The following is a 226565-nucleotide window of genomic DNA, read 5'->3' as shown; positions in this document are numbered from 1 at the left end:
AGCCATATAGCTGGTGCTGGGCCTTACAGACTTGTAGGAGTTTGGACTTGTAGTTCATAAGGTGGAAGCCACTGAAGGGTTTAGTGGCCCTTCTGGCTGCTGTGGGAAGATGTAGGGGGGCAAACAGACTATTAGGGGATTCATGAATGATCCAGTCCAGAGTGGTGGCATCGGAGGTGGTTAGAAGAGGGCAGAATTAGATGTTCTCTGAAAGCCTATTTAAAAGATACTTCTGAGTCACCAACTGAGCAACAGAGGTCTGAGTGCTTGACAAGCAGCAGTTTGTTTACTCTTTGCAAATATCAGATAAGGCAGGTGACCTCCCACTCATAGGCAAGTTGGTGGAGGTATAGATAGGTCAGGAGATAGTGATAGAGGGGATCCCAGTACTGAAGGGTGGTTGCAGGAGGAGTGTGTGAGGAGATGGGGAAGCATGACACCTTCAGGGATTCTAGGCCCAGCAACTAGAGGAGAGGTAGCAGGACCAAGGAAGGGAGTTTCTGTGGGCTGTGCTGGGGGCCTTCTCGTGAGCATGAGCAGGGAGTTGGAAAGGTGAGAATCTAGTCTTGAGGTGGGATGTGGGCATCACAGTGGAGAGATGGCTAACCCCAGGACACAGAGTGAGAGAAGACACTGAGAGAGGGAAGAAGAGTGAGCCCCGAGGAATGACTGAGAGGCTGGAAGGGGCCAGAGTCCAGGAGAATGAATGTCACCTGGCTAACTGTGGTGAGTTGGGGTGTGTGTGTGGTGGGGGGTGTCAGAGAGAACCTGGAATTGATCCTAAGGGAAGCAACTAAATGAATTATTGGTTGGAATAGTGGTTTCTTTTCCCTTCCCCTTCCCAGTAGGCAAAAAGGAATAAATAAAAAACCTCATCATCTAAACTTCAGAAGTGACTGCTAGGTCATATATAATTGAATCCTCAACAATTAAAATAGGGGGCTTGGGGCTGGGGTTATAGCTCAGAGGTAGAGCACTTGCCTCGCACATGTGAGGCACTGTGTTCATTCCTCAGCACCACATAAAAATAAAATAAACATATTGTGTCCATCTTAAAAAAAATCTTAAAAAAAATTAAATAGGGAGCTCTAAGTGAATAAAGACTGATGATAGAAATTGGGTTAGGATTGTGGCTCAGTGGTAGAGCACTTGCCTAGCACGTGTGAGGCACTGGGTTTAATCCTCAGGACCACATGAAATAAATAAATAAAATGAAGGTATATCTATCTACAACTAAAAAAGATTTTTAAAAAGACTGATGATAGAAATTGTTCAAACAGGGCACAACAACTAAGAGATCAGAAAAGGCTTCACAGTGGCCATGATTCAAAGGAAGGCTTTTCCCTGTATATGGACCAGCACATAAAAATTATTAAGGGCCACATGCAATGGCGCATGCCTGTAATCTCAGGATCTCAGGAGGTTGAGGCAGGAGGATCGTGAGTTCAAAGCCAGCCTCAGCAACTTAATGAGGTCCTAAGAAACTTAGCAAGATCATCTTAAAAAATAAAAAAAAAAATGGTTGTGGGGAGCTGAGGCTGGGGCTCAGCAGTAGAGCGGTTACTTCACAGTGTGAGGCACTGGGTTCAATCCTCAGAACCACATAAATGTAAAATAAAGATATTGTGTCCACCTAAAACTTAAGAATATATATCTTTATTCAGTGATAGAATAGTTACCTAGCATGTTGATGGGTTTCCAGCACTGCAACTAACAACAAAATAACAAAAATATCTATTTTTGAACAGGGTTGAGTATCCTTTGTCCAAAATGCTTGGAAACAGAAGCATTTCAGATTTCAAAGATTTTTTTTATTTTGAAATATTTGCATAGACTTTACCAGTTGAGCACCCCTAATCCAAAAACTGGAAAAGGAAATGTGCTGACAATACTCAGAAAATTTTGGTTTTCAATGGCAGGTGTTGTGGCATGTCTATGGTCCCAACTACTGGGGAGAATCCTTGAGCTCATGAGTTGGAGACCAGCCTGGACAACATAAAGACCACACCCCACCCCTACTGTGCAAAAATAAGTAGAGATTAAGTTTTGGAACATTTTGGATTTGGAATTTTCAAATTACAGACTGCATTGCATTAACCATGTGTGATTTATGAAACGACTAAAATGTAGTTCAATCTGAAAGTGAGAGAATGTCAACAGGCTGGAAGAGGGGGAAGGACTCAAGTACTAGAGAACTTTGTATGAGAATGGGAAAGGAGGGTTTGAATTTTATTTTAATTTTTTCAGTGTTGGGGATGGAATACACTGAGCTATATCCCCAACTTCATTATCTTGTTATAGCACAGATTACTTAAATAGTTTTCTATTATTCTCAAAAATAACTAAGGTCTGTAAAAGAGGCATAGATTTTATAAATGTTCTTTCTGTTATTTAATAGATTTTTCCTCTGCTGTTACTGGGGATTGAATTCAGGGTTACTCTACCACTAAACTACATTCCCAGGCCGCCCCCCCCCACTTTTTATTTTTATTTTTTTTAGTTGTTGTGGGACACATGCCTTTATTTTATTCATTTTTATGTGGTGCTGAGGATCAAACCCAGTGCCTCGCACATGCTAGGCAAGTGCTCTACCGCTGAGCCACAACCCCAGCCCCCACTTTTTTAAAAAAGATTTTTTTTAGTTGTCAATGGGTCTTTATTTATTTATATGTGGTGCTGAGAATTGAACCCAGTGCCTCACAAATGCTAGGCAAACGCTCTACCACTGAGCTATAACCCCAGCCCCCCAGCCCTTTTTTATTTTGAGACAGGGTTCCATTAAGGTGCCTAGGCTGTCCTCAAACTTTTCATCTTCCTCCCTCAACTTCCTAAGTGCCTGGGACTATAGCCACTGTGCCTGGCTGAGCAGACATTTATTGATTTCTTAGCTTATCCTGAAGGTCTCACAGGACTATATAATAAATATAAAAGTAAATATTAGACATTTAACAATGAAGACCACCATTGATTTACCCCACACACCCAAAGGGATTAAACCACTGAACTACATCCCCAGCCCCCCCCTTTTTTTTGCAGGGTGTACTGGGGAATGAACTCAGGGCCACTCAACCACTGATCTACATTCACAGCCCTATTTTGTATTTTATTTAGACACAGGGTCTCACTGAGTTGCTTAGTGCCTCGATAATGCTAATGTTGGCTTTGATCTTGTGATTCTGTCTCAGCCTCCCCAGCAGCTGGGATTACAGGCATTCACCCTTGTGCTTAGCCTCAGCCCCCTTTTAAAAAATTTGGGACATGTTCTCACTAGGTTGCTTTGGGCCTTGCTAAGTTGCTGAGGCTGACCTTGATTTTGTGATTCTCCTGCCTCAGCCTCCCAAGTTGCTGGATTACAGGTGTACACAACCACGTCCAGCCCACAGCTTCCTTTGAAGTAGGGAGATGAATAGATGTGTCTGACACCTGTGGAAGAACCCCTCAGCTATGGAATCCAGGTACTTGCTTACACACACTTGTAATACCAGCTACTTGGTAGGCTGAAGAACGAGGATTCCAAGTTTAAGGCCAGCCTAGGCAATTTAGCAAAAGGGTTAAAATATAGCTCAGAGGCAGAGTGCCTCTGGGTTTGATTCCCAGTACCATAAAAAAAATAATCTGGCACACCAATGTGCATTTTTTCGCTCATGTGCTCTCTCTCTTTCTGTTGTGCTGAGGATGGAATATGGGGTCGTGCTAGGCAAGCATTGTGCCACTTATTTATAGCCCTTGTCCTAAAATTCTCCCAGCTTTTTAAATGTTTTGTTTGGTTTGAGACCTGGTCTCAGTAATTGGCTCAGGCTGGCCTCTAAGTTCTGGGCTCAGGTGATCCTCTCTTACCAACTTCCTTAGTCGCTGGGACTATAGGCATGCCACCACCCTAACTGGCTACTTTTCTATGGTTAAAAACATTCATGAATGTTGGAGGGGGTGTGCCCACAGGTACTAGGCTGCTTATGATCAGCTGTAATTCTGACTTCATTACACCTTTAGAAAATCTGTGCAGGGTGGTCATTCAGACCACTCTCACTCCTGTTCTGTGCCTGAGAGCAACTGGTGTCCTAGAGGAATGCCCAGGAAGTGGGCCTTGCCATGAAGGGAGGAGGCAGCTCCTAACCAGAAATGTTCATGGAAAGGAGGATATTGAAACTGAGTCCTGAATAAAGAAAAGAAATGGTCCAAAACAGACACAGGTGGGTGGGTGGAGGCAGATGATTCTGGCAAAGGGAGCAACATCCGGCATCACAGAAGCACAGAGGTTGGGAAAGCAACACTGCCACTGGGTTTGGGAGAGTTGGGGCTTCAGAACTAGCCCACTGGACTGTGGTTGGGGTTTGTAGGCAGGGTGGGAGTAGGGTTCCCTACAGTTCCCCATGGATCTTTAAGTTACTAAGGTCAAGAGGCTTTCTGTTCCCTTGATTCCTGCCACCTGTGCCTCTTCCTGGCAGTCATGCAGCCCAAATTTCCCCAAGAGGCATAATTAGCAACAGGCTGAGATTTTAGGGTCCAGATGCAGGGTGGGGGTGGAATGGGAATGAGTGGGGAGGAAGCTGGACTTCACCCACATTTGGTCATCCCACCTGCCCATGGTATAACTCTTCCCAAGCTGCAGAAAAGTAAACCCAGGGACCAAGGCAATGTCATTGTCTTTATGGCTAGATACTTCCAACTTTTCACTTGTAACTCATAAGGGGACAGGTGGCACCTCTGCTGCCACTGCCTAGATACCTCTCATGCTGAGCCTCAGTTTCTGCATCTGTAAAAAGGGGTCGAAATGCTTATCCAGTGATAGGATCTGGAGACCTGCTGAGACCACAGGAAGAGGACGTGCAGGCTGGAGTCCTGATAGAAGAGGTGATTATGTGGGATGCTAGAGGCAAACTGCCAATCTAAATATCACCGTCCCGCAGTGCCTTTGTCAGCCTGCACCCTGAACTTTCTGGCAGGTGAAATTGGCCTCACAGGCTCTCAGTGCTATGGTCCCTGCCATCTCTATGGCCATAGCATGGAGTACCAGCACCCATGGCTGCCCTGGAAAGATGTGTCTTTTTTTTTTTTTTTTTTTTGTAGGTGGATATGATTATCTTTTTTAGGGCGGGGGATGTGGCTCAAGCGGTAGCGCGCTCGCCTGGCATGCGTGCGGCCCGGGGTTCGATCCTCAGCACCACATACAAACAAAGATGTTGTGTTCGCCGAAAACTAAAAAATAAAATATTTAAATTCTCTCTTTAAAAAAAAATGATTTATCTTTTTTAAAAAATTATTTTTATGTGATGCTGAAGATCATACCCAGTGCCTCCACATGTGCTAGGCAAGTACTCTGCCATTAAGCCATAACCCCAGTCTAGATGTGTCTTTTGTTTTCTTTTGGTGCTGGGGATTGAACCTAGGGCCTTGTGCATGAGAGGGAAGTACTCTACCAACTGAGCTATATCCCCAGCTCCCTGGATGTGTCTTTTTGAAACTACTAATCTCATGGTTAGCCTCTGGTGTGAAGCATCAGAGGTGGGCCCAACATCCTCCTGTTGGACTCAGACCTCCATGGCCATGCTAATATGGCCCCCAGTGCTCCCCTCAAAGCCACCATTAGGGGGTCCATGGAGTGATTGGGCCCTCCCACTGTAAGACATGTGCATAGATCTCATTCCTTTCTGTATATGTGGAGTGGTAACTGCCCCCCCCCACCTGAAAACTATGTTCACAACTGGGCTCCTTATAGACAGATATAATGGTGTAATGTGAATGGATTTATTTCCTAGGGCTGCTGTAATAAAACTCCACAAACAACAGACATTCATTGTCTCTCAGCTTTGGAAACTGGAGGTCCAGGACAAGGTGGCAGCTGGGTTGCACTCCCTTTGAAGGTTATAGGGAGGCTCTGATCCAGGCCGCTCTCCCAGCTTCTGGTACATCCTTGGCTGCCATAGCAGATTCCAGTCTTAACACAGAACACTGTTCTGTGTGTGAGCCTGTGCCCAAGTTCTGTTTTATTATAAACACTACAGTCACTTTGGATTAGAGCCCAGTCTAATGAACCCATCTTTTCTTCTTTTTGTGATGCTAGGATTGAATTCAGAGCCTCATGCATGCTGGGCAAGTATTTTACCACTGAACTACACCCCAGTTCTTTTTATTTTAAACAGAGTCACTAAATTGCTCAGGCTGTCCTTGAACTTAAGATACCCATGCCTCAGTGTCCTGAGTTGCTGGGATTACAAGTGTGAGCCTTCCCATTTTATCTTGATTATTTCTGGGAAGACCCCCCCAATACAGTTGCATTCTGAGGTTAAATCTTAGAGATTAAGATTTCAGTGTATAAAACTGTGATGGTGGTGGGTGGGGGAGTGGTCGCTATGCTATAACACAAGTATATCATGGTAGCCATTAGAAAATAGAAATTTTAGGATGGGTGCAGTGATGCATCCCTGTAATCCTAGCGCTTCAGGAGGTTGAGGCAGGAGGATCGCAAGTTCAAAGCCCAGCCTCAGCAAGATCGAGACACTACGCAACTGAAACCCCGTCTCTAAATAAAATTCAAAAAAATGCTGGGGATATGGCTCAGTGGTTGAGTGCCCCTGAGTTTAAACCTCTCCCCGATTAATCAATCAATCAATCAATAAAAAAGAATACAGATTTTAGCTGGGTACAGAGGCATACATATGTAATCCCAGTGGTTTAGGAGGCTGAGTCAGAAGGATGCAAGTTTGAGGCCCACCTTGGCAACTTAAGGAGACCCTGTCTCAAAGTAAAAAAATAAAAAGAGCTGAGGATGTAGCTCAGAGGTTGAACATTCCTGAGTTCAATCCCTAACACGCAAAACAGCTACACAAAATAAATTTTTATAATGTATGAAATATGATATGTCAAGAGCTTTGTAGGGTTTTGAACAACCAATAAAAAATAAATAAATAAACTTTTAGCCAGACTTTGTGGTATATGCCTATAATCCCTTGCTATCTGGGAGGTTGAGTTAGGAGGATTGCAAATTGTGAGTAATTTAAGGAGACTGTCTCAAAATAAAAAGAGTTTGGGTGTAGGCAAGGGAGAAAGAAAGGAAGACATCATGTGCTTAGTGAGATACAGAATTTCCCTGATACAGCCTCCACCCTACCTTTGACTTCTAAGGGACTGATTCCAACTTAAGAGATTGCAAGATTAACCCATGTAAAGCCATACTTACCCCACACAAGTCAGCTGGTTGCTGCATTGTGTCACATTCATAAGGGTACCATAGTAACTAGTAATTCTTTGCTAATAACCTGAATATCTAGTAATTCTTTGCCATGTAACAGACTTCTTGCTGAAAATAAAACAATCCCCATAGGTTAGTTGTTTAAACAAGAGCCATATTATTCATAATTGAAATTGACCAAATTAAGGCAGATTTTAAAAATTTATAGTCTCACAATGAAATAGTTTCTTTCTCTTGTTTGTTTCTAGATCTTGCCCAGGAATCTTATAATCTTTATTTCAAAATAAATGTTAATAATATATTCTACTTTTTTTTTTTACCCTTTATTTTATTTTTATGTGGTGCTGAGGATTGAATCCAACGCCTCACACGTGCGAGATGAGCGCTCTACCGCTGAGCCACAACCCCAATCCATATTCTACTTTTCACTAGATATCATCATAGCCCTATGTATGCCATGTAATATTCAAATGAATCATTTTAAATCACAGTTGTTTCCTTTTTGATGGTGACTGTAACCCACTTCAATGAACCATTAAATGCATAGAGGGGTTTTTAACAATTTTTTTATTTCTGGGATAAATTCTCAGGAGTGGAATCGTTGGGTTAAAAGATAGCGAACTTATTTATGGATCCTGAGATACATTTGCAGTCTTTTCCACAGGAGATTGATCAGTTGGCAGGTTTCATTTGCAATGTTGGGAAACAAATCTTGTTTCAAATTGCCGGGGCTAAAGGAGATTAGGTATTAGTCTTTTGTTAACCTTTCATTAGTATTTTATTGATTGGATTGTTGTTTTGGATAATATTTTTATAGACGATGAAACAAGTGTGATCCTGCTTCACCTCTTGGTGATGCTGAGCTCGGGCGCCCCCTGCTGCCCATTGTGACGCTGGCTGCAGGGCGGGTCCCCTAGGACGCTGGAGTCGAGGCAGAGCTGGGGGAGCCATGGCCGAGCCGCAGGAGCAGTTACTGCAGCTCCAGAAGGATAACCGAGATGGCCGCATGCGGAAGCAGGAGCTGGAGGAGTTGGTGCGCGGTCTCGAGGCCGAGAGCGAGAGCCTCACCGGGCGCCTACAGGAACTGCGCGAGCGCGAGCGCAGGTGCCCTGAGAGGGCTGCTTGAGCCGGCGGGCGGGCCCCTCCTGAGAGGCGGCGCGTTTCAAGAGGGGCTGATTTGCCCAGTCCCGCACCTCTGCTCCAGTCGTCGGGCGGGGTTATTCACCCAGGGAGCCCGGAGGGAGGTTGAAGTCTGGCATGCCAGGGACTCGGAGAGGACTTCTTTGACCTTGACCTGCAGCTGGTCACTTCTCCGTACGGTGGGGGCCGCAGAATCCTGAGCTCCCCAACCCCCCGCCGAAGCACCTGCCTCAGTTTCTCTCTGCAGTCTGCAACGGAGGCGGAGCCAGGCGGCCGGGGCTCTACGAGGGGAAGCGCGCGAGTCGGCGCGAGAGCGTGCGGAGAGGACGCGTGAACTGCTGGAGGCGGCGGAGCGGCACAAATTGGACCTGGTTGGAGGGGTGCCCCAAGGAGCGAAGCCGGAGGGGTAGGGGCCAGGATGAGGCGGGGCTAAAGGAGAAACCTGGACCGCCCCCTCAACCCTTTTCACAGGAGCAACACAATCAACAGTTGCAGGAGCAGTGGGAGGAGCTGTCAAGTCAGGTATGTGCAGGGAATGGGTTGGCCTCCAGTCTTGGTTCTACTCGAATGTCCCGCTCTGGTACCTGCCGCTGTTGCCTCCCAGTCTCTGCCCCCCCAAAGTACCCCCGCCTCAAGAGGCCCTGTAAATCCCGCCCTCACAAGCCCCGCCCCCAGCTCTTTTACTACGGAGGGGAACAACGGAATCAGCAGCGCGCGGAGCAGCAGCAACTCGGGACGCAACTGTTGGCACTGCAGGTACTTGGACTGAACCCCAAGCGTCCGACAGGGGCGGAGCGGAAACGTGGGCGGGGCCGTAGTGGAGCGAGGGGCGGACCCTGAGGCCCAGAGCGGGTCTTGAAGCACTGCGGGTGCAAGGTGTGCCCCGACATCTGACAGTTCTTGAATGCTCCCAAAGAAACAGCTGGAAGTGGTGGAGGCCAAGTACGCCATGCAGGCGGAGGACTTACGGCAGGTGTGAGAGGAGCCCGCAATTTGGTGGGAGGGTCAGCTTTAGGTGTCCATAGAGCCTGGCCTGTTCGGAAGGGTGGGAGGGGTGTGTCCTTTCGAGTCTAATTAAGGTTGTTGTACCCTAGGGTGCGCAGCGGACCGAGGAGGCCTGGGCCAGCTTCCAGGAGCAGAGTGGAGTCCTTCAGGTGCGGCTCCCTCGGCTCTGAGAGCCAGTCACCTCGGACTCTACCGCGGCCTCCAACCCACCTTTCCCAGACCTGGGGCAGCCAGCACCAGGAGGCCTCCTCCCCCAGCCCTGAATCCTCACTCCCATCCCCTCCAGGAGCTGCAGGGGAAGGTGATGGAGGCGGCGGCTGCGCTGGACACCTCGCGGGGCGGCCCAGAACCGTAAGGGAGTTAGTACAGTAGGGGCGGTTGTGGCGCTAGAACAGATAGCCTATCTCCGTGCCTGTCACCCACAGGTGGGACTCTCAGCTTCGCCGGGTGCAGGACTGCTCTGGCTCGCTGATGGAGGAGGTGGCCAGGGCCGACTGTGTGAGCGTGGGCCCGGGCTGGTGGGCTGGAGCTGGGACACTCCCGCCACCCTCCTGTCCCTCCTGGAGAGATCTGGCTAGCGCACTGCCCCTAATCCTGCATTGAGGGACACGGCTCCCTTTTCCTTCAGGAGAAGCGGCTGTTGGGCGGCGCAGGGGCCGGAGGCATCAGGTGAGCCCGGTGGCCTACGTGAGGGAAGTGGGTTCTCCTTTTGAGTTCCCTCTCCAGCCACCACTCACCTGACCATTTGTCGGTCCACAGGCTGTGGGCGCTCGGTGCGCTGCAGATATTGCTGTTGCTCCCGCTTGGCTTCCTGGCACTGCCGCTGCTCTATGTGTTGCTGGTGAAGCAGGACACCATCCACCAGGGCCTCCCACACCTCTGCTCGGATGCTGCCTTTCGCCGCCTGCGCTACACGCTGTCCCCACTATTGGAGTTGCGCGCGCGCGGGCTGCTGCCTGCTTAGAGCTATCACGCTGGCCGTGGCCGCCTGCACCTTAGTCTCTCGTGTGGTTTCTGGGGCGCCTGAGGGGAGATACCCAGGGCATGAGGCTCGTGTCCCCCACCACCCACTAGCGACCCACCCTGGCACTTCAGCTCAGAAGACAACGGTTCTACCAGGAGGGCCTGTGTCCAGGAAGGAGCTCCGGGTCCCAGGCCTTGGGTTGGCCTTCTCCACAGCCTCGGTTGCTGCACTCACTAGCCAAGTCCGAAGTTGCTCCGCAATTTATTAGTGAATTTGCCTGGGCCTAAGGGATTAGGAGGAGGCGCTGGTCGGTCAGATTTTTTTTTTTTTTTTTCATGGAGGTCTGTGATTCCTTTGGATCAACTGCTAGTAGTTATTTAGGTCCCTGTAGCATACTTTGGTTCTCTCTGGGTAGGATCCCCATCCTGGTGGCCGTTAAGTGTTCCTTCCTGTGGCAGCTTTGCTTTCTTTGCCCTGGGCATAGCTACTAGTGCGTACTCAGACTGCCGGCTTCCTGTGGAATTTCTTTTTTATTTGTGAGAAATATTATTAGTGGAAATAAGCCATTTCTATTTTGTCTGAGTTTTGTTATTTTAGCAGTGAAATTGTTTAATGTAACTCCTGTACACATATACTTTCTTGAAATAACCTTTAAAAATATTTTCTTGCTGGGCGCAGTGGCGCTTGCCTGTAGTCCCAGCGGCTCTGAAGACTGAGGTAGGATCGCAAATTCAAAGCCAGCTTCAGCAAAAGCGAGGTGCTAAGCAACTCAGTGAGACCCTCTCTCTAAATAAAATACAAAATAGAGCTGGGGATGTGGCTCAGTGGTCAAGTACCCACGAGTTCAATCCCTAGTACAAAAAAAATAGTTTTTTTTATTCATTTGTAGGTATTCTTAAGGCTTTGTTGTTAAATTTGTTGATGGAACCCTATGTTCCAAATTTAAGAATTGTGCTTTGAGTTCTAAGTAACCATTCTTGTCTGGAAATCATAAAGACATTCTCATATTTTCTTCTTTTGTGGGGGGGCGGGCAGGGTGTTGTTCTGTTGCCAGGCTGGCCTTGAACTATTGGGTGCTTGATCCGCCCTCTTCAGTCTCTGGAGTAGCAGTGACTACAGGTCTGAAGCCACCACACCCTGACTTCTTCTTAATTATTATTTTTTTAAATTGTAGATGAGAACAATACCTTTGTTTTACTTTTTAATGTGGTGCTGAGGATTGAACCCAGTGCCTCACACTTGCCAGACAAGTGCTTAACACTGAGCCACAACCCCAGCCCCTCTTCTAAATATTTTAATGATGTGCTCAGACTGGGATGTTTAAAGTGATTATTGATATAGGTGCATTTATGAGATATTATATTTTTTACTGTTCTTATTTTTTAAAATTTATTTAATTAGGTATATATGACAGCAGAATGTTTTTTAATTCATTGTATACAATTGCAGCACAACTTTTCATTTCTCTGATTGTACACCATATAGGGTGGCACCGTATGTGTAGTCATACTTGTATCTAGGGTAATGATGTCCGTCTCATTCCACCATCTTTCTTGCCCTCATGCCCCCCTTCACTCCTCCCTCCCTTTTGCCAAAGTTCCTCCAGTTTTCCCATTCCCCCCCCCCTTGTAGGTCAGCATATACTTATTAGAGAGAACATCCACCCTTTGGTTTTTTGTGATTGGCTTAATTCACTTAGCATGATATTCTCCAACTCCATCCACTTATCTGCAAATGCCATAATTTTATTCTTTTTTAATGCTGAGTTAATACCACAGTTTCTTTATCCATTCATCTATTGAAGGGACATCTAGGTTGCTTCCACAGTTTAGTTATTGTGAATTGAGTTGTGATAAACACTGATGTGGCTGCATACTGATTTAAATCCTTTGGGTGAGGAGTGAGATAGTGGGTCAAATGGTGGTTCCATTTCAAGTTTTCTAAGGAATCTCTATACTGCTTTCCAGATTGGTTGCACCAATTTGCAGTCCCACCAGCAATGTATGAGTGTGCCTTTTTCCCTACATCCTCGCTAACATTTGTTATTTGTATTCTTGATAACTGCCATTCTGATTGGCGTGAGATAAATCTTAGAGTAGTTTTGATTTGCATCATTCTAATTGCTAGAGATGTTGAACACTTCTTTATATATAATTTGTTGATTGAATGTATATGTTCTTCTGAGAAGTGTCTGTTCAGCTCCTTAGCCCATTTATTGATTGGGTTGTTTACTGTTTTTATTTTTGTATTCTGTATTCCACTTTTTTGCCTTTTGTGCTTTTTAATTTTTTAAAAAATTTTTTCTCGTATTTTTTTGTATCATTTTTTGTGTTTTTATTTTTTAAAATATTTTTATTTATTTATTTATTAAAGAGAGAGTGAGAGGGGGAGAGAGAGAGAGAGAGAATTTTTAATATTTTATTTTTTAGTTTTCGGCGGACACAACATCTTTGTTTGTATGTGGTGCTGAGGATCGAACCCGGGCCACACGTATGCCAGGCGAGCGCGCTACCACTTGAACCACATTCCCAGCCCCTTTTAATATAGTTCTAAATTTTTATTTGTCCTAATAAGTTTTGATAGCTAGATTTATTGTTCTTCATATTGAAATAGCTGTTTTGCCCTTTGTATTCTCATATAAGTTTTTAATCTGCTTGTCAATTTCTAATATAAAACTTGGAGATTTTGATTGGTATTTTCAGCAAAACACGTCAATCTGAAGAGAATAAACATAACATTAAATCTTCCAAACCATGAACATACCTATTACTGTTTAGCTCTTCTTTCAACATTTAGTTTTTTTCTTAGGAATCTTTCATTGTTTCTTAGTGTCTGATGGTTTTGGATGCAATCATACCCACAAAATTGTTTTATTATATATTGACCTGCATCTTAAAAAATTGACTATAGATATTAATTTTGGATTTTTATTTTTTTTAGTTATATATAGACACAAAAACTTATTTATTTTTATGTGGTGCTAAGGATCAAACCCAGTGCCTCACACATGCTAGGTGAGCACTCTACCACTGAGCCCCAGCCCCAGTCCCTTAATTTTGGATTTTCATTTACATAAATATTATTTCTGGATAAGCTTTTTTCTACCTATCTACTTTTTTTTTTAGATGGGGCCTTGCTATGTTGCCTAGTCTGGCCTTGAACTTCTGGGCCCAAGAAATTCTTCTATCTCAGTGTTCTGAGAAGTTGAGAACTACAGGTACATATCACTATGTCTGGCAAAGATTATATATGTATTTTGTTAATTATTCCTTGTCTATATGATACTATAAAAAATTGCAGTAGGCCATAAGACCCTCATTCCAGAAGATTACCACTCCATACCTGGGAGGATGGAATATCAGGCAAAGATCAAAAAAAATGTGGATTGGCCTTACTGGGTTTCTCCCTTCAGTCTACTATATCACATTTCTACACAGCTGTTCACTCTTCATCTAGTCTTAGCATAAATAATTTCCCTTGGATCTTTCCATCTTCAATTCTGAAGTTTCCCATATCAAAGTCTTATTAAACAAATTTCTCAAAAAAAAAAAAAAATTGCAGTGCTGGGATCTCTGTACTCTGAACCCTAGTCTCCCATGTTAAAAAAAATAAAAAATGAACCCAGGGGTGCTTTACCACTTAGCTAAGTCCCCAGCCCTTTTTATTTTGAGACAGTGCCTCACTTACTTGCTGAGGCTATCTTCAAACTTGTAATCCTCCTCTCAGACTCCTAAATTGCTGGGATTACAGGTATGAGCCAGCTCACCCAGCTCAGCCCCCAAATTCTTTTTTTTTTTTTTTTTAGAGAGAGAGAGAGAGAGAGAGAGAGAGAGAGGGAGGAGAGAGAATTAATATTTATTTTTTAGCTTTCAGCGGGCACATCTTTGTATGTGGTGCTGAGAATCGAACCCGGGCCGCACGCATGCCAGGTGAGCGTGCTACCACTTGAGCCACATCCCCAGCCCGCCCCCCATATTCTTAACCAATTTCTTTGTATTGCCTAACTGAACTGGTTAGGGGCTTCTATACAAACCTGAAAAAAAGTGGCAACAGCAGGTACTTTTTATGTTTTATTTTTTTGGTGGTGCTGAGGATCAAACCCAGGGCCTTGTGCACACAAGACAAGCACTCTACCAACTGAGCTATATCCCCAGCCCTCACAGGTACATTTATATCTCTGTTTTTTTTTTTTTTTTTTTTTTTTTCATTTTGGGTGCTGGGAATTCAACTCTGAGCCTTGCATGTTCTAGGTGAGTTCTCTCTACCACTTAGCTACATCTCCAGTCTCTGTGTTTTGAGACAGGAACTCACTAAGTTGCTCAGACCGACCTTAAACTGTGATCCTCCTGCTTCAGCCTTTTGAGTAGCTGGGACTACAGGTGTGTGCCACCACCCCTGGCTTATACCTCAGTTTCATCTAGGGGGGCACATCTTTCAACATTGTAACTTTAGCAATTATCAAGAATATAAGTAACAATAAATGTTGGTGAGGATGTGGGGAAAAAGGTGCACCCATAAATTGCTGGTGGGACTGCAAATTGGTGCAACCATTCTGGAAAGCAGTATGGAGATTCTTAAAAAAACTAGGATGGAGCCACTATTTGACTCACCTAACCTACTCTTCAGTATACATCCAAAGGATTTAAAATCAGCATACTACAGTGATGCAGCCACATCAATGTTTATAGCAGTTCAATTCACAATAGCTAAGCTATTAGAACCAAACTAGGTGCCCTTAAACAGATGGATGGATAAAGAAAGTGGACACAATGGAGTATTTTACTCAACCATTAAGAAGAATGACTTCATGATATTTGCCAGTAGATGGATGGATCTGGAGACTATTATGCTAAGTGAAAGGAGCCAGTCCCCAAAAGCCAAAGGTCGAATATTTTCACTGATATGTGGAAGCTAGGGCTGGGGATATAGCTCAGTTGGTAGCAAAAGGCCCTGGATTCAATCCCCAGCAACACACACACACACACACACACAAACTAAAAACAACCAATAAAAAAAATACATTCCACCTTTAAGAGATGGGGATGATGATGTAATCCAGTGACTTAGGAATCTGATGTAAGAGAATACCAGGCCAGTCTCAGTAATTCAGAGAGGCACTCGGCAACTTAGAAACTGTCTCAAAATATAAAAAGTGCTGGGGGTGTGGCTCAGTGGTTAAGCACCTCTACATTTAATCCTCCATACCAAAAAGAGTTGTGGGGCTGGGGTTGGGGCTCAGTGGTAGAGCGCTTGCCTTGAATGTGCAAGGCCCTGAGTTTGATCCTTAGCACCACATAAACATAAAGATGATGTGTTCAACTACAACTAAAAAATAATATTAAAAAAGAGTTGAGGGATACAGCAGTTGTGTAGCATGTGGGAGGCCCTGGGTTTGATCTCACACACACACAAACCTATTAGTCAGCTAATAAGAGTCTTTTTTTTCCTAATATTTTTAGTTGTTAGATGGACATAATACCCAATGTGCTGAGGTTCGAACCTAGTACCTCACATGTGCTAGGAAGTGCTCTACCATGGAGCTACAACTCTAGATTAGTCCATTATTTAATATAATTATTGATATAGCTGGATTTAAGTCTATAATTGTAAGATTTCTCTATATCTCACCAACATTTTTTTTTTTTTTGTGGTACTGGAGATTGAACCCATGGCTTTGCACATCCTAGGCAAGCACTCTTACAATGAAGCTATATCTGCAGCAGCCCAACATGTTATTTTTTGTTCTTTTTCTACCTTCTTTGGGTTAATATATACTTTTGAGACATCTAAGTTGCTAAGACATCATCTTGCTAAATTGCCTAGGATAGGCAAGATCCTTCTACTTCAGTTTCAACCCTAGCCCCTATTTTCTTTATTTTATGTGGTGCTAAGGATTGAACCCAGTGAACTACAGGCCCAGCCCTAATTTAATTATTAGCATTTTTTTTTTTATTTCTGGTGCTGGGGATGTAACTCAGGGCTTTGCACATGCTAGGCAAGTGTTCTACCACTGAACAATCAACACTCCAATATTTTTAAAACCTTGTTTTAACTTACACATTAATTTCTTATTTATACTTTTACATATATTGCTCAGGCTTCAACTGCTATCTGAAAAAGCTGAGTATTGATTCTTCATCAACTCTGGCAATTATAAGTTGATAGGAGCTTCTTGTTCACCTTTCTTATTCTTCATGCTGTGGTAATTTCATCATTTTAGTAATTCCATTGTCCTTTCAGGTGATTGGTTTTCTCTTTACCTCTGACCCAATATTAAGCCAATCTTTATTTTTCATTTTTAGTAATAGATGGACACAATGTCTTCATTTATTTTTATGTGGTGCTGAGGATTGAACCCAGTGCCTCACACGTGCGAGGCAGGTGCTCTGCCACTGAGTTACAGTCCCAGCCCTAGCCAATATTTTGAATGAAAAAAAATTATTTTCTGGCTTCGATTCTTTTTTTTTTTTCTACCAGAGATTGAACCACACAGGGGTGCTTAGCCACTGAGCCACATCCTCAGCCCTTTTTATTTTTTATTTTGAGACAGGATTTTGCTAAGTTGCGTAAGTCCTTGCTAAATTGCTGAGGCTGGCTTTGAACTTGGGATCCTCCTGTCCCAACCTCCCAAGCCACTGGGATTACACTGCACCTGTCTTAGTCTGCTTGCCTGCTTAAGATAGAGAAGATAATGGGTTATAGGAGCTAGTCAAGAAACAATTTTGCAGTCCCAGAACACAGCACCTCTAAGAGAGATGACAGCAGAAGTCATTCCCATCATGGGAATGACTAGAGCAAATGCAAATGAATGAAGCTTGCGCTTAGGACAAAAACAAGTGGGGTAACCTCCTTGGCAGTCCTGAGAGAGACAGATGGCTCTGAAGCTGGCAGGAATCAGTTGAGGATAATACAATGTTATTTCTGTCATTTGTGTGAGGCTTAAGCCATAACTGGTGTGTCTGGGCCAGCAACCTGCGAAAGTCTCATGAAGGCAATTCCCGAGCAGGAGGGTCTTTCCCCTCTATAAAGGACACAAGGAGGAAAAGCAGGTAACACTGAGCCTCCCCCGCCTTCAGAAGCAAAGCTAGGACACACTGATAAACTCATCAGTCAAACCAGGCACAGTGGTGCTCACCTGTAATTTCAGAGACTCAGGAGGCTGAGGCAGGAATATCCTGTTTGAGACCAGCCTCACCAAAACTAAAAAGGGCTGGGGATGTAGCTCAGTGGTGGAGTGTCCTTAGCTCAATTCCCAGTACTGCAAAAATAAAATTCCAACACAGCATTTTTTGGGGTTTTTATTTTGTCCATGTTAGTTCAATCTTAAGTTGCATATAATTTTTTTATACACAAGAAAATATTTAATGTACCTAAGACAGGTAGGGAATGTATCCAGTGCAAACAAAAGATTCACACCTGTGCATAGACAGCACCATCAGATGATTGTCATCTCAGTCTCTCTGGCATCACCAAGCATTGTCACATGGGGCCATGCCTAAGGAAGGAGCAGTTGCCAGGTTCTAGGGCTTCAGTTCTTTTTCCTATAAAACATGCTGCTGGGTGAAATGGCAGGGCCAACAGTAGCTCACCCATTTTGACCATAGTGTGGGAGCTTCTTGAGGGACAGCTGGGGGCAGAAATGCTCTCATGCTCCATGATTATGGGGTGGCTTTTGGGAAGGGCCACATAGGGCAGAGGGCTGGGCTTCAGAGGGCCACTCCTTAATAAGGGATGTCATTCTGATAGTACTGGATCATGTCATAGGTCCGGCTCCTAGAAGGTCAAAGCAAGAGAGTAAAGGGAGGCTATAAGGAGGCTGCTCAGTCAGGGCACCCCCTCACCCCTGGGGAGTCCTCCCTACCTGCTAAACCCTTCTTCCTGCTCAACCCAGCAATTTGAATGTGTGAATATGCTGGCAGCAGACTCTAAAACAGGCTCAGGTGTACAGATGCCACCACCTCAGCCCCATGGCCTGTCATTCCCTGATTTGGGAGGCATAGTCCTCCCTCTTTCTATTCCCAGCCTGCTCTGCACTCTCAGCACATGCTTGTCTTATTTCACCTTAGATCCTCTTTATTCTGTTCCACAAACTGCTTTCATAGAAATGCCATTTGACAATACTTGGGTGCTCCCCACACCCATCTTGAGCTACCTCCCATTTCTCTGCCGTGTTTTCAGGCCTCTTTCTTTTTGCCTGTTAGGGCACCAGACCCTGTGGGCTTTCTGGGTGGGTTCTCTACATCTTCCTCTCAGGCTCAGCCAGCAGTTTCCTGATTAGATGGCTATACCCTGGTTCTCTGCCTGCTTTGGTATAGAGTGACTCACCATGCAACTAGGCACCGCAGCCTCCTATCCTCCCCATCTTTAGGAGACCCCCCTCTGTGGATTAGCAATCACCTAATTGTTCAAACCATCTTCTCCCTGTTCAGAGTGGACACTTCAAAGTCACCTCTGACTCTCACCCCTCAGCCTGGGCTCTGCCTTTAGCACCTACACCCAACCTCCCATCATGGCTCTCACATCAATATGTGACAATTGTCCCCACCCTGCCCCTTCCATCAGTGCTAACACAGCACCTGCACAAGGTGTCCAAACCATCTGGAGCTCCCTTCCTGCTCCTCTTGGCCCTGTGTGCCTGAAGTTCAACAACCCTATAAGTCCTGCCTTCGACCTCTGCCAGGTGTTCTCCTCAGCATTCCCAAGCCTCCCTGAATCAGCACCCATTACTCCTTGAGAGTTCCCATTACAATCAAGTAATCACAGGTCTCCCCACAAGAGACCTGTGAGAATACAGGCTCATTGTCACCTGATCTAGGCCTGGCCCTGGCCCCCCTGTGACCATGGACAGGTAGTGACTTGCCTGTTACTAAGGAAGCAGCTCTGGATGACCTTCATGATGAAATTTGCAGCCTCTCGCTCAGTCATGTTGGGGCTAAATCTATGCCTGGGAGAAAGACCAAAGGGTGTTGCTGTTGGCTGCTATAGCTCCCTTCCTAACCCTGCCTCCAGTGTGAAGTGGTTCTGCCTATGGAATGAATTGTTGGATCTGTGCAAATCTGTTTAGTTGAAGGCCATGCCCTGGAAATGTACCCTCTAGAATCCATGTTCCAGAATCTGGGAATAGTGCTGAGGGTATATGTGGCCTAGTATGGGCTTGTCCTTGTCCCTTCAGCTTCTAGGCCTAAGTGGTCCCATGGCTGGGGAGGACTAAGCATGGGGCAGCTAAGCTGCTACAGTCCCAGGGCTTAGGGTCAGGTCAGAAACATCAAGAAACTAAAGGATGCCTGCATGTGACCTCATGTGGCCAGCAGAAGCTGGGTTGTTCTGCAAATATGATCTGATGACAGTTTCACCCAGGAACCCTGCCTGCTCTGGAGTTGCAAGGAAATGATAATCACAGTTACAATCACATAACAGGATCCCATGGGTAGAGCCTATGCCAATGGACAACTGTCCCCCAGATGGTCTGTGTGTCTGTTAAGGAACCTACTTCAAGAGCTTGATTGTCTGGCCACGGAAACAGGGCAGACCCGTGTCCAACATGAGAGTGACCAGAGAGACAACTGCGTCCATATAAGGCCTGTGGAGAGATGGGGATTGTAGGGTAGACAAAAGCCTGAGCAGGTGGCCCTGCCTATAGTCCTGTGGCATGGCTGTCCCCAACAGGTCCCTCTGGATTCCCACTGCACCTTTCCTTCTATGGCAGCCCCTTCACATGCAACTTGCTGCTCCCCAGCTGGCACATCCCTGAACTGGGTTGTTCACACACACCCCAGGATGATTGAGTGGTCCCACCCTGTCCAGACCATGTGAGGCCTCTAGCCATGGTTTCAAAGATAATCTGACCCTCCCTTGTCCTGCAGGGCAGGAGGTACTGAGGGATTAGAGTCTAGATGTTATCACACATGTTGTATTGACTTGGCCAAGTGATATACCATGTGAAACCAGACAATACCAGTCTCCAGCATGCAGTTTGGGGGATGGTAGGTGCTTAGGCAATTGTTAAAGGGTAGGTAAGATGCCCTAAAGGGGAAGCCTAAGACTGAGGGGCTTTGGCAGGATGTGACTGGAGGTTCAGAGTGAGGAGAGATTGCTAGCAGAGGTGAATAGAGTGGTGACCAGAAGGTAAGGCCTGGATACCAGGTGCTGCTGGCACCTCTCTCCTCTCCACCTTTGAGGGACTGTCTATTCTGATGCCCCAGGTCTCACCGCACAGCCAGGTAGCCACGGACACACATCTCCATGAACCATTTGAAGGGAGTAGCCTCCATTTTGCCTCCCATGATCATCACCATCTCGTCTGTCAGCTTGATGTCTGGTTCCCAGCCAAGGTTGCCTCCCGGTGAGCTTTCAAACATGAAGCCAAAGTCTGCAAGACCCCAAAGCCACCTGTAACTGGGGCAGATGTGAGGGCAGGTGGGGATGGGGGCAATCTTTTTTTTAAATAAGCAAGTCATTTAAAAAAATTATAGTTGTAGATGGACAGCATGCCTTTATTTGTTTCATTTTTATGTGGTGTTAAGGATCAAATCAGTGCCTCACACATGCTAGGCAAGTGCTCTGCCGCTGAGCTACAGCCCCAGCCCTGCAGTCTGTTTTAAGGAGCAGAAATGGACTCAGAAATACCACAACCCACAATCAGGTCATGGGCCAGGTTTTCTTGGGGACAGCCAGGGAGGTATAGGCAGAGGAAGAAGAGAGAGGGAAGAAAGTGAAGGTGGGAGCAGGCTGGAGTAAAGTGAGGCCTGTACTAAGCTTGAACAAGCCTGGTTCCCGACCTGGAGCTCCTGGCTACTCCCCTAGGGTGGCAACTTCCTGGGGCCCAGTTGGGTACCCTCCACAGTATGATGGCTTGGTGGCCAACAGCCTAGATCTCAGAGCTTGACATGTATACACCCCCCCTCACCAGCCCTCCCTGATGGGTGGCTCTGGGCATGCTTGCTCTTCTCTATGGGTGCCCCCTTCCTTCCCTGAAGTCTGAAGGGTGAAAGGAGTGGAGATTATAATTGTAGCCCGGCTGACCAATGTGGATGATGTGGCCCTTCTTGTCCAGCATGATGTTGCCATTGTGTCTGTCCTTGATCTGCAGCAGGAACAATAGGAGGCTGTAGGCGGCCATGCTTCGGATAAAGTTGTAGCGTGCCTGTGTAGAAAAGGCTACAATGGCTCTGGGACCTGTGGGAGCTCTCCCTGATTCTGTATCCAGGACCCCACGCCTGGCTCTCTGGCTCCACCTTGGCAGACCTCAGCAGTAGAAGTGAGCATGGCTGAGTCTGATGTGCAGGACCTCCCACACTCAGAGGTTCATTTTCTGCTGGGAAATTCAGCTCTAGGCTCCTATGATGATGGCCAAGGGAGGTTACAGGTATCCCTAATGAAGGAGGACTCTGAAGATCAGGGGAAGGAAGCAAGCAGGTGCTGATTAACAGGAGAGTGGTGGAGGTGGGATGGGTATAAACAAGCCCTCTGGGGCTGAGGCCCTGTTGGTTACCTGTTGGAAAGCCAGAGTAGACTCATCCCCATACTGGCGTGTGAAGTAGTCATACATGCCAAAGTCTGTCTGGCGTCCTAGCTGGTCTCGAGAAGTGCAGTCAGGGATGCACTCTATCACCCCGCACTAGAAAAGAAAGAAGGAAGGATGGATCTTAAGGCCTGCTAAGTGGAAGGCATTGACAGGTTTTTTGTGGGGCTCCTGTTCAGGTAACTTACCCCAGGGGCAGTAGCCACTACCCGATAGGGAAAAACAAAGAGGTCGAGGCCAACCAGCTGGAAGATGTTCTTGAAAAGGTCAATGATCTGCAGGGCCAACATGTCCTAGGAACCAAGGAGGTATGGGATGCAGTTGGCTGGCCTCTCCTTGGTCCCTGGCCCACTCAGTTCCTAGTGGTCCTTGAGGTTCACACAGGGCAGAAGCTAAGAAGCCAGTAATAGAAGAAGGGAGGCCACAGCTGAGCAGGGCCTTGACTCACTACACACTCAGGCATGGGTTAGGCATAAGGCCATGAGGCCTGAAGGATACAAATGGGGGGGGGCCCTGCTGGCCTCAGGGCATTTCCCTCTGGGTAGGCACTGGAGGTGGAGCAGTTAGGGCAAGAAGGAAAAATCAATGGGTTTGGCACAGCCCTAATTTACTACATGGTACCTGAACCAAATGAGGGGAAGCAAAGATTCACATCTCTGTATGTAAAGCTTGCCTCTTTAGTGTGCCTACAACCTGGGGGAAAAGAGGCATGGCCCTGCTAAGTCAACTCTGTCACCTGCCGGCAGTCATCCCCCACTTTGAAGATGGCTGCCTGCCAGCAGATCTTCTGATCATCAGCATCCTGACTGCCCGAGTCATCCTCAGAGTCTGAGTGGCATCGAAGACCTGTGAGTGAGGCAGAGAGGCCAAGGGTAGTGAGAAGCCCTGTTAGGCTTCAGGGCAAAGTCCTGCTCACGAGCCTGGAGAGAACCCCAGGAAACTTGGGGATCAATTCTGCAAAGCCCAATGGGGCCAAACAGGGATCCTAGAGGGCCTCCAAAATGTCATGAGTCAGCGGGTGGAATTACTGGGTCAGGAGTCTTTTCCTAAGAATATTCAGGCTTAAATGAAACTGAAAACAGGAATCCCATTTTTTTTTTTTTTTTTAAAGAGAGAGTGGAGGGAGAGAGAGAGAGAGAGAGAATGAATTTTTTTTAATATTTATTTTTTAGTTTTTCGGCAGGCACAACATCTTTTGCTTGTATGTGGTGCTGAGGATCGAACCCGGGCCGCACGCATGCCAGGCGAGCGCGCTACTGCTTGAGCCACATCCCCAGCCCCAGGAATCCCATTTTTATACACAGAGAGGTCTTAGGTACGCCCAGGACACTGTGAGTCTGGACACTGTGAGTCTGTGGGACAGGAGGAACATGTCTGCACACTGGGGGTCCCAGGGGCCTTAAGAGCCAGAGTATAGGAAAGGCCATGGAAGGTGTGCCCCCACAATGGCCAGCGGCCTCTCTGCAGCTGGCCACATCCCCTCTACTGGGTTGAAATGTGTTACTCCAAAATTCTTGCTTACCCAAAACCTCAGAATGTGACTTACTTGGAAATAGGGTCTTTTCAGATATAATCAAGTCAAGATGAGGTCATACTGAATGGGGGGTGGTGTTCAAATCTAATGACTAGCATCCTTATAAGAGGGAAATTTGGCCATGTGAAGGCAGAGGTGAAGGTTTGGGCGATGCTGCTATAAGCCAGGGAATATCAAGGATTGCTGGAGACCACCAGAAGCTTGGCGAAGCAAGAAGAATCTTGTTTTAGAGCCTTCAGAGAGAGCATGGCTCTGCCAACACCTGGATGTAAGATTTATGACCCCAGTCTGTAAGGCTGCCAGAGGAAACTAAGTCATAAATGCCCCAGGCCACTCAGTCCTAAAGGGGCCTTCTGATTATGCAGCTGACTTGGGGCGTATTTCCAAGGTGGGCATATCTGTCATATATACAAGTTCCATGCCATCTCCAAGGGAGAGGTAAGATTGAGAGGTAGCAGCCATCATCTTTTATGGGGAGCTGGTAATAAACTAAATAGGCCCAAAGAAACTGGCACTAGTAAGGAAAAGCATTTAGATCCCAAATTAAAGCAGAATTCTTTTTTTTTTTAAATTTTTTTTTTAAGAGAGAGTGAGAAAGGGAGAGAGAGAGAGAGAATTTTAATATTTTATTTTTTAGTTTTCGGCGAACACAACATCTTTGTTTGTATGTGTTGCTGAGGATCAAACCTGGGCCGCACGCATGCCAGGCGAGCGCGCTACCGCTTGAGCCACATCCCCAGCCCAAAAGCAGAATTCTTTACTGACCTTCTTTTTCAAGTTCACTTACTCCACATCGTTTCACCTTAAATTTAGCCAGATACGGGGCTTTTGCAGCACTACAAAAAAAAAAAAAAAAAAAAAAAAAAGAAAGAAAGAACATGGCACATGTGATAAGCAAACTACTAAGTAAGGCCACTGCAGAAGGGGGCAAGGGAGGTACTCACCTCTGCATGGGAGTCCCAGACTTGTAGTCAATGTCCAGCACAATGGCCTCAGGATTGCTGGGCAGGTAGCAGCCTGTGCAGGGACAGAAGGGAGGCGTAGGGAGCTCACGTATGATCATGGTGGAGGCAACAAACAGTTCCCAACACACACTTTACATGGAAAGTCCACCCTGCAGTCAGCCCACCTTGCAGAGGACTGCTTCTCATCCGTGGTTACCAGCAACTTCTTATACTTTGGCTGTTATAGATCTGTCCTCCCTGACTCTGACCTTCATAGATCTTTCCAGACAGCTAACAAATGAGCCACCACCTCCCAGGAGATGCTTATCAAAGAGGATGTGCTGAGCCTCAGCTTCATAGAAGCTATCTGCCACCAACCCTTGTGGAATTTTGCTCTCCAGGTGGGAATTTTCCACCCTGCCTCTGCTAGTCTCAGCATCTCTCAACACACTTCCATTCTTGTGCTTGTTCCATAGTCAAGGGCTTCTCTTCCTCTGTAAATGTATCCAGAATAAGGATAAGAGGAAACCCCATTCTTGGAGCATTCGATGCCCAAGGGCCTAAGCATATGTGTGTGTGGCTGGCCATTGTCTTTATGGGTGCCCTGTACTACCTGGAGAGAGCAGAAGTTCCCCTCTGTTTCACAGGCCTACAGAGGCTGCCTGCTTACCAGGCTGCACCTTCACTTCAGACAGAGCTGATAGACAAGCCTTCTTTCTCTCATCGCCTTTAGGGTAGGGCCTGAAAAACAAAACAGAAATGCTTTGTTGTTTCCTGCAGGAACTGGCCTCTGAGGGACAGCCGAGGGCCATCCCATTTGTATTCCCTTTTCTATTTCTCTCTTCTCAGTTCCAGCTATTCCTGCCCAAGTCCCAATTGTCAGGAGACTATTTGCAGCAGTGCCTGTGCAGTATTTCTCATGGAGAAGCCTAGATGGTCACGGGACCAAGGTGGGGCTGTTTTCTAGTTGTCTCTGCCTCTTGCCTTGTGTGTGGGGTGTGTGTATTGCTGTTTGAAGCATTGGGAAAGACAGGTGGCTATGGGGGCTGGATTCAAATGCTGTCTCTGTAATTTACTTCCTGCATGACTGGCAGGTCCTTTAGACTTCCTGCCTTAGGATAAGGGTGGAAGGTGATAATTGAAGACCTGCACCTATTTACATGATACCACTCAGGAAATGTTATCTCCCTCCTATAGTTTGGATCTGAAATGTCTCCCAAAGGCACATGTATTAAAGGCTTAATTCTGAGCTTAGTGCTACTGGAAAGTGGTAGACTTTTAAAAGGTAAGACCTAGTGAGAGCTTTTAGGTCACTGGAGGTTTGCCCCTAAAGAGATCATGCAATGCTGGTCTCTTTCTGATTCTTTGCTGCCATAGGTGAGTAGCTTCCTTTGCTATGTATTCCTGTTGCCAGAGGCCCAAAAGAAATAGGACTAACTGATCATGGACTGAACCCTCTGATACTGTGAGCCAAAATAAGCCTTTCCTCTTTTTGGTGCTGGAGATCAGATCCAGGGCCTTGTGCATGGTAAGCATGTACACTGAGCTACATCCCTAACCTCTTTCCTCTTTTTTTTTCTTTCTTAATTTTTTTTTGTAAATGAACAGAAAGCCTTTATTTTATTTGTTTATTTTTATGTGATACTAAGGATTGAACCCAGTTCCTCACACATGTGAGGCAAGTACTCTGCCACTGAGCTACAGTCCCAGACCCAATGCCTTCCCTCTTTTTAAATTGATTATTTCAGGTATTTTGTTATAGTGAGGCAAATCTGACTAACATACTCCTCCAACCCTTTATCTTTGTGGGCTAGAAGCTGCCAGAATTGCTGCCCAGGAAAGAGCTACTGGAGACATGGTCGGGCCTTGGAATGACCAAAGTAGAAGCAGCTGTGTGATGGAGATAGCCCAGGGGGAACAAGGCCGGGAAGAACTGTGCCTAATCCTCCCTTTCCTGGGTCATCCTGGGCATGTGCCCAATGTCCTCAACTCCAGGGCTCCATCCCATGCAAATGAGAAATGATACTGAGAGCCAATCATGGAGTCAGATCCATGTGAATTGAGGGCCCAGGCCAACAATGATAGAAGCTGTGAAGGATGTGTAATTTCCCTGATACCACTAGGATCCTTCAGAGCTTGGAGAAGGCAGAGTGACTTAACTGTGGGACAACACAGGGACTGAAACTAAGATGTGTCCTGAAATGATGTGGCAGTGCAAGTTACGTTGAATCACCAGAGCAGAGCTCCCTCACTCTGGCTGTATACCAGAATCAGCAGCAGCCCCACCACAGGAACTCTCATTTACCTGGTTGGGATGGGAACTTGGGACTAGTTGATGTTTTTAAAGCTCCCTAGGCAATTTCAAGGAGTGACAGGGATTGGAATAAGATATCCCAGAAAAGGCTTCTGAAGTGCTGCCACTTACTTGATGATGGCTGATACATTGGTGATCTTGTTAAAGAAGTCAAATTCCCGCTGGTAGAAATCCTTGGCTGGGCCTGACAGGGAGCCTGTAATCTCTTCTACTAACTGCTCCAAAAGGTCACCAATGTCAGCTGACAAAGAAACAAAAAAGTTGAGCTCTTGTGGCTGCAATAGAGTCCTTCAGTAAAATCCATGGACGTCTGCCACTCAGGCCAAGGGTATCTCAGCACCCTAACGGAAGTATGTGTAGTGTGCTCTGTGGATGTGGTATGCAGACCATCATTGCCCCCTTCACTGCTGACACTAGCTATGCTAATGGGAAAAGCTTCTGGCACCAGAGTGGAACTGAAGACAGGGCCACGTGCATGGATTCCTCACTGCTACACACTCACAGTAAAGAAAAAGCCAGTGTCACTTGAGAATGTCCCCCGTGAAGTAATACAAATTAATTTTATTAAACCAAGTACATGACTTTTCAATATTCTGTGTGATGAAAATAGTATGCCTAAGCAGTGACCTTGCTGTATTTAAAGCCTGCACTGTCCTGACCTGAGAACAGAGCATTTGTCTGACTTTCAAGCTGAACTCACCTCTTTTTTCATGAAACTATTTTTTTTTTTTTTTTTGGTGGTGCTGGGTATTGAACACTGGTACACTCTACCACTAAGCTACACTCCCTTTTTTGGTGGGGTGGTAGGGTACCAGAGATTGAACTCAGGGGCACTTAACTGCTGAGCCACATCCCCAGCCCTATTTTGTATTTTATTTATTTTTTAAAAATATTTGTTTATTTATACATGGGCACAATATCTTTATTTTGTTTATTTATTTTTGCAGGGTCTCACACGTGCGAGGCGAGTGCTCTACCACTGAGCCACAACCCCAGCCCCTATTTTGTATTTTATTTAGAGACAGGGTCTGAGTTGCTTAGCGCCTCACTATTGCTGAGGCTGGCTTTGAACTTGCAATCCTCCTGTCTCAGCCTCCAGAGCTGCTGGGATTACAGATGTGTGCCATTGTACCTAGCAGCTATACCCCCTTTTTAAAATTTGAGACAACATCTCTCTAAATTGCCAAGGTTGAGTTCAAACCTATGATACTCCTGCTTCAACCTCCAGAGTAGCTAGGATTACCTTGCCGAGTAGGACTTCATTTATTACTTCAAAGAATGATAGGTAAAATATAGCTATTCAGACTTAAATCTATGGCAGAAGTTTTCTTGAAAATGAACAGAAAATCTACCACTTAAAGGAGAACTAAGAATTGTGGGTGTGGTGGCACAAACCCATAATCCCAGTGATTTGGGATTACAGGTTTGGGATTATGAGGCCAGAGGATTGCAAATTTGAGGCCAGCCTCAGAAATTTAGATCCTGTCAAAAAAGGAGAACTAAATTTTTTTTGGGGGGGAAAATAACTTACATCTGCTCCTGTGAGTTCAACAGCTTCCTAACTTAAATATCTTTCTGACAAGACTGGGTGGGATATTAAATGATTTTTCAATATAGCCATGTGTCACTTAACAATGGAACATGAAATGAGAAATGCATTATTAGGCAATTTTGGTAACTGTGAACATCATACAGTGTACTTACACAAACCTAAATGATTTAGCCCTTTTAAAGTTTTTAAATTCCTCAGGCTACCCGCCCCTCTCCCAGCACCTAGTACTGGGGATTGAACCAGGATTTTGCATATTAGCTTGGCAAGCACCCTATTATTAAGCTATACTTAATGCCATACTTAATACTAAGCCCTCTCAGTTTTAATTTCTAATTCTGTTTAATATTGATAGCTAATGCCCACATAAATCAAAGCTCTTTGAGGTTTCAACAGTTTTTAAAAGAGTATGAAGAGCCTAGAGGCTACTTGGAGAATTGCTGCCCTTACACAGAATCATAGGTTGTGTCAGACACAGGCAGAGTCTGTGTTGAGCTCTGATCAGACAAACAGCTGTCTAACCTGGGGCTCTCACCCCTGAGAGCTGGTTGGTGGTTCTTGGAGGGGACATATAGCAAAGGTTTTTTGAAGGCTGCTCTGCCTATAATGTTAATAGTGAGAAGTGTATTACTAAAAAAAAAAAAAAAAATGATCTACTTATTGGAGCAGCTGCTGAAAGCATTAGAGATGGGGAAAGAGGCCTGAAGAAAGAGAACAAAATACTCACGGTCCTTCTGGTGCCCCTCTTCGTCTAGGTAGATGTTAGTTTTCATGTTCCAGATAAACTGGTGTGCCAGAAGCTGGGATTTGGATGCTGCCCACAGAATATATTCACGCACATAGCCCATCTGTAGTAAAGCAAAATCACTGTCAGCCCAGGCTTTGGGTCCACTCACTCTCTGCCAGAAATGACGTTCGTTCTTTTTCTTTTTTTTTGTAGTGATGTGCTGGGAATTGAACTCAGAGTCTCACATATGCTAGGCAAGTGCTTTATCACTGAGCTACATCCCCAGCCCAGGAAAAGATTTTCTAACCCAGTCGAAGAGTTAACTCCCAATGCTTGGCTGCACAGCTACCAACTGTGTGGGTGAGCTCTCCAGGATCAATGGCAAAACTAGCCCAGGGGGACAGGCCAAGTTTTAGCTGGCTGGTAGCTGGTGAGTTGGGACCCAAGTGGGAGAGGTCTTCAATACAGGCCTGAATCAGCATTTGTCTCCTGTTTCTACAGGTTGAATTTAAAAACCATGATTCTCAAAACTAGTTTCTGGGGCTGGGGATATAGCTCAGTGGTAAAGAGAGCTTGCCTAGCATGTGCAAAGCCCTGAGATCGATCCCCAGTACTGCAAGCAAGTAAATGAACAAAGTCCTCCAAAAGCAATTTTTGCTTTTGTTAAGTCTGAGAAATGAGTAGACTAGGTACCAAAAGCTCATTTGTAAGCAGGCTGTTTAGAACAAATGTTCCAAAGTAAAGTGATGAGCAGATTCTAGAAAGCCCTATCTAATGTACACCTATTTTCTGCTAAGTTGACACACAGCCAGTATCCTAAGGACCTGTTTCTCTTCCTTTCTGATCATTTCTTACCACTAGACCAGTAGCATCAGGTTTTTTTTTTTTTTTTTCCCCCACCATACAGAGCTTAAAATCAGGGTCTCATGCATGCTAGGTAAGTGAGTGCTCTACCACTGAGCTACACCTCCAGACTACGCTTTAAATTTTAATTTGAGACAGGATCTCAATAGGTTGCCCAGGCTAGCTGTAAATTTGCAATCCTCCTGCCTCAGTCTCCTGAGTAGTTGAGATTACAGAAATGCATCCTTACATCCAGCTTGGTAACTGTTTTTTTTTTTTTTTTTTGGTACTGGGAATTGAAATCATGTGCACTCAACCACTGAGCCACATCCCTAGCCCTATTTTGTATTTTATTTAGAAACAGGGTTTCCCTGAGTTGCCCAGAACCTTGCTATTTTTAGGGCTGGCTTTGAACTCACTATCCTCCTGACTCAACCTCCCGAGTTGCTGGGATTACAGGTGTGCACCACTGTGCACCCGGCAGGTAACTCTAGTTTTAATGACCATGTCCTGGGCTTAAGAAAGGCAGACTGACCACTCAGAGAAGACTCCCAGAAGAGGAGTCTTTAGCAATCTGAGGTCAACCACATGGTAATGTATTCCTAAAATGGATATTCCCAATTTGGATTGTGGGTGGCTGGGCTCAGCATAGGAAATGCTTTAATAATTCATGGCTATGGGTATTTCCCAATTCTGTTTTTTAAAAAATATTTTGTTTTTAGTAGTAGTTGGACAGCAAATGAATCTAAAGGTAAACAGTGAATAATCTATAGCTTTTAAATGTTTTCTTTATAATAATGTAAACACTGAGAGTTCCAAAGTAAAAATTACTAAACATGGTACATATCTACCACTTCATCTTGTTTTCTCTTTCCCTGGAAACATTAAAAAAATACATATATTTAGTTGTACATAGACACAATACCTTTATTTTATTTATTTTTATGTGGTGCTGAGGATCAAACCTAATGCCTCACACGTGGGAGGCAAGCATTCCACCACTGAGCTACAACCCCAGCCCATCTCCCTGGAAATTTTTATTAGCTTTTGATTTGGTTTGTTCTTGCACCCCCCCCCCCCCCCGCCTTTTTTCTTTTACTATGTTGCCATGCTGGGCTTGAACTCCTGGACTCAAAGCTATCCATCTACCTCAGTTTCCTGAGTAGCTAGGACTACAGGTATGTACCACAGCACCTAGCCTTATTCTTCCTTTTATTTAAAAAAAGTCTAAGCAAATATGTATAGATATTTGGTCCTCACAGGCTTAGAACTTAAAAAAAATTCCCTTAAAATGGTAAGCAGGAAAAAAAAATAAAGTTAGCTAAGTTCTGTGTTGTTATAACCACAGACAGAAAATAACTTTCAAGAGAGCATATATTTTTCCCCCAGTGGAAAATATAAGGACAAAAAGGCAAAAACATCTGAACTAGTTTTCAGTAAGCAAATTGTTAGTAACAATATTGGCATTGCTATTTTGAAGCTACTAAGTATTACATAGTAGGATAAAATAAAAAAGTACTTTGTTAATGTAGTTAACAACCAATATTATTAGCGTTAAAATATTCAAACTTAAAATGAAATACAGTAAAAAACCAAAATACAAAAAAACCCTGTAATCCTACATTTGAATTGGGAACATGTGTACAATCTCATGTTGCACTTTTCTAGGCAGGAAAGACCTAGAAAGGAGGACCCACTCTATTGCACCGTCTTATTCCCCCCGCCCCCGCAGACCTATGGATGGAACTCAGGGCTTTGTGCAGGCTAGGCAAGTGCTCTATTACTAAGCCTCATCCCGGTGGGGGTGGGGGGGTGCTGGGGTTGTGGCTCAGTGGTAAAGTGCTCACCTTGCACATTCAAGGCCCTGGGTTTGATCCTCAGCACCTGGCTTTGAACTTGTGATCCTTCTGCCTCAGTCTCCTGAGTAGCTGGGATTACAAGGATGTGCCATTGCGCCCAGTTTATTTTTTAAATTTTGAGACAGGGTCTTGCTAAGTTTTCCAGCCTGGCTTCAAACTTGTAATTTTCCTGCCTCAGCCACCTTATTTACGCCACTACTTCTGGCATAAATAAGAAAGATTTTTAAAAAGCAGCTGATGTAAGCTACCAGCAAATAATAGAAACTGCAGCCTACCTACATTTCCTTATGCTAATCTTGGCCTCATTTACAAGCTAAGTGTAGCTGCCTAAGTTTCCATGTGCTCAATCCTTTTTCTGGTGGCCACCACTCAGAGTTCACACAGAGATCCTGGGCAGTGGTTCCAGCTCCCTTTCTCCACTGGATTAGGCTGTTCTGTTTGGCCCCCACCAAAGCATAGCACCAAGCAGTAAAGGAAGAACATTGCTGGAGATGGGGGTGGAGGGGATGGGAAAGGGAAATGGCTTTCTGGAGAAAAGGTTCCTTAGGGCTATACCATAAGTTGTGGCACCAGTGCTAAGACCCAATCTACATGGCATAAACATGATATCTCCATGGTATCACTACTTAGTCGGAGTGCTGGAAACTACCTAGTTAGGACAGTGAATCATTCTATAGGATTGTCTTTTAAGAGAGGCTGGCTTCTGTTCTAGATGGAGCATCATATCAGTCTGTGGGAATATGTCCATCCCTGGGACATCCAGCCTCGGGGCTCATAGCCAGGTTGCCTGGTATATAGTGCTTAGTCCAGTGCTCAATGTAGCCAGGGAAACGAGGTTGGACACAGGGTGGGAGAAGATGGAAATACATGCTGCTGCATTCAACATGGGTGTGGTGCACAGATGTAATAAGGCCACATTAAGTACCACTATGGGGTATGGGTAGTATGGGGTCAAGATTGTGACCACTCTGGTGGGTGTTTTCTGTGCCATACCTTGTGCTATTAATTTTATGCACATGTATACTTTTATGGACTGAACTGTGTCCCTTAGTGCACATGTTAAAGAACCTCAGCATTCATTGTATTCAGAGATGGGATCTTTAGTAATTAAGATAAAATGAGTTCATTAAGGTAGATCCTAACCCAGTATGACTGGTGTCCTGCAGGAGGAGATAAAAGACATATACAGAACATGTGAAAACATAGGCAAAAGATGCCTACATGTCATGGAAGAAACAAGCTCTGCTTGATATTGGACTTCTAGTCATCAGATCTGTGTAAAAATATACGTCTGTTGTTTAAGCTACCTGGTTTGTGGTGCTTTGTTATGGCAGTCTGGCATCATCTTATCTAATCCGGCTCACCACTTCCAATGAGGAGACAAGGGAGTGAGGTTCAGGGAGTTCATATGACTGTGTCAAGACCCCCATCCCACAAAAGGGAAGCCAGAACAGGATGCCCACCCTGATGAAGTAGCTGGCAATTGTCCTAGAACCCTGCAGAGCATGACTGGGCCTCAGGGTATAGCAACAGGAACACAGGGAATGCAGTTACAGCTGGGCAGCCCTGCTCCTGAGGGAGTCCCTGCAGAACCTGAGAGAGCTGGGGAACAGACTGGGTGTGAGGGAAGCAATGTACACAGCATTGGGAGAAGCGAGGACAGCTTGTACCAGCACGGCCTTACCTTGTCATACCTGAGGGCTTGCACGATCTGGGGGATGTAGAACAGGATGGCATCCTACAGAGGAGAAATGACCATGATCTCTAAGGTTAGACTAACCAACACAGATGATGTTCCAGGGTCCCACCCAATGCATAATGATAGGTAATGGAATCTGCCCTGCTTCTGCTCTGTTCACAGGATGCTATGCTCTTTTGAGTGCCACAGCAGGACTGAGAACTAGGAAAAGGCCTCTCTCACTTATAAAAATAGCCTGCCTTGGGGAAATGGCTGAAATTTACAGTAGATTCCATGATGCTGGGGTTACAGTGAGTCAGGCTCTAGAATATTCTTCAGACCTTCCCTCCACATGGCTGTCACGTGGGATCCCTGGTGCATCTGACACTTTGTTTGGTTTAAGAGGCACAGGTGCATTGTTGTGGGGAGTCTGCTCACCTCTGGAATCAAACTCAAACTTTATTTTTTAACTTAAACTCACTAAAAAATAAATATGATTAGAAAACACATCTGGGAAAAAAAATAGAAAAAGAAAACACGCCAGAATTAGGACTAAAAATCTATCCTCTACAACTACTTGAACAAAGAAGGGGAATGAAGATGTCTTTTAAGATAGACCCAAATACTTGGGTGCCTTCAAGGTTGATAATGGAACCCTGTCTTCTGTCTTCACTAAATCACTTCAGGAAGCCAGGTCTGGCAGGGCCCTGGGCTTACCGGGGGAAAGGACCGCAGGACTTTTACTCCATACTGTGCTGTGAGAGGGTGTGGTGGATACATGCTGGAGAAGTAGGAGAGGCCTGTAGGTGGATCTGTGGGTGCCCAGCAGAGTACATGGCTGAGCTCTGGTGCATCAGCGTCAATAGTATGCCAGGTGACAAGGAACTGGGGAGAAAATAGGGATGTGGGGTGGTCAGGCAGTCCCTGGGACTCCTCTTGATATATCCAACCCATGGTCCACAACACAAAGATGGCCACAAAATGTGATGATTGTAAACCACTTATAACAATATGGAAAATGATTCTGATGTGTTTAATATACTTCAACCTAACTGCACAACTGCAATTAGGTTGAAGTATTGCAATTAGGTTGAAGTACTTAGCTGTTTTTCTATGATAAACAAAATAAATGCTATATAATAGAAGCGGAAAATACAGGGAATTATTTCATACCACTGAGATTACCAGGTCCCTGTTTTTGTCTAGTTTCTATAATTTCTAGGCATTTCTGGGAGCAGTTTAAACCGGGCCTGGTGTCTGGGATATGATACCTTGATAGCTTCAGGGACATCACTAACAGCTCCTGGGTCCAATCGAACGAGACGGGTCACTTCATTCCCGATGGCTTCTGTGTTCTTAAACCTAAGGTGCACAGATGTGAGTTGGGTGGCCTCACCAGCAAATACATTCCCCCACAGCCACAAGAGGGGAATGATGAACTAGAGGGATTCAGGTCAATACCAAGTGACAGCTACTCAAACACAAGTGTTTGAAAAATAATAGCATTAATAGATCGACTGAAGAAATGCCCAAACTTTCTTAAACAGGAATTAATCTACACTCATTGTTCAAAGGGCATCCTTTTAGAGTCCTTGCTTTAGAACCCCCACCTTTTACTCTTTTTCAGTCCCATATCCTCTCGTGCTGGCCCTTCATAGTAGCCTATCCACAGGTCAGCTTCTCAGTCTACAGTCTAAGGCCACAAGGCACCTTACTCAGTGTGAGGACAGTCATGAGTTTGCAAGTGTTACTGCCCCAGGCATTCCATAAATATGTGCTTTGAAACAATGCAGGAGAACCCATCTGTGGTCTTGCTCCTGAGATCAAATTAGGACCAGAGAAAGCAGAAAGGAGGCAAGTTTGGGCTCCTGGTTAAGAAATATCTGCCTCTCACATATCCACAGGGGCCTGGGGAACCATCTGCTGGGACTGTATCACAGTGGGTCTCTGCAGTCCCTCTCAGCCACCATCAGTCTAAGAATTTTGTCCCTGTCAGAGTTTACAGGACCCTTGGCTGTCAGTTGCAGCAATGATTCCTCTGAGTAGTCTGTGTTCAAAGATGACATCCATGAACAAAACCAAACCCTCCCCAAGCCTGTTTTTACAGTCTGCCCCCTGGAAGCAGAAGCTTCTGTAAATCATACTGTGCCTCTGAATTTGCCCTATTGTTATCTCCCAAGTCTCTGGGGTGCTATGGCACCCCAAGGAGGAGCCTAACAACATCATAAGGATTACTGTGCAACATTTGTACAGAAAGAGTGGGTGGGTATCTTGAGAAAACTGGCCTGCCAGATGTCCTCATCACGATGTGGCCATATCATGCTCCTCAGCATTCATGGCTCAGTTGGCAGGCCCCTGCACAGGACCTCTGGTGAGGGTGGGTGACACAGGCCCACCTGGCTGGCAGCTGAACGGCCAGGTAAGGAGAGATACTCCAGGCGAGGTTCACATTGTCCTTCCACTGCTTCTCACTCAGGCTGATGTACTTGGATCTCCAGTTGGCTACACTGTTCTCTCCGGCCTGGTCAAGCTCCAGCTCTGGGGCTGATAGCGGGTTATACCAAGTGATGAGACGCTCGATCTCGGTGGCCTAGTAATACCAGACACCAATGCCCAATGTACCTTCTGCAGGTACTCACATGCCACCCTCACCTAGGGTGCTGTCTGGCCATGTGGTAGGCAGTGGCCATACCCTTGGGTCTTACCAGCAGGGATAACAGCAGTGTCCTACGCTTCATGTAGTATTTGTGTAGCTGGGAGCCCCGGTTGGTTTTCTTAGACATGCCTAGGGAGGAAAGGCAAAGGACAGGTATAGTTCCTGGTCGCCTACTCAACCTTGTGTTTTTAAACCTAGGGGAAGATGTCTATCATTCTGTTATCTGAGTGAGTGTCCGTCAGGCCACCAGGATGGGGATTCAGACGTGACAGATGTAGGAGCAAATCTCCCACAAACCTGATTTCTTGGAGATGGTTGACATGCCACTAGACAGGGGATAGGTGTTGATCCAGCCTTGTGTGGCCTGTTGCCGAGAGCCCACAGTTATATCCAGGTTACTTCGGGTGTCTTGGTTATCTGTGGGCAAACATTTGTTGATTCTGGGATGAGAAAGCTCAAGAAAAGGCATCATAAAGAGAAACGAACTTTTACCAGAGATAAGGCAAATAGTGGAAGGCCAGGCACTTTCTGTGGCACTGGAATAGATGGAGAAGGATTTTGCCAAATAAACCCTTCAAGTATAATGAGTTTTCCAAACAATTGGGAAGTTTTTTATGCTAACTACACTAGATAGAAAGCTATTTCTAAAGTTTATTGTATCCCTGGCTAGTCTTTTAAAATAGAATAAAACAAATATTATTTTCTCGATAAATGATGAGGGACTAGGGATGTACCTCACTGATAGAGTGCTTGCCTAGTATACATAAGGCCTTGGGTTTGATGCTTAGCACTGCCAAAAATAAATCTTTTTTAAAAATTCTTTTATTTTTTGGTATTGGGGATTGAACTCAGGAGCTCTGGACCACTGAGTCACATCCCCAGCCCTATTTTGTATTTTTATTTAAGAGACAGAGTCTCACTGAGTTGCTTAGCACTTTGCTTTTGCTGAGGCTGGCTTTGAATTTGGGATCCTCCTGTCTCGGCCTCCCAAGCCATTGGGATTATAGGTGTGCACTACTGTACCCAGCAATAAATACATCTTAATAAATGATGATGGCAGTTATCTGATCACTGGCAATGTGTTGATTTTTGATACAGCAGTAACCTGAGGACCTCTGGTGGCAGATTACATGGACTGTTTGCTCTGTTCTAAATGGACCCAGAAATGAACCTTAGAAAGTATCCAGGCACAGTGGTACACTCTTGTAATCCCAGCACCTTGGGAGGCTAAGGCAGAAATACTGTAAGTTTAAGGCCAGCCTGGGCAACTTAACAAGACCCTGTCTCAAAATTAAAAAGAGCTGGGGATATAGTTTGGTGGCAGAATACCCTTGGGTTCAACCCCCACTACCAGAAAACAACTGCTTTTTAATGTGTGGTTTGTAATCAGCTACATGCTCAGAAGAATAGGAATATGGTTTCCTTTTGGAGTTTTGCTGCTAGTAAAAGCTTTAGTGTTTCTCCTGGAGCAGTTTGTTCTTGGGCCCCAGAAAATTCTTTGTCCCATCCACCTTGGCTAACTCCTATGTGTCCTTTCAGACTTAGCTCTGATGTCACTGCTTGCAGAAAACCATCTCTGACTTCTCCAACTACTTTGGCTAGGCCAAATGCCTGTCCTGAAGGGCTGGTCCCATGGTTCCCTCTACTGAAATTACCCCCATTTGATAGGCTCCTACTAGATCATGCTGTATTCATCTGAGCACACTGGCCAATGCCAACCTGTAGGGCACCTGAGAACGGAACTGGTACAGGGAAAAGTGATGGTGACAGGTTTCTACTCATAGGCCCCCTGTGCTTGTCATGTGCCTTAGCTTGGGCTGGAGGACAAGTAGTAGCAGCCAGGCAAGCTGTGGACCTCCAACAACATACAGCATGTCTGGGCTTAACTGCTATCCTGGTTGGCTCATTCAGGGCTGTACATGGCATATCCCTGTCCCCTTGTCCCCCCACCCCCAGCAGATGCACTGCTGAAGGTAGTACTTACCTGGGGGAACGAGCTGGCTGGCGGTCAGGTACTTCTTATCTGAGAACATGGCAGTCCAAAATTTAATCATTATGCTTATGTCTTCACGCAGCCTCTTCTCTCCTTGAGTAGGGAACTTTGGAGGACAACTTCAAACAACCACAAGAGGATAAGAGTTGAGTTTATGGAGTCAAGGCCTAGAGGCCAGTCACGTAACACAGTGAGAGGTGACAGAACACAATGGTTCCTTAATGTTAAGAGGTTAGCCTGGAGTTAGTCATTATCAGTGATGATCTCAGTGGTTTTCACAGTAAGGTGTGTTGGTTTTAAGAGCCCTCTCCTGCCTACCTCCATCACTACCCTCTGCAATGTCTAAAGCTTTTAGCTGAGTGATATGCTTAAGCCAGGTCATGACAACTGAGCTGTCCGTATACAACAACAAAGTCTACATTTGCAAAGGCACAAGTAGTAGGTATTTGCAGTTTTTCATGCAATAACCAATTACATCACTAGGAAAGGTGAATGACATGCACGTAATCTGTTCCTTCTCTTCTCTGTTATTTGTTTCTTGAGATAGGGTATTGCAATTATTGTCCAGGCTGGTCTTGAACTCCTGTGCTCCAGTGATCCTTCCACTTCAGCCTCCTAGGTACTGGAACTACAGGAGCACATCACTGTGCCCTGTGGAACTTAATCTCTTAAATCAATTGAACTAAGAAAATTTGTATGCATCTTGTTGGGAGGCTACCTCTTAGTACACACATGCACATGCAGATATAAGGCATAGGACTGATGATAATAAAATCCAGCAGTCCATGGGTTGATGAATTATAAGGTCAGTAAGTATGAACAGGCAAACTGACCCTTTGTGAGTGAACTCCTAGGGTTTGGGATAAGAGGGTATGTGTAGGGTGGGATCTGTTCTATACCTGAAATAGTCAAAGGCAGTTGAGTAGATCTTTTCACGAAGCACATTGCGGATGGTTGCATTTGGAACCACGTCGGCATGCAGGAGGGACAGCCCCAAAGTCAGCAATCTGAGAGAGAACCCCAGGCCTAAGTCAGAGTGGAACCGTGGTTTAGGGCCATGTCTCAGGGTGGTGCTGGCCATTCTCCTGAGTAAATCATGCAGCCCTAGAGCTCAGGGCACATTTCTGGCCAGTAGAGCTTGGACTGGAGCATCAGCCAGGTAAATATCAGTCACAGATTACTTTTACCCCAAAGACTTTTTTTTTGGTCATTTTTGGAATCAAGTCCAGGGCCTCACTTATGCTAAGGCAAGTGCTCTACCACTGACCTACACCCTCAGCCCAGAAAAAATGATTGCTGTATGTATATAGGTGACTCTATGACCAGTGTGATTCTGCAATCTGTACAGTTAGAAAAATGAGAAATTATCAATTATCCCAATTGATTCAAATGTATGAATTGCCAAGATCATTGTAATGTCATGTGTAGCTAATAAAAAAAAAAAAAAAACTTTCATTTTTGTTGGGAGAAAAGTGAACAATGTGTGTTATTCTGCCTAGGCCAGATATTTCAGTCTCACAAACTATTTGTAGGCTAAACTCCTGAGGTACAGTCATCTGAAAGTGCAATAAAGTAAGAATATTTATGAGAAAGAGAGAGACAGAAAGAATAATTTTCCATGTAGCTGGCTTCTTCTAGACTAGGCCCTTAGCAAGGTGATGTGAGACATAGGAAGGGGAGGCACTATTCCTTCCTGCAGGGATTTTATAATCCTGTGCTGGGAGAGATTATGAGCCCCCTTGATGGGTGAGACAAAAATTTCTATAGAATAAAAAGCCAGGGAAATCCCACAAAAGAAAAATACAGTTCTAATATGGATCTTGTAGAGGGGTAGACCCCAGCTGTTGAAAAGTTTGGAAGACCTTGGAGTGTGATGGGCCCTAAGGAGGAATAGTTTCTCATATAGCAAGGTTATCAGGCTCCAGGGCAAGTAGCTGTAGGAGCCAAGACTGGGGATACTGGGAGGCAACATGGGTAGTCAGGCTGAGTAAGAGGAGCATAACACACACCAAGCCCATCCCACAGAGGGTCATCCCATAAAGGGGATGGAGGACCTGTGGTGGGGAATGCAGACAGCTGGTTGGTCCAAGTCAGAGTGGTGAGGGAGAAGTGAGGCTGTGGATAGCAAAGGAAGGAAGAAGCCAGACATATTACAGGGGGAACCAAAAGTATTTGCATCTGGCTACATAGGAGGGTTAGAGGACAGAGAGCCATCCAGAACAGAAAGGGAAGACAGGTGGAGAGCACACTGAGCAAGGCGATTTCTCTGTATTTACAAAGCTGCTCATGGCATATTGGTGCAGGCAGATACTGAAAAGGAGTGACTGATCATCTCTATGGCAATTGGGATGGAATGCAAATTGTTTCCTAGTATATCATTCCTGTTACATTTTATAAAAGTACTAATCCTTAACAGATTATATGTTAATAAAAAAGAGAACTTGGGCTGGGGTTGTGGCTCAGCAGTAGTGCATTCACCTAGCACGTACAAGGTCCTGGGTTCAATCCTCAGCACCACATAAAAATAAATAAAAGTATTATGTCCAACTACAACTAAAAAAAGAAAAAAAAAAAAGAGAGAACTGGTCCTTTCCTTCAGCTTGTTTGAGAAGCACAGTCCCACTGAGTAGCCGGTGGGCTGTAGGGACATGGGTCTAGAGCTCAGGGGAAGGGCAGTCAGAGAAGGCTGCAGCAGTGAGGGCCTCTATTGTGGCTGGGATAGAGCAAATACCACACCAACCACAGGCCCTGCACAGAGGATGGCAGAGGCCAGATTCTAGGGAGAAGGGCACAAGTAGAGGAGCTGGGGGCAGGGGATGTTTTCACCAGGTAGAAAGTTATTGCCTCAGTGCAATCAGGAAGGATGTGCATGATCAGCTCTTCCTGATCATACTATGGCAACTCAGTAAAATTTGTTTCGTATTGTATAGAAGCACTATGACAAACACAGCACACTGCACCTGAGACAACACATGACATATACTACTCCACATATGCCCACATGCCAGTCACAGGACATGTCAGTACCCTCCAGAGGAGGAGAGCCCTCACTTGAAACGGGGTCCAATGGCAGCCACATGCCGGTTCATACTCCCTTTGGCACCACCAATATTCAGAGACATGGAGCGCTGCAGCAGGCTGGAGAAGATCTCCACTTGGTCAGAGCTGCAGTACTTGGCAATCTCAAACCGCTGTACCAGGAACTAGGCAAGAAAAAAAAAAACATGGTGCAGTGACAGGGCTTGGTCAGCTTATATCAGAGCCAGTGAAGTTAGCTGAAGGGCTCTGATCTGACGTAATAGCAGGAGGGGTTGGGAGAGAGGTCTGAAATAGTTAAACTCTCTCTTAGGTCTGGCCCTCTCCTCCAAACTGATTTGCCTGGCCCCAGATAAGGCCCTGGCCCCCAAAGTCAAGGGGGAAGAGCACAACAGAGTTTTTGAGGGGGGAGAAGTGGGGACAGGCACATACATCAATCCAGATGTAGTGGGGAGTCACTTCAGGGGGACAAGGTCTAGGCTGACTCGCTTCTGATGCTGCGAGGGGATCTGCCTCCTTTGTCTCAGCAGAAAACAGGCCGAACTTCTGCTCCACCGTCATGTGCCAGGCCCCTGCCATCTCCCGCATAAACTGCAAATATAAAACAACATTAGCTCTTCAGCGTAGAAGGGGGATACTGTTTCATTTTTAAATTATAAAAGGAATATATGCTCACTGAAAAAAATCTAGAAATCAAGGAAAGTATAAAGAAAAAAATTAAGATAATCTATAACCCCACTTCCCAGGGCTCATCCATATTAGTGGGTCTTATTGCTAAGCTACATTCTTAGCTCTCTCTCTCTCTCTTTTTTTTTTTCCCCTTGAGTCAGTGTCTCACTAATTTGCCCCAAATGGACTGGAATTTGAGATGGGGCCCCCTTGCCTCAGCCTCCCAAGTTTCTGGGACTACAGTTATTTACCACACTACAGTACCTAGCCATATTAGTGTTTGATGAGTGTCCTTCCAGCCTTTTTTCCAGGCTAGGTTTTGTTTGTCCCAGTTCATGGTGTTAAGTGGGACAGAGTGCAAGATGGCAGGATACCTGGAATGCCTGATGCCACGTGGGTCAACAGGCTCCATTCTGGTGAACCTTCCTAACAATCCTGAAAACTGCCTATGGTTGAGGAAATGAGGTGACTTAGGGTCTCTGAACTAGCAAGGGAATTCTGGCTTTAGAATCAGTTCCTTTTTACAGTTCTCATGGGCTCTGTACAATGCTTGTATCCTGCTAGCCAGACCCAGAATGAACCAGGGAGCCAAGGGGAGACTGCAACTGCTATGGGCTGAGTTGCTCCCACTGTCTGGCCACACTCAACTAGGTCCCCTTCTATGTGAAGGCATGAGAAGGGGCCATATGGAGCAGAGTGGTGGCCTAGAAGACATGTAGGTACTAGACAGAGTAAGGAGGTGCCAGCTCACACTTGGAAAATGCTCACAATTTGTGAGTTTTTCATAGGAAAGACCAGGAAGGAATAGCTGGTGCCTGTATCAGCAAGAATTTCCATTCCTGTGTTGGCCCAATAACATTAGTCAGTTTCTTCAAGGGCTTGAGACGTCCTTGGTGGTGACAAGGCCTGGTAAGTAGGATAGATACCATAGATTCCTCTCCAGCATCCTACCCTCTCTCTTTCCTCAAGGTGATGGCTCAGGGTTTTCAAGTGGCTGGTCAGAAGCACTTGCACCCAGGCTCCCTGCTAGTTGGACTGTTTTTTAGGTTCTTATTAGCACCAACGAGTAAGGTAAGAGACCTAGGAAAGGCCCTAGGAAAGCCAGAGCACGTTTTGTAAGATGGTATCTTGTCACATGCCACCCTCCCCCTGCCTGAAAGCAAAGAAACCATCTGGAAGACATCAGGAAGAAGATGAAGGTCACCCACACTACAGGTAGCATTGTTACAGACAGGATCCCAGGCTACCGAATAGCTGTCTGTAGTTTCTGAGTCTGGCTTCTGCTTCTTGTAGCCACATGTCTTATGTAGAGGATGAGGGAGCAAAAAGGTGTGTGTGTGACTGTGGGTCCTGCGTGTGCATGGGGAAAAGAACTGAGAAGGCCAAGGATCCAAGCAGAGATGATGCTCCCATTTTTTTCCTACTGCCACGTCCTGACAGCTGTCTCTGTGTCAGGGTTTCCCAGGCTCTGGGAATAGAGTCAAAGTCATGAAAAAAGACAACATATCCACAAAGTTTATGATGGGGGCCACACACAAAAAGTAAGCAACAAAGGATATTGATAAACAATAAAGAAAAAAAAACAGCTGTGTGACTTGAGAGTTTGTATGAGTATGTTTTAGATAGGATGGCCAGGAAAGCCCTGGTAGGAAGAGGACATCTGAGATAAACCCTTGAGGTAACCAGGAATGAGGTGTCTGACTGGCTGAGAAGAGGAAACAGGTGATGAAGCTCAAGGGGAGTGTGGGAGGCCATCCTCGAACGTGATTTGAGTTACCTCCCTGGCTGGGTGAGAGGTGCTTAGACACAGCTGTGTCAGAGCTTTTCCCCACCCTTCTCCAGGTCCGAGGGCTTGTCCGTGTAGAGGCTGCCTGGCCACTGCCCCGAAGACCCAATCGTTGCCCCTGACCTTGGGATGCTGCCCCCCTTAACCTTCATTGGATGGGATTTTCCCTGGAACTTTGTTCCCCAATAAAAGCCCACTCCCTGGAGTGTTCTCTCTCTCTCTCTCACTAGTCTCTTCTGTAAACCACGCTACGGCATTAGGTGGCTGGAGGAGGGAGCTAGAAGAAGCCGTCCTGGAGCTGGTATTAAAGGTAATAAGAGTCTTGTCTCTTTAATTTAAAACTCCCTAGCATTTACGCACAAATCGAACCTTCTTTCATGAAGCCAGTGCTGGTCACGTGGCAGAGGGAAGCAAACCTAGGAGGGTAGGGACAATAGGAACCAAGCATGTTTATAGCACAGCAAGGGAGACAGAGGGTGGCAAAGGCAAGGTGGCAAGGGGGGCTTGCAGATCAGAAATAAGTCTGCCTTCCACTCTGAATGAGCAGTGAGTGCTGACAAGTCTGGGGCAGAGGAGAGAACTGATCTGACTCAGGTTTTACTGACTACATGTGGAAGGTGGGCAGGTTGAGCAGGAGGCAAGGGGCCACCTCTGAGGTCCAGGGGAGAGATAAATGAGCCTAGGGTGGGAGGAGCAGCTGGGATACTGGGAAGCAGCCAGATTCTAGATCTATTTAAAGAGGAAAAGATAAAGCTTACACAATTTGCAGAGGGTTATTTTGGATAAGTCCCAAAACAGGGAACTGAAGATGACTCTACAGAGTTTTGTCTGAACAGAGGGAAGGATGATGTGGACATTTACAGTGATGGGGGGATGGGTGACCAGGGTAGGTGGAGACTGGAACTGAATTTGAACATGTGAAGCTGGAGGTGCTGATTAGTTAACCACATGGAGTTTGGGGGCAGGTGGCCAGAAGAATGCACCTAGAGGGCTGGGGTTGTGGCTCAGTAGCAGACTGCTTGCCTTACACATGTGAGGCACTGGGTTCGATCCTCAGTATCACATAAAAATAAATAAACAAAATAAAGATATTATGTCCATGTATAACTAAAAAATATTTTTAAAAAAAGAATGCACCTAGTATGTGGGGGTATCATGACCAGGATAGATGATGGTGCTGGTATAACTGCTTGACAGGTAAGAAAAGTCCTGGGACATGCCTGTGCTGAGTTCCTGACTGAGCTCAGAAGACTTCCTTGCTTCAAAGGGATAAAGGAGTTTACACAATTTACAAAGGCCAGAAGCCCCGGGGAAGAAGTTAGGTCCCCTGGTATGGTTTGGATAAAGTGTCCCCCCAAAGAGCTCATGTGTCAATGCAGGTATATTTAGATCTTTTCAAATTTATGGATTATTAATGGATTAATAGATTAATTATTTGAAAAGACTACTATACTAGGTGGTAACTATAGGGTAGGGTGTGGCCAGAGGGAGTAGGTCATAGTGCGCAAGCCCTTGATGATGATTTACATATTTTATCCCTGGTTCTTCCTGTTCTATCAATTTTCTGACTGCCATGAGCTGAGCAGCTTCCTTCCACCATGATGTTCTGTCTTATCTGGACCAAACCTCTGAAACCTCTAAGCTGTTCATGTTGGGTATTTTGGTCACAGCAACAAAAAACAACTAACATATGCAATAATGGGTGCAGTACCCAAAGATCTAAAAGGGATGATGAGTAGCTTTCTCTGGGCTAATTGGTCCCTCTACAGCTCAGGTCTTGCTAGGTGAGGTCTATGATATTTCTCCCTATCACCAGGGATTTCCAGGGGCTCCTCCAAACTACCCATCTGATCTGCAGACTGACTGGGATGTCAGAAGTACAAGGGTAGCCAGAGCCCAGGCACAATGTAAATGCCAACTACAGTGGTTAGAAGCCTCTACCCAGTTCTGTGAAATGGTAATAGTTATAATGCCAGCTTGAAGTTTGAGGATGCATAACGCAGCATGTGGAAAGGAATTCTAAACAGCAGTGCTGTCTTTAGAGTCACAATTTGTGTTAAAACAAGGGCTTCCAGAAGAAAACATAAGAAGAGGGCAATCTCTTGTCTCTCCTGAAGAGTGGGAGTTCCCCTAAGAGTGCAGCCCTACTGGTTTCAGAAGGAGCAGCCATTGGTGGAGCTGATAGGCTTCAGGTGGGCAAGCTCCCCTGAGCAGACTGTCCTACCTTTTATAGCTTAAATGTCCTTGGCCCCATCAACTAAACACCTTTAGCTACTAGATCAATGTTAACCAAAAACACCTCCAGTAGCTCTGAGAGTCTCTGAGGGAATTTCTATTGAACCAGGAGGTTTGATGGTCTTAAACACAAACTGTCTGTTGACAGAGAACGGGGCTGAGATCTGGAACAGCCCACACAGGGCTGGGTGTGGGTAAGATGTCCCAAAAATGTACTAAAAATCCTTCTATGATCCCTTTCCCAACTTGGCTAGAAATGGGAGAGAAGGAAAAATTGAGAGGAGCAGAAAGAACCCCCTCCCCTCCTTTTAGGACTCATCCCTGGGAGAAAGGACAGTCATCACATAAGAAAGACCCCTTACTCTCTGGAAAAATAAAATAGCAATATTCCACTATTGCCAGTTTTTCTTTCTTTTTAATTTTTTAAAATTATAAATGGATAGAATACCTTTATTTATTTTTATGTGATGCTGAGGATTGAACCCAGTGCCTCACATGTGCGAGGCAAGTACTCTACCAAGGAGCTACAACCCCAGCCCCAATTGCCAGTTTTTCTATATACAGTTGGCCCTTTTATCCATGGGCTTTAAATCTGTGGATTCAACTAATTATAGATTTTTAAATATTTGGACAAAATTTGTGTCTGTACTGAATAAAATCAGTCTTTTTTTTTCTTATCATTGTCCTCTAAAAATACAGAATAATAACTATTTACATAGCATTTAAATTATATTAGGCATAAAAGTAACCTAGAGATGATTTAAAGAAGAGAGAAGATGTGCATAGATCATATGTATATGCTACTCAATATTATATAAAGGACTTGAACATTTGATGATTTTGGTATTTGTAGGCAGGGATACTAGAACCATTTCCCCATGGATACCAAGAGATAACTGCAAACAATATCCAATATGCAATTAAAAATGTTGAAACAGTGAAGAAAAAATAAGTAGTTTAAAATAACTACTGTAAATATGTTCAATGATTTATAAGAAATTATAGAAAGAATGGGTGAAGATATTTAGAATATTGGCAGGAAATACAAACTGTTAAAAAGAATCAAAGAAGCTAGACATGGGTTGCACACAACTGTAATCCCAGGAATTTGGGAGACTGAGGCATGATGATCAAAGCTCAAGGCCAGTCTCAGCAAATTAGTGAGACCTTATCTAAAAAATAAAAAGGACTAGGGATGTAGCTGGTAGAATGCCCCTGGGTATAATCACAAGCATTGAAAAAAAAAAAAAATCCCAGATCTGAGAACTATGTCTTAAATAAAAAATACATGACAGTTTTACAATGAATAAAGCAGAAGAAAGGATCAATGAATTGGACAATAAAAAGTAACCAAAATGAGCCAGGTATGGTGGCATACTCCTACAAACCCAGCAGCTCGGGAGGCTGAGGCAGGAAGATCACAAGTTCAAAGGCAGCTTCAGCAATTTAGCAAGGCCCTAAATGAGACATGGTCAGTCTCTAAATACTTTTATGTCTAATACAAAAAAAGGTTTTGGGATGTGGCTTAGTGAACTTGAGTTAAAAAAAAAAAATAGTACCTGGAAGGCTCTATTAATCAATGCAGCAGGAGTTCAAGGTTAGCTTGGGAAACAGTGGGATCCTCTCACAGGAAAAAACAAATAAACAAAAGGTACCAAAACAGGGTTAGGAGTATAGCTCACTGGCAGAGTATTTGCCTGGATTCTATCACCAGCACTGAAAAAAATAAAGTAATCAAAATGAAAACAGAACAAGAGAGTGAGAGTGAGAGCAAGAGAGCGAGTGAGCCTACAACAGAGAGTGAGGGAAAAAGAGGAAGACTCAAGAGAACCCTGATGACCTATGGGATAACATCAAGTCACCTACATGTTTAAACATAGAATTCCAAATAAAATAATGGGGTAAAAGAAAAAAATAATGGTCTAAAATTTTTTAAGTTTGACGAAAAACCTACATCTCTAATTTAAGAAGCTTGATAAATTCTAATAGGATAAATACACAGAAAACCACACCTAGGCACATCATAGTCAAAGTACTAAAAATTAACTGGGCATGCTGTTGCATACCTATAATACCAATGATAGTGGAGGCTGAAATAGCAGAACTGCATGTTTGAGGCCAGCCTCAGCAATTTAGCAAGACCCTCAGCAACTTAGCAAGATCCTGTCCCCAAATAAATAATAATTAAAAATAAGAACTGGGGATACAGCTCACTGGTAAAATGCCCCGTGGATCAATCCTTAGTACCAAAAAAGAAGAAAAATGTACTAAAAATTAAAGATAAACATCTTAACAGAAGCCAAGAAAAATACAAAGAGAAAGAATAAGAATGCTGACTTCTCTCTAGAAACAATGCAAATCAATAGACAACAAAAATAAAACCTACCATGCTAAGCAATAAAACAAAAAACTGTAAAGTTAGAATATCAGATGCATAAAAAATGAAGGTGGTAAACATGAAAGAGTGTTATTTACAGCAGACCTGTGTAACATGAAATACCAAAGGAAATTCTTTGGAGTGAAGAGCACAATAGCAAATTTAAGTCTATAGGAAGACTTCAAGATAGTGAGAAATGGAATATGCTAGTATAAATTTATGAGAAGAGTTTTGACTATCAGAACAAAAATAACAATGTTATAAGGCATACAGTGCTATAGTAAAATAGATGAAAACAAGACACAAAAGATATGGGGGAGAAGTTGGGTGTATTGGATGGATATAATGGCAATATTACCATCTTTGTAGAATATCTTTCTAGCAGTTGACAACAACCATCCTGACAGCAGCAGTCAACATTTACTGGATGCTCACTAGAACATGGGTTTCCTTGTTATGATTCTCGGGATGCACATAAGAAGCCTGTGTAACACTATTCTGGAGTCAGAGCCCTGCATGACAAGTATGACTTCCAGAGACTGTTCTGAATACTTGTCATGACAGCAGAGGTGGCCAGGCTGAGAACTTGTGCCCTCCTAAGCTTCACCAAAAAAGAGGCACCTGGGTCCATGGCCAGCATCTCAGTCATCTTCCTCTTTGGAGAAGCAAGGTGGGTATCCCTCCCTGACAAGGTGAACTACCAGAGGCCTACTGGACCAAATGTCTCCTTAGAAATATGAATGGTGCCATTGATACAAGTCCTATACAGTTATAAAATACCAGAAAAATGTGAAATATTATGATTATTGCCACCATCACCTGCCTAGTACAGTCGTCGTCTTCTTTTTTTTTTTTTTGGACAGTGCTGGGAATTGAACCTGGGCCTCAGACATGCTAGGCAAGCACTCTATCACTGAGCTATATCCTCAGTCCCCTTTTAAAACAATTTATTTTTTGTAGTTGTAGATGGTCAGAATGCCTTTATTTTATTTATTTATTTTTTATAGTTTTAGATGGACAGCATGCCTTTATTTGTTTAGTTTTTATGTGGTGCTAAGAATAGAACCCAATGCCTCACAGATGCTAGGCAAGTGCTCTGCCACTGAGCTACAGCCCTAGCCCTCCTCAGACCTTTTTGAGACAGGATCTTGCTAAGTGCACAGGATGGCCTCAAACTTGTGATACTCCTGCCTCAGATTCCCCAGTAGCTGGGTCACTATGCCAGCTCTGCCTAGAATATTCTAATTTCATCTTTGGAAATACTCCAATTTCCTTCAGGGAACAAGAAAACCAAAGGATTCTTTTTGATCACTAAGATGATCTTAAGAAGCACAGGGAAAAAAATATTGTGTAAAATTTCCTTCTGGCTATATGCATAAGGAATATAAGAAGCATAAATTAATTTTGTTTAGATTTGAGATCCATTCACGATATTTCATTATGTACATGCAAATATTGGAGATTCTGAAAGACTCCAAATTCTCAAATACTTCTGGTCCTAAGCATTTTGGATAAGGAAATATTTAACCTGTATAACCTTGCTTGTAGGCTCCATACAAGAGGAACTCCAGAAATACAGATTCAGGGAAAGGTGGCTGATCCCAAAAGGTAGCAGGCCAAAATAAATACCCTTGTCACAAATGCAACTGTTCCCAATCAGATCCAGTGTCAACAGGTGTTCTTCCAATTTCAGTAGAGAAATGGCTCCCTCTACTGAGCTTTTGAAAAATACTGGCTGTATAAGCACCATGCTTTAAAATACACACTGTTCTTTCTATTCCCATGACAGTTGTATGGTCAGCAATGGATAACACAATCCATTGGAGAGATCAAATCTTGAGATGTTGAGGGGCTTGCTCCTTGGTCTCCATGATGACTAGTGGTGACTCCAGTGGAGCATCCATTTCTTATCCCACCTTCCCTCAGAGCTGACCCATGGTCCTACCGGTACTTCCACTCCATTCTTGCCAGCCAGTAGCCACTCCCAGCAGGCCAGGGCGGTCTCCATGCCATGTTCATTGAACATCCGGAGGGGACCCCAACACAGATGATGAAGGAGCTGTGGGTCACAATCTGGAACCAAACATATGCTTTTCAGAGATCTACAACCCTGTCTGGACCTGAAACATGGCTTCACTGGGTTAACAAGATTCACCCCTGGCTGGGGCCAACAATGGCTTTCTATTTACTTTTCACTCATAAGACACACCATAGAGATCTCTACTGGGGAAGCTCCAGCTCTTTCTTCAGCCCAGACTCCAGCTTATCACTAAGGTGAACATTCACTTAGAAACAATCCCAGAATTCTAATGAGCTTTTGTGTGTTACCTTCACTGCTAATGAGCATTGCAGTCAGCTTGAACATGGCCTGAGTATAGTGCTGGGGATTACTGTGGTCCAAAGCTGTACTCAGATCCTGGACCATCATTTTGTTCAGATCAGACATCTGGCCTGTGGCACCTGAGAACCGAATCATTCCATATACCTGCAAGAAGCATGTTTGTTAACAACCTTGCATGTAATCCAGCCATGTGGGCGGGGCTGTGGCAGCTACCTAACCATACTCATGATAGGACCAGACAGTGCCTTACTGTTTCAACTAAAGCTCATTTCAGTGATGTTACCACCATGGGTAACAGTTTTTTTCTCTTTCCTTTTTTGTTTTTTGGTGCTGGAGACTGAACTCCAGGCCTCATGTATGTTAGACATGAACTCTCTACCACTGAGACATATCCCAGTCCTTATACATTTCTCTTTCTCTTCTCTGAGATGGGGGTGTTACTAAATTGCCCAAGCTAAGCTGGCACTCTTAATCTTCCTTCCTCAGCCTTCCATATAGTTGGAATTACAAGTGTGAGTCACTCCACCTACTTCTTACAACATTTTCTGAAAGAACTTTTCTTCTAGAAAAGCATATTGGTGTTTCCACCTCTACAGATATTCCTCCAGGGCTGGGATCTGATCTCCTGTCATTGTACTCAGCACTGTGCCTGAGGTCTGACCCATGGCAGGACTGCATGAACCTGAACTGGCTAAATAAATTTTCTCTATACTCAATTGATGACTCAAACAAGAAGATCAGTCTCAGGTTTTTTTTTTGGTTTTGTTTTTTAAGGTACAGGGGATCACATTCTAGGCAAGTGCTCTATCACTGAGCTACATCCCTAGCCCTGCATCAGTATTTTAAAAGTTAGAAATAATGATTTTTTTTCCAGCCAGGAGTGGTGGTGCACACCTGTAATCCCAGTGGCTTGGGAGGCTGAGGCAGGAGGCTGGAGAATTGAAAGCCAGCTTCAGCAATGGCAAGGTGCAAAGAAATTCAGTGAGACCCTGTCTCTAAATAAAATAAAAAATGGGGCTACAGATGTGACTCAGTGGTTGAGTGCCCCCAAGTTCAATCCTGGGTACAAAGGAAACAAAAAGGGAGAAAGAATTATTTTTTCCAGAGCTGCTTTTTTTATTCACAAGACTGATTGTAAAGGATATCTAATTTTTTCCCAAAAAAGAAGCCTATCTCCCAAAGAAAGACCTCCCACTGCCACCAGGATATTCAAAACAATGTGGAACATTCTCAGAGCAATTTCCAGTGTGGTCAGTGACTGGGTCCCACCTGTCCAGGTTCAGTGGAGAACAGTCACTGGAATATGAAAGTGGCAGAGTATTCAGAGAGAAGTAGATCCCCATTCAGACCAGGTCATTGATGAACTTACAGAGTTCATCAAAAAATTTTTTTTTCACTTATTTTTTAATTTTCCCTGTACCAGGAATTGAACCCAGGGTGCTTAACTACTGAGCTATATCCCCACCATTTTTATTCTTTATTTTGTGTCTCATTAAGTTACTTGGGGCCTCAGTAATTTGCTGAGGCTAGCTTTGAATCATCAATCCTCCTGCCTCAACCTCCTGGGTTAGAGGCTGGCTTGCCAGGCATCTTAGTAATGGTGTCAACTAGGTTCTGAACTTTGTGGAGGAAACTGAAGGATGAAGCTACTGGAATAAATGGTAGTGTGGTGCGTGACAGATATAATTACTGATCCTGTTCTTCCTGTGTAATTCAGGGACTGGTTAAAATCCTAAACTCGGGAGCCTTGGTTTCTTCATCTGTACAATGGGAATGATAATACGTACATTGAAACAAAAGCCCAGAGGAATGCTTGGCATTCAACAAATGTTTGCTACCACTTAAAAAATTTAATGCCTCAGCACAGTCAGAGCATGCATAAAGTCACCCTCTCACAGAAGTTTTAAGTAATTGACATAAATACTCCAGAATGTGCCAGTGAGTGTCAGGACTCCATGCTCCACAAGCCACCTAAAATGAACAAATTACACATTTCCCAGACCCCTTGTTCATATTACACTGGGAAAGAGCCAAATGGCATCAAAACACTGAAGAACCCTGAACACAAAGGCAAGAGAGGTACCTCGCCTGCATAGCGGTTGCGCAAATTCAAGGATGCCATGAAGTTGGAGTAATCTTTCTTCACACAGGCTGGGCGCTCAGTTAGCTGAGTTGCCTAAAAATAATGACAATTATTACACTCTGCCAAAACATGGTCTTTTCTTCCTGTTTATCATGGCAAAAGAAAAGTTCATATTCAGGGACTGTTGAAAATTTTTAGTCCCGGCAAGTAAATATAATAAAATACTCTAGAACACTCTCTAGAACTCTTAGATCCCATGTGAAAAAGTTTTAAAAATTCTGATGTGAGAAATTCTTTCTGGTAGGTAATTTGTAAGGATGATTGAAGGTGGAGGAAAAATCTAGCAAAGGCTTTAAACATCTAATAGCTGCCCAAATGTCTAGCAACACAAGACAGAAAGGTGTGTCCCTCACTAAATGAGAGAAATGTTTGCAAATCACCTCCAAAATATAGATACTCTGCTTCAGTCTCAGATTCCCAACCTCACTTCCCTCCCTCCTAGATTTAAAAGGCCTCAGTGGTTTTAGCAGCTTCTCTTCCTAATCTGGGCTTTTTGCTGCTGCCAGCTCTGCAAAGGTCCCACTTGGCCAGGTAGCACTGGAGACTACAACATGCATTTAAAAGGCCAGTCTTTCACATTTTCCCTTTAGTGTTAATTACTACAATTCAGTGGAACCTACCAAATTCCTATAATACAGATACTACTGGGAAAGAGGAATTTCTCAATTGTTACAATTTTGGGGGGTGGGCAGAAAGAGAATCAGGAGAAGAAAATATAAATTATGGAAAAACTAAAACACAAGCAAAAACAAAATTAAATGGTTCTTATTTAATCATAAAAGTGCTTTACATTTTTTGGAGACATTTTGGCCTTTGGTATCAAGCAGGCCTGTATTCAAACCTGGCATGACAATGACCAGCTGTGAGACTTTGGGGGAAGTCACTTAAAATATTTGAACTTGGATGTGCTCCCCTGAAAAGGGGATAATCATGCCCCTCTCAAAAGGCTCTTATGGGGATAATAAGATATACAAAGCCCCTGCAGCAAATGATCAAAGTACACGCTAGCTTTCTCCCTTCCAAAATTGCTCCCATCTGTCCCCAGGTGCCCAGCATATTCCACCTCAGTCTGCTAGAGGACAGAAAAGTGGTCCCTGAGAAGTGCTGTAGGAGGGCTCTGAAGAGGTTTCCTGACTCAGTTCTCTAGTTCTGCAGGCCTGAAATCCTGCTTCTGAGATGGCCCCTCCCTTGCAGTATTGTGTGATGTGTTAGGCAGAGGCAGCAGTCTCTTGCACTTGACATTAAGCTGGGGCACTTTAGTCAGGATATGGAGCACAACCAACAATTAGACACATAACACCAGGTATCCTTTCCTATTTAGCAACAGAGAGGGGAAAACCTAGCTTACATCTAACTTTCTAAGGACAAAGATTATTATTATTATTATTATTATTATTATTATTTTGGTGGTACTGGGGATTGTACCTAGGATTGAATCTGGGTACCACCCAATTACTCTTAGTCAACAGACTCACCATAGGTAGTATAGGCTATGGATGACAAGGGGCCTTTCATGAAAGCTACCCATAAGCTTGAGTCCTTTCCCACTATAATGCTGCTTCCATGATTTAAGGGGGTCACTGCTTCACAGGAGGCATACACATACCCCAAGAGTTGTGTTCTGCTTGTTATAGCCGGCAAAGTGAAGGATGCTTTCAGTGGCCATAGCCAGCCCAGTGTGCTGGGATAGTCCTGACACCCAGTTCTGATGTTTGTTCAGATATTCCTGAAATAAGAAGACAACATGTTATTTCACTTAAAGGGGAAAACAAATCATTGTAAGTCTTACTGTGAGACCATCAGTAAAGCCAAACCCTTCTCTGACTAGCTACTGCTTGTCTATAAATGAGGAGAAGGCCCCATTCCCAGAATGGCTGTCACACCATAGGTGTGGTGTCACACAGACAATATGAGAGGTCACATGTTTCTTGCTGAGCCTCTGCTATTTGCCAAATGCTATGCCAGCCTCTTGGCCACATAACCTCAGTCCTACTGTCAATGTGCAGGCAATATGATATGGAGTCCATGTGGGGACCTCTGTTCTGCTATAGCACCATGGCTGCCAAAGGGCAGGTGTGATGGATAGAGGAGCCCACCTGAATGACAAGCTGAAGGGGCACTGAGGCAGAAGGACATGGGACAGAACACAGAGGTGGGAGGAAGGCCTCCTGCTCTAGGGTCCTCATGGGTTCAGCACCATAGGAGCATCAAGTAAAAGAGGTAAGGAAGCAAGAGGCAAGCCTGGCCAGAAATTGGCAAGGTCACAGGGGACCCCTGGGCAAGGCACAGGAGTTTAGGGTAAACTACATAAATCCCCATAGAAGAATGCATATGAGCATGTATACACAAAATTGTACCAATGGTGCTGGGAGCTCCTGGAAAAACAAAAAGCATCATGGACCCCATAATGATGGGGAATGACTTAATGATCAAATTTAAAAAGAAAGTACATTAAGTTTGCTATAAAAACCAGATCAGAAAAAAAAAAAAAAAAACCCCAGATCAGATTCTAAGCCCAGTGACTTGGGAGGCTGAGGCAGGAGGATCACAAGTTTAAAGCCAGCTTCAGCAACTTAGCAGGGACCTAAGCAATTCAGCAAGACCCTGTCTCTAAATAAAAGATAAAAAAGGGCTGGGGATGTGGCTCAGTGGTAGAACACTTGCCTAGCATGTGTGAGGCACTGGGTTAGATTCTGAGCACCATGCATAAATAAATAAATAAATATAATAATAAAAGGGTCATCCACACCTAAATATATATATATATATTTAAAAATGGCTCAGTAGTAAAGTGCCCCTGGATTTAACTCCCCGTACCAAAAACAAACAAACAAAAAAACCAAACAAAACAAAAAATCCCCCAAACAAAACAGCAACAAAAACTGGACCAGAATTGAGGAGGGCAGTCTTGGGAAGGCTAAAGCTGAGGGCAGGAGAGAGGTAGTGAGGCTGGGGTGGATTGCTGGAGAAAAGTGAAAGGAAGGATGCCAGGGGGATGTCTGGTAAAAAATATCATTTCAAAACTTGTCATTTTCTACTTGCTTATTAGTCTAGGCCTGCCTGAGAAACTGCAAGGGAAAATGAAAAGGTCTATTGACTTTTTGCCCACCGAAACCTTTTTAGGCATCAAAGGGTTCCTCCCCTTTTAAAATCACTTCCTTTGGAGCTGAGGATGTTTCTTCTACATGAAATAAAGGAATCAGACATTTCCCAAACAGTAAGTTTGAGAAGCTACCATTATCTGGAGAATTCTAGTGTGCAAATTGAGAAGTTACAAGGCATCAAATGGCAGACTAGCTTAGCTTATCAGGCCTGGAATTGTCCAGCTTAGCCTGTGTGTTTGTTCCAAATGTGTCCATCTGATCTTGCTCCTCCTATATCTCAATCCTTGTTGCTCAACCTTTTTGTGGAAGAAGGAACTTAACAACAACCTTAGGAACTGGTTCTTGCCAGTAGATTTCCAAATAGCCTCTAGGATTCCTGGAGCCAGCTGTACTGCCTTCTTAGATTCCATGCCTCAAAGCATTTTTTTAACTGGCTTCACTCTGAAAAAATGCTACTTAAGTCAATTTCACACCTGCCTTTTGCTAACCTAGATTTCTTTTATTTATTTATTTATTTTTAATATTTATTTTTTAGTTATCGGCGGACACAACATCTTTGTTTTTGTATGTGGTGTTGAGGATCGAACCCGGGCCGCACGCATGCCAGGCGAGCGCGCTACCGCTTGAGCCACATCCCCAGCCCCCTAGATTTCTTTTAGTGCCTTTTTTTTTTTTTTTTTTTTAAATCTTTAACCCCTTTTATGGCAATTATTTCCTCTCATATACTGTGATATTTTTGTTCTGGGTCTGCCTGTCGCTAGAAAAATGGCTCACCTCCCATTCACTCACAACGACAAGCCAGTGCTTTTGTTGAAAAAACTCATATGTACCTTGGTGCAGACTGGAGCTTTTTTTTTTTTTTTTCTTTTTATTTCTAGAAAAGAACTTTACTGGGATACATATCCCCCAGTCTGCCTCTGCTCATCAGCTTTCATTAAGGCTCTGCATAGATGCACACAATGCACTCAGCTCTCAGACACGCTGTCTCTTGGAAACCTCCTCCATCCATCACATTGCCCCCAAGAATCTAGTAAGGAGCCTGAAGTCCTGCCACACCTGATGTGAGTAGTCAGAGACTGCTCATCAGATGGCCACCTGCCCTCCTCTTGCACTGACCAGCATGCCAACCCCCAAAGATGCTCCTAACAGAGCAGCCCCTGAGGGTCTACTATTTTCAATCTCTATACTAATGTTTTTGGTCTCTGTTTATTCACACTAGTACTATTTGTATTTTGAGTTCTCTGTGTGTAAAAGCTCTTTGGATGGCTCAAAGGAACTTATTGAGATTTGTCTTTTAATACATAGAACTGGAAACTGAACCCAGGGCCTTATACATGCTAGGAAAGCACTTTACTTCTGAGCTACTTCCCCATTCATTAAAAAAATTGTGTGTGTGTGTGTGTGTGTGTGTGTGCGCGCGCGCATACCAAGGATAGAACTCAGGGGGGACTCAACCACTGATCCACATCCACAGCCCTATTTTTATATTTTATTTAAAGACAGGGTTTTGCTGAGTTGCTTAGTGCCTCACTGTTGCTGAGGCTGGCTTTGAACTTGGGATCCTCCTGTCTCAGCCTCCCAAGCCACTGGGATTACAGGCGAGTGCCACCATGCCTGGCTTAAAAAATATTTTTTTAGTTGTCAATGGACCTTTATTTATTTATATATGGTGCCTCAACATACTAGGCAAGTGCTCTACCACTGAGCTACAACCCTAGCCCCACCACCCATTTTTTTTAAAAAATATTTTTATTAGTTGATGATGGACCTTTATTTTATTTATTTATATGCGGTGCTGAGAATCAGACCCAGTGTCTCACAGATGGCTAGGCTAGTGCTCTACCACTGCATCACAACTCCAGCCCCACACCACCCATTTTTAAATTTTATTTGGAGACAAGGGCTCCCTAAATTGCCCAGGCTGGCCTAGAACTTGCAATTCTCCCACCTCAGCCTCTTGAATAGCTGGAATTACAGGCAAGTGATACTGCACTATGCTTCAAGATTGCTTTTTTTTTTTTAATATTTACATATTTTTAGATGCAGTTGGACTCAATACCTTATTTTTATTTTATTTATTGTTATGTGGTGCTGAGGATCGAACCCATGGCCTCGCACATGCTAGGCGAAGTGCTCTACCGCTGAACTACAACCCCAGCCCCAAGATTGCTTTTTTTTTTTTTTTTTAATATTTTCTTTTAGTTGTTGACAGAACTTTATTTTATTCATTTTCTTATAGTTGGTGCTGAGAATTGAACCCAGTGCCTCATACATATCAGGCAAGTGCTCTATCACTGAGTCACAATCCCAGCCCTCGAGATTGCTTTTTGATGATTTCAAGAAAGTACCTGTAGGTGGGACTTGGTGACTGTCGGTGCCCACTTCATGGCTTCCTGAAGGATCATTCCACAGCGTGCAGCGAAGTCCTTCACGATGCTCTGAAAATGGGTGAGACTGATTTTCAACAACCTGAAATCAGCTTATCTGGGCTGTTGTAGTGGCTGTTATGGGTTGAATTGTGCCTTCCTCAAAATCTCATGCTGAAGTCTTAAGCCTCAGTATTTTGGATTGGGACTTTTAAAGAGGGAATTAAAATAAAAGACAATATGGATGCACCCTAATCCAATATGGCTGGTATCCTTATAAGAGGAGGAAATCTGGACTCACAGAAACATCAGGGTTATGTGCCCACCGAAGGAAGACTGTGAGAGAACAAAGTGAGAAGGCAGCCATCTACATGCCGAGAAGAGAGTGTCCTTGGAAGAAACCACCGCTGCTAATACCCTGATCTTAGACTTCCAGCCTCAAAGTTGTGAGAAAATAAATTTTTGTTCTTTAAGCATCCAATCTTGGCTATAGCCCTAGCAGTGATCATGTTCTAACACCAAGACTCCAGGGGACGGAATTCTGCACAGAATGATCTGTTATTCTGTAAGGCTGTGTGGCAGAACCTATACAAATTGCACATCATAGGGCAATTGTGCAACATGTCCTGATTCAGTGACTAAAGAGAAAGGCAGGCTCCAAGTAGCAAAAATCCTCATGGGTGCGATGAGAGAAACTCTACATTGACAGCTGGTCTGGCTAAGAGGCCTGAAGTAGGACTGGAGGAACACAGGGCTATGTCGGGAGCCATTCTCACACGTGACTGGGTGACTCCGGGTCAGGGTCTGAGGCGCTCTGGCTGTGTTGGAGCTTTGCCGGCCCTCTCCTGTTGAGAGAACCTGTCCGTGTGGGGGTGTAACTGACCACTGACCCCGGAGGCCCAATCACTGACCCTGACCTTGGAGTGCGGCCCCCCTTCAACCTTCATTGGATGGAATTATCCCCTGAGTTTCTTGCTCCCCAATAAAAGGCTACTCCCTGGCGTGCTTGCTCTCTCTCTCCTGCTAGCCCTGAGTAATCCTTGCTGCCCTACCGGGCGGTTAGAGGAGGGAACCAGAGAGGGGAGCCGTCTCGGACCTGGTCATAAAAAAAGGTAACTGAGTCTGTGTGTTTATTTTGATCTCTGCTAGCTAACTTTTATGCCAAGAACCTCATTAATGAAACCATTGCGCTGGCCGCATGGTAGAGGGCTGAGTTGAGCTTCAGTCCTGCCACAGTAGAGGATCCAAGTTAGACTGAGTCAGGGACAGGAGACACTTAGTACATCCTCCTCATTTGGAGCTATTAATCCTGCCTATTTGCCCACTGTATAACAATGCCAAAGCTATGTCATTCCATCACAACAACAAAAAGGCAGTATGCCTCAGAAAAGTGAACTGGTCTAAAAATCACATTTGTTCAATGCAAATTTGAAAGGCTGTAAACTGTAGATGGAAACCTCTTTGGCATTTAAAGCAGGAGCACAGCTGAGATTCAGGGTGGCTGTATGGCAGGACTGTAAGACAGATAAGGCTCAGGTGAGTCACTTGCCTTCCCTGCAACGGAACCCCGGCATTGCTTAGTGTCTTCACCATGTGATGGGCTCAGGACTACTCATGCCTTAATTGCTGGGGACTTGAGGACCTAATGTATGTTAAGCATAAATGAGATGGTTGTGAAAGTAGTCCTCATTGCAGGGAGGACCCCTCCCATTGTCATGAATTTGCCACTCAAAGCATAAATTACGCTGAGACATGACAGCAGGGCATACTACAACACAGGATAGATGGCATGTATGTCAGCTAGCCCCAGCTCACTAGAGTCACTGGTGGGCACTCATAGCACTCAATGACACCAAGAGGGTCTGCAGGATGTCTGGAATGGTCTTTAACACGGTCTGGCTTGAGCAAGTGTGGAAACCTGCACCAAGAAGTGCAAGTGAGACCTACCTCTCGGGCTTCATATGTGTCAGGAACTGTGATCCGATAGGGGGCGTCAGGGATGTCATAGTAAGGTTGGTCCTTATGAATATCCTGTAAGCACAGCAAGATTCCCTTTTTGAATCTGCTTTCCTGAGGTTGCCACTGCCCAAGCTTCTGACTTGGGGCAACAGCATGTTTGCCACCCCTTCCCACAACATGTCCAATCTATGAAGGGCTTTCAGACTTGCTGCAGTTTACTTGGAAAAAACAGAGTGGGATATGGGCAATCCTCATTTTCTGCCACTGTAAATTTGCCCCTTGAAGCATTAAATAGGTTGAGGCACATCAAATTGGAGGGGCAGACCACAACACAGAATAGATGGTAGGAGTGTCAGCCAGCCCCAGGTCACTAGGGTCATCCAGGGACACTCACAGCACTCAGTGACAGCGAGAGGGTCTGTAGGATGTCCAGCATGGTCTTTAGCACGGTCCCGCTCCAGAGCAAATGGGGAAACCTGTATCAAGAATAGACTCTCAGGGTCCAGAAACTGAGCCTCCCAGGAGTCTGCACTGTCTGGGAGGGGGGCACATCTGTCACTTTCCCCTGCACCAGCACAAGCTACACCTTCTGCTGGTTGCTGATGTGGGGGTCTCAGAAGACTTCTGAGGCAGGGCACCAGCTCCTGAAGGTCCTCTACATTAAGGTAGGCAATGCCTGGTCAGATATGCTTTCCAGTTCCATTCTTCAATGTCAGACAGGCCCTAGGTGGTCTGCTCCAACCCTGACAATGATCAACCATATTGGTGTTACCCTAGTGAGGCCACACCCCCTCTACCCCAAAGCAATCCTTCCCTCCCTTCCTATCTCCCTCTCACTCTTCCTTTCCCCCCTCTCCGCGCCCCCTATTTCACTTTCTTTCTTTCCCTCTCCCTCTCCCTCTCTTTCTTAAAATTTTTTGGTACTGGGGATTGAACCTAGAGGTGTTTTACCAGACCTTTTTTATTTTTTGAGACAGAGTGCCACTAAATTGCTTAGGGCTTTGCTAAGATGCTGAGACTGGCTTTAAACTTATAGTCCTCCTATTTCAGCCTCCTGAGTCACTGGGATTACAGGCTCACGCCACCATGTCTGGCTAATTCTCCTAGTTTTTAACCAGGGATTCCCAATATTTCTTACATCATGGCACACACACACACAAACAAAAAACAAAAAAACAAAACAAAACAAAAAAAACCACGAAGATTCTGAATGATACCTGGAGTAGATAGAAGCTACTGCTTACTCCTGAAAGTGATAAGTCATGGGCTCTGGTGGCCCTAGGGCTGGAAGAAGAGTACCTTTGGGTTGCTATAAGTCATTTATGGCTCAATGCTCAAGAGGCCTGGTTCTGACATGCCACATGTATGCTAGACTTGCTCTCATGACCTCTGGAAGCTCCTGACCCACCCTTAGATGGCATAGCTGCCTGGACCAGGCAGGCACTTGGCATATCTGTGGAAGGCTCCAGAACCCCTTGACATAGCTGTAGGCAGGCTCACTGTGGGTGTACTGCCTCTTGCTTACAAACTTCAGAGACACTGACCAAGCCTAACTTGTCTATATGCAGATGTGTCCCAAGAGGGTCTGTATTGGTTCTCGGCACAAATAGTAGGAAAGGGCCAGTGTGGACTTTTGTTTCTGAGAATCCCATAGGATACTGCTTCTACTTGAGGACCTATGACCTTGGGATAGGAGATGGTAGGGGGAGTGGGATACAGAGACACAAGGATGTGAGCACTTGATTAGCAAGAGAGGTACTGTAAATAACATCTATAGTTCAGAATGAACAGAGGTTTCCAAACTAAAATTCAGGCCATAACAAACTCCTTGACATTCTGGTGAAATCTGCATCACCTATGAGAAGTTTCCTTCTGGCGCCATTGTTTTCTGGATGGATAATGTAAGGATGACTTTCCCCTGCATTTCAAATCTCAAACATTTACACACATATACACAAAGCATTAGTAGGAAATAGAACTTACTTATCCACCAGACCAGACAGGTACTTGTCAGCCACCCTCCTTATCCTCTTGTGAATGTGGTTGAAATTCACCAGCAGAAACTGAGCATGCCGCTCCAGTTCCTCTTCATTTTCTTTTGTCTTGGCCTAGAGTCAAAAGAGACAGGTACAATAGCACACCTGTGTGCTTCCAGCAGGCATATGCTTGCACTTTGCTGAGACTTACTTTATCTGCCATCATGTTCAAGAAGGCATCAAACACTTTGTCTGCAACAGCAATCACACACTGCATCATCCCTGAAATGAGAAGGTTTCCATGGATCAAGTGAAGCCACAGAAAGGGACCAATCCTGGCTATTTCCAAACATTTTCGTTTGAAATTATTTTAGACTTACAGATAATTGCAGAGTTTCCATGTACTCATTGTTCACCAACTTCCCCAGATATTAACATGTATTATGTAATTAGTATGCCTTTGTCAAAACTAAGAGACTGACCCTGATAGAATGCTACTACCTAAACTTTAGACTTTATCTGTACTTTCTGAATTCTCCCATTCGTCCCTTTTCTATTCCAGAATCCAAGCCTGGAAACATGTGGTATACGCTCATCATATCTCCTAGTCTCTTTTAGAATGTGTTGATTCTTTAGTCTGTCCTTGAACTTTATAACTTGACACTTGGCTTTGAACTTATGGATCCTCCTGCCCCAGCCTTCTGAGCTGCTGGGATTACAGGTATGCACCTCCACACTCTGCTGTCTTGACACTTTTGAAGGTACAGGTAATCTTGCAGAAGGTCCCTCAATTTGTTGTCTGATGCTTGCTCAAGATTAGACTAGGATTTGGGGGATAATACCACAGAGGTGATATGTTGTTCTTGTCACATTATATCCATATATATCCATATCTCTTATCACTGTTGAAGTTAACCTCAATTACTTAGTCTGGGTTGATTCTTTTTTCCCTTTCTAAACTCTAGAAGAGAGTCACCACCAGAGATCAGGTATAGTGGCACATGCCTATAATCCCAGCAACTCAGGAGGCTGAGTTATGAGGATCATATGTTTGAGGCCAGCATCAGCAATTTAGTGAGACCCTGTCTTTAAATAAATAAAAAAAAAAAGTAAAAATGGCTGGGGATGTGGCTCAGTATAGAGTGCTTCTGGGTTCAGTCCTCAATCTATACCACCAAAAAGTCACCAAACTCATATTAGGATTGAGGAATTAAGTGCCACCTTCTGAAAATTTGTGGATGAGAAATAAAATCACCATAGCAACTGGTATACATCTGGGGGATACTTTGAAATTGTGCAGGTACCTAATTTTTCTTTAAATATTTGCCCACTAATTTTACTATCCCTCAGTGGATTCAGCCTGTAATTACTGTGGATATCATGGGGATTTTCCTTTCCCTCATTTCTTCTACTTTTTAGTAGTGATCAGATGTCAATCAAAATCATGAGGTAATATTAGTATGACTTTTACTTTAAAGTCACCCTCCTTCTTGCCCCTACAGTTACCGCCAGATTACTAGTGTACTGATTAATTAGGCATCTGGGAGGTATGCAAGCAGAGTCCTGGCCTTGTGTACACAGAGGTTTGGTTTATACCTGCAGAAAAGAGGTGGAAGCCCTCCCCTTTAGGGAGGCAGCTAGATGTTTCAAATACCCTCTCTCCTGATTAGTTCTGAAAATTCATGAATAATACATATCTCCAAAGACAATTCCTTTCTATCTCTTAGGAAAGAAAAGGAAGATGGGAGTAAATTCAACAGCTGCACCCTTATTGGCTTAACTAATTATTAAGAACCAAAATAATCAATTTGATTCATGTGGAAATCATGTGGAACAGTGTACTGCAAAAATGGAGAGCATCTGTGAAGAGCAAATCATTTTCAGTGTCATTTAATTTCCTCAGAATGAAATAGCAAAGAAGAAAAGAGTCTGGAGAGAAGGGCAAGCAAGACATCCAGCTTCAGAAACGGATCTGATTCTGTCTGTAAATATTCTCCAGGAGGCTGGCAAAATATGCCAGGTTCTGAGGTCTTTTAAGAGTTGGCACTTTCAATTTTTTGGTTGCTTATTCCCTCTCCTAGAATCAAAGAATCTCAGGATAAGCCAACTATCTAACACAGAATTTAGAACAAAATAGCTGCTACACAAATGGATACTGGGTAGATGATTGAGAGGAATGAATCAGCCAGTGGATGATGGTGTCCCAGGTCCAAGTGTTCCTGAGACATGTATGTGAGACCCTCTGAGCATGCCCACCCACCTCCTGTGCTCTATGGCTCTCCTGGAAAAAGCTTCCTTGGTAGAAATTGCCTGCTTCCATTTTCCACCTGAGACCTCTAATCCTTCCTCTACTGCCAGCAGAGGGAGCTTCTAGAATCCTTCCATCATCTTTCCTGGCTAACTCTACTGGCTCCCAGCTGCAAAAACAAATTCACACACCTGATTTCCTGACTCTGCTGAGTAGCAGTGTGAAGTGCTCTGCAAAAGACTCAATGCATGAAAGTCTTACATGACCCTGGGGTGATTTTCTAAAACATTTCTTCAAGTATTTATTTTCCAAAAAAGAACAAAAATAGTACTAGAAGTATCTGGGAATGATTTTTCCATTGGCAAGAACAAATTGATGGATCCACCAATGTCCCAATGGCTTTTGGCATGGAAAGGACTGCTTACTACTACTTGTATTTTATTAATATTAAATTTGTTAATCTTAGGAATTTATCAATCAATATCCCTCAAAAAATTTAGCCACACAATTAATCAAGATTTATGTATTCTACCAAATTTAATTAAATGATTCTAAATATTTACTTAAAACATAAGTCTAATATTTTAGCATCTCTTAAATTTTTATATTTATTTATTTATTTATTTATTTTGTACTAGGGATTGAATACAGGGATGCTTTACCACTGAGATCCATCCCCAGCCCCTCTCCCAACTGTTTTTTAGAGACAGAGTCTCAATAAATTGCTTAGGGCCTTGCAAAGTTGCCAAGTATGTATGTATGTATGTATGTATGTATGTATGTATGTATTTATTTATTTATTTTAAAGGAAGGAATGTTTATTTTGGCTCCTGGTTTTAGAAATTTCAGTCCATGGTTGGTTGATCATGTCACTTTGGGCCTGAGGTAAGGCCAAAAACGTCATGGCACAAGGCCAAACTCGATGGCAGAAGCATGTGGTACACTGTCTACCTAGTCACTCTCTTAAGATCAGGAAAACTGCTCAGCTTAGGCACCAGGAAGCAGAAAGAACCCAAACGTTTTAAAACATCTTTTATATTAGTCTCATCAGTGCTCTTGTACTAAAACTGGTCAAAAAGTGCTATACAAACTTTTTTCTTTGCTGACTCAATTTTAATGTCTCTTCTTTTATTTCCCCTCCCATCTTAAGTAAACTTCTGCAAAACTCTATTTAATACAATTTTAAAATGGGGGGTATAACTGGCATATAATAAATTTTATAGATCTTATGTGCTCAATTTGATGACATTTTAAACCACTGTATACATTTATGCAACTCAAACAAGACATAGAATATTTCTATTGGTCTAGAGAGTTCCTTTGTACCCCCTTCCAGTTTTCTCTCTTCTTTTTATTCCTAGTTCTATGTTGGGTTTGCCTTACTAGGGATTTTGGTAACTAATATTTTTATGCTTTCATAGACTTTACTATTTTTCTGACTTCCTACAAGTTCAGTTCTCTTGGCTGGAACTTTTAATAGCTGAGGCCTTCTGTACACTCAGGGTTTGAGGACATGTTGAATCATGAGGCTTTTTTCATACTGATTTTTTTTTACACTGAAATGTTCCAAGAAATGATGCAGATTCTGGCCTGGGCATAGCTTATCAAGTATGGTCTTCCTATCTGGCCTGAAGGCTGCCCCAAATGGGGGTTCTTCCTAATCAGTAGGGATATGAAGATGTGAAGACCCTCAAGACAATGGCTATGTCTGCAGCCAACTCTCTCTGGAGCCCTGACTCACAGAGCATCTTTGACTGGCTATTCTGTGCAACTTTTCTGTTCATCATCTACTGTTCACTCTGTCGACCTAGTTACTCTCTTGAGACCAGGACGGAGTAGTCTTCTATTGCTGGTGCTGAACCTTTTCCTGGACTGTGAGGCTCTTTCCTGGTGTTTCTTCTTTCTTGTTTATGTGAAAAGAAGCAGAAACAACTCCATGCTTCCACCTCACAAAGCCTTACTGGAAGAAATAAGCATTATGTATAACTGGCCCTGTTTCTGTGGATTCCATATCTGAGGAATCAACTAAGTGTAGATCAAAATGAATTTGGGGGCTGGATATATAGCTCCGTTGGTAGAGTGCTTGCCTTGCATGCACAAGGTCCTGGTTCCCCAGCACCACACACACACACACACACACAAAAAAAAAAAAAAAAAAAAAAAAAAAAAAAAGACAAAAAATAATTTGGAAAGCTGGGCATGAATCTACATGCCTGTAATCCCAGTAATTCAGAAGGCTGAGGCAGGAGGATAGTAAGTTTGAGTCCAGTCTTAGTAAGATTCATGTCTCAAAAAATAAAAAGAGCTGGGGATGCAGCTCAGGGGTAAGGTGCTCCCGCATTTAATCCCAAGTACCAAAAAAAAAAGATGGGGGAAATATTACATCTTTACTGAACATGCACAGTCTTTCCCCCTCTTTATTATTCTCTAAAAAACATAGCATAACAATTATATATCTATATCTATATATCTATATATATAAAAATAGGGGCTGGGGATGTGGCTCAAGCGGTAGCGCGCTCGCCTGGCATGCGTGTGGCCCGGGTTCGATCCTCAGCACCACATACAAACAAAGATGTTGTGTCCACCGAAAACTAAAAAATAAATATTAAAAAATAATTCTCTCTCTTTAAAAAAAAAAAAATAAATAAAAATATATATCTCCCAGTGTATTCACCCTTCTTTTGTAATTATGCATTCTTGTACGTTGAACTCATACCTTTCATAAACTAAACTTGCAAAAAAAAAAAAATACTGTACTTATGTTTGAATTATTATAATTAGTCCATTAGGAGTCCCTTTAAATTGGTTCCTTGGTCCTCTTAGCCTCCTCCTGACAATTAAAAAGTATGACTGCTCTCTGGCAACAGTAAGATGCTCCAGGTCCACTGATGATTGTTCAAGGAGCCTTGGTTCTTTATACAGAAGATAATATTAAGGATAAAAATCTGGGTGCTGGAGCACACTTGAACATATATGGTAGGCTCCTTTTGTTTTTTGGTCTCCTTGCAACAGTAGAAGAGCTGGAAAGATATGTTTTTTTTAAGGTTACATGCTCTATGCTGATCTTTCCAGTGTAGTTTGGTAACTTGATAAAATTTTCCTCTGTGTTGACAGAAAACAGGCAGTAGTAGCCCTTTTATCCTATTAAAGTTCAAGTCATTATGGGAGTATCATAATAATAAGCTTACCAGATTTGTCTTTCTGAATAGCTTTATCCTCAAAGTAGCAGAACATTACCTGGAAGCGATCAGGATCTGTTGAACGCAGTACCCTAATAAGGAGAACAGCTTTAAATAAATTTTGAAAAAAATCTAGGCTCTCCCTATCAGAGATGTTAACACTCCTCAGACTGATACGGCTGCGAGAAACAGAAACTCTCTAACATTTATAGGGTCAGACAATGACTTGGATTTTCTGGAGGGTGATATGTAATGCTCCCAAATTTTTCAACCCAGCAGTCCCATTACTAGCTACATATCTTAAGAGTTAGGTGCACAAGGATTCTCAACAACAGTGCTGATTGCATTACCCCAAACAGAAACAGTCTAAATGCCCATCAATAGGAGACCAGTCAGATAATCAAAAATTTACCCATTCAATGTCACATAACATAGCCACCAAGATAAGAGGCAGCTGTCATGTGCTGTTACAGAAAAAAGATCCAAGATATACTATTAAGTGAGAAAAGGAAGATACGGGGAAATAGGTAGAGCACAATTTCTCTGACAGGTTTCCTGAGGTGTGTCTATGTGTGTACATGTGTAGGATATACACGTTTGCCTATGGTGAGAAAATTTCTAGATGGAAAAAATAGGACAATTAACAGCAGGAATGAGGGGCTCAGAGCCAGGTAAGTAAGACCTGTATTTCTTCACTTTTTGCATCTTTTGTACTATTCCCAAGGGTTACACCCCTTTTTAAATTTCATGTGCTGTGGACATTTTATTTATATATTTTCTTCCAGTTCTGGGGATCAAACTAGGATCTTGTGCATGCTAGGCAAGTATTTTGCCACTGAAGTACATCCTGGCCCTGATGTTTTTGCTTTTAATTTTGCAGTGCTGGAGTTTGAACCCAGGACCTTGAGCATGCTAGGTATAAAGCACTATACCACTGAGCTACCTCCCCGGCCCACATTTCGACATTTACAGTAAAAAATATCTTTAATCTTTGGGGAAAAGGAAAAAAATAAGTGTGTGAGCTTGAACTATGGCTGCTTTGATGAGCCTTTCAGAGTTCTGGAGGATTCACTTAGTAGGGTTTGTGATGTGCAACCATCAGCCTCCACATCAGTCTTTCGAAAGGTAAGTTTCTTCAGGGTGGGCCAGGGGGTTTTAAGTGCATGCATTCTCAGTTGCCCACACACACATGGCTTTAACTTGACTTCTCACATTGTCTCTTTTGTGATTTAAAAATTTTCCCACTAACCAGTGGCTGGGAATCTAAGGCAAATTCTTGAAAAAAAGGTTTTGGGTTGCTTCTCCATACTATCATAGGACTCCTAGGGACCTGCAGGTAGCCCAGGATCCTGAACACTTTAGGGACACACTTGTGGAGGATGGGAGATAGTCTTGCCTTCCAACACAGAAGGCTGAAGGAGTCTTAACACATTTCTTTTAGTCATGCATACTAGCACTGAAACCATTCTTTCACTGTTTTGGTTGGCTTCCTTTGTTTTGACTTTTGAAAATGTATTATTTGGAAAAAGAACTAGGAGGAGCTATATAACATGCTAGTGGGTACGGTGGTGCGATCAGTTTTTTTTCACTCCAGTTATTTTTTGGCTGCTTCTTCTGATATTCACTGACAAGAGGTAGCAGGGCACAGTGCTTAAAAGACCATTTAGAGGGCTGAGGATCAGGCTCAGTGGATTTTCAATCTACATTAGAGATTTCTTAACTTCTTACTGTCTCATTTTCCTCATTTACAAAATGGGTATAACATATTGCCAACCTCACAGGCTTTCTGGAGAGTGTGCCAATACGTGTAACTTAGTATAGAACCTGGTAAAACAAAAACGCTCCATCAGATCATAGCAGCCATTATAGTGGTTAGGACTGCTATGGCTACACAGTAAGGGTCAGGCCACCTGTAGGACTATTTTGGAACTGGACCTCTCCTAATTCACATTGCTATTTGTACTTAGCCATGTTCCTGGAAACCAGCTTAGTGAGGACTGGCTCCTCAGAGGGGCCCCCAACATCAAAGGATTGAGTTCGCAGCATTAGGACTGCTCAGCAGCCTAATTCCTATGGGAGAGGGGATAAAAATGGAATTTAAATACTGGGATGTCTCTAAACATATGGTATTTTGGTGTTCATGAAGAGGGGCACATGAGAAAAGCAGATGGTTGTGTTTAGAAAGCTTGCATGTCTTGGGAGGAGCTGAAAAAAGTTCTGTGTCTAGAAGGTCAAAATTTAAAAATTCATTCAAATGTGGATGTGTAGAAGTGAAGACCTGTGTACCTCATGTATTCCAGCCGGTACACAGACAAGAGATAGGTAGACATGGCAAAGTCCAGCTTGTTGATGAGGGCAGAAACTTCAGGAGGAGGGTCCAACAGATTGATGATGGTGCTTCTGAGTTCATTTAGTTCAGCCTGGAGGGAAAGAAACTCTCACAGACTCACAAGCATATCTCCCCAAAAGAAAGAGGCCCTAGTGGCCGGCAACGTGTTCATAAGAACTTTGAAAGGATATGCCCTAATTGTTCCAGAGGTTTTAGCAAAAATGAGGAAGAATTCTTACTGGGGTGACCGTGTCATTTTTCATGGCTGAGTTGTACTGGAGGACTGACCGCAGTGGCTCTTTGCTGGGAAAGGTGAGCAGTGGTGACTTGGTGGCTATTTCACAGACCCCCTCATACCACTCTTCTGGCCAGAGTCCTGTAGAAAGTGAATACAAGTGAGATGTAGGACTGGGGATGTAGACGGGGGTTACAGCACTTAACTAGCCTGGGGGGGGGGGTTGCCTTGAATTTGATCCTCTGTACCGGAAGGACAGAAGGAAGGAAGGAAGGAAGGAAAGAAGAAAGGAAAGTTCTTGGGTCAAGAAGCATTATAGTGGTACTAACTCAGACAATTTCTAGAGTCCTGGACCCTTTGAGATAATTAATGCCAAAATTAGGCCGCTATGTAACTTGGGAAGATTTTCCCTAAGGTATGTGGCATTCTCAAGTACTCTAAACTCCATCTGAGAAGTATAATGTTTACAAATACTTGTAAGAAGAAATAGCTGCATTTGAACTTATTTTGAACATGCTCACATTAATAATTAGGTTGAGCCTGACCTCATAATTTTTTCTACTCCGCAATCTGTCTTCCCTGGGAGAGAGAGATCACCTCCTACCTGATCCCTCCACAGCAAATCCCATCAGTACAGAGTACAGCCAGAAGTCCCGGAAAAGCTTCTGTAACCGAGGTTTGGCTTCCTTGATGGGTGGCAATCGTCGGGTAAGCTGATATGCCAAGAAGAGAAGGAGAAAATTTATTTGCTTATAATACCCTAACACATGCAAGTATAAAATCAAGCATAGATTTATTCTCCAACAGCATTCTTGAGACTCAGCTAGTCAGACTTGGTAAGAAAAGACACACTAATCAGTGGCTGATGCTGCTTCTCAATAATCTTATCAATCAGTAGTTCATTCATTCATTCATTCACTTGTTTATTGAGTACCTAATGTGCAGCAGGCACTGGACATGGCAGGCAAAAGCCCCATTTCTGTATTCACAGGGGGATGTGTCTGGGAGGCACATAGGTAAACTATCATAGTGGGGCACAGTTCCTAGAAAAGTGGTCAAGGGCCTCAAGAGTGGTAGAGAAACTGCAAGAATTTTGTAGGTAGAACACAAGTAGCTTTGAAAAGCACAACTTTTCAAACAGTAATCTTGGGCAGAATTCTAATATATAAAACAGGTAAAAGCAAAGTTGCTCTGGTGCACTTATAAGGAAGTGAATTCCCTGCATCCTTATTTGAGATAGCATCTTACCTGATGTGAGGCATGGAGCGCCTCATCAGTCACATAAAAAGGTTAAATTTATGTAAAATGCTCAGTTGAACAGATCAGTCTTCACAGAACCCCCAGAGGACACTGATATCTCTATATAATGATGATCAATCTGCTTTGAGGGACATTTTTCTACCCAAACAAGTGTCAAGTCTGGGCCAGGGACACAGAGAATAGAGAGAAATGATGGATGATACCTATCACTGGGACTTATTCACACACAGCTGGTAAAACTATAAAGTGGCACACTCTCTGGAAAGTATTTGGTAATATGCATCAAATTTTAAATATCTCCAAACACATTTCACCTATATAATACTATTTCTATGAAGTTATCAAAACAACAACCTGATATAGGCACAAAAATGTTGCAATGTTATAACAGCTTAATAGGCTGGGACTGTAGCTCAGTGGTAGAGCACTTGCCTTGCATGTGTGAGGTACTGGGTTCGATCCTCAGCACCACATAAAAATAAATAAAGATATTGTACCAACTACAACTAAAAAAATTTTAAAAAAACAGCATAATAAATATAAAAACATTAATATAAAAATATAAAAACATTAATGTGTACTTGAAATAAGTAACAGAATATTTAGAATTATATTTCAGGCGAGGGATATGACTCAGTAGTAGAGTGCTTACTGGGCATGTGTGAGGCCTTGGGTTTGATACTCCAAGCATAATTAAAAAAAAAATCACATTCTCACTGGGTCTATTGGCACATGCCTATAATCCCAATTAATCATGAGGCTGAGGTAAAAGGATCACAAGTTCCATGTCAGCCTAGGCAATTTAGGGAGACTCTGTCTCAAACTGAAATATAAAGAGGTCTGGATGTAACTCAGAGGCACAGTACTGGCCTAGGATGTCCAAAGCCCTGAGTTCAATCCTTGATACTTCCAAAAAAACCGTATTTTAAATGTCCATTTGGTGACATAGGTAGAAAACACAATGTCAAATGAAAAGTTGCAAAATATATAATTGATATATAATTAAAAATATACATGTAAATATATATGCATAGAACAAAGGGGCGAAATCCAGCCACATATTAATACAGATGGTGACAGAGTTACCAAGAATTTCTATTTTCCTTTAACATTATCTGTGTTCCTTTTTCTTTCTTTTCTTTTAGTGTGATACTGAGGCTTGAACCCAGGGATGCTCTGGCTGAGCTACATTTCCATTTAATTATTTATCTAGGTATTAGGGATTGAACTCAGGGGTGCTTTACCACCAAGTATTATCCCCAGGCTTTTAATTTTGAAACAGGTCTTGCTAAGTTTCTGAGGTCTCATTAACGTGCTGAGACAGGCCTTGAACTTGTAATCCACATGCCTCAGTGCTGGGATTACAGGTGTGGGCCACCATGTCCAGCTACACTGCCTGTATTTCGTAGACTTCTGTCATAAATATGTTCCTTTTACAATCACAGGGAGTATACAGGTTTTTGTCTAGGGTTCTAGCAACCTGTGTGGGAGGACTGGCCTCTCCTTGAAAGCTACCAGGGTACTGTGTCTTTGGGGAGAGTTGGCAAAGACCTGGCAGTGCAGGGAGAACTTTAGGAAGGTATTAAGGTGGTAGGAACATTGAGGGGGGCTGCTGGGGAGGACAGAGAAAATGGAGGAGTCATCACAGGAAGCCCAGGGCTGCACAGGACACTGGCCACAAATGGACATTTTGACAAGGTACTTCTAGTTCAGCCAGTGGCCAATAAGGGTGACTGCAAGAATAAGTGAGTGTTTTTGCAGTGGGAAGTCCACCTAAGATGAGGTCCTAAGAGATGGTGGAGGCACAAGGGGATTTTCAGACAGTGGACTTCAAGGTCTATGTGATTAAGAGTTTCCAATGTCTTATAAAGAGAACTTGCCTTTGGTGGTAATAGAAAAGATTACGCTTCCGGAATGCTTCACTCCTAATGGGAACAGAGGCTTTAAGATGTTGGCAAGTTCAACATAATTTTGACACAGGTAAGAGAAAGAAGGGATTCGGCCCTGTGGGTTCTCCCTGTCCTCTGACTCCTCCAGGCCCCTCAGTTATCATCTCAGCTAAGACTGTTCTAGTTCCCAGGAAGGAAAGACCGAGCTAGTTTCAGAAAAGGCTCTAGCAGTGCTTTGACATGTATAGAGATTAAGACATGATGTAGCTGTTGCTGGTCAGGACTCTGTGCAGAGAAGTATTCCTGTGCTTCAAGAGACAGAAAGGTGTTAGAACTGGGCATGGTGGAACATGCCTTTAATAATCTCAGTGACTCAGGAGACTGCGGTAGTAGGAGTATAAGTTTTTTTTTTTAAATACTTTTATTTTATTTATTTATATGTGGTGCTGAGGATCAAATCCAGGGCCTAACATATGCTAGGTGAGCACTCTACCACTGAGCCACAACCTCAGCCCAAGGAGGAGTGTAAGTTGTACAAATAAATAAATAAATAAATGTCTATCAACAACTAAAAAAAAAAAATATTGGAGGGGCTGGGATTATAGCTCAATGGTAGAGTGCTTGCTTGCCTTGTACGCATGAGGCCCTGGGTTCGATCCTCAGCACCACATAAAAATAAATAAATGAAAATAAAGATATTGTGTCCATCTACAACTAAAAAAATAAAAATTAAAAAAATGTTGGAAAAGTCAGGTAGGTGCACACCTGTAATCCCAACTTGGCAGGCTAAGGCAAGAGGATCACAAGTTTAATACCAGTCTCAGCAACTTAGTAAGACTGTCTCAAAATTAAAAAAAAAAAAAAAAAAAGAGAAAGAAAAGAGAAGGGCTGGGGATGTAGGTCAGTAGTTAAGGGCCACTGTTTCAAACCCCAGTTAAAAAAAAGAAATTGGAAAACATATCTGACCATGAGGCAAACCTTGAAGCAGGACAAAAACAATGAAGTATGTGTGACAGATGGTACCACTTTATGGTAGAGGCTGAAACCGCACACATCTGTTACCTCTAAATGGGAAACAGATTTAAAAACATCAAGGTGTTAAGAAGGGTTGAAATCCAGTGTTTTCAAAAGTGGGTTACATGACCAGAAAGCTAAATATGCAGGAAATATCACTAATTAATACTTAAAAAGAATAGCTGGGCAAGGTGGCACATGCCTGTAATTCCAGTGGCTTGGGAGGCTGAGACAGGAGAATCAAAAATTCAAAGCTAGCCTCAGCAATTTTGTGAGGGTCTAAGCAACTTAGTGAAGCTCTGCCTCAAAATAAAATATAAAAAGGGTGGTAAACTGCCCCTGGGTTAAATCTCCAGCACCCCACAAGTAAAATAAATAAAAGAGGCAGGGATATTGTGTGTGGCTCAGTGGTAAAGCACTTGCCTTGTATGAGTAAGGCTATGAGTTCATTTCCAGCACCATCAGAAAAAAAGAAAAAAGTAATACATACTAATAGAATAGAAATTCCAGCAAAGAAGTATGCAGAGCACAAAGTGAAAACCAAGTCACCTCTCCAACCTTTTCTGTGAATATATTTCATTTCTGTATGAAATGTATTTTCATACAGAAATGAAATGTAATTTCATACAGAATTTCATTTCTGTATGAAATGAAAAAGGCTACCACTTACTGAGCATCTACTGTATGCTGGGCACCCCTCTGCTTGTCCTCACATTCTTCTTTTTTCTTTTTAAATACTTTTTAGTTGTAGATGGACACAATACCTTTATTTATTTATCCTTATGTGGTGCTGAGGATCGAACCCAGGGCCTTACACATGCTAGGCAAGTGTTCTACCACTGAGCCACAACCCCAGCACCAGCCCTTCCTCACACTTTTTAAAATATTTTTTTTAGTCGTGGATGGCCCTTTATTTTATTTATTTTTATGTGGTGCTGAGAATAGAACCCAGTGCCTCACACATGCTAGGCAAGTGTTCTACCACTGAGCTACAACCCCAGCCCTCCTGACATTATTTATCTCAATTTTTATAACCTCTTCCCGTGTTAGGTATAATTACCACCCTCATTTGTGAAGAGTGGCAGAACAGCAGCCATGTGTCATTCTGCAGGCAAGATGCTCCAAGAAGAAAGAACTGTGGCTGCCAAGGTTCTGCTGGGGGCCAGGCTTAGCATGTGTGAAAGTAAGAAGAAAAGGGAGCAAGAGTTTGTGAGGCTGAGCCCCAGGAGGAGTCCGGACACATGGAAGGGCCTCTCAGAGCAGCACAATGGTGTCCATGCTGGAGCTTTCGACTGAATAGGGCAGATAAAGGCTCTGGGGAACAGATTTGGCTAAAGTTAGAATGCTACACTCTACCCAAACTCAACCACACTTTCTATATCCTGAACACAATGGCCCTTATATTTTAGCATCTCTCAAGCAGTGACAGAGACACACCCATAGCCCCTCAAATACCTGTACATTCTTTTGTCTGAGAATCATACTAGTTGATTACCCAAATACACTCACAAGTACCCAAATCAGGAAGCAATACTTTGTGATAAGCTGGTTTCCTAGATAATACAGAACATTCTGATACATTTTTAGATCATAAAATTAAAAACACAAGTTAAAATAAATTATAGTTCCACAGACCCCCATGAATATCTAAGTGGACTTGGGTTTGGGAAACACAGCTCAGTGATATCCTTAATTGTCCTACAAGAGCTGGGCTTCGATTCTAGCAATGAACAGTGACCCTTGACTGAAGAAAGTCCTATGCCATGGTATCCTTATTTTTAATAAGCCACTAATCTTATTTTTGGCTCCACTTCTCAGTGAAGAATAAGTTCACAGAAGAATAAGGACACCCACCTCATAGCCAAACTAGCCAAATCTGCCTTGGTGGTCAGGGCTAGATAAGATGATGATCATCTCAGAAGGGGAAGACACAATAGGAGGGGATACATGTGACTTCTATTTTGGAGGGAGTATTATAGCTACTCTGGAACTGCAGCCTAGCCTCCAGAAGTCTGAAGACTGCCTTAGTGAAGGCTGCTCCTGCAACAAGGCTGTGTGTGACAATGACAGTCACATTCAAAACCTCAGTGATAAACTGGAGCCTAGGAGTTGCCAGTCACTAAGCAGTGATCAAAGACACAGCTGAGGTGGTTTGTGCTGACAAAGCTAGTTGAGTGTGTTTGAATTGGGACATATTTACTTTGGAAAATATACAAAAACAACCCAGCACCAAAGTTCACATTGAAACTCCACTGGTGACCCTGGCTGATTTCATCTCTGTAGAGCCGCTTCTCAGAAGGACAGAGGTAAGTTCAGTTTCTAATATTTCTTTTGATTGTAAATTCTAATCTTTGGTGTTTAGAGATGAGCAATTCATTCCTTTCTTTATCAATGCGCAAATGCAGAAGCTTTCCACACTAAGAAGTGGGAAAGTATTTAAAAATTTTAATCTGTCCATTATATAATTAATCCTATTTGTCAATACTGGGACAATTGACAAAACTGGAATAGGAACTATGGAAGAAATAAAAGTATTATATCTATGTTAAATTATTCAAATTGGATAACTATCCTATGTTTACGTAAGAGAATATCCTTGTCTTACACATTTCCCCTTAAAATACTAGTATTAAAGGTTAAAGGGACATGATAGAAGAGACCTAATCTTAAATGGTTCAAAAAATAAAACAATGTGCATATGTATGTGTGTGTGTGTATATATACATATGTACATACACATAAACATGGAGATAGAGTATAAAGCAAATGTCCCAAAATGTAAAAATCTGGTCAATCTGAAAAAAGGGGATATAGGAAATGCTCTGCTACTTTATTTTTATACCTTTTCAGTAGTTTGAAGTTATTTCAAAATAAAATTTTCCATGCTACAGGCAGCTATTTCTCTCCCATTCCACTTGCTCTGTTTGAACCTGAAGATAATGAGCTGCGCCGAAAGCCAAGTTGAGAGGGACAACAATTTTCAGGTGTTCTGCTCTGATGGATGTAACTAATGAGAAAGTGCCATATTAAATCCTCAGAAAAATAAATATCTGAAAAATTAATCTTAAAAAAAAATATTGCTTCTTGGGCTGGGGGTTGTAGCTCAGTGGTAGAGTGCTTGCCTAGCACGTGTGAGGCACTGGGTTCAATCCTAAGCACCACATAAAAATAATTAAAATAAAGGTATTGGGTCCATCTACAACTAAAAAAATGTTTAAAAAAATATTGCTTCTCTTCAAAGATAGTAATCTGGACTTAAACATAACCTAATAATAATTTTTAAATTTCTTATATAGTTTTTATTATACTAAATAATGAAATGGTAGGAAGGTTTAATTTTTAGATCCTTAAATTTTCAACCCATAAAAAATATCAGAGATATCTTCCCCTTTCTCAGGGAAAATGAAAACTATTTTTGTTTTTTAATCATATAATGTAGGAACAGGGTATAAGAGGCATCCAAATATACACTCTGAATATCAGGATAAAAACATAAATGTACCCTGGGTTCAATTCCAGTATAATAAATTTAAAACAGAAAAAGAAAAATAGAACATGAATGTCTTCAGTCTGCCTCCCTGTCTGGCCTCAGATTCATTTTCCAGAACCCTTATTAATACAAGTTGCAGGCTGGGGATGTGGCTCAAGCAGTAGCGTGCTCGCCTGGCATGCGTGTGGCCCAGGTTCAATCCTCAGCACCACATACAAACAAAGATATTGTGTCCACCGAAAACTAAAAAATAAATATTAAAAAATACTCTCTCTTTCTCACTCTTCCTTTAAAAAAAAATACAAGTTGCTTTCTGTTTTTTCTTTAATCTTAATTTTTTACCTGAAAAGAACACTTTATAAGTGTAGTCAAGTGAGGAGACTTCCACTAAAGTTACCCATTTTCTTTTCCTCTAACTTTATAAAGTTTATTGCCATTAATACACATGTCTGATTCTGTTTGCAAACTGAGCCCCATTCTATTTTCAGTAACACACATTAAAAATCCTTTCTAGAAATTGCTTCATCCACGCAGACAATATGAGGCCCTTGTAGCCTTAGCAAGGTACTAAGAGGAAAGACATTTTCAAATTTAGAAACTATGTGACTTTCCTCTGCAAAATGTGCAACCCCAAAGTCTCTCAGATATTATTAAAACAATACTGGAGTTTACTATTTATTTATTTTAAACAGTACTGCAGGGAGAGGACCAAAGTTGGAGCACTGGTAAAAACTATTCCCCAGCCAATTTGGGAGTGTCCTGGCATTTCAGGGTAAACAAGGCAGCAGAGAACTTGACATGTCTGAGTAGGGGGCTCAGCCAACTTGGTTCCAATTTAGCCATTCATTCATTCATTGCAGTGCTGGGGATCAAACCTGGACTTAAGCATGCTAGGCAAGGACTCTACCCCCAGCCCAAATCACTGCCTTTATTAGCAACAGCAAAAAAAGGCTCAATATACATAAAATGGAAGGGTGCAGTTAAGTTATACAAAATACCTTATATGCGCCTGGCATCCAACACGGCTCCATCATTTGTCCTTGCCATTATCAATATCAACAAAGCTGTTAGCATTCAAGTAGGGTTTCTGAAGAGTTAGCGCCTAACAATCTCAGGCCTAACAAGTTCAGATATTTAACAGGAGACAGTAACTCTTACATGGCTTAGATTTGCAGTAGATATTCTAACAGGAAATAGGAACAGGCACTAAACAAACTTAACAAAACACAATTATTCTTTCTGGAGAGAACAGAAAAAGTTGGGATTATGTACAACCTGCCTAGATCAGCATTATAAATACTATGGCCACTATCTGGTGAAACAAGGAAGCATCAAATAATTGCTCATCATCTACCCAGTATACAGTTAATATCTGGGAAATAAGAAAGAGCAAGACAAAGCCACTTGGGAGCCAAAATAAATTTCACAAGCTAAGACCTTGGAATAAGGAAGGGGATGAACAGATAAAGATAAGCTAACCACAGATATATGTTAAACACTTATCTTGTATACTTAAACAAAATAAAGGGAGTATCCCTTAGGCCTTTAGGGATGTCCGACATTGCCCTCACATAGACTTTGCCTGCTGAGATTACACAAGCAGTAGAAAAGATTTAGCTTTTCCTGATAGCAAAATATACTTGTAGCAGGTTACATGACCTTATTAATAGTTTCTGGGGCTGCCAGGTCACCAACCACATTCTTACTAGGCCCTAAGGGAGTCCTGGCATTACAGACAAGTTCCAGATCTTATAAAAATTAACCCCAAATGACTGCACAAATTTCAAATATCATTAGAAGTTTTCAGAAAGCCTGGCCCAACACATTTTCCCATAACAGCACTATCCCAAGGTGGAGTATTTGGGTTGCACAGATAGGACTGAATCCCTCTGCTAGAAATTCCCCTCCTTTCCCAGGGGCCCACTCAAGTCTCACCTTTTAATGAAGCTTCCCCCCAATTCTCTGTCTGGGCACCCCTAGTACTACTATATGAAGTATAGCCACATTCCTTTACCTGCCCCGACATGCTTTGCTTTGAATATTAAGAATGCTTAAATCACTACACATCTATCCTATGAGTCTGGCTCATGAGGCTTTTAGTAGGGAAGACCTTCATGCCTCTATTACCTAATATGTTTTCTGGAGACAGAAGACAATGTTTGATGAATGAATGAAAAAGAAACTTCTTCCTGGCTCTTCTGAACCCCAGGATTCTAGAATGTTAGTTTTGCAAACCTTTAGAGAAGGGATTTTCACCCAGGGGCATGAATCTCATGGAAGATTTATAAAGCACATAAAATGTTAGGTGTATGTTTATTTTCATCAGATTCTGTTAACGTTCAGAATCCTCAACAGCTTAAGAACTCGTGCTTTTTTTTTTTTTTTTTTTTTAAATATTTATTTATTTTTTTTTGGTTGTAGTTAGACAAAATATCTTTATTTATTCATACGTGGTGCTGAGGATCAAACCCAGGGCCTCGCATGTGCTATGCAAGTGCTCTACCACTGAGCCATAATCCCAGCCCCAGAACTTGTGCTTTTAAGGGAGAGCCTCTCCTGGGCCAAAGCTGCAGGTAATCTACTATTTAAACTGCAATAGGGTGTGGGCCAGCCAGGCCACTTTTCAACATGTCACCTTGTTTTCCCTCACAGCTTTAGCTCTGCCAAAATGAAACACCCCTTCCACCCTCTTTTCATTTTCCTCATTATAACATCTGTGTGTAGTGGAAGCAAAGATTTCACAGATCAGCTTAATAATAAAAACCTGAGCATGCCCCTTTTGCCTGCTGACTTTCACAAAGAAAACACGGTCACCAATGACTGGATTCCAGAGGGGGAGGAAGACGACGATTATCTGGACCTGGAGAAATTATTTGGTGAAGATGATGACTACATTTACATCATTGATGCGGTTTCCCCAATAGAAACAAGTCCTGGGAACATCCTGCAGCTTTTCCAAGGCAAGAGCCGGATCCAGCGTCTTAATATCCTTAATGCAAAGTTCGCCTTCAACCTTTACAGATCACTGAAGGACCTGACCAACACTTTTGATAACATATTTATAGCACCTGTTGGTATTTCTACTGCAATGGGGATGATTTCCTTAGGCCTGAAGGGAAAGACTCATGAACAAGTGCACTCGGTTTTGCATTTTAAAGACTTTGTTAATGCTAGCAACAAGTATGAGATCACAACTATTCATAATCTCTTCCGTAAGCTGACTCATCGCCTCTTCAGGAGAAACTTTGGGTACACACTTAGGTCAGTCAACGACCTTTATGTTCAAGAGCAGTTTCCCATCCTAGATGACTTCAAAACTAAAGTGAGAGAGTACTACTTTGCTGAGGCCCAGGTGGCTGACTTCTCAGATCCTGCCTTCATTTCTAAAACTAACGACCACATTCTGAAGCTCACCAAGGGTCTCATAAAGGAAGCTCTAGCGAATATAGACCCTACTATTCAGATGATGATTCTTAACTGCATATACTTCAAAGGTAAGAAGTAGCTTATGGTTCTTATAGCAAACTCACAATGTACTTTCTAGACTGAATGTCAAGAGCTATATTCTGGCTATGAATTACCCAAGAAAACAGGTATGTATCTACAGGGTTGACTCAGATACAGGGACAAGGAAGATCATGATGACGTGACAGCTACTGAGCCCTAACTCTATGCTTTATGCTCACTGGATCTTTACCACAAGTGAGGTCATAATGATTATTGGGGTCCCTATTAAGGGCACATGCTAGTAAGTGTCAGAGTAACATTGGACCCAGAGGGTCCATCTCTAGAGATTTGTTAAGTTAGAAGACACAATGAAAAGAAAAATTAGCATTTGCCCAACCTGGATTTCAGTTTCCTCATTTCCAATCCCAATTATTAGTAAGCAGATATATGGAGATAAGGCTAAAGATTTGTGTCTCAGAACTGTTCAGCTAGAGTAACTGATTTAACAACTAAAATTCTGTTTCAAGATACTTTTGTACTAAAGGGCAGGTAGGGGTGGAGAAATAAACTACTATTTCTTAAGCAATGGTTCTGGACCAGGCATAAGGGCACTTTTTAAGGAGGTTACTACCCCTCTAACACACACACACACACTTCTTTCTCTCTCTCTCTCTCTCTCTCTCTCACACACACACACACACACACACACACACACACACACACACACACACACGCCTTCGAATCCTAGAAATAAAGGAATATGTATTTGTAAAATCCATACCTTTTACTGGAACTTGACCAGAATGACTATATCTCTCCACTTTACCACCAGACACCAATGAGGACACAGTTATTGGGAGGCCAACAATCCTGTTAGCCCCAGCAGTTGTACAGCAGCCCAGGAATGCAAAGGACAGAGGCTTTCTCCTGGCTTTTGCTTGGTGGAGGTGAGGCCAGAGTCCCCTTCCAACCTGATGGCATACCCCACAGAAAGGGGTATATCCTTCTCTGTGCCCAGGCTAAGGTCCTCCAGCAGCTCTACAAGGCAGGCATCCTGCCAGGTGGGCTGTGAAGTAGGATTGAGGAGGCCAAGAATTCAGGATGTTCTAGAGTGCTAAGATTTGACCCCTGGGCTTCCACCCTGAGCCAGGCACAATGCCAGTTGGAATCAAAGGCTAAGTGTCTAATAGTCTTGCAACAGACTCAAAGATAGCAACACACACACACACACACAGAATATGATAAATATACACATATTGTTTTCATCACCAGTTTTAAGTTCCCTCCCTTCTCCCCTCCCCCCCTTCCCCCCTTCCTTCCTTCCTTCCATTGAGGATGGAACCCAGTGCCTCATATGTGCTAGGTAAATGCCCTACCACTGAGCTACACCCCAGCTCTGGTTATAAGTTTTTTAATTGGCAAATAGAAATCTAATCCCTGGCTTCACCACTTCTCATTTGTGTGACCCTGGGCAAGTCATTCAACATCTCTGACTTGGTTTCCTCATCTTTATCACAAAGGTGATAACACCTACTCTGACAGGGCTGTGGGGAGAACCAAAGAGACTATGATGCAACACTTAGCATAGTGTGGGGCAAATGGCAATGAACCAGAGTGAGTTAAACTATCGATTATAATAATAGTATAACATGGCTAGTGACATTTATTTAAGCAATTAACCTAAGAAATGAATTTAGAACAGGTCAGTGAAAAACATTTAGCAGCAGCAAAGCCCTCAGTCTCATCAGTTTGTTGGAAGCCTCCAGATCACTTGAAGCGTCTGCATTAGCCCTGGCCTGAGTTCAGGGACAGGTGGCCATTTCTGTCAGCATGGAGGTAGAGAAATGACTAGAAGTTGTCAGTTTATCTCCTGAACAGAGTAATCCATATCACACTAAAGTGTTAAAGTGGCAAACATATGCTGAATGTCCTGATCACACTAATACATTAACTTAATCCAATACGAGGGAATTGGAAAAGATCAAATGCTAGTATTAATCAATCTTTCATGGATGCTTCTCAAAGGAGAGGAAACTCTAGAAGTACAATTTCAATTTCTAGCTCTCAAATCTCTGTTATAATTTGATTTTAATTGCAAATGTTTGTTTACTTTAGTAAAGCTTCTCATGTGCTTCTTCCTATCAAAGCTGGAAAGAGCAGTGATTCCCTGTGGGATCCAAGACAGATGCCTGGAAATACTGTAATTATCACAACCTGAGGAGGTGGGGGAAGCACTGCTGATATTTCATGGAGGCCACAGATGCTGCTAAATGTCCTACAATGCACAGAACACTCTCCACACCAGAGAGTTATTGGGCCCAGATGTCTATAGTGCTGTGGTTGAGTGCTGGGTAAGGCAGTCTTAGAAGTCATCTAGTATAGCTATGCTCAGGCAGAAGCTGTCTGGTGTTTAGACCTACAAAGACCCTGCCTGCTTACCTCATCTGTGCTGTCAACCTACCAGCTGAAAATTTTTGTTGTGGCTCTGTTTCCTCATCCATAAAAAGGGAATAATAATAATAATAAAAGCACCCATCTCATATAGTTACTGGGAGCAGAAAATGAGATAATACAGGAAAGGTGCTTAGATGAATTGGTGGCATATCACCAGTCATCAACTTGTCACCAATTATTATTAGTTATCTTACAGCTATTATTAGCATCTTAGAGCTAATAACAGAACAGACTTATTCCTGTATACACAGTACTACATCCAAATCTGTAGTGAAGCTGGATGTGGTGTCACAGTTGAGGCAGAAAGATCAAAGGTTTGAGGCCAGTTTGGGCAATGTAGTGAGACCCTGTCTCAAAATAAAAAATAAAATAAAAATAAAAAGGGCTGGGAATGTAGCTCAGAGGTAGAGTACTCCTGGGTTCAATTCCCAGTAGTGCAAAAAAACATAATCTATAGTGAAGATCCTGAGGGCAACACCACATCACCCACGTGTCCTGCCAAATGCTGCCAAATCATAGTGTGAGGGATGAGAGCCACCAATACAGAGCAAAAAGGAGCTCTAAGATACTCATTTTACAAATGAAGAACTCAAGAGGCCCAGACAAGTTTAGGTGTATTGCCAGGGTCAAACAACTATTTAGTGTTGGAATCTAACCCACAATCCATTCCAGTCTATCTAACCTTTCCTGCTGGAAATGCAAATTCTCAGCTCAAACCAGACCTGAGAATCTGGAGATGGGCCTTGCAAAGCCCGCCTAGGAATTTGGACCCATCATTAAGGGTAGGAGACCATTGTTCTACAGGAGCATCCTAATAGCTGCCTGCTTCTTTTGATTTCAAGGATCCTGGGTGAATAAATTCCCAGTGGAAATGACACACAATCACAACTTCCGGCTGAATGAGCGAGAGGTGGTCAAGGTTCCCATGATGCAGACTAAGGGGAACTTCCTTGCGGCAAATGACCAGGAACTTGACTGTGATGTTCTCCAGTTGGAGTATGTAGGAGGCATCAGCATGCTAATTGTGGTCCCGCACAAGCTATCAGGGATGAAGACCCTTGAAGGACAGCTGACACCCCAGGTGGTAGAGAGATGGCAAAAAAGCATGACAAACAGGTACTTCTAGGTGTTTCTTCTAAAGGCTGGGGGTGCCCAGGACTACTGAAACTGGTCATTTTTTTAAAAAGGGAGAATTATGCATAACTACCCAAGAATGCCAAACAGGCTACTCTAATTCAGTCCAAATTTCTTGCTCAATGAGATAATCAGAGAGCACTTAGGAGCAACACATCTGCTTTCCAAGGTCAATTTCAGAAGGCAGAGGCAGGTAGCTTAGAATCAGTTTGGAAATAAGTCCCAGCTCTGCTACATATTTGCTTTGTGAATTTAAGTCCAGTTCCATCAACCTGAAAATGGTGATAATTCCTTTACTTATGGGGGTCAAGATGAGAAATAAATAGAATAAGTGATATACCCCAGTGCCTGGAACCTAGGAGGAATTCAACAAAGATTAGCTTTCCCTTTTTCCACCCAGCAAATTCTAAGGTTCTCTAAACTCATTGCAGATTTGTGATTCATGATTTTCCTCTATTATTATTCATTGCTCCATAGTTAAAACTGCAGATTTTAAATATTTACAGAGACTATTATTGGACCATGGCAGAAAGAAGAGGTCAGTTACATTTCTGTTTTATTGGATGCTACTTAGGCCAATATGAATAAGTAAATCTGATATAGAGCTCCTTATAGAAGAATACAGAGAAACGCAACAAAATAAGAAGTATGTTCTTAGAGAGGAAATTTCCCCAGGTGGCCTATCAGTCATCAAGCCTTGTGGATTTTTCCTTAAAAATGTCCCTTCTGTACCCACTTCCTTCCTAATCTCCCTGCCCTAATTTACACCCTGAACCCAAGGAAGACAAACCAACCTGCAAGTTCTATTCTTAGTCCACCCACATACCATCCACCAGATCACCATTCTCAGTACACCCTTCCATCCTCCTGTTCTCAGAAACTATCCCCTGGTAAAGGATATCAATCAAGTCCCTTATATGAAATGATCTATATTTGCATAAAATCTATGCAATCCTCTGCTATATTTTAAATAATCTCTACTTATTTATAATACCTGGTACAATGTAAATGCTATGTAAATAGTTGTTGTATTAAAGTATTTAGGGAATAATGATGAGAACAAAAAGTCTATACATGTTCAGGACAGATGAACTTTTCCCCCTAATATTTTTAATCTGTGGTTGATAGAACCCATGGATACAAAGGGCTGACTATAGTTGGAATTATAGTAGGTGGTTCCAAAATCCTCAACTGACAGTGCCAGGTTATAAATTTGAACAAGTGCTATGTTAATTTTGCAGTAAATGCAATACATGGTAGGGTGTGCACACTCATTAGGAAAAACATTATTCTTTTGTAATTTGTGATTCAATAAAACTGTGCCTCTTCCTATTCTTTGACTAGAACTCGAGAAGTGCTTCTGCCTAAATTCAAGCTGGAGAAGAACTACAATCTGGTGGAGGCCCTGAAGTCAATGGGAATCACAGAGCTGTTTGACAAAAATGGCAACATGTCAGGAATCTCAGACCAAAGGATCACCATTGACCTGGTAACTGTTCCTTTGTCTGCACTGGTCTAAGGGTCAGTCACAGCCCAATTCCCATCTCCATCTGTCCCTTCCCAGCCCTCCTCCACTCAGTCTCATTTCCCAAGTCAGGGCTGCTGAAGCTCTTCTGGGTCTGGCTGTGGCACACAAGTATTCAGTTCTGCAGCCAGGGAGGGTAGTGCATTTGCCAGATGCTCACTAGGCAGAGTGGTCACAGGAACAGCCTTGGAATGAGTCCTATTATTGCTGATACCCAAGCAAGGAGAGATGTGTGCTCCAATCTGTGAAATAGCTATGCTCAATTGAACTGTGAAAAACCCATTAAACACCCAGAAAATGTACTACACACACACACATTTAACTTCACAATCCAACAAACAGACACTCAGCAAAAGAAAGTGAATAACAGGCCAAATGTTGTGGCCGATCTAGGCCCCTGTCCACCTAGTGCATGTGCACTCCAGACTTTGAGGAGGATATGGGGGTCTGCAGCAGCTGTCTTGGTTCCCAAAGCTTCTCAGACTGTGGTTGCAACTTAGAATGAATGTGGTTCTAGAGTATACAGGTAAGTATTTGTGATTATAACATGGCCTCTAAGCACAATTAACTGCAACTGACAGATGATGAAAGAAATTTTCAAGGGTAATTTTGAACAATTGTGATTTTTGCCAGTTGTGATTTGTGATTTTTGTGTGGTCTTTGGACATTTTTCTAAAGGAAATTAGACTCTATTAGATGTTCTATCATCTATGTACCAACCTATAGAATCTGACAATTTTTCTTTCCAATTTGAAACAGTTCAAACACCAAGGTACCATCACAGTAAATGAAGAGGGCACCCAGGCTGCGGCTGTGACCACCGTTGGGTTCATGCCATTGTCCACTCAAGTTCGTTTCACTGTTGACAGACCCTTTCTGTTTCTGGTCTACGAACATCGCACCAGCTGTCTGCTCTTCATGGGGAGAGTGGCAAACCCTGTCAGGTCTTAAAGATGGCAACCTGGGCACCTGAAATGTTCTGGGTGCACAATCCAGTGCTTCAGCACCCCTGGATTCAATCCTCTGTACCAATTCTATTTCCATTCTATCAATGAGAACAGAGATGTTTTGGTACCAAGACTTCCACAGTTACCAAACAGAATCAAAGCTCTTATGGAAGAAGAAATTTACTAACAACTGAAAAGCTGGTTGGGATCAATTTTGCATATTAAACAATGCCATAAGTCAACAGAAGCTAGTATAACCAACTGGTGTGTCAGCTGTTCCTAAAGAGTCTTGAAAACAGACTCCCTCACCTTCTTCCTGCCTCCTCATAGCAAACCTATAAAGTGTACTCAGCACCTTCTTTCCTAACAGCCCCATCTTGCACATCTGGCCCTATTACTCAAAGCCTTTCTCAACCAGGGACCCCCATCAAAACACAGAGATGAGTTACATGACTAATTTTTCACCCCAAAGAGGGTGTCTAATTATTATCATTCCCAATGCCCAGGAGAGAAATAACCTGAGACATACAAAGGATTCCCTGAGCATTGGGTCTTAATTCTCTCAAGGCCTAAAATTCCAAATCCATGTAAATGTCCTACTGTCATCTCACTACTACTCAGAGGACAGTGTGTGTATACAAGGCCATGTCTTCTACCCTAGAGATAAATAAAGATAGCCACATTTACTGTGTCTCTAATTCGATTTTCTTTAACAAAGGCTGAATTCAAAAGAGCCACATCCTACTGGGCATGATGGCATATGCCTGTAATCCCAGCAACTTGGGAGGCTGAGGCAGGAAGATTATAAGTTTAAGATAAGCTTTAGCAACTGAATGAGACCTTATTTCAAAATAAAAAATAAAAAGGGTTGGGGATGTGATTCAGTGCTTCAGCACCCCTGGATTCAATCCCCTGTACCAAAACCAACCAACCAAACAAACAAAACCTCACCAAAAAAAAAAAAAAAAAAAGAATGAGGTCTGCATGGAATCCCTGAAACAATGCTCTAAGTCATCCCCAGTCTTTCCACTGTCTTTAAGTGGGGTCCATGTTTTAGCTTTCATCCTTCAGTCATGATTTGTAGTGGATATAGTTTGATAAAGCAGGCAACAGCCAAGGAATGTATTTCTGGATCCCTCACTACCTGGACAGAGTGCCTGAAATCCAAAAAAGTTGTTCAGAATGCAAAAGTTATGTTAAGCCTTCAATTAGGGGGACCATCACTGTCACAAGAGCAGCACTCATAGCCTGGAAGGAGAAACTTTACCATTCATCCTCTCTTTTCAAGAGAAGAAGATGAGGACTGAAGTGTTCTGAAACCTGCCCACGATGTAGCTGCAGTATCTAGTGCGAATGGGGTTCAAGAACAGGCTGGCTTGCTGGCAAGATTACCTAAGGAGTCTTGTCACAAAAGATCAGATGAGGCCAATGCCAGTAATGGGAGCAGTGGAAGGGGAATGACAAACAGAAAGGGAATGAAGGCATTGTCACTGCATGGGTGGTCTTGCTGAGAACTCATATCAACTCTAAGAGGTGTGCACTGGAATCACCTCCTTTTTATAGCAGAGGAAACAATTCAAGCTCAGAGAAGGGAAGTGATTTGCCTCAGACTTAGATCTAAACCTAGATATCTGGGACCAGGAGCCTACTTTTCTTTGCTAACCTTCCTCACTTGTTCACTTTATAATTTCCTACACCAGTCCTTGCTTCAGCATGCTACAGAGAAAAGGACAGATCAGGGTTGAGACCAAAACTTCCCATCATAACCTCTCGGCCTCTTGATGAAGCCTAACATAGCTAATGACCCAATTATTCCATTCTTTCTCCAATGTACTTTAACATTGTTCTTTTCTGGTATTTATCCTATATTTTTCATCTTGTTGCTGGTTCCCCTCCCTCCCTCCCTCCCTCTCTCTCTCTCTTTCTTTCTTTCCTTCTTTCTGGAGGGTACCAGGGATTGAACCCAGAGGCTCTCAACCACTGAACCATATCCCCAGCACTTTTTAAAAAGATTTGTTCTTTTTAGTTTTACATGCTAGTAGAATATATTTTGACATATCATACATACATGGAGTATAATTTCTAATTCTTTTGTTGTACATGATGTGGAGTTACTACTTCTCCCATTTCTAAAGATAGTTACTTCAAAAATTCTGTCTTAAAAAGCTGGGCATGGTGGTGTGTGCCTGTAGTTGCAGTTATCTGGGAGGTTGAGCGGGGAGGATTACTTGAGCCCTGGAGTTTGAGGCCAGCCTGGGCAACACACTGAGAACCCATCTCAAAACAAACACACAAACCCCTCTGTCTTTAGCCCCTGTCTATGCCTCTGTCTTTTGCCATATCTATCCCCTTCTCAGAACGGCAATGGTCACACTTTCAATTACCCTGCAATATCTCAGCTACAGCATGTCTGGATTCCTTCACACTCCTGCACAGGTCAGAATGCTCCAGTCTCTATGGTTTTTTGTTCACTTATATCCATTTGGATTCCCTCTTACAGAAACCAGCCCACTCATTTTTCAAGTAGAATATTAAGTCAGAGTAGAGGATTTGAGTCAGGCTGCCTGAGTTTGAAACCTGACTCTAACATCTACATCAAAGTCTGGAAAAGGTATAGGTCAGTGATAGGTGTTTAGCAAGAGCCAGGCAAGGATTTTTTTTTTTTTAAATCTAACAGAGTATCTCACCTAGGGATTCCTAACTGGAGGCCCTGGATATTCCCATTTAACTCCCTGAGGTAAAATGCAGAACCTTGAGAATTTGTGTGTGTGTGTGTGTGTATGTGTGTGTTGCTAAAGATTGAGCCCAGGGCCTTATACTCACTAGGCAAGTGCTGTACCACTAGGTTACATGTCCAGCCCAAATATATGCATTTCTATGGAGAGTGAGTTTACAGCTTTCAAAAGGTTCCACAACCCAGAAAATACTAATTCATAAACAGGACTATTTTTTGAGCAAGGGATTCATCTTATTAAACCACTGCTTTATCACAGTGGAATGATGAGGTGTCTAAGGATTAGATAACTTTCAAAATGCTTATCAATGGGCTATATAACAATAAAAGCAATTTAATTAATGATATTTCTGAAGGAATACTATTTCACAAAATTTCAAAACAAAAATCACTAAATATAAACAAGAAGTAGCCCCAAAGTTCACATGACTCAACCTACCAGTGACTCCAGGTTCCCAAGGACCCTGAGAAGTAAACAGCTGCATTAAAGCCAAAATCCAGCCTTCCTGCTTACATCCACTGGCCCTTCTACTCAGCAAAGAAATTTGAGACAGTGTCACCAAAGGTCAAAAAAAAAAAAAAAAAGTATACCTTTCTCTTAAAGAATAAAAAATGCAAAACATAAAAATAACAACAACAAAAAACCCTTTGGAAATCAGTTTCCACCAGAAGGTTCAAGGGGTAACCACAAAGTAAATGCAAGAACCCATGGTCCCTATGCTCTTTGTTGAGCAATAAAATCAAATATTTGTTTCCTCCCCCATAATATAACCATTAACTTTTTGTTAAAAATACAATACTAATTCTATTCATGTAAAAGGTCAGGTGAGTGGGCATTTAAGTATGTATATTCTGAACTGTCACTGTTAATGGTTATGCCTACACTGACCCTGGGGAGAAGCCCAGGAGTTCCTACAGAGTCCAATATGCCAGACCAGGAGTCCAGTCCCAGCTGTTGTGATCCTAAAACCCATGTGCTTCCAGCCATTGGGAAACACTAAGAACAGTAAAAACAACTTTTCAAAGGCCATCTTGAAGAAGCAGAAACAGAATAAAATAAAATTAAGATGGAAATGATCTCTCTATCCTTGTACACTGTGATAAGAGGCAGGGCTTGTGGCCAGTGTGCCAACAATGGCTTCCAGAAGAGACTTGGGGCTACAGCTTCACAGGCTGAATACCAAAAAGAGGACTCCAGGCCTCATCTCACAGAAAAGAGCTGAGGAAGGGATGGAAACAAAGGCTGAGCCAACACTGGTCAGAGGCATTAATACAGGTCATAACAGAGGTTGAGAACAGAGTCAGACCTAGGACCTGAGAGTCATGCAAGAGGGAAACTGAGGCAAGTTCCCAGGTCAGCTGGCAGAGGAGATTTGGATGGGACACAGAGAAAGAGTGATACCTATGGGGCAGTCAAGGAGAGCTAGTGGTGGCTGAAACACTAGCTCAAAACACTCGGGTCTCAAAACAGTTTTTCTAAGAAACATACTGTGCATGAGTGCAGTACCTGGAGGTTTAAACCATTAGATTAATGAATACTCACCACAGCTATTACAGGAATGAGTACTCCCAAGTTCCCCGCGCTGCTAGAAGCCTAGAAAGAACAGAACTAATGTCACCAATGAGTATGCACTTATTTTAAAAAACAAGACACTGTGTCATATAAACCTGAATTCCCTAATCTAAAAGAAATGATCAGAGGGCTGGCCTAGCATGAGCGAGGCCCTGGGTTCGATCTTCAGCACCACATAAAAATAAATAAATAAAGGTATTGTGACCAACTGCAACTAAAAAATAAATACTAAAAAAAAGAAGAAATGATCAGAGGTGTGTACACAAAGAGAGGCATAGAGATGCTCATCTAAGCCAGGCACAGTGGTGCTTGCCTGTAATCCCTACTACTTGGTTGTCATCAATTAGTTATAAACATTATCTGCAATTAGACCAGTGATCCCTACCACTTGGGAAGCTGAGGCAGGAGGATTCACAAGATTTGAAGCCAGCCTGGACAATTTAGATTTAGTCTCAAAATAAAAAAATAAGGATTGCGGATGTAAGTCAGAGGCAGAATACTCCTGGGTTCAACACACACACACACACACACACACACACACACACAAAATCATGAGCTAGAGATGTGGCTCAGTGGTAGAGTGCTTGCCTACCATGCATGAAGCCCTGGGTTGAATCCCCAGTAGCACATAAAAGAAGTAAAAGAAGTCAGGATTTAAGAGCATGCTAAGATTCAATTTCAGGTAATACACATATGCATAAAACATCAAGGAAGAAATCAACAGGGTGATATATTTGCTAGCACTATTCACTACTTCTCCTCCAGGCAGCCCTTATTCCAGAGTTCATATCTCAGAGGGAAAAGCTCAACAGCTACTCAGTAAATACTTATTCACCACTTGGCTAACAAGCAAGAACTACTCTTCAAAGACCAGAATTCAAAGCTTTGTATCCAGCTCAGTGATTAGCAAAGGGGATCCCTGCATTGGCTCTCATGGTGCAACCTACAGCATTGAATGAGGTACTAAAAAATCAAGTGTCTTGAGAAAAGAGGCAGATGGGAGCAACCATGGGTCCTAGGTATCCTTTGGGGACACCGAGGCCCAAATCCTGGGGGAAAGAAGGTCTGTGACACATTATATCTTCTGCCTTCTCAATACTTAGTACTCCCTCCATCACCAGTGCTCCCCTGCATCCCAATGCCTGGGGTTCTGCTGGATGCAAGAGATGCTTTGTCTCCTGTGCATTGGACTCGTCTCAGTTGTGCACTACCTGGAAGATTTGATCAATCAGTCACCAAATCACTGGCAAGGGGTCTAGCAGAGCAAGTCTGGCCCAGGTCTTAGATGTCTTTTTGTACTAGCTACTCCATCCTGGCCGACTATCAATGTAGGGCTTCTTCTTGCAATTGTCAACTCAGATGTTACCTCCTTATTTCTGACCTTCCCAGTCTAAAATGTCCTTTGTAACAGAAACCATTTAAGGCTTGTAAAGCCTAAAATATTTAAATCTAGCCCTTTACAGAAACAATGGGCTGACCTGTGCTAGAATAGAATCTGGCACATTTTACTGGGTAACAGAAACAAGGGAAACAACAAAGGAGGATGAAAGTGGAAATATGGTAGAGGGCCTGGTGGCCACAATGTGTCAATGGGGAGATGATGGGGTAAGAGGCCTTTCTTGCCTTAACCACCCCTAATCTGTCTACTTAGGAATTTAACACATTTTTTAAACAATTTAACACATTTTATCTGTCCTAGAAGAACTGATTCCTTGGATGGCCTGAGATTAGGTCAAACCTGGCCCTTCTCATGCTGTCATTATCCTCCATTGATTGGCCCTTAAAGTCTTCGTAGGTGCAGTCACAGTCCTCTCCCTCACCCCCAGCTTTAGACAGATGAGAAAAGGGAGAGGCATCTAGGAGGGAGGCCATGCTACGCTGCTGTCATGCTGTCATGTGGGTTGGGGGAGTGACTGTCATAAACCAGATGAAATCTGATAAGTCAGTCATCTTCCCTCCGACCCCTATCAGCATCCTTGAGATTGAATCCCACCTCCTTGTTTCTTGCATTCTCCAGATGTATTTAAAGTACTTAACAAAGAGGGTATCATGTTTTAATCAAGACAATGCCTCAAGACTCAGTCCTAGTCAGCAGGACAGAGGCACTGGTGGGGAAGACAAGTGGTTGCCTCCTCCTTCCTACCTTCAGGGCAGGCCCCTTCTCACTTGCCCTCTCACTGGCTCTCTTTCCCTCCAGCCCCAGCTGTACAAACAATTCCAGTAGGTTCATGAGTAGCTCATCCACAAGGTGCTCCTCCTGGATGTTGGCTGCGATGTTGGCCAGGGCATTAATCACCGCCAGGGAGCAGTGCCTGAGGGGAAAGGAGCAAAATAATAGCCACCACTAGGCCCTTGACTATGTCCAGGGTACGGTACTCGCTGTAAGGGTAAACCAAGGTGACACTGGGTAAATCTAGCCTGTCTTATGATGCTCCTGTGAACCAAAAAACTCTCAACAGGTGATGAACATGCCATCTTTGTGACAAAGAGCTCCCAAAAGAAAGTGAACTGCTGTAGAAATGATTGCAGTCTTCTCCTGAGGTGCACTGAGGGATTCTAAGGGACTAAGTTCCAGCAATCTGCATATTAGAAACTCTAAAAGGGCTCAGAACACTTTCCTCTGAATGTCCATGGCCTACTGCACAGCTAAATATGGAAATACATACTTTTCAGGCACTTCCTGCTTGAGCCCTGCTTTTCCCCCTCAAATCACCAACAGTCTTAATTCAACATTTACTACCCATAATATTTACTTGATGATCATCATCTCCCCAGAATGCCCTCTACCCCAGAGCTGATGTTAATATTAGCCCATATCAAATGCGCAGGAAGTGCTCAAGTGTCCTGGGATCACCTGCCTCAGGATGGTGGCCAGCGCCACACAAATACTGGATGTCAAGCTGACACTGCCCCCTTAGCCATATGCCAAAAATCAGTGAGGCCTGCTAGGTTTCGGTGACCCTGGAGGCAGCCAGACTACCACTTCCATGTTGCGTACCTGAGTGTATCACTTGTCTTTGAGCCTCAGTTTCTTCCTGAGCAAAAGTAGGATTAGGGACTGGGGTTGTGGCTCAGAGGTAGAGCACTTGCCTAGCATGTGTGAGGCACTGGGTTCAATCCTCAGCACCACATAAAAATAGAATAAAGGTATTGGGTCCACCTATAACTAAAAATTAAATATTTTTTGAAAAGTAGGATTAGAGGCGTTAAGCACCATGTGAAGCACTGAGCACACTGTCTAATCTCCAGAAATCATAGAACAAATAGTAGCAATGATAAAAGGTATTCCTTTCCCAATTAGTTAGGTATATACCTGGTAGGTCAAGAGCAAAACAAAGGTCAGCAAATGTTTCCACTGGTGTGTAAGAGGATAAATCATTTTTATTGGCAATGAAAATCACTCTATGCCAGAAATGGTGGCACATTCCTATAATCGCAGGTAATTGGGAAGCTAAGGCAGAGGACCACAAGTTTAAGGTCTGCTTGGGCAACTTAGCACAACCCTGTTTCAAAATAAAATGAAAAGAGTTGGGGGTGTAGTTCAGTGGTAAAGCATTCAATCCCCAGGACTGCAGATGCTGAATCTGCACATTTGGAGGGTCAACTGTGTAACAATGCCAAAAGTTCACAATGATGGAGAGCTTTCACACACAATCTCATTTACTGATACAACTAGAGATAGGGTCTCTTTGGCAGGAGAGAAAATTGAGGAACAAAATGGTTGGGCACCTTCTAAGGTCATGAAGCTACACTACTGCCCATTAAACTGACTTGGAGAGAAACTCTGAGATCTGGATTTAATGGTCTGGAAGAGAGAAGCACAGTGGCTGACAAGAAGACATCAATAGAAATTCTCTTCTTCCCTCTGCCAACCTCCTGTTCTTGTCTGACTTCCTTTCTTCCCTTTCCCTCTCTTCTGTTGATCTGACAAACTCTTGGAGAGACATGTCCCTTCCTCAAGGTATTCTCAGACAAAGGCAAGGAAAAGACAAGGAAGCATCTTGGTCTTCCAGGGAAAACTGGTTGCATTTCAAACAAAATAAAATATTCAAGGACATAAAATGCCTATTCCCTTAGACCCTTCCAAATCCTACTTCTCTGAATTGAGCCTAAGGAAAACATTAATGATGCTCTGATATACAGCTACTGGTAATTCAGTGTAGCATTTACTGGCAGAAAAAATTGAAAAACTACCTAACATTCAAGCTAAGTGTTGGTTAGGCAAATCTCAGTACCAGTATACAATGGGATGCTAGGCAGTTATTAAAAGGTGACATGCAGAGGAACATTTATGGCACAGCTGATATATTGCTCAAAAAAAAAAAAAAAGCAGGTTGCCAGGGTGTGCAGTTTGGCCTATTAAGAAGGGAAGAGAAGGAAGGGCTAGGACCATCATACACTGAGATGTCCAGTGATCAACTCCATGTGGTAGGTGTATATGGCTTTTCATTTCCTCCCTTGTGCACTTATTTGTAGCACGTAGTGCTTTTTTTAAGGAAAAAAAAAGTTTTATTTAAAGGACAAATCACCAAACTCACATTTTCAAAGGGAGTTAAATACTGTCAGGATACAAAGCAATAGCAAGGTGCAAAAGCATTACCTGTAGCCATGGTCCTTGTAATCTTTGGTGGCTGAATATACAACTGAGCTGGCCTTTACACTGATCTGCTGGAAGAGATTCCATACTTCCTGATAAATGTATTGCTGGAAGACAGCAAGAAGCACTGTTACCATGTCATGATTCCTTCATGAGGCCCTTCCCAGAACATGGGAGAAGGCCCCTCTTGTCCTCACCTGGGGGAAAGCTCGTGACTCTTGAGGACCATAAAATACCTTCAAGGACATTCATTTCTAAAACTTTAAGCAAACCTCAAACTAAAAGCTAAAAGGAAAGTTCTTTAATTCAAATCCTATTTTATGTCATTTACATTGATAAGAAATTAATTTAAATCTCTTTTTCTCCAACACTCATGGAACTACTATATTATACTCACTATGTGGTGTTGAAATACTTGTTAAGTATTTAGTTCAGGTGCAAGGTAAACTTACTCTGTAATTTTACATTTTATACAGTCAAAGGAGATTAACAAAGTTTGCACATGGTTAGTGGGTTTTATGGCTCTGGCCTCACTTAGGGGCCTTCCTCACATTTCCAGTGATAACCAAGCAGCCCAGCTGATCAATGATGAGTACGTCAAGGGGTGAGGGGGGCTGGCAGAATTTCTGTTGCAGAATTTGCAGAATTGGCTCCATGACCTTTGGGGTATCTCTTAGGGCCACTGCAATATGTCCCAAGGCTCGGATGGTGTGGTCAGGAATCAAGTGAGCATCCCTACAGAAGGAAAGAACAGAAGCACCCGATGAACAGTTCTTTGGTATGCAGTAATGAAATAAAACACAGAGGCTATGATCCAGACCTTGATTTCACTACAGTCTCAATGAAGCATTCATCTGAAAATGACCACCTGCTAATCTTTAACTATCAGCAGAAAGACAAAGCCCCAGACAGTAGGCTGGAGGACAATGATTTTTCTCTACTAGCACAGTTGTGCAGGATGAACATTCTGAGATAAGATTTCACCTTAAACCTATGACAAACCCAATACATGCCTACACTGTGACCAGAAAAGAGGCACAGACATGTACAATGCTAGATGCCCCCTCCAAAACCACAGAGAACTGCTGCCCCTAGCAATGGGAACATACTTGTCACTTTCCTGAGAGATGTAGAGCCGGTTGGAGAGGCTGGCTAAGAAGGCCTCCACAATCACTGGATCCACTGTCAAGCCAGCCTTCAGGCATCTAAGGATCAAGGAAAACCATGTGATATTAGTGATCAAAATGATAAGATAGAGTTTTTCAGTTCTGTTTTTTTCTTTTCTTTTCTCAGGTTTACAATGTTTAAATAACTACTCCAAATTTTCTACCCCAAAAATCTGAATGAAAAAATCATTATGTAGAATGAATTCAAACAATTACTGCAAATTTTGCCCACTTCATAAAATATCTCAGCTGGAAACAATAACTTCATTACTTTGCCTAGAATCATTTTCTTCAGAATATTGTACTCACCCTATTTGCACTTTTAAATTTCCTAACAAAGTTAGTGACTTAACAAAGTTATAGTGACTTACTCAAAAGATAGATGGTCCCAAGATAGCTGAGGAAATATTACAATGATATCAAGAGTTTGGGGGTTTTGTTTTTATTTTCTTGGTGTTGGGAATTGAAACCAGGGTTAATGCTAAGCAAGCATGAACTCTACCACTGAGCATCACCCCAGACTTTATCACAGTTTTAGTGGCAAAGAGAAATGCTTATGTAATTGGGAAAAGTTTGGGGAAAATTTTAAAAATCCCATAAAAATATAAAATCTTCTTTTAAATTTTTATTTATTTCTTTTATTTATTTTTATATTGTACTAGTATAGAATGGGCAGCCAAACCACATTTACTTTAGCAAACCGGGTTCCTTTAGCTTCTGCCACATCATGTGGGGGTAGTTATCCAGTTTGAAAGAACACAAAATCTTAAAGGTGTATCTTGCTCTCCATACCTATTTGGGTCCTAAGCCAGAGTGTCAGAAAACAACATGGGTGTGACAGAGAGGCTGTATTGATTTAGCTTCTGAGAGTGAGAAGTCAGAATTCAGAGAAGGGTCATTTTCATGCAAATCATAAAGTATTTGGTTTTTGAGTTGGGAGTTCACACAGCAAGTATCTGTGAGGAATACTCACTTTTTTTTTTTTTTTAAAGAGAGAAAGAGAGAGAGAGAGAGAGAGAGAGAGAGAGAGAGAGAGAGAATTTTTAATATTTATTTATTTTTTAGTTTTCGGCAGACACAACATCTTTATTTGTATGTGGTGCTGAGGATCAAACCCAGCGCTGCGCGCATGCCAGGCGAGCGTGCTACCGCTTGAGCCACATCCCCAGCCGGAATGCTCACATTTTTAAAAAGAAAAACAAAAACTTCTCAATTATATTAAATATCACAACAGAAAAAAAAAATAACAATATGTTGTTTCTTTGAATGGCAGGCTAATAGAACATTCTCCATTTATTATACATTTTCTTTAATAAGCTTATTTATTTATTTGTGTGTGTGTGGTGCTGGAGATTGAACCCAGGGCCTGTACATGTGAAGCAAGCACTCTACCAACTGAGCTATATCCCTGGCATTTTTATTATTTTTATGAAGAGAAAGGAAGGTAGTTTACTTTTTAAAAAAATAATAATCCCTCTTTTTAGAGCCAGTATAGTTTTTTCTAAATTTTTTTTTTAGTTGTAGATGAACACAATACCTTTGTTTTATTTATTTATCTCCTGTGCTGAGGATCAAACCCAGTGCCTCACATGCTAGGCAAGCGCTCTACTGCTGAGCTACAACTCCAGCCCCAAGTATATTTTTAAAATAATCAGAAATTTTCAACTTCCTTATTTTATAATTAGCCTCTATCTGAAACAGATTTCCCTCTTCCTAGGTCTAACCTCCATCTTCAGGGCTTCCCACCTGCAAATGTTGTCAATGGCGATGTCACGGAGCTGCTCATACATGGAGGGCTGGCTCTTCTTGCCCGACATGACATTCAGGGTCGATTCAGAATGTTCATTGGTGACACTGATTTTTATATCATTGCCAGCAACTAAATTAAAAAATTTAAATCAAATTTCTTAATAAATCATTCAGAAATATTGATGAACACTCTCATAAATGCAGTTCTGATGGTTAGTAAAGCACAGTTCCGTCCTTGGGGGTGATCTAAGTAATGTGCACAAAGGTAAAGATATAGACAAGTGTGACAGCAGGGGTCTGAGAAACCCTTCTTATTATGAGGAATGGGAGAGGACTTTCCACTAGTCAGAGTTTGGGTGTTGTCATCTGAAGGGGGAAAATATAAATGCCCACCTTTATAGGTAGGATGAGGAATACTTAATCAGTGTCTCTTGCACAGCAGCTATTTAATTGATGCTAATTATTGTTACATTGCCAGATCTGCTCTGAGTCAGTATCCTCTCACAGGGCAGTGGAGATTAGATATGGCTATGCACATGAAGCTCCTTGGCCCAGCATTGGGGCATGCAGGACTCACAGTGTAGGCTATCTCAGTGAGAGAAGATGCTAAAAAGAAAATGGAACTAGAAGGGGGTTTTGGTGGTGATAGGACAAGGAGGCAGGGACAGGAAAGGCCTGAAACTCAGGAATGGTGTGGGACATTTAGGAAAAGATGGAAGGAAAGGCATGGAGGAAGAATAGGCTCAAGTACAGTCACATAACCCATGTAGGAAATCACATAGTCACATGGCCCCTCTTTTTTAAGGACTTTAAAGGCAAATAAGGACTAGATGCTAGAAACAAGGCATCAACTATAGTTGTCTATTACCTGTGTGGTACTGACTGTGGTACTTATACAGCTTCACCAGCACTGGGGATGGAATGACCAGGAAGTCTCGCAAGGATGGTGTCACCGAGTGTACCACCACCGGGAACCTCTCACATAGGCGGCCCAATCCCTGCAACACATCAACCTGTCACATGGCCTGAGAGGAACTATCCGAGAAGGCCCCAAGTAGTGAGATGCTCAAACCTTTCAATGCCTAAGTTTGACAAAAAATATCCAAGGTCAAAGCTCCCAGAGGCCGCCTGCCTATGAGGCAAAGACAAGGAAGTGGGATGGTATTGACTCTTTCCCACACAAAGTAAATATGTATTATTAACATGTACTAATTTCTTTTGGAAACAAATTAAGGGAGAAAGGGTATAAAATATGCTTTTTAAACAATGGCAAGTATGGAGTCTGTGGGATTATGTCAAGGATGGAATCTCAGCAGAGCTGAACTAAGCATTGTGAATGAATACACCTCCTCCTTGTGAAGCCCTATAGCACATGCCCACAGCTCTTCATCTGCTGGCCTTGGGCATCACCCAGCAGATAAGAGACAGCTCACAATAAAAAAAGATCCAAGGCCCTCTTCAAGGAAAGCTGTTCTTGGATGCCACTTGCACAAATCCCTAGCATCCTGTAGAGGGCAGCCCACACTCAGTAAAGAACTGTGTCCACAACAGGCTCTAGTGAAAGTTCTAAAAACAACAGCTCATATTACAGTCTGTCTCTGCTGCTGGAGAATCAATCACAGCCTGAACAGGTAAGAAGGATGCTCCATGGATGGGATTCGAGTATCTCAATCATCAAGTGAAACTGACCTGCAGGCAGCAGATAAGCAAGGGTAAATGTGCAATGATGACTTTGCTGGATGTCTTGGACTGCAGCTTCTCAGACAGCTTGATGCAAAGATTTTCTGCACCTTAACTCAAAAATCAGAGGAGGGTACAAATAATCATCAAAGTCCAATATTTACAAAATAATCTCTGTTAATCATAAAATTTAATTAAACTCCAGAGACACATTTGTTACAAGTTTAATAAGAGGCCACACCAGAATGAGCTTGGAGGCAGGTATCCTGTACTATGGGTGACTTTGTCTTCTCTCTGCTAGTCCTAAGCCCTCTCATTCTGCAGTGGTCCTAAGCCCTCTCATTGTGTAGTGTTCCATTCTGTAAGAACACTTCCCATTCCACTTTACCCCAAAGTCCACGGCCTCTAGCTCTGAGCATCCACCTCTCCACAGAAAAGCCTAAAGAATTGGGAAAAAAAAAAAAAAAAAACCTGCCAAAACACCACACAGGCCCTGTAGCCTTGGGTTTTCCCTTCCTCCCAGGTCTAGTTCATCCTATTAGGAGAGAACTACAGATATCCAGCCCACAGCAGGAGCCCACCTCTGTGCATACCCAGAAGGTGGCAATCACTCCTAATGTGATTGCCTATGCTAGTAACACAACCAAAAATTCTAGAAGTCATTTTGAGAAGCTCTTGGGAGGAAGAACCCAGAGCATGCCAAGAGCTCACAGGGCAAGGAAAGCAGTCTGTTTTCCTAGGCAGGCAGGCTCACCCTGTTCATCCTTCACAGCCCACACCATAAGGTCCACGCAGGCAGCATTTGCCTGGCAGCGCAGTTTGAGGGGGCTCAGTTCATTGTGGATCCGGTCTGCATCATGTAGAATCTTCTGGAGCTCCCCTTGGCTTGTATTAAACTGTTCCAATACAAAATCATGGATCTCCTTCACAAAGGAAGTGGGGAGGTCTGTGGGAAAGAGGGAAGTGTCATAGCTAAAAACAAAACTACATCAGAAAATAACAAGTGGCTGTCAATTGTTATGGTCTTTTCCTCTCTAACAAAAAGAAGGGTAACATTTAATGCTGGCTATTGCGGTTTCAAGAATACCCATTGGGAAAAGCCTGGATAGGCTGTGCACGATAGTTCTCCACATGCAAACTACCTGACAGCCATAAGAAATTATAATTTCCAGGGGCTGGGGATGTGGCTCAAGCAGTAACGTGCTCGCCTGGCATGCACAGGGCGCTGGGTTCAATCCTCAGCACCACATAAAATAAAATAAAGATGTTGTGTCCACCGAAAACTGAAAAATAAATATTAAAAAATTCTCTCTCTCTCTCAAAACAATAAAAATTAAAAAAAAGAAATTATAATTTCCAAGGAAGTCTAAGACATGCTCTTTTTTTTTTCTTTTTTGGTTATTGTTATTATTGTTGTGGGTGGTTACTTATTTTCGGTGGTGCTGGGAATGAACCCAGGACTCACACATGCTAAGTAAGCACTTTACCAATGAGCAATATCACCAGTCCACCAAGCTTTGCTTTAAGCATTCTATATACTAAAATCTAAAACACATAAAAGGGATGTGTGATCACAGAAACTGATTCAACTGACAATAGGCAGTACTTTATGATAGTAAAAAAAGAGAAAAGGTTACTAGTTACAAGGAAAAAAACTGGTTGGAGGCTGAAAAAAGTTTCCTGGATCTGTGGAGCACCCAGAGTTTGTTTTCAAATTCTCATCCATGGGCCAGGAAAATTCAGGAGAGTTACCATTGACAGGCACAAGTCAGACCAGCTGAGGAAGCCAGCAACACATAGCCTGGGTAAAAGAAAGAACTTGGGGGCTCCTGGATTGTGAAGCCAGGCTGAGTCATCCTTGACCCCTCTCCTACATTCTGACAGGCTAGACTTCCCACAGCCCTCAGAATCAGATTAGGAATGGTTAAGTTAAGGCACATCTACATTAAAGACTATTATTACATGCTCATTAAAACCTGCTTATGAAAAACACTTAATGGTGTGAGGAAAGAATGTAGAAAAATGTTTTTAAAAATGTACAAAAGATGAGCTGGGGTTGTGGCTCAACGGTAGAGCTTGCTTGGCATGTGTGAGACCGTGGGTGGGTTCGATTCTCAGCACCACGTAAAAATAAGTAAGTGAAATAAAGGTATTATGTCCAACTACAACTAAAAAGTAAATAAAAAATGTATAAAAGAGCTGGGCTTAGTGGCACATGATTACAAGCTACTCAGGAGGTTGAGGCAAGAAGATTGCAAATTCAAAGCTAGTCTTGGCAACTTTGTGTCTCAAAATAAAAAATAAAAAAGGCTGTAGTGTAGTTCAGTGAAATTTTTTGTATGTGCATACAAAACTAGTAAGATATTATATCTGAGTAAAGTTATTGTAAGTCCTTTGTTTTTAAAAATTTTCTGTCTAAATTGGATGTGTAAAATCATGAGCTAAACAGACAATACATAAAATGTACATGTTAGAAAAATGCCTTAAGAAATAAATCCACCAAAGAAGTCATAATTCCTAGGAATGGGGTCCTTAAGATTTATTTTTCTTATTTGCTTTTCCCCCCAAATTTCAGTCATGTAACCATATTGCTCATACATGTGGTGTTTTTTTTATTTTTTTTTAGGCAAGGTCTTGCTATGTTGTCCAGGCTGGCTTCAAACACGCAGGTTCAAGTAATCCCAAGTAGCTGGGACTACAGTTGTGGGCCAGTGTGCCCTGTTCTTGTGTTTATTTTTTAAGTGGCCCTAGCAGAAAGCAAGCGCCAGTCTGTAATGGCACTTGAGAAGCCCATTCTCCTGCCTGCACAGACACATGTGCCAACAGTCCTCACCTTTCATGTAGTATAGAGTATCACGTAGCATCTTAAACATGGTCAGATAGAGGGGGTCACTGAAGGTTGTGTAGTAGAGATCAGCACTGGGGTTGGCCTGTAGAGGAAAAGGGCAAGTGACCACAAAGCAGAAATTCTCCTGTGATGCCTGTTGCCTTGTATGCAGAGGCCCAGCAGACTATTATATTTATTATTTAGCAATCAAAATGGAACAGCTACTTATCATGACTCGCTATTCAGACACTTTAATTACTTTCCACCCTTCTTAAGCATGAAGCCAAAGAAATGAGGAGGCTGATGCAGTGCAGAGATGCCTGAGGCAGCAACCATCTATACCTTCAACAAAAGAACTGCCCTTATTGATGACAGCTCACCATCAATGGCCTGAATAGGGACATGGAAAGACAGACAGGGGGCCACCAGGACAAGGAATCCAATCCTGCCTATTACTCTCTCTATAGGTAGATACTACAGCTAGGGTACCTTCAAATTGAGCTCACATTTTGTAAATTAAATTCATTTTGAATTATTCTTTAGCAATCTCATCAGAAATGTAGCACTGAGGAAAATTTCACACAAGCCCTAATGAATTAAATAAGATGTAATCTTTAACATCTGTATATTACCAGTTTAAATGGGTTAAAGGAGAGTGGATAAGAAAGGGTATACTGTGCAAGGCTGGTGGAGGGGAGAGTCCCTTGGAAAGGGCAAAAGTCACATGGAGAACACAAGAATGATGTAGAGAGTGTAAGAGGCATGCCAGCTTTCAGGTAAACACTGATATTAATTAATAATTAACTAAGTGCTGGTGATGGGCTCTGAAATAATGACTTTAAGGACATTACCACACATAGTCTTCACAACACCCTTTTAGAACATGGATGAAGAAACAAGACTGGGAGAGTTGAGATCAGGGATCTCACTCCAGAGACTTAGATAATGTAAGAGTAAAGTTTGATTGATTGTATATCCTCTTCTGAGAAATGTCTGTTCAGGTCCTTGGCCCATTTGTTGATTAGGTTATTTGTTTTTTCGGTGCTTAGCTTTTTGAGTTCTTTATATACCCTAGAGATTAGTGCTCTATTTGATATGTGAGGGGTAAAAATTTGCTCCCAGGATGTAGGCTCTCTTTTCACCTCACAGATTGGTTCTTTTGCTGAGAAGAAACTTTTTAGTTTGATTCCATCCCATTTATTGATCCTTGGTTTTAATTCTTGCACTACAGGAGTCTTATTGAGGAAGTTGGGGCCTAATCCCACATGATGAAGATTAAGGCCTACTTTTTCCTTCTATTAGACACAGAGTCTCTGGTTTAATTCCTAGGTCCTTGATCCATTTTGAGTTAAGTTTTGTGCATGGTGAGAGATAAGGGTTTAATTTCATTTTGTTGCATATGGATTTCCAGTTTTCCCAGCACCATTTGTTGAAGATGCTATCTTTTCTCCAGGGCATGTTTTTGACACCTTGTTTAATATAAGATAATTATAATTTTGGGGTTAATCTCTGTGTCCTCTATTCTGTACCAGTGATCTAAAATGCTTATAATCTCTAGCAATCAGAGAAATGCAAATCAAAACTACTCTAAGATATCATCTCACTCCAGTTAGAATGGCAGCTATTATGAAGACAAACAACAATAAATGTTGTCGAGGATGTAGGGAAAAAGGTACATTCATGCATTGCTGGTGGGACTGAAAATTGGTGCAGCCAATATGGAAAGCACTGTGGAGATTCCTTGGAAATCTGGGAATGGAACCACCATTTGACCCAGCTATTCCTCTCCTAGAACTACACCCAAAGGACTTAAAAATAGCATACTACAGGGTCACAGCCACATCAATATTTATAGCAGCACAATTCAGAATAGCTAAACTGTGGAGCCAACTTAGATGCCCTTCAGTGGATGAATGGATAAAAAAAAATGTGACATATATACACAATGGAATTTTACTCAATATTAAAAGAGAATAAAATCATGGCATTTGCAGGTAAATGGATGGTGTTGGAGAAGATAATACTAAGTGAAGTTAGCCAATCCCAATAAAATAAATGCTGAATATTTCCTCTGATATAAGGAGACTGACTCATAGTGGGGTAGGGACGGGGAGCATGGGAGAATTGGATGAATTCTAGATAGGAAAGAGGGGTGGGAGGGAAAGGGAGGGGGCAGGGGATTAGCAAGGATGGTGAAAGTGGTGGACATCATTATCTAAAGTCCAAAGTACATGTATGAAGATTCGAATTGGGTGTCAACATACTTTATATACAAACAGAGATATGAAAAATTGTGGTATACATGTGTAAGAAGAATTGTAATGCAAAAAAGAAAAAAACAAAACCAAAGTACATGCATAAAGGCATGAATTAGAGTGAACATACTTTATATACAAAGATATGAAAAATTTTGCTCTATATGTATAAGAAGAATTGTAATGCATTCCGCTGTCATGTATTTAAAAAAATAAAATCAATTGAAAAAAAAAAAAAAGTAAAGTTTGAGGCTTTGAGTCCTACTGCCCTCATATTCCAAAGCCTAGCTCTCCAGCACTCACTAGCTATGTACCCTGAAGTCCTTAACCCTGTAAAGACTCAGTCCTTTCTGTAAACTAGAGATTGTTGTGAGATTCAAGGAATCAGTTAAGTAAAGTCTTATCATAGTGTCTAGAACATAATAAGCACACAAAACCACTAGTGATTATGAATATTAATATATTATAGTAACACTAAGTCAGCATTTCAAATATCTTTTTTTTTTTTTGAGACATGAAACCATTTCTTGAAATGGATGTTTATATTACAGTTCAATTTAGAAAACAAAATACCAGAAACTGCTCTGGTTCAGTAGGAAGGAGAGTCTCGGGATCCTACATTACCAGACTTCCCTTTCTACCCATAAAACTAGCCCTAAAAGGGATCCCCAGGGAGCTTCAACTCAACCCTTAGGACGCAAAATGATGCTCTTCATTAGAGCTGGAATGCAGATCCAAGAAGTCTCTAGCTGTCAGACTGCCCTGGCTAACTCTCAATCCTTGTCTCCCTAGCTTTCCCTCAGTCATACATGACTATTCCCTGACAAGAGAAACCAAGAGGCCTCTTAAGACTGTAAATTCAGTCCAAGTTGGTGGGTAGGACAACAACCTGCAAAGCGCTGCAGGCAAGGTAGGAAGTATCAGATTACAAACTTAAGATTTGGTTTCTAGAAGTTCTTCCCCACTTCAAACCTGAGCTCCAGCAGCATTACACCCTATGTGTCTCAGAATCAGGAGAGGGAAAGCACATTAGGCTTAAATGAGAATCTGTGTTTGGCATACCCAAATGACAATAATCAGCCTAGAAAACAGCAACCTCTCTAGCTAGATACTCAGTCAAAAGGGCCCTGACTCAAAAGTTCCCTGAGTTTTTGAGACCTCCCAGTAATGACTTTATAAAGCTATGAGCTGTAGTTTCCCAGATACACACCCCTTAACTTAAAAGTCAGGGCCTACTGTGCCTATAAAGTGCAGCTCTCAACTTGGAGAAGCTATGGAAGCACAAAAGGAGAAAGGAAGATAAAAATCATAGACACAAGCTGGATTCCCAACTCCCACAGTATACTATGTGAGCACATTGGTTAGCCCCCATGAACCTTTACCTTCCAGTTGTGAAACAGAAAAAAATGACTACTTGTCAGAGGCACTCTGAGGTGATATATTTAAAACCAGGTACAGAGCAGGTGCTCAGGTGGCAGGTGTGTTGCTATTACATGGAACTACGGTTAAATTAAGCTAAAAACTCACTGCCTATCCCTTTTACCCCAGCCTCCACATGAATCATCCGCTTTCTCCCTGTAGATGTTTAAAATTAGGCCAATTTTGTAGTAATGCCCTCAGAAGGGACCTACCTCTATCACACTGGCTACAACCGCATCTAAGGATTTGAGAACAGGCTCCTCAACAATTTTCTTCACCTGTCAGGGAGACAAAACCTCATGAAGCAATTGACGGAATAAAGATATAGGAACATAAGCTCTTTCTACCAAAGTGCAAATGAGGTTCAAAAAGAACCCATAACAAGGCTGGGGATGTATTTCAGTGGTAGAGGGTGTGCTTAGCATTCCCAAGGCCCTGAGTTTGATCCCTGGCATAAAAACAAAACAAACAAACCTAAAGAACCATAATGAATTCATGTGGTGAAAAATATGATGAAAATAACAAGCTAACAACATATAAATTATGGCTGTAAGTCAAGCAATATGCACAAAATCCCCTTTTTGTGGCATCACTTGGGACTTCTTTTCTTACCCTAGATAGGAATGACATTAAAAACAAAAGAAAAGAGGGGCTGGGTGTGTATCTCAGTGGTAGACTGCTTGCCTAGCCCATGTGAGGCACTGGGTTTGATCTTCAGCATCACATAAAAATAAATAAAGGCACTATGTCCATATACAACTAAAAAGAAAATTAGAAAAAAAAAACAAAGGAAAAGAACCAATTTCCTCAAATTTGCCATTTTATTTCCATCTCCAGGATGTGAAAGTGTCCAGATTCTATTCATCTGACATTTGACATTTCATCCATCAGGAGTTAACAAGTATATCTGTGTGATATCCTCCAACAATTCCCTCTCAGACAACTAGAACACACTCATAGCCAGTCCTCAGACACTGAGGGCTCCCCTTTCTCTCTAGGTCCTGGTGCACTGGCTCTTCTGAAGATGAGTCTCAAGTATTTAAACAGGACCACCTGTTTTAAATTTCATTTATTTATCTTTTTTTTAACATATTTTAAATTTATCTTTTTTTAAACATATTTTAAATTCAATTTTTGTTGTTGTTGTTGGTACAGAGACCCACACACAAGCTAACCAAGTGCTCTGCCACTAATCTACATCCCTAGACCCCAAAGGAAGGCATGCATTGCATTTTTTTTTTTTTTTTTAAAGATAGGATTGTGTTTTGCTATGTTGGCCAGGCTTATCTTGAACTTCTGGGTGCTTCAGACTCTGGAGTAGTTGGAATCACAGGTACATAACACCACATCCAGCTAAGTTTCTAATAGAAGCAATTATTTTCATCTGTTCTCTAAATGGAATTTAGTATAGGAACAGATTATTCAGTCAGCTACAGACTGAATATTTAATAAATTGCTCCCCCCTTTAACTGTAATACTTGATGAAGGTCATTTCCAAAATATATAAATAATGATAACACAACAGAATAAATTAAAATTGCCCAAAAGAAAAGCTAAGGGCTGGGGATGTGGCTCAAGTGGTAGCGTGCTCGCCTAGCATGCATGAGGCACTGGGTTTGATTCTCAGCACCACATAAAAATAAAATAAAGATATTGAGTCCACCTAAAAAACTAAAAAACAATAAAAACTAAACTTAGAAAATTAAAAATCTTGAAAAAAATTCCCTCAAGAAAGTATATGCAATATTTAGGCTTAAATAAGGATTTCTGACATGGTATTAGAAGAGCCATCTGTGAAGGCTATGGCCCACCTGGACCACCATTTTGTCTGGAACATCCACACTGAGAAGCAGTTTAAGAAAATTCCTTCTGAGAGAAGTTTCAAAAACATTCTAGGGGCCTGTGCAGTGGCTCATGCCTGCAATCCTAGCATCTTGGGAGTTGGAGGTGGGAGGATCTAGAGTTCAAGGCCAGTCTCAGAAACTTGGCAAGATCCTGTCTTGAAATAAAAAATAAAAAGTGCTGGGGATGTAGGTTAGTTGTAGAGTGCCCCTGGGTTCAATCCCTGGTATCACAAACAAAATAAACAAAACAAAATCCATACTAAGCCATTTAGCAATCCACAATGGCTCTATCCTTTTTAATTACCCCCTAGGGTTGTGTTTTTTTTTTTTTAAATAGTATTGGAGATCAAATGTAGGGCTTACACTCTACCACTGAACTGTACTCCCAGCTCTGTCACCTATGTTTTAATATCTTCTTTCATTTTCAACCTAAATAAATCTATTCTCCAAGTGATTTCTATTCACCTCCACATATCACATGGCTGCTCTCTCTAGTGCATGTTCCATGCTTTCAGTGTTTTCATTTCCTAGTTTTCAAAATAGAATATTTGATCTTTAGAATCTCTCATCAATAATGGTGTCATTTCTTTTTTTTTTTAAAGAGAGAGTGAGAGAGGGGGAGAGAGAGAGAATTTTAATATTTATTTATTTATTTATTTTTTTAGTTATCGGTGGACACAACATCTTTGCTTTGTATGTGGTGCTGAGGATCGAACTTGGGCCGCACGCATGCCGGGCGGGCGAGCTACCACTTGAGCCACATCCCCAGCCCAATAATGGTGTCATTTCTACCCACTCAAATCTATCTTGAACCACACAGTTCTACAGTAAGAACTTCAGGGCCCCTAGATCTGGCCACAGATCTGTTTTCAAAACTGTAACTGTAGAGTCAGGTACAATGCAAAAAGCACTGGATTAGTGGAATGTGAATCTTTGGACTAAGCCTAGCCTGCCCTTGGCCTGACTATCCTTGATGTACTTGACAATGATTTCTTTACTTCCTAAATGGGGCTGCTATTGCCTCTACATGTTTGCTGAAAGGATTAAATTATACACAATGATTTTATAAATGCCACCCTTCTTCCTTCTTCTTTTTAATATTTTTAGCTGTAGATGGACACAATACCTTTTTTTTTTTAATATGATGCTAGGGATCGAACCCAGTGCCTTACCTGTACTAAGTAAGTGCTCTACTACTGAACCACAACTCCAGCTCCCACTCCTTCCTTCTTCTTTTTTTTTTTTAATTAATTTTTATTGTTGGTTGTTCAAAACATTACATAGTTCTTGACATATCATATTTCACACTTTGATTCAAGTGGGATATGAACTCCCATTTTTACCCTGTATACAGATTGCAGAATCACATCAGTTGCACATCCATTGATTTACATATTGCCATACTAGTGTCTGTTGTATTCTGCTGCCTTTCCTATCCTCTACTATCCCCCCTCCCCCCTCCCCTCCCCTCTTCTCTCTCTACCCCCTCTACTGTAATTCATTTCTCCCCCTCCTTCCTTCTTTAATCTGCAAATTCACAACTTCTAAATTGTAGAAGGTTGAGCATCCCTATTGTGAAAATCTCAAATGTGTCAAATCTGAAACATTTTTACCACTAACTTGTTGCAACAAGTGGAATATTCCACACCTACCTTCATGTAATGAGTCACATAAAATTATTAAAAACACTATATAAGCCAGGCATGGCGGTGCACGCCTGTAATCTCAGCAGTTTGGGAGGCAGACACAGTAGAATTGTGAGTTCAAATCCAGATGGTGAGGCGCTAAGCAACTCAGTGAGACCCTGTCTCTAAATATTATACAAAATAGGGCTGGGGATGTGGCTCAGTGGTCGAGTACCCTTGAATTGAATCCCTGGTACCAAAAAAAAAAAAAAAAAACCCAACACTATATAAGCCAGGCTCAGTGGCATACACTTAGTCTCTGCAACTTGGGAAGCTAAGACAAGATTACTTCAGCCTAGGAATTCAAGACCCCATCTCCCCCAACCTATGAATTTTGTGCTCAGACTTGGGTCCCATCCACAAAATATCTCATTACTATATGTACAATTCTAAAACCCCAAAAAAATCCTAAACCTGAAATACATCTGCTCCCAAGAACTTCAGGTGAGTACTTGGGACCAGATGTAATCTGTACTCAAAGTTTTACCCTAAAAAAAGATAGGCTTCCAGGGTGTGGTAGTCTATGTCTATAATCTATAATCCCAGCAACTGGGGAGACGAAGGCAAGGGGATCACAAGTTTGAGGCCAGCCTAAGCAATTTAGCAAGACCCTGTCTTATAATAAAAAGGGTGAGGGGAGTGAGAGGAGTAGTGGGGCTGTGGGGATGGGAAGGACAATAGAATGAGATAGACATTATTACCTTATACACATGTATATACACTACTGGTGAGACTCTGCACCATGTACAGCCAGAGGAATGAGAAGTTGTGCTTCATTTGTACACAATATGTCCAAATGCATTCTACTGTCATGTATAACTAATTAGAACAAATAAAAAAAAAAGAAATAGGGCTGGGGATGTGGCTCAAGTAGCGTGTTCGCCTGGCATGCGTGCGGCCCAGGTTCGATCCTCCGGACCACATACAAACAAAGATGTTGTATCTGCTGAAAACTAAAAAATAAATATTAAAAAAATTCTCTCTCTCTTTCTCTCTCTCTCTTTAAAAAAAAATAAAAATAAAAATAAAAAGGGTTGGTGGTAAAGTGCCTCTGGGTTCAATACCTAGTACTGAAAAGAAAAAAAAAAGAAAAGAAAAACAAGCTTCCATCCCTGGCAATTTCACTGATATCCCCATGATCAGTTTTTTTTTTTTTTTTTTTTAATCCATCAGTACTTTGCTTACCAAGTTTAAAAGTTCCCGAAGCATTTCTAGGGGAATATTGAACTCTTTATAGGTGATGCCATTGAACAGAGGAGAGACTGAGAAACTAGAGCTGATGGTGGAGAAGTAGTACTCGGGCTCCAAAGCAGTCCCATCGGGCAGGCAGGAGGCTGGCAAGAAAAAAAGGCAGGGTGGGGAGAAGTTACCCATGGGCACAGAGGACCAGGACACTTCCTCAAGCAGATTCTCCTAACAAACAAAAACATAGATTTCACTTTGTTTATACTCCAGTTCCTTGCTTGTTTTTATTTTATTTTATTTTTTTCTTGTAGTATTGAACTCAGAGGTGCTCTACCACTGGCTACATCCCCCAGCCCTCTTATTTTGTTTTTAAATGTTTTTAGTTGTCAATGTACCTTTATTTTATTTATATGTGATGCTGAGAATCAAACCCAGTGCCTCACACATGCTAGGCAAGCACTCTACCACTGAACTACAACCCTAGCTCCCTCTTATTTTTTTTTTTGAAACAGGGTCTTGCTAAGTTGCTGGCTGTCCTCGAACTTAATGATGCATCTGCCTCAGGGTCTGAGGAGCTGAGATTAAGGGCATGTGCTATCACACACAGATCCCTGCCTTTTTTTTTTTTGTAGTTGTTGTCGGACAAAATGGTTTTATTTATTTATTTTTAATGTGGTGCTAAGGATCACACCCAGTGCCTCACATATACTAGGCAAGTACTCTGCCACTTAGCTACAGCCCCAGCCCCGCACCTTTTTAAATTAACAAGTAAAGGCTGGATTGTAAATCCTTGGAGAACTACACCTCTCACGTTGAGTATTTCAGGTCAAAGGCTCAGATATGATGGTGTCTTAATACTTTCAACCCAGAAAATGTAAATTCATGTATGGGAAGGAGAGAAAAAGATTGATACCTTTTTTAATTTTTTGGTTGTGGGAATTGAACCCAGGGTCTCATATATGCTAGGTCAGAGTTCTACCAATGAGCTACAGCCATCCTTTTTTTTTTTTTTGATACCAAGATTGAACGCAGGGAGGCTTAACCACTGAGTCACATCCATAGCATTTAAATTTTTTTTTTTTTTTTTTTAGAGACAGGGTCTTGCTAAATTGCTTAGGGCCTCACTAAGTTGTTGAGGATGGCTTTGAACTCACGACTGTCCTGCCTCAGCCTTTTGAACTGCTGGGATTACAGGTGTGTGCCATTGCACCTGACATATCCCAGCCCTCTTTTTTTTCTCCCAGGGCCGGGGACCAAACTTAGGGCCTTGCATGTGCTAGGCAAGTGCTCTGCCACTGAGCTAAATCCCCAATCCCACACCCCAGCTCTTTTAAAAATTATTTTGAGGGGCTGGGTTGTGGCTCAGTGGTAGAGTGCTTGCCTAGCATGTGTGAGGCATAAGTTTGATTCTTAGTGTCACATATAAATAAATAAAATAAAGCTCCCTTGACAACTAAAAAATTTTTTTAAAAATTATTTTGAGATAAGTTTCACTAAATTGTCCAGATTGGCCTTGACCTTACAATTCTCCCGAGTAGCTGGGATTACAGGTGTGTGCCACAACATCTAGAGAGTGACGCTTTTTTAAACATTCAGCAATGTTAAAAGTTTGAGGTTCACAGAGCATCAAAAATGTTTTATGGGCTGGGGATGTGGCTCAAGTGGCAGCGTGCTCGCCTGGCATGCGTGCGGCCCGGGTTCGATCCTCAGCACCACATACAAACAAAGATGTTGTGTCCGCCGAAAACTAAAAAATGAATATTAAAAAATTCTCTCTCTTTCTCTCTTAAAAAAAAAAAAAAGGAATGCTTTCAACATTAAAAAAAATGTTTTATTACCAAAAAGTACAAAAATGCACGCTACTAGAAGTTTCAAAACCAGAACAATCAAGTAAAGTAAGCCAATTAGAAAAAGACAAATACTGGGGCTGGAGTTGTAGCTTGGTGATACAGCACTTGCCTAGCACATGTGAGGTACTGGGTTTGATCCTCAGCACCACATAAAAATAAATAAATAAGGACTGGAGTTGTGGCTCAGTGGTAGAGCACTTGCCTGGCATACGTGAGGCCCTGTGTTTGATCCTCAGCACTGCATATAAATAAATAAATAAAATAAAAGATCTCTTGGCAACTAAAAAAATCTAAATATTAAAAAAAAGAAAGAAATAAAATAAAGGTATTGTATCCATCTACAACTAAAAATAAAAAAAATTTTAAAAAGACATTATTGTATGAGCCCACTCCTGTGAGGTACTTAACGCAGTCAACATCCTAGAGACAGTACGATGGTGGCTGCCAAAAGCTGTGAGGAGAAAATGGGGCATTATTGTTTAATAGATACAGAGTTGCAGTTTTACAAGATGAAAAGATTTCTGAAGATAGATGGAGGGTTGGTTGATGGCTACACAATATTAAGAATAAATTTAATACCACTGAACTATATACTTAAAAATGGTAAAGATGGCAATTTTATGTATATTTCACTACAATAAAAAAAGGAAAGAAAAAAAGTCAAAACAAAAATAAAGTCATTTAGTCATCTGGCACTAATAAATATGAATCCAAAAGCAAATAATTATTTGAAAATCCATTATTAAAACACATTAGCATCAGTCGCAGAGGTGCACACCTGTAATCCCAGGGGCTTGGGAGGCTGAGACAGGATGATCGTGAGTTCAAAACCAGCCTCAGCAATGGCAATGAGCTTAACAACTCAGTGAGACCCTGTCTCTAAATAAAATACAAAATAGGTCTGGGGATGTGGCTCAGTGGTACCCTTGAGTTCAATCCCCAGTACCAAAAAAAAAAAAAACCACAACACTTTAGTAGGAAACGGTGGGGTTGTAGCTCAGTGGCAAAATGCTTGCCTGGCAAATATGAGGGTTCATGGGTTCAATTCTCAGTACCACATAAAAGTAAATGAATAAAATAAAGGCATTGTGTCCAACTAAAAATATTTTTAAAAACACATTAGTAGAGGCTGGGGTTTTAGCTCAGTGGAAGAGTGTGTGAGGCACTGGGTTCAATTCTTAGCACCACATAAAAATGAATAAATAAAACACTGTCCATCTAAAACTCAAAAATATTAAAAAACACATTAGTAGAAAATTATCATTAGAAAATAAATAAGTCTATAATATTTTCATAGCAAATAGTGACCAACAATATCAATCTATAAAGAACCAATATTAAACTGTATGACTTTCTCAAGTACTGGTGCTCAGAAAAAGCAAAGAGTTGAAGTTAGCCCCAATTGTGTCAAAGTTGGGGCATAACATAGTACAACACTGGTGATGCACTGCCAATGGATACAAAACAACAACTTAGAACAGAAGGGCACTGTTCTAAGTAAATGATCAGATTCATGCTTTTAAAAAATAATTCTTGCCTGTCATGGTGGCCCATGCCTATAATCACAGTGAAATGGAAGGCTGAAACAGGAGGAATCCAAGTTCATGGACAACCTCAGCAACTTAGTAAGACCCTAAGCAATTTAGCAAGACCTGGTCTCAGAATAAAAAATAAAAAGGGCTGGGTATATGGCTTCGTGTTTAAATACCCCTAGATTCAAACCCCAGTACCCTCCCCCCAAAAACTTAGTAGTAAAAATTCTTCTCATGAGTGGTACAGAATTTTGTCAAAGCTTTTCTCTGCATCTAGTGAGATGACTATGTTTTTTGTCCTTAATCCTATTTATGTGGTAAATTACATTAGATTTGTAGATGATGAACCATCCTGCCATCCTTGGAATGAAACCAACTTGCTCATGATGTATAATCCTCTTGATATGTTGATGAATATTATTTGCTAATATTTTATTAAGGATTTTTACTTTTATGTTCATCAAGATATTGGTCTGTAGTTTTTTTTCCTGAATGTCTCCTTAACTGGCTTTAGTATCTGGAATCATATAATGAATATGGGAGTATCCCCTCCTTTCTACTTAACATAATATTTTGAAGAGAATTGGCATTAGTTCTTCTTTAAAGGTCTAGTAGAATTTGGTTGAGAATCTATCTGGTCCTGAGCTTTTCTTTGTTGTTGTTGTTGGAAGACTTTTATTACTGCTTCAATCTCATTCACTTGTTATTAGCCTGTTTAGGTTTTCTAAATCTCTTGGTTCAATTTGAGGAGTCCATATGTATCTAGAAATTTAACTATTCTTCTAGGTTTTCTCATTTAATAGAGTATAGGTTTTCAAAATAATCTGTAACGATCCTCTGGATTTCTGGGAAGTTTTTTGATGATGAAACCACGGATAGAAGGAACTTAACCTCAACATCATAAAGGCAATATATGACAAACCCAAAGCCAACGTCATGCTCAATGGGGGAAAACTGGAAGAATTTCCTTGAAAATCACAATGAGATAAGGATGTCCACTCTCATCAATCCTATTCAACAAAGTACTTCAAATTTTACCAGAGCAATTAGTCAAGAAAAGGAAATAAAAGGAATATAAATAGGAAAGAAAGAAGCCAAATTGTCACTGTTTGTAGATGATATGATCCTATACTTGGAAGATTCAAAAAGGTTTACCAGAAGACTAATAGAGTTTATAAACAGACTCAACAATATATCAGAATACCTAATCAAAAATCAATAGCTTTCCTGTACATCAATGGTGAATTTTCTGTGGAAAAAAAAAGTAAGATCTTGGAATAAATCTAATCAAGGAGGTGAAAGACTTCTACAATAAAAATTATAGAACAGTGAAGAAGGAAACCGAAGATGTTAAAATGGCCACATTACCAAAAACAATCTACAGATTCACTGCAATCCGAGTCAAAATACCAATGACATTCTTTGTAGAGGAAAAAAAAAAAACAGTTCTAAAATTCATATAGAAGAATAGAAGACTTGGAATAGTCAAAGCAATTCTAAGCAAAAAAAGAAAAACATATAAAAACAATGCTTGAGACATCATAACACTTAGATGACTTCAAATTATACTTCGGAGCTATATTAACAAAAACTGCATGGTACTGACATAAAAACAGAAACATAGACCAATAAAACAGAAGACACAGAGACAAACACATATAGATAAACTGTACATTCATATGTAGAAGAACGAAACTAGATCCCTATTTCTTATCCTAAATAAAAGACAACTCAAAATGATCAAAGAACTAAGAATTGGACTAGAAACTTTGTAACTGCTAGAAGATAATGTAAGGGTAGTTAATACTTCAACATATGGGTACAAGCAACACCTGTTTCAATAGAACCCCTAAAGTTTGGGAAATAATACCTAGAATTAATAAATGAAATGCCTCAAATTAAAAAGCTTCTGCACAGCAAAGGAAACAATCAGAGATTTCATTTCACTTCAATTAGAATGGCAGCCATAAACAATACAAATAATAATAAATGCTAGAGAGGATGTAGCAAAAAAGAAACACTTATACACTATTTGTGGGATTATGAATTTTTTAATATAACCACTATGGAAATCAGTATGGAGGTTTCTCAAAGACTAGGAATGAAACCAAAATATGACCCAGTTATACCACTCATTAGTGTTTATCCTACAGAATTAAAGTCAGCATATTATAGTGATACATGCATACCCATATTTATAGCAGCAGAATTCACAATAGTCAAATTAGGGAACCAGCCTACTTACCCATCCATGGATGAATGAATAAAGAAAATGTGAGATATCTATATACACACACACATACATACAAACATAATGGAATCTTATTCATCTATAAAGAAGAATGAAATTATGTCATTTGCAGGACAAATGGAACTTAAGGGGAGAACAGTAGATAAGAAAAAGGCGACCAAGGGGAGGGGAGGGAGAGAGGAGAGGAAGGAGAGAAAAGAGAGTGAAGATACTGAGGAAGGAAAATTACTGAATTACATTGTTTTATTGTGTGCATGTATGAATATGTAACAATAAATACAACTGTATATAAAACTATAATGCACCAATAAAAACTTCAAAAAGATGGGCACAATAGCTTATACCTGTAATCTCAGAAACTTGGAAGGCTGAGACAGGAGAATCACAAGTTTAAAACTAGTCTTAGCAACTTAGTGAAAAATAAAAAGGACTGGGGATATAGCTCAGTGGTTAAAGAAAAATAATAATAATAAATAAAGCCCTTGGATTCAATCACCAGTACCAAAACCAAAAATTTTTTAAAAGAAGAAAGAAATTTTAAAATAATAATAATTATTTAAAAATATTCATACAGGACTGAGGAAGAAGGCCTAGAAAAGGTGGGGACCTACTGTAAAAAGAATCCAAATGTAACTAGAAGTATATGAACAAACACAGAATAAAGAAGTACGTATGCACTGCTGCTTCTCTTACAGTGAGGTGCACTTAAAAGGTATATATCATCCCTTTGCTCACAGCCTGCCAGCACAGTAGGTAGTAGATCTGCTAAAGGAACATTAGAGCTTGCACAATCAGTAGTACCTGAGTGTGCCTCCATCTGGCCACTTACATGAATATATGAAACAATAATGCACCACTATGGGGAGAAACCATTGCCCAAAAAGGTAGACAGAGATATTTACCAGGGAAAGAGAAGGTTTTACACCATGGCTGTCCTTAGAAGCCCCAAAGACCTGGGGATAGCAAAGGTTTTAGGGCCTGGAGGATATATTCTACACCTAGACAAGTGGATCTCTTTGGAAGGTGAGTGAACTTGGCCTTTAGTTCTAACATATACATAAAATGTAACACATTAGCCAGGTTCACTGGCACCTGCCTATTAATCCATCTGTTCAGGGAGACCAAGACAAGAGGACTCCAAATTCCAGACCAGCCTGGGAAACTTAGTAAGACTTTGTCTCAAAATCAAATTTAAAAAGGGTTGATGATGTAACTCTGAGATAGATCACTCCTGGGTTCAGTCCCTAGTTATACACAAAACAATAGACAAAACAAAACAAAACCATGTAATATGTTATACTCTTATACATCCGAGAGATACTGCACAAAAAGCTGCCCACATTTATTGGAATTTAGACACTAACTCTCCTCTTTTTTTTTTACTTATTTTTTAGTTTTAGGTGGATACAATATCTTTATTTTATTTTTATGTGGTGCTGAGATTGAACCCAGTGCCTCGCACATTCTAGGCGAGTACTCTACCACTTGAGCCACTACCCCAGCCCATAGACACTCTCTTTTTAAAAAATTCCCCTTGTATCTCTCAAGATGGCCTTGAAATGTGCTCTTTTAGCAACCAGAATCAATCAAAACTAGAAAAGACTATATATTATGTAGCATGGAATTCTGATTTCTCCATTTCCTATCACTTGACTCCCCACAAGGGTAAAGTGAACATAATTTTAACATGTGTCTGGTATGGCACAAGGGTATTCACATGAATAAAGTTTAATAAATCATCTGAAAGTATCTTGAGCAGCAAAGCTCCATAAAGTAGTATTACTATATTCTTCAAAATGATCTATATTTTGATGGCAGTCATTTGGGGTTCTGTAATAATTCTCTGTACTTTCCTATTTAAAATATCTGAAAACAGAAAATAAATGCTTTTTAAAAGCTTTCTACTCTGTATCCATGACAATAGAACAGACTTACAGTGACCTCTTGTGATGCCAACACTGTTAGAGTTAACATCACAAGAAGTCACTGTAAGTCTGAATACTAAGAAATCAATATTCATGGCAGAGAGGTGAAGCTCACCTTCAAAATAGTGAAAGGCAGATCCTCCAGGGGAGCTTGGAGGGGGCATGCCACGTTCCGGGCTGACCTGAAACACAACCAGAATTACAGATCAGAAAAGGCCAGAGAGACTTCAGACTGGTTCGTCTAGACAAGGTTTGCACTGCCGGCTCAATGTCTATATTTGAAGTCCTCGTTCAAGCCTCACCTCCTCCCTTTAGCCCATTGTAGTTATAGCATTCTCTACTACATACTACATCGCCAAAGTCTTTGTATATAGTCATATATTTATACTTGATTACTGAGTTGAATTTTTCCTATCTTTTCTCCATTAGTCAATTATGTACTTCTTTTTCTTGGTGCTGGGGGACTAACCAGGGCTTTAGACATGCTAGGCAAGCACTCTATCACTGAACCACACTTCCAATCTTCAACTCTATACTTCTTCACCAACAAACTCCCACTCAGAATAGTTTGACACCCAACTACTATGAAACAAATTCTTCCCAGGTATGAAGTAACTTACAAATCTTAAAAAGGACAAGGCAAGCCTCTGAATTAAAGATAATTCTAGTGAGAACCTTTCATGTTTCTTTTAAGTTTCCTTAAACTACAGACAAGGGATATTTTCTTTACATGAGCATTGAATGAGATCCTTCTCCCCTACTCTTCTCCCAGGAGACCAGCCCCACCTGAGAGATGCTGGAAACACTACTGGTTTTCCTTTTTAGGGTGCCCTCCTGACAGACCGTCAGCAGATTGCTGGGGAGGATGGAGCGGAAGTCATTGAAGGAACGCCTTCGGACACCTTCCAGCTCTTCTGGGACTCGCAGGGAATGAGGAAGGACTTTGGGAAAGAGCTTCGAGAGGAGAGACTCTTCTGTGTTGCTGTAACGCCCAAACGCTCGAGAGATTCCTATCAGGCATGGGATTGCATACTTGCAAAGGTATTCTAGAAGACCAAGTGACAATGTTATGATGAGATAGCTACCTGTGAGAGAGCCATATTGTACCAACTTGTAATATTTCACAACCCACCTAACAAATGTGAAGGTTCAGAATGAGCCATAGTATTAGGGTCAACCCCAAGGGCTAACCAGTGATATTTCCAACCCATCATTAACAACTTCAGACTATGTTTCCATTACAGATAATCTCTTGGAAGGTCTTGATATATTCATGATACATTCAAATCAATAATATACTTAGGTCATATTTTCAGGTAGGTACCTTAAATTTAATTAATATATTCATATCTCCTTAGGATCATATTGGTAGCCTTATTTACACTGTGGAAAAAACAATCTTTGAAAGTCAACTAAATAAACTACCCAAATATTAGAGGTGAAAGAATTCAGGTTCAGAGGCCTTCTTGTCCAAGGCTAACCAGCATTTGTGTACAGAACTGAGCTCATGACTCCACGTGCCTCTCAGTATATTAACCTACAACAAATGTAACCTAATACATAAATATATCAGGCTGCATATTAGGTACCAAAGAATAGAGAAGAAAAACAAAGAATAGGAAAAAACAGAAAAGAAAAGCAAAGATTAGAAAAAAACAATGCAAGGCAAAGATGAAGATGAAGATAAAGAAAAAGAAAAAAGCATTTAGATCTATTATCATACCTTTTTCTTGAATCTCCAAGGCCTGGCACATTCCCAAAAGGACATGTAAAACCTGCAAAAGTGCCTCTAAAATCTGTAATAGTCAAGGGAACAATATATTAAAAAATCAAATAAGCAGCACAAAATTAAATCAAAATTCAAAGGAGCTTTAGGTATGTATCATCCTGACTTAACCCTCCACTGTTGTCAAATGGTGACTTCAGAGACAGAAACCCTGATTCTCTAGGCAAGTACAGAAATCCTTCTAACAGTGTGTCATGAAGTCCTCCTGGGGATTGTACCTAGCAGCCCTTAGAGCTACTCCTTTCTTTATATTCACTAAATAGGTGATTAGTGTCCATATAATCTCTTCTCATAGCTAAATAGCCCTCATTCTTTCCTATCTTATTCCTTTTGATTAAAAGTTATTTATGACACTAATTGTCTGCTTACGTTGCTACTACAGTCCAACTTGTCACATCTGTCTGAAAGTGTAGTTCTCAGAATAAAATATACTAATATTCCAGGAATGCAGAAACTCACCCAGAGTAATCAACAAGTTAAACACATGAACAAACCATTAGCTTTTTAGTAGCCACTTCACGGTGCTGGCTCAAAGACCTTACAGATAAATAAAATGCTTAAATCCTTTTCATACATACTACTCTACAGCTATGAAACCCCTACTTCTGCAGTTATTTTTAACTTTTAAATTTATCCCCACAAAAGTTCATAGTATTAATGTTAGCTTATTGGACTAGTCTTCATTTCCCAGCTTTGTGCCTCTACAACTGAAATCAACTTGCTTTTTAGATCTTCACTCAAAATACTGGCTCATTTTCCGGGCTGAGGTTGTGGCTCAGTGGTAGAGTGCTTGCATCACATGTGAGGCACTGGATTCAATTCTCAGTAATATATATAAATAAATGAATAAAATAAAGGTTCATCTAAAAAAAAAATACTGGCTCATTTTCCTCCAATGGTTGGAGGCAGGCCATTGGAAGTTCCTGCCAGGCCAATATCGCAATCATCCTCTGGGGAAGTCCTTTAGGTAGATGTGAAAACCATATGAATCTGGCACTTAGGCCATATAATTGGTCCAGAATGTCAAGAGAGGTGCTTGACCAATGTTTTCATGAAGTTCAACTAGATAGCATCTACCTTATTTCTCTCAACTATGAATCTTAGAAAACCAAAATTAAACTGGTCTGCCATGACTTGTTGATAACCCAAATTTCCTTTATTTTCCTAATATTAAATAATGCTGAATAACCTGTAAAGGTCTAAAAAAAAATCAACAGAGATTGAGTACCCCTTATCAAAATGCTTGGGACCATAAGTGTTCTGGATGTCAGACATTTTCAGATTTTGGAATATCTGGATGTACATAAGGATATTTGTTGGGGATAAGACACAAGTTTACACAAAAATTCATTTGTTTCACGTATACTTAAGGAAGATACAACCTGTACTTTTGCCCATTTCACATATTAAAGTCATTTTGTTAGCTGCAATGTTGACCTTTTTATTTTGATAAATGTTATTAACAGACCCTAAACCTAAAAATAAATGAAGAACCTAAATTAGAACTGAAAAAACATCACTAGTTTGGAACATTTAGCATGTAGGAAGGCAACTAGGCACTCCTTGGCAGACCCTAACAATGGTAACATACAAAAACCAACTTTATGAAATTTTATGAAAAATTTAGTTAAGAAAAAGTTTAAATTATGGTGATATTCTTTTTAAAAATTTTTTTATAGTTGTACACAACAACTTTATTTTATTTATTTATTTTTTAAAATGTGGTGCTAAGGATTGAACCCCAAGACTTGCATGTGCGAGGCGAGCACTCTACCACTGAGCCACAACCCCAGCCCCAACATTATTTATTTATAAAGGAGGGAGGAAAAGGGCTGGGGGTTAGAACACCTCCTTAGCACCCTAGCACCCCCTAAAAAAGGAAATTTGAAATACATGCTATTAACATTTCCAATAAAATTAACAAGAACTAAAAAAAGTCTGGGCACTGAGAAGTAAAAACTACATACAAAATTCACTCTATGAATGACTTCAACCCCTAACCTAGAAAAAGGGAAATGAGCTACCTCTGCCTTTTTCTGCTTACTTCACAGTGTTTTGAGGAATGCTGAAATTGTAAGACTCACCAGATCTTTCAAAACAAAACAAGCTGAAAAATACTAAAAGCAATCATGAAATATTTTTTAGGTCTGTTATTAATCATATGAAAGGAAACCAATCACACTTCAACTGCCACCCCACCTCCCATCACTTTGGAACTCTTTTTGATCTAATAGCAATGAACAAGTTATCACATGCTTACCTCATCCCTAAGAGAAGGGTCCCTATAAGCCACATCAGAGAGCAAAGTAACCAGGCAAAAGCTAAAGCTCTCTGCAACTGGGAGTGCACCTGAAAGATATGAAGACAGGAATCAGATTATTAGAAATAAGACACTGGGCCACACCTGCTGGCCATCCAATTTAGTATGTTCCTTTTCACATGAATTGCCAAGGTACCACTTATATCAGCTGTCCTCAATCAGAACAGATATGGGCCTAAGGATTTGCTAAGAAATACCTCTTTCTTTTAGCAAAATACTTTGGTTTAGTAAACTTAATGTTTCCTGAGTTAATTTACAGTTTGAGATTACAGAGCCTACTGGAATTGTGAGATTTCATATTTTATTCCCTTCCTAAATAAAAGTGAGAAATCAGTCTTCATGTATGAGATGGTACAAAAAAACTATCAAGCACATATTAATATTACATTAACCCGAATGAAATGTTGATTACATTTTCTATGTTTTGACAAATAGGAAAAATCTTAATAAGAGCTTCCAAAGATTTGCTCTAGAGCTAGGAATGCAACTTGGTGGTAGAGTGCTTGCCAAGTAAGCAGAAACCCTACTTTAAATCCCCAGTACCATAAAAGATTTACTCTTTTCCACAAAAGCTTTTTTGTTTGTTTTTGGTTCTGAGAATTGAAAACAAAGTCTCCTGCATGCTAAGTATAAACTCCACAACTAGGTGACACCCCCATCTCCACTTCCTAAGCTTTTAAGTCCTTCCACCACTAAGCCTTCTACCAGGAAGGTTCTTAGGAACCCTCAGCACTAGAGGGAGTGCTCTGCCTAAAAGACCTATGCAGTCCTTTTACCAAGAATATTTTCAAATGTTACAAACAATGCCAGTTGGTTCAATCATGATGAAACATATAGTCAATTTTTTTTTTACTTGCAGATGGACACAATACTATTACCTATATATATTTTTATGTGGTGCCAAGGATCGAACCCAGTGCCTCACATATGGTGGGCAAGTGCTCCACCAGTGAGCTACAACCCCAGCCCTGTAGTCAATTTTAATACTGAATCAGGATATATAAGTACCCACTGTTTTATAGATATATTCATAATACATGGCAGAAGATTGTTACACTTGGAATTTTAAGATGTAGTTCTAAATGGTTTTCAAACTTGAGTGTGTGTTGGGGACTTGTTAAAACGGCCTACATGCCACCCCCAGAAAGTTCTGGTTCAGTAGAGATCTAAAGTAGGGACTGGGAGTGTGTATTTCTGACAAGTTCCAGGTGATGCTGATGCTTCTGATCTGGGGTGACATTTTGAGAACTGCAGATACTAACTCCAGCTGTTATCCAAAGGTGCTGTATCAGGCCTCACAGAGGCAGATTCCAAAGAAATTCAGTCTTACACATTATGAACCTTAAAATGCTGGAGGCCTTCCAAGCAGAATTTGGAGCCTTGGGAAATAACAACACAAGAACATCAATGTTACTGGTATTTAGTACCAAGCATGGCACACAGTGAACCTACATGAATATTTGGGAAGGGACAGAAGAAAGATAGTAAGGAGAGAGAAAGGGAAAGAGGGCAGTAGATAGGAGGAAAGGCAAAGACTATTCCTTTCACTTTGGCCCCTAAAAGAATATTAAAATAAAATACAAACTAAACAGAAACACATATGAATTTATTCCATTTCTAAAGGTACAAAATTTAACTGAAGCTTAACAACAGCAACAAAACGATAAAACTAATTATAATGAACATTGTAGCTGAGTCTGCATCATTCAACTCACCCTTTTGGAAGAGCTTCAATGTAATGAGGAAAAACCTCCCTTCAGAAGTGAGTATATTAATCTAAGAGTTTAGACTAAGGTTTGAGGATGGGCAGGTGACCCAATTCCAACTAATGACTAGTTCTTACTCTCCAAAAAGCACAATGGAAAGCTGCCAGGCCACCTGCCTTCTCCCTCCTTTGCACATCACACTGGACAATGGTGAGTAAGCTCAGCCTACAATGCTGCAGGCAATTAGTTGTTCCACAGCCAGGAGTGAGATCAATCAGAAGTATCCCAACTGGTATGTTAGTATAAATAAACATATGATCCCTAAAGAAGCTGAACATATTTTCCCTTGTATTAAGGGAAAACATTACACAAATTTACCTCTGCCTTTCCGAGATGTGCTTTCTTCTACCCAATAAACTTTTGGAAGTCCTTTGAGAAGTCGAAGAAGATAAGGAACCACACAGTCTTTGTGCTTAAAAAAAAAAAAAAAAAAAAAGTTATATTTAATAAATGACTAGTAGCCTCTTTCACATAGATTAAGCTCAAAGCATATCCACATCCCAAACATCTCAAAGATTCTCCAGGGATAATATAAATCAAGTACAAAAGCTCACATGGCATCACACACTTTGTTTCCACATAGCAAAGTCCAGAGAATGTTATATAAGCCTATACTATGAGGGCCTAAAAGAAGTGCTCAAACCTGCCCTTTGCAGCTGAGTGTCCAGGCTGCTTGGGTCTTCTCTGGGTGATACACCATTATGAGGGCTTCTCCACAGGTATGTATGTGTACACAAAGTCATCTTCAGTGAGATGGTTTCAGATCACCCAAAACTCATCTATAAGCCCTAGGATATGATCTTTGGGACTACAGAGAAATTTACAATCACAAGTTTCTCAATTTGCTTTTTGTTGTTCATGTCCCTTGTTCTCTTTGCCTCCTTTTAAAAGCTCTTCTGCTTCATTTTTCTTCTTATTCCTCTCAAGTTTTCATTAACCCAATGAAAAAAATTACTTTCCTCAACCAAATGAGCCAATAATATACAGCTTTATAATCTTCCATCATTGTTTTTTTTTGGGGGGGGAGGGGGTTATTGGTAAGCATGCTCTAGAGAAGGAGATTTAATGCTTGTAATATATTTTTTAAAAAATGTGATGGCTTTAAAAACAGCTCCAAGTTCCCACTCAAAGGTGAAATCTAATTCACTTCCCCTTGAAAACTGGCCACCTTAGTTATTTCTTTTAGTATATATAGAAACTAGCATAAATGTAACTCTGACTTCAGAGACTAGAAATGACAAGGCAACTTACCTGGTTCTTTCTCAGGATACTGGGACTGTAATACAGATTATGATGTGACAAGGCCCATGCCACATGGAGAGGCCATGTATACAGAGGTATCCTGGCCAAAGGACCTAGGATCAACCCCCAGGTACGTGCATGAATAAGCTTTCACATAATTCCATTACCAGCTTTTGACCCTCCCCTTCTGACACCCAACAGAGTAAACAGTGACTCTTCTAAGGCCTGTCTAGATTGCAAATTCATAAGCAACAAACAAAAAGAAAAAACAAACAAAATGATAGTATTAACCCACTAAGTTTGGGGAGTTTGTTATATTACAATAACCAACAGATAGAATTTTTTCTTTAATAAAAAACAAAACAATTTTTCCTAACTGATAAAATACAGCTGTGTAGGATCCTAGAGAGTACACAAAGCTCCAAGGGGCCTGCACTACTTGGCTCCTTGTGGCAGAAGTGGCCCTGGTTGGCTCTTCCCTAAATAAACTGTGAGGCTTTAGTAGCATGTAGTGAGTAAAATCACCTCCAATACACTGAGTCACAGTTGCTGCCAGGTTAGCTCATGGACTAGACACAAGGAGGCCAATGCACAGCCCATCATGTAAGGAGGGTAAGGAACATAAATATCAGGTGAACCAAGATATAGCTGGTCCCTAGGGTACTCGCAGGAGTCAGACAAAGCATTCTGGATTCCTTTCCTAGTATCCATGAAACCAATGGACTTTCCCTAGAAGCATAAGCAAATTATATGATCCAAAGGATAATGTCATATGCCATCTAGAACCCTCCCAATCCTCACTCAGAACCAGAAATACACCAAAGGTAATTTGTACTCCTCTCTTGCTGGTCATCTTAAAAAGTCCAATATGAGTACAACATCACGGGGACTTACGGATAAATCTAACAAGTAAGTGTTTGACAAGGATATTTTCAACCAATAAACATTTAGATGACAGTAGTTTCTTGTATTCTTAAAAATATTTTCTGCCCTCTATAGTCTTTTTATATTTAAATAGGATTTGGCAAATAGAAAAGTAGAAATGATTTTCTTTCTTTTCATGTTAATAAATATACAGAAGAAAAATAATAAATGCAGTTTATGCATCTCATTTTGGTTTTTCATGTGACCTTGGTCAGGCAACCTATTTAATTATTAAAAGCTGAACTACCAGGTTCCCTGTGGATAAAATAAATGCCAATAAAATGTTTATTTTTTCAAATGTATAAATACTTTATTAAAAAATATTAGTGCTTATTGGAGTGAAATTTCTAGGACATGCAAGCTCATTTCTTAGATAAATCTAACATCTTTATTTTCCTAACAGCATGACTGAATTAACAATTTAAAAAGGAATAGTGATAAAAATAAAACAATAAATAAAATATTCCCAAGTTTGAGGCAACTTTAGTGAGACTCTATCTCAAAATAAAATTAAAAGGGTTGGGAGTGTAGCTCAGCAATAGAGCACCCCAGGTTTAATATTCAATCCCCAGGACTGAAAAAAACAAACTCCCACCAGTTGCATGTTTCCTGCTGCTCCCTCCCATTTAACCATGTTGATTAGGTGGGAATGCATTCTTCTAATATTACATTAAGTAAATATAAGCAGATACAAATTTAAATGCTCATTATACCCCCTTTATACTCTAGAAACTTAAAATTTAGTAATAAAGAGTTACCTGAAGATCAGATTCAATGAGAAAAATGCCCAATGCAATTACTGCATCTCTCCGTCTTTCATCTAGTTGAAAGATCCCATGGAAATCTACTGGGCACATGCAAAGCAACTTTTGGACCTAGAAAATAAAGTTAAAAAAAAAAATATATATATATATACACACACACACACACACACACACACACACACAAATACACATATGGCTGGAGAGGTAGAGTATCCCTGGGTTCAATCCCTAGTACTGCCATATTAATTAATTAATTAATTAAAACCAAATGTGTAAAACACTTGGAACTATATACATAGAACACAGTAAAGCTCAATAAACAGTATTCACTGTTACTGGGATACGCCCAAACAGTGGCTAGCACAAGGCAAAGTAGGTAATATGTGAGCAATGTACTGAATAAATGGGAAAATTAAATTTATCTTCTAAACAAACCAATAATAAATGTCTGTCTTTAAGGGACTGAAGACAGCACAGGTTATGTCCATCTTGAGAAGCACCCATCAAAGTATTAAGAAAAACCAGGACCCTGACTTGCTATTTTGTAACAGCCTCAATAAAAAGTCATATCACTGACACTCATATTGTTGTAGTGGCATGTTTTAACAGTGTATCAGTGTATTGCTTGGGGTTTGCCCTGAAAATTCAATTAATAAATTACATTGTAATTTTTTAAAAGAAAGAAGTTTACTTTTGTTACCTTAGATTTTACTTTTTTTTTTAATTGTTACCTTAGATTTTAAACAGGCAAATACAAAGGGATCACAAAGACTTGAAAGCATCTTCTGAGATGGGGGTATAGTATGTACAAGGCCCTTGGTTCAATCCCTAACATTGCAAAGGAAAAAGGAAAAAACAAAAAAGAAAAAAGAAAAGCATCCTCTCACATAAAGAAAGACAACATTCTCTGTTCTAATCATTTTCCTTCTAGGAATGACTGTAAACAAAAAATTAGAAACTCAGGCAAAGATCATATAGAAATGCATCTATCACCATGTTATATACATATTTACAAATTGGAAACAATCTAAATACTCAATATTAGAAAAATAGTGATTGAACCTGTGAGAGGTCATCCTCTCATGTGATTTGAGTTACCTCTCTGGCTGGGTGAGAGGCGCTTAGACACAACTGTGTTAGAGCCTTCCTTACCCTTTTCCAGGTCCGAGGGCTTGTCCGTGCAGAGGCGTGCCTGGCCACTGCCCTGAAGACCAGTCATCGCCCCTGATCTTGGGATGCTGCCCCCCTTAACCTTCATTGGATGGGATTTTCCCTTGAATTTTTTGTTCCCCAATAAAAGCCCACTCCCTGGCATGCTCTCTCTCTCTCTCTCTTGCTAGTCTCTTCTGTAAACCTCGCCACCACATTAGATGGCTGGAGGCAGGAGCTAGGAGAAGCCATCCTGGAGCTGGTATTAAAGGTAATGAGAGTCTTGTCTCTTTAATTTAAAACTCCCTAGCAATTCCTTATGAATCGAACCTTCTTTCATGAAGCCAGCGCTGATCGCGTGGCAGATGAACCACTTGTTGCAATATTAAGTTGAAGCATATGAAAATGGATATTCAACCATTTCTTGACTACAAAAACAATGCTTTCATAAAGTTCACTTTTAAAAAAAAAGCTCACTTTCAATACCAACTGAGCTATATCCCTAGGACATAAAGTTCACTTTTAAACCGGGCGTGGTGGTACACAGCAAGAGGATTATGAGTTCAAAGCCAGCCTCAACAAAAGTGAGGCACTAAGCAACTCAGTGAATCCTAACTCTAAATCAAATACAAATTAGGACTGGGAATGTGGCTCAGTGGTTGAGTGCCCCTTGAGGTTCAATGCCAGGTAGCAAAAAAAAAAAAAAAAATCACTTTTAATATTACAGCCACTAAAAGTGGCATTTGTTATATAGTTTGGATCTTGAAAGAGCCAAATTCCCATGCACTAAAGTTTGGTCCCTAGGCTATTAGGAGATAGTAGAACCTGTAAGAAGTGTGGCCTCGTATGAAGTCTTTAGGTAACTGGGTGCATAGACTGGAAGGTGATTATGGGATTCCGGCCCCTTCCTCTCCCTTTTGCCTCCTGGCCATGAAGTGAGTAGTTTTGCTCTGCTACATGTTCCTATCATGATGTACTACCTCACCACAAGCCCAAAACCATAAGGCCAATTGATCATGAACCTCCAAAACTGAGCCAAAATAATCTTTTTTCTCTTTTTGACAATTTCAGGTATTTTTAAAATAGTGACAAACTAACAGAAAACAGTGATGAAAAGTTTACTAACAGTGTTTTTTTTAATAAGCAATAACATGAAATAATTTTCTAAAGGTTCTATAAACCCATGAGAGGAATGATCTTATTGTCAAATATAGAAAAAAAAAACCTACTAGAAAAAAAATATATCAAAATGTTAAGAGTTTTGAGAGGCAGGGTAACCAGGGGTTTTATTTTTTATTTATTTTTCATAAAGTGCTTTTTTGGTATTTTTCAAAACGCTTCATGGGAAAATATTCCTTATGTAATCAGGAAAAAACATCCAAGTTAAAATAGAAATATGTACATCTGGAAATAAATCCATGCTTTTAATGACTACATGCTTAGACAAAAAAAGCATACAGTAACAGATAAGAAGATAAGGCTAAATCTCCAATTTTTTTCAGTGTTCCTCCTTCACAGAAGGAGAAATACAATAAGAAGAGTGAAATATTTCAGGGATTCAATCACTTTGAAGATTTTTACCAGAAAATAATCTTACATCTTGAAAGAAAGAGTAAAGTCCTTTGGGAAGAAAAAAAAATTTTTTTTCCTGTACTCTAGGTACTGAGAGTCCAGGGGTGCTTTACCATGGAGCTACATCCCCAATCCTTTTATTTTTATTTTGAGACAGAGTCTCACCAACATGCTTAGGGCCTTGCTAAGTTGCTGAGGTTGGCCTTGAATTTGCAATCCTCCTGCCTTAGCCTCCCAAGTCACTAGGATTATAGGCATGCATCACTGCTTCTGGCTTTCCAAAAAAAGATTAACAGGAATTTTTATTTGTTTGTTGATTTTTACAGCCTTATCCATGCCAGGCAAGCACTCTACTACTGAGTTACACCCCAGCTCTAAAGATCTTTAAAAATATCCCTGCAAATTAAAAATCAAAAGAAAGAGAAATCACAACAGAATGAGTCAATGAGATTCAAACAATGTTATGAGAGTCAACATCAAACCAAACTGGAAGGAAGAATCCAAGGTCCTAGCAAACTCTATGTCCTTTGCCCTGTCCTGTGCAATCAATATCTTGCTTGAACACACACCAGACACACTAAACCACAAACCTGGGAGGTAAAGTAATGTAATAAGACATAGCAAAGAGACTCAGAAACTTGTCAAAAGTGCGTAACATGGTTATTAAATATAGAAAAGGTATTTTTTAAAAAGACAACTCATTCCCAGGTGCAGTGGTACACACCTATAATCCTAGCTACTCAGAGGGTGAGTCAGGAAGGTTGCCAAGTTAGTGGTCAGACCATCTCAAAATATAATTTTAAAAGAAATATCCATCTACAACTAAAGAAAATAATTTTTTAAAAAAGGAATTGTAGCTCAGTGATAGAGCACTTGCCTAGCATGTGCTCAGCACCACATATAAATTAAATAAAGGTCCATCAACAACTGAAAAAAATTAAAAAAAAAAAAAAAAGAAAAAGAAAAAAAGGATAAAGCAGGGTGCAGTGGCACATGCCTGTAATCCCAGCAGCTCAGGAGGCTGAGGCAGGAAGACTGAGAGTTCAAAGACAGCCTCAGCAATTGCAAGGCACTAAGCAACTCAGTCAGACCCTACCTCTAAATAAAATACAAAATAGGGCTGGGAATGTGGCTAAGTGGTTGAGTGCCCCTGAGTTCAATTCCCAGAAAAAAGGGGTTGCACTCTATGATAGAGCACTTGTTTAGCAAGTTCAATCCCCATTACCATCAAAAAAAAAAAAAAAAGAAAAAGAAAAAGATACTTATCAATATTCCCACACGCCACATACATAAACACATTTTTGTTTACTTTTTTATTTTTGAGATGGGGTCTCCCTCTGTTGTCCAGGCTGGTCTCCAACTCCAGGGTTCAATGGATCCTCCTGCATTAGTCTCCTGAGTAGCTGAACTCCAGGTGTGTGCCACTGTGCCCAGCTACACTTAAATTTTTAAATATTTTTGCTCTCAGTGCTTTTCCGACCTAGAGACTTCTTTGGGTGCAGAGTAAGAATCATGCTTTGTATAAAAATAAATCTAATGTTGACAACTTTTAGCTCAGTGAAAGGCACACAGACTTTGGAATTAGACCTGGAGTCATATAATGTCTCTGGCACAGACCAGTTGGGTGATATGCTGAGCCTCAGCTTCCCTGTCCATAGGGCAGCTTTTGTGGAATTGGAGGAGATAATGTGATGATACAAGGCATAGTCACTATCTAGAGTCAGTACTCACTTAACATTATGTAGGGATTTTCCATGCCACTGCTCTTCAAAGATCTTCTTCAGATGGCTTATACTGAAGAGTCAATCAGGTTAATATACCTTTAATTCATTTATTCACTGTTTACTGGGCACAAATGTAATGTGAGACACTGCCCCAGGTACTGTTGCAAAGCAACAGGCAGTTTAAAGGCCCTAGCTCTCATTCCAGATAAAACAAATAAATACTGCAGCTAAGGGAGCATAAAAGACAAATACAAAATAAGAGGTTCAATTCTCTTTGTTGAAAATAAGAGAATACTTTTAGAAAATTTGTAACTGTACATACTTCCTGCTGTTTCAGAAATGTATATGAATCCACTTGCTAACTAGACAGGTTTTTGATCTAGGAATGTCTTTCCCTGGGAGTCATTTCTCTGGAATGCAAACATTCCTGTTACTATGAGAGAGTAGTAGCCTAACTTCCACAGGTGCCTCCCTCCAAAGTGTAAAACCTCCTCCTGTCAAAAAGATATGAGACCTTTGCTTTTCCTCTAGACAAAGCCAAATAGCTAACAGATAGTCACCCAATTACCAAATAAAGTTAAGATGAACTATGCATGATGCATGATACCATCAAGTCTTCTTACTAGAGGACTAATTATTATTAATGCTGAAAAAGCATGTAATAAGTTGTACCGGCTTGGCCATATAAAGGGTGATATTTCTTTGCAATCTCTTGGCAGACTGTCTGATACACATCACATTCTGGTTTAATGCTTATTCAGTTATAAAAGCGTTTTCTTTACTACCTTTGTGGAAAGTGTTCCTGGGTTGGAGGATTTTGCTTTTAAATTATATTTCTCCATTACTTTTGATGGGGTGATCAAAGAGGGCCTAAGAAGGCACCCATCAAATTGGATCTGAAAAAGGAAGCAGCCAGAACAACCAGGAAAGAGTGTTTGCACTGGGAAAAAAAGCAGAGTTGCCCAGAAATTCAGGTACAGGCAAAGATATAGTCCCTAAAGGCTCCGTAGGCCACAATGGTACCTAGATTGTACTCCAATAGCAATGGGAGGCCAAAACCAATGGGGCACATAGAGGCCTTAAGACTCCTGAATTTAAAACTGAGGTTTAGGCTGGGCACAGTGGCTTGGGAGGATGATAGGAGAATCTCGAGTTCAAAGCCAGCCTCAGCAACTGTGAGGTACTAAGCAACTCAGTGAGACCCTGTCTCTAAATAAAATACAAAACAGGGCTGGGGATGTGGCTCAGTGGTTGAGTACCCCAAGTTCAAACCCTGGTACAAAAAAAACCCTGAAGTTTAGAAAAATCTCTCTGGTTGCTTCATAGAGAATGGATTTTGAGGACAGGAATAAAAGCAGAGAGACGATTTAGAAGACTCTAAAGCAGTCCAGGCAAAGTCAGTGGTGACCTGAACAAGCAAAGATGGAAACAGATCAGTTCAGCAGATATTTTGAAGGATTTGATGATGGAATGTGTAAGTGAAAAAAAGATTTTCTTATTTTTTCAGTACTGAGAATTGAACCCAGGACCTCACCCATGCTAGGCAAGTGCTCTACCATCAAGCTACATCCCCAGTCATTCTTTTACTTTATTTAGAGACAGCGTGTTGCTAAACTGCCCAGGTTAGCCTTAAACTTGCAATCCTTTTGATTGAGCTTCCCAAGTAGCTGAGATAAAAGGCATGCACACTGCATCAGGCTCCAAAAGATTATGTCAGTTGCCTCTTTGCCACACTGAAAGGTATCCAAAGATACAAATCCTCCTGCCTCAGCCTCCTGAGTCACTGGAGTAAGATCTATGAATATTCCATACAAGGAACAGTTAAAGGACTTTAGCCTGGATACACTAAGGTTAAATATAAATATAACTGCTATCCCGAGCTATATAAAGGGCCCCAATAACATCAATAGTATCAGCTACTCCAGTACAAAGACTATACAGTTCTTAGTGCATTTATCTGTTTCCCTACTCAGCTCCTTAAAGACAATAATCATTTCTGACCATCTTTGGATACCCATTTGCTATACACCATGGATATGGATGAATGTACAGGCAATAGAAACACTCAACTTTCCCTAGGGCTGTAGGCCTTGCCATTATTCTTAGGGTATGCCCAGACGTAAGAACACTGCAGGAGGTTCTCTTCCCCAAAACTTCTCTATGAGAAGGCTGCCACCAGCTCCTCCTGGTACTTGCCAGAAGACCAAAGTCTAACTCTCAGGCCTGCTTCTTTATATATAACATAAGGATAAATTTCCACTCACAGAGCAGGTACTCTAGGTTGTGATAGGATTGACTTTTGTTTGCTTGCTCTCTTTGTTGTTTTTGCTTTGGGGTACTGGGGATTTGAACTCAGGGGCACTCTACCACATTCCCAAATCTTTTTATCTTTTGAGACATGTCTTGCTAAATGGCCCAAGCTGATCTTGAATATGCAATCCTCCTGCCTCAGCCTCCTGAGTCATTGGGATTACAGGCAGGTGCCACCCCACTCAGTCATTCTTTTTTTTTTTTTTTTTTTTTTTTTTACATATTATACTCTTATCTGGAAACTAATACCTGAAATGGGCACAGATCTAAGCTCTAATAATACCTAAGAGTTTGGAATCATCGGTATGTCCAAACTTTACTACCTATTTAGTTGTCACCCCACCAGGACAGAGAGACCCTGCCTCAAAATTTTAAAAAAGCTGCTGGGTGCACTGGCTCATGCCTATAATCTCAGCAGCACAGAAGGATCACAAGTTCAAAGCCAGCCTCAGCAAAAGCAAGGCTCTAAGCAGCTCAGTGAGACCCTGTCTCTAAATAAAATAAAAAATAGGGCTGGGAATGTGGCTCAGTGGTCAAGTAACCCTAAGTTCAATCCCAGGGAACCAAAAATAAATAAATAAATAAATAAATAAGCACTTGGGCTACAGTTTAGTGGGAGGCTTCTCACCTAGCATATCGAGGCCCTAGGTTCAATCCCAAGCACCAGAAAGCAAATAAGCAAATAAAAAATAAATATCCAAAGGGACTCTGGATTACTCTGACTTGACACCTTCCAACTCTGCTCAAATATTTAAATAGTGCTAGGGTCATAGCTCAGTGGTAGAACACTTGCCTAGCATGTGTGAGGCACTGAGTTCAATTCTTAGCACAGCATATAAATAAACAAATAATATAAAGGTCCATTGACAATATAAAAAAAATTTTTTTTTGGTACTGGGGAGTGAATCCAGGAGTGCTCAACTACTGAGCCACATCCCCAGCCCTTTTTTTGTATTTTATTTAGAGACAGAGTCTCACTGAGTTACTTAGGGCCTTGTAAGTTTCTGAGGCTGGCTTTGAACTCATGATCCTCCTGCCTTAGCCTCCTGAGTCTCTAGGATTACATGCGTGTGCCACCACGCCTGCCTGAAAACTAAAAAAATATTTTTAAAATATATTTAAATAGGGCTGGGGTTATGGCTCAGTGGTAGAGCGCTCGCCTTGCATATTCGAGGCCCTGATCCTCAGCATCACATAAATATAAATATAAATATAAATATAAATATAAATATAAATATAAATATAAATATAAACAAAAATAAATAAATAAGTATAAAATAAAAATAAATATGTATATTGTGTCCAACTACAACTAAAAAATAAATATTAAAAAATATATTTAAATAGAAGCTGCACACAGTGACACATGCCTATAATGCCAGTTACTTGGGATTTCTTTTCCCTTCATCACAATTTCACAGTTGGATTTGTTCTTATTATAGTTCTTAGCAACCACAACATACAATTTTTTTCTTTCTTTATTAAGTCAAGAACTTACATCTTTTTACTTAAAGGAAGCAATTTACAACTTCTCTTTGACATATCCAAATTGCCAACATCAGGCAATTTTTATTCTTTACTTCAGAGCCATTATTATTTGGGGGAAGAGAACCAGGGATTGAACCCAGGGGGCACTCAACCACTGAGTCACATCCCCAGCCCTATTTTGTATTTTATTTAGAGATAGGATCTCACTGAGTTGCTCATCACCTTACTTTTGCTGAGGCTGTCTGTGAACTCACAATCCTTCTGCTGGTATTACAGGTGCACCAAGCCCAGCAGGGCCATTAGTAAGTAAACTAAGAAGTACCTGAACACAAAGCACTATAATACCATAATAGTTGATCTGAGAGCCAAGATGGCTACTAAATGACTAATACTTAGGTATTAGGATACACAGAACAAAGGGATGCCTCACATTCCAGGCATGACAGAGCAGAAGTATGAGATTTCATCATACTACTCAGAATGCTGCAGAATTTAAAACATAAATTGCTTATTTCTGGACTTTTCCATTTAATGTTTTTAGATCCCAGTTAACTGTGAGTAACTGAAACCACATCCCCAAAAACCATGGATAAGGGGGCAGAGGGACTGCAGTATCATCCAGGGTACTAGCATGCAGTTGGCACTGAACAAAAATCTACTTCATCACTGAATGGAGGGATAGATAGAAGAATATTCAAATGAAGTGATTTGTAAAACATAGTCATTCTCTCTTAAGTGCTATAATCTAGCAGGAGTTAAAAAAAACTAATATAAATGACACAACAACTAGCATATAACAGAAGTCAGAAACCAAAGGATTAAAAGCCTGGCGTAAGGTCCAGTTTTTTTTTTTTTAACCATATCTTTTTTTATAACTTTATTTTAATTATTTATATTTTATATAGTACTGAGGATCAAACCCATTGCCTCACAAGTGCTTGGCAAGCACTCTATCACTGATCCACAACCCCAGCCCCAAGGTCACAGTTTTGATGCAAATGAACTCAAGAAATTGGAGTTCCTATTAGAAAACCATCTGAAGATTTGAACCTGGACCTTAAGGAAGTCATATATATCAAGATAAGGGAGTTTTGGTGGGTGCCATTCACAAATAAAAACACTAACACTTGTTTGTGTGAGTGTGTGTGTTGATGTGGAATGAACCCAGGGCCTACCACATACCAAGCAAGCACTCTACCAATGGGCTACTTTACAGCCCTTTTTAAATTTTATTTTCAGACAGTTCTGGATAAATTGCCCAGACTGGCCTTAAACTTGCAATGCTCCTGCCTCAGCCTCCTGAACAGCTGGGATTACTCAGGTAACACTTATGGCACGTCTATCATATGCTACATACTGGTCTGTATAATTTCATCCTTACAATGACTCATTAAGTAGATATTGTTCAACATCCCATTCCACGAATAAAAAAACACAGGCCAAAGTCCTCACATGGAATAAAACTTTAATACTATAATCTTTTAAAATGAAAATATATATATCAATCATTAAATGATTTTTCAAATTTTTACAACTAGCAAGTTGCTTGTTTTTAGGGGGTTATGAATTATTATAACACATCATCAAGCTCAAAATCTGCCAGAGATAAACAGGATTATTTCCATTTACATAAAGGATCCTGGGGGCTCTACCTGTCACTTTGGGGAGGTCAGTAAACCAATGGATTATAGGGAGGTAATAGATATACTAAGACTTTGATAAGAACTTGTGACAATGACAATACCTTAACCCTAGACAGACATCTCAATTATGTGAGTTTTGATTATAAAGGTAAGGAAATGCTAAACCAAGGAGAAAACGATACCCTCATAAGTCTGGATGACTAAGCAGAAAACTGCAGATGAGAATCAACCATACAGTGGGTCTAGGTAAGATATGTAGGTCACAATAAAGCCACAATAATAGCATTACAAAAGCTGGCTAATACAACAGTTTTTTTTGTTGTTGTTGTTGTTGTTTTTAAGAGTACAACTTTTGTTATCGGAAACCTCTGGGAAGAGCCTTTCTGGAGAAACAAAATTCCCTGAGAGCCAAGCTATTTTAGAGCCAAGTATTAGTGGTAAGTTTTTCTGTTAAAAACATTTTTTAATTGTCTTTCTCAAATGTACTGTTCCCTTAAAAAACACTGAACTTAAGTTGAAATTTTCTAAATGACCCAGAACCATCCCAATAGACAAAGATGACTGTCACATGAAGGACATTGAGCTACTGCGGTAAGTGGAGTAGTATCTGAGTATCTGTTTCTATAAGCAGTCTTGCATAAGAATTTCACTTAAAATGCTCTTTTGATCACCTGCAGATGGATGAGTGACCTTCTTAACAACTGACATGGTTTCCTATGATATTCTACACAGGCAGCATTACACCTTTAATGCTAATCTAAAGCTGGAGAAATGAATGAATAGAAGCCTCCATTTTGGGGGGCTGGGGATATAGTTCAGTTGGTAGAGTGCTTGCCTTACATGTGTAAGTTGCTGGGTTCAATCCCCATGCACCACAAAAAAAAAAAAAAAAAAAAAAAGAAAGAAAGAAAGAAAAAATTAGAAGTCCTATTTTTGAGCCCTGCTCAAATGTCTGATGGGGAATAGCACAGACACTTGTATACATATCTGATTCCTGTTACCTCTGAATGGACAATATTCCAGTAATTAGGGAAGTCAGGAGTGACTTTCTACCCAGTTCTGCCTCTTCTTTCTTGTGCGACCCAACAAAAGTGATAAACCTATATGAACATTTCTACTTGTTTTTTTCTTCTATAAAATGTGGACAAATGCCAAGTATATAGACAGAAATCTATGCAAGCTTGCTTGCATCTTAAAGCTATGCAAAATTAGCAAGTCATCTTCCCTGAGCCTCACTTTTCTTATGTATAAAAGGATGACAAGATAGATATTTTTGCAATGTCTCTTCCAAGAATAAAATCCTGTGATCCTGGGGCTGGGCTCATTAACTCAGTGGTAGAGTGCCTAATGTAAGGCACTGGGTTTAATCCTCTGCACTGCATAAAAATAAATAAAATAAAGGTACTGTGTATATCTACAACTAAAAAAAAAGGGTTTTTTTTTTTTTTTTTTTTTTAATTATGTGATCCAAGAACTTCCATCTGGAACAATGAGGAAATAACAGGATCCAGATTTATCTTCCTAGGAAAATGGGCAAATATATAAAAACAATGGCTCAGTGCACTGGTTAAGTTGCATAGAACTGTAATATTTGTAAAAGGGGAAATAAAGTGAGCCCTATCATGGCCATGGTTTTCTGCCAGAGACATATCTAGACCACAAAGCGGGAAGAGCATCCCAAAGAGATAATGGTGGTCTTCTTTAAGTTGGGAAGACAGAAGTAGCCATACAGGAACTCTAAGGCAGCTAAATATTCTAGAGAGAGCCAAACACAAATAAAGCTCCAGAAATCTATTGTAGAGTTCCCCTGAGTCCTGATGAATACTAAAATACATCAGTATAGGGTGATAATCCATGAAGTTGAGCAAAGAACAAATGGAACTGTAAGCTGAATGGCTCTCAGAGTTCACACAAGCACAGTAGAAAGCCCTCAAAACATTCAGCAGAGATTTCAAAAGGGTCACACCTGCGCAATAGAGATAAAGTACCCTTTAGCAAAAGCTATTAGACCTGCTGGAACAAAGTTTTAAAATAAGCTTCAAGGGCTGGGGGGTAGCTCAGTGATAAGAGTCCTTGCCTAGAATGCATGAGATCCTGGGCTTGATTCCCCAGCAATACTGAGGTGGGTGGGGGTGGAGTGTTGCAATAGAGACAGAAAAAATATTTGACAAATACAACATCTCCTTCATGATCCAAATACTCAAGCCAGAAAGCTGTAATCCCAGCAATTTGGGAGGCAGAGGTGGAAGGATCACATATTCAAGGCCAGCCTCAGCAACTTAGCAAGACCCTATATTAAAATAAAAAATAAAACGGGGGCTGGGGATGTAGTTCAGTAGTAGAGCACTTGCCTAGCATGCTTGAGTTCCTCAGTTCAATTCCCAGTACTGTGAAAAAAAAATAAAATAAATAGGGCTGAGGGGTATAATTCAGTGGTAGAATGCTCCTGGGTTCAATTCCCAGCACCACAAAAAAAGGAAAACCAAAACTAAGCCACCTGGCATACTGAGCACAGTGGCACACACATATAATCCCAACTACTTGGGAGGCTGAGGCAGGAGGGTCACAAGTTCAAGGCCAGCCTCAACAATTAAGCAAGAACCTGGTTCAAAATAAAGTAAAAATACCTGGAGATGTAACTCTCCTAGGTCCAATCCCTAGTACCACACACAAAAAATCAAAACAAAAAGAAAACACTCGGCAGCTGGGTACAGTAATGCATGCCTATAATCCCAGTTACTTGGGAGACTGAGGCAGGAAAAATGGCAAGTTCAAGGCCAGCCTAGGCAATTTGGCAAGACCCTGTCTCAAAATGAAAAATTTTTAGAGCTGGGGTTGTGGCTCAGTGGTAGAGCGCTTGCCTAGCATGTGTGAGGCACTCACTGGGTTCAATCCCCAGCACCACATAAAAAAATAAACAAATAAAATAACGGTATTGTGTCCATTAAAAAAAAAATTAAAAAGGAGATCGGGGGTGTGTGGCTCAATGCCCCTGGGTTCAATCCCCAATACTGCAAAAATAAAAACATTCAGAAAACGAGGGATACTGGGAATTTCTTCAACCAACCTGATCACAACCAGTTGTAAAAAACCCATAGCCTTTTTTTTTCTCCAATCCTGGGGATTAAACCCAAGTCCTCATTCATGCTTTATGCACCCAGGAATTTTAAAGAGTCTAAGGCAGGAGCATCACAAGTTCAAGACCATCCTGGGCAACTTAGCAAGAGACTATGTCAAAATTTAAAAAGCTGGGGATGTTACTCCATGGTAGTAACACTTGTCTGGTAAGAGTGAGTAAGAGACTAAGTTCAATCCTCAGTACCCATCCCCACACAAATATAAAAAAAAATGTTCACAAAGCAGGTCTGCTATTGCTATTTAGAAGGTCCTGCTTATGAATTATGAAGTTAGACCCTAGATGGGATCTAGAAACCTGACACTTGAACTTTGACCTGAGTTAGTCCCCCATTGTTCTTAAGATTCTGTCCCATTTGCCCTGGGATACTGATTACTTATATGTTAGATCTCAACCTTCATTTCCTACCTAGACTATACAATGTAATTGTACAGGGAAAAGAAAGGTGGAGAGACGGAAATCTCTCCAAAACGGAAAGGGAGATGAATATAGAGGAAAGGGATGAAGGGGTGGGAGGTGGGGAGGGAAGACAGAAGTGCTGGGGAAGTGCTATTGACCAAATTATATTGTTATGTTGTATGCATGTACAAATATGTAACAACAGGTCCCATCATTATGTGCAAATATAATGCATCAATAAAAAAATGTGGAAAGAGAAAAAATGAATAACAGCTAAAACTATTTCGCATTTGATAAAAATTATAAATCCACATATCTAAGAATCTCAATGAATAACATGTAAATAAACAAAAAGAAAACCATACCAAACCACATCAAATTCTTCAAGCCTATATAAAAAAAAATCTTTAAAATATGCAGAGGGAACAAACACAACAGATACAAAAAAAAAAGAGAGAGAAATTGACCACAGTCAGGAGCTATGAAAATCCAGAAGAAAATAAAATGACATTCTGTGTTAAAACATCTGTCAATCTAGAATTTCATACTAAGCAAAAGTGAAGCTAAAAAAAAAATACTTTTCTAAGACTAAGAGAATTCATTACACTAGCAGAACCTGTACTAAAGAAAATGTTAAATGAAACCAAGTGTAAACAAGAATATACATAGGAAAATGAAAATGGTAAATGAATACATGTGTTTTCATCTTTTGATGATTACATAAATGATTATAACAATATATTGTGGTTTTTATGTCGCAGAAGAAAAAATCTACGACACCAATCATACAAAAAAGATGGGAGGCAGAAATGAAATATACAGAAATGAAATATACAGGTAATTAAACTGTGAGTGAGCCAGGTAATTAAACTATAAGTGAGCTGTGGTGCACCCTATATCCCAGCAGCTAGGGAGGCTGAGGCAAGAAGGATGATGAGTTTCAGTACTACAAATGAACAAATAGAAAACAAATAATAAGTTGTAGATTTAAAGCCACTTATGTCAGTAATTATATTAAATATACATGGTGTAAACATTCTAAAAGGCAGAGATTTTTCAGACTGGAAAAAGAAACTCTTAACTTCATATTGTCTGTTAACTAAAAGGTTGGGAAAAGATACCATGCAACACTATTAACAAGAAAGGTGAACTCCATGGCAGACTACAGAACAAGGAATAGTAAATAGGGATAAAGAGGAACATTTAATGTGGATCAAAGGGTCAATTCATGAAAAAGATGTAACAATCAGGGCCTGGAGATACAGCTGAGTGGTAGAAGATAGGTGTTTAACATATGTAAGGCCCTGGGTTCTGTCTCCAAGACTAAGTCTTTTTTTTTTTTTTTTTTAAAAAGATACATCAATCACATTGCCAGGTGTAGTGATCCTCACCTGTAATCACAATGACTTGGAAGGTAGAAGCTGAAAGATCACAAGTTTGAAGCCAGCCTCAGCAACATAGTTAGGCCCTAAGCAACTCAACTTATTTTGAGACCCTGTCTCAAAATAAAAATAAAATAAAATAAAAAGGGCTGAGATGTAGCTCAGTAGTAAATCCCCACCCTGGGTTCAATCCACAGTACCAACAAATTTTTTTTAAAATAAAGTCTTAGCTGGGAGGTACTGAAGCCCTTACCAACCATCTTGACCTTACTAATATTTATTTTTAAAACTCCACACAAGGGCTGGGATGTGGCTCAAGCGGTAGCGCGATCGCCTGGCATGCGTGCGGCCCGGGTTCGATCCTCAGCACCACATACAAACAAAGATGTAGTGTCCACAGATAACTAAAAAAATAAATACTAAAAATTGTCTCTCTCTCTCTCCCTAAAAAAACAAAACAAAACAAAACAAAAAAACGCCACACAACAGGACAGTGGTGTATGCCTGTAATCCCTGTGGGTTTGGAGGCTGAAGCAAGAGGATCACAAGTTCAAAGCCACACTCAGCAATTTAGCAAAGCCCTAAGCAACTTAGGGGAAAAAAAAAGGGGGGGGGGCGGTGCTGTGAGAATGTAGCACAGTGGTTAAATGCCCCTGGATCCAATCCCCCTGAACCAATAAAATAAATAAAAATTCCACACCACAAAACCAGAATATACATTCTTTTCAAGTACAGTTAGGAAATTCACCAAGATATACTTATATCTTACATATGATGGGTAATAAAACAAATCTCAATTCACTTAAAAGAACTGAAATACAACAGTATATTTTCCGACTGCAACAAAATTAAATTAGAAATCTATAATAATTTGTCAGTTGGACCTCAATAAAACTAGAGGTGAAAAGAAATCAACAGAAAAATATCTACAAAAATTCAGAAATTTTTGGAAATTATAAACATGTCTAGATCAAAGAAATCCCAAGGGAGATTACAAAATGTTTTGAGCATAATAAAAAAGAAAATATATCAAAACTTGTGGAAAATTTATATTTTTTAAAAAAATATTTTGTTTTTTTAGTTGTAGTTGGACACAATACCTTTAATCTATTTTTATGTGGTGCTGAGTATCGAACCCAGTGCCCCACTAGTGCTAGGAGAGCGCTCTACTGCTGAGCCACAACCCCAGCCCCATGAAATTTATATTTTTAAATACTTAGAAAGAAATAAGATGGGTATGATGATACATGCCTGTAATCCCAACTACTCGGGAGGCTAAGGCAGGATGATTAAAAATTCAAGGCCAGACTGGGCAACTTGGTGAATCCTGTCTCAGAAGAATAAATAAATAAAAGGGCTGGGGATATAGCTCAGTGATAGTGTACTTTTCTAGCTTGCAGGAGACCTTGGGTTCAGTCCTCGGTACTGTACAAAAAAAAAAAAAAGAAAAAGGATCCAAAATCTTATAATTCTATACCTAAATAATTACAAATTCCCCCCAGAGATCTAACAGACTATTGTCCTGAGAAAAGATATCTATATCTAGAAAAATAATATTAGAAAAACCTATAACTGATATCTTATTTTACTTTGCTGTTAATATTTTAAATTCTTCTCTGATTCCCTAAAAGCTATTAACTATTATTGCTTTTTAAATAAAGTCCAAAACCATTCTCATGACCTGCCCATAATGAAATCCTGCTCATCTCCCCAGCCTATTCTTGTGCCACCTTAGCTCCCTAAACTGAGATCATCTCAGCCTTTTTCAACTTTATCCAGTGAATCAAAATGTGGGTTTTTTTTTTTTTTTTCTTTCTTTTTTGGTACTGGGGATTGAACCAAGGATTCTCTATTACTGAGCTACATCCCCATCCTTTTTTTTTTTTTAGAGAGAGAGAGAGAGAGAGAATTTTTAATATTTATTTTTTAGTTTTCGGTGGACACAACATCTTTGTTTGTTTGTGGTGCTGAGGATCGAACCCGGGCCCCACGCATGCCAGGCAAGCGTGTTACCTCTTGAGCCACATCCCCAGTCCAATCCCCATCCCTTTTATTTTTAGGCAGGGTCACACTAAGGTGCTTGGCCTTGAACATGCAATCTTCCTGCCTCAGCCTCCCAAGTAGCTAGGATTATAGACTTGGGTTGCCACTCCATTCAACCTCTGGGTCTTCATTCAGTTTGCACCCTCTGCCAGAAAGGCAGCAATGAAATGTACACATATCGCTGGCCAATTATTATTCATCTTTTAGTTTTGCTTAAAGTCTCTCTTGTAAATCAGGATCCTATTTTATGCCTCCACACACCATATACCCGTTCTTAAGATAGGGCTGAAGGTGCAACTCAATGATAGAGCGCTTGCCCTGTATGAACAAGACGCTGGGTTTAATTCTCAGCACAACAAAAAATAACAGTAACAAACTAATTAATTAAATTATGATAAATTTTGCATAACAAAATTTGGCAACAACATTTACATTAAAAAAAATTTTTTTTTAGCTGGGTGTGGTGGTACACACCTGTAATCCCAGGGGCTTAGGAGGCTGAGACAGAAGGATCTTGAGTTCAAAGCCAAACTCAGCAAAAAACTTGAGATGCTAAGCAACTCAGTGAGACCCTGTCTCTAAATAAAAAATAGGGCTGGGGATATGGATCAGTGTTCAAATGCTCCTGAGTTTAATCCCCAGCAGCCCCCCCCCAAAAAAAAAAATATATATATATATAGAGAGAGAGAGAGTGTGTGTGTGTGTGTGTGTGTGTAGGTGGACAGCATGTCTTTGTTTGTTTATTTTTATGTGGTACTAAGGAACAAACCCGGTGCCTCACATGCTAGGCAAGTGTTCTGCCACTGAGGTATATACCCAGCCCTACCATTTACTTTTGCTTCTTGTCACCTGTAACTATTTTAAATCATATTTACTTATAATTGTTTAATGCTTATTTGTTGTCTCTCACCATGGTAAACTCCATAACAGCAAGAAGAGATTCACTTATTGTATACTTTAAATCTTTTTTAATGAAACATTAATGAAAATAATTAATTAAATTAATGAAAATAACAGGTATTGGACTGGGGTTGTGGGGTTGTGGCTCAGCAGTAGTGCTTGCCAGACAGTTCGAGGCCCTGGGTTCGAGCTTCAGCACCACATACAAATAAACAAAATAAAACTATTATGTCCAACTAAAAATAAATATTTTTTAAAAAAACAGGTATTGTCAAACAGGCACTTATATTGATAAAAACTGACTATGAGTTTTATTTTAAATATTTACAGTAACCTACTACCAGTTACCCAAGCTCTGCTGCTGTGAAGAATACAGCTCATGCACAGATATGGATAAATAATTTACATTTTCCAAGTATTCACTGAAATTTCACCAAAAGTTCGCTACATTATACACATCAAATTTGCAAATGATTTAGATGATCCCAGATACACTTCATTTTTGTTGCTCTTTTTGGAATAGGACATCTCAAGAGAAGAATATGCAATTCTGGCTCATGAATCATGTAATGAACCCAACCTAGACTCTGCTGAGCACCAAGTCTCCTCCACTCTTCTTCAGACAATAGATGGGTTTTGGGGTCTGGGATTGTGGCTCAGCGGTAGAGCGCTCGTCTAGCGCATGTGAGGCCTTGGGTTCAATCCTCAGCATCACATAAAAAATAAATAAACAAAATAAAGGTATTGTGTCCAACTACTTCTAAAAAATAAATATTAAAAAAAAATAGATGAGGGGCTGGGGTTGTAGCTCAGTGGTAGAGCACTCACCTTGCATGTGCGAGACCCTGGGTTCAATCCTCAGCAACACAATAAAATAAATAAGTGAAATATACTGTGTCCAACTACAATTAAAAATAAATATTAAAAAAATAGATGAGTTTTGGCCACTTGTTTGGGAAGTCCTCTAGGTAACATGACATGCTGGTACTGGTACAGGTTATCAAAGCACTTATCAGAGTAAAAGATCTGCTAATGGCCTATCCTGACTGCATGCACAACGGATGGAAGAGAGTATGAGGAACTGACACAACTCAGCACATGTCCATTTACTAAAAATTTTTAAGAGGTGGGTTGGGGTCGGAGCTCTATTTTAGAGCTCTTGCCTAGAATGCATGAGGCCCTGGGTTCAATCCCCAGCACACATATTTAAAAAAAAATTAAGAGGATGGATCTCATGGTAGATGAAGTGAAATAAAAATATACATAAAGTCAGAAAAACTATGCTTTGATCTAGAGATGTAAAAGAAACATCTTAGAAAATTGTTCTTTTTTTTTAATAGGTCTTTAATTTTTTTTTTTTTTTTTTTTTTTTTTAAGCAGGAGTCTCACTATATTGCCCAGGCCGGCCTCAAACTCCTAGGTTCAAGCAATCCTCTTGCCTCAGCCTCCCAATTAGCTGGAACTACAGGCTTATGCTACCACATCTGGTTGGACCTTTAATTTAATACAGAATAAAGGAATTCCCCTATGGTTTCTTGGAACTGAAATCACAGATTTTTTTTTAATTTAAAAAAAAACAGTACCTGACACAGTAGGCACTCAAAGATTTATTACATGAATGAATGTCACCATCTTTTGTTTTCATAACAGTATAACTTTGGCTATTCTGAATCCTGGCTTACAGATCAGTTCTAAATACAAAACATTCAGGAAAAGAGAATGGCTTCTGCAGCAGAAATAAAACTTCTCAGAACTCTAAAAATAAATGCAAATGAGACCTGGGGATTTTTGCCTCAACCCTGTATTTGCTAGTTATTTGTGATAAACACAAATGAAATTAGTGTTCTGGCAGGCTTGGCAATGTTCATGAAAGGCCAAGCATTTTTCCAATATGCCAGGATATATAAAAGAAAATACAAAAATAAATAGATAAATAAGTAATCAGAAACATGAAACACATAAATACATTTCAGCAATTAAAATCAATGATGGAGAGAGCTGGCCAGTGGAGGGGATTTGTATTAGTCTGCTTTTTGTTGCTGTAACCAAAATACCCAACACAAACAACTTAAAGGAGAAAATATTTATTTTGGCTCAGGGTTTCAGAGGTTTCAGGCCACGTTGGCCAACTCTATCGCTTTAGGCCTAAAATGAAGCAAAACATGGCAGAAGGGAGGGTTCAGCTTGACCCTAATGTCACAGTGCTGTATAAATATTAGATCAATCTAGGCATAGTGGCCTGTGTCTATAATCCCAACTACTTGAGAAACTGAGGCAGGAGGATCACTTGAGCCTAGGGGTTTGACACTAGCATGGGTAACATAGTGAAACCAGGTTTCTATGTACCCAGGCCATGGTACCAAGCCTGTCAATCAGATCAACAGCCAAGACACCTAGAGATTCTGGCATTCTAACTGAAGAAAGAGGACATTTTAGAACAGGGGGAAAGGACTCTGATCAAAGCTTCATGAGAGGTGGTATACAAATAAAAGGGCAAGGGATGATATGCTTCTTCTGCAGCTCTGCCAAGGACTTTCAATGTCCCAGAATTGAGGGTTGCATTGGTAATGGCACAGGGCAGGCAAGGAGAGGCAACACAGGTCACTGATTTTCTGGAGGCAGAAAAAGTGTTATGAGGCAGAGTCGGGGGGAAGATTTATAGAGGTTGCTCAGCAACATACTGAAGACAGGTGAGAACCAGGAAAGTAGAGCAAAACTAGTAGGCTATTAGAAATCAGAGAGCAGGAGTCTAGAAACCAACCCATGCCAAGATGCCAGAGAGTATTGAAAAGCCTCTTATTTATTTATTTTTTTTTTTTGAATTTTTTAAATATTTTTTTAATATTTATTTTTTTTAGTTTTCGGCGGATACAACATCTTTGTTTGTATGTGGTGCTCCGGCCGCACGCATGCCAGTCTGATTACAAGACTCAGGATACAAATCTGAATTGTTGCTGGTAATCTGAGCAACCAAATTAGGATTGTTTCTTATTTACCCAGCCTAGCACATACCAATCAAAAGTAGGAACTCTATGTTTTCTGAATGAACAAGTGGATTAAGTAATTAAAGAGAAAAGAGTAAAAATCCACCAAATAGTGACAGGCTTGGTACCATAGCCTGGGATTAAAGTGGGTGACTAAAGTAAACATAACTGTCGAATGTAGAGAATCAAAGTATAGAAGATGTGCCATTATGATGCCTCAAGTGCACTAAAAGCATGTCAGGGCTGCCTGTGTGACCTATGTCTGAGCTTGGATATCAGATCTGGTCCAGCAACTGAGACTTCCCCAAGTAAACCCTATATGGACCAAGTCCTCTCTCTCAGTCCTTTGACATCACTCTGGAAGAAAATAGAAGAAAGAAGCCAAGTATAGTGGCACACCTCTATAATTCCAGCTACTTAGGAGACTGACAGGAGGAACACAAGTTGGAGGCCAACTGGACATCTTAGCAAGATCCTCTCTGAAAATAAAAAAGGGTTGGGGATGTAGCTCAAAGAGTACTGCCTAGCATTTGTGAGGTTCCTATTACTGCCAAAAAATAAAAATACATAAATAAAAACCAACAAATAAATAAATAAAATAAAAAGGAAAGGGAAAGAGAAAAATGTAAACACTCACTCACTTCCCTTTTAAGTCTTCATCTTTACTATCCCAGAAATTCTTTTAAGAACCTCAAGAATTTTTTCCTTAAGAAAGAGGCACGGGGCTGGGAATGTGGCTCAAGCAGTAGCGCACTTGTCTGGCACACGTGCGGCCCGGGTTTGATCCTCGGCACCACATACAAACAAAGATGTTGTGTCCGCCGAGAACTAAGAAATAAATAATAAAATTCTCTCTCTCTCTCTCTTTAAAAAATAAAAATAAAAAATAAATAAATAAATAAAATAAAAGTATTGTGTATAACTACAACTAAAAAATAAAAATAAATAAAAATTTAAAAGTAGGGATGGGCTGGGGTTGTGGCTCAGCGGTAGAGTGCTTGCCTAGCATGTGCGAGGTGCTGGGTTGGATCCTTAGCACCACATAAAAAAAATAAATAAAATAAAGGTATTGTGTCCAACTACAATTTAAAAAAAAAAAAGGTAGGGGAATGTAGTAAACAGACACATTATAGGACCAAATAGCAACAATGATCCCTAACATAATCAATCTCAAGATCCTAAGATCCTAGATGAGAATGAGAGGAATTCACAAATATTTGATGGAATCAGCCACCTACAGAAGCCTCCTTGACAAAATAAATTATCTCAGGGGTCCCCAAGAATGCCTACACAAGCCAGGCATAGTGGCGGACACCTGTAATCCCAGGGACTCGGGAGGCTGAGATATAGGAGGATCACGAATTCAAAGCTAGCCTCAGTAATAGCAAAACTGTAAGCAACTCAGCAAGACCCTGTCTCTAATAAAATACAAAAAGGGACTGGGGATATGAATCAGTGATTAGGTGCTTCTGGGTTCAATTCCGGTACCAAAAAAAGAATGCCTATATATATATATATAGCTGCTCTCATGGCTAAATTTTATTACAGTGCAAGTCTATTGGCAAGGGAAAAGGACACAGGTAGTATCTGGAGAAACCAATGCACAGGCTTCTTTATGTTTTCTCCATCTTATGAGGAAAACACCGACTCTGATCCTTGCTACAACAGCAAAAAAAATGCCAGATAAATCCATTAAAGACTTTAGCACCCAAAGTTTTCATTAGGTCTGGTCATATAGAAATTGTCTGCCTAGCAACTATTAAAATTCCAGATTCCCAGAAGGAAAGCAGATGTTTGAAATGTATCATATAGTGTGTACAAAGAGTCTAGGCACAATGACCCACCATCTTTATCAGTTAGGAAACGGAGGGAACAGTTCAAGTGCCAAGTGCCTAGAGTCTAGCCAAGAGCCAATCTTGCAAGCAGGCCCTTATAAAAAAGGCAGCCTCTGACCTGCTCTGTTAATTCTTCTGAAGTGACTGGTAATTATTGCCAATGAGGCTGAAGTGGTATTAGAAAGCTGCCAACCTCAGACAGAGTTAATTAATTGTAAAATATATTGTAATCTTGACAACTGAAGCAGTTATGACAAGATACAAAGACAATAACATTGAAATTACACAACCTTTTTTCCCCCAGTGTTGGCGAAGAACTGAAGCACACACTCTGTCACTGAGCTACACCCCAAATCCTCATGTTCTTATTACTAGTGAACAGGCAGAAGGCAAGCTGAACTTAGGGTGCACTTTTCAGAGTTATTGAGTGGGACAGGGTGCTATTACTCCTGAACCATTTTCTTAAAGATCATCTAATTCCCTGCAGCCTCTTTCTCCAAATCCAGCAAACAAACTTCTGACAGATTTGTTGGTCCTACTAAGAGAACATGCTGACTAGCTGGCATGAATTTGACTTAATAAAGCAGCCCTGTGGTCCATTATGAAGTTTATCTAAGTATCTGCGTTATCATTCAATTAAGTATCCATAGGCCTGCCTTTAATTCATATCCTTTTTTTGTTTTGTTTTTTTAAATATTTATTTTTTAGTTGTAGTTGGACACAATACCTTTATTTATTTATTTTTTTTAATGTGGTGCTGAGGATGGAACCCAGGGCCTCACACGTGCTAGGTGAGCGCTCTACCACTGAGCCATAATCCCAGCCCTTGTTTTGTTTTGTTTTTTAAACTCAGGAGCACTTTATCACTGAGCTACATCTCTAACCCTTTTTTACTTTTCATTTTGAGACAGGGTCTTGCTGAGTTGCTTAGACTGGCTTTGAACTTATGATCCTCTTGCAGGAGCTTCCCAAGTTGCTGGGATTACAGATGGGCACTGCTATGCCCAGCCATTCAAGTCATCTTGTTGATCTTCACAATAGTACTATCAAGTATGGTCCTGGTTTGTTTGTTTTATTTTGTTTTGTCTTACAGGAGAAAGTGAGGAACTGACCTGCCCAGGATCACAGTAAACAAGTGATATGGGATTTAAATTCAGATAGTCCTATCACCCAAACTCATGTCCTTTTCATTCTGTTATAGACACACTTTTTTTTTTTTTTTTTTTAAGAGATGAGGTCTTGTGATGTTGCCCAGTTTGGTCCCAAATTCTGGGCTCAAGCAATTCTCCTGCCTCAACCACCTGAGTAGCTGGTGCATGCCACCATGCGCAGCTTATACAGTCTTTAATTAGAAGTCAGTCTAGTTTCCTAGGACCTGTTCACCCTGCAGGTGAGTGATTAAATCAAGTCTGAGAACATACAAATCTAGGTAACACTGCCCAAGTGTCTAAAATAGCTTTTCAACTTCATCCACCCCCTATCACCAAATGCAGCAGACAGGTCTACAATCACCATTACTCCTGTCAGAAAACGTCCTCTTTTCATCTGCCAGAAAGCTGAGTGGACAAACCACCCAATCTCTTCAGGGTTAACACACTGTGCTCAGTCTCACCACAAGCTTTTAGGTAAAGAGTTGATATTTGCTGTTTACCCACTCTATGCCTAGTCCTGAGGGAGAGACTTTATACTCATATAAGGAGACAGGCTTTGACAATTTAAGTAACTTGCCCAAGAAGAGGCACAGTAAGTGACAATGCAATGACCAAATTTAGGTCTGATTCCAAAATCTGCGTTCATTCTACCACCCCAAGCACATCTTTGGCTTTCACCTTTCTCCCAAGATAAGGATTCCTCTGGCATGAGTTCCTTCTCTCCTGAATCCATCCCAAGCTCAGTTCTCTGCCACTGTCTCCAAACACAATCATTTACCTAGTCTAATGCCTCCAACCTCAGCCAATAATAATGCGCAATGGTTTTGCAGTTCAGAAAGCACTTTCAGAACAGTGCTTCATCTGCCCCCTTCCCCGGATTGGAAGTAAAATCACCCGTTTTAAGACAAAAAGATATCTCCAAGGTCACAGAATAAAAACCAGGGGAAATCGTGACCAGAGTCCCAGGTTTTAACCTCCTCACTGGTGCCCAAGGTTCAGCACCAGCACCCGCCCCAACGATGTCACAAGATAACCCCTCTCCGCTGGAAGCTCACCATCCTCCCACGCCTCCCCACCCGCGATGTCCTCACCAGTCGGATCGACCTCTCCCTTCTATTAGATCCCTCCCCTCGCGGAGCTCCTCAACTCTGCAGTCCCCTCTAGTCACAGGCGGTTCCCCGCTTGACCTCCCTCAGACCCTCGCCCCGCCTTCCTGCTTCAGCGCACCAGGCCCCTCCTCCTGTCAGCCCTCGGCCGAGACCACCTTGATTACCTTCTCCAAGGATGCTGGTCTCTGCACTGCCAAGGAACGGGCCAGCGACAGGACTGTGTTGAAGTAGAAACCCCGCGAGGCGCTGGAGCCGGAGCTGGAGCCCGAGCCGCTGCCGCTTCCCCGGGCCGCGGCAGCCGCCATCATCGCGCGCACCGCGGCGCAGGAGCCGGCTACCAGCACCCGGCCAGTGAGCACCCGGGCTCACGGCGCAGGCGCAGCCGCATCCGGCTTCCCCGCCACGTGACTTCTCTGTTGGCGACATTGGGTAGGGCGTGGCTGTGAGGGCGGTCCCATTGCTGCAGGGGGGAGAGGCACCGTAAAGTAGCCTCTGCCACGCGCTCTGGACGTGGCGTACCCCCCTCCCAAGCCGCCTGGCGCAATGGTCGGATCCGAGGCGGGGCTTCCGGCGCTTTTCAGGCGGAAGGAGCTCGCGCGACCGTCGCCGAATCGAAGGACGGGGAGTGGTGCTTGGCGGGTTCTGGCAGTGCTCCTCCTCTTTCCGGGACCGAGACGCTCTCCGGCACCATGTCTGCTTACCCCAAAAGCTACAACCCTTTCGATGACGATGCGGAAGACGAAGACTCTCGTTCGGCCCCGTGGAGAGATGCCCGCGACCTCCCCGACGTTTCCAACGCACCCGCCGACAGGCAGCAGTACCTGCGGCAGGAGGTGTTGCGCAGGGCAGAGGCCACAGCCGCCAGCACTAGCAGGTCCCTGTCCCTTATGTACGAGTCCGAGAAGATTGGGGTTGCCTCTTCCGAGGTGAGTCTGGGATAGGACTGAGCTGAACTGGTCAATCTTTACATTGTTAGACGTGATTGAGAAATATTTTGTTCATGTTCCTGAGAATTCCCGATTTGTCTATCCTAGGTTCTTGTACTTACTAACTTTACCGTTTGTAATAATATGGCAACTATGTAAAGAGACATGTATTTTGAGTTCTTGAAAGAGACCATTTACCCGGGGAATCTTCCTTAACTATAACTCCATTTAGTTGATTTTTTCCCCCTGTGTGCTTAGTTCAAAGGTAAACTCCTGAGGCATGAGAGCAAATGGGCCTTGAGTTCTTCCCTCCATTCTTGACCATTTCTCCACCTTACCAGTAAAGATTTTAAAGATCCATGTGTGTGGACACCTGCTGAGTAAGCTGAACCCTGAATTTGGTTAAGTCTAGAGCCTTACCTTTACTTCCCAAATCCTACACAGACTGCACATGGGTTGCGACAGTCTTGCTCCAGTTCATCTTTGTCAGATTTTTCCAGCCAAAGATTTCAGAAAGTAGGACTTCCAATGAGACTCATTCTCAATTTAGCTTTTTCAATATATTAATTTTCTTTTCAGCCTGATAAACAGTTTTGTTTGAACAAAGAGGAAAAAAATCAAAGAGATTCTGGTAGATCAACTTAGAATAATCTTAAGCATTTTGATGTTGCAAATATAATGGTTGAAACTAAAATATGGTCCTCATCCTTGGGTCTCTTCATAACTCTTCTCTGGCAGAGTTCATTCTCCCTGATCACTTAGGGTCTTAAGTGATCGAGGTATGAATATATTAACTTCTCTAATATTCATCTCTATCATTTTCCTAATGTTGGTTTTCCTGGGTTATTTCCTTTACCCACTTCTCCCTTTTATGGTATCCCTCATTAATCTATCTTCCTGTCTTTCATCTCACTGAGGAGGTTTTGCTTGTGGTTTTTACATCACATATGTTCCAGTCCAAATGGAAAGTCTCAATTTACATTTTGGATGATCACCAGAGGTCTTGGGGCTCTGGTTTACAGGGTGACTTGATTGGGGGTCCCAACCCCAAGGAACCCAACTAAGAACTATTTAAAGAGACATTTCTGGAAACTATGAGGACGAAAGAAAATCGGAAATTAAAACAATAAAAATTAAGTATTGTAGTGGTCTCAAGCCTGTAATCCCGGCCACTCAGGAGGCTGAGATAGAAGGGATCACATGTTCAAAGCCAGCCTCAGCAACAGTGAGGCCCTGTCTCTAAATAAAATATAAAATAGGGTGGGGATGTGGCTCAGTGGTTGAGTGTCCCTGAGTTCATTCCCTGGTACCAAAAAGAGAGAGAGAGAGAGATGTTGTGGTAGAAGATAAACTTGAATTTGGTTTTGAAGACTAAGATTTGGACAAGAAGAGTGAGGATGAAGGATGTTCCCAGGGAAGAGAGGGGGAATATGTAAATGAATTGGCTTAGAAATAAGGTTCCTGAGGCCTGGGTTGTATTTCAGTGGCAGAGCACTTGCCAAGCATGTGTGAGGCACTGGGTTTGATTCTCAGCACTGCATATAAATAAATGAAGTAAAGGTCCATTGACAATTGAAAAAAAAAAAAAAAAAAGGATTTCTGAGGAGGGGCATGATAGACAAGATATATGGAAAGAAGAAGCTGCTTAGGAATCCCTGGTGGTCAGAAGAAAAGATTTATTATCATAATTCAGGAGAAGCAAAAATACAATAGGTGTGAGTTTATAATGTAAATTATGGTGACATGTGCCATGCTACCCCAAAAGGTTCTTCTTTCTGTGCAATGGACTGTACACAGGCACTTGCACCTCTGACATAGGAGGCTTTGCCTGGGTGTTACTTGGAGAGGTGCAGTATGACTGGGCAGGTGATAGGCTTTCTCACCAGTGATTAAACATTGAATTTTTTTCAGGATTGAATCAGTTCTCAATCATTAGAGGCTGAAACACCAGCACAGTGGCACATGCCTATAATCCCAGTGATTTAGGAGGCAGAGGTGGGAGGATCATAATTCGAGTCAGCCTATGCAATTTAGCAAGACCTTTCCTCAAAATAAAAAATTTAAATGAGCTAGGAGGTGTAGTTCAGTGATAGAGCACCTCTGAATTAAATCCCAATGCCACACACACACACACACAAACAAATTATTAGAGGCCCAGCAAGTCAGAAATAATTAGCACCATCACCCTACCCCATATTGTATAAACTGTCTTTGAATCATTACTCTTTCATTCCCTTCATTGTTGGGATGGGAGTGGGTAATGTGAAATCTTTTGGTCACGCAGTGCTCCCAACAGACTCCAGTCCTGTGTACCCTGCTAACTTCCAAACTTAGATGGGTGCCTAACAAATACCCAGCACTGTGTAAAATATTAACACTTTTTTTTTTTTTTTTTTTTTTTGGTACTGGGGCTTGAACCCAGGGCCTCACACACACTATGCAAGTGCTCTATCACAGAGCTACGTCCACAGCTCATTAACGTAGATTTTTATAGAAGATTAGGAACTTATAAGTAATATGAAATTGGGAAGATCATAATTCAATCCCAGCCTGGCAGAAATGGGAAAATTACTTAGTAAAGTCACTTAACAAGGAGAATTGCACTTTCCTATTGTGAAACTTGACAAGGTTTGCTTCTCAAAAAGGCTCTGGCCATTGTCATGATGACCAAAGGACAGAGAAGTAGAGTGGGGCGTGTACCACCTAACAGAACTATTGGTAAGTGTGATTTCTTTGTCCTTTCCTAAGGTTAATTTTTGCAAAAAGATGTTCCAGTCATGTGGTTCAAAATTTAGCTTTTCTTTTCTTTCTTTTCTTTTTTTTTTTTTTTAATCTGCCATGCCTAAGGGATTGAACCTAGGGCTTCATGCATGCTAGGCAAGCACTTTACCACTAAGCTACATCCCAAGCCCTCAAAACATACAGAGGATTATGAAATTTCCTCCCATCCCCCATGCCTTAGCCTCCCTTTTCTCCTAAGTAAGATAGCTATTACCATCTGCTGATTTGGTGTCCTTATAGAAATACTCCATATATAAAGACATAGTTTTTATTCCTTTTTTTTTTTAACTTAAAGTGAAGTATTCTATACTTTCTGATACATACACAGCTTAATAGAATTGAAGATCTTGCCATAGCAATATATAATGAGTTGTTTGGGGAGTTTTGGGTTTTTCTTTTTTTGATTTATTTTGGTTTTGCTTTTTTAATGGTTATGTTATATTCTATTGAATGGATGAGTTCTGTTTATGCGGCCTATTCCCTAATGATGGACATTGTGTTGTTTTTACTTTTTGGTAAGCCTGGTTGAGTCCTGCTTGGACCTGTTTTTGTTTGTTTTCAATACTGGGGATTGTACCCAAGGGTGCCCTATCACTAAGCTACACCCTTGGCCCTTTTTATTTTTATTTTTGAGGCAGGGACTTGCTTAGTTACCCAAGTGGACCTCAAACTTGCAACACTCTTGCCTAAGCATCAGGTAGCTGGATTACATGTGTTCACATGCCCCACTTGTTCATGGTTTTTGTACGTCCTTTCACCACCCTGGCAGAGGATACCCCTCTTCGCAGGACACTGCTTTTCCTCTAGAAACCTAGCATATTCCAATGAAGATTTCTGGGGCCTAGGGTCTCAGTTCAGTAGAGTCTAGCAACAAATATTAGACCAGGGTCCAAATGGCTGACTCAGCAACCTCAGTGGAAAGTACTGGTGTTTAATAGTGTGCAATCATGATATACTCAGCCATCCTGGCCAGCACAGGCCCACTCATCTCCATGTATTTACAGCATTTGACAGTCACCAAAGCCATAATGAGCATTTGATTTAAATAGGTGAGAGAAATGAGAATACCCCTCCTAGACCAGGATCAGTAGTCATTGAGGTGACCCCCCTTAGGATGTTGTCCCCATAACTTAGAGTAGATACATTGCCACAGGATGGTACCCTTATTTTCTGGAAAACTGGTTGTAGAGCTGCCCACTCCCAGTAAGACTCTGTACTGACCAGAGCCATCCTTCTGAAGCAACAAGAAGTGATTCTGATGTAGCAGATTTCTTAGCAAAAGCTGATGGAGGGAGAAAGAGAGCTGTTAGGTGAAGTAATTTCTCAGTAGATTTCTAAGTGTCAGATATGGGAAAGGAGCAGTCTCTTACTCAACTTTCTACCTCTACCCATCTCAGCAAAATGTCCTCCCCCCCCCGCCCCCCGGAGAGCGTCAATCAGGGATGACTGACTTTAGTCTCCATCTTTTCCAGAAGTCAGACGGATACCATGTGGCCCAAGGCTTCCATCATAAATCACAGTGTTAACATAAACTCTCTTGTCTAGCTTAAGCTCTCAAGTAAATAGAGCTGCTCTTATCAGGCAGGATATTCTAAGGATAAAGGACCAGGCAAGGGCCAGATCTTTTTTTGGAATGTGGAGGGTAGGGATAGCCCAGACTTGCTAAATTAGTTCTTTACCAACAATAAACAGGGGTTTGCATTGGCTGACACAGCAACACCAGTGGAAAGGGACTGGTAGAGCGCACAGATGCAATGAGTAGCACTTGCATTACCAGCTTTGTCCTCAATGGGTTTCATTCACTTGTTTTTTGTGGTACTGGGGGATTGAACCCACATCCTTACTCATACTAGGCAAGCAAGCATTCTACCACTGAGCTAAACGCCCAGCCCCCAGTGTTTTTTCTTGCAACCAAAGGCCTGGTTTTGTGTGTTTGGCTATACTGGGGATCAAACCATGGCCTTGTATATGCCAAGCAAGTGCTCTGTCATTGAACTACATCTTCAATCCTTTTTTATTTTTTACTTTGAGATGAGGTTTCTCTAAGTTGCCCTGGCTGGCTTCAATTTTAGAATCCTCCTGCCCCAGCTTCCTGAATAATTAGGATTTATAGACATGTGCCACTGCACCCAGCCTGATTTGTGTTTCTGAATTCACTTCATTCCATGGCTGCTATAGTCAGAGACCCAGGTTTGACCATGTCCTATGTGTGCTCAGGTATGCCTGCCTGTGCATGTTACATGTATGTGATCCCTTGAGAGGGAAGAAACATAACACAGATAAATTTCAACTTTCTAGATTCAACTCACTGACTCTGGATTTACTTATCAGTTAATGCCTGAGTTTAATTGTGAGCTCAGTATAAGAACCTTAGTACTCCAGGAGTAACAACGCCCATCTGATGTTAAAAGATGCTTTGGTTGTGAATTTCGATGGTAATCTAGTGATCACTACTGCCCTTGGAAGACCTTAGCTTTATCTCCTTGGTGTTCCCTGATGGGTCCTGCCAAGAAGCCCCACCCACTCTCCTTCTGTTCTTACCACTCAGTTCCACTTCCCTTCTTAATTCCTCCAGCTGCCCCAGGCCAGCCACTGCTTCCTCCTCTGCCCCATGCTTTTGGCTCCATCCCCACACTTTGGATTCCCTAACTTCTCAACTTTGAGTCTCTCCTCCAGCCTCATTAGGGACCATCCTTTACACACACATCCCCTCTTAAACCAGGCAGGAATCCTTGTCCCAAGGCTCACCTTGTAAGAGGAGCAGTCATATGTATCTTGACTTTCTTTACAGTTTCCCCCATGAATTTAAGCTCAATGAACCAAAGACCCATCTGTCTTCTTTAGTTCACAGCACTGCAGTGTTGTCAACAAATTTAAACATCAGATTGAACTTCATCTTGCTCTTTGTTAGCATCATCAGGACAGATTTGGGATATTTAGTTCACCCCTGAATCACTAGCACCCTGAAAGGCAGAGATTAGGTGCTCAATAATATCTTTTTGCAAACCGGGCACAGTGGTGCGTGTCTATAATACCAGTAGTCAGAAGGCTGAGGTAGGAGATTCACCTAAGCTTGGGAATTAAAGACAGCCTGAGCAACATAGCAAGACTCCATCTCAAAAATAGTGCTGATAATAATAACTGCAGGCAGAAATCTCACATACCTCTTCCTAAGAATGTCTTGAAAGAATACCCTGCCAGCAAGGATCCCCTGATCACTTCAGGTCCTCAGAGTGACCTTGAACATACTGGTTTGGGCAGGTTTCACCTCACTTTTGGCAGTCTGTGCACTTGCACTTTCAAGGACGTTATCTGCCTGTCTTCTGCTTCCCCCTGCTCTCTCAGAGATCACTGTCTTTCACAAAAAGCCGCAGCCAAAGAGGAATTGAAAACCCTCTCTCTTGGGCTGGGGTTGTGGCTCAGTGGTAGAGCACTTGCCTTGCACGTGTGAGGCCCTGGGTTGGAGCCTCAGCACCACATAAAAATAAATAAATAAAATGAAGGTATTGTTTCCAACTACAACTGAAAAATAAATATTAAAAAAAGAAGAAGAAAAGAAAAAACCCTCTCTGTGTTGTTTGTTGGCATTGTACCACCAGCCCAATTAGATCCTTTCTCTGACCACTTTTTTTTTTTCAGTTTAAATTTAGAAAACTTGGGGCTGAAGGGAGTAGGGGAGGAATCAGCTGTAATGTAATCACCTGACAAGTGAGCACTTTCTGAGTTGAACCTTAACATAGATGGTATTTTTCAGACCTCACTCCCCTCACATCCACCCTGCTCTCTTTGGCATTCTGATTCTCTCAGAATCAGAAGCTGTGACATGGCCACAGTTCTGGGGGAAGATTTAAAGTATTAAGCCATGCAAGTATCCTTGGGATCTGAAGCATTTGAGGCCTGTCTTCAAAATGGCAGGGGTTCAGGGGCCTGACCAGCCCATCTTTATAGACCAACAGTGCTCCCGTGCTCTTTGCTCTCCCAAGCCCTTCTTCCTTGTTGGTTGGAACTAGGTCACAGGCATGTTGAGTTTAGTCATTTTCCCTGCCTTCTGGGGGAGGATTTTAGCAAAAGCCCCTCTACCTCTTCTGGTCTGATAACCTCCAGTAAACTCCAAGTTCCAGCACCCAGAAACTTTTGAGAGACCAAAGCAACACTCTCTCCATTGGCCCCTAGCCTCACATGCAGGACAAGCCGCCCCTACATATTTCTCTATGCTTCCATCATAATATCTACATAAGATATCTTGTTTCCTCACCAGGTCAGCAGAGAGACCTGAGAATCAGAGAGACTATGTCACTTACAAGCAGAAGAAAATGAGATCTTATTACAAATTGGGGAAGGTTTTGTCACCTACTTTTTTTTTTTTTTTTTTTTGGTACTCAGAATTGAACCAAGGTGTGTTTAACCACTGAGCCACATCCCAGTTCTTTTTATTTTTTATTTTAAGACAAGGTCTTACTCAGTTGCTTAGGGCCTTGCTAAATTGCTGAGCAGTTTAGCTTTGAACTTGAAATCCTCCTGCCTCAGCCTCCCAAGTTGCTGAGATTACAGTTGTGTGCCACTGCACGCAGCTATCAACTACTTCTTACCCTTGCAACTCTCTAAAAGGAGATGGGGAGTCTGAGGCAGGAAGGTGAGTGAGATATGCCACAATTGGAAGAGGTCACTGTAAAGAAACCAGGAACTTCCTTTCCAGTATGACAGCAGAGCGTTGCCCACCCTTTAACTGCCAACTCTGAGCATCTTAGCAGCTTCAAATTATCTGTTCTCTGCAACCTACAAAATAAGTGGCTATTGAACTATTCGAAATATATCATCTCACGGGCTAGAATGCAGTGCAGTAGTAGAGCACTTGTCTAGCATGCACAAGGCCCTGGATTGAATATATATACACAAACATAATAGATAAATAAAGATATAAATTAAGGGGCTGGGGATGTGGCTCAAGTGGTAGCGCACTCGCCTGGCATGCGTGCGGCCCGGGTTCGGTCCTCAGCACCACATATAAAAAAAGATGTTGTGTCCACCGAAAACTAAAAAATAAATATTAAAAATTTTTTAAAAAGACAATTTAAAAACTCAATATTGGGGTGGGGCTGAAGCTCAGTGGTAGAACGCCTGCCTCATATGTTTGAGGCACAGAAACAAATAAATAAAGATATTGTGTCCATCTACAACTAAAAACAATTTTTTTTAAACTGAATATTAATGCATGGGCTGGGCATGGTGGCACATGCCTTGTAATCACAGTGGTTTGGGAGACTGAGGCAGAAGGATCGTAAAGTTCAAATCCAGCCTCAGCAACTTAGTGAGGCCCTAAGCAACTTCAGCAACTTAGTGAGACCCATGTCTCAAAATTTAAAAATTGGCAGGGGTGGGAGGAGTTGGAGATGCTCAGTGGTTAAGCAGCCTTGGGTTCAAAACCTGATACCAAAAAAAAATAAAGAATGCTAGAGAACATTTTTGTTTGTTTTTTGTTTTATTAAGGATTGAACCCAGGGTTGCTCTGCCACTAAGCTAACATCCCCAGCCCTTTTTATTTTTACAGGATCTCGCTGGCCTTGAGCTTGCTATCCTCCTGTTTTCAACCTTCTGAGTGGCTGGGATTGCAGGCATGTTCTACTGTACCCACCTAGAGAATATAATTTTAATTCTAATTTATAGCTTAGTCATGCCTTGTTGCAGAACAGACATCCTTAGTTTGGTTATGAAAATGATAACTTGAGGTATTTGAAGAAATTCCAGACAAATTAGCAGCTCATTTTTTTCCCTTCTAAAAATTAGCCCTTGTAAGATTTGCTTGGCATACTAAAGGAAGTAGTCCAAAAATCATTTTTGTTCTTTCTTAAAAATGGATGATTAGGGGCTGGGGTTGTGTTGTGGCTCAGTGGTAGAGTGCTCACCTAGCATGCTTGAGGCACTGAGTTCAATCCTCAGCACCACATAAATGTAAAATAAAGATATTGTGTCCACTTCAAACTAAAAAATAAATATTTTTAAAAATGCATGATTATTGATTCAGAAATATTTCTTGAGCTGGTAAAAATAAATTAATAAATAAACATTCAAAACTTTAAAGTTTAACCCAGCACAGTGGTACACACAGTGGTCCCAGCTACTCAGGAGGCTGAGGTAAGAGGTTCACTTGAATCCATTTTCTTTTTCCTTGTTACTGGCAATCAAACCTGAAGCCTAAAGCATGCTAGACAAGCACCCTGTCACCAGGTATGTCCCCAACCCTTACACATTGTAGTTTTAAATTCTACTAAATAAAAACTCATACTAGATATTGGGTTTCTAAATGTGCAAAAGGCTTTCAACTGATACCTTTATATCTACAGTCAGCTTCCAAAAATTTTATCTAGTCATCTTTCAGTATCTGCAGAGAATTGGTTCTAAGATTACACAAGCATGCACACACATAAAAATACCAAGTTCCTTGATTTCCCAAATCCCTTCAAAATGGCATAGCCAGGGCTGGGGTTGTGGCTCAGTGGTAGAGCACTTGCCTAACATGTGTGAGGCACTGGGTTCGATCCTCAGCACACATAAAAATAAATAAATAAAACAAAGGTATTTTTTTTTATGGTATAACCAAATGCTGTGGCCCATGCCTATAATCCAAGCAACTCAGGAGGCTGAGGCAGGAGGATCACAAGTTGTGAGTCCAGCCTCAGCAATTTAGCAAGGCCCTAAACGACTTAGCAAGACCCTGTCTGCAAAAATATAAAGGGCTGGAGGTGCGGTTCAAAGTAAAAATAAGCCAGGCTCAGCAGCACACAGTGGTGATCCCAGCACATTGGGAGGCTGAAGCTAGAGGATTCAAAGTTTGAGGCCAGCCTCAGCAGCTTAGTGAGACCCTATCTCAAAGAGGGCTAGGGGCTGGGGCTGTAACTCAGCAATAGAGTGCTTGCCTGCATGTGTAAGGCACTGGGTTTGATCCTCAGCACCACATAAAAATAAATAAATATATTTTTTTAAAAAAGAGGGCTGTGTGTGTGTGTGTGTGTTTTAAGGTACCAGGAACACTAAACCATTAAGCCATATCCCTGGCCCTTTTTATTTTGAGACATTGCTTAGAGCCTCACTAAATTGCTAAGGCTGGTCTCAAACTTGCAATCCTCCTGTCTCTGCCTCCCAAACCACTGAGATTATAGGAGTATAGCTCCACACCTGGTTTCCTATATATTTTAAGTCATCTTTAGATTACTTACTAATGTAAATACTGTGTTCATAGTTCTTATGCTGTTTTATTTAGGAAATAATGACAAGTAGAGGATGTTTGCACATACTGTAATCCCAGCTACTTAGAAAACTGAAGCAGGAGGATCTCAAGTTTGAGGCCAGCCTCACCATCTTAGAGACCCTATCTCAAAATAAAGAGTTGAAAGGGCTGGGGAGCTGGGCACGGTGGTACAGGCCTGTAATCCCTATGATTTGGGAGACTAAAGCAGGAGGATCACAAGTTCAAAACCAGCCTCAGCAATTTAGCAAGACTTGTCTCAAAATAAAAAGGGCTAAGGATGTAGATCAGTGGTAGAGTACCTATAAGTTCAATCCCGATATCAAAGGGGGGAAAATGGAAATAATGACAAGAAGAAAATTTAGATAAACGTTCAGTTACAGACATTTATCCAAATATTTTCATGGTTGATTTAATCCTCACAATTACATATTTTCAGCTCTGTCATTCACATTTCAAATATGTTTAAGAATTGCTCAGGACTTTGTTTTGGGTATCAAAAAAAATTAGCTCTGTGTAACATTTTCATAGTTAATATAATTGCTAAGCTAAAAGAAGGTCAATAGAGAGAGAAGATTCAAAGGAAGGGAACTGAAAACAGCAGCTGTCTTATGAAGTAGGGAAAAAGAAAAGCTTGAGAGTCTTCTGGCTGGAGGTGTAGCTCCCAGGGAACACAGTTGGTATAGTTGCAAATAAATCCTAAAACAGGAAGTAAAGGGCTAGGAATATAGATCAATGGTAGAGCACTTTCCTAGCATGGATGAGGATTTGAGTTCAACTCTCAACACTGCAATATGAATAAATAGGGACCAAAACAAGTTTGTTACACATGAAGGAGAGTATTAGTAGTGTTCTGGTGAGTTCCTGTCCTCAGCCAGAACCATCAGCTTAGAGGGTTATGATCAAGGCTATCACCACAGCTGCAGAATATCATTCATGTATCAATTTGGCAAATTATAGCAAGCAGCTACTGAGTTAGGCACTGGAGACAAGGCAGTGAACAAAGCAAGTCCTGCTTCAAGAATTGTGCATGCCTTAAGGAGAACCACAGCAGGTGGAAAGAGGAAGGCTGTTGGAAGGAGAAGTTCTACTAGAGTCTAGGGGGGCTGTGCCAGGTCCAAGCCTATAAGCATTATGATGGCTGGGGGCACTAAAGAACATCTGCAGCCACCACAGTCCACAGTCCCTGGACTCCAACCCCCAAAAGGCATATCCCCATTTATCTCAGTGTGATCCTGTACGCCCACCTCTGGGGCAAAGGGATCAAGAGAAAAGAAAAGAAGTAAAGATAGGATAGACAGGGAAGAACAAAGAAATGTATTGTCGAAAGGGATAGTGTGCCTTCTACAAATCAGTCCCTGCATATGCTTGCTAAGGTTATGAAGGGCCTGCTGTGTGTGGTCCAAGAAGAGGGAATTATAAAAGGACATAAAGCTGCTGCCTCTCATTTTCCCCAGGAACTAGTTCGACAGCGAGGAGTCCTAGAACACACAGAAAAGATGGTGGACAAAATGGATCAAGATTTGAAGACTAGCCAGAAACACATCAACAGCATTAAGAGTGTGTTTGGGGGGCTCGTCAATTACTTCAAAGCCAAACCAACGGAGAACCCATCTGAACAGAATGGTACTCTTGCTCCCCAGCAGAATAGCAGGTAAGAACAGCTTACAGATATAAAGTAGCAGAAGTAGGTTTACTCCCAATACTGAAGACTTTCAGGTCTTGTCAGTACCTTCAAGGGATCCAGGAAGCCTGTAAGTTACTCATGAGGAGGGATTGTTGAAACAAATCTTTCTCCTCTGCTAAGGACATTCATTTGATTGGCATGTAGTCTGTAAATTCTGCATACATTGAATCTCCATTAAGTTACTACTTCCTCATGACCCTAATACTTGGCTATTTTCTTTTCTTTTGCTGTACTGAGAATTAAATCCAGGGGTACTCTAGCTCTGAGCTATATCCCCAGCCCTTTTTATTCTTTATTTTTTGAGACAGGGTCTTACTAAATTGCTGGGGCTGGCCTCAAACTTTGGAATCCTCCTGTCTCAGCCTCTAGAGTCCCTGGAATTACAGGTATATAACACCACACCCAATTGACCCTAGTACTTTGAGAATATTTATGAGAAGATTAGTATAAATGTGAATTTCTGCTTTTAAAAAGCCATAGCACAGGGCTCACTGTCCCTTCCCTCCAGGCACTTCCTGGATTTCATCATCTTGAATTTACTCAGCCTCCCAAATCACTGGGATTACAAGTGTGCACCACCATTCCTGGCTATGTTGCTTCTGTAGTTGTTGTAGATGGACAGAATACTTTTATTTATTTATTTTTGTGTGAGATACTGAGAATCAAACCCAGTGCCTCACATGTACTAGGCAAACACTCTGCCGCTAAGCTTACAGCCCCAGCCTCATACCTTTATTTTATTTATTTATTTTTATGTGACACTGAGGATCAAACCTAGTGTCTCACACATACTAGGCCAACTGCTCTACTACTGAGCCTAGCCTGATCCTTTATTTTTTTGGGGGGTGTACCAGGGATTGAACTCAGGGGCACTCAACCACTGAACCACATCCCCAACCCTATTTTGTATTTTACTTAGAGAAAGAGTCTTACTAAGTTGCTTAGTGCCTTGCTTTTGCTGAGTCTGGCTTTGAACTTAACATTTCTCCTCCTGAGCCTCCCAAACTATTGGGATTACAGGCTTATACCACCACACCCAGATTGATCCTTTATCTTTTGATTTATTCTTATGAGCATGTTTTTGGTAGTAATCCTTCTTGGTATGTTAAAGAGGTTGAATGCTGAATTTCAGGGAGTTAATTCTTCTTACAGATTTGTCTTTTAAATGTAGACAATGAACATATTCATATTTACTATACAATGAAAAATTTAAAGTCTGGGGATATAACTCAGTGGTAGAGTGCTTGCTTAGCATGTCAAGGCCCTGGATTTGATCCCCAGAAGTGAAAAATAAAAGGCATTGTAAATGAAAGATTTCACTTTAAAAAATGAATAAATAAATAGAAAATTAAAATCCATAGCATACACCTGTAATCTCAGCAATTGGGAGGCTGAGGTAGGAAGATCACAAATTTGAGGTCAGTCTCAACAACTTAGTAATACCCTGAGTATCTTAGTGAGACCTTGTCTTAAAATAAAAAAATATTAAAAGGACTGAGGATATAAATCCATGGTAAAGCACCTCCTGGGTTAATTCCCCAATACTGGTCTCCCCCGAAATTGTTTTTATGCCTTTATTCATTTATTTTTTATTTATTTATTTTTTTTAGAGAGAGAGAGATTTTTTTTTTAAAGAGAGAGAGAGAGAAGTTTTTAATATTTATTTTTTAGTTTTTTTCGGCAGACACAATATCTTTGTTTGTATGTGGTGCTGAGGATCGAACCCGGGGCCGCACACATGCCAGGCGAGCGCGCTACCGCTTGAGCCACATCCCCAGCCCCTCATTTTTTTATTTTTAAGTGGTGCTGAGGATAAAGCCCAGTGCCACACATGTACTAGGCGGTCATCCTAGCTCCCCAAAAAATAACTTTTTGACAACCAGCTTTTTGCATATCTAATCCAGTTTGCTCATTGACTTTCATTTTATAATTAGAGATTATTTTTCTCAAAAATTTTTGGCTAGAATACTGTAAAATCATAAAGAAGATTTTAGCAAACCAGATATGGTGGTATATGTCTGTAATCCCAGTGGCATTCTTGGGCAGTTTAGCAAGACCCTCAAAATTTAAAAGAAAAGGAATTTGGGATATCGCTCAGTGATAGAGTGCTAGTCTTGCATACACAAAGTCCTGAGTTGAATTTAGAGGCATTGATATAATTTGTGTAAAGAGAGTTAAGACAAGAGGTAGATTTCTGGGATACCTGGGAAGTAAGAAGATTCCAAGAATGTTCACCCAGAATAGTATCATGCAGAGAGGGAGGGCACAAACCAAAAATTACTGGTTTGGGGGCTGGAGCTATAGCTCAGTGGCAAAGCACTTGGCCTAGCACATATGAGGCACTAGGTTTGATCCTTAGTCCTGCATAAAAATAAATAAATAAATGAAATAAAAGCATTTAGGACTGGGATTGTGGTTCAGTGGTAGAGCATTTGCCTACTACATGTGAGGCACTGGGTTCAATCCCCAGCACCACATAAAAAAACTAAATAAACAAAATAAAGGTATTGAGTCCATCTACAACTAAAAATACTTTTAAAAAAAAAAGAGAAAAAAAAGTATTTTAAAGAAAAAGAATAATTGGTTTAAAAAATTGGTCAGGCAAGTGTATCAGGGGAGAGAGAAGGGGAGGGAAAGGGAAGGTACTAGGTAACGAGATCGATCAAATTATATTGTGTGTTTGTACAAACGTGGCATAATGACTTATATCGTGATGTATCATTATAATTCACCAAATATTTTTTTTTTTTAATAACATGGTCAGTCATTTAGCAGAGATGGAGAAGAATAATATATTGGGGGGAACCAGCTCCCAGATAGAGGCACCTGTCATGTTCCTGGGGACTGACTCATCATAGTGTCAGGATGGGCTGATAGTCTTGAGTTGTCAAGAAAAGTCCCTGTCTGTAGCCAAAGTCAGCAAACAAGGGTTTGTGGGACAGGAAGCAAAGTCAGAGATATTTTGTGGGAGATTATATGACAAGAGAAAAATAAATGACCACAAATTTTTAGTGACAAACTTCAAAATATAAAAATGTAATAATTGAGTGCAGGTTTTTGGTAATATAGCTCTATTAACCAGAAAAAAAAAATTGTGCTATTATCTGTAAAGGCCATTCATTGTTTGTGTTTATACAAAAATAGATGATTTTATGTTATCTTTATAATCTTATAATCACTACAATTTTAAATAATGGGATTTAAAAAAAAAAAAAAAAGATGGTGGACCAGATTTGGCCCATAGATTGTAATTTGCTGACCCCTGGTCTAAAGTATCTACTTATCATTTTTATCTACTTTTCATCTACCTTGTCCTAGGACTCATTTTTCTAAGTGAGGCCCTACTAATGAAATGCTATGCTTCTAAGGCAGGAGCCTTCAACTGTCCTCCTAAAAGGGAATGCTGAATTTTTTGCTTTGGTCAGAAGCATTTGATTTTTAGCACACACACATAACTTGAAAAGACTTAATGACATTATTATAGGGATTTTCCTTTTTAAATGTTGTAATTTTCTTTTATCCAAAGATTAAAAGAAGCCATAAATACAAGTAAAGAACAGGAGACAAAGTATCAAGCCAGCCATCCAAACCTCAGAAAGCTGGATGATGTAGGTAAGTGGTAAATAAAATAATCTACCAGAAGTATCTACTTCCTAATCCTCAGAACCCATGACTATGTTAGGTTTTAGACAATAGGAGAGTTATGATTATATGTGGAGCTGACTTTCAAATGGGGAGATTATCTTGGGTTATCCAGTTGGGCCCAAGATCACCCCAAGGGTCCTTCATATGTGGAAAATGGAAGCAAAAGAGAAAATGTCAGCCAGGCACAGTGGTGTACACCTATACTCCCATTTACTCAGGAGGCTGAGGCAGGAGGAATTGCCTGGCCAATTTAGGTAGACCCTATCTCAAAATAAAAAGTTAAAAGAAGTGGGGATGTAACTCACCCGAGTTCAATACCTAATACAACAAAAAGAGAATGTCAGAGTAGTGTACCTATGGATTCAATCCCTGATCCAAAAAAAAAAAACACACAAAGAGTGTCCAAGAGAGATCTGGAAATGCTGCACTGTTGGCTTTAAAGATGAAAGAAGGAACCACTTACAAAAGAATGTAGGTAAGGATAAGGAATTGGATTCTCTCCCAACATCCTACAGAAAAACATAGCACTGTCAATATCTTAAACTTCACTCATTGAAAGCCAGGTTAGACTTCCAATCTTCACAACTGAAAGAAAAGTTTGTGATAGTTTTGTCCCAGCAATAGGAGGAGACTAATATAACCCCCACTTCTGTTCAGAAGTAGCAGCATGGGCAAGGTGTACAAGGTAGACCTTGTGATATTAATAGGAGTAAGTCTACTGATATCAAATGATAGGCTCAGAAACATATCTGGAAAGGAGTTTAGGCCTCCTAGGACTTCTGTGAGCCCCTTGAAAACCACACATATCAAAACAATGGTAGAAATCCCCAAAAAACTAAATTTGATTAGTGGATGCTGATCTATGATGGGGGTGGGGGGATGGAGGAACTTTGGATTGGACAAAGGGGGGAGGATTGAGAGGGGTTATGAGGAAGGAAAGATGGTGGAATGAAATGGACATCATTACCCTAGGTACATGTATGATTGCACGAATGGTGCCTCTCTATACAGTATACAACCAGAGAATTGAAATGTTGCACTCCATTTGTGTATGATAAATTGAAATGCATTCCGCTGTCATATATAACTAAGCAGAACAAATAAAATTTAAAAAAAATAATGGTAGAATTTAAATACTGACTGTACCTAACTATGCCACTTTTGAGGAAGTCAGGATGCATCCTGACAGCACTAAAACCCATGTAGCTCCATAGGCACTCCTGGATTCAATCAGTTTGAGGGCAGGAGGGAGTATAGGAGTATACAGGGTCATAGTTGACATAGCTAAGGAAAGACCTGATAGAAGAAGGACTGGGTTGGGACATACTAATATGGGCACAATTCATTCTAGAAAGGGAGAAACCATGAGAGAAAATGAAGGTAAAATTAAAGTGCAAAGGACCCAAGAAAACCTATGTGGATATCATACACTGAAGAAATAAAATAGTACCCCATACCTGAAAGGGAACTGAAAAAAAATGGGCACCATATGTGTAGACTGGCTTCAGTAGGTTGATGTTAGAGGAAAGGAAATACAGTCAGCCCTTCATATTTGTAGGTTCTATATCTGCAAATTCCAAATTTGTGCACTCAAATAATCATCAATCCAAAATATTCTTAAAATCGTGCTGTACTAAACGTGCTGACTTTTAATTCTTGCCATTACTCTCTAAATAGTACAACATAACAACTATTTACATAGCACTTACATTGTATTGTTTTATAAGTAATCTAGAAATTATTTAAAGAATACAGAAGGAGCTGGGTATGGTAGCATACATCTGTAATTCTAGCAATTGGGAGACTCAGGCAGAAGGATCACAAATGGAGGCCAGCCTTGTCAACTTACCAAGATCCTGTCTCACCAGGTTCAGTGGCATGACAGTAATCCCAGCACCTCAAGGGCTGAGGCAGGAGGATTGCAAGTTCAAAGCCAGCCTCAGCAGTTTAATGAGGCCTTAAGCAACTTAGTGAGACCCTGTTTCAAATTAAAAAATAAAAAGGGCTGGGAATGTGGCTCAGTGGTTAAGTAGCCACAGGTTCAATCCCTGGTACAAAAAAAAAAAAAAAAACCCTGTCTGAAAATAAAAAGGGTAGGAAATGTAGCTCCATGGACACTCCTAGATTCAATCAGTTTGAGGGCAGGAAGGAGTATAGGAGTATAAGGAAATGTGAGTAGGTTATATGCATTTTATATAAGGCATTTTATATAAAGCATCCCTTCTTTTAGATATCTGTTGAGGATCCTGGAACTAATACACTATGATACAAAAGGATGACCATACTGTACTGTAGAGAGAGAAATTTATCCTAAAAGAGGCAAATCAAGGTGACAGGGCTTTTCTGTGTGCCTTTAGGAATTGAATTTCAAGGGCCAGAGGTGTAGCTCAGTGGCAAAGTGCTTGCCTAGCATACGTGAAGTCCAGGGTTCAACCCTAGTACTGCAAAATGGAGAAGGGGAAGGAACCCAGGCCCAATGGCACATATCTATAATTCCCAACAACTCAGGAGGGTGAGGTAGGATGATCACAAGTTCAAGGTCAGCCTCAGCAACTTAGCAAGACCCTCAGCAATTGGAAGGACCCTGACTCACAATAAAAAATAGAAATGACTGGGGTGGTAAAATGTACCTGAGTTCAATTTCTTGCACTAGAGGAGAAGGGACTGAAGTCTAAGGAACATTTCTTGGGGCAAATGTGCACTATTTAACAGTTCTTTTATGCTTACTTTAAGTAAAAAGACAGCATAGAAATAAATTTCCAAAAGAACAAAAAAATCACTCATAATCCCATTTCTGTAACTTTAACTTTGATTCTTTTTTTTAATATTTATTTTTTAGTTGTAGTTGGACACAATACCTTTGTTTTATTTATTTTATTTTTATGTGGTGCTGAGGATCGAACCCAGGGCTTCACACATGCTAGGCGAGCGCTCTACCACTGAGCCACAACTCTAGCACCCCCGTCTCTTTTTATTTTTGAAACAGGGTCTCACTAAGTTACCCAGACTCGCCTTGAACTTGGAATTGTCCTGCCTTAGCCTCCTGAGTTGCTGGGATTACAAGCATGCACCACTGCAACTGGCTACAACTTTTATTTTTAAACCTTGTCTCTCTGAGCACAGTGGCATTTGCTTGTAGTCCCAGCTATCCAGGAGACTGGGGCAAGAGAATTGCTTGTGCTTAGGATTTGAAGATAGCGTGGGCTATTTAACAAGACCCCATCTCAAAATTTTTAAAAAGCTAAAAGTGGAGCTGAGGGCAAGGACTGGGGCTGTAGCTCATTTGTAGAGAGCCTGCCTCACATGTGTGAGGCACTGGGTTCAATCCTTAGTACCACATAAAAATAAATAAAGATATTGTATCCAACTTCAATTTTAAAAATATTTTAAAAATAAAATTTAAAAAATAAAAAAGCTAAAAGGCACTGGGGGTGTAGCTCAGTGGTTGAGTGTGTGCTTAGCATGCACAAGGCCCTGGGTTCAATCCCTAGCACCCCTAAATTTTTTTTTTCCTTTCGATAACTGGGAATTGAACCTGGAGTACATTACCACTGAGCTATATCACCAAGCCTTTTTATTTTTTATTTTGAAACAGAGTCTCACTAAACTACTAAATCTCAGACTTGGAATCCTTGTGCCTCAGCCTTGAGAATCACTGGTATTACAGGTGTACACTACCACACCTACACCTTGTCCATGCACTTGTGTAATTTTTGCCCTGATGCAGTTCCTCTGCCATACAACAGTACTAGTATGACTGTGTCTTCTAGAGTCTGTGTACCCAGGGTTTGTCTAGTTGACCCATGGACTGAGAGTCTTGTTGGGGGGAGATTGTTTTTTGAGAGACAGGGTCTTGCTGTCTTTCCCAGGCTGATCTCAAACTTCAGGCCTTAGCCTCCCAAGAAGCTGGTATTATAGGCATGTACCACCACACCCAGCCCATGGGACTGCTTTGGACTCTTCCCTCATACGTTATATCTATTCCCACCCCTATCATTCTGCCGCAGCCCGGTTGGCTGGGCAAAATATCCGGGGGGTGACGAATAACTTGTGTACGTTGATGCAGCAGGAATAGGAGCTGTTTATTGTAGGATCTGAGTGATATTTATACATTTTACACAGCCTATCTAATTAGCATAAAATAGGTACAGCAGTCAACCAATAAGGAATCTCCACACTTAATGGCCCGCTTTTGTTACTTCACAAACCACTCCCTCTGGCATTTGGCCAGGCGCCATCCAGACTTGTTTATAGACTTTAACATTTCTCTGGCAAAATACCAGGTGCCAATCTGACTTGTTTACAGACCTTAACATTTCCCCCTTTTGTTTAATTTAAATAACGACCATAGTGTTTTTTACAGAAACACCATAAATAACCTGCTAGAAACAGGGAGGATACAAAATATTACAATACCAAGCCAATTGATGGCTCCATGCAAGAAGCCTTTGGAAAAATTATACCAGCAATGACACCATTTATAAAGATATCGAGCTACATTTTGTTGTAAATTACAGTTTGTTGTCTCAGTCCAGATAAAGTAGTGTCTCAATAGATTAACTCACAGTCCAGGTAAATTACAGTCCAGGTAAGTTCTGCAGGCAGCTAGCTTAAGTTGTAGCAGCAGAAACAGCAACAGCTTTGAAGTCTCCTGGGGTTCTCAGCTGAAGTTTCCTCAGGTTCTCAGCAACATTGTAAATTTTTTCACCTTTGTTTTCACCGGCACTGGAACGCAGGCAGGAACTCCAGATAGCTGAAGAAAATCTTGTAGCATTTTACTAAGAAAACAACCTTCTGAACAATTTAGTACATTATCTCAAGGTTTTTTACATTTTAAATAAGCCTTAATAGTGCTCATTACTCATTAGCTTCCAGGTGTGGGAGAACCATTGTAGTTACTTACATTGGAAATGATCAAACTTCAGGGACGCCAGTAGCGTCTTCTGTCAGCTGTAGCATCCCGGGCAGCCCCAGATGGCCCTGGGGAGAGTCCCAGACTCAAACTGTTTCAGAGCTCAGGGAGCAAAAGCCTGCGAGGCTGTGCCTCCAGGTCAGGTGTAGATTTGGGCTCACAGTGGCGATCAGCTCCCCTGGGCAGGGGGGTGGGGAAGAGCCCACAACTGCCGCTTGAAAAATTTTTGCTGCGCCATGATCGGCTTGGGCAGGTGGCAGCCGCCTTGTCGTTTCACGCACCCTCTGGTATCGAAAAGTATTTAGTAATAGCCTTTTGCTGCAACTTTTTTCCTGATAATCCTTCTTCTTCTGAACTTTCTTTTTCTTTCTGACTAGAGTTTCTGGGCTTTTATCAACACATGCCCTAACTATTCTTGGTTCCACTGGGGTGCCTTCTTTCCTTAGTAATTTACTTCTCACCCCTTCCATATTTTCGTCACAAAGACAATACAACATTTCAAGACAAAACAAGACACAAACATACTGCATCAGTCTTCTCCATTTTCTCGAAATGGCCATTTTTCCTCTCGCCCTATCTGCCTAGGGACGAGCAGATTGCTCCCGTCCTATCTATGGACAGGCAGCTTTTTTCGTCACTTACCCCCGAGTGTCCCGGGGCTCCCCGTAACAGGCCACCATCTGCCAAATATGGTTAGGTATCTATTTAAATTAAACAAAAGGGGGAAATGTTAAGGTCTGTAAACAAGTCAGATTGGCACCTGGTATTTTGCCAGAGAAATGTTAAAGTCTATAAACAAGTCTGGATGGCGCCTGGCCAAATGCCAGAGGGAGTGGTTTGTGAAGTAACAAAAGCGAGCCATTAAGTGTGGAGATTCCTTATTGGTTGACTGCTGTACCTATTTTATGCTAATTAGATAGGCTGTGTAAAATGTATAAATATCACTCAGATCCTACAATAAACGGCTCCTATTCCTGCTGCATCAACGTACACAAGTTATTCGTCACCCCCCCCACCCCCCCCACCCCCGTTATTTTGCTGCAGCCGGACTGCGGCAGAATTCTATATTGCCTCAGAGCCAGTTACTTCATTCCTTCCAGCCATTTGCCAAATTAAGACCATTTTCATGCCACGGGCAATGGATAAGCCTGTATGCCTAGCTACTCCAGAGGTTGACACAGGAGGATTACACATTTATGACCAACTTGGGCAACTTAACAATACTCTATCTTAAAAATAAAAAGGTCTGAAAGTGTAGTTCAGTAGTAGAGTATCCCTGGGTTCAATCCCCAGTATAATGAAAACCTAAAAGATACATTTTGTAATGAGATTGAGGAATAGCTCAGAGATAGAGCACTTGCCTACCGTGCTCAAGACCCTATGTTTGATCCCTAGCACTGCAAAAATAAAGCCAGGTGTGACAGCATATGCTATAACCCCAGTGACTCAGAAGGCTGAGGCAGGAGGAGCACAAGTTCTAGGCCAGCCTAAGCAACTTAGTGATACCATGTCTCAAAATGAAATTTTAAAAGGTGCTGAGTAATGGAGAGTTTCTTTCAGCCAAAAAGAATTAAATTATGGCTGGCCACAGTGGCACACACAATTTAGCAAGACCCTAAGAAACTTAGTGAGACTCTATTTCTAAATAAAATGTTAAAAGGGCTGAGGATATGGCACAGTGGTTAATCGCACCTGGGTTCAATCCCCAGTAACAACAACAAAAAAAAAGAATTCAATCTTTTCACCCATTTACAAGAAAATGGGTAAAACATAATGTTAAGCAAATTAAGCAAAACTCAGAAAGTCAAGGGTCAGTCTTATGTTTTCTTTCATATGTGAAAGCTAGAAGAGGACAAAGGAAAAGAAAGGTGGGAGGGGGGAATCTCATGAAAATCAAAGGGCAATCAATAAAGAAAGGGACCAGGGAAAGGGGGAATACTGGGGAATTATGTTGGCCAATTATATTGTTACATCATGTACGTGTACAAAGATGTAATAAATCCTATCTTTGTGTATTAATTATAGTGGGCCAATAAAAAATATGGAAAATAATAAAAAGGTGCTGGAGATGTAGTGCACTAGTAGAGCTCTCCTTCAATCCCTAGAACCAAAATAAAAAGATCAATTTCATGAAGCAGCATTTCAAAGGATATCAGTTAACCATTCTCCTTATGTTTCTAAATCAGATTCTGTCCTTGGAGGGCCTGGTTCTGCTGTGAATACAGAGGCTTACCCAAAGAACCCACACCTTCGAGCCTATCACCAGAAAATTGACAGCAACTTAGGTAAGACCAAGAGCTGCATCAGCCTCTATAAATCACTTATCTTCCAGGTAGCTCATGCCAAGCACAGCCAGCATACACAAAGCCACCAGTTAGTTGCTCTTTATCCATGTGTCCTGTAAATAAAGTGGTCCTGCTCATCTCACCACCTCACCATCTCCGGAATCTATCCACTTCTATTTCCTGCTTTTCTGTTTTTTCAATCAACCAAGTCATGCCTTCCTCTTTTTTTTTTTTTTTTTTTTAGTTGTCAGTGGACCTTTATTTTATTTATTTATATGCTGGGCTAAGAATTGACTCCAGTGCTTCACACGTGCTAGTCAAGTGCTCTACCTCTGAGCTACAACCCCAGCCCCTGTACCCACCTCTTGGTTGGATCCTGACAGTAGCAGGACCTAGGAGTCCCTGTGAGGCCTACATCACAGCCTTGCTGTGACTACTTGCTCCATCCTTCCTATATAGCCACATGGAGCCCCATTTCCCCCACTATGAAACTGGCTGCTCCTGAGGATTAGTAGGAGAGTTGCATGAACTGACAATGTGAACATTTAGGAAAGTGCCTGGGTTGATAAGAGTTGGCGGTCACTTGGCACATTATCCACACAGCTGCCAGAGTGATCTTTCAAAACAGAAATCAGGTGGTATCTTCTTCCAAAGCTCTCTGGTGTATACCCCTGTACACTTGGAACACAGTACAGGCTTATTGCCCTTGCCTCCTCCCCGCAACCCCTCTTTCCCTCACTACTGTTGGCTCCTGTGGACTTTTTTCCCCTTTCTTCCTCACATGCCCATCTTCCTGGAGTGACCTTTCAGGCTAGCCCCTTCTCACACAGTTAGTTCTGTTTCATTGTGGCCTCCTCCTTTTTTTTTTTTTTTTTAGCTAGAGATTGAACACAGAGGCTCACACATGCTAGCCAAGCATTCTATCACTGAATTATGTCCCCAGCCCTTGACTTCCTCTTATAATCACTCAGAGCCCTGATTTTCTACAGTCCTGCCCATCTGCTTGTGGTCCTCTCTGCTGGTTATTGGCTGTCTTCTGAACCACAGAGTTAATTTCAGGAGAGCATGCGAATGTGTCTGTTCTACCACCACTTTATTTACAGGGCCCAGTAGGAACACTTGATGATATATATATATTTTTTTTTAATGGGAAGAGAAGTCAGTCATTTGAGGTCCAAATGGAGAGCCATGCTCAAGCAGCAGGAGTTGGCTCATGGACATGAGTTTATTCAAAGATATGTCTCAGATATGCTACCTCCTCTTACCTTTACTACTCAAACAGGAACCTCACCACAGTTATCTGAGTTACTCTCAGTCTCCTGGCCCTTATTAGGAGCTGGCAAAGTGAGTGAGAAAATAATAATAATTCTCCCTGCTCTAAACTGGAAGGCACAACTGAAACCCATGAAGATGCATGTTGGGTATCTGTGCAGAGGCTTCTTCTGCTCATTCCCATGAGGGGACAACACCAATGGATTCCTTTCCTTGTTTTTCTACAGTGATGTTCATTCCAGCAGTCTGATCCTATAACATAAATGTCATATTGGTTGAATGAATACTCTTTTTTGTATTTTATAAACTGTTTATTTCCTTGTTAGTTTTTTCCTACTTACACTGATATGTCAGAAAACTTCTCATTACAATGAATTTCTGTTCAGTCTTCTCTTCCTCCCTCCCCTCATTTCTTTCTCAGATTACATGATGTCTGTAGTCTTTTTCTTCTTAATGACATTTAACTTTGTTTCTTTTTCTTTTTTTTTTTTTTTTAGATGTAAGAGCTAAATTGCTCAGGCTGGCCCTGAATTGCTGGGCTCGAGGATCTTCCTGCTGCCTCCCAAGTAGCTGAAACTAGTGTGCACCACTGCACCTAACTTAACCTTTGTTTTTGATTCATTATTAGAAAATTAGGTAAATAAGTGCCATGAGAAAAAAAACACCCATAACCTTCCTGTCTGGCAGTGTTTGCTAATTTGGTATAATCCTTCCATTTTTCATGTATGTATGTATACTTGTATCTATAATATCAGATGTACTTGGCATTATGTCAATGTATTTACTTTTTATTTATTTATTTTTAGTTGTAAATGGACATAATACCTTTATTTTATTTTTTATGTAGTGCTGAGGCTCAAATCCAGTGCCTCACACATGCTACATAAGTGTTCTACCACTGAGCCACAACCCCAGCTGCATATTCACTTTTTTTTTTTTTTTTTTTTTTTTTGTAGTTGTAGAGGGACAGCATGCTTTTATTTTATTTGCTTATTTTTGTATGTGGTGCTAAGAATTGAACCCAGTGCCTCACCCATGCTAGGCAAGCGCTCTGCCACTGAGCCCCAGCCCCAGCCCATATATTTACTTTTGTATCCTGCTTTTTCACTTATGTCTCGAATACTTTCCTAAGCTACAAAATTTATTTGAAAAGCGCCACTTTTAAAAGTTCCACTCGGGGCTGGGGCTGTGGTTCAGTAGTAGAGCACTTGCCTAGCATGTGGGAAGCACTGGGTTCAATTCTCAGCACCACATATATATAAATGAATCAAATAAAGGTCCATCAACATCTAAAAAAAATTTTTTTAATTAAAAATAAAATAAAATTTCCACTCTCACCAGGCACAATAGTGCACACCTGTAATCCCACTAAGGCAGGAGGATCACAAGTTTGATGCCAGCCTTAGCAACTTAGCAAGGCCCTAAGCAACTGAGTTCAACCCCCAGTACAAAAAAAAAAAAAAATTCTATCCCCCCGCTCTTGGACATTATTTTCAATGTTTGCTACCATAAATCATCATTTAACCATTCCCATGCAGCAGAATTCTGGCCACATTTTGTAGCTTGATTAGTAGAAATAGAGTCAGCAAATATCTCATTAATCATTAAAGGAAATGTTTATGTGGAATTGGGGTTGTGTTGTGGCTCAGTGGTGGAGTGCTTGCCTGGCATATATGAGTCACTGGTTCAATCCTAGCACTGCATATAAATAAATAAAACGAAGGTATTGTATTCGTCTACAACTTAAAATTTTTTTAAAAAAAAAGAAATGTTTATGCAAAAAAGAACATGAATTTTAGAGAACAGACATAAACAAGAGCAAATAAATAACTTTTTCTGCCACTCACAGCTTACCACTGTTACCTTCAATGAAAATGTAAATTTTTTGTTCTGTTTTTGTTTAGTGAGTTGCCCAGGCTGAATTTGAACTCCTGAGTTCAGGGAATCTTCCTGCCTTAACCTCCCCAGCAGCTGGGATTATAAGCAAGAACCATTATGCCCTGCTTATTGTCATTTCAGATCTCTGTGACCTATGCCATTAGGGAAGTGGTTTTCTTTTTCTTTTTCTTTTTTTCTTTTTTTAATTTTTTTTAGTTGCACATGAACATATAGTATCTTTATTTATTTATTGGTGCTGGGGATTGAACCCTGTGTCTCACCATAGAAGGCAAGCACTCTACCACTGAGCTACAATCCCAACCCCAGAGAAGCTGCTTTCAACCCACCAGTAGCAGCCCTCTCCATACCCATAGGCTTCTCCCCTCAACTCCACCCTCCTTCACCCTCAGAGTTCAGAAAAGAACCAGACAGATAGCCACCTCTGTTTTTTTTGTTTGTTTGTTTGTTTATGTGGTGCTAAGGTTCAAACCCAGTGCCTCCCACATAATAGGCAAGTGCTCTATCATTGAGCCCCAACCACAGCCCCCAGATAGCCACCTCTTGATTCTGTCTTCTGGACTTTGCACTCCAGAATAAGATTCTCCAAGACCAAAAATGTGTCTGCCCAGATTTGATCACCCTATAGACACCCAAAGGTGCTCCAGAGCCTCTTTATCCTTCATCAGGAAAAAGAACCTTCAGTACCTGCTGGCAAGGACAGGAGAATGGAAACTGAGGAAGGATGCTGAATTCAAGGAGTGAGCAGGATAAGGACTGAGTGCTATCCACCACTGGAGGCTGAAGGTGTACATAGGCACTGAGGACTTGTGGCCAGGTAGTCCCCACAGCGTAAAGTATGGAGAACAAAGAACCAAGGCCCAAGTGGGCAACTGGCTCCTCTGGCCAGCTGTCCCAGCTGACACAGGCTATACAGGCACTTTTGTTTACACTCTTTCCTAACCACACCTTCCTCCCATTTCAGGAACTCTTGTCCTTCGACTTATTGCCTAGTAGCTTTGTTTTACCATACTTCTTCCTCCCTTAAATCCAGTAGTATTTACCACAGAACTATATTCCCAGCCCATTTTAATTTTGAGACAGGTTTTCACTGAGTTCCCCAGGCTGACCTTGAACTTGTGATCCTCCTACCTCAATTTCCCAAGTCGCTGGGATACAGGCATACACCACTATGCCTAGCTACTTTGCCATATTTTTGGCCTCAGCCTACCTGTTTGCCTGTCCTTAGCAGTACCAGATTCCAAGAAACTTTCTGAGGCCTGGGGTGACCATATGGGTTTTACTGTCCATGGAAAACAAATCATGGGTTTCTAGGATCTCAGGAAGCATAGAGCTGAGAGTATTTGGCGGGGGGGGGGGGGGGGGGACATTTTTTTTTTTTTAATGTTACTGCTAAGTACTTGTGTGTGCTGACCTCTTCACTTAATATTTAATTTTTCAAGAAAGGAGAGTTAACAAAGCACCATCTCTCCTCTTTTACTTCCAGCTCTTTCCTAGCCTGCTATTCACAGTACAAGGGCAGATAGCAGCCCTGGGTGAGTTCTCCACCCCAGTGCACATGCACACACATTATCACAAACCTAGGAAAGACACTTTACAATCTTCCAGCAGAACCAGTTAACACTTATCTCTGCAGTTGGTGCAGAGCTACCAGGGGAAACTAGAATTCCTTGGCATGTCTGCCCCTCAGCCTGTCCTCAGTTGTCTTCATATCATCTTATACACTCCTAAGCTATGTCCTTATAGACATTATCCATTTTAAAAGTGAATGTTAAGGGCTGGGGTGGTGGCTCAGTGGCAGAGCGCTTGCCTAGCATGCATGAAGGAACTGCACCACATAAAAATAAATAAAACAAAGGTATTCTGTCCATCTACAAAAAATATTTTTTAAAAAAGTGAACGTAAGGCCAGGCACAGTGGCACACGCCTGTAATCCTAGTGGCTCCAGAGGCTGAGGCAGGAAGATCACAAGTTTGAAAACAGGCTCTAAACAATTTAGTGACATCTTGCCTCAAAATGAAAAAATAATAAAAGGGACTGGGATGGTGCTCAGTGGTTAAGTGCCTCTGGGTTAAGTTAGCTGAGCCCAGTGGCCCATACCTGTAATCCTAGCATTTTAGGAGATTGAGACAGAAGAATCACAAATTAAAGGCCAGTCTCAGGGAGACCCTTTCTGAAACAAAACCAAAAAAATAGCCAGATACAATAAGCACACCTATAATCCCAGCAATTTGGGAGGCTGAGGCAGGAGGACCATAAGTTCAAGGCCAGCCTCAGAAATTTAGCAAGGCCCTAAGCAACTTAGCAAGACCCTGTCTCAAAAAGACTAGATATGTAGCTCAATTATAAAGCTCCTTAGGCCCCTAATTTCAATCCTCAGTAGCAAAAAATAAATAAAATATAAAGGACTGGGGATGTAGCTAAGTGGTAGAGCACCCCTGTGTTAGGTCCTCAGTACCCCCAAAAAAACTTTTTGGAAAACAAAACATATTAACAGTTGTTATCTTGGAAGAGAGGGAGGTGGCTTCTATTTAAACACTTTTTATTGCGTAAACAGATTTTTTTTTTTTTCTCACCTGGACATGTTTGGAATATATAACCAACTTCCTGGAGCTTAGACTGTTTTAGGAGAAAGAGGACTCGACAATCCAGATGTTGCTAAGCAGCTGGGAGGGACTTAGAAGCATTTCCAAGTACTGTGACTGCATTTGCTCAGGCCTGCTTATTATTTCCTTCTCTCACAGATGAACTGTCCATGGGACTAGGCCGTCTCAAGGACATAGCCGTGGGGATGCAGACAGAAATTGAGGAGCAGGATGACATTCTTGACCGACTAACAACTAAAGTGGACAAGTTAGATATCAATATAAAAACCACAGAAAAAAAAGTTCGACAACTGTAGAGAAAGTGTTCCATTTCATTGTGATGAAAAGATTGGAAAGATCTTGTTTTAAATTCTCAAGAAATTTCATGTATTACTTAGTATGTAATTTAATGTGTGTTTACAAATGTTATAACAGAATGGGTCTTAAGAGATTTTTGTTGAGATGAAGAAATGTGTCCTATTTTTTTTTTTAGAGCCAACACCTGCCTTAAATTCTTTCAGCTGAATAACTGAGAGTTTTTAGTTTGAGCACAGTAATCTAACCCTGAATATCTTTGGCCTTTGATTACCATCCTCAAAGTAGAAGAAAAAGTTTCATTTCTTACTTTCATCAGTATATGGGAGGATATGGGCAAAATTTCAGTCTGGCAACCATACCTGTGTTTCCCTATTTGTTATATTTCTCATTTGTAGACCTTATGTAAGTCAGAGTGTAAGGGACCCTGTTCTTAGCAACTTGGGAGGCTGAGACAAGAGGATCCCAATTTCAAGGCCAGTCTCAGTAACTTAGTGAGAACCTTAGCAACTTAGTGAGACCCTGACCCTAAATAAAAAATAAGATTAAAAGACTACTGTTTATATCTCAGTGGTAAAGCACCCCTGAGTTCAATCCCAAGTATTAAAAAAAAAGAAAAGAAAGAAAGAAAGAAAGAAACCCTGTGTTTATAGGGGAGGTTCTTTCCCACACCCTTATAATGGAAGTCATTGCACATACCCAATTTTGAGCACATTGTGATTAGATTCTCTCCTCCCCCTAGAAAAATATCAGTGTTAGATCCAGACATATAGTATGGCACATTCTTTGCTCTTTTGTTGACAGATGTCACCTGTTCTCCTACTGAGCTCTGTCATTGGTATAAATTTCAATAGGTGGACTTTAGACCAGCATTGCTCAAGGTGATGCCTGGAATGGGCAGGGAATTGGCCCCTACCTACTCTTACATTCTCCATCTGTGGTTGGAAACAGATTCTCCATTGGCTCAAGGACACCTTGCTGACTGACCTAAGGTGTCTGTAGAATTTATGGAAATAGAATATCATACATATGGGCTACCAGTGGTCTTATTCCACTGAGCCCTTCACCCCACTGGGGAATCACCATTGCCAAGTCCTCAGCATAGCAGAGTGTTTATTTGATGCCTGGAGTCCGCTGACCCATCCAAGACTCTCAACCACTCTTCTGTTACTTCCTGCAAGGTGACATTTGAGTCATTGCGTTGGTTCTCTGTCACCCAGTTTTAGGAATAAAATTCCACAAATGATGCTGACCTTGTATAAAAAGATTTGGCTAAGAAAAAATATAAAGCCGGGTATGAGCTACATTCCCAGCTCACCCTTATCTTTTTAAAAAACAATTAAAATATTTCAAAGATGGTAAAAAGTACTGATTTTAATAGTAAGGTCAGAAACTTGAAGTAACATTGCCTTCCCACTTAATATGTGGCACCATCCTGTGGATCCTGTGGCATTTCATGATGCTTTCCTTTAAAGTCTATAGTCTATAAATGAATGTCCCACAAAGCAAAGGAAACCTCCTTAAAGTACTTGCTACAGGGCTAGGATTATAGCTCAGTGGTAGGGCACTTGCCTAGCACATATGTGGCCCTGGATTCAATTTCTGACACTACAAAAACAAAAAAAAAGTGTAACAGTGCATTAGTTTTTTTGTTTGGTTTTGGATTTTTATTTTGAGGTTTTGTTGGTGGTGGTTTTTTCTTTTTTTTTTTTTTTTTTTTTAACAATATTGGGGATTGAACCTAGAGCCTCATGCATGTTAGGCAAACACTTTCCAACTGAGCTACATCCTTAGCCCACAACTAGTGTCTGTATAGCAATTTGTAAAAGTTTCATCCCACACATTCAAACCTTCCTAAAAATAGTGGCAGCCTGGCTGGAGATGTAGCTGAGAGTTAGAGTGTTTGTCTAGCATGAGAGGCCCTAGAATTGATCCCCAGTGCTATTGGGGGGAAAAACGTTTTTCATTTAAAAAATGCAGACCAGCTTTTGTATATTTAATACCTCCTAATGGTTTCTAATTTTTTTCCTCTAACACCTTCCTATCATAATGTTTCTCTTTATCACCATCAGGCACAGAGTTGTGGAGATTTTAACCATTATACCTCAGATTTAAGCATTTTTGTTGTTTTAAATAAATACACAGTGGTGCATGCCTGTAATCCCAGTGATTTGGGAGACTGAGGAAGGAGGATTGCAGGTTCAAGGCCATCAAGACCCTATTTTAAAATAAAAAGGGACTGAGGTGTGATCAGTGGAAGAGGGCCTCTGAGTTCAATCCTTAGTACCACAAAAAATAATTACATATGTAAACATTCTCATCAGCAGCCTTCCATTTGCATTATGGAATAAGTAATTCATCTTAGTTGAAGCAAAGTAACATTTCATGAATCTTCTCAATCTTCTCTTTTGTTAGGGTAATGAAACCAATCCTTCCCCTTCCATTTTTTAATATGGGGGATTCTACGCTTTTGCTTTATCTGTTTTCCTCACATTAGAGGGCCTGTTCTTGTTCAGAACCTCTTGTTCTAAAGGCTTTTCCTGAGGGACTGTCCCTTTGCTGTTGACAGCTGGCTGCTGCTTCTTGCTAAGTCTTCACCTACTCCCTAGCCCATGAAGGACTGGTTGCTGGTGCTACTTTATAAAGCAGAGTTGTTTGTATTTTCACAGAGAACAAAGGAAGACCTGAGGAGGCTCCAGAATCTATCTTTATGATAGATCTTTATGATTGTGATCAAAAAGAAAGAATCCTACCTTTTGGATTAGACATACAAAGTTGCCATGGCTGGGGCTAATTGTGGAGCAGACTTTGGCACCCCAGTCAATATCAATAAACTCATCTTTCTTGCCAGATGGGATCCACAAGACAGATTTTGATTTCCACAGGGGTCTTTTCCACATTGTTTAGGAAAGGAAACCTGAATTTAACTCAAGTGGCAAGAAAAAAATATAGCAGAGATTTTCATTTTTCTTAACTTCTTTTTTGTGAATATGTAATTTTAAGTATACACTACACCAGTTTAGTAAAAATCTTCCACAAGCCTTTCTACAAAATTTTTAAAGTTATGAATGTTGTTAAGTATCTTCAATTATGATGAATGAGATATATCATATACATGTTGATGAGCCAGTCATTGAAAATGCTTATCTTGGTATCATCTTGGGATGGGGACTTTTTTTCAGAATATGTATCAGAACAGATAGTATCCTCCATGCCTTCAACTTAACAAATGAGCATATTAAAATAAAATGTGAAGCTGTTTTTTAACCAAAGTCTGTCTCCTACATAATTATTTTGAAAGAGTTGATGGAGGGGATTCTATTTGTTGAGCCTTGATACTTGAAGCCACATTTAGAAATCCTTTTACCTATAATCCTCCTGTAATCCCAGCAACCCAGGAGGCTGAGGAAGGAGAATCACAAGTTCAAGATGAGCCTGAGCAATTTAACAAGACCTGAAAGAAATGAAAAGGCCTGGGGTTGTAGCTTAGTGGTTAGAGCACTTACCTAGCATGTGTGAAGCCTGGGTTCAATCCCCAATATCTCATACACACAAACACGGGGGGGAAAAAAAAAAAACAAAACTTTGATGTCATCAGCTCTTTCAATCTGTCTTCTATCTCCTGGTCCCTCTGTAGCTAAGACCAAGACCTAGCAAACTTCTGAGGTTTTTTTATTGTTATTTCATTTGCTAATAATCTGTTTCAGTAAATGGTACCAACTCTCAGCCTCTTAATTCCCTGGGATTACAGCCGCGTGCGCCACCATGCCCCATTCTTTTGGGAAAGGGTACTGGGAATTAAACCATTGAGCTACATCCCCAGCACTTTTTATTTTGTGACAGGGTCTTGCTAAATTGCTGGGGCTGATCTGTTGTAGTTGGACACAATATTTTTATTTTGTTTTTATGTGGTGCTGAGGATCGAACCCAGGGCCTCGCACGTGCTAAGCAAGCACTCTACTGCTGAGCCACAATCCCAGTCCCACATCCCCAGCCTTTTTTAAAAGACAGGGTCCTACTAAATAACCAAGGCTGGCCTCGAACTTTCAATCTTCCTTCCTCAGCCTTTCCAGAAATTGGAATACAGGTATGTGCCACCATGTCCAGCAGACTGGGTACTTTATAAAGAATAAAGGTTTAGCCAGACATGATGGCACATGCCTGTAATCCCAGCAACTCCAGAGGCTGAGGCAGGAGAATCACAAGTTTGAGGCCAGCCTCAGCAATTTAGCAAAGCCCTAATTGCCATTAATGAGACCCTATCTCAAAATTAAAAAGCTGAGGATGTGGCTCAGTGGGTAAGCACTCCTGGGTTCAATCCCCAGTACCAAAAAAAAAAATTTTTTTTTTTGATAAAGGTTTATTCAGCTTATGGTTCTGGAAGCTGAGAGATATGAGGATGAGAGGGACCACCTACTGAAGGCCTTCTTGCTAGTGGAGATTCATGATTTAGCAACTTCTATAAAGGACCAGAGACTAAATGTTTTAGGCCCACAGGCCAAATGGTCACTGTGGAAACTGACTCTGCCATTGTGCAAAAGCAGCCAAAGACAATAAATTGAGAGTGGCTATGTTCCAGGATGTCATTGGAGCTTGAGGCATGCGGGCTAGAGAGCCTGCAGAACCACGACCTGTAGCATCAGAGGGTTGGATCCTCAGTACCATATAAAAATAAATAAATAAAATAAAGGTATTGTGTCCATCTACAACTAAAAATATTTTTAAAAAATGGCCTCCAATAAAACTACATTGCAAAATATGGGAACAAAACAGAAATGAAAAGAGTAAAAAAGTTGAAGAGGTAGAGCCTAAAGAATTTGTGGTAGAAAAAGTACTAGACTGATGTGTAGTTAATGGAAAGGTGGAATATTTCCTGAAGTGAAAGGGATTTATAGTTGCTGACAATACTTGAAAACCTGAAGAAAATTTAGATTGCCAGAGTTAATTGAAGCATTTCTTAATTCTCAAAAAACTGGTAAAGAAAAAGATGGTACCAAAAGAAAATCTTATATCTGAGAGTGAATCTGATGATAGCAAGTTAAAGAAGAAAAGAGATGCCACTGACAAACCAAGAGGCTTTGCCAGAGGTTTTGATCCTGAATAAATAATTGGTGCCACAAATAGCAATTGATGTTTCTCATGAAATAGAAAGATTCAGATGAGGCAGACTTGGTGCTGCAAAGAAGCAAATACGAAGTGTCCTCAAATTATAATTGCTTTTTATGAAGAGACTAACTTGACATTCTTGTCCAGAACATGAAGCTCAATAATTGTTTGCATTGTTTTATGTGTGTGTGTGTGTGTGTGTGTACACATAAATATATAAAACTGGGCCTTGATTTTTTATTTACTAGCATGAAAAAATATCTAAAGAAAATCAAATTTGAGATGTTGATTTTGAAAGTAGTATTGAGAAATTGTTGTGTTTTATTTTTTTGTTTTCCATCAGTAGCACTGGTTACTTTGAACGTATAAAAGCTTTCTGTAGTTGCTTCCTTTATCAAAGAAAAGGATTTGATATGATGGTATATTTCTCTGCTTTTCTAAAAGTTGAAGAAATTTTCCATAGGCATTACTCATAACTTGTTTTTAATTCATGTGCCTAAGAACCATTCTGGGGGTTTTGTTGATTTGTTTGTGCATGCATGTGTTCGTATGTACATAAAATACTTACATAATGGGTTTTGTTTTTTAAACTTTTACCAAAACAAAAACAATGGGTGGTAAATCCAAGTTCCTGAGATACCATCATTCTCTGCAACCTAAGAAATAAATCACTACACGTTAAGATGAAATTTTCCTGAAACCATAACCCTTAAGATTAAATAAATGATTCTGTAGTTAATTGGACAGTTTAAATTGGATAGTTAAAAGCAACCACATTAAATTTACATCTATCATCACATAAACACAACAGTTTTATTTGCAAAATTCCTGAAAGGAAAAATATTATCACTATCAACAACTTTTACACCCAGACAAGTAAACTAGACAAATCTTAGTTTGTCTTAATTAGCAAGACTTAAGTGGACATGTTAAGGGTTCCTCTAGTTAGCCATTCCTTTTTTAAAAGTTTAGAAATCTATGTACTCATAATTCATGGAATGTCTTAATATTTGGCTCATTAAAAACTGATCAAATGGCTGGAGATGTTGGCAGTTGACAACCTGATCACATAAATGAGTGAGGAAGTTTTTTATAGTCTAAATTATTGACCTGTTTATTCCTTACATGTAGGTTTAATCTTTTCAGTATTTAGATTACTGGTTCAACACAAGCCAGGAAAGTAGCTTTGGTAGTAATCAGAATGTTACCCAACTCTATATTGTTTACTTTATTGTAAATACTGGTGAACATTAAATTCCTTTAATAGTAATAAATAAATAAAATACAAAATAGAGTTGGGGATCTGGCTCTGTGGTCAAGTGCCCCTGAGTTCAATTCCTGGTCCCCCCCCCCACCAAAAAAATGGAATAAATAAAAATTTTAAAAAATTAAAATCACCTTTACATTAATGAAGAGGACAAGCCATGAATAGGCTAAAGAAGACTTTGGAAGCAGTCCAGGTAAGAACCAGTACAGTGGCACATGGCTTTAATCCTAGCTACTCAAGAGGCTGAGGACTCACAAGTTGGAAGCCAGCCCAGGCAACATACCAAGAGCTGTCTCAAAAACAGAAAGGAATTGTCCAGATAAGGATTGAAAGAAGGCCCAAAACTAGAGTGGCTACAAGAAGGGAAGGCGGGTAGGTGAGTTCCAGGCTTTAATGATTGATTTGCCAATGAGGGATAATGAGGCAGGTTTGGAAGATAGCAATTCAGGTTTCTGCTCAAAGAATTACTATAAAGCCATGCTTATTTTACTAAAGAAGTGAAACATAAAAACATGAGCAACTTTGGGATTGGGGGCAGAGGAAAATGAGGGATTAAATATTGGACATGTTGAGTTTGAAGACCTTTGGGAAATCCAGATGGATACCAAGTGCTGAGTCAATGATTACACAAAAACAGGCCCAAATGGAACTTAAACACCCTCATGGGAGAGAAAACAATGAAACAAGCAAGAAAATTAATAGAATGTTAAAATTGACCAAGTAGGTCTGGGGCTTGAAAAAGATGTGGCAGTGCTGGGGTTGTAGCTCAGTGGTAGAACACTTGCCTAGCATGTGTGAGGCACTGGGTTCCATCCTCAGCACCACATAAAAATAAAGTATTGTGTCCATCTACAACTAAAAAATATTTTTAAAAAATTAAGAAAAAGATGTGGCAAGGACTTGGGAATTGTCAGAACCTGGATGGTCAGTTAGCACATATGTGAAAGATACTGACTGGGAGCATGAGAAAAGAGCTAAGACAGAGTCCTGGACATACATAATGTGGAGAACAGGCTATTGTTCCATGAAGAATAGAACAGTAATTTTCAGGCTGTACCTAACCCTGAGTTACTCCATTTTATAATCAGTAGTTTGCTCTGAGTTCTCCATTTTGAGTATAAGTACTGAGATAGAAATGATTCTGAACCTTGTCTGTACAAGTAACTACTATCTGCTTAGCACAACTATATGGCACAAATTGATATATAATGTATTGTGCTAATAAAAATGACAATCTATAAACTTATCAAATAAAATCAGAAGCACATGGATGCATGAGAGTATCAAATTCATATCAGAAAAAGTAAGCCCACAAATTTATCAAATACACCAGATTACTGAATAAAGCAACTTCCTCACCCCAGACCCATGAAAGGAACAGCACCCCAAGAGTGGACACAACCTCTCCCCGACCCCATCACCTGGTCATTTGTCATGAGCCTTGCCCAGGAAAATCACCAAAGGGATGAACCTCTCATTCCATCCCCTAGCTTCAGCTCAACCAAATTTTCCTGCCTTTGACAACACATAGCCTATTCCAAGGAGACACTCTGAAACTGCAGTCTGTCTGGACCCTCTACTGGAACTGGTTCATTAAAAACTTTATCTTGTACAGTGGTACAATCCTGTAATCCAGTGACTCACAAGGCTGAGGCAGGAGAATCGCAAGTTCAAAGCCCACCTTAGCAATTTAATGAAACCCTGTCTCAAAACAAAAAGGGCTGGGGGTGTTGTTCAGTGGTTAAGCACCCCTGGGTTCAATCCCCAGTTTAAAAAAAAAAAAAAAAGCTTGTCTAAACCAGGCATAGTGGTGCATGCCTGTAATCTCAGTGACTTGAGAGACTGAGGCAGGAGGGTCACAAGTTTGAGGCCAACCTGGGCAAATTAGTGACTGTTTTAGTTTTTGCACTGCTGTGACCAAAAGGTCTGACAACAATTAGAGGATATAGTTCATAGATGGCCAATTCCATTCCTCAGGGCCTGAGTTAAGGCAGAACATTATGGTGGAAGTATATGGCTGAGGAAAGCAGCTGTGCTCATAGTACCAGGAAGCAGAGTAAGAGACTCCCCTTACCACAGATAAAACATATGCCCCAAAGGCACTCCCCCAGTGATCCACCTCCTCCAGCCACACTCTACCTGCTTACAACCCAGTTAATCCCTATCAGCAGATTAATGCATTGATTGTGTTAACGCTTTCATAACCCAACCATTTCACATCTAACCCCTTTTGCATTGTCTCACACATGAACTGGGGGTGGGGGACAGATATCTCATATCTAAACCATAACAGTAACCCTGTCTCAAAAATAAGAAAGGGGGCTGCAGTTGTAGCTTGGTGGTAGAACACTTGCCTAGCATGTGTGAGGCATTGCGTTCGATCCTCAATACCACATAAAAATAAATAAAAATAAAACAAAGGTATTTTGTTCATCTAAACTAAAAATTTTTTAATTAAAAACTTAAATAAATTAAAAAAAAAAATAGAGCTGTGGGTTCAATCTCCAGTACTGCCAAAAGAAGGAGAGAAGACCAATCAATTATAACCTACTCAAGACTGAATCACCAGTCCAGGCCCATCCTAATGACCTCACTTTTCAGTTGATTACCTCTGTAAAGACCCTAACTCCAATTAAGGTTATATTCTGAAGTACTGGGATTAAAACATCAACATATTAATTGGGCATGGGGAACATGAGAGATACTGATAAGTTTATAGCTGGAAGGAACTGCCATCTGATGACCTTTTCTTTCTTTGTAAGGGTGCAATTGGTAAGAAGTGGTAGAGCTATAGTCAACAAGGAATAGACTATTTCAGACCCAACCAAGACAAGGGACTCAGGAACACAGGTAATGAACACAATTCAGAGATTTATAAAAATAGAGTAGTGGGGTTTCTAGTCACTACTGTGTATTCTGGTCACTACACTATTCTAGCAGTCAGTGCCATGGCTGCTTGGCAGCAAGTAGGAGCGGTCTCACAGCATAAATGGAGTTCAAGAGCAGGCCTCCTGTCCCTGCATCAGCTAGCAAAGGCAAGGAAGCAAAGTGAGAAGTCAGAGCTTCTGCCTAAGCCCTAGGGCAAGGGTCTGGTTCCTTAACTAGAGTCAGAGGGCAAAAGTCGATTTGACAGAACTGGAGCTCAGATCAGAGAGGAATTAAAAGCAAAATTGAATTAACATTTCATCTTTGCACTTTAGGACAAGGATATTTTCCCAGAAGAATGTCCCAAAGTTTAATCAGGACTTGACGTGAAATTAGGTGAAGAATGAAGTAATTCATTATATATGTGAGAGAAATTGCTCACCTTGCAGAGGTGGCATTTAAAGGGATATAGCACACACTGAGGTCAGATGCAAACTTTTGAACCAAGAGCACCTCTGAGTCCCTTAGAAATTAAATCAAAACCAATCTCTACTGTGTGTTGATTTTTTTGTAATATCCCTCCCACACCAAATGTATAGACAGAGGTGTATCTAGGAAGTAGATACACATTCAAAGGTGAACAAGGGGGCAATCTCAAAAGAGAGATGCCTTGTGGGTAAAGCAAGGAATATGCACTCAAAGGCAGAATGCAGGCTATCTCCAGAGGGAGAGACAGCAACCCATTGGTTTGATGGGCTTTGTTAAAGTTTTCTCTTTTTTTGGTAACAGGGATTGAATGCAGGGGTGCTTTAACTACTCACTAAGCCACATCCCCAGCCTGTTTTTGTTTTTTAATTCGAGACAAGGTCTCGCTAAGTTGCTTAGGGCCTCACTAAATTGCTGAGGCTGGTTTTGAACTTGGAATCCTCCTGTCTCAGCCTCCCAAATCGCTGAGATTACAGGTATGTGTCACCATGCCCCGCGTTTTTTTGTTTGTTTGTTTTATTTCGTTTTGTTTTTGTACTAAGGATTGAACCAAGGGATGCTCTACATTGAACTACATCCCCAGCCCCCTTTTTATTTTTTATTTCAAAAACAAGTCCAAGTTGTTGGAAATATTGGTGTTATGGTTTGGATGTAAGGTGTCCCCCAAAAGCTCATGTGTAAGATGATGCAAAAAAGTTCACAGGAGAAGTGATTGGATTGTGAGAGTCTTAATCTCCTGATGGGATTAATGGGTGGGATTGGAGGAGGTGGAGCATTGAGAACGTGGGTTTGGGATATGTGTTTGTATCTAGCAAGTGAAATTCTCTCTCTGCTTTCTGATCCTAATGTGGGCTGCCTCCCTTTTCCACACTTTTGCCCCATGATGTTCTGCCTCACTTAGAGCCCCAAGGAATGGACTAAGACCTCTGATACCAGGAGCCCTCAAATAAACTTCCTCCTGTACAATTGTTCTGGTCAGATCTTTTAGTCACAGCAGTGAAAAAGCTAACTAAAATAACTGAGGTACCACAAGAAATAAAATTTACTGAGAAGTGGCTCATCAAGTTGGGTGCGGTGGCACATGCCTGTAATCCCAGCAGCTCTAGAAGCTGAAGCAAGAGGATGGTGAGTTCAAAGCCATCCTCGGCAAAAGCGAGGCACTAAGCAACTCAGTGAGTTCCTGAAACATTTAAATAAAATACAAAATAGGGCTGGGGATGTGGCTCAGTAGCCAAGTGCTATGCGAGCACTCTACCCCTGAGCCACAACCCCAGCCCCCCATCCTCTTTCTTCTATTGGTTATTGTGACTAGAAATGATGCCTTCCATGACTGCAGCCCTCTTACTATTAGCCAGAGAATAAAAACAAAATCTGAAGGAAGTTAGAAACAGGAAAAATCACATTAGAAGCCAGGGCCTGGACATCCTGCATTCTGAGCAGCCCTGCTACAGATATCATCTTATGGGAAATAAGTGCCCTTACTTGCTTTAGCTTTTTCAAACTGGGGTTTCTAATATTCCAATACAAAACTATGCTAGTATACTTTGGCTGGTGATGATAACTATATCATAATGCATGTTCAGTGAACTTCTGTAAGATAATAACATTGAGTTGCTCTAGAGTTGCAGGTATAGACTGATCTGATTTCCTAATTCCAGGAGGGTTAGACCCTGACCTCAGTCATGTTTACTTTTTTTTTTGGCGGGGGAGGGGGTGGGAGGGAAGAGGTACTGGGGAATTGAACCCAGGTACACTTATCACTACACTGCATTCCCAAACCCTTTTATTCTTTATTTTTATTTTATTTTGAAACAGGATTTCTCTAAGTTTCTTAGGATTTTTTTTAACTCTTTTTAAAATTAATTAATTAATGTATTTATTCTAATTTGTTATACATGACAGCAGAATACATTTCTGTTCATAATACACAAATGGAGCACAATTTTTCCACTTCTCTGGGGATTGAACCCAGGGCCTGTGCATGCAAGGCAAGTACTCTACCAACTGAGCTATATCCCCAGCCTTCCATTTGTGTCTTTATACATGTACCTAGGGTAATGATGCTCATCTCATTCCACCATCTTTCCTACTCCCACTCACCCTTCCTTTTACTCCTTCACCTTTGCCCTATCCAAAGTTCCTCCATTCCTCCCATCCTCCCCTCCAACCCCCCTTATGAATCAGCATTCATTTATCAAAGAAAACATTCAGCCTTTGGTTTTGGGGGATTGGCTTACTTAACTTAGCATGATATTCTCCAAATCCATCCATTTACCTGCAAATGTCATGATTTTATTTTTATTCTCTTTTAATGCTAAGTAATATTCCATTGTGTGTACATGACACAGTTTCCCTCCCCCCCCCCCCTCTCTCTCTCTCCCTTCCTTCCTTCCCTCCCTCCCTCCCTCCCTCCCTCCCTTCACCACTGAGCCACATCCCCAGCCCCATTTTGTATTTAATTTAGAGACAGGGTCTCACTAGTTGCTTAGCACTTCACTGTTGCTAAGACTGGCTTTGAACTTGCAATCCTCCTGTCTCAGCCTCCCAAGCCACTGGGATTACAGGTGTGTGCAACTGTGCCAGGCTACAGCTTCTTTATCCATTCATCTATTGAAGGACATCTAGGTTGGTTCCACAATTTAGCTATTGTGAATTTTGCTGCTATAAACATTGATGTGGCTGCGTCCCTGTGACCCGTTCCTAGCGACTAAAGCACTCAAGAGTCACTCCAGGGGAACTGGGCTGCACGAAATAACCACATAAGAAAGAGATACCTTTTTCTTTGGGGGTCCTGTGACAGCTCCTCCAAAGTGTCTGCAGAAAGAGAGAGACTCCGCACACGCTGACCCCTTTTATTGAGGAGAAGCCATTCAAATGAGGCAAGGGGTCAGGTTTCAATGGGCTGAGTCTAGCTTCAAGATGTCTGCTGTCAGCAGGTTGACTGACATCTAGGAAGGCAGAGCAAGAGAAGGGGACATACAAAGGGCGTTTCCATGGAATATTCTATCCCAAACAGGGCAAAGAGGTAATATCACAAAGGAACAGGTGAGCATAGCTCAACCCATGGAGCTGCAGGAAGGCATGCCTACACATGAAGACACATTTTGCTACATTTTTACAGCCTTCAAGGTCCAGGCCACTGTCTACGGCCACTCTGTTGTGGCCAGATCCCAGGAAGTGACTGACAGAGCCTCACCAATCAGGAAAGGAAAATGCTGGTCACATGGTGTGGCAGCCTCCCACATCCCTATAGTATGCAGTTTTTAAGTCCTTTGGGTATAAACCAGGGAGTAGGATAGCTGGGTCAAATGGTGGTTCCATTCCAAGTTTCCTAAGGAATCTCCATACTGCTTTCCAGATTGGTTGCACCAATTTGTAGTCCCCCCCAGAGTATGCCTTTTCCCCCACATCCTTACCAATACTTATTGTTAATTGAATTCTTAATAACTACCGTTCTAACTGGAGTGAGATGAAATCTTAGTTTTAGTTTTGATTTGCATTTCTCTAATTGCTAGAGATGTTGAACATTTTTTCATATATTTGTTGATCAGTTGTTTATCTTCTTCTGAGAAGTATCTGTTCAGTTCCTTAATTCATTGATTTCTTGGGTTATTCGTTTTTTTAGTGTTAAGTTTTTTGAGTTCTTTACATATCCTGGAGATTAATGCTCTATCTGATATATGTATGGTAAATTTGCTTCCATTCTGTAGGCTCTCTATTTACCTCACTGATTGTTTCTTTTGCTGAGAAGAAGCTTTTCAGTTTGAACCCATCCCATTTATTGATTCTTGATTTTATTTCTTGTGCTTTAGGAGTCTTGTTAAGAAAGTAGGGTCCTAATTCAACATGATGAAGATTTGGGTCTACTTTTTCTTCTCTTAAGAGCAGGACCTCACTTTGAATTGTGTTTTGTTTATAGTGAGAGATAAGGATTTAATTTCATTTTGCTACATATGGATTTCCAGTTTTCCCAGCAACATTTGTTGAAGAGTCTTTCTTTCTTCCAATATATGTTTTTTGGCACCTTTGCCTAATATGAGATAACTGTATTTATGTGGGTTTGTCTCTGTGTCCTGTTTTCTGTACTATTGGTCTACAAGTCTATTTTGGTGCCAATACCATGCTGTTTTTGTTACTATGCTCTGTACTATAGTTTAAGGTCTGGTATAGTAATTCTACCTGCTTCACTCTTCTTGCTAAGGATTGCTTTAGCTATTCCGTGTCTCTTATTTTTCCAGATGAATTTCATGATTGCTTTTTCTATTTCTGTGAGGAATGTCATTGGGGTTTTGATTGGAATTGCATTAAATCTGTATAGTGCTCTTGGAAGTATGGTCATTTTGATAATATTAATTCTGCCTGTCCAAGAATAAGATAGATCTTTCCATCTTCTAAGGTCTTCTTTGTCTTCTATCTGTAGTGTTCTGGAGTTTTCATTGTAGAGGTCTTTTGCTTCTTTTGTTAAATTGATTCCCAAGTATTTTTTTTTTTTGAGGCTATTGTAGTTTTCCTAGTTTCTTCTTCAGGGTATTTGTTACTTATGTACAGAAATGCATTTGATTTATGGATATTGATTTTATATCCTGCTACTTTGCTGAATTTATTTATTAGTTCTAGAAGTTTTCTGGTGGAATTTTACAGATCCTCTCAGTATAAAATCATGTCATCAACAAATATTGATAGTTTGATTTCTTCTTTTCCTATCCATATCCCTTTAATTTCTTTCATCTGTCCAATTACTCTGGCCAGAATTTTAAGGACTATGTTAAATAGAAGTGGTGAAAGAGGACATCCCTGTCTTGTTCCAGTTTTTAGAGGGAATGCTTTCAATTTTTCTCCATTAAGAATGATGTTGGCCTTGGGCTTAATATAGATAGCTTTTACAATGTTGAGATATGTTTCTATTATTGCTAGTTCTAACGTTTTGAATGTGAAGGGTGCTGTATTTTATCGATGAATTCTCTGCATCTATTGGCATGATCGTATAATTATAATCTTTAAGTCTATTGATGTGATGAATTACATTATTGATTTCTATAAGTTGAACCAATCTTGTAAACCTGGGATAAACCCCACTTGATTGTGGTGCACTATCTTTTTAATATGTTTTTATATTCGATTTGCCAGAATTTTATTGAGAATTTTTGTATCTATGTTCATTAGAGATGTTTGTCTGAAGTTGTTTTTTTTTTTTTCTGTGATGTGTCTTTGTCTAGTTTTGGAATCAGGGTGATATTGGCCTCATAGAATGAGTTTGGAAATACCAGGAACAAAGGCGCACGCCTGTAATACCAGTGGCTCGGAAGGCTGAGACAAGAGAATTATGAGTTCAAAGCCAGCCTCAGCAATTTATCAAGGCACTAAGCAATTCAGTGAGACCCTGTCTCTAAATAAAATAGGGCTGGGGGGCTGTGGCTGTGGCTCAGTGGCAGAACGCTTGTCTTGCCCATGTGAGGCATTGGATTCGAACCTCAGCACCACATAAAAATAAACAAAATAAAGGCATGCTGTCCCTTTATAACTACAAAAAAATAAAAAAATTAAAAAAAAATAGGGCTGGGAATGTGGCTCAGTGATCAAGTGCCCCTGAGTTCAATCCCTGGTTACCTCCCCCCCCCAAAAAAAAAGAATGAGTTTGGAAGTGTTCCCTCTTTTTCTATTTCATGGAATAATTTGAGTAGTATTGACATTGGTTCTTCTTTGAAGGTCTTATAGAACTCAGCTGTGAATCCGTTTAGTTCCGGGCTTGTCTTGGTTGGTTTAACTTGTGTATATCATCCTGTTTCAGTTTGGGTAAATCATATGACTCTAGAAATTTGTCAATGTCTTTGATATTTTCTATTTTATTGGAATACAAATTTTCAAATTAGTTTCTAATTATCTTCTATATTTCTGTAGTGTCCCTCATGATATTTCCTTTTTCATCCATGGATTTTAGTAATTTGAGTTTTCTCTCTCCTTCTCTTCATTAGCATGGCTAAGGGTTTATCAATTTTTCAAAGAACCAACTTTTCGTTTTGTCAATTTTTTCTTTTGTTTCAATTTCATTGATTTCAGCTCTGATTTTAATTATTTCCTGCCCTCTACTACTTTTAGTGTTGATTTGTTCTTTTTCTAGGGCTTTGAGATATAATGTTAGGTCACTTATTTGTTGACTTTCTCTTCTTTTAAGGAATGAGCTCCATGTAATGAACTTTCCTCTTAGTATTGCATTCATAGTGTCCCAGAGGTTTTGATATGTGGTATCATTGTTCTCATGTACCTCTAAGATTTTTTTTAAATTTTTATTTATATATGACAGCAGAATGCATTAAAATTCTTATTACACATATAAAACACAATTTTTCATATCTCTGGTTGTATACAAAGTATGCTCTGTCACTGAGCCACAACCCCAGCCCTATCATGGAAGATTTTTATTTCATCATCAAATCTAGTGCTTAATTTTGCTGGATATAAGAAAATAGTTGGCAGCCATTTTCTTCCAGAATTTGGTATATATTATTCCAGGCTCTTCTAGCTTTCAAGGTCAGGCCTGAGAAATCTGCAGAGATCCTAATTGGTTTCCTCCTATATATAATATGATTCCTTTCTCTTGTGGCTTTTAAAATTCTCTCCTTATTCTGTATGCTAGACATTTTCATTACAGTGTGTCTTGGTGTAAGTCTGTTGTGATTTTGCACATTTGGTGTCCTGAAAGCCTCTTGTATTTGGTTTTCCAATTCATTCTTCATGTTTGAAAATTTTTCTGATATTATTTCATTGAATAGATTGTTCATTCCTTTGGTTTGTAACTCTATGCCTTCCTCTCTCCCAATAATTCTTAAAATTTGGTCTTTTAATGTTATTCCATAATTCATGAAAGTTCTGTTCATGGCTTCTTACCATCTTCACTGTGTGGTCAACTTTATTTTAAAGATTGTATATTTTGTCTTTATTGTCAGACGTTCTGTCTTCCAAGTGTTCTATTCTGTTGGTGATGCCTTCTATTGAGTTTTTAATTTGGTTTATTATTTCTTTTATTTCAAGGATTTCTGTTTTGTTTTGTTTTTCAGAGTCTCTATCTCCTTATTGAAGTAATCTTTTGCTTCCTGTATTTGATTATATAGCTCTTTATAGAAATGATTTTTTTGCTGCCCGTATTTGCTCTCTTATGTCATCCTTTAATTCACAGAACATTTTAATTATGTATATCCTGAATTCCTTCTCTGACATTTCTTCTGTTATGCTGGCCATGGATTCTAATAATGGAGTATCTTTGTTTGGACACTTTCTTCCCTTGTTTTTTCATGTTATTTGTATGTCTTGCCTTCTAACACTGAGGCTCTGAGGTGTTACAGTTTTTTCCCTATAAGTTTATAGTGTCCCTGCAGGGTTCCAACACCCCTCCTTTTAGGGGGATATCAATATTAACAGATCCCTATACAAACAATTTATAGCCTTAAACCAAATAGCTCCTATTAAGATATTTATAATTTTGTCACAATATATGGAAAATTGGTGAGTTCACTTATTATCTACTATATATAGTAGGTTTGCAAAAGGGTCTATGATTTCTGATGGTGGACAAAGCAAGAACTGGGGGTAGGGTGTAGGATGAGATAATAAGGAAGTAGGAGGTGAGGATATAGAATTATTAGATCTTAGGAAGCGTGAAAGAGGAATCAAGAGAAGTTGGCTAGTAGCAGGAGAAAAGAGAGAAAGTGATTTGGGGAAGAAGTGGGAAGACAACAGAGAGAATACAAAAAACAAGCAAACATAAAAATTAAGAAAAATAAAAAATGTAAAAACAGGAAATAAAAGAACATACAACACAACTGTAATATACTATTCAAACATCCCAGTCCTCAGTAGCCTAATCCATGAAAAATACTTCTTTCACAAATGTTGGGGATGTTAGGGCAGGAGAAGAGAGAAAAAAAAGAAAGAAAGAAAGAAAAAATCTCGAAGGAAAATTAAAGGACTGTTTCTGTTGGACTTCAGTATCTTTCCTGCTTCCCTTCTCATCCAATAGATGGGGTTGTCTGTTGTTTGCTGGTATCTCCACCCTCAGGATGGGGAAGGTTATTAGGGTAGGAGGGTTGGTCTTAGAGGTGGAACTCCTGGATATGGGGTTTAGCACTTGCTGTCCCAGTTGGAAGATTGCACTCCTTTGGGCCTGCTCACGTGAGGTGGGCACCTGGTCTTATCTCCTTATATGGCCTGTAGACCTCACAATTCCTGCTCTTTAATTTAGTCTCTTAATCATATCTCACTCACCTCCTCCCTTTCTACTATGGAGGTCTTGTAGACTGCACTCTGGGGCCTGTGCACCTGTCACAGAGAGCTGTTTCATATTGGGCAGGTCAGGGCCAGTCTTTGTGAGCTATGGACTGGCCACATAGCTGCAAGGGCTATGCCAGGTTAGTGGTTGCAGGAGAGAGAGGGGAGTTGGGGAACTATAGGTACCTTGATATAGCTTCTAGACCCCAGCCAGTGTCCCAAGCTGAAAGTTGCCCCCAGTGGTGGTAGCAAGGATAACCCAAGTTGGTGACAAAAGTGTCCCAAGATGGAGGCGGCTGCTTTCAGATATTGGGTGTCATGTTGGGCCAGGTGGTGGCATTGGGCATCTTCATCAGAGATGCAGCTTTGTGGCGTGCAGTGTTGAGGCTGGTGGCTGTCTCCAGAGCCTGTTCAATGTCCCCAGGTGCAGGTGACTATAGCAGTGGTTGCAGTGTCCCAAGAAGGAGGCGGCTGAGGGAATCCCAGGCTGATAGATGGGGGTCCACATGGAAACAGCAGCCAGGGGGTCCTGTGTGGGTGGGTGGCTGGGGGGTCTTGCATAGATGCTGAGGCTAGGAGACCAGTGCAGGATTCCTGCATGGGAGCAGCTGTCAGGGGTCCTCTAATAACTTGCAGAGAAATAGTATTCCCAAGGCTTGAATCCCAGGTCATGGAGCAACAAGAAATGCAGCCTCCCTCTAGAGGGGTATTAGGGCTTTGCTAAAATTGTTGAGACTGGTCTCAAAATTTGTGATCTTCCTGCCTCAGCCTCCTAAATCACTGGGATTATTAGAGTGTACCACCATACATGGCATGGCTACTTTTTTTTTTTTTTTTTTTTTTGATACTAGGGATTGAACTCAGGGGTACTCAACTACTGAGCCACATCCTCAGCTCTATTTTGTATTTTATTTAGAGACAGGGTCTCATTGAGTTGCTTAGTGCCTTGATAAATTGCTGAGGCTGGCTTTGAATTCGTAATTCTCCTGTCTCAGCCTCCCAAACCACTGGTATACAGTTGTGCACCACTGCACCAGCATGACTATTTTTTTTATTTTTTAAATTTTTATTTGTTATATATGAAAGCAGAATGCATTACAATTCATATTAGACATATAGAGCACAATTTTTCATATATCTGGTTGTACACATGACTACTTTTTGAATAGGCTTGACACTAGGAATTGACTAGGAGGACCCTAGGTAATCTGAGAGTTTAAACAAGAACAAAATCTTTGGTTTTAGAAGGAAAGATGTCCAGAGGGACAGCTTTATGATGGGTAGAAAATAAAAATGTATAAACAGAGAACTGAGTGGGAAAAAAATATATTCATGATTTTATACTTTTGGGGTCTTAGTCTTGTGTTAGGAAAGGTTGATTGAATTGAAGTATTCTGCTTTCTAAATTATGAAATTATTTTACCCTATTAAGAGATGAGTAAAGTGAAGGTGAGTTATAAAATACTTTCTGTTGCTGTAACAAAATATCTGAGCTGGCTGTGGTGGTACATGCCTATAATCCCATCAGCTCGGGAGGCTGAGGTAGGAGGATGAGTTCAAAGCCAGCCTCAGCGAAAATGAGGTGCTAAGCAACTCAGTATGACGCTGTCTCTGAATAAAATCCAAAATAGGTCTGGGAATATGGCTTAGTGGTCAAGTGCCCCTGAGTTCAATCCTTGGTACTACCCTTCCCCCGCCAAAAAAAAAATAAAAATCTGAGATAATAAACTCGAAAAGTAGAAGGTTTATTTTGGTTCAGTTTTGGAGGTTGTAGTCCATGGTTTATTGGTCCCATTGCTTTTAGATCTATGGCAAGGCTGTCCATCATAGAAGGGAGCATGTAGCAGAGGAAGGCCGAAGGCCCTTTGCTTTGTGAAGATCAAAGAAAGAGAAAAACAAAGGAGTGGGATCCCACTATCCCCAGTGACCTAAAAGTTCCCATAGACCCCACCTCTTAGAGGTTCCACTACCTCCCAGTAGTGCCAAGTTTAGGACCAAGTTTTAATACACGGACCTTTGGAAGACAATTTCAAGCTGTTGTGCCCTTCAAATAGAGATAGTGATTACAGACATCAATGCAAGACTCTTAGTAAATAAACATTGAATCTTTGCTTGGTTTTAGGAAAAGATTTCTAGTTCTGGCTCTGTTATAGAATGATCATCCAGTCACCCATTGTGGTACAAAGTTATAGAGTCTGAATGCTATGGTTACTGATTGAAAGATATTTAACTATAAGACTCAAATCATTGCTATTACATAAAAGGCAGGGTGTCAGTGTAATAGAAGTTCTCACTGGGTTAGCCACATTTGTTCTACTAACCACAAAGGTAAAGAGATGTTTCTCTCAAATGGGAAACCTAGACTGAGTGGCTCAGTGGTAGAGTGCTTGCCTCATATGTGTGAGGCACTGGGCTCAATTCTCAGCACCATATATAAATAAATTAATAAAATAGAGGTCCATCAACACTAAAAAATATTAAAAGAAAGAAAGAAAGAAAAAGAAAATCTAGACTGAGTAGAAAATCCCAAGGAGGTGCAAGCTTTAAAAACTACTGAAAATAGCCCTGAAACACATGAAAACATGACATCATACTTACAATAAGAGAAATAAAAAATAAAAACCCTCTGTGTTAGGTCAGTTTGAGGTGGCTAAGGGAACAAAGCACCAGGTAACCCTGGTGTGGGAAAGAACAACCAATCAGGAACCGACAGAAAAGCAGTGATGGTGCCTCATAACCACCTGTCAATCAGCAGGGTCTCCTGACCAATCCTGGAAGGACATGGATCTCAGCAAGATCTCACGACCAGCCCCAGCCCTTTAGAGGTCAAGGGACTCTAAAAACCTCCCTTTCCCATCCCAAGCCCTCCCTCCGTGCCCTAAACCCAATAAAATTCAAATAGGACTGAGCCTGGGCACGATTCTCCCAGCCTGCTATGTTGGATTGGAGGGTCTCGCCTGGAAGTAAATCTGAATAAAACCTTGTTCAGCTGCTTTTAATCCATCTCCTTTTGGTCACCAGTGCCTGACCTTACACCCTGAACATTTTTTCACCTATAAGATTGACAAGAATCTAAAAGTTGAACATAAAATTTTTATCAAATATTCAGTTCTTCTCTACTTCTGAGAATATGGAGAAAACAATTTCTTGCTCCTCCTGAATTTATGCTTGGCATGTGACTCATTCTGGTCCTTGAAATGTAAGCAGAGTTAACATGTTTCTTCTGGCCTAAAGGATTTAATAGCTGGTGCAAGTAAACTATAGGGACTCTCCAGTTCTCTCCCTAATCCAGCTGCAGAGGGATAAAGTTACATGTTGACATTTGATGTAGCAAGGCACAGTGGCACATGCCTGTAATTCCAGTAACTTTGGAGGCTGAGACAGGAGGATCCCAAATTTGAAGACAGCCTTACCAACTAAATGAGGACTTAAGCAATGTAGGAAGAACCTGTCTCAAAATAAAAAAGGACTGAGGAGGGCTAGGGGATGTGTCTTAGTTGATATAGTGCTTGCCTTGCATGTACAAGGCCCTGGGTTTGATCCCCAGCAGCACATACACAGAAAATAATCATAAGGGTGGAGCTTCTACAAGCATGGATCGCTTAGTCACTGCATGGAGAAAAGTTGCCCTGCCTATGTCAGAAACTGTATTTTGTTAAGCCATTGCTGTGTCAGCCCAGTGCCCACCCCCTACCCTTTTTCTGGTACTTGGGATTGAACCCAGAGAGGCACTTAACCACTGAGCCACATCCCCAGCCCATTTTTATTTATTTATTAATTTGGTACTGGGGATTGAACTCAGGGGCACTCAACCACTGAGCCACATCCCCAACCCTATTTTGTATTTTATTTAGAGACAGGGTCTCACTGAGTTGCTTAGTGCTTTGCTGTTGCTGAGGCTGGCTTTGAACTAGTGATCCTCCTGCCTCAGTCTCCTGAGCCACTGGGATTACAGACGTGCACCACCATACCAAGCTTATTTTTTATTTTGAGGCAGAATTTTGCTAAATTGCTTAAGACCTCACTAAATTGTTGAGGCTGGTCTTGAATTTGGATCCTCCTGCCTCAGCCTCCCAAATTGCTGGAATTACAGCCCCGGGCCTCCATTCCATGCTAACATAAATGTTTTTTTTTTTGTTGTTGTTGTTGTTTTGTTTGTTTGTTTTTAAGGGCTTGGGCAATAGCTCAGTGGCAATCCCTAGTAACCACAAAAATACACACATACATACACACACACACACAATTACTCAGGTTTATCCAAGTCAAATAAACTAGCTTTCTGGGATTAGAGAGATGCTCAGTCAGCATGGAGAATCACTGCTTTATGCCTCACTCTCCAATGAAACAAAGGATCATCTAGATGGGTTTTTTTGTTTGTTTGTTTTGTTTTGTTTTGTTTTGTTTTCTTTCTGGTTCTGGAGATTGAACTCAGGGGCACTCAATCACTGAGCTCTATCCCCAGCCATTTTTATTTTTTGAGACAGGGTCTTGCTAAATTGCCTAGGCTGGCCTTGAACTTGTGATCCTTTTGCTTCAGGCTCCTGAGTTGCTGGGATTACAAGCATGCACTACCATCACATGGCCAGCTAGAGGCAGTGTTTGTATTGTAGGTATAGGTGGTATTTAGCATTCGGCTCTGTGTTCTAGAACCTAACCCTGATGATTCAAGTCACCTCTCATGGATGAAATGCTATAACTAGATGAGAGAACTCCATCTGGGTTAGATGTTGACAGTGCGATAGGATGTCACCATGGATCAGATACCAGTCTTTCTGGGATTGAATACTATGAAACAGAATTTGGTCAGACACAAAGATGAAGTAAACTTAAACCAGTATTGAATTTATTTATCAGGGGTGAGTGATTATAATTGGGCACCTTCTTCATGAAAGAGATATTTCTATTAGAAGTTGTAATTTCCTCCAGGCATGGTGGTACACACCTGTAATCACAAAGACTGAGGCAGAAGGATCACAAGTTCAAAGCCAGTCTCTGTGAATTAGCAAGGTCCTAAGCAACTTAATAAGACCCTACCTCAAAAGAAAAAATAAAAAGGGCTGGGGATATGACTCAGTGGTTAAGCACTCCGGGGTTCAATCCCTAGTACAAAAACAAAAACCAAAAAACGGGGGCTGGGGATGTGGCTCAAGCAGTAGCGCGCTCGCCTGGCATGGGTGAGGCCCGGGTTCGATCCTCAGCACCACATACAAACAAAGATGTTGTGTCCGCCAAAAACTAAAAAATAAATATTTAAAAATTCTCTCTCTCTTTCTTTCTCTCTCTCTCTCTCTCTCTCTCTCTCTCTCTCTCTTAAAAAAAAAACAATTTATGGGCTGGAGATGTGGCTCAAGTGGTAGCGCACTCACCTGGCATGCGTGCGGCCCGGGTTCAATCCTCAGCACCACATACAAACAAAGATGTTGTGTCTGCCGAAAACTAAAAAATAAATATTAAAAAAAATTAAAAAAAAAAAAAACAATTTGTGGTAGTCACACTGAGAGCAGCACAAAAGGCACACATTAAATATGGAACATTTTTGGTCTCAAGTTGGCCAATAATGTCCAGGGTGACTCTTTCTATATGGCTTGTGGGCAGTGTAGATTTTTACATTTTAAACCATTTGTGGGGGGGAGTCAAAAGACTATTTTGTGACATGTGAAGATTGGGTGAAATTTAAATTTCAGGGTCCATAAATAAAATTTTATTGCAATAAGGTTACTTTTTCACCCACTGGGATAAACTCATGTTGTTGATGGCTGCTTTGCCATTATAATGAGTAGCTGTGGCAGAGACCATATGGGGTACTCTCATCCCTTTGTGCTGCCACTTGGTCCACTACAAGTCAACAGTGTTTCAAATGCTTGATGTGGCTGGGGGCGGAGCTTAGTGGTAAAGCATATGCCTAGCATGCTCAAGGCCCTGAGTTCAGGCCCCAGCACCAAAAGAAAAGAAAAATAAAAGCCACATGTTGTTGCTGTATGACAACATTTTATTTATTCAAATGCCAGTGTACTTCCATTACATCAAAAGAAAAGTAGTCAGGTGAGGTGGCACACGCTTGTGATTCCAGCTGTTCAGGAGGCTAAGACAGGAAGATCACACATTCAAGACCAGCCTCAGTAATTTAGCAAGGCCCTAAGCAAGTTAGTGAGATCCTGTCTGAAAAAAAGGGCTTGGGATGTGATTCCATGGTAAAGTGCCTCTGGGTTAAATCCTCAGTACCAAAAACAGAAGAAGGTGGTGGAGGAGAGAAGGGAGGAGGAGGAAAGTGAACTTTGAATGTCACACTTTTTAAAATTTTTATTTATATATTTAGAGATAGGACTAGCTGTATTGCTCAGGCTATCCTTTAACTCCTGGGTTTAAGGGATCTTCCTGCCTCAGTCTCCCAAGTAGCTGGCACTATAGACAAGCACCAAGCCCATCTTAATATTTATTTATTTTTTTAGCTGGGTATTGCTATATTGTCCAGGTTGGTCTCAAACCCCTAGGCTCAGGGCTTCGGTTGTAGCTCAGTAGTAGAGAACTTGCCTAGCATGTTTAAGGCACTGGGTTGGATACTCAGCACCATATAAAAATAAATAAAGGTATTGTGTCCATGTACAACTAAAAAAACATTTTTTTAAAAGTTATTTATTAGGGGCTGGGATTATGGCTCAGTAGCAGAGCACTTGCCTAGCATGTGTGAGGCACTGGGTTCGATCCTCAGCACCACATATAAATAAATAAAAAATAAATGTAGGCTGGGATTGTGGCTCAGTGGTAGAGTGCTCGCCTAGCACGGGCAGGACCCGGATTCGATCCTCAGCACCACAATAGAAAACACAACAATAAAAAATCAAAATGAAACTGCAAACTAAGTTTCCAATGGTCCATTTGTAAGTCAAATAAAGAAAGTTGCTTACTTACTGGTGGTGAGTTCATTAAATTGTGTTTGATTGTAGTTATTGATGTAATGTGTCCAGAGAAAATAAACTTGTTTTAGATTAATTAGATTTTCAGTGAGAACAATTCTCAAAAACCTGAGGACACTGGAAGGACTATCAATAGACAATTGAAAAAATAAGAAAAGTGATTTTCCTAGATTATCAATGAGTTCACAGATGTTATCAATACCACTTAGTTTCCTTTTTCTTTTTGTAGTACTAGAGATTTAACCACATAGGAGCCTTCTTACTGTTTAGCATCATATATGCCCATAGGGTCTCCCAGCCCTTTTTATTTTTATTTTAAGGCTGTCCTCAAACTTGTGATCTTCCTGCCTCTACCTCCCAAGTCACTGGGATGACAGGCATTCACCACCACACCTGGCTTAGTTGGTGATTATTTAAGGTGTCAATGTAAATTTGAAGTCACCAAGAAATAAGCCTCTTGGACTGGGGATATAGCCTCACATGTACAAGGCGCTAGGTTCAATCTCTAGCACCAAAAAAAGAAAAAAGCCCCTCTGAATAGTCTATATGGAACAATAGTGATACACCTTTTTCTTTTTTGTGTGGTACTGGGATTAAACACAGGACCTTGTGCATAGTAGACAACCCTTCCCACTGGGCTACACCCTCAGCCTTATTTATTTATTTATGGTACCAAGGAATGCCAGGGGCTTTCAGTCACTGAGCCACCACCGCAACCCATTTAAAATATTATATTTTTATAAATATAAATAGTTATAGATGAACACAATTGCCACAGTCTGGCTGGGCACAATTCAGGACCCACTTGTCAAAAGAAACTAACTTTATTTTTAGAACCACACACCCCAAACAAAACAGCTCCTCAGGAAAAAACCCTCAGAGCCCAACTGCCACCACCGGTTTCCCACAAGCCACACTCCCCCACCACCAGCCTCCACACCTCCCACGATCCTCTTCCTCTTGAGGCCGTTTGGCTGGGTCGCATGGGAGGAGCCAAAAAGTCCCCCAATGAGCAGCTCCATGGCCTGAGAGGGCAGGGAAACAGCCCAATGAGCTTCACCGCAGAGGAGCCAATCAGCTAGATGTTGCTGGGGCCGCTGTGAGCCAATCATCAGCTTGCCAGCTGATGATTTTGGACTAGTCTGAAAGTTTGCTGGGGCCCCTTCAGCTAAATGTTGCTGGGGCCGCTGTGAACCAATCATCAGCTGGCAGTCTGAAAGTTTGCTGGGGCCCCTTCGGCTGTGGCTCTCAACACACAATGACTTTACTTATTTATTATTATGCAGTGCTGAGGATCAAACCCAGTGCCTCACATGTTAGGTGAGTGCTCTACCACTGAGCCACAACCCCAGCCCCCCCCCCACCCCAGCCTATTTTCATTTTTATTTTTTATTTATTTATTTTTAATATTTTATTTACAATTTAGTTTTCAGCAGACACAACATCTTTGTTTATATGTGGTGCTGAGGACTGAACCGGGGCCGCACCCATGCCAGGCGAGCGTGCTACCGCTTGAGCCACATCCCCAGCCCCGCTCCAGCCTATTTTTAAATTTATTTCACTTTTTGAGACAGGTTCTCGCTAAGTTGCTTAGGGCCTCACTAAGTTGCTGAGCCAGGCTTTGACTATGCAATCCTCCTGCCTCAGCCTCCTGAGCTGCTGCAATTACAGGCCTTCCCTACCATGCCTGGCCTTTTTATTTAAGTCAGGGTCTTGCTAAATTGTCCAGCTAGGATTCCAGGTGTACACCATTATGATACACTTTTTTAATGTCTTTTTTATGGTACTGGGGATGGGATACAGGGTCTTGAGCATGCTAGGCAAGCACTCTATCACTGAGCTACATCTTCAGGCTTTGGAACAACTATAGAGGTGATACTATATCCAAAGAAATTGAGAAAATACTAATTCAATACATGGATTGGAATCTGAATTGGAATCTGTTAAGATGCTACAACTGAGGGTGGTAAAAATGAGTGACCAGAAAAGAAAGTTGAACAAATTTGTAAGGCTCTAGAAAATGTAAGGTGTTTAGCCCATATAGTGTGTGTGTATGTGTGTGTGTGTGTTTATTTGTTCTAATTAGTTACACATAACAGTAGAATGCATTTTGACACATCATACATAACTTCTCATTCATCTGGTTGTACATGATACAGAGTTATACAGGTCATGAAATCATATGTGCACATAGGGTAATAATGTCTGATTCATTCTACTATCATTCCTATCCCACATCCCTCCCCTCCCCCTTCATTCCCCCTCTCTCTAGTCCAAAATACCTCTAGTAGCCTATATTGTTTTTTGTTATATTATTCATCTGGAACTAATCTACAGAAAATATTTCAATCATGTAATTCAATAATAAGTATCAATAGTGAATCTCATTTGCTCATATATTTAACCATCCTCAGATCTGTGAATTTTTGTAAGAAATAGAAGTTTAATATTCCTATCACACACAGCATTTCAGCTTTTGTTTTTTGTGGGGCAGGGATTTGAACCTAGGACATTTGGCTCACCAAACAGGAGCTCTTATTACAGAGCTACACCTTTATCCTGCATCTTTTCTTTGTTTTTTGAGTTCAGAACCAAAATTGACTTCAGAACAGGAAAGCATGTTTCTAAACCATTATTACTGAGTACTTTGAAAATTAGCTTTTGATACAAGTTTGATGTTTCTTAAGGAATTCAAACTAAAATTATGGTGCAAAACAGTGTTTATATGCAAAATGTATAATGCAGAAAAGCCATTTCAATGATAACTAACATTGTTTTGAAACACAAGCAATGTTAAATTGCTTTAAACATTTCTGTATTATCCAATGTTAAACTAAGGAGCAAGATCTCCATTCCCATGCAGTTTTGCAGCAGATACATTTTTCTCAACTTAAATTACAGTTGTAAAGACATTGTATAGAACTTGATGCCAAGAGCATTGGAAATTCCCATATTTCAAAATCCACTTAATTATGCATCCACCTAACCTCCATTTGAAGGTGATTAATCTGCAATATGCTAAAAGGCAAATATCAAGAGAAAGTCTAGCAGAATTCTGTAAATACCTTCCAATAATGAAGATTATGCTTAATTAAAATCATATGTTGGGCTGGGGATATGGCTCAAGCGGTAGTGCGCTCGCCTGGCATCATGCGTGCGACCCGGGTTCGATTCTCAGCACCACATACAAACAAAGTTGTTGTTGTGTCCGCCAAAAACTAAAAACAAACAAACAAACAAAAAACATATGTTTACAGACTGATATGGGTATTGGCACTACCATTTAGGTGAAAAACATTTTCAAAGATGAAACATGTAGGGCTGGGGCTGTACTTCAGTGACTCGCCTAGCACATGTAAGGCACTGTGTTTGATTCTCAGTACCACATAAAAATAAATAAGTAAGATAAAGGTATTGTGTCCATCTACAACTAAAAAAAATTTTTAAAGATGAAAACACATTATAGATCAGCATTGATACACTTCAGCAAGTGGTAGGGAACACTATCTTTGAACACTAATAACATAGAATGTGATGCCAAACAAAAAAATTCCATTTGTCTCATTAGTGTACCTGGATTACAAAACAGATTATACCTGGTTGGGGGTTTAACTCAGTGATAAGCTTAGCGTACACAAGGCTGTTAGATCTCCAGAACCACACACACACACACACACACACACACACACACAAACCCAGTTGTACATAATTGTTTTATTTAATTAATAATTAAATTATCTTAATCAATATAAAATTTGTAGAAGTACCTACGTAATATTCTTTGTGGGCCTTGGCCATAAAGCCTAACATGATATTAACTGGCCCTTCACAATAAAAGCTTGTTCTAAAGAGATGCACAGAACTAGATTGTTTAAGTGTGAGAGGAATCAGTGTCCTCTAGTGGAAAGATCATCCTACTCAGAATTTCACCAATAACACTTCTGGGTAGTAGTTCAGTAGTAGAGCACCCCTAGGTTCAATCCTGGTATCACATACACAAACTACATTAGAGGCTGGGTGTGGTGATGCACACCTGTGATGGAAAGCTGAGGCAGGAGGACTGCAAAGTTTCAGACTAGCCTCAACAATTTAGTGTGATCCAGTCTCAAAATAAAAAATTAAAAGGTCTGGGGATGTAGCTCAATGGTAAAGTATCCCTGGGATCAATCCCCAGTTCTGGGAGGAAAAAAATAGAAAATTGCAAAGCCAGTCTCTTTGTTGCATGTCTGTAGTTCCAGTCACTCAGGAGGATGAGGCAGGAGAAACATATGAGCCCAAGAGATGGTGTGTTTTTTTTTTTTTAACATTTTTTAGTTATACACGGACGCAGTATCTTTATTTTATTTACTTTTATGTGGTGCTGAGGATGGAACCAACCCAGTGCCTCACATGTAGGAGGCAAGCACTCTACCGCTAAGCCACACCCCAGCCTCCTGAGGTGGTATCTTAAAAAAAAAAAAAAAAAAAAGGAAAAGAAAATGGTTAAAAAGGGAGGTAAGGATGTAGCTGAGTAGTGTTTGGCATGCAGGAGGCCCTGGATTTAATCTCCACACACACACACACACACAAAAAAAAAAAAAAAAAAAAAAGAAATAAAGAAAATGTTACAAGGAGCCAGGCATGGTGGTATATACCTGTAATCCCAAGAAACTCGAATGCTGAGGCAGGGGAATCCCAAGTTCAAATCCAGTCTGGACAACTTGGTGAGTTGCCGCAGTCTCTGGCTGGGCACAAATCACGAGTCTCCACACAGCTTGTAGATTCAAACAGCAATTCTTTATTCCCGAACTCACACCGGCCGTCTACAAACACGTTCTGGGGGAATCCACGTTCTCTGCCCAAATCCACTCTCTCCCAAATCCACTACTCTGCCAAAATCCACTCCGCATGGGCTTCTGTCTCCCAAAATATACTGTCTGACCCTAAGCACTCAAGAGGAACTCAGCAGCAGGATACGCCCTATTCTAAAGGGGGAACACCCTAATCTCCTATTATGCTAAACTGCCCTGTTCTAAAGGGGGAACACCCTAATCTCCTATTATGCTAAACCGCCCTATTCTAAAGGGGGAACACCCTAAACACGGATCCTGCCCTGGTCCTTGAGCAAGGTCACCTTTCAGAAGTCCTTCCACTAGACAGCATGGGAGTAAGCTGGCAAGGAATTTGTCATACCTACTTGGCTGATGGCTCCCAGCATCTCCCCCCTTCTGATTAATTAAACAACAAGTAATGTGGCTTAAGGACCGTGCCTGGTAGGTTGTCCAGTTCAACATATGGCTCTTACCCGTCATTGGAAAACTGACCTTTAGGCATCAGCCTCCTGTCTTAGGTTGATACCACTGCAACTGGATCATACCCGTCACTGACTACCGGTCCAGCATACAGCCATACTTGTGGATAGGTCTATGCACCAGTGGGGGGGTGAGGTTCTTTGCCTCACCTCTGTTGGCCCCCAAATTTGGCCTTGGTGCCAGTGGGGGAGTGAGGTTAATGTGGCTTAAGGACCGTGCCTGGTAGGTTGTCCAATTCAACATATGGTTCTTACCCGTCATCGGAAAACTGACCTTTAGGCAACTGACCTTTAGGCGTCAGCCTCCTGTCTTAGGTTGATACCACTGCAATTGGATCATACCCGTCACTGACTGCCGGTCCAGCATATAGCCATTGGCCCCCAAATTTAGACCATCACTAGCAGAAGGGAGGAGGATACAGAAATGCCATGACACCAAGCCAATTGACAGTTCCTTTGGAAAAATTGCATCATTGGTGACACCATCAGCAAAGATCACTGGTGACACCATCAGCAAAGATATGCCAGCGTTACCACAATTCGCTGTACCAAACGATAGTTACATAGTCCAGGCAAGTTCTGTAAGCAGTTCAAAGGGGAGGAATCTATCAATCTGTCCGTCTCTTCCCAAAGTCCGTTTCCTCCCAAAGTAAGTTGACTTCTTGATTGAGCATACTTGTTGAGTTATATTCATTGGGATGAAGATAGGAATTCTGGCAATGATGCTAAAAAGACATTATCCTGAAAAGAATTATTAAATATAATGAAAAGGAAAGGTGAAAGTAAACAAACAGATCTGTTAACCTACTTAAAAAACAATCCTTAACAGCTGTTTACCTGATTTAAATTAGTAAACAAGCAGATCTGTTAACCACCTTTAAAAAGAATCCTTAACAGCTGTTTACTTAATTTAAATTAAGCCATTTAAATCACGTGAATAAAAAAAATAATAATTTGGATCCATTTTCTCATGAGCGCTCCTCATATATGAAATATGGACATACGCACACACAGACATATAACACAAAACACAAATGTGCAAACAAACGTACAACACATAAGATAATAATAAAGGCCTTGTAGCTTTACCTAGGTGAAATCTCCATTGCAATGTTTAAAAACTCTATAGTCAAAAAATAAAACTGATCAGAAAAACATTAACCTAGGTTTGTATGAGCTCAAAAAATAAAAATAGAACCTTATGATGTGGAAAATGCAATAATAAAATAGATATTGAAAAAAGCATCCTGGTTAATCACAGTCGCAGATGTAAGAATGGCCAAACTGGAGTTCTGGATATCAGCTGTTATGGATTTGAGTCAAATCATCTTCTTTTCGATCTGTAGAAATCGTTTTGGTTAGTCTTTCTGGAATCCAAATCGGCTGCTGTTCTCCCTGTGGAAACACGCAAACAGAGCCCCGACTCCAGACAATCACTGGGTCTGGACCTTTCCATTGTCCTGTTAGAATATCTTTCCAAAGAACTTTAGGCTTATGCACATTTTTTGGATACATATGCCTTTCCGCAGCATTAAGTCCTGATGAATCCAAATTTAAAAAGTTTAGAGTAAAAAGCGTTATTTTAAGTTTATCTTTGGGGGTTATATACCCCTTTCCAATTCCCTCTTTTTGTTTTAGTAAGTACGTTTTAATAGTTTGATGAGCTCTTTCAACTATGCCTTGTCCCTGTGGATTGTATGGAATTCCTGTTATATGAGTAATACCAAATGATGAGCAAAATTGTTTAAAAGAGGTAGAGGTATAGCCAGGACTGTTATCGGTTTTTAACTGTTTAGGAACACCCACAGTGGCAAAATTTTGTAAGCAATGAGCTATAACATCTTTAGTTTTTTCTCCGGCATGAAGGGAGCCCATCAAAAATCCGGAAGAAGTATCAATTGTAACATGTAAATATTTTAATTTTCCAAATTCTGGCAAGTGTGTGACATCCATCTGCCAAATATGGTTAGGTATCAGTCCTCTAGGATTGACTCCAAGATTAACTTGTGGTAAAAAGGTCACACAATTTTGACATTGTTTTATTATATGTCTGGCTTGTTCCTTAGTTATTTTAAAACGCTTTTGTAAAGTATTAGCATTAACATGGAATTTTTTATGAAAATTAGTAGCTTCTTCTAGTGTAGAGAAAATATGTATGTCATGTGTAGTTTTATCTGCTAAATCATTGCCCAAACTAAGGGCTCCAGGCAATCCTGTATGTGCCCTAATATGTCCTATAAAGAATGGATCTTTTCTGTCCCAGATTAGACTTTGTATAGTGGAAAACAAAGAGAAAACAGTAGAAGAAGGGGAAATCCTACCAGCATCTTCAAGAGATACTATAGCATTAACTACATACTGACTATCAGAAAACAAATTAAATACAGAATCTTTAAACATTAAAAAGGCTTGTAAAACTGCATTAAGCTCTACCTTTTGAGCTGATTGTTTGGGTACTAAAAATGTAAAAGTTTGATCAGGGGTAACTACTGCTGCTGTACCATTATTTGACCCATCAGTGAATATATTTGGAGCATTCATGATAGGGGTTTTTCTTGTCATTTTTGGAAAAACTACAGGATGCTTAGACCAAAAAGACAACAAAGGATTAGATGGTAAGTGATTATCAAATGAAACATTAGATTTACACATGATTATTGCCCAAGTATTTAACTCATTAGCTAACTCATCAATTTGATCCATAGTGTATGGAGTAATAATTTTATTGGGAGAAATTCCAAACACTCCCTTTGCTGCTTTTATTCCTTTGAGTATTAATTGTCCTACAGCCTCAGGATACCTAGTAAGAATAGTGTTAGGAGAATAAGATAAATGTATCCACAATAATGGACCTTCTTGCCAAAATACTCCTGTAGGAATATTTTTTGTTGGTAGTACAATAAATAATAAAGGCAAACTTATATCAATTCTATCCAAATGTATATTTTCCATATATGTTTCAATAATTTTTAATGCCTTTCTAGCTTCAGGCGTTAACATGCGGGGTGAGTTTGGATCTGATGGACCTTTTAGAATATCAAATAAAGGTCCCAACTCTCCTGTTGGTATGCCTAGATAAGGCCTTATCCAATTTATGTCTCCCAATAACTTTTGAAAGTCGTTAAGTGACTTGAGTTGATCTACTCGTATTTGAATTTTTGGTGGACGGACCATGGTTGAGGATAATAGAACTCCTAAATAATTAATTGGAAAATTTAATTGTACTTTATCTATTGCTATTTCTAGATTATAATTTTTTAATAAGTTTGTAAGTGTGGCATAACATTCCAGCAATATGTTTTTATCTTTATGTGCCAATAATACATCATCCATATAGTGAAATATTTGTAGTTCAGGATTTTGATTTCTAAGTGGCTGGATTGCTTTGTTAACATATATTTGACACATAGTTGGACTGTTAGCCATCCCTTGAGGGAGTACTTTCCATTCATATCTCTGATCAGGACCTTCATGATTTAATGCAGGGATAGTAAATGCAAAACGTGGACTATCCTCGGGATGAATTGGAATTGAAAAAAAAACAATCTTTAATATCTATGGCTAAAACATGCCAGGTTTTTGGCAAAGCAGACAATTGAGGAATCCCTGATTGAGCAGGTCCCATAATAACCATTTCATTATTAATGGCTCTTAAATCTTGCAATAATCTCCATTTACCAGATTTCTTTTTAATGACAAAAATGGGAGTATTATGGGGAGATATGGAAGGTTGTATATGTCCTTCCGCTAATTGTTGTTTGACCAGATCATGGGCTACTTGTATCTTTTCTTTAGTCAGGGGCCCCTGAGGAACCCACACTGGTCTTTCTGATTTCCAAGTAATTTTTATTGTCTCAGTGGCCCTTTCTGAAAATCCAACCCATGTCTGTCTGTTCCTTGATCTATTTGAATTGGTGCTGCTATACCTTGTCCTTGTTTTCCTAATCTTTTTTCTTTCCTAAAACCTTGTCTAGCCCTAGTAGTGGGCGCATTAGGATTGATGTTATTTGTTAACGTCAAACCTAATTGATCTAGGACATCTCGTCCCCATAAATTTATAGGAAGATGATCCAATACATAGGGCTGTATAGTTCCCTCACATCCTTCAGGATCCTTCCAATCTAATATCATTGCACTTCTATGGGGATTAGTAGCCACTCCTAGGCCTCGAAGCGTTTGAGTGGCTTGTTGTAATGGCCAATGTTTTGGCCATTCCTTACTAGATATGATGCTAAGGTCTGCACCTGTGTCCAGTAGCCCATTAAAGTCGTGTCCTTGAATATTTAGTTTTAACATTGGGCGAGAATCTAAATTTAAAGACAACATAGCCCAATCTACACCTGTGGAGCCTAATCCCCTGGAACCTCTTTTTACACTATGACTAGGAAATTTATTATGTAGGCTGGGTATTATTAACAACTGTGCTATTCTGTCTCCAGGTGAAATTACTGATATACCTCTTGGAGAACTAGCTATAATTTTTATTTCACCTACATAATCGGGATCAATTACCCCAGGACTTATCATAAGTCCTTTTAATGTAGATGAACTACGTCCCAATAATAAGCCTACTGTCCCTTGGGGAAGAGGTCCTTTTATTCCTGTGGGAATGATTTGAACTCCCATCTCTGGAGTTAGTACTGCTCTGGCAGAGGCGCAGATGTCCAACCCTGCGCTCCCTCGGGTTTGTCTGATGAGGGATTTAATGGACAATGTGTCCTGGGCACTACTCTGATGGTGTTGCTGGGTTCCTCCACTGCCCCGTATATTTGTGGTTGTGGGCCCCGGAGCATTGGGCCCGGCTGTCCGTTTTTTGGCAATGGAGCCTGATGCCTTTCTCCACGATATCGTGGGTAAATACCTGGCCCTTGTCCGTTTTTTGATAAGGGAGTACCCTCTATGGTAGTTTGAGAACGGCATTCATTAGCCCAATGTCTCCCTCTACGGCATCGTGGGCAAATACCCGGTATTCTATTTCTTTGATACCTAGTTTTGTTAAATCCTCCTCCTATGGGGCAACTCCTTTTAAAATGTCCTGTTTGTTCACAATCATAGCATGTTTTTGGCCTGGCATCTAAAGCCTGTTGTACTGCAGCTGCCAAGACTTGCCCTTGTTCATTAATATCTCTACATAATTTAATATATGTGTTTAAATCTTCATGTCTCCATGGTCTAATAACCTCTCTGCAGCAACGATTTGCTTGGTCATAAGCCAGTTGTTTTATCAATGGCATTGCTTGTTCCGTATCCCCAAATATTTTGGCAGCCGTTTGAATTAGCCTATCTACAAAGTCAGCGTAAGGTTCATTAGCTCTCTGTATTACCTTAGACAGCTGACCTTGTAAATCTCCATGTCCTTGTAAAGTCTTCCATGCCCTAACTGCGTCTGCAGCAATTTGTGCATATATAGCAGGATCATATTCAATTTGTTGCCGCTGACCCTCATAAGGTCCTTTCCCTAGTAACATTTCTAGATTTCTTTGAGGGTAACCGGCTGCTGCATTTCTCCTAGCTGTCTCTGCACAAAATTCCTCATTGGCAACCTTCCATAACAAATATTGTCCTCCATTTAGCACAGATTTACACATGCTAGCCCAATCTGCTGGCGTCATGTCCAAGTTAGTAATGGACTCGACCATGCTCACCGTGAAGGGAGCTTGGGGACCATAGGTTGTTACAGCCTCTTTTAACTGCTTCACTGTTTTAAAATCTAAAGCACGGTGAATTCGCTGCCCTCCTGCCTGCTCAAGTACAGGGCATGCTAATCTTCGAGGTCCTGTCTCAGGATCCCAATTATCAACTACGGGGTTTGAGGGCCACTCAGCTGTCTCTATTGGTGGGGCTGTTGGTTGAATTAAACCCTCTTGTGATAAAACGGAGTTAGTAACAGCCTCCTGTTGTGGCCTTTTTCCTAACAACCCCTTTTCCTTTAAATTTTCTTCCTCTGTCTGACTAGCTCGAGAGACCTTCTCTTTTGCTTGATCTAAAATGTCTTTCTCCATGTTCTGAACCTCTAACAATTTACTTAACATCTTTTCAGTTTGTTTTAATCTACTATAAAGATAACACAACCCAATAAGATAACACAAAACAAAACTGAAATTGAATGAAGCAAAAACGGAATAAAAAATCGTTGTATCAATTTTCTCTTCCTCAGGGCCGACAAACTTCAAGCCTTTAGTCAACCATTTTTTCCAGTTTGCCTGAGAAAGTTCTAGGAACAGGCAACTTGAAATAAAAACAAAATAAATTAGAACAAGAACACATTGTTTTTTGAAATGCTCACCCATTCTTTCGCTCTTCTTCAGGGACGAACAATTTCACTTACCTTTTCTTCAGATGTTCCCCGTACGGACCGCCAAATGCCACAGTCTCTGGCTGGGCACAAATCACGAGTCTCCACACAGCTTGTAGATTCAAACAGCAATTCTTTATTCCCGAACTCACACCGGCCGTCTACAAACACGTTCTGGGGGAATCCACGTTCTCTGCCCAAATCCACTCTCTCCCAAATCCACTACTCTGCCAAAATCCACTCCGCATGGGCTTCTGTCTCCCAAAATATACTGTCTGACCCTAAGCACTCAAGAGGAACTCAGCAGCAGGATACGCCCTATTCTAAAGGGGGAACACCCTAATCTCCTATTATGCTAAACTGCCCTGTTCTAAAGGGGGAACACCCTAAACACGGATCCTGCCCTGGTCCTTGAGCAAGGTCACCTTTCAGAAGTCCTTCCACTAGACAGCATGGGAGTAAGCTGGCAAGGAATTTGTCATACCTACTTGGCTGATGGCTCCCAGCAGTGAGTGACACTTTGTCTCAAAATAAAAATTGCTGGGGATGTAGTTGATTGGTAGAGTTCCCCTTAGTTCAATCCCCATTAATACACACAAAAATAAAATTGCAAGGGAATCATGGCCATACTTTTCTGTTTTTTCATATTTTTTATTGGTGCATTATAATTGTACATCATAGTAGAATTCATTCTTATATATTCATAAAAGCACACAACATAATTTGGCCAATATAATTGCCTAGAATTTCCTCTTTCCCTCCTCTTCTTCCTCTCCCTGGTCCCTTTCCTCTACTTCACTGATTTCCCTTCAATTTTCATGAGATTTCCCATGCCCTTTCTTTTCCTTTTTTCTCTTGAGCTTCCACATGAAAGAAAATCTACATTTTGAGTTTGCCTTATTTTGCTTACAATAATTTTTTTGAATTCTATCCATTTTCCTGCAAATAATGAATTTATCCTTCTTTATGGTTGAATAAGTTTCCATTGTGTATACAAACCATATTTTCTGTATCCATTTATCCATTGACACCTAGGCTGCTTCCCTAGTTTAGTTATTGTGAATTGTGCTGCTATAAACATGGGTATGCATGTATCAATATAATATGCTAATTTTAATTCTTTGGCAGGGTCTTAAGATAGTTCCATTTCTAATCTTTTTGAAGAACCTCCATACTGGTTTCTACAATGGTTATACTACTTTACAGACCCACCAATAGCATAAAAGTGTTCTTCTTTCTCCACATCCTCTTCAGCATTTATTATTATAATCTTTCATTTATTTATTGGAACTGGGGATTAAACCCAGGGGTGCTTTACCTCTGAGCTACATCCCCAGTCCTTTTTATTTTTTTGAGATAAGGTTGGTTAGAGCCTCATTAAGCTGGCTTCAAACTTGTGATCTTACTGCCTCAGTCTCCTGAGTCACTGGGGTTACAGGTGTGCAGTATCATGCCTGGCTTGTGTGTAGGTGGTGTTTTTTTATTTGTTTGTTTTGTTTTGTTTTTATCAGTGCATTAGTTATACATACAGTTGGGGTCATTTTGACATAATCATACATGTATGCACAGAGTATAATTTAGTTAATTTCAATCTCCAATGTCCCCCCCTTCTTTCCTTCCCCTTTTCTCTCTTCCTATTCCGTTTCCTCTACTCTATTGATCTTCCTTTTACTTATTTATTTGGTACTAGAGATTGAACCCAGGAGTGCTTTACCACTGAGTTGCATCCTTAGTCCATTTTATTTTGGGGACAGGGTCTCATTAAGTTGCTTAAAGCCTTGATAAATTGCTGTGGCTGGCCTTGAATTTGGCAATCCTCCTGTCTCAGCCTTTCGAGCTGCTGGGATTACAGGTGTGCACCACTGTATCTGTGTTATTTATTTATATTTAATTGGTACGCTATAGATACACACAGGGTCGAATTCACTGTGGTCTATTTATAAATGCACATAATTTTGTCAAATTCATTCCACATGACCTCCATTTTCCTGTCCCTCCTCTATTTCTTCTTTTCCACTCATCTTCCATATATTTTTTAAAAATAATTTTTAGTTTTTAGTTTTAGATGGACACAATATCTTTTATAAAAAAAGAAGAGAGAATTTTTTTAATATTTATTTTTTTTAGTTTTCGGCAGACACAACATCTTTGTTTGTATGTGGTGCTTAGGATCAAACCCAGTGCCTCACACATGCTAGGTGAGCGCCCTACCACTTGAGCCACATCCTCAGCCCTATCTTCCATATCTTTTTATTGGCTCCCCCTTTTCCTTTATTTTGTTCTAGCTTCTACTTATGAAACATTCGACCCTAGATTTTTTGAGTCTTGCTTATTTCACTTACCATGATGAAGCTTCACTCATTTACCAACAAATGCCATAATTTCAATCTTCTTAATGACTGAGTAGAACTCCATTGTGTGTGTGTGTATATATATATATATACACACACACATACATTTTCTTAATCCATTCATCTATTCATGGGCGCCTTAACTGGTTCCATACCTTGGCTATAGTTAGTTGTACTGCTGTAAACATTGATGTGGCTGTATCACTATAGTATGCTAATTTTAGTCTTTTGGATAAATACTAAAGAGTGGAAAAGCCAGGTCATTTGGTGGTTTCATTCCTAGTTTTTTGAGAAATCTCCAAAATGGTTGAACTAATGTACAGTCCCAATATATGTGTATCTTTTTTCTCACATCCTTGTCAGCATTTATTACTATTTGTATTTTTTGAAAGGGGGGGGGGGAGAGAGAGAGAGAGAGAGAGAGAGAGAGAGGAATCTTTTGTAGATGGACACAACACAATGCCTTTATTTTTATGTGGTCCCACCCACACGTGCTAGGCGAGCTCTCTACTGCTGAGCCACAACCCCAGGCCACTATTTGTATTTTTGATAACTGCCATTCTGACTGGAGTAGGATAAAATCTCAGCATAATTTTGATTTGCATTTCCGTGATTGCTAGGTATGTTGAACATTTTTTCATATATTTGTTGGCCAGTGTGTTTCTTCTTTTGAGGAATGTCTTTTAGTTCCTTTGCCCATTTCCTGATTGTACTGTTTTCTTGGTGTTAAGTTTTTTGCGTTCTTTTTATATTGTAGATATTAATCCCTTATCAGAGGAGTAGATTTTTCTCCCATTCTGTAAGCTTTCTCTTCATATCCTTATTGTTTCATTTGCTATGCAGAAGCTTTTTAACTTGATGTCATCCCACTCATTGATTCTTGGTTTTATTTCTTGAGCTTTCAGGGTCTTGTTAAGGAAGGTGGGGACTGCAGCAATAGGTTGGAGTGTTCACTCTATGTTTTCTTCTAGCAGTTGCAACACTTCTGGTCTAATTCATAAGTCTTTGATCCACTTTGATTTGATGTTTGTGCAGAGCAAGAGATAGAAATCTAGTTTCATTCTTCTACATATGAATATCCAGTTTTCCTAGTGCCATTTGTTTAAAAGGCTATATTTTCTCCAACATGCATTTTTGGCACCTTTGTTATTATTTGTGTTCTTGATGGCTGCCATTCTAATTATAATGAGATGAAATCTCAGTATGGTTTTGATCTGTATATACCTAATTGCTGAAGAATGACCACATTTCTTCAAAACACCTGTACAAGAAGTATTAGTGCTTTTTAATAAAGCTTCTGGATACACAGCTAAGTCTAGTTTGGATACAGCATTCCATAACAGAATTTTAATTTTTGGCAGTGCTAGGGATAGTGAACCCAGGGCCTTGCATACACTTGGAAAATACTCTACCACTGTGCTACATCCTCAGCTCATAAGTTATTATTAATCTGGGAGTTTGTCACAGAAAATTATAATTGGGATCTGACTGTAGTAGCAAAATAACAGGAGGGAAGAAAGAAGTCATCAATGAGATTCTTTTTTAGTTTAGGAAGATAAACTTAGAAATATATGTAAGGTGCTGGGAGTGTAGCTTAGTGACAGATCTAACATGTGTGAAGACCTGGGTTCAACCTTCATCACTGGAAAAAAATAGGAAACATATGCAAAACATGGGGAATAATGGGCTGGGGCTGTAGCTCAGTGGTACAGTGCTTGCATATCACATGTGAGGCACTGGGTTCAATCAGTACCACATAAAAATAAAGAAAATAAAGTTACTGTATCCATCTACACTAGTAACAAAAAACATGGGAATAGTGACCGAGAAGAATTGAGAAGAGGGCTGGGGATGTGGCTCAAGCAGTAACAGGCTCACCTGGCATGTGCGGGGCGCTGGGTTCGATCCTCAGCACCACATAAAATAAAATAAAGATGTTGTGTCCACCGAAAAACTGAAAATAAATATTAAAAATTTTCTCTCTCTCTCCTCTCTCTTAAAAAAAAACAAGAATTGAGAAGAGGGAAAATTTGTTGCACAGGGAGCAAAGTGTTGCACAGGGGGCAAAGAAATCAGGGAATCAGGTTAGTAAATGTAACAGAAATGAAACAGGTCAACCAAATCCTTATTTAGAGCATGAGAACTGTTCATCTTATCAACTCATGGAAGTAAATACCTTATGTAATTTCATGTCTACATTGTCATACCTCTTCTATCCTTAGCATCATTGCTGGAAAGGAATCAAAGGCAAAAGGAGAGAATATTAGCCTGTTCTACTGCCTTTAAGGCAGCAATCTATGAAGATTATCTGACCTTATTCATTTCCCAAAAGATTGGGTCTGCCCAGGTAAGGAAGAACAGAAAATCAATAAGAGTTCCAGAGTTGTGGCCTCTATAGAGGGCAGTGTCAGGGCTAGGAAGTAAGGAATTCAGACAAGTTGCTCAAAAAGCCTTATCAGTCCTTTGTCAAGATTGTAATTACTTTAGAAGACATTAATCTCAGTATAATACCATCTGAAAAAACCTGGGAATGAACAAGGTAAGATAGCATTATAAATTTATCCATTATAGCCCCTCTTTGTGTGCTTCTGTGTATATCTCCACTCATTTCCATTTTGTTATCTCTTAGCATTTAGGTATTATTATTATAATTTTGGTACCCAGGGGTGCTTTGTCACTGAGCTACATTTCCAGCCCTTTTTAAATTTTTTTTTTTTTTTTTTTTTTTTTTTTTGAGACAGGGTCTTTCCAAGTTGCTGAGGCTGGCCTCAAACTTGCAGTCTTCCTTCCTCAACCTCCCAAGTTGCTGGGAGACACCACCATGTTCAACTCCAGCTTCTTGTTTTAACCTTATCTAACTTGCATCCAATTCCATTTTGGACTATTCTGAAACCAAATGAAAGATATTTTGGTCTATATTTAATCATTCTTTTTTTAATATTTATTTTCTAGTTTTTTCTTTAGGTGGACACAATATCTTTATTTTGCATTTATGTAGTGCTGAGAATCGAACCCAGTACCTCACGCATGCTAGGTGAGCGTGCTGACACTTGAGCCACATCCCCAGCTCTATATTTAATCATTCGTAAGCAGGGAAACATAGCACTTTGTAAATATCATATGAAATTCAATCCATTCAGGCATGGTAGTACACACCTGCAATCCCAGTAACTAGGAAGGCTGAGGCAAGTAGAATCACAAATTTGAGGCCAGCCTCAGCAATTTAGCTAGGCCCTAAGAAACTCAGTGAGATCCTGTCTCAAAATAAAAAATAAAAAGGACTGGGGATGTGTCTTAATGATTAAACACTCCTGGGTTTAATCCCCAATACCAAAAAAAAAAAGAAGAAGAAAAAGAAAGAAATCCAATCCAGTCATCTTATCCTATTTTAGGACCTATTTTTTTTTTTTTTTTTGTATTAGGGATTAAACTCAGGGGTACTTAACCACTAAGCCATATCCCCAGCCCTTTTATTTTTGTTTTAAGACAGGGTTTTACCGGGCGCAGTGGTGCACACTTGTAATCCCAGTGGCTTGGGAGGCTGAGGCAAGAGGATCGAAAGAGTTCAAAGCCAGACTCAGTAAAAGCAAGGTGCTACGCAACTCAGTAAAACTCCGTCTCTAAATAAAATACAAAATAGGGCTGGGGATGCGTCAGTAGTCAAGTGCCTGTGAGTTCAAACCCCAATACCAAAAATAAATAAATAAATAGATAAATAAATAAATAAATTAATTAATTAATTAAAGACAGGGTCTTGCTGAAGCTGGCCTCAAACTTACAATCTTCCTGCCTCAGCTTTCCTATTCGCTGGGATTACAGACATGTGCCATAGCACCTGGCTAGGACTGATATTCTTTTGGGCACTAGAATTTACTTTGAAGGAAGTGTGAAGTCATAGCTTAGATGTAGAGCTTAGCATATGCAAGAACCTGGTTTAATCCCCAGCAACCCAAAACATTACTCTGAAGGGCCTCAGATCTAGTCCACACAAAATGGACTAAATCATGGCAATCTTGTCACAGTAAAATATAGAATTTTGCTAAGCATAGTGGCACACACTTATAATCCCAGCAACTGGAGGGACTGAGGTAGGAGTATTACAAATTCAAAATCAATTTAGTGCAACCCAGTCTCAAAATAAAGAGCTAGGGCTGTAATTTGGTGGTAGAGTGTGCGTTTAGTGTGAAGCTTTAGGTTTAATATCTAGCATTACAAAAATGAACAACAACAACAAAAGGCTTCAAAATAAAATAAAAAGGAATGAGGATGAAACTCAGTGATAGAGCATCCTTGGGTTAAATTCCCAGTACCAGGAAAAAAATATATGGGATTTTGATCAGATATCAAAAGACCAGGTACAAGATTTGCCAGAACTGCCTCTTGCAAATTATATAACTTTAAGTCACTTAGCCTCTCTGAGCTTTTGGATTATTATTTATTTTTGATACCAGGGAGTGAACCCTGGGGTACTCTACATCCCCAGCCCCTTTTTTACTTTTTATTTTGAAACAGGGTCTTGCTTAATTGCCCAGGCCGATCTTGAATTTGTGATCCTCCAGCCTCTGCCACCCAAGTAACTAGTAGTAACTGGGATTACAGGCTTGTGCTACCATGCCCAGCTCTGAATTAACTATAAAAGGGGTACTTCATGGGATTTTGGTTAGATTAAATAAAAGAAGATTCTATGAAATTTTGTGAACTGAAAAGCACCACATAAATTAGGTATTGAGTTCTTTAGTTAAGATGACTCAAATTTTGAGCCTGTGATTTAGAAAAACAGTGATGCTTTTGACAGAGAAGGGGAAAGTAATAAACTAATAAGCCTTAGTTCCATTTATATATAAATTACACACACACGCACGCGTGCGTGCGTGTGTGTGTGCGTGTGTTTACTGGGGATTGAAGGGGGGGGCACTTTACCACACCCAGCCACATCCCAGCTCTTTTTGATGTTTTTATTTAGATACAGGATCTCATTAAGTTGCTAGGGCCTTGCTAAGTTGCTGAGGCTGGCTTTGAATTTGCAGTCTCCTACCTCAGCCTCCCAAACTGCTGCAATTACCGTTATGAGCTACTGTTCCTGGCTATCTATTATATATATTAAAAATACACTCATTATGTTAATACCTGAAAACAATTATAACCTCCTTACCTTTAATTAAACTAAATTTTCATTTTTCTCTGGCTTCTTCCTATCTTTATCCAGCTACATTAAAAAATA

The 226565-nt window shown here is 41.0% G+C and overlaps 4 protein-coding genes, 2 non-coding genes and 2 pseudogenes across 9 annotated transcripts; 5 read left to right on the top strand and 3 right to left on the bottom strand.

Annotated features, from left to right (window-relative positions):
- The first annotated feature begins 8132 nt into the window (after window positions 1–8132).
- Tmem191c (transmembrane protein 191C) lies at window positions 8133–10920 on the top strand. 2 transcript variants are annotated; one of them, XM_076867143.1, is made up of 9 exons: window positions 8133–8293; window positions 8577–8700; window positions 8801–8851; window positions 9005–9085; window positions 9424–9483; window positions 9621–9685; window positions 9760–9832; window positions 9963–10003; window positions 10094–10920. In XM_076867143.1, exons 1-9 carry the CDS (start codon window positions 8139–8141, stop codon window positions 10296–10298), a joined length of 855 nt encoding a protein of 284 aa, XP_076723258.1. In that variant the 5' UTR covers window positions 8133–8138; the 3' UTR covers window positions 10299–10920. The 2 variants fall into 2 exon arrangements, with proteins under 2 accessions (XP_076723258.1, XP_076723249.1); XM_076867134.1 differs by having other exon boundaries at window positions 8801–9085.
- Window positions 10921–17580: 6660 nt separating this feature from the next.
- Pi4ka (phosphatidylinositol 4-kinase alpha) lies at window positions 17581–153324 on the bottom strand. 2 transcript variants are annotated; one of them, XM_076862900.1, is made up of 55 exons: window positions 153126–153324; window positions 128131–128247; window positions 125525–125618; window positions 123381–123469; window positions 121058–121130; window positions 120121–120380; window positions 119450–119516; window positions 111777–111925; window positions 107275–107340; window positions 103395–103491; window positions 101316–101507; window positions 100571–100671; window positions 99750–99879; window positions 98879–99011; window positions 97076–97171; window positions 96518–96701; window positions 95970–96073; window positions 93513–93681; window positions 91340–91390; window positions 70507–70615; window positions 69907–70043; window positions 69625–69758; window positions 67348–67430; window positions 62120–62190; window positions 61916–62040; window positions 60327–60408; window positions 59921–60004; window positions 57956–58045; window positions 54110–54229; window positions 52444–52536; window positions 50348–50504; window positions 49965–50092; window positions 41385–41543; window positions 40968–41119; window positions 38816–38923; window positions 37908–38035; window positions 36221–36340; window positions 35973–36052; window positions 35664–35857; window positions 34539–34629; window positions 33985–34152; window positions 33274–33327; window positions 28888–29008; window positions 26723–26852; window positions 24968–25038; window positions 24298–24370; window positions 24119–24189; window positions 22556–22665; window positions 22008–22112; window positions 21790–21915; window positions 21321–21441; window positions 20508–20667; window positions 19789–19878; window positions 19159–19242; window positions 17581–18071 (listed from the first exon to the last, which is right to left on the bottom strand). In XM_076862900.1, the coding sequence occupies exons 1-55, from the start codon at window positions 153267–153269 to the stop codon at window positions 18020–18022; spliced, it is 6297 nt and encodes a 2098-aa protein (XP_076719015.1). In that variant the 5' UTR covers window positions 153270–153324; the 3' UTR covers window positions 17581–18019. The 2 variants fall into 2 exon arrangements, with proteins under 2 accessions (XP_076719015.1, XP_076719079.1); XM_076862964.1 differs by lacking the exon at window positions 128131–128247.
- Serpind1 (serpin family D member 1) lies at window positions 76282–87748 on the top strand. Its single transcript, XM_076867120.1, has 5 exons — window positions 76282–76371; window positions 80208–81049; window positions 84299–84572; window positions 85935–86079; window positions 86875–87748. The coding sequence occupies exons 2-5, from the start codon at window positions 80224–80226 to the stop codon at window positions 87064–87066; spliced, it is 1437 nt and encodes a 478-aa protein (XP_076723235.1). The 5' UTR covers window positions 76282–76371; window positions 80208–80223; the 3' UTR covers window positions 87067–87748.
- LOC143384110 (small nucleolar RNA SNORA66) lies at window positions 97784–97886 on the bottom strand. Its single transcript, XR_013089259.1, has one exon. It is a non-coding gene; the product is annotated as a small nucleolar RNA SNORA66 (small nucleolar RNA).
- LOC143412014 (cyclin-dependent kinases regulatory subunit 2 pseudogene) lies at window positions 146341–150169 on the bottom strand (annotated as a pseudogene).
- A 202-nt stretch (window positions 153325–153526) lies between the features above and the next one.
- Snap29 (synaptosome associated protein 29) lies at window positions 153527–185780 on the top strand. 2 transcript variants are annotated; one of them, XR_013091920.1, is made up of 6 exons: window positions 153527–153887; window positions 165369–165565; window positions 169125–169210; window positions 176342–176440; window positions 178210–178348; window positions 182353–182423. XR_013091920.1 is itself a non-coding variant. In XM_076862637.1 (5 exons), the coding sequence occupies exons 1-5, from the start codon at window positions 153651–153653 to the stop codon at window positions 182508–182510; spliced, it is 777 nt and encodes a 258-aa protein (XP_076718752.1). In that variant the 5' UTR covers window positions 153530–153650; the 3' UTR covers window positions 182511–185780. The 2 variants fall into 2 exon arrangements, 1 of the variants encoding a protein (XP_076718752.1); XM_076862637.1 differs by lacking the exon at window positions 178210–178348 and having other exon boundaries at window positions 153530–153887; window positions 182353–185780.
- Window positions 172671–172742, top strand: Trnaa-agc (transfer RNA alanine (anticodon AGC)). Its single transcript has one exon. It is a non-coding gene; the product is annotated as a tRNA-Ala (tRNA).
- A 67-nt stretch (window positions 185781–185847) lies between the features above and the next one.
- Window positions 185848–188852, top strand: LOC143404610 (chromobox protein homolog 3-like; annotated as a pseudogene).
- Window positions 188853–226565: the final 37713 nt, after the last annotated feature.

This window comes from Callospermophilus lateralis, chromosome 1 (genome assembly GCF_048772815.1).
Source record: "Callospermophilus lateralis isolate mCalLat2 chromosome 1, mCalLat2.hap1, whole genome shotgun sequence".
NCBI classification, from domain to species: domain Eukaryota; kingdom Metazoa; phylum Chordata; class Mammalia; order Rodentia; family Sciuridae; genus Callospermophilus; species Callospermophilus lateralis.
Note: the sequence above shows the minus strand (reverse complement) of the source record. Positions and strands in the feature narration are given on the sequence as shown.

Coding starts and splice junctions, on each gene's coding strand:
- Tmem191c (XM_076867134.1), top strand. CDS start 8,139: ATGGCCGAGCCGCAGGAGCAGTTACTGCAGCTCCAGAAGGATAACCGA. Junction 9,484..9,620: donor AGCAGAGTGGAGTCCTTCAG/GTGCGGCTCCCT, acceptor CATCCCCTCCAG/GAGCTGCAGGGGAAGGTGAT. Junction 9,686..9,759: donor TCGCGGGGCGGCCCAGAACC/GTAAGGGAGTTA, acceptor TGTCACCCACAG/GTGGGACTCTCAGCTTCGCC.
- Serpind1 (XM_076867120.1), top strand. CDS start 80,224: ATGAAACACCCCTTCCACCCTCTTTTCATTTTCCTCATTATAACATCT. Junction 81,050..84,298: donor TAACTGCATATACTTCAAAG/GTAAGAAGTAGC, acceptor TTTGATTTCAAG/GATCCTGGGTGAATAAATTC. Junction 86,080..86,874: donor AAAGGATCACCATTGACCTG/GTAACTGTTCCT, acceptor AATTTGAAACAG/TTCAAACACCAAGGTACCAT.
- Pi4ka (XM_076862900.1), bottom strand. CDS start 153,269: ATGATGGCGGCTGCCGCGGCCCGGGGAAGCGGCAGCGGCTCGGGCTCC. Junction 96,074..96,517: donor GCTTGGTTATCACTGGAAAT/GTGAGGAAGGCC, acceptor GCTGTCTTCCAG/CAATACATTTATCAGGAAGT. Junction 50,093..50,347: donor AATGCTCATTAGCAGTGAAG/GTAACACACAAA, acceptor GTTTGGTTCCAG/ATTGTGACCCACAGCTCCTT.
- Snap29 (XM_076862637.1), top strand. CDS start 153,651: ATGTCTGCTTACCCCAAAAGCTACAACCCTTTCGATGACGATGCGGAA. Junction 153,888..165,368: donor TTGGGGTTGCCTCTTCCGAG/GTGAGTCTGGGA, acceptor CATTTTCCCCAG/GAACTAGTTCGACAGCGAGG. Junction 169,211..176,341: donor CAGAAAGCTGGATGATGTAG/GTAAGTGGTAAA, acceptor TTTCTAAATCAG/ATTCTGTCCTTGGAGGGCCT.